Here is a 277,072-nt window from a genome sequence, read left to right as displayed (position 1 = left end):
AAAATGCTTTTAAAGGAGGAGAAAAAACAAAGTTTTTAGATCCTTTCAACAAGCTCCCTTTGGAAGAGAAAAGGGAGCAGCACATGCAGCTCGGCTTTTTTCAAAGGAGGCAACCCTGCACTGAAGTGAGTGCTGGAGAACAGGCTGTGGCTCAGATACAGAAGAAGTAATGAGCCTGGCTTTGGAAAAAAGGCTACACAAATCCCTGAAATTGCTTCATCAGGGTGGCCTGAAAATCTGAGCAACGAAAACACACAGGCACCAAAGGCAGAAACTACACACATTTTCACTGCTCTGCCAGGGAAACTTGGAAAAGAAAGTTCATCCTCAGCAAGGACTGCTCTTACAGCTTAGACAGCCCAGGGTAGCAGCTACAAGCACTAGAAAAAGCACTGGGTGGAGGCAAGGGGATTAACCCCATTGTCAGAGAGACTGTAACTTGTACAGCTCTCCCACCCTTGGAGAGAGCCCACAGCACAAACTACTCCCAGGGCTCTCTGTCACTTTGGTTTCAGGAGAAAGAAAGGACAGGGGAGGAAGTTTCCAAGAGCTCAGCAAGAATACCAAAGTCTGTCTCAGCTGAACACTTCTCCTTCAGAAAGTTCCTGCTCCCATGGCTTTCCTGCTGAAAGCACAGATACATCCAGAAGTGAGGATGCAGCCTGGATGCTGCACAAAAACCGAACACCGACAGCAGGGTCTCCTCTGGAGCAGCCTGCTTCTGAGCAGAGCCTCTCCCCTTCCTTCTCCTCCTGTTGCAGAGGGGGGAGGCACCCACTCCAGCCAGCTTTGGAGCTGGAAGGATCCCAGCAGCAGAGTAACTCACCTGGCCGTGGCCGGCTCTTCGCGCGGGGCCGAGTACACACAGCCCATGGCAGGGCAGGGAGGAGGCAGACAAAGAGTCCAGGGAGCTGTGTCTGCAAAGGGAGCTGTGAGGGGACGGATCTAACTTAGCTCTGGAGCCACACGCACACAGGCCTTTCCATTCTGCTCCTCCCGGGCGTTAAAACCAAGCATCAGCCTTTTGTTGAGGAGAAGAGAGCCGGCACAAAAGGTCCCGGCACGGGTCATAGCAGGAGTGATCCTGTCCACTCCGATCCTCGTGGTGGGGCTTTGGAAGTTCTTTGGAAGTTACTGAGTGGATCTGCGCAGTCCTGAGAAACTGCAACATCTGGCAGCAGTGGCAGAAAGGAATTAGGAGTGGAGAATGAAACCTCCCAGGATCCTCCGCAGCACACGTCCCTCTCCCATCGGCACAGAGCAGGGGACGGGACACAAAACCCTCCCCCAGCCTTGTTCCCTTGGAAACTGTTTATATCACAGCTGCTTTTATATATTCTTCTATACAAAAAAAAAAAAAAATTAAAAAGGAAAAAAAAAAGCTTGATGCTGTAGCTGAATGAAATTATTCCAGACACTGTTGAGCAATGCTTTGGGTAACTATGGCAGTGCCATTACGGAGGCAGCTCAAAGGAGTTTGTTTTCCTCAGGATCCTATTAAGTTAAATTAGAGATGGTCTCTCTCACACACACAGGCAGCAGAGAGCTAATCAGGCTAAGGACTTGGAGCAATTCCTGCCACAGGAAGCTCTACAAGTACCAGGGAATGGATTTCTGCATAGCTGCAGAATAGAGATAAGCCAGTTTCTGTCCAAACAATACTAAAGAGGGGGGGAGAAGGGAGAGGGTGACACTCGGCAGGCTGTCGCACCTACATCTCCCCAGGATGACTGTCTGCAGAGTGAGGACAGGAGAAGGGAAAGAAAAACTGTGATTGAGAAACTTGCAGAGGAGGAGCAGCCAAAGAGCAAAAATAAATTCCTGCATTTCCCAGCAATGGCCTTGCAAGGAAGCGTGGTGGCCGTGGCTGCCGGTGCTCCAGAGCTGCTCTCCCTAACAACATCTGCAGAGCAGGCTGCAGGGAGGGCTGCTCTGGTGGTTTTAATTAAGTCTGAAAATGGTCAAAACACAAGCAGTGCTCAGTCAGTGGGATCCCAGCCTGGCCCACACACACTCGTGTTACACGTCACAGGTACAGGACACCTCGTACACAGGAAACACTGCATGTTCTGAGTTCTGTCCCTTCTGTGGGCACTTCAGGCAGGAAAACAGCTCCACTTGGCTTAAGGGTGAAGATCAGCAGCCTGCTCCCTCTCTGAGCTGTGGCTGAACCTGGAGATGCATTGCTGGAGCAAGATCATGATGATTTCCAGGCCATGCAGAGAGAGCCCAGCCCAGCTGCCACCCAGAACAGGGCATCTTAACCTCACATCTGCTCTTCCACAATCAAGGGCAGTAACAACAGTGGCATTTCCTTTGCAGATCCTGCTGAACTGACACAGTTTTATGAAGGTGTGCTGCTCCCAAAACCCCAGAAGGGCACTGAGGTGCTGGATGCTGTGTTTAGGTCAGAGACTGCTTGCACTCTTCAGCATTGCAAACAAATTGCTAAAGCAGCAGCCCTTGTGATGTGTCTGAATTGTTATTCAGCACCTTCATCCTCCAGTGTGCTGAGGTTGAGGGGCCAAAGTGAACAACAGAAACCATCATCCAATGCCATCAGATAAAGCAGTTCAGGACACTTTGGCAGAGCTGCAGAGAACGAGCTGAAGAAATGCAACCCTTCTAAAGATCAAGGCTCTTTACTCCAGCCAGAGACAGCCCCACTGAGGCCTCTCTGCCTTCATGGGTCTGGGACAGCTTCCCTGACCCCCATATCCAGCCAGCAACAGGCAGAGGCTGACAGTGGGATCCTGCTTTGCTTGTTCATCAGAAAGGAAACTCCACCTCAGATTCAAGGATTACAGGAGGGAAGGAAACCCAAGGCTGACCAAATTTGTTTTCCCACTCATTTTCCTCCCAGTTCTAGGCATCCCATAAAACCCCACTGCAAAAGCTGCAAGAAGTCACTGTCTCTGTCCTGAAGGATTGATGAGCCACCCACCACAGCCTTGGCTTTTAGGGTCACACTGCCCTTGGACCAGCTGGATACAATGACCACAGCAGGGCTGCAGCAGGGTACATGGAAAAACCACTGCACAGCCTCCTCTCACTCTGCACCTGCCTGGCTGACAGTTTTCCAAAGTGCAGTTCTGTCAGACAACTTGCTGAACCACCTCACCTCTCTGGTTATCAGCAACAAGGAGGTGCTGCTGTTCCACATCTCCCACAAGGACAGTTGCTCCCTCACTCCTCACAGGGACAGAGAAGGCAGCACAGACCCCACAGAGGAAACAAAGTGCCTGTGAGGCAGCTCAGAGCCAGGACCTGCAGCCAGGCTGTAGGTGGAATCAGAAGTGCTAAGGCCCTGCAGCAGAACAAGGTGGTAACACACAACCAGAAGTCAAAGCTTCTCTGCAAGGTCACCACAGCCTCTGGAAGAACTGCATATGATGGGCTGTAGGTGGAATCGGTCACAAGGACGGGGAGCATGGGACCCCAGGCTGTGCCATGGCAGGATCCAATTTCAAAAAGATAGTGCCCTTTCCCCAGGCAGCTCAGCTCTCACTGCAGCACAGCCATTCTTACAATCTCCAGGGGCAACCACGTGCACTGACACACAGGCCTGGCTGGCAGGCATGGGAGGGAAAGCATCCCAGCAATCCAACAGAACACATTCCCAAGGTAAGGCTGTGCTGGCACAGGCATCTGGGCTGCTGCCAGCCATGTGTGCACCCATCTGCACAAGGTAGCACAGCCAGGGACACTGCTGCCCTTTAAAACCCTCCCAGCCAGAAAATGTACTTTCCAACCTCCTGCAATGCCAGAAACAAAGAACGAGCTAAAAGGTCCAGCAGAAAACTGATGTAAAGTTTGGAATGTGACTGAGACAAGGAACAAAATGCACCCAGATCCCCATCTGTGTGGCTCGTTCCTAGCCCCAAGCCCTTTGTAGAAGATGGGGTGGAACAAAGCCCTCCCTCTCCAAATCCAGTCTCCCACTCCAGTGGTAACCTGGTATCAAAAGTCAATCAAGTTTTACAGGAGCTGCCAAGCAGCTCATCCCAGGAACTATCTCCCAGCTCCCCAAGACTATTCCTTTCCTTCATAGCCAAGGGTAGATAAAATCTCCAACAGGAAATCTGTTTAAGAGCAAGCAACCTGTCTCCAGATTTACCTAAATGTGACTTTTATCAGAAAACACCAATAATTAAATCCTTAAGAGTTTTGAAGTACAACCAGAGGTTTTTTTGCCTTGCTCGGGAAAGACCAATTCCCAATTTGGGCCACACGGTGGGGTAAGGCAGAACTGCAGCCTGGCTCTTCCACCGGGATTTCTGCATCGTGAGCAGAACCCACAGCAGCTGAGGGCAGAGAAACGCCCCCTCACCGACCTCCCACAATCCAGCTGAGCCTCCCAGAACCCACCACAAGCAAGAGAGAAAAGCTCCCCTGGAGCCACACGGCCTGAGAGTTGTTACTTACACTGACTGCATTTTGGGGAGGTCAGGCACTTCCTCCTTTTTCTTGCGGAAGAAGAACCAGTAGGTAAAAAGTCCAGTGATGAGGGAGATGAGGAACACGTCCATCATGCTGAAGAGAGAGTCCTGCTGTGCAGTGCTGTCAGCAGCTGGCATGGTTGGGTCCATGCTGGGCTCCCCCATGGCAGGCAGAGGCACTGTGAGAAAGAAAAAACAGTGAGCACCAGCAGCCACATGGGACAGCATTAAAGGACACCCAGAAAATGAGTTTTGCTTTACACTTAGTCTTAGGAGCACAAGGGTACCCAACAACTCTCTGGACAGACGCCTTTGCATCTGCAAGGTTCTTCTGTGTCCCACCAAGCTTTTCCCTTCCTGTTGTACCCATGCTGATCCAGCTGAAGTATTTCTGCTTTCCCTCTGCCAGCAGCAGCAGAGCAGCCCCACACTCCAGCCAAGGAGCCAAACCAGGCTCCTACTGACACCCCAACAACACTCAACAGGGACTCACCCTTTACTAAAGCCCTTACCCACCACCAACCCCTGGGGATTTACTGAGGGATGACCCCACTCTTCAGTCACCCCACAGACCTGGGGATTCCTCCCTCCTTCCGACAAGGTGACAGGATGCCTTGGCCTCACTGCTGTGCTGATCAACCACAGAGCAGGACTGTGACACCAACCCCCCACGAGCATCCCCACAACAGGCTGTAACAACACAAATGATGAATACTTCTGATTTACTCCACTGCAGCCTGGATTTACTTCCATCTCTCCTTGGGCCTTTGGCTTCCTAGTCTCCTCTGTGATCTCCCCCAGTTTAACTTCTATCTCCTTGAATTGCTCCTTTACACTTACCAAGACAAAGTTTAAGTGATCTGGGACTTGCCCACAGCCATACCCAGAGTCTGTGGCAGCACGAGGATGAACATCCAGCCCTCAAATACCCAAGCAGTCCTATGGCCCCTGTCCTTCCCCTGGGGAGCCACCCATCCCTCCTTCCCTCCCACTGCTGTGCCAAAGCTCTGAACTCCTCTGACCCTAATCCAGATGGCAAGATTATCTTCCCTACATGCAAGGACACACTCTGTCCAAATAAACAGATAATTAACTCTAAACTTGATTTGGAAGGGCAAAGTGACTCTCTCTTTGTACTTGGGCATCCTGCCAAGCCAGGAGACCATGGACATTTGAACTTGCAGCCAGAAAAGTGACTCAGAGCTGTGGTGGTGTCACAGAGGGACAGGATATGTGCCATGGCTGAGAAGTAAAAGTGACTGAAGTTGAAGGTTATACTAATACATTCAGGGGCTGTGAAGAAAAGGGAAGGTGATGCTTAGGGAGCACTAATGAAGGAGACCAGGTACAACTTTCAGCAAAGATTAACCCCTTGTTGTCACCCCCACAAGGGAAGACCAGCTCCAGACAACACACAGCCCTGTGACACAGGGCACCAGCCATAGAAAGCACCCTGTGGAGCACAGGGAGAAGTCCAGAGTCACCTGGCAGTGACCCTGGGTGGGTACTCTGGCAGCCCAATTAATGCTCAACCCCACAAGAAGTTTCATTCGGTGGAGAACTTGGCTAGTAACTGCATTACAAAGAGCACTAAAACACCACTACAAAGTTTCCCATTAGGTTCCCACAGAAGACACTAAAGCAGGGTGCTGGAAGAAAAATAAGAGTGATGTGACTGCAGACAAGCAAATTGCACATTCCTCTCCATCAGGCAGGTCACCCTGGCCTCCCTCCTTGCAAAAAGGCTGTCCATCTCTGGATCTTGGAGCCAAGCAAGAGCTGGATGTTCCTTCTGTACAACTGTAGACTAAACTGTTAGTTAAAGCCTCCACAACTGGGGCTTAGCTGCCAAAAAGGCACAGCTCCCAGGAGGGTCCCTCTCCTCCTCCTTATCTGTTCCAGTAAATCACCAATGAGCTGGTCTGACAACCAGCTCCAGGGGAATATGTCGGTGGGGGAAGAATGTGGCTGATTTATTGCTTTTATTCCTGATGAAAGCTCAGAAATTTTAATTACGAGCTCTTCTCTTCCCCTCTGCCACCCGACCTGTAGGAATTTCAGCCAATCTCAGCCAAAACCTGCCAGTCAACCCTTTATTTCACAGAGTTTTGGGGTTTTGGTTCTTGCCATTTCACTCATCACTTGAGCTCCTCATTACATCTCAGGGCAAAGAAGCCCTGAGGGCCACTGGTCCACGATTCCCAGGGAGCCTCAACTGCTGCCTGTGCACAGCACAACCCAGTTCTGCAAAGAGAGGGAGGAATCAGTGCCCCAGACACAGGCAGGAGTAAATATCTCCAACTCTGCAAGGTGGCTTGTTTTTTTCAGCAGCAGTTTCATTGCCCCAATTACACAAGGGTGGACAATTCCCCTCAGGGAATTGCCTCAATTCCCCTCAGGGCAGTGATGGCCATGTCAGTAACATTACCCTCAAAACACCCTGTCTTTCACTCACTTTCCCTGAAAATCCCAAGGCACGTAAGGCAATGACAAACCTTTGCTCAGAGGAAGCCATGAATAAACACAAGGCTGATGAAGACCATGCTGAGCTGGTTTGGGGCAGGAGCTGCAGCTCTTTCCCTTCTGAGCACCAAACCCAGCAGCAGCTGAGCCCTGGGAAAGGCTCCTTGCACAGGGCACAGCAGCCTCCCTTGTCACCAGCTGAACGTGGAGGAGCTCCAAACCAGACCTGTTCGTGGTGAGCAGCACCTGGCCCACAGCAACTCCCAGCTCCAGACTGCTCAGACATGGATATTGCCCTGTGTGGGCAAAGAATGAGGGCAAGAATGAGCCTGTGCCCTCCTCAGCCAGGTGAGGGCTTTGTCTCCAGCAAAATTCACCACTGTGCTCAAAGCAGCAGAGCTTCAGCTCCCAGAGCAGCAGGGTTTGGCTTTCTCCAGCCTCCAGAGGAGGTCTGCTCTCCCAGGCAGGGCTGCCCTGGAGAGGCATCCTCAGGGAGGCAGCTCCCAGGAATGCTGCCTGGGTGGATGTGGGGGTGGAAGCTGTGCTGTCTCCTTGCATTGATCACACTGCAGCTCTCCAGGGCTTCAAAGGGGAGCCCTGCAGCTGCAGCCAGGCCACCCACTCGCTGCCCACAGCCAGGGAAGGGAACATTCCAGGAGGTTCATGGCTCTGGTGCATGGAGCACAGCCCGGTGTGCTCTCCTCTCTTCATTCACAATCTCCACAGCACAGAGTTTCCATACTGACCACTAGCTGGGAGGAAACTTGATCATGGCCTAGTGACAAGAGCTGCTTTAATTTTGATGCTGGGCTCCCTCTGGTCCTGGACATTTGGTTATTCAAGGCTTATATCTCAGCTACAGATTCTTCTTATCGCTTTCCCTTCACCATCCCTCCCCTCAGGAAATGGTTTGCTTAGACATAGCAAGAAAAAGGCAAAGAATGTGAAATTAGGCCTCATTTCTCTTTTTTAAAGGGTTGTCTTAACTCAGGAACTATTGAACTCACCTCACCCAGCACAGGATGATTATTGCTCAGTTTATCTCAGACTAGCTGGCTGTAACAATTATTTTTCAGAAGTTCACAGCAAATTTGTAATTTTCAAAAGACATTTTCATGTCATTTTCAAATACATGTCCTTTACTAACTTCCAGTGAAAAGAAACCTGACTCTTACTTGAAATTTAGCTATGCTGGGAATCCTGCAGTCTCTGGAAGGGCCTTGGTAGAATCAAACTAGGTTTTTAAAAGGAAAAGGAAATATATGATGCAGAAGTAAAACCTTCCCTGACAACAGTTTCAAGAGTGGTTATTTTATCCACAGTTTTTATTGTATCTTCAGTCAATGTAAGACAAGATGTCCATATCCCTGGGGCTTTTTTTAATGGTGGCTCCAGTTCCTGGATCCCTGTTTGTGCACACAGCAAAGCCATCAGTCTCAGTAAGATGTGAGCATTTACATCACACAGAAAGTCACAATATTTTGAAAGATTGCAATCAAGCAATGCTGTGTTTTAGCACAGTTTTCAGCCACTGAATGTGAGAATTTGCTTGATACATGGCAGCTCACAATAATTCAAATCATCAGGGACCTTCCCTGCACATCTCCGTGCCAGCAAACAGATGTACCTCATCTTCATATGGAATTAAATGTATTCCTCATTCTTGTGCACACCTTGGAGAAAAAGAAAGGACTGGAAGCACTCTCAGTGCCAGGCATCCTCAAATTCCCCATAATTTCCAGACAGACTAAAGGGTTTATAACATCACATGGTTAAAAATACTTAAATATATATAGAAACAGTATTACAACAAACAAGACAGGAGTGATGAAAGCTAAGTGGTCAGCAACCTGAAGACATTTATTCTCCTTCCTTGCACTAGGAGATGGTGCATCAGGTGCCCCCAAAAGCACCCTGGGACACAGCACTACAATCACAAAGCGTGGCTGGGAGGTTTCCCCTTATGGAAGTCACACTGTGGTATCTCCCTGTGACCAAAAGCCAGGCTCCGAAGCTAAATTGGCAATGTGGGCAGGAAGATGTCTCTCTTGAGACTGAAGTAGCCTTTTTCTTAATGTAGTATCTGTGATGAGTTTCAAGTACCTCAGTTGGACTTCCCAGTCCCACACCAGGACTGCAGTCTGTGACTCTTGCCCCAGAAATGAATGACCAAGTTCTGTGCTTGACTCTGCCCCGTGCCACCATCAGCACACCCTGATGTGCAGCGTCAGCCTCGCCAAGAGGGGAAGGAGAAGGAAAACTGCTGAGCAAGCACAGCCTGGGGCTGCTCACTGCTCCCACCTCTGATAATCCATCCCCAGCAGCAGCTGGAGCACCAAGGAGCCCCTGATTCCAGCCCAACACACCAGAGAGGGATCCCCACAATCCCCACACGCCCTGCAGACACTACCTGCCCTGGCACAGCTGGCACAGGGACTGCACCCCCCAGATCTATCAAAACACCCGGAGTTTTCCCAAGCATCAGCACCCTTTGGACACCTGCAGATAAGCACAGGAGCTGCAGGTGGAACCTGTGTTCTGCAGCATGTGCAGAAAGAGAATCAGTGGTGATGGAGTCGAAGAGGAACGGCGTGACAGACGTGCAATGCCACCAGTCACTCTCTGCCCAACCCTGGCACCGGTGCCAGGCTCCATTCAAAGGGAGCTCAGCAGGGTGCAGGCAGAGGAGCCTTCCCAGCCCACAGCAAGGCCCAGGCTGTCTCAGCTGAGCAGCAGCAGGGACAGCAGGCAGTGTCTTGCAGCCAAACCCTGCAGCAACGAGATCCCCTCGTTTCCCACAGCACCATCATGGTGCCAACTCGAGCTCTGGTGTACCCATTCCCTCTCCACCAGCCCACCCAACCCATCCAGCAGCACTTATCAAAGGACTGCTTTACAAATTACCATGAAGTGGAGTCCATGCAAGTCTAACAGCAGATATAACAGCAACACACACTCAAAAAGCTCCTTCAGACTGACCTTCTCCAGCTCAGACTCCCACTGAAAGCCCTGCACAGCCCCACAGGGCAGGGCACTGCTGGTAGGGAGAGCACTCGTGCTCCCTGCAGCCATGTGACAATGACCCTCATGTCCCTGACTCAGCACCACGTTAGGGAGCAGAGAGGAAGTGCAGCTGTCAGAATTCCAGCGTTGGGAGCTCTGCGTGGCTGGGGATGTCACCATTGCCACCAGATCTGCCAGACACCTCTTTCTGACCAGGAAGGACCATCCTAAATTCCCAAGGCAGAGGCAGGTGTGTGTGACCAGATTTCCCTTCCTATCTTGTCTGCCCCAGGGATTGCCATTCCTCTCTTGTTGACCATGGCACAACACAGCTTAAGGGCACAATCAGCCTTGAGAAGAAGACTTTAAAAAGCCCAGTTTAAAATCAGAGACCAATTTTTGCCACCAGCATCACGGCACAGCCCCAAAATTCAACCTCAGGACAGACACAGAAATGGTAAGCAACCAAACCAAGTGAAAACTCCAATTCTTTGTACAGCATGACCTGCAGCCTGAGCTTTAGATACAACAGCAAAACAGGAAGGCTGTAAATAGAAATTAAACAACTGAAACATCTGGGAGGAAAAAAAGAAAACCACTGGACAGGCCTCTCACAGGTCTGCAAAGTTTGTGGAGAGCTCACAGAGATTGCAGCACCAAAAGGAAGCTGCACTGAGACCCCATCACTCCTCCCAGCAGCAGCAGTGCAGCAGAAGGAAGAGACTTGCCCACAAACAGGAATGCAGTCTTGTGACCAGCCAAGGACTTTCTTCTTTCACCCACTAAGGACATCAGGCAGGTTACTGATGGTTACAGGCAGGACGAGGAGCCCCACAGACACAATCCCAAGAGGAAGGAGGAGAGGCAGCAGCAACAGCAGGGCTGTGGTGGAGGTGGCATTCCTGCCCAGACTGTGTCTGATCTCCTCTGAACCCCACTGCAGCCAAGACTTCCTGCATGTTAGTCTGTAATACTGGGCCAGGGGACCCTCAGGAAAACCAGAGCTTCTCTTATTCCTCTCAGAAATACAACAAATTAGACTAAGAAATTCTGTTTGCATCAGCCTGTGCCAGCCTCAAATGAGCTCTTTAGCTCTTTTTACTTTCCCTTTTAGTAAAAGGAGACCTGGCAGGAAAGGTTGGCCTTTCCAAAACAAAAGCAGGTGCTTAGATCCAGGTTATTTAACAATTGCCTTGGATCAGTCTTTTCTCCACAGCTCTGCCACACAGAGATTGCATTTCCCATCAACAAGAGGATGCTGATCTGGCCAGAAAAGTGGCCCTGTTTGGCCTGGTCTCCATGTTTTGGGTGGGAATCATCACACAGACGAGTCCCTGGGCTCATGGGGAAGGAAGGCAGAGTGAGAAACCTCACAGCTTTCTTTGCCCCTTCAGCCTCTGTTGGAAAGGATTGCTACACCTACAGCTCTCTTATATTTCTTCCCACATATTTCCCACAGCTTCCCATTAACCAGCTCAATAAAGAAGGGTAGAAAGTAGCAAAGCCTCACACCAAACCAGGGAAATGCTTCTGCACTCTTCCAGCTCAGAAACCCCAATCCCAACTGAGGAGCTGGCTGCAGCAGCACCTCAAGCAGGGAAGGGAACACAAAAACTGCTGGAATTTTTTGTGAAACAAAAGCTACTCTCACTGTGAAAGGTGTCTTCTACCCAGAGCCTGACACACTGACATCAGCAAAACTACTATTTTAGGCACAGGACAGACACAGAGCCTGCATCAGTCAGTCTGGATCTTGAAATACTGCATATTTGAGCTTCCACTGTGTCACACTTGCATGTTTTCTGGCCCCTGGGTCTTATTCAAGGACAGCAGAGCAGCTGCAAAAGCATGGAAGAGAACAAGAACTCTTTTACTGAGGCAGAAAGGAAATCTATGCTATAGGTATGCTCAGGTAGGGCTGTGCAGTGAGCCCAGGGCACTGAACCAAAGGATTTAAAGTATTATCCAACACAAAAATGAATTCAAACTTGCCAAGCTGCCTTAAAGCAAGCTAGAATTACTTAACTTGCACATTTCCTTTTATGAGATAAAAGCCTGACTCTAAACCTTTAAATATGGGGATCTCCCCAGCTTAGGCACTTGAGCACCTTCTTTTACCCATTAATGTGAGCCAGCACAGAAAAGCAGGAGTTCAGGGTTACAGGATAAACAAAACTTGAGAATAGGCAGGTAACTGACCCTCTGTGAACCAACCCTGCTCTCCAGCCTCCCTCCCAGTGAGGGACAAATCCAGAGCACCACACCTCTGGAACTGCTTGAAAGAGGAACAGGGGTCTTGCCAACACCAATATTCAGGAGCAGGGACAAGCCTGCAGGAGTTCTAAACCACCCTACTGCCAACTCCACGGGCACCTCTCAGGCCAACAGCTGCTCAGAGGGCTGCAAAACCTCAGGAGCAACCCATCCAGGCATGGACTTTGCATGGTTCAGGTCCTGCTGAAGATGTTTTTCTAAAATCAAGAGGAAAAATGACGTTTGTTTCAGCAGCCTCTTCTGTGAATGCTGTACCCTGTGGTGCCACAGCCAGAGCTGGAAGTTCTTCTCCTGCCCACAGGCTGTTTGTTCACCCTGTGCCTGTGGCTTTGCCTTGTGCCACCACTGGGAAAGGAGCCCTATGGATGGGGTCAGTAGCCAGAGACTTTGACCTCTTCCACCAGGAAAAGTTTGAACAGCAAAACCCTCCAATGCTGGTCTCTTTTGAGAGGTTTCCTTTGAAACCAACAGCTGAAAGAGCACCAGAGGAACAGGATTAAACAGATCTTGAAAAGTCTTCAGAATTGTCAAGACTTTTGATCAGAACAGTGTGTTTTGGGGATTTATTTATTTCAAGAGAATCAAACACTGTCTGTAAGGAGCCAGGATATTCTGTATTTATAAGCCCAGTTTCCTCTGAGAATGGAAGAGCTTTTCAGACATTACAAGCCCATCTCCTGTGTTGCTGTAGGGTTTGGAGGTGTTACTGCATGATCCTTGCACCTCTTGGAAACTCACCACTAGAGCTGTCCTGCCCTGGCTGCCCTATCAGGGGGTGTGCAATCACCCCACACAACCTCCCTGCCTGCCATGGGTCAGCAATCTGACCTGGACTTCACCTTTTTGAAATTATTTGGGAAACACAGACCACTTCCCAGCCCAGCCCCTTGCAATCACACACCGCCACAGCAGACCTCAGAACATCAATTCCATACCCAAAACATGGCACAAGCCACAAGGTATCGGAGAACTCAGGGGTTACAGGCTGAAAGGCTGGTCCCAAGCTGCAAAAACCACAGCTCTCCAATGCCCCAGCAGAATCAACACAAAGAGAAGATACTTGACACAGGGGTTTTTTGTTCCATTGTAACAGGAGCTCCTCCTCTTACCTCCAGCAGTTATGCATTGAGTCCTGTTACACAACCAGGACTTGCACAATCCTTGCAGGCATTTTATCAACTCGCTCCTCCAAAGCTTGGAGTTAGAGAGAGATGCAGCAATGACCCACGAAAGAGAGTCAATTGATGTGTTTCACAACCACACAGCAAGATCCAGCACCACAAAAGTATCAACTCCCCAGGCTGGTTGTTAAACCTTCCCAGCAGACTTCCCGTGCACTGCCAGAGCCAGATTTTACCAAGGAGAAAAATCCAACCCCATCTCTAACTCCAAACCTTGCTATCTCCTACTCCACACAGCAACAAAGGAAGGTAAGTAAATCAACACCTCCATTCCTTGCAAAGGAGTGACTGGAGGCATGGACATGGCTGATTACTAAGCAAAAATACTACAATAATCTGCCACCATGAGTCAAACTCAGCCACTCTTTGGACTTGTGGCTCTCCAGAAGCCACCAGACATGGCTTCTGGTCTCTCTGTCTGGATTCCATGGGTGATAGCAGCCCACAATTAACCTGAAATGTTTACTCAGGGACAAACAGCAAGAGATTACAAGCAGCCTGCAATTATGAATTGTTCTGACCTATGAAATTTTCAAGCCTATAAAAAAGCACTCTTGGCAGAGATGCACCTGTCACTGCAGGGCTGGTGATTCACTCTCTACAACGGCGTGTACAAAGTAATCTCATCACTGGGATCAAATGATCACGTTGGGAAAGCAAATTATGCAAGTTCTAAGAATTGTGTTTTTTGAGGCAGGAGAGTCGACATCAGGAAACAGAACAAAGTTCAATGCCCACAGAGGTACCTGCAAGTGGTTTTCTTTTATAACACGGGAGCAGATGGCAGGAGCACAAACCTGAGCAGGGAAGCCTTTTCCTCAGTCCTTCAGAACTGAGCAAACACAAAGTTTGCTGTATCCCAACAGGCAAAGGAGAGAGCAAAGACCAAATGGGATTTATGTCAGACAGTTCCACACTTTGCTTTTGCTGCAGGTAAAGAAACCATCACTCCCACCCATTGCCAGCCACCCTCCCCAAACCTAGCTGCACCCAGAGATGCTCCACAGCCTGTGACACTCAAAAGAAAGGGGTTACCTTGCACCTATGGGTCAGCAAACAGGAGTTGGTGGGGCCTGTGAGTTCCAGCACGGAGGGCGGTGAGCAGCAAAGTCTCCCTTGAGATAGTTCAAAGAGTTTTGGTTGTAAGGCCCTGTTGACCTCCTCCAGCTGCTCTGCAAGAAACAAAAGGCAAGTTGCAGAAGGCACGTGGCTTTCCAGGAGACACAAACCCAGAAATTACTGACTGAACAGGAAGCAACTGTGAAGTGATGACAAGCAAGAGGTTCTTCTCTGTCACAATTAGAGCAGGACTAATTAACAGGGTGTTAAGCTGGATCTGTGACACTACACCCTCCTTTCTTTCACATTCAAAGATTAAAAGAAGGTGTTCAACTGGTGTTAGTTCCGGTAGCTCTGTATCCTCCCTGCTCCCTGTTCTGCAAATACCGTTGTCGTGCACCATCACATCCACGTGCAAAACTAAGACACACTCCATGCCATGCACACCCTGCCTCAGTGCTGTCAACCAGCCCAAGAAAAACCTGTACTGAGACAATGCTGGGTTTTCCAGGAAGGGTCTGGCTCAGCAGCCCTCCCAGACAAAGCACCGATTTCCTCATTTGCAGCAGATTAATCAGCGAGCTGCTTTGCTTATGTGCAACAGCTCCTCGGGATTTCTCAGAGAATTACAGAAATATTGGAAGAAAGCCCATTCCCTTCCATCTAAAAAAAGGGATGTGTACACCACTGCACCCCACTAAGCAAAAAAAAATTACGAAACCCCACAGCTCCTCACAAGCCCACACAAAGTGTAGAGATCTGTTGTGAAGGGGATGTCCCCACCAACGCTATCTGTGATTCACTTCCACAACTCAGAAACAGAGACCTGATTCCTTCTTCCTTGCACTTTTCCAGCTTCTCAGCCGGATATATGTTCCTACTTTTTAAAAAAAGCTGTAAAAACACAAACCCATTTAACTTTTCCAGACTCACAGAGAGCCTCAGTGATCCCTTCTCTGTACACATTCCACTAAGCATTCCTATTTCCATTCACACTCCAAAAGCTAACCCTGAAGAACAAAGCACACTCCAAGCTGCACCAGCAGTGCTTACTCCTGCAACTAAGGCAACTCCCCAAGAACCAATTCCACTCTGATGACTAACTTCCAACACCATCATCCAGGTACCTTCACCCTCTCCACCCTCAATATTCCCAAAACCACTGGGTTCCCATTATTTCCTTTGACAAGCACACACTCTATAGGTGAATACTTTCATTCTTCCAACAAACTCCATCAGGAAAAATCAGGAGCAAACAGCCTTCCCACACCCCAGCAGTTTATAAAGTGAAATAGATGGAAAAACAGCGGAACACCCCAGCCTGCAGCAAAGGTATCAATTAAACGCTGGGAATAACGTTCTCCGGGGATGTGCCAGAAAATTAAGCTCGTTAAAGGCTTTTAACCAGCACCAGCCCGGGATGGGGTAAGTCTGAGCAGCCCTTCAGTGCTGTGGAAGCAAGGCAGGGTGGGCATCACCCCAGCCCCGGGGTGACAGGCGTGGTGGGGCACCCCAAATAACAGCGGGGCCATGCCTGCCCTACGGGGCACATCGCTCACACCAGGCTCCCCAGGAACAGGGGCTCAGCACCACCAGGTGCTCCCAAACAAGACAGGCTCTGGTCATCCCAATTCCTATCAGGGGATCAGTCATATCAGACTCCCCAGATAAGGGGGCTCTGGCCATCCAGGTCCCCCCCAAATACCAGGGGACAGCCACAGCACCCTGCCCAGATAACGTGGCCGTCCCAGCCCTCCCATACCCCTCCAGTAAAAAGGTTCTATAAGCACCTCAATAACCCAGTAACAGGATGCCCACTCACACCAGACCCCGCAGGGAACGGGGGGCTCTGGGCATCCCAGTCCCCCCTCAAAGAGAGCTCCATTCACATCGCCCTCCCCGCCAGCGACAGCGGTGCCACTCACCCGCCACACGGGACCCTGTGTCAGTCCCGTAACACGCAGCCAGTCCCCCCACACAGCGAGAGCCGCCATCCCACACCGACCCCACCAGGGGTGCCGGACCGCCCCTCCCCAGCACAAAGGGCTCCGGCGGCGAGCTCAGCCCCCCGCCTCAGCCCCAGAGGACCCCCGGTCCCGCACCCTCCTCACCCCCAAGCGCCCGTTCCCCGCGTCCCGCACGCTCCGCCGCTCCGGCCCGTCTGCCGCTGGCGGCTCCCGCGGCCCCGGCGCGGCCGGCACGTACAGCGGGCCGCACCACCCGCGCACGCGCGCGGGGGAGCACGCTCCGCCCCCGCCGCCCGCCAATAGGCGGCGAGCGCGCCTGCCTGTGGAGATCACCCCTCTGCGGCGGCGCATGGTACAGCCCCAGGACGGGGGTCTTAAAGGGACAGGAGCGCCGGGAGGGACCGGGGGAAAGTGGGGGTCGGCCAGAATTGGGGCGTGGGGAGGTCACGGGTGGGGTCAGGGGTCGGTCAGAATTGGGGCGTGGGGAGGTTACGGGTGGGGTCAGGGGTCGGCCAGAATTGGGGCGTGGGGAGGTCACGGGTGGGGTCAGGGGTCGGTCAGAATTGGGGCGTGGGGAGGTCACGGGTGGGGTCAGGGGTCGGCCAGAATTGGGGCGTGGGGAGGTCACGGGTGGGGTCAGGGGTCGGCCAGAATTGAGGCGTGGGGGGGTCACGGGTGGGGTCATGGGTCAGCCAGAATTGGGGAGTGGGGAGATCATAGGTCGGCCAGAATTGAGGCGTGGGGGGATCACGGGTGGGGTCAGAGTGCAGAAGAACAGGGTCCAGAGGTCACGGTGGGTGCAAGCAGGGGCTCAGCCTGGGGGCCAGGCTCAGGAGGGGAGGCAGGGTTGGATCAGCATTGTGGTTCGGGGGTGGGCGTTGGGGTCCTGGCAGGGTCAGAGTTGGGGTGACAGTGGGAGCAGGGCTTGTGTCACTGTGGAGTCACAAACTGGGGTCAGGGTGCTGAGGTCACTCTTGGACACCACTCTGGGCTGAGCCAGCACCTGCAGACCCAGGACCCTGTCTGTCTGTGGCCACTCCTGGGTGCTGCTGTGGGACTCCCAGTGCCCCCCAAGGTCACTGCCCAGACCAGGGCCCCGTGGGTGGTCAAGGGGACCCCGAGGTGCAGGCTGGCACCCAGTCACTGCCATCCTCCGTGGGAGCCAGGGAGCTGCTTCACCCAGGGAAGCACATGCTCCTGATTTAACCACAGCCCAGATGATTTGGATGTTTTGGGGTGGTCTTTCTCTCGCTGCCACACCAGGAAGTTGCTCAAGCAGCTCTGGAAGCATCCCCAGCAGTCCCAGTGGGACATTTCACAACCCAGACCTCCAGACCCCATGTCCCACAGGGACTGCTGCTCTCTTTCCTGTTGTTTTTTTTTTTGGAGGAGGAAGCTGGGTTACGACTCTGGTGTTTCCAGCTTGGCCAAAGCCAGAAGCACAGCTTGCCCTGACCCCACTGAGCAGCCCCATGGCTGTGTGGGGTCACCCCAGGCTGGGTCCTCTCCCTTTGGCTGCTGGGCACTGGCACATCCAAAGTCACCATCCTGACGCCATCGCTGTGTTGACGCTCGCTCCAGAGTCAATAAAACCCTTGGGGAAGGTCCAAAGTTCGAGCTGGGCCTGGCAGGCAGCTGAAGAGGTGTGAGGAGGGGGCACAGACCTGAAGAACACCAGCCCAGGGCTGCAGGGACGCCCTGTTTCCTGACAGCATTTCAGCAGAGGGTCAAGGGATGGGAGGTCACCTGAGTACTGGTGCCACCCACATCAGTTTTGGGATTGACCCCATGGAAGCTCCCTGGTGTGGCTGTTCTGTGACCATACCCCGTGGGGTGAATGGACATGGTTAAAGATCCCAGTGGCACTGAGGGGATGGCAGCACAGAGCAGGTCTGTGGCTGGGGTCATCCCATCAGGTGCCCAGACTGGCATTATGGCACAGCCTGTCCTATTCTGTCCCCTCAGGGAAGGAGCTGGGAGCTCATCACACCCAGCCCAAACCCCCCAGGGGCAAGCAGCAGAGTCCTGCAGCCTACAGAGACCTGGTTGGTCAGCACTTTGTACCGATTTCTCCCACCTCTCCAGCTCTCCTCTGTTCCCAGCACAGTTTGAGGCTGAACTTTTGCCCACAGAACCCTCAGAGTGCCAGAAAACAACAGGGGACACCATGGGACAGCCGTGGAGGTGGTGTTTGGCAGTGTCCTGGCCCTGGCACAGGGAACCTGGCCCCCAGTCAGGATGTCTGCATGGGTGTGCTTGGCCAAAAGTTAATGACGGGCAAGCAAAGAAACACAGACCTGTTTTCCTTCCAGCGCCCATGTCCCCTGGCAGGCCTCCCCACTTTGTGGGTCCCCCCTCACCCCTGCATGGGGCAGCAGTGGAGGTCCAAGTCAGTTCTGCTTTCCTCGTGTATCCCTGACTCCTTTTCCCTTGCACCATGGTGGGAGCTGAAGAGCAGAGGGGATGGATTTGGACTTCCAAAGAACCTTTTCCATGGCAGGAGCACTACTCCAAGGACTGGGAGCAGCTGGCTCTGCTCCCAGCACTGTCCCCAGACTGTCACTCTGCAGTGACCCTCTGAGGACATGGGGGCAACCCAAGGGGCTTTCTGGACTCTCTGCACACCCTGTGCACAGACACATTCTGGCATGGAATGCAGTGGCAGTTTTACTAGGAACGAGCCAGAGGCACAAAATAGCAAACCTCCAGGGACAGCACGTTCCCAGGGGCAGCCACCCCAAGGGCAGCCACCCCAGGCTGAACTGGAGATTATTGATTTCTTTTATTTTCTTTTCTTTTTTTCCTGCTTTGGGAACTTCAATTCTCTGTCTCCCCACCAAGGAAATGAGCGGGTACTGCAATGTGTGATGAGTAACATTACTCTGAGCTTAGGTAGGCAGATGCCAAAGCCCAGCAAGCTTATGACTTTTACCTCCCTCTCTTCCAAATTTAAATGCTCTTCTCAGCCTTACACGTTTTCAAATGTCTCATCCCAACCTGTCTTCTCCCTCTCACAACTTCACTTCCCTGGGTGATGAGTTCTGAATTCACCCCCAGCCCTGGTGAACTGGGACTTGTTGGACTCCACTGTCCAAGAGCATTTTGCTGTGGAACAGATGCCCTCAGAAAAGCAGGGAACAGAAAAAAATCTCCTCAAACATCAATCTGAAGGGCATTGAAAACAAATCCATCACATTGCACGTAACCAATAGGAGCAGCTGGGCTCAGAACACTCCTGGGGACATGGTGGAAGCTGTAAAAATCAGAGAGACCAAGTGATCTGCCACGGTCACCGAGAAGCTCCCAAAAGATCTGGGAGCAGAAAGAAAGAAACTCCAAACTGTGGTTTTGTGCTCAGAGCTCACCTGGAAGGCTGTGGTAATTATGTTGTCCCAGCATGGAAAGGACCTGTTCCTTCCCTCCTGGAGGGAGGTTTGCACCAGCTGGGAGTGGGGCAGTTCCCACGGTGACTCTTACAGGGCCTCCTCTACTGCTGTAAAGCCAGGAAACTGCTCCCTGGAAACACGCATCCCTTTGACAGCTCTGCGGGGAGAGCGACTCTCACCCGATCGACTGGTAAGAGTTGGACACGCGAAAACAACCGGATTCCAGCGTTTTCCAGCGTGCAGTACCGCTTGTCCCCAGTGCTCGTCCCCAGCCACCAGCCTGACATGCAACTGCGCCCATCCCGCCGGCAGCCCATCCCACTGATTCCACCCCCAGAGATCCCATCCCACTGATTCCACCCCCAGAGATCCCATCCCACTGATCCCACCCCCAGAGATCCCATCCCACTGATTCCATCCCACTGATCCCACCCCCAGAGATCCCATCCCCAGAGATCCCACTGATCCCATCCCCAGAGATCCCATCTCCCTGATCCCATCCCCAGAGATCCCATCCCACAGATCCCACCCCTCAAATCCTGCCCCACTGATCCCATCCCACTGATCCCATCCCACTGATCCCACCCCTCAAATCCTGCCCCACTGATCCCATCCCCCTGATCCTGCCCCAGGGATCCCATCCCCCTGATTCCCATCCCACAGATCCCACCCCACCCATCCCCCAGAGAGGCACGCTCCAGCTCCCCACTTATAAACCAACCCAGAGAAAAACCAGTCCTTCAGATTCTATTTCAAGTTCACAGTTTGGAGATACACAACATTTGTGATTGCTGTTGATCTTCATCACCCTTTTGGAAAAAATAAGTGGTAAAATTCCTAAGTTTACAGGCAAGGACTACACAAGGAGGAAAATCAAGGCACTAACAGGAACGGAGTGTCAACATTTCAATGTTCTTTCTGGCATTTCTTTCCTGGTATTAAAAACATGCTTTTAAATTCCAAACAAGCTCCTTATCCCGCTCTTGTTCCACACTAAAAGTATAACAATACAATTGCTGGCAGCAGGAAAAACAGGACCATGAAATCAAATCCATATGTGATCCCACAGAGGAGAGAAATAATCAGGTATGAAACAGAGTTGTCCCCCAACTCCAAGTTAGTTCCCAAGTTGCTGCATCCTCCTGCTGAAAGACCTGCCTGGGGTGCTCACCTTCACAAGAAGAGCTTCGTACTTATGTTTTACTTCTGTGAGGTGCAAGTTCTCAGCACTGACATTGGTCTCCTCCAAAAGAAAGCCCCTGTGTCCCACATGGGACCATGGCAGTCATTCCAGAGGGGCTGCTGGAGAAGTCAAGCAGCTGGATGACAACACAGGGTTTGTTCACAGCCTGATGGTGGAAAAATGAGAGGCAGGGATGTGGTTTGGAACGTGCAGCTGCCAGAGCTGCCTATGGCCAGGCTCACCAAGAGCAGGGAAGAGTCTTGAGGCTGTTGAGTTTCTGGGGATGGGTGAGGCACTGCAAGAACATCTCCAAGAGCAGGAATGGCACTTTGTGCTTGATGGAGCACTTTTTTATGCAGCAAAGCAAGACTCCAAGTAGAGTCAAGAGCAATTGTTGAGATCTTGGCTGATTTACAGACACAGAGACAGCAGATTCCTCCTGGGCACTGTACAGTGGGCTACACAGCTGGGAATGAAGCTCAAATCCCAGCAACTGGACCAAACTCCTTCATTACAGCCTCAGGCACCAGTGAATCCTATTGTAAATCCCTGGCTGAAAACTTCCCTCTCCCACACACCTGCCCACCAGCTCTGAAAAAAACAGAGAGATTGTGCTAATATTGGTGGGTGAGATTTCTAAAGCTGAGCAGTGTGAACACCCCCAACAGCACTGCCACATTCCACTTAATTCTTCTAACCCATTGTTAATGTCCCTTCCAGCGCCTTGGATTTATAAATATTTGCTCCACAAAGGGCCAAAATCCTTTATTGAAAAGTCTCTCACTACTTCACAGGCATTTGAGGTTGCCAAGTGCTGGTGACACAGGCTGAGCTGGTGCAACGCTTTCAGAAAATGAAGGCAATCCATTTATGAAGGCACAGGACCTTCAGCATTTCAGAGCTGTGTTTTGGGGTAGAAGAAGGTACTCTGTATTCTATCCTCTTGCCCCGGGTTGGTGTAACAAGCCCCATGCAAGGCACTCTCTCAAGTGGACATGTCACCATGTCACTGTCCTCCTCCGTTTAATTTTAAGTTACAAACTAACACTTGTATGATTCCCACTGTTTTGGGTTCTAGATACTTCAAACCTGTAAAAAAAGACAGGAATGGGAAGTGCTTATTGCTGCAGCTTCTTTAAACCCCAGATTTGCTCAGTGTTTTGCCACTGAGGTTCCTACCCTGGCCTGGGGAGCTGGTGCACTGGAACTCCAGTGGACTTGTGGAAAGAGGAAGCTGCCAAATGCAGCAAAGAAGAAAGACTTAAAAAGGATGAGAAATTCACAGAGGTGATAGAGTCCCCATCCTCCAGCCACACCAAAAAGTAAAAAAAAAAAAAAATTATAAGGAAATATAATTCAAGTAGACTGTGCCAGGTAGCAGGGGAATGGCCTTTACTGGAGCTACCAACACTCACCCCAGCCACAGGGGTCCTGCCCGTGTGTGAGTCCTGCTGCTCTCTGGAGGATCAGTACACCTGGACTCTGGTAAATCCAGCTGAAACTGGGGCTGCTGGATCCCCAGGTGCTTGCTGAGCCCCAGCCAGAAGGCCCGTGGCTGTGGGTGGCTGTGGCTGAGCCGGGCACACGCGCTGTGGGACAGAGAGCCTGCCCAGCTGGCAGCACTGTCCCGGCGAGGCCCCGGCCTGGGCCTGCCCCGGGCACTCTCCAAAGGCTCCTCTGGCTTGGCAGTGGGAAGAACTGAGGCTGTGTCCTGCAGCATGGCCCCGCTGAGGTCCCTGCTGTCCTGGAGCGTGGCTGTGATGAAAGCCCTGGCTCTGAGCACTGGGCTGAGCAGGAAGAGCCAGAGGCGAAGGGCAGTGGTAGCTCTGGGTGGGGTAAGAGCCAGGCACAGCGTTAATCCTGGGCAGGAAGAAAACAGAAGGTTACAATGTGCTCAGAACTGCCATTGCCTAATTAGTGCTGGAAATGCCCTGGGGGCAGATTTCCTCCTGACCAGCGATCAGAGAGGTCACTGCAATCCATCAGAGGGGCTCACTACAACAGAAGCTCTTATTATAAGCAGCACTTGAGTAAAAAATGGGTTTAGTGGCCTCCCAGGACAGCTGTTCCCACTCCCAACCCACTCTCACTCCACACCCACTGAAGGAGCTGGCTCTTGGCCCCACTCTTTGTGCAAGGAATACACAAAGCCAAACTGCAACATGCTTTGAGATCCCTGTGCACACCCCCCCTGCCCTGTGAGTGACACATCTGCCAAGTCATTAATCAGGAGAAGTTATAACTGCTGTTATTTATCAAGATAACACAAAGGCCTTTGGTGCGAGTAAGAGCCCAGAGTATGGAGTAAAGTGGGGAAAAAAGGAAGGAGGAAAGAGTTAGAAATGAAAGAGTTAGAAATAAAGGAGTTAGAAATAAAATTAATCATTCAGAAAGAAGGGCTAGGAGGTGTTTGCCAGCAGAAGGCATGACTCATCCTGCCAAAACCTATCAGAAGAGAGGCAATTGCCTGGAAGCCTCAGCCTCTGGGACTTCAGGAGTGCTGCTCAGCCCACGCACATGAGGAGAGCTGAGAATCCAGGCAATATTCATGAAGCCATGAGTGCCAAGTTCCCAGCAAGAAGAAGAGACTGGCTCATGCTGGGTTTTTCAAGCTTGGAGGTTTCTTTTTAATTATTGGATTTTTTTTTTAATTTTTGGACACAAACACGATGCCAAGGCCTGGACTTCAAAGAAATATCTCCTGTCTTGCAGCCATTTAATGCCTGAACCTTAAGAAAATTTAAAATTAAAACAAATCCCAAAGTATTAAGAGCTCTTCCTTGGAAATAAACATCAAAATAATAAAAATTAAACTCCAGAAGTGCTTACAGAAGTTGTATCTAAGACACAGACATGCAAATTCAGCTGCAGCAGTGGAAGCATCCTAGAAACACCTTCCCACGCCCTGCTTGATAGTCAAATGTTCAAGGAAATACCTTTGTGTCACAACAGTCTGTGTCACCTCACCAGAGGAGGCAGGTTTAGACACTGAGGTGCTGTGCACAGCAGGATGGGACTGGTGCTGACACAGGCTCAGCACAGAGCCAGGCTCCCTCCTCCCAAAAGCTGCACTGGCACAGGAGGGAGAGAGGGAAAACACAAGCTCTGGGTGTGTCTGGCCTCTCCTGCAAGCACTCACACCTTTTGAGTGTCCTGATGGACCTGGGGGACACTCCTGCTGCAGGCAAGGGTTGCTTTTATGGTTTCCCATGGGTGAGGGCAGTGCAAACACCTGGGAATGCTTCCACTTCAAATAAAACTTTACAGCAGGCTGATGGCTTAAACAATACACAGAATGTAACCTTGAATAGAAAACTATTTTTCCTCTGTGAAACTGAAAGGACACCTCAGAATAAGTAAATATTTGACCTGCATTTTCAAGCTTTTTAGAGTACAAGCGAATTCTTGTGGTTTGTGTTAAACTTAAAACCTTTCCTGCACGTCAGCTGTGGGCCCCAAGCTTTATTTTCTGCAAAGCAACATTGCCTTGACACTGAAAGATTAAAAGACACCAGAAGGCCTGCACTGAACTTTGTAAGTGCCATCCTTAATTTACAATGCTCTGGTCCTAAGTAGCTTTGGACACAACTCACTTCACAGCATTCCTGGCAGGAGAGGTGGGGCAAATAAAGATAAGGATCATGGCCCAGGGAGCCATCTAGCCAGGATCAACTGTCTAAAGCTGGGGCAGAGTTACACAGCTTAGCTTTCCTGTCAGCCAGAGCTGCAATATTCCCATGTGTACACGCTGTGTACAAAGGAGAGGCCTAACCTCCATTTAGCTTTCACTAAAACCTGGTTGAGTTAATGTGTGGTGATTCATTAGTCACACTAATGTCACCAGGGAAACATCGATGGGTGACTCTGCTCCCCATGGCACCCACGATGTGAACAGAGGAGGCACAATGCAGCTTTTAGAGATGATTTAAGGCCTCTACTCACACCTCAACATTCCCCTACAAGATGTTTCACAGGAATTCCTGTACTTACGTGCTGTTTTCAGAGGCTCTTCTCTCTGCTGAGGACCCTGGGATGTATTTCAGCCCTGGTATCCTCTTCAGCAGAGTGAAAGGGAACACCCGGTCCAGCTTAGAGCTCACTGACTCTGGAAAATCCAAGCAGAAACAGTAGCCAAGCCCATCTGAAGTCAGGAACTTGTTAAGGACAGTTGAAGACAAAACACACTCATTTCTGACACAGCCACTGAGTCCCCCTCTGTTCCCAAAACACTTCCTCTGGAGAATTCTCCCAGCTCTACCCAGGCAATCGTCCTCCTCAGCTCCACGTGCTCTGCATGCACTGGGAAGGGGCAGAGGGAGGGCAAACATAAATGCAGGATGGATGGGATGAGCATGAGAAAAGCCAGTGAGGGTTTAGAGCAGGGCAGGAGTCCAGGAAAAGCCAGTGCACCTCAGCAGTGAGAACTACAGCACTTCCTTCCCACCACGATCCCGCTCTGGCCACCTGGAAAGGATACAGGCTTCCCCAACCAGGAGCCCACACAGGTTCCCCAAGAGAGAAGAGTGGGGCACAAACCACGCTGGGCAGAGCCCGAGCCACGGCACCAGCACCACAGGAACTTTGCACCCAAAAAGCAGAGTCCTCTTCATGCGTGAGCGGGTGGTGGAAACCCCCAGCATGGCAAAAGCCACTGGCATGAACCCCTTGGCATCTCCCACTTCCAGCAGCCTGGAGACAAGGGGCTCGAGGGACAGGTAGAGGAGGGCAGAGAGCACGGAGAATGTGGCAGTGAGGATGCAGTGTTTCACTGTGCCCACGTTCCTCTCAAAGCTGCCAGCAAAGTACCAGATGATAACAGCACCACAGGCCAGGGAGATCAGGTCCTCGTAGATGAAGATGTAGGTGATCAACCTGTGAACTGAGCACAGCAGCACCTCAGACAGGCTCTGGGGTCACTATAAAACAATTACAGGGAGAGTGAGCCCACAGGATTAATTAATAGCTTTCATTGCTATCCTGGTGTAGAAGAGAAGGAACCTGAGGCTTTTAAAACCAGACATAAATAACCAGATAGAGTGAAAATGAGTGCTATCTTGGGTGTCACAAACATATGGGCTGGCTCTTGCTGCTTCCTGGGAAGCTGCCTGGAAAAAAGCAACAGCATCTGTAGTAAATTTCAGACTCATTAAAAGAGAAGGCAAGAGACATAAAAATAACTGTTACGGTACTGACAATTTTGGCAAAAAAGATAAACATTTCTTAAACTGCTGGCAGGCTGATTTTCATCACCAAAAATGTCTGGAGGTTATCACACCTCAGAAGTGCTTCTGGGCTCTCTGTTTAGGTGTTCTCCTAGGCACACAGCAAGGATTGAGACAGACTTCTCCACCTCCCTCCCATCAACCTCAGTTCCACAGCCAGAAAAATACCAGTGAGAAACAAAACAAGGCAGTGCAACCCCTGGAGACACGTGAGGAGATGTGGAATCCACCTGTCCCCTCAGAGCCCTGCGCTGAGCAAGAAAATCACTGCACGGGGGTAAGCTGGAACACGGGAATTAAAAGTGTGATAAAAATCATTCTGGGAATACCACAGGGACTGAGAAACACAAATCCCTCAAGCTCCCAGTAGTGTTATCCACTGGGCTGACTGTCAGAGGACAGAGATGAGGGTGTGGGGGAGCAGCCTGATGTCGAGGGACTGAAATGGGTGCCCAGCAGGCTCGGTGCAGGTCAGGGGAAGCGCAGGGAAAGCAGGAAGGGACATGGAGAGCGGGACAGGAGGGGAGCAGCAGACCCACAGGGGGGCTTGAGGAAATGCAGAGAAATGGGGGCTGGGGTGGGGAGGTACCACGGGGTCCAGGGCAGGACAAGGAGAAGGCTGGAGAGAGGGATGCAAAGGCTCTGCTGGGACTTAGGGAAGGCCGGAGAGTGGGGACACAAAGGCTCTGCTGGGATTTACAGAAAGCTGGAGAGAGGGGACACAAAGGCTCTGCTGGGATTTGGAGAAGGCTGGAGAGAGGGGACACAAAGGCTCTGCTGGGATTTACAGAAGGCTGGAGAGAGGGGACACAAAGGCTCTGCTGGGATTTACAGAAGGCTGAAGAGAGGGGACACAGAGGCTCTGCTGGGATTTAGGGAAGGCCGGAGAGAGGGGACACAAAGGCTCTCTTGGGATTTAGGGAAGGCCGGAGAGAGGGACACAAAGGCTCTGCTGGGATTTAGGGAAGGCTGGAGAGAGGGGACACAAAGGCTTTGCTGGGATTTAGGGAAGGCCGCAGAGAGGGGACACAAAGGCTCTGCTGGGATTTGGGGAAGGCGCGGATTGAGGCGGGCAGAGGAGCCAAGGAGGCAGCAGCTTGCGCCCGCCGGCAGCCCCGCTCACCTTCCCCGTCGTGCAGGGCAGCGGGGCGCAGCGCGGCGGCGGGGACAGCCCGCAGCAGCCCGGGCGCGGAGGCACCGAGCGAGAGCAGCACCGTGAGGGCGGCGGCGGCCGGCGGGGCTGAGGGCGCCGCCATTGCTGCCCCGCGCGCCCGCCGCTTCCGGGCGCCGCCGGAAGGCCTGGCCGTTACCATGGCAACGGGGGCGCTGTGGGGTCGTTGCCATGGAGACGGGGGGGTTTCTTGCGCTCTCTCTCTGTCTCTCTCCACCCCCCTCCCCTTTTGAATTTTTATTTAATGATGGTTATCTATTCGCTGTTCAGAAGGGGGAAATATCCCAGAGAGAGGTGTGAGGTGTCGCAGGGAGCCCGGCTGCAGCCGGGTGTTCCAGCACTGGGTGCCCCAGGGTGTGGGAGGCCCATTCAGACCCCGAGCTGCGGGGTCTGGCTGCTGGGAAGCAGAGAATCAGTCAGGCTGGAAAAGACCTCTGGGGTCATCGAGTCCAACCCGTGACCGATGAGCAAAACCATGTCAATTAGAGCAGAGCACTGTGTGCCACATTCAGTGTTTCTGTAACCACCTCCAGGGATGGGGACTCCACCACTACCCTGGGCAGCCCCTTCCAATGTCTAATCACCCTTTCTGTGAAGGAATTCCTCCTCATGTTCAGCTTGAACCTGCTGTGACTAAATCCTCTCACCCTGTCCCTTGGAGCAGAGCCCAACGCCCCCAGCTACAACCTCCTGTAAGATAATAGCAGAGCACAAGATGGTCCCTCTGAGCCTCCTCTTCTCCAGGCTGAGCCCTCTCAGCTCCTTCAGCCATTCCTGGTGCTCCAGACCTTTCCCCAGCTCTGTTCCCTTCTCTAGACATGCTCCAGCCCCTCAATGTCCTTCCTGAACTGAGGGCCCAGAATTGGACATGGGACTCGAAGGCTGAGGGTTTCCCTTTAGGTGGATGTGGAGAGTAATTCCCACCCCACAGCTGCTCCTGCCGTGCTCATACCAAAACCTGTGGCAGGTTTGTATTGTCTGCTTTCAATTCCCCAGAATATTGGCTTAATTGTTTGGCCAGTTCTAGTCAGATCTAGGAGAGGAATCAGCACCTCAAAAATGAAGATACCAAACTTCTTGCAGGTCTTGTGGACATAAGGAGATGATGAAATGTGGAAAATAGTAAAGGTAAGTTGGCTGCTGCTGGCTGTATGTCAGCTTTTGCAATCTTCTTATTGTCTCAACCATGCAATGAGGCTGATGCTGCAATAAAAGCTCAAGGAATCCCCCAGCAATCTCGTCCTGTTTGTGGAAAAAAACTCCAAACACTATGAAGGAGGGAGAACTTAATCTGATTCCTTCAGGGTAAAGCTTCCCTGTGATCATGACCATTGGCTAGCTTTACACACAGTGAGCACTAACCACAATTGCAGCTGGTCTTGAGCTTGTAGCTGGGGATATTATGTGGATATTGTAGTAGGAAAAGAGTATATTTGCACAAAATAAGAAAATTGTACATCCCATTTGGCTGTGTTCCTGTATCACCTGCTCCAGGTGACCCTGCCTTGGCAGGGGGGCTGCACTGGCTGATCTGCAGAGGTCACTTCTAACCCCGGGTGATCCTGTGAACTCTGCTGTGTGCCCACACAGTCTGGCTGCTGGCTCACAGAATCCCAGGAGGGTTTGGATTGGAAGGGACCTAAAGGCCACCACCCTGTCAGGTCTCATTTACACACAGGATGGATCAGAAGAAACCCACCTTCCCACAGCACCTCTGATTTTGCAACGTGGAGAAGGATTTCAAACAGCTGGGATCATTTCCAAGCAAGGGGAAAGAGCAGAGGGTTGAAGGGCTGATGCTTCTCCCACATCTCAGCTTCAAAGGTTTTGGCTGGGACCATAACACAGCTCTATCAGCAGGCAGGCAGACACACAAGCCTGAAACTCTCTCTGAATTAATTCCATTTTCTATGTATGAGAAGCCTTCAGTCCCTGAAGAAAGCACAAACACAGAGAGGCTCTACCCAGAGCAAGACCCCCCATGTCCCCTGGCTCGGGAGCATGTTTTTGGGATCTGCCCTAACCCCACATGGCACGGGCAGCCTCTGTGAGCTCCCAGGTTGTCAGAAAGGTTCATGGAACAGTAGAAGACATCATGACTGGAGGAGATGAAGTTTCTCAAGAAGAAACCAAAAGGCAGGGAGCTCAAGCCTCTTTTTTTCTTCTCTTCTTTTTTATTTTTTTTTTCTTTAATTAATCATTCCAGTCACTGCTTGTTTTGCAGAAACTTATTTTCAGCTGTGGCAGTGGGATTTGCCTCCTGCTGCTACGCCCAGGGGGGAAAGAAACAGCCCAACTTCTCTGTAAATCTGCTCAAACCGTTCAGCTGAAATCAGAGAAAGCTCCTCACTGCCTTAAAAATAAATAAAAAAAAAAACAGGGTAAAACCTCACTGTTCTCTGGATGCATGTGCAGACTGTCCCTAGACAGAAAGGCGCAACTGTTAATCTACCAACTCCCACGAGAAGGTAGTTTGATGTGAAACAAGAAATACAACTTCTAAAAATAATCAGATTAAATAATCAATGTCGCTTTTGCTCTCTTTTCATTTCATCACTCTTTCTCTCTGAAGCAAACCCTCAGGTTCCACAGAAGTGGCTCCCAAGATCATGACCCGTCCCTTTCTTTGGCAAACCATTCTCCAAGTTGATATTTGGCTTTCTGGGATACTCAGAAACGCTGGCAAATCTCTATCAATTTTCCTGCGGGACCCAGATTTTGGATGTTTTCTCTGACCCCACTCAGCATCTGCTACAACCGGTGATGCGCAAGTGGGGAACTGAGGGAAACACGGGAGCTGCTGGTGCGGAAAGCCGGGCGTGCAAACCCTCCATTTCAGTCTGCACACGCTGACCATGCCCTGCGCGTTTATTAATTCAATTAATTAAATCCTTTGATGTGCCCGCACAGCCTCGCACCCTCTCCCCTCATTTCAACCCCCCCCCCTCCTCCCGCTGTACCTTGGCACGGCCCATCCTACCCCCCCCGCTTCCCCAGCGAGTGGTAGGCGCCGCGAGCTCTGATTGGCCGCCCGGCCCCGCAGTCCGCGCGAGCTGCGGGTGCCTCAGTGTGCGCGCGGCCGGCGCGGCGGGCGGGTCGCTCCCTGCGCTCCTTCCGCTCCCTCCGCCCCTCAGCGCCGCCGCCATGGCTTCGGGTAGGTGCCGCCAGCCCCGCCGGCCTCAGCGGGCAGCGGCGGCTCCGCTTCCCGCCGCCGAGCGCGGGCGCGGTGGGGCGCGGGAGGGCGGGCGGAGCGAGCGCCATGTGGCGCATGTGGGAAAGGCCGCGGCCATGTTGCGGGGGACGCGCCCGCTTTTTCCCTCACGCCCCCCCACCCACCCACCGCAGCGCTCGGTGAGGGGGAGGGGAGCCACGCCCCCGCCGGTGGCCCCCGTGGGCACGCCCCCTCGGCCGAGGCCACGCCCCCTCCCGGGAGCCCCGCTGCGGGAGCGGCTCGGGCCACGCCCCTTCGGGCTCGGGGGCGTGGCCTGGCGGGCGCGCCCCCCACCCGTGTCGCAATGGGGGGGCCGTGGGGCAGGGTCCCTTTGGGGTCTTGTGCTCGGATGATGCGTGGCATGCACCCCTTCTTTTGGGGTCTAGGCCTCCCGTTTAGGCTGTGCCACAGGCCACCAGAGTGAGTGTGGACCCCATTTTGGTTCATACTTCCCGGTATAGGCCCTCCCGCCTTAGGTCGTGGTCCCCCCCACCGTGTATGGGATGTGGGCCCCATTTTGGTTCATATCGCCCACTGTTGGTTCCCCCACTTTTGGGTTGTGTACACTTCCTCTCGGTGTGAAATGGAACTTCCCCCCCTTCTGGGTCACAGCCTTTCCCCTTGTGGACCCCGACTTTGGTTTGTGGTTCCCCCCAGCCCCATGCCGCTGTGAAGTGGGGATCACCTTTGGGTCGTGGCTAACATGCTTTGTGTGCTCCTCCTCTGGACCAGCACCCCATATGGAATGCAGGCACCCCCTCCCCTGGGTGTTGCCCCTCTTTAGCATGGGAAATGCCCTCCCCAGCCCTTTGTGCTGCCTCTGCTCCGCACTCTGTGCTCTTCACACAGAGAAGTGGGGGGGGCTCACACTCCCTGCCGTGGGCTCAAAACCGCCCTGGCTGGGATTGTTTTCCAGCGGGGTTTTAGTTGAGCAGGGGAGCAGGATCTGCTCTCCCGGGTGACCTGACACAGCCCAGCTTCTCCTGGGACCTCTCCGAGCACAATGTGCTGTTTCTTCATCCCCTTTGAGGTGTGGATGGTTGCTCCCCCGACAGTGAAGCCTTGGCTAGGTGTGAATACCGGTGGATCCCAAAGTGGGAGGAGGAATTCCAAGGCGTGCTTTGTGGAGCGAGCCATGTTTTGTTGTGGTCGAGCCATTTTGGCGTTGTCTCGTGCTGCGTGTGAGTGATAGACAATACAAACAAAGCAAGGGGTGGTACAGGAATCCTTTCATTCAAGGAGCAGATGAACCTGGAAAAGCAAATATGGCCAAAGGTACTAAAATGAGTCCAAATTAGGAATTTTTCTACTAAAGCATGGCAGTAAATTGCATCCACTTTTACCCTATCTGTCAGCTACTGATCAGTCAAGCACCTATGTGCTTGTGATGTTCAAACATGAGGTTTTTTTCTTTGGAGGATAATGAGAGGCACTGCTGCATCTTTATATGAATTACATAATAAGAACATCTCAGTTTTCAAATGTACACAGCAGATTGTTCTATCTTGAGAGGAATAAACCCCCTGAGCAGTGCAAGGTGATTAGACTGCTATGTCCCACTTCATTAACAAGAAGTCTTTCAATCAACTTTTTAAACAAAAAAAAAAAAAGTCAGTGTAGGAATTTCCAGAATAAACTGTTATTTCCAAAAATCCTTACAGTTTCTTGTCCCTAGTGAGCCCACGAAAATAAATTGATCAGAAGTCTGTAAGAGGTCCAGCAGAGGATGTAGAAAAAATTATAAATAAAGGAAATTCCTCTGATTGCATGTTCTCATATTTTACAGACTCCTAATCTGGTTGCTTTCAATTTTTTTTCCAAAATGTTGTGGTATGATGGAGATGCTAAGGAGATTAAATGCAGTTCTTAAATTTAAAGCTAGTTACATCCTTACTAAATGATTTTCTGATACAACCATTAATATTCTTTAATTAGCAGCATTAATGGCATAGAAATGTTAGAATTAAACCACAACCATATTTCACAATGCGAATCATAATCTTGGTGATCATTTAAATGGAAACTAACAATTTCACCTTACGCCTTAAAAAAACTGTTGAATTTCACCTCTGCCTTGGGTTTTAATTGCTTTTCAATATGAAAAAGCAATGAAATATTTGTGTAGCAGTGGAAAGGGAGGAGAAATTCACATCTAAGTGAAACTGCGCGGGAAATTTAACCTCCTTTGATCTCGTGTTAGCATTTGGTAAATATTTCTGTTACAGAATGTGAAATCTGATACTTTGTGTTGCTTTGAGGAGATAATGTTACCATTAAAAATGCTGCTTGGTGTCTGAGTATCTCGGGTGATACCCCCTCCTCTCAAATCCATCACCTCAGGTGATGCCCTCATCAAAGCTCTGGTTAAGTGTCTGTGTAACCACTGGCAGGATTGGATTTATGTCCTGCTGAGGGACGTATAATGAGCAGATTCAGCAATCTGATGAGTGTTTTGATTGGAAAATGGTCGCAGTCGTTTATGACATTTACCCTGCCTTGTAATTAATTCTCAGTGTCAGCGTTTTAGGCACTTGTGGGGATAGAGGCTGGAGAGAGAATGTGGGGGGAAGAGTGAAACTGGGGATGAGACATTCCTGATAGATTTTATTAGGCCATGGTATGTGAGTATTTATATAAATTCTTGAAGTGATTGGAAGAGGAAAAATTGCAGGGCTTATCCAGAATGTTTGGGTTTTGACAAGAAGGTGAGAACTTCAAGCAGATTTCAGTCCTGCCTAGGAGGTGAGATGGATGGAGCCTGAGCAGTGCAGAGCTGGAAGGGCACGGAGCAGAGTGGGGTGTGAGGAATTGTGCAGAGCTGGGGCTGGGATGGCTGTGGGGCTGATGGAGCAGTGTGTGTGTGTTCTGTGTGCTGCATCTGTCACGTGCTGCTGAGCTCTCAGCTGGGTTTTTCCTCTTGCAGAATGAGCAGAGGGAAGTGTCATGGCTCCTCCATCGCTGGTTTTTCCATTCTGCCTCCGTTTGTGTCCTTCAGCTCAGCAGAGCTTTCTTAGAGCATCCCAAAAAGGGGTTCAGCTGGACTGACCTACTTAGCTTTGCTTGATTAATTAAGCTGCTGCATTCTGCTCATTGATGATGGCACTGTATAGCCATTAGAGGGGTTGTACAGTTCTGGGTATTTGCAAAGATTCCTTGAAAACAGAATTCAGATCCTTCAAAAGTGTGTTGTGTCCCCCACACCCTGTGCTGCTGTCATTTCAGTCTTCATATTTTCACTTTTGTTAATGAAGGGGAAGCTTCATTTTGCAGGGATAGTAGTTGTAATATCCACTAGACTTGAACCTTTCTCCTTCTCCCCAAATTTTCTCCTCTAGTAGTAGAGACTAAAATGTTCATTGGGAATTCTCAATGTCACTTATTTCTTTTTCTAGATTCTGGAAGTTACAGTCAGTCTGGGGGCCAGCAGAGGTATGTGAGGATTTTTGTTTTGCTGTTAGCAATTACATCTGCAAACTAAAAGACCATTTAGTATTCCCTGCATGATGATTGATTATTCAGGATAGAATATTGAGAGATTTTTGGAATTAAGGATGCAGAAAGATTGCACCTGGGCCTTTCTCAAGATGTCTTATAAAACAAAGAGAAATCTATTCCTGAAAAGAAGACAATAGTCACGTAGTGTAAATTGGAATGACATCCTGTAAGAACTTTTGAAATGACATTAATATAGAGAAATACTTTTCATGTGATTGCCTTAAGCTGTTCACTAAGAAAGCCAAAGGTTATGATATTTGTTATATGGCCCAAGGCTGCAGGACATGTTTTAATCAGTGAGACAAGTGTTTTTATGGAAGTATAAAAAATCATGGCTAATGCTGCCTGTGCTAATGAAGATCATGAGGTTTTGTGCATGTAGCACTCTCTGAGTTTGGGTTTGTATCTCAGTATGATGAGTTTCAGCACATGCTTCTTCTGTCAGTTCATGAAGGCTTAAAGTGGCAGAATAATGAGTAAGTATAATATAAAATTACAGCAAACCCAGCTTTTGTGTACTTCAAATTTATATTTGAAACACAGCAGAAATTAAAATAAGCTCTTCTGGCTTCTGACTGTCAACCATCCATTGATACAGTATGAATATGCCTGGAACTGCGGTGCTTGGATTAAAGACCTATTTTGGAATGAAGAGAAACTTAGAGACATCAAAAATACCTTTACTTTCCAGCCTGTGTGGAGGGCACTCTAAACATTTCATAAATGCATTTTTCTCTTCCAGCTACTCATCCTATGGCAGTCAGAGCAGTCAGAATTATGGACAAGGACAGGTATGTTGAAAAAAAACATTGTGGCTTTCAAAGCAGATGTTCCTTGAGTGAAAATAATTGTTTCTGGGCCAGGAAGAATTCCAGTCTCACCTGTGCTTGATGTTTGCAGTTGTGTCTAGCCAAGGAAAACTGTAATTTACTGCTGTGGAAGTTACACTTATTTGAATACATTCTTGAAATTACAGGGATATTCTGGTTATGGGCAGAGTGGAGACAATTCCTCCTATGGACAGAACTATGGAAGCTATCATGGGAACTATGGACAAAATCAATCAGGTTTGGCTAGCTTGTTGCATTCATTGGCAGGATTTAAAAGGTGAATATTGACTAAAAATTTTCTTCCTCAATTTCCAGGTTATGGACAAGATTCCCAGGGATACGATGATGAATCTAATTATGAAAATCAGAATCAGAGCTCCTACAACCAGCAGTCCTATGGCAGCCAGGGGCAGCAGAAAGGGTCATCCAGAGGGTAAGGAAGCAGAGTTTACTAGTACCTATTTAAATTATTGTCTAGTTGTACATTCTTAACTAGAGCTATAACATATTTCTTGCTAACATTGCTGAGAAAAAGACAAATATTTGAAGATCCTCATCCATGAAACATGTTTAAAATCTGAAAGGAGGTACAGGAAGAATATTTCTTTATGTGAGAAGAATGGTGTAGTTGTTTTGAAGTCAAGCTGTATGGGGACATAACACCTTAGAAAGCCTTTGGATTGTGGCTACAATGAAGAATGGACTTGGCAGAGTGTTTTGATTAGGAGAAAGACCTATCAAATCCCTCTCCATTCACATTCTTTTGTATAAACTTACAGTGCTCTTTTATTACCTTCAAATAAGCTCTTAGCAAGGGAAGTCTTAGCTGCTCTCAGATTGCAGACTGCTTATCTGGCTCAGAATGCCTTTTCTTGAAAGAGAAACGATTCAAAAATGTCATGTAAGAAATATATTTTGGTTTTCCAACTAAGTAGAGTTCTCAGAACATGGTGAGTTTATATCCTCATCAGGAAATTAAATGCGCACATGCATGCTGCACTCTGTGCTATTTCAAATATATTTTACTTGTGATGTTGTATTGGATTCAATTTCAGGAGGATTAATGATACAGCTTTGAAAGTATGCTGGAAAATACAACCTAACTTCCCAGAATGACTTAAAAGGCCACTTAATGCTAGAATACCTCCACTGTGCTTTACAGGCTGTGTGCCTCCACCCGAGGTCACTGCTTGTGTTAGAGCTTTACTGAGGATCATGTGACCTCTTTGAAGTACTCTGTTGACTAGTAAACTTCATTCTTGTGTCCAAGGTCCAAATGATTCTGTATTTTTTTGTAAGGTGATAAAATAATCTGGACTTGAGAAAACCTCTACTTGGTTTCTGGTTTTGCAGTTCTTATTATAAAACATTCTAATATTAAAAAAAAAATAAATTGTAATCTGCCAGCAATAGGTGCTTTCAATGCAGATGTCATTTTTGCCTTCCATAACAAAGGCAGGTACACAGTTAAGTTTTGTTTTGCTTTGTTCTCTGAATATTTATTTAACTGAGTATTAGAGCTGTAGAGAAGTAATAATGTAGTTTTTAATTCTTTAGATGTCCAGTAGAATAAAAATACAGCACATAGGCTCTCCAAGAAATTGTTTGTAATACAGAAAATGAAGAAAAGACCTTGAAGGGAAGCTTCTCAATGTAGGGTTGTAACAAACATGGAGAAACTGAGACATTAAATGGTAGCAGCTTTGAAGAGGGTGGTCACAAAACTGTAGCTGTCACATCCTAGGGGAGGGAAGGGAAGACAGCAAATAATGGATGCTTTCAACAATGCTTCCTTTGTTGGTAAAGGTGCAAAGGCTAAAGCAGAGCTGACTTTCTTGACGTGAAGATAATAATAAAAATCTTCACAAGCTGTTTGCCTCTGGGATTAGCAAGGCTAAAGCTGAGATCTAGGCTAGAAGTGGGAGAGAGCAGATTAAATGGTATTTACAGAGATGGGATATTTTGGGATTGGTTAGACCCAATGCACTACTTCTGAAAGTGCTTTGAAAAGCTGGTGGAAACTTCCTGGAGGCTCTTGAATATTTTTTCCATTTTTCTGAGATACTTTCACTAGCAAGTAAGATTGCCAAAGACTGCAGAGTAGCAGATCTAGTGCATCATCCTTCAAAAAAGGGTGGAAGCAGGGAGGGGGAAGGGAAGAAAGGGTGGCAGAGGTCAGAGATTCTTTTCAGTTACTGAAAAAAAATCAGACAGCTCAGGCACAACTAACTACCTGGGGGGAAACATAGGAATGAGTAACAGCCAGTGTTCCCTGGATGCAGTTTATTTCTCATAAATCTATATTATGCCTTGTCATGAAAGGCTAAGAGAACTATTGTCTCATATAGCTAGATTTTCAAAATACTTTAGTTTCTCCTTCAGATGCTGAAGTAGCTTAGGCAAGTGTGGTGTAGGTGAGATTCCCTTGTGGTTGCTCCAAAGTTATTAATCTTAATCTTAGAGAAGATTTATGACTCCCTCTTGGAATGTAGAGGTATATTGTGTTGGAGTATTCTGGATGTGATACTGGCCAGTATTTCTGATGAGAGCTGCTGAGATAGTGTAGATGGCACTGAAGTGAGAAGAACCACAGGTATGTTACAGGCCACCAGAACAGTTAGAAAAATTCTTGATAAATTGTAGAATGCCCAGAAGAAGAAAGGTTGTATTTCAGTGAAAGCAAAATTTTGGGATCTTTTAGGCAGCAAGTCTCAGCTGCACGATACAGCATGAGCACTGAGGCCCTGCCCTGCAGGCCCAGGGAGAAGGATTTGGTGTTCAGCAGGTCACAGGCTCTCCATCAGCCATTGATGGTACTGGGGAGAGGGGGGAAAGCAAGTGTTGGACTGGGACGTGTGAGAGGAGTGATGCTCCTAAGTTATGTAATGAGGTAACTGCAATTAGGAAATTTTAACTATGTCGTGAATTTTCAGCCGTTATTTTGCTCTCTATTCTGTGAACATTTAGCTATTAATTCAAATTCTGTTTGTTTTAAGTGGAAGAGGCTCTTATGAACAAAAGTCAAACTATGGTCAGCACCAAAGCTCTTATGACCAGCAGTCAAGCTATGGACAAAACCAAGACTCTTATGACCAGCAGTCAAGCTCCTATGATCAGCAGTCGGGCTATGGCCACCAGGGCTCATATGACCAGCAGTCGGGCTATGGCCACCAGAGCTCTTATGACCAAAAGTCAGGCTATAACCAACACCAAAGCTCATATGGCCACTCCCAGCAATCCTACCAGTCTCAGAAGGGAAGCTATAGCCACAACAGCCAAGGTAAAATTGACACCTTGAATTCAGTATTGGCTAATAAAATTGAGCAGAAGCTCTGTGAAATGGTTGGATTTCCTTCTGCAGGCAGTTGATTTAATGATCATTTAAATTCTTTTCCATGCTGATGTTCATGGGGGATATTTTATTTTGTTAAGACTTTCAAAATATTATAGGAAGATTAAAATCTCTTGAGGCCCCAAAATGGTTGCATTTATGTATGTTAGAACAGCCTTGCAGAGACTCTGTCCCTGAGTTCTGCAAATTCTAGATGGATTTTTTTTCCTAGCTATTTTGAACCCTCTTCCTGCATGAGGCTGACATGTCTTGATCAGTCATGAAGAGCTTCTGCACTTCACATTCCAGCTTTACACTGTGTAGGTGAATTGTGAGATAGAAGGAGAAGTTTAAGATGAAGCCTTTTTTTTGCATTAACTTCACACCAGCAGCACAACCCACTCTATTTATCCTTGTTCTGCCTTCAGTGATGTCTTTTGCAAACTGGGAGGACTGTATGGAAGTCAAATGGAAAGTATATTTTAGACAATATGTGTTCAGTGTTTGGAAAGTGGAATGTAATTACAGAGTGGTTTTTACATTTTTATATACTTGGTGACCCTGGAAGCCAAGGGAGATAATGGAGCAAAGTTTGGTTTGGTTTTTATTTTCTTTTTGGCACAGAGAATGTCAGGGCGATTTAGGAGTTGATACATCTGAGATGTAAATGGCAGAGTTAATGAAGAGGAGGTGGGAATTCCAGGGTGTGAATTTTCATTGTGCTGCAGTTTGCACTACAATTGACTCTGTTTGGTTTGACTCATTCTCCCAGATGACCGCCGTGAAAAGAGCAGGTATGGAGAAGATAATAGAGGATATGGCGGGTCACAGGGAGGAGGTAGAGGGGGATATGACATGGATGGAAGAGGTCATATGTCTGGATATAGGTAAGTGATCTCATTCCAGTGCCTGCAGCTCCTTACCCTTCTTTCCTATTATTTAGCTGATTTTCATTTTTTGTCATTATATGTGTATTCCTAAGGTTTAGATTTCCAAAACTGGAAGGTTTCTAAAATTAAACCTTTCTGCACTGCACAGAAATGGATTTTGCCTGGGGGAATAGCGTTTAAATTCACAATGATTGAGACCAGGCATTTGATTGTTTTGACACACAGCTGCATTTTATTTGCATGAGTTGCAATACAAAAACTGCCCCAGCCCATAGCTTGTTTTCAGTGAAGAGAAAACCAACAGCCAGTAATTGGGAAAAATTTATGAAATTCGTACCTAGGGTAGCTCACATTTTACCAGGGAAGTATTTGGGCCTTTAATAATTTAGTAGTGACTTTGCTTGTTCTTTGTTGCTTTTTTCAGTTTTAAACTTTTATTAAAATACACATCTTTTATTATTGATTTATTTGTCAGTCTGAACACGTTTATTTTGGGTAGATCTGAAATACTAATAATGCTGTCACCCTTTTCCCCATTGCCTTAGGCCCTGTGCTGTCAAGAAAATTTATGCACATATTTAATTCTGTGCTTGCACATGATCTCATGCCGAGGTCTGCAGTTGGGATCTTGGCTTTAAAGCCTACTGAATTAAACATATGACATATTATTTATTAATAACTCACACAACTGGCTCCCCTTTGTGTCCCTCTGAGTGCTTGGAGGTGCAGAGGGTTCACTGATGCAGGGCAAGAATGTTGAAGCTTCCAGAGAGCTTTGAGGTTTTGCTTGTCAGCACCACTTACCCTACAAAAGGCTGCACAGCTCTGGGTTATTCCTAAACTCTGGATGAAAAACTCTATACATTGTTTTCTGTTGGAACTGATCTGATTTAAATAAAATAATCCACTGCTTGGTTACTTTTAAAGGTACTTACTGTTAAATCATATTTAAAATCTGTCTGCTTCTGAGCTGCTCCTAAATTGTACTTGATCACATGTTTATAATGATGTAGGAGGATCTTACCTCGTCCAATTACATGTGGTAGCACAATTAGAATATCATATTAGTGTTATTTTGTGTTTCCTGGGGTTTAATATAATATAAACTTAATGTATATTTTTCTGTAATATTTTTATAATAAGCATAAATTTATATACTATAAATAAGCATAAATATAGAAAAATAATTTTGTAATATATAGTACCTCACATAAAACAAAAATAACAAAATAATTTCTAAGTTAATTTTAATTTTCAGTTAAAACTGATCTTTTTTTTAAATTAGATCTTCCTTGATGAAAATATGAGGACTTTCCATATTCCTGTGATAAAAACTGTTTTATTTAAAAAAATCTATAGCTTAGCCCTTTCCAATAATAGCAATGAATGTGAGCTTCAAAAAACACACTGCTGATAGAGTTTGTCACTTTGAAACAAACTTGGGTCTTTGCAAGATAAAGTCAAATGTACTAATGTCTGTGAAAATAAAGCCTCTTGCCATATTTTTCCAAAATGTAAGGAAACTTTTACTCACACATTGATGTACATCATTGACTGGGAAGCCAAAAAAAGGGAAAAAGGGGAAGTGAATGAAGAAGTGGAGGAAAATTCAGGGAAGTGGGAAGGCATTTATTAGGAATTCTGTCTTCTTCTGTTAAGTGATGTTGGCTTTAATGGTATTTTTGTGGAAATTTTCTGTATCTTCACTGTCATATATCTTGAGTCAGTCTTTTTGCATAATTGTGACGGAGGATTCTCCTTCTGACATACGTATTTTACCAGACATGCTTATTAGAGAAGTTTAAAAGGTTAAATTAAATAACAAACTCTATAATGAAGGGGAAAATAACTTGTAATAAGGTAAGAAATCATGTTAAAGTCCTGTGAAAATGTGGGGTTTAAGGGTAGGGGTCCTTTGCAGAGTTTTACTTTAGGATACTCAAGCTTTTTAGAGTCCTCATCTGAAAAACAAGGAATGATTGGTTACTGTGGCTGGAGGACTGAAATGTTTTTGTTAAGGGTGAAGTGGGAAACACAGGAACAAACAAAGCAGGTGAGAGGAGCTTTGCTTTTGGCTCTGCTCACACAGACTGTGCTGGGGGAACCACAGACATGCAGTTCAGAAAGGATTTGCCATTGTGTTAGGATTTGTCATAGAAATCCTGATTTTGCTCAGCACAGGTTATTTTTCCTCTCTTGTGCAGATTTGTGGTGATCTGCTATAAACACAAGGTACCTGTGCAGCTTAATTTATCAGCTATTAGGTGTGGGAATTAATGTGATATAAAGAAACTGCAGCATAGTGCAGATGTGTTTTACAAGTGTGGTTTGTGTTCAGCATTAATATTTTGACTTGTAACATACATAGCCTTATGGAAACTTTGGAAAAATATGAACAGAGGCAATAAATATAAGCAAGAGAAAAAACCCATCTGTTAGTGACTGTTGCTGCTCTAAATATTCCTTTCTTGTTTGTAAAATATACTTTTAGGTGTTAGGGACACACTTGGTGAGACACATACACATTGCAGGCTGAAATTTGGTCCCTGAATTCTTAGTGCTGCTTCTACCAGTATCTGATATTTATAAAACTGCATTTGTATGTTGAGCTCCCCATACTACCTGTACTTTAATTTAAAGAGATGTTCCTGGCTGGATTAAGCAATATCCAGATGAAGTCCAGTTACAGTCTAGTAGGGGATGATAAATCTGTTATTGAATATGGGAGAAAAGAGCAACTGAGGACTTCTCTTTCACAGCAGCAAGTTCATACACCGAGTGGTGCCTTGTCATGTTCTGGCTGCCTGCAGTTCAGCCTCTTATTTATTATCTTAGTTGGTGGCACTGCTGCATTTCAATTGCCTCTTCATGTTTCTAACACAAGATATTAAGACTCCAACATCCATCTGGTCACCCATCTCTGAGGCCCATGTGCAGGCCTGGTAAAGCAGTGGGCTGTGAAATGCTGCAGCTGTATTTTCCACATGTTTTCTGCCAGTAATGTGGGAACTCATTCAGTTGCTGAGGTTGAATTTTGGGTCTTAATGAGGGGCAAATCTGAGACTGTAGCATCAGCTGCTTGCAATTTCTGTGTTTGACTTGCTGCAGGGTATCTGCCTGATCCCAGGCAGTCTTGGCTAGCTTTGCCCAGCAATTGCAGGAAGGTAACAAACTGCAGCTTCATTAATCAGATGCCACAAAAAAATGTAGGAAAGCATTAATCTATTGTCAAAGGTGTCTTATCAGTAGATTGTTCCATATTTTTGTTGGGCTGGTCATGTGCGACTAAGCAGAGGACAACATGCTGAGGCATACTTGAGCAAAAATGTATTTCTGTAAACATTAATTTAAAAATGAATTAAAATGATTGATTACACTTGTTAGTGCAGAGTGCAGAACTGCTTTATCACAGAATTAAGGCATTGGACTGTGACTTCCTTACATTTTGTATATTCAACTCCCACTGTTCAGGACTATGGTGCACACATTTTTACCCCAGCATCCTGCAAAACCCTCACTTCCAGCAAAATCCTGGTTATGTTGACACAAACATAATTGGTGTACATTTTTTAATTGTTGGGGTTTTCTAACTGCCATACACTTCCACATCAGAAAATATATTTGTTCTGGATATTGCTGTCCTGATGATCTGGGACCATAATCTGGGGTTGGATGGTTTATATTATATACTGTTGTTGTTTCCAAGTTAAAATCCCAGTAAAACAGGCATCCTAGTAAAAATTGTTGTATCATAATGAAGTTTGCTTTTTAAGCTGAAGTGAATTGGAGGTGGCAGAAAGGTATTTACGGTAAATTTTATTACCACCATTGTGTTTTTAATCATCAGTCCTTGAGTAAAGACCAGCCCTGATGCTGCATGCAAAATCTTTGATGAGCAGAGTGAACAAATGAATAAATGACACTGCAGTTTAGCAGTCAGATTTCTTCTGTGGAACAGCAATAAAATATGCAGCAAAAATTTATTTTAAGAAAAGTCCCAGTAAAAGTGATACTGTCTGTTGTGCCAAACTGTCCCAGAATGTCAGTCACCCTCCAAAGAGTGTCTCTTAATCCAGGTTTGATAATAACCTGTTGAAATTTTATTTGGTCCTCTCTTTGGGCAGATTTTCTCTCATAAATGTTAAGTATCAGCAGATTCCATTTATGACTTTCCATTTGCTGTAACAGATGGAGAGAGTGAAAGAGAAATGACTCCCTAATTTTACTTCATTGCCTTTTGGTGGGTGCTTGTGTGCCCTGTTTGGACTGATGTGTGAGCAGACAGATGGAATTAACACCTGTAATTAAAGGTTAGTTAATCACCTAGTGATTTCCAGTCACAAAGTGCTTTGGTGAAGAGGCACAATAGCTCCAGAGGCTGGAGATATTTCTCTGCAGCAGGGTTTGAGCTCACACTGCCTTTAAAATGAGAAAGCTTGTGGGATTAGGTGATCCTGCCTGATTTTGAGGTGGCAGCTGTGTCCCTCAGGACGAGGAGGACAAGCAGACAGTTGTACATGGAAGTATGAGAGAGTCCTTCTGACATTTGGTTATTGGCTTTCTAAAAAACCCAGTGGTTTTTCTCTGATGGCTCTGAGTATTGATTATCTTGTGTTCATACCATGAATGCAATTAAAAATGCTGTTGTGAAAAATCCTTCCAGTACAAACCTTTCCAGTGAATAAAGAGTGAGGGTTTATTTTCATGCACATAATTGGAGGCATAACAACCTGTTTTAAATCCCCTTCTAACCTTTGAAAATTGATGTGTGTATTCTCTTAACTTGGTCTACATTTTGTGCCACAGGTTTCAGAATGAATGAAATAAAACTTCACGGCCTCTGCTTTTGAAGCTCACATACACACACACCTTCTCTGTAATGCCAAGTGCTGTAGTACAGTAGGTCCCCACAGACCCTTGCTCAGAGAATGGCTCATTCTGCTAATTTATCCCCTCTATTATGAATGCATAACAATAGAGATTAATTTTAGCTCTTTTGACTTCTAGGAAAGTACTAAAGTACTAATTATTCCAAAGTAGCAATTACATCTACAATTAAAGCCCACATTAATCTTCATGAAAATACCATTTTTTGTTTTAAACCCCAGTTTGAATAGCTGTTATTTTGGCTGATGGGATGGGAGAAAGTATTGAACCAACCACATGTGTATGGGTTAGTTTAAAATACTCCTTAGGGCTTGTCTTCTCCAGTGCAGCACCCTGAGAGATTTTTTTTTTTGTAATTTAATCTTTGAACATGAATGGGTAGTGAGGAGAACGTAGACATGGTGCTTTAGCTGCCAGACAGTAATTCTCAACTTGTCATCAGTTAACTGTAGATTGAGCCTTGGGCTCAGCACGTAGAGACTTAAGGAAGAAATCATTTCTTCAATTTTTCCTCTGCAGTGGTGGTGACCGTGGTGGCTTCAAAAATTACGGTGGTAAGTGCCGAGTATCCAAAAATGTTTCAGTGGAAATTCTTTATAAATCTAAAAGCCACCAATATCTTGTTACTATCTAGTAGAAGCATTATAGAGTTTTGGTGAGGCTGGTGTGTTCATGAGTTTTAATAGCCAAACTTGTAGCAATAAACTGGATTTCTACTTTGTCAAATTGCATGAGAGAATTTGTGGAAACAGTGGCGTTCACCGGATTATTTTTTTTCTTTTCTTTTTTTAATTTTTGTTACAAATGCTTCTTAGAAAGGTACTAGAGGTAGAAAAAAAAAGTGGGAAACTGCTTGGTGATGTGACAACCAGCATTTGCAAGGAAACACCAGCACAGCATCAGTGTGGCAACTGCCACATGCTGCAAGTTAAAGAACACGTTAACGTCCTACAGACACCTTCTGTTGAACGTTTAAATCTAAATATTCTCTAAATCTCTGGTGAATGTCTTAGATCTTAGATGCATTGCATACATTCTTTGTATATTTTCTTGTTGCTAAAAAAGTCACTTGAATGTGTTGTGCTAAAAATAGTCTTTTTTTCTTTCTTTTTTTTTTTTTTTTTTTTTTGTCAAACCCGTATCATAGGTCAAAGGGATTATGGACCGAGATCAGATGCTGGTAAGGAAACAAGCAGTGAGTGGGAGTGGACTGTAGCTCTTAGGTCACTGCTTTGAAAATGTTTGTCTAGAAATATGGATTGGCTGCAGTTCCCATGGCTCGAAACCTAGCTAAAGCATGCCTTCCTTGAAAGAAATAGATTTAATTAAAGTGCATGTGAATTTTTGGATGTTAATGCAGCAAATAAGAATTTCCTGTTGAATTCTGAATGTGTTTGAGCCAAGCAGCTGCTTTCACTGCCATCACACTTCTGCTAAGCTTGTGTTATTTAAAACACACACTGCTCTGGTGGGTTGGGATGCCCAGCTGCATGAATGTTGGGTGTAAGTCAGGTCAGCTGTCCAGTGTACTCAGCTGATGGTGTTAACCTCAAAATTAAGCTCCCTGCTCCTCTTTTTATTTCACATAAAATGTCTCTGGGATTTAAGGGTCTGCTACTGGGGCAGCACAGAGGTGAGCTCAAAATATTGCTGCAGTTGCTCCTACAAAAATACTTGGTAAATGTAGCTTAATTTTCCACAGATTCAGAGTCTGACAACTCTGATAATAACACCATCTTTGTGCAAGGACTTGGAGAGGATGTTTCAACAGATCAAGTGGCAGACTATTTCAAACAGATTGGTATCATAAAGGTATGTGAAATGAGAAATCATGGGTCAGAAAGAAGGGAACTGATGAAGCTGGTATACTGGAAATGTACTGGTATCATTCAAGGCAGAGTTCTCTCTGACTTCCCAGCAGTTGTAGATAATATTTTAACTGGGTTCCCAGCTGACAGCTCATTTGTAAGCTGGCAGCACTAGCACCTTTCTCCTAGTGACATTTAGATTGCTTTATGTCTCTTCTTTAGTCTTTATAGCCCTGACACTCTATCCATTGTGCCACCCTCGTACTGCAGCACGTGTGCCTCTGTTCCGTGGCTGCTGCTTCTGGTTCTGCAATTCTAAATTAGGATTTTGTGCACTTGACCTCATTTTTTTGTTAAAACTGGGCCCATCATTGCTTCATGCAGTCAAATCTCTCTGTTTCTGCAGGCCAGCTCCACGAGAATGTTCTCACTAAAGATACTTAGTGTTACAGTTTATGCTTTGAACTAATTTCACCACTGTTTCTGCTGTGCAAGTGTACAACCTTTCTTTTCAGACCAACAAAAAGACTGGGAAACCCATGATAAATCTGTACACAGACAAGGATACTGGCAAGCCAAAGGGAGAAGCCACAGTTTCTTTTGATGACCCTCCTTCTGCTAAAGCAGCAATCGACTGGTTTGATGGTGGGTGAGAGTTACCTGTTCCTGTGGCCATTTTTGAATCTAACAGACAGTGGAAGAAGCACATAATTACCTTTTTGGAGGCCCAGTGCTGCTATTTATGTAGCTTTTGTCTTGGGTCTTTTAGTTTTGTTTTTGGTTGGGGTTATAGTTGGTTTGGTTGTTTTTTTTTTTTTTTTCTTAAACAAAGACCTGTATTTCATGGTTTCTTGTGTGTATTGGATTTCTCTAATTTCATTAAACAGCAGATAGTGATTTAGACCAAAAATGTGCAGTAAAACTGAGGGTTTGCTGCTGTACCTCAGTTACCCATGCACAAGGTGTGAGAGGTGGTGTTTGTCACTACATGTTCAGACCAAGAGAACTGTAATCTGTGTTAGCAGCTGGAGGGATTCCCTACAGTGTTGCATTGATATTTTTAGTGTTGTGGGAGCATTCTTAGAGTCTGGGAATGGTTCTGGCAATCTTGTTCTGAGTGCTCTGTATGTACACAGTGAAAAACAAGGTTTTAAAATTATAGATTTATCCCAGAAATATATTGATGTAAAACTCCTCAGACTGCAGGAAATACAGTGACACTCTTGTAGTAATAAACTCAAGGGGACAAGGGAAAAGTCCTCCTGTCCCCTTGTGTGTTCACAGAATTTTAGTGATACTGGGTATTAACAAAAGGTCATACTGTGCATCTTGTGGGAAACGATACTGCTTTAAAAAATTGGCATGGCATGCTTGTCTGATGTTTGTATTTGCTAATAAAATGCAAATTAACTTTTGTTTAAGAGGGTAAGGTAAATATGACTATATTAGGCACATGTGCAGTGCTGTTTGTCTGTGATAAACATTGGATCTATGAAGAATCCAGTCACTGAAAACCCTGAACTTTATTTAAATACACTTGGGAGTTAGGTTTTGGGCTGGCTATTGAGTGGAACAAAAGCCTTGTTGCCTTGGTGGAATTACAGACAGTTCAAACATCCAAACTACTTCCTCATGAACATGGCCAAAAATCTTTTGGACATTCTTATGTGTTTAAATTGCAACTTACAGATCTCATTTAAACTAAAATATCTGTGGGTTTATGAGAGTTTAGCAAGTAGATCAGTGTTTCCATCTCACCTTTGCACCAGTGCTTTCAAAACTAAGAGATTTACTGCACCTTCTCTGTGTCTCAAGAGTTTGATGTTCAGTCCAGGTGTGCAAATCACTTCTGCTCTGCTGGGCTTGCTGCTATGTTGTTGGGAGCTGTGTTGATCCTTTCTCTTCTCCCACAGGAAAAGAATTCAATGGCAATGTTATCAAAGTTTCTTTTGCAACCAGAAGACCTGAATTCATGAGAGGAGGTGGAGGTGGCGGGCGTCGAGGTGGGATTAAAGTCTCTAGAGTCCTTGTTTTTGCACAATTAAATACTTTTTCACTATGATTGATTTATTAAAGAGAAGTTGACTTTGAAGCAGTGATCCATCAAATATATGAGCTTTTGGGATTCTGCCAGGAAAGGGAGTAATAAGGATTGAACCCAGTTAAGTAAACTGAAATCTGTAATCTCTTCTGCACAACACAGAATTTATGCTTTCCTTTAGAACTGGAAAGTCTCCAGATCTTGTCTCAGCGTTGCTTTTAAAGAGAAAGTGTAACAGGGATGTTGAGCTGTACCAGCCCCACATATATAGGGGAGAATTCCCAGTGAGTATTTGCTTGTTGAAGCAAAGCTTTGAGATACTCTGTTTCCAGCTGGGATTAAGCAGTGTACATAATTCAGCTGCTGCTGATTTGGAGCAGCAGTTAGATTTCTGATTCCTTTAATCAAGGCCATATCAATCTCCCTCATTCTCTGCATGTACAGTTTGTCACTAATCCACTGGGTATTCATTACCATTTTCCAGTAATCATGCTTTGGGCAGTGACTGTCAACAAATTCTAGTTCTAAAACCAGGCAGTTCTGTAGGCTGATGGAAAAGAAATCTTCAACAACTTCAGTTGGCATAAAAGTTCTTAATTTTGTGATGCAGAAAGCAAGAATGTTGTGCCTGTGTCAGAGGCATCCTGGGATTAATCCAGACATTTTTTATTGTTAAATTTTTGTTTTGTGGCTAAATCTGGCTATAAGTGACTGATCTTATACCTTGTTAAGTCTTTCTGCAATTTTATTAATGCATGTAGTGGGTTTTTATTTACCCAGTGGCAATTCAAGCAGATCAGGTTTCCCTTTACTGCTGGAAAAGAATTTATAATAAATATTGGGAATATATTTGCATTAAACACTCCTTCCACCTGAAAAGTCTGTCTGTCAGTGGGGGTCTGAAGGCAGTGACAATCTTGGATACCTGTTTGTCATGTGCAGTTCACAGAACTTTATTCTGATTATAATTTTGTCTGCAGGTTCACGAGGTGGCTATGGAAGAGGTGGGGGCTTCCAGGGTAGAAGTGGGGAACCCAAAAATGGTGATTGGGTTTGTCCTAACCCGTAAGTGTCATTTTAATTGGGATGGGATATTTCACATGGGCTTCACCATCACAGCTCAGTCTGGGGAATCCTTGTGTGTTCCAGGTCCTGTGGCAACATGAACTTTGCTCGCAGGAATTCCTGCAACCAGTGTGGGGAGCCCAGACCAGAAGATTCGCGTCCATCAGGAGGTGTGCAAAACTAGCTACACCTCTTAAATGTTTCAAATGTTCCTTTCATCTGCATCTTTCTGAAAAAGCTGATGTATTTGCATGTTTTTCCCCAGATTTCCGTGGTAGAGGTGGCTACGGAGGAGAGCGGGGCTATCGAGGGCGCGGCGGCCGAGGCGGGGACCGGGGAGGTGGCTATGGGGGCAAAATGGGAGGAAGGTAAGAAGAGCCCTGCTCCTTGCTTGGTGGGATTGATAGGGGCTGTGGGAAAAGCATTGTTTTATGTGTAAGTACAACTGCCATGAAAATAGTGACTACAGACAGGAGCATCCAGAGAGAACCACTCAGTCTGAGTTTCCTGATTTCTGGATGAGGCTCTCTATAAACACAGAGCAGCACACGGACGTCACTGTAGAAATGTTTGACTGAAGGGACTGTTAGTTATTTCCTTCATTTATTACTTGCTTAGAACCTTTTCTCTCCCTTACAGAAATGATTTCAGAAATGATCAACGCAACAGACCATACTGAAGACCACTGTGAATGTTTTGTTTGTCTTCTCGATGCGTTTGATAGTGAAATTGCCTGCAGCTTCACCCATGGCCTCTTTCGATAGTGGAATTGAGTGAAACTAGATTTTTATTTTGGTGGGAGGGACTGGGGTGGTTTTGGAGGATTTTTTTTTAAGCAAGACATTGAAATTTAATCCAAATTTCCACATTCTCCTCTTTCCTTCCCCCCTTCCCATACCTTTTCAACGGGCCCTAAGAAGGAAAAGGATAAACTGTAAAATATTGCCAAAATATGAAGTGTTTTGTAATACAACAATAAATGCTGATTGTTTTATTTGTGAAATCCTACTGTTTCACAATTACTTGAGTTGCATGCATTTCCTTACATATTCCCAGTGTTCCTGTGGTATGGCTTAAGGAGTAAGTAGGCACTTGTTTGGAATGGCACTGCAGCTCTTCTGTGTGTTCACAGAATCTGCAGGCAGGTCAGTGATGAACCTCCTTGCTATACATGTCCTCTGTCCTGGATTTGCAGACTTGTCCCCTGCTCCTTTCCTTTTTCCCTCCTGTGGTGCCTGCAAACCTGCTTTGTTTGCTCTGCACTCTGAGGGGAGCAAGCAGAAGGAGTGTGTGTTCTGCTGCTGCCAGGAGGCAGAAAAGCTCAAAATCCAAGGTGGGACGCCTTAAAAAAAAAGTGATATTCTACATTGTGTTGTACTTGCTGCTTTTGTAATGTGGGTTATGAAAACAAGTGTTGTGTGCAGCTGCTTCATCCTGGAGGTCAGATGCAGGTGAGATTCAGTAGGTGCATTGTGAACTTTTGGGATTCAGCTCTGCAGCCAAGGGAGAGGAAAGAAGGGAGGTTAATTATCCCTCCTGCTCAGATAGGTCACTGCAGGGGCGAGCAGTCTGAGAAGGTGGCACAGCCCCAGTCAGGTCATGGCAGTGCTGCCTCTGCATCAGAGGCCTTTGAGAGAACCTCTGGCTGTCCAATATTCCAGTGGGCAACACTGCAAATACAAGTCTTGGGGTCTGTGGTTACAATTGGGCATAGAGCTGGCCATATCTCACTGAGAAATGAACAGAAATGGCTTTTGTTAAGGTTTATGAGCCACCTCCCCAGCTTGGTGTGTATTGATGGTCATGGTAACAAAGGTCAAATCAGCATTACCCAGGGTTGTAAATGTGACTGCTGGGCCTTTTTCAGGTTTCTCCTGGAAAGCATCTGCTCTGTTAGAGGAAGCATTTGTCACAAATTATAGACAGCTTGTTCCTCTCAACAGTGGAATTTGAGGTGTATATGTACTAGTGACAATATAAAATCCAGTGTATGGCATATGAGGGTTCAGAAAGTTGATGAATTCAGAATCTGTTGTTTTGCTGGCCTAGAAGAGTTGGATGCTGATGGTTTTGAAGCTGGAGTTACTGTTTGGAGGGAAGAGGCTAGAGGGTGCTCTTGCCCACTGCTGTGCTGGCTGATGCAGGAATGGTGCCAGCTGGATGGGGTGGAAGGAAAGCAGGAATCAGCCACTGAGAACAGCCTCAGTATCCCTGCTGAGGTTTGTTCCCCAGCACAGCTGACACCTTGCAGTGCACAAACGGCTCCTGAGGGTGCAGCTGGAGCCTTCAGAGGTGAGCACAGAATTGGGAATGGCTGAACTCAGCTGAGCAAAACCCAGGGCTGGTGCAGCATTGCCCCTCTGCTCCCTGCAGTTCCCTGGTGAGGCTCTGGCTTTTCCCCTCCTGGAGAAGAGCTTGGTGCTTCCAGTATTGGGAGCAACCGTTGTAGCTGCCTTTATTGCCAACTCAGCTTCCAACCCTGCTTTCTCCCCCAGGCTAAGAGCACTTTCCTATTCAGTCACTGCCCAGGATTCCCAAGTAGATGAGTCTTCAAGTGAGCCACAGAACTGGAGCTGTCACCACCTTCTCAGCTTTTCCAGCCTGGCAATTTTGCTGAGCACTTCTTGTTTATGTTCTGTTCTCTGTGGAAAAACCACCTGAGTTCTTGCATGGTTTTAAGACACCTTCAGCAGCCGCTTGATCTTTCAGAAAATCAGCAGGAGAGGGAAACTGTACTGGCTTGATGGGTTGTTTTACTTGCCTTTGGTGCAGTGAGAGTTAAATTAGCTCAGAGAGGCCGGGGAAGATGTTCTGTAAAAAAACAAACCTAGATGATGATTTAATGATGCCATTGCCTTCCAACTGCTTCTGCCAAGTCTTTTGGTACTGCAGGTTTTCTCCATAGCTGCCTAAAGTTTGCCAGGCCAAGTTTTAATTGAGGTTAAAGGAAAGTAAAAAACTTTAAAAATGTAGTGTATTAAGGATTGAATTAATTGTAGTTCTTCCCAGTGCTGTGTGAGGATTTGGTAGGACTTCCTGTAATAAAATTCCAGATTAAGGAGGGATAGGACAGTAGATCTGTCCTGTCAGGAGGTGGAAAACCTGGTGAATCTTTCTCAGCAGAAAAGGACAGTTGGAGTTGTTCTCAGCATAGCTGGGAGTAGCTCTGCTCTGCTGCCTTAATCTCTATTTATGCTCCATCTTCCAATATACATTTTCTTAGTGGCGAGGGTTTGATTTTGGGAGTCAGTCCTGTGTGGAATGCTGGTGGTTTATTTATAAAAACAGGTCTAGCACTTGCCAAGCTCAACAAGGACTTGGTGGAGAAAAGAGGGATGCCAATGCAGGAGTGGCACGCGATCCTTACAGAGCTGAAACGCCACTCCTATATAAAATAATAGCTAAACATTTTCAGAGACAGACAAATAGTTTCCATGCTGGGCCTCTGCAGCCAAACCCACCTCACCCTGAGAAGAAATGCAACTTTAAGTTGCTCAAATACCACAGTCCTAAAGAGAGATATGGGGGCAGTGACTGAAGCCAATCTCTCATGTCTCCAGGGGTTTGAGGCCAGGATCCAGCCAGTGCTGCTTTGCCTAATCTAGAACTGATAATTCCCATTTCCAGGGTAACAGAGCCCGTGTGATGATGTCCCAGAAGATGATGTTGCTAATGCTGCTGTAGCAGTTGTTTGTAAAGCTGTTGTAATAAAATACAGCTGTCAGAATGCACTCAAAACTGCTTAAAACTCCCTTTTTCATACCAAGGTGATGATGTTTGCTGGAACTCAGGTGCCACCCTGATCCTAGAAAGAGATGCATGGGTTTGGCTGTTAGCTGAGCAAATAGCAGTGAGATTCAAACTTTTCAAACTGCTCCAGCAAATTGGTGTGTTTGTGGGAGGCCTCATCAGCTGCATGCAGCTTCTTGACCTCATCGACTTCCAGGAACTCCACACACAAAAGGTAAAGCCAAGGGAAGTCTGTGCAGACTTTGCATTTTGTCTTTAACATCCTTGTGGTAAATGTCTGTTCTTGGATCTGCTTGAGACAGGATACTGGGCAAAACAGACTTTCTAACACATTTTAAGGACACAGGAAAAGTCCTTTGACCTATAAGAACTTTATGTGCACAAATGAAGTACTCAGAAAACACTGAGCAGAAAAGGTTCACTCTTGTGACAGCCCAAGGAACGTTAAGCTGCTCATGCCTTGGTAAAGAATTTGACTCTTGCAGGCTGGGGTTGGGAGGGAACGCTGTGACTGTGCCCATCTGTCCAGAGCTGAAGTCCTGGCTCTGGCCACTTTCCAGCAGCAGGATGAGGATTTTGGACATTGCCTGGCACAGCACACACTGAGCCATCCTGGCTCCTGTACAGCAGCAAACATCTGAAGAATGGCTGTTCATGGGAGGATGAAATGGAACAGCTTGAACCTGCTCTCAGTGCAGAGCTTTAATGTTTTTGATGGTAGGTTCCTGTGCCTCACACCCATCTTGGGTAGGAGCTGCCACAGAGGAGTAATGGGGTTGCTATTTGCTTATCAGTTATGATAAACACTCAGAGCTGCTCTGAGAAAGCTCACGTCACAAGAACTGTTTCATAATGTTGGTTTACGAGCTCTTGCATCTCCCTCTTGCAGGGATCCGCTGGTGCTTCAGCTCTTCTCTCTGCACTGCTCAGCTCTCTTGATGTGCCCCTGTGGACAAACCAGCCTCCCCCACTCCAGCTCCACGCCTGTGGTAATGGCATTTAGCTCTGTGATCTTTACAGGTCGATATGCAAATGGAATTAAATTAGGAATGATCTGGAGCTGGGACGTGTCTTTAGGGAAGGGTTTGGAAAGTGAGCTCAGTAAGTGCACTGAGATCTTTTGAGTTAAACTCAAGGGAGGAGGAATTGTCTCTAGAAACCCAAGAAATGAAGACTGATTAGGCAACCAGACCTTGTAGAGAGATCTGTTTATCATGCTCTTTGTGAATGTTTTACTAAAAGATTTTATTGGTTCTCTGCCATAGGCTTGACTTGTCAGGTTTCAGTTTTGGGGTAGAAGTTACAAAGATTGAAACTTTTTTTTTTTGCCCCATTTCTGATCTTCCACCGCAAAAGCCGGAAGTCTGTTCACCTTTCCATGAGATAGCATTTCTGTTCCTGATACCGCTCTGATTACAGCAGCTGCATAAACATCTTTATACTCCCAGCCAAAAGTCTGCAGAGAACTATGATCTGGCATCCCCCAAGGGTGGGCTGAGTTCTTCTCCATCTGAATGCCAAACCCCCGAGGACTAAGGCAGCAGCCCCGGGAAATGCCCGGTCGGAAAGCTGGCGGCTGCGGGGGCTGCAGGTGCCCTCCCAGACGCTTCCCCACATTACAATGAGCAGAGCAGGGAGTTTCCTGCTCCTGCTGGAGCCCAGCCAGTCACTTTCTCATCATCCATAGTCTTAAGTGGAAGAGCAGATGGATCAGTTGCTTCCTAGATACGATGAAAACACGGATGCATTTGCAGACAGAGCTGCTCTTGTTTTGAAAGGAAGCGAGAGGCTGACCTGTGTGAGGAGCGGCCGTCCCTTGGCTCTCCCTCCTGCCAGGGCCGAGAATTCCCCTCACACCATCCCTCAGGCTGTGCCAACTGCCCACTGTGCTCTCTAGCAGCTCCTCGGTCATTTCTTACTGGCCCAGCCACAAAACCATCATTTCTCCCATATTTTTTATCTTGTAGCTTAATGACTTCCCTATTTTTTTGTTATGTGGATCACTTTTTTCCACCTTCAAACCCTACTTCCCTTCCCTGCATCCCTGTCCAGCTGTAAAGCAAAGTGTCACAGACTCTCTGCAACTCTTTTCCAGTTGCACTCAACAGATGCTTCTGTAACGTCAGGGTTTGGCATGATTAAAAAGTGGAGGAAGGAGCCTGGGATCTTTAAAATAGGTGTGGGGTTGAAGCTGGCATGAAAACAAAAGCAGATACAAGTCACATCCTATTTTTTTTTCCCCTTGAACCAAATCAGAATCAAAACATCCTTTTGCTTTAGTCAAATTAAAACAAAAAAGTCAAGCAAAACACTGCTGTGAGTAAACAGAGCTGTTGACTTGTCACTGCAGCCCTCAACATCATCAGCTGTGTGTGAGCTGCAGGAGAGCTGTGACACTGATGTGGGTGCAGCAAACAGCCCCTCCTTGCCCATGGGCCACCATGTCCTGTGCCTGGGAGGGAAATTTAAGCAGAAAGAGTGTAAATCACAACCCGGACTGTGTGGTTATTGTGTAAAGCTTGAGAGAGCCCTGCTCTGATGTGTGGCTTTTGCCAGAGCCCCGAAGAGGGGCTGCCCTGCCGGCCCAGCCTGCGCTGCTGAGCTCACGGCAAGTGCTGGCCCCAGCCTCCAAACCCTGCAGCCGAGCGGGTGAACACGCGGCTCAGAAAAGCTGCAATTGCCTTCACCTCTTCTGCACAGCTTCAAACCGGGCAGAGCCGCTGTCCCACCTGGCACCGGCAGCGGGATGCTCCCGGGGCATGCACGGGGTCATTCCCTGCTGGCAGCTCCGGGCTGGGTGACACGGCTGGGGGATGGCCCCGAGCAGGGACAGCAGGGACAGCAGGGACAGCAGGGACAGCAGGGACAGCAGGGACAGCCCCTCCGCTCGGTGCTGCTGGCGGAGCCCGGCCCTCGGCCGGAGCCGGGGCTGGGGCCGCCCCCGGGGCCGGGGCCGGGGCGGGGAGAGGCGGCGGCGCCCGGCGCCGAGCGGAGCGGCGGAGCGGAGCGGGATGGCAGCGCCGCTGCGAGCCGCCCTGGCGCTGGGGCTGCTGGCGGCCGCCCGGCCCGCCCCGGCCGCGGGGCAGCGGCGGCAGGCGGAGGTAGGAGCGGCACCGGCACCGGCAGCGGCGGGGAGGGCTGGGAGCGTGTCCTGGGTGTGCGCGCCCCGCGTGTGCGCGTTCCCCGTGCGGCCGTGGGAGGGCTGTGCGCGTCCCCGGTGTGCGCGTCCCCGGTGTGCGTGTCCCCGCTGTGCGCGTCCCCGCTGTGCGCGTCCCCGCTGTGCCCACATCCCCGTGCCCCGGCTGTTTGTGTCCCCACTGAGTCCATGCCCTGGCTGTGCCCATGCTGGTGCCACAGGTGTGCCCACGATCCAGATGTGACAGTCCCCGGTGTGCCCATCCATGGGTGTGCCCGTGTCCCGCCAGCTGTGTGCGTATCCCTGTGTGCCCATGCCGTGGGTGTGTCTTTGCCCTGGGTGTGCATGTCTGTGCCATGGGTGTGTCCATGCCCCAGGTGTCACTGTGTCCCTGGTGTGTCCATGCCCCAGGTGTCACTGTGTCCCTGCTGTGTCTGTGCCATGGGTGTGCCCATGCCCCAGGTGTCACTGTGTCCCTGCTGTGCCCATGCCATAGGTGTGCCCATGCCCCAGGTGTCACTATGTCCCTGCTGTGTCTGTGTCATGGATGTGCCCATGCCCCAGGTGTCACTGTGTCCCTGGTGTGTCTGTGCATTGGGTGTGTCCATGCCCCAGGTGTTACTGTGTCCCTACTGTGTCTGTGCCATGGGTGTGTCCATGCCCCAGGTGTCACTGTGTCCCTGGTGTGCCCATGTCCCTGCTGTGCCCATGCCCCAGGTGTCAATGTGTCCCTGGTGTGTCTGTGCCATGGGTGTGTCCATGCCCCAGGTGTCACTGTGTCCCTGCTGTGTCTGTGCCATGGGTGTGTCCATGCCCCAGGTGTCAATGTGTCCCTGGTGTGTCTGTGCCATGGGTGTGTCCATGCCCCAGGTGTCACTGTGTCCCTGCTGTGTCTGTGCCATGGGTGTGTCCATGCCCCAGGTGTCACTGTGTCCCTGCTGTGTCTGTGCCATGGGTGTGTCCATGCCCCAGGTGTCAATGTGTCCCTGGTGTGTCTGTGCCATGGGTGTGTCCATGCCCCAGGTGTCACTGTGTCCCTGCTGTGCCCATGCCATAGGTGTGTCCATGCCATAGGTGTCACTGTGTCCCTGCTGTGCCCATGCCATGGGTGTGCCCATGCCCCAGGTGTCACTGTGTCCCTGGTGTGTCTGTGCATTGGGTGTGCCCATGCCCCAGGTGTCACTGTGTCCCTGGTGTGCCCATGTCCCTGGTGTGCCCATGCCCCAGGTGTCACTGTGTCCCTGGCATGCCCATGTCCCTGGTGTGCCCATGCCATAGGTTTGAGTGTGTTCCCTACGTACATGCCCACCCCAGGTGAGTGCCCCTGAGCCCCTGGCAGCTGTGCATGCACGGGTGCCCTGGGCACACGCCGTGTGTGTGGCTGTGCCAGCTTGGAGATGGGGCTGTGCCACAGGGTTGTGTTGGAATGCCAGGGAGTGTGGCTGCGTGGAGCTGTGGCAGAGAATTACAGACTGGTTTGGGTTAGAATGACCTAAAACTCATCCCATTTCACTCCCTGCCATGGGCAGGGATGCTTCCACCACCCCAGGGTGCTCCACGCCCTGTCCAACCCCTGGCATTGGACATTTCCAGGGATGGGGCAGCCACAGCTGCTCTGGGCACCCTGTGCCAGGGCCTGCCCACCATCACAGGGAAGAATTCCTTCTCAAGATCTAATTTAAGTCTGCCCTAGTCCAGCTTAAAGCCATTCTCCCTTGTGCTATCTCTCCTTGCCCTTGTCCAAAGTCCCTCTCGAGCTCCCTGGGAGCCCCTTTAGGCACTGGATGGGGCTCTGTGTGTCCCTGGAGCCTTCTCTTGCCCAGGATGAGCTCCTCAGCTCTCTCAGCCCGTGGCAGGTGTCCCCACAGGTGACCTGCAAACCTTCCCATCTCCCAGCATTTTGTCCCCAGAAGGGGACAAAAGCCAGTCCTTCCCCTGCCTGCCTCTCTCCAGGGCTGTCCCCATCACCTCTGGATTTCTTCTGTTTGTCCTGCTGTCATTGTCACCCCGTGCCACCATCCATTCCTGTTTGTTTTGGGAGGACAGGGTGTGAGATTTGGCTGGTGAACAAAGGTTCATATTGGGGACTTTTTTTTTTTTTGTTTAGGCCTTGATCCCGTGTACGTTTGCACAAATGCTTAATTTTCAACCCCAGCCAGCTAGTCCTGGTGAATTAATTGGGATTTTTGAACACATGCTTTGAGAGGAAAAGGGCACAGGAGCGCTCAGAGGCTTGTTTTGATGTTCAGGCTCTTTCTGCTGAGAGATACTGCTTCAGGGAGGTCATTCATAGTTGTGCTTTTCCCACTGTACACAAAACCTCAGCCCAGCCCCTCATGCCACCTGGAGAAAATAAATCTGCAAAGATTTTAATGCTGAGAAAACCAGTAATTTAAAATTGACTTTAAAAGAAAACCAACTGATTGGGAAGAACTGGTTTAACAACCCAAACTGCCTTTCCACCCCTCTTTGGTGACTTCTGAGTTCTTTTTCCTTGAAGCTTCAGAACAGATCCCAGGATTGTGGCAGATCCCTTATGAGGGGGTGCTGGGCAAGTGACTTTCCTGTCTCCCTGCCTCAGTTTCCCCAAAGGGATCTGCTCTGCTGACCAGGGACTTTGGGACAGCACACACAATGGAAATGCAGAGACTGGCATGTGGAACTTGTCTAAATAAACTGAGCAGTTAAGTTTCTTTTAGGAGGAAGCTGAAATTCTCACATAACATCAAATAGTTCTGGTGATTTGTGGCTTTCAGAGCACTTCCAGGCTTTGCTTCTAAAGATTTTTTTTTTTAATTCTTTTTAAAAAGCCACAGTTAGCAACAATATGTTGTGTAAACTTAGATGCATAAGACTGTCAAATGTCCAGTTATGTGCTTTTCCTGGCTGGTGTCCATGTTTTCACTGCATCTGTATCAACTGCAGTTAAAAAAAACCCCAAAACCACGTTAAAAAAAAAAAAAGGAAAATTCAAAAATTTAATTTGAAACATTTGTCTGTGAAATCATCTTATCATCTACAGGTAGGAGAGGGTCCAATGTAAGAGAGCACATTGTTTGGCAGAGCTGGTGTCTGGCTGGGCTGTGCTCAGACAGCAGCTGGGGGGTGGTAATGCCCAAAATTCCCTGATCCCGGGGGAGTTGTGTAAAATGCCCGGGGCATGTGAGATCTCAGCCGTGGTGGGGGTGAGGAGCACGCTGAGGTGCTGGTGGAGCCAAGGACAAAGGACAATGAAGTCCCTGCAGAGATTTGTGTGAGAAGCTCCAGGTCTGTTTTGGTGGAAATAAAAGCTGAGGAGAAATTTGAGATAAACGGAATGGGAACAGAGAACTGGACTAACAGACCGGATAGTTCTCATTTTGGATTTTTTTCCCCACTTTTCCCCCCTGTCCTGCCTTTCTCTCTCCCATCTTGCAGTATCTGGTGCACGCTGACTTCTCCCCCTTATCAAACCACAATTTGGGCTCTGGGCTGCTTATGCTGGGAAATGCTCCAGCATTTCTGAGCTGCTTTAGGAGCGGGATGCTGTTGGGATGCGGGATGCTGAGCACAGCTGCATCAGGGAGGCGCACACGGTGGGGCTGGGGGCTCAGCCGGGGCACAGAGCATCCCACATTTTCCTTCTGAAACCAAGCGGAGAAATCACCTTTCCTGTAAAAAAACACCCGTTCGGCCTCAGCACGATGGATGGAGAGGTGGAGAGGAGGGGGAATTAAATTAACCCTTTGAGGCATCGCTGGGCTCTGCAGCACCCCCGAGCCGCGTCTGGGATGTGGCGGGCGGCTCGGAGCGCCCCGGCGATGCCCCGGCGATGCCCCGGCGATGCCCCGGTGTCATTTCCAGCCCTGAATCACCGCAGCACCGACAGCCCAGCCCGCCTTTCTTCCCGCTGCTCCCCAAAAACAATCCCCGCTTGTCAGGGCACATCTCGCCCGCCGGGGACGGCGCCTTCCCCCGCCTCCCACCCCGCTGGAGAGCGAGACTCGTTTCCTTTCTCTCCTTAGCCACGAAAACACAACCAGGCTGCGTGACCCAACTGGTTTGTCAGCCGCTCTGGTATTCGCAGGGGATGGTTTGGCCAAGCCCGGTGTTCTTCCCTGTTTTCCAGTTTTGGTGCTGCAGCCCGTCGGGGTTTGGGGTGCTGGGGGTGCCGGGGTAAAGTTGCTGGCTGCTCCCCAACGAGTTAGAACGGATTCATGGATTGGTTTGGGTTGGAAGGACCTTAAAGCTCATCTCATTCCACCCCTTGCCATAGGCAGGGACACCTTCCACTAGACCAAGCTGCTCCAAGCCATATCCAAACCATTAGCGAAACCAGGAGGGGTTTTAGTTAGACCAGGCTTACTGCTTCGCAGCTTTGGAAGGTCCAGTGTGAAAATAAAAGGAGTTTAGAAGACCCCAACTCCACATCTTTAGTAGCAAGTAGATTATTTGCTGCCAAAGTTGATTTTAGGAGCGGTAGGCTGACGTTCCCCCCCTTGCACATCGTCCTAAATATCAGGCTAGCTCAGAGGTCTGAGGCTGTGAGGGGAGGAATATCAGGAGATGGCAAAGATTCCCAAAAGAGACTCTTACCCCAGATATGTTGGTTCAGCTCTCTTTATTCTGTGGTGTTTAAGGGGAGAGTGGGGCACAAGAGAACGAACAGGAAATGTCAGGGGTCTGTACAGACTTTGGACAGGGTGGGCTTCCCTGGCTCTCCAGCAGCCCCATCGGGGCAGGAAGGAGGGTCCAGGGTTCTCTGATCAGAGTCACAGGGAATGGGGAAGGGGAAATAGAGCGCCCATGAGCTCACTGTGACAGTAGGTGGGACAGGAGGTTCCTCCAGGAGGGTGCAGGAGGGGAACATCCCAGCAGCCAGGCGTTCCTGGGGCTTTAACCACGCTCCATCCCCAGAGCAGAATCAGCTGAGCTTTCCCTGCCTTCCCAGCGGGAGCACAGCCAGGCTCTGAGCTCGCTAATGCCCCTTCTCGTGTGTCTCCCTGCGTGCACAGATATAATATTTATAGATATTATATTATACACACACTTAAACCAAAGCGGAGCGGGGGCTCTGCCTGCGGCTCTGCAGGGATGAGCGGAAGCAAATGAGCGTTTTTAATTGCTGTGACACCTCCTGGGGGCAGCTCGCAGGCAGCAGGGACCCGATGGGCAGGAGGAGCTGCTGCTCCTGCTGTGAGCACGCCAAAAGGAGCCCCGGGCCAGCGCTCCTGGTGTGTGTGCTGGGGGAAAGCGGGGCTGGAAAGCAGGAGCCACTCCATGTCCATGTTGGTGGGGAGATGATGTGGGATGAGCCTGGGGATGCTGGAACCAGGGTTTAGGATCCACCTGGGCTGTCTCATGGTTTCAAACAAAAGACTTGAAAGGCTGCAGCTTGTGGTGGCACCACCTGTAAACGTGACACGAAACACCTGGGTCGGATTAAGCCCTTTTCAACTGAGAGGTGTTTTAAAAGCTTTTATTCTGTTTTTGGTCTCGTGTGAAGGGTGAGACAGTACAGATGTTATAACCCACAGCATCACAATCAGAAGCCAGCTATTTCTTCATTACGACACATTATCAGCATTTTTTGGCCTGGCCTTTGGCAGGATGGGATCCCTTCCCTGCGCTGCCGGGGGATGGAGGGCAGGGATGGGGTTTGTACCACGGGCAGCAGTGTGAGGCTTCTCCGCTACTCGGCTGGTGGGAAGGAGCCAGAATGGGCGTGTCTGGAGGGGAGAGCAGGCAGGAGCCGAGCCTGCAGTCTCGGCACTCTCGTTTTAACAGGCAGGGAGGGCTAATTGTCTTTGCCGCTGGCTGTCTTCCACCCGGGATGCCTGTGGTGGAGGGCAAGGTGTTTCCTTGGCTTTAGTCAAGGCAAGGATGATTTCCAGGGTTGTAACAGGCTGCACATCAGAGCCCTGAGATGGGAAGGGCCCCTCTGTCTCCCCACACTCCTCCTGCTGTCCCTGCTGCAGCCCCGGAGGTTCTCTGCCCCCCAGATCCATCCTCCTCTCCCTCCCTCATGCAGAGGGGGAGCTGGGCATATTTCATATTAATGTTTCTCTTGGTTTCCTGCTGTTTTTCTTTTCCCATTGTGTGGAAAAGAGCATTTCCCCGTCTGGGGCAGGAGGGAGGGGGTTTTCCCAGCACGGCCAGACTTTGCACTGCAGCCTCTGGAGAGGTTTCGTGGGCTGGTGCCAGATTCCAGGCAGCCCTGTCACAGCCTGGCTGGGCTCTGGGGGGTTGTGCAGTGCTGGGGGAGCCTTGAGCACTGGTTTAGGCCCAGGACATTGTAGCATGGGGTTCTCGGGTTCCCCTGGACCCCAAAAACTCCCTGGATTTGTATGCTCTGTGCTCAGAGAAATTCCTGACAGAGATCAGCACACCCCTCTCCTGCAGCTCTGTGTTTCCAGGACCACCATCACCCTTAGCTGACAGTAGAAGTGTCTAGAAAATGTAATAAAATTTCTCCTGATGGTTTTGCAGCTGGAGGGTTGGTGGCTGTGTGTGAAAACCTCAATGTGGCACAGGGCAGAAACCACGGAGAAAATGCTGCTTTGCTTGGACTTGCAAAGCTCAAGGAGCTGTGGGCAGGAATGATAAAGCCAGTGGCCTCTGTGCCTGCTGGTGCTGCTCAAGAGCAGCTGCTGGGACAGGAGCTGCTTTTTCCCTGTGCACTCTGATGTGTCCAGATGGAGTTTCAAGCCTTCATGAGATCATGGTGAGGAAAAACCATTTTCACGCTTTAAGGATGGGATTGTGTTGGGTTCCAGGCGAGGAAAGAGCTTCAGGTTGTGCTGAGTGGATGCAAAACCGTGTTAGAAAAGGTTCAGACCATGATGTGAGAGCCAGGATTTTCCATCCAGGTGTTCTCAGCTCCCATTTATCTGCAGTGATGTCACCACTGGCATCTTCACCCTGCACCCTCACATGTAACTGGGGATTGTGTGCTTCTGGAGGAGAACTTCATAAAAATACAAGCACAGGGGGAAACATTCCTTCTCCAGATACTCTCAGAGGGCTCCAAGGCTCCCCATGCCCGGGATGCTCCTCCATCCCTGCTCATCCTGAGCTGCTGCTGGATTTTTCTTTCTGGTACCCGTGTAAAGGTGGGGTTATCCTGGTGTGGCTGGGGAAGGGCAAGCCCAGGCTGGATGGTGAACCCTGGGCAGAGGTGTTGTGGCTTCTCCTGACAAACAAACCAATGCTCTCCCTGCCAGTGTGGCACTTACCTGATGTCTCCTGACTCGCTGACCACTCTGGGGTGTCTGGGAGATTCTGGCCATGCTCAGGCTCTGCTGCTGCAGCCTGGCACTGCCAGGATGAGCTGCTGGTGCCTCCAGCTGAGGCAGGCAGCTTTGGTGGGAAAACCAGCCAAATTCTTTTGGGTGGGGCTGGGCAAAGAGCGTGTCCAGGCAGGAATCTGCGCTGGTCCTCTGCCAGAGGGGGATGCTCCAGGTAGAGGGGGTGTAAAGGAGGAGATGAAACTGGAGGAGATGAAACTGGAGGAGGTGAGGTCTGCAGAGCACACGTGGATGTGCCTGCCCACACGTGGGGTGAGGTGTTTGGGGATGACATGAGGATGACTGTTCATGGCAAGCAGAAGGTTTGGGCAGGAGGAGGAGAGGGAGAGGCCCTGGCACACCTCCGGACTGCCACACCCACACACCATTCCTGCTCCTTGCCGGGTGACAAGGCCCAGGAGGTGCTGCTGCCTCCTCTGAAGGGACATACAGGAGAACTGGGTCACCTACAGTCAGGAGCAGTGCTGAGAGGAGGTCACCCCTCCAACCCCCTCCCTTTCCCGGTCAGAGATGAGCCGGGAGGGAACCAGCTTTCAAAACACCAGCCGTGCCATCTGGGCCAGCCCGTGGCATCCCTGGAGCTCAGCACACCTCTCCTTGGGGATGCGGGGAAGGGAAGCCGCCACTTTCACTTTTTATTCTGATTCTTCATTGCTGTAACCGCGGCTCTGCTGCACTAACAGGATGCTGGGCAGCTTGTTTGTCTCCCGCAGACATCCCTGGCGGCGGGGCAGGCGGGCGTGGAGCATTCCTGTGACCCCGGCTATTAACTCCTCCAAGGGCCGGGGAGCAGCCCGAGCCGTTTATTTTCTTTAACATAACCATTTAATGCTGGAGCGAGTTCAGAGAGGCAATCTCCGTCCGTGTCAGCGGCCGATAAGAAGAAGAATGGTTTGGCAAAGCAAATTGCACCCGCAGCGTCCCCACTTTGCAGCAGCACATCCTGCGTGGGAACGGGGGGAGGCTGAGCCTGAGCCCAGCTCCCCCCGCCCCGCTGGCACCTGGGCTTGGTCTGAACCCCTGCCTTGAGCCGGGGCCATCAGAGCTGAGCAGGAGATGGCAGTAGAGGTTTTTCATCTCTCTCTTTTTCATTTCTCTCTTTCCATCGTGTCGTGACCAAAAACCCCAAAAGCCATCCAAAAATGATGGGGAGGAGACACCCAGGAACCTGTACGGGCACAGGAGGCGCTGAGAGCTCTCAGGGGCAAAACAAGCAGGCATTTTTGGGTTTGCAGCACTGTTTGCCACCTCCTTTCTCTCCCCTACCCCTTCCCAAGCCAACACGTGCTCTGAGCTGCACCTTTCCTATTTTTTCTTGCAGCTCTTCCTGGAGAAATACGGCTACTTCAGCGAGCTGGGGGCCGGCACACACAGCCCCGCTGAGTTCTCCGAGGCACTGAGGTGGGAGCCTGTTGTAAATGAAAATTTGTCCAGCCAAATTAATATGAAAAAATAAAATGTTTATTTTGCAATCAAATTTTATCTAGCCAGCCACAAGGAAAGAACAGAGCCGAGCCCAGGGATCAACCCTGGGTGTGCTACAAGGAGTCAGCCTCAGCAGAGGTTTCCCCATGCCCATCCCTCCATCCCGGCACAAGTGGTTTTTATAGGGAAAATTCCACATGAGGCCAAGATTTCAACAGTTAGTCTTTTCTTCTATTCAGAGTCTATAGGTTAATAAGATTTTCTTTTTTTGGTGATGAGGAGGAATAATTCAGTGTCCGGAGTAGGTGAATCCCTGATGAGATTTATGGGAAGGCTGCATTCACATGGATCTGTCTGAGGATTTCCATGAGATCCATCTTGGGTGATGATCAGCACCGATGATCAACACCTGGAGTCCCGGTGTCAGCACCTGGAGTCCAGCCATGGCCCAGCTCCTGCCGAGCCACATCCTGTTACTTGTAAATCAGTTCCCAATATACACCCAGTCTCACCTGCAAAGGGGGGGAACTAATACAACGGGCATAATCTAACAAGTATCCAATATTCCATATTTCATACAAGTAATGGTGCGAATTATATTTACTACACATAACAGAGCCTTTTCTTCAGTGCTGCGCTCCAAACTGCAGCTCCAGCTGCAGGGATGCTGCCAGTGCTCCGAGGGGCCTTTTTGTTGTTGTTTTTGCAGCCAGAGGGGTCTTTTTGCAGCTGGAGGCTCTCTGTCTCACGGTCTGATGCTAAAGCACAGCCAGTCCTTTTTGGAAAGGCGGGCCCGTGCCCGGCTCCCCCAGCTGGGTGCCGGCTGCTGGCACCCGGCTCTCGCTGCTTTATTTGCCTTTTATGGCCCGGTGCTTGCCTCGCAATAAAATCTGGGGGGAGGCCGAGCTTGGGGACGGCTGGGAGATGTCATGGGGGAGAGCTGCCAAATCCTGCCTGGGCTTCTCCTAAGGACATCACCTCGGCTCTGGGAGCATCCCGGGCTTGACCTTGTGCAAAGCCAGATACCAAATTAAATGAGACGTCAAATAACTGGGGTTAAAAACTGGAAAAGGCACTTTTGGGCTCTATTTTTAAGCTCCTTTACCCTGCTAAGAGGTGACTAGCAGGTCAGCTGTGGTTGCAGAGCCAAATCCTTGTTTTACCACCGGGATGAAGTTCTGGGTTGCTTACGGGGTGAAAATCCCGGCTCAATCGGGTCAAAGATTCCCAAACCCCTCCGGCGGGGGGGGGTCTGGATGTGGCTACTGATAAATCCCTTCTTTTCGCAGGCATTTCCAGCGGGTGAGCCAGCTGCCGCCGAGCGGGGTGCTGGATGCCCCCACGCTCCGTCAGATGGCTCTGCCGAGGTGCGGCACGGATGACGGGCACGGCCGCGCTGCCGGGGCGCCGCCCGCCCGGCGCCGCCGCACGCCGCAGCACGGTGAGCACCGCGGCTCCCGGCGCGCTCCGGGGTGCTCGGCTCTGCCCTCCCGGGCTCGTGGGGAAGATGCTGCGGGTGGGAGGCGCAGCCCGGGATACGCCTGGAGGTTATTTTTAAAGCTTTTTGTTTTCAGTTGGTCTCTCTGTGGCTTGGTTAGAGATTGGATTCCCAATTTTTGGGGTGGTTTTGCTGCTGCTGTGGGAGCCAGGACATCTCCCAGGGAGCACTCGGCTCCACACACAGCTGTGCTGGCGTGATCTGGTGGGCAGAGGCCGGCACACAGTGAAGTTATCTCCAGGTTTTTCTGATCTTTGGGACTTCTAATGCATATTAAGGACACAGCAGTAACCAAAAACCTGCCAGCACTTGGCAGCCTGACCTGAGAGTCATTTCATCCATGTTAAGGGGTTTAAGTCTTCTCCAAGCATCCTTCTGTGCTCCTGTGTGCCCAAGACTGGGCCTCTCATCCCTTGTGAGCTCTCTTTGGGCTTGCAGATGAGTAACTGGATTCCTAGAGAGCGAGAGGGCCAGGGCCAGCTGTGCTTAGGACATGGGAAAAACGAAGGGGAGATTAAGGGGAGGCTCTGTGCCGTGTCAGGCTGCCTGTGCATCTGGCAGGGCTGGCCATGGACAGCCCCAGGAGAGCCCTGTCATCCTCCTCCAGCCTCTGGATTTCCTTCCAAAGCCCCGGCATGTCTCCCTTGAAGGAGCCATCCTGTGCCCAGGACACGTTGGCAGTGAGCAGAGGAGGAAGGGCATGCAGCAGGAGGTGGGCAAACAGAAGCAGCCAGTGCCCTGTGGCTCATGAGGCTCCTTTTTGGGGATCATAAAAATGGGTGGGTGGCAAGAGATGCCCCAATGGCTCAAGGAAAGGGCTCAGTGTGGCACTGGTTATTGCTCTGGTGCTCTGATGCCACAAGCAGCGGGGATGGGACAGCAGCACATCTGTACCCACGGGCTGGATGGGAGACAGGGAGTGCCTGCAGGGCTGGTGGCACTGGGCAGGAAGGCTGGGGGAGGCTTTGTGCTGTTTATCCTGCTCAAAGCAGGAAACCCTGGCAGCTGAGCCAGCAAAGTGCTTTGTTATCCACCCCTTTCCCAGCAGGACCTTCCCTGGGCAGCCCCTGTGTCCCTCATGCCGCTGCCTTGGGGCACACTCAGAGCCCAGCATGGGGACAAAGCCAAGCCCTGCTCTTCCCAAGAGCCAGCCTTGCTGAGCCAGCCTTGCCCATCCTCCTCTGGCGGTGGATGCTCTGCTCCTGTGGAGGGAAGGATGGGGTGCCAGGCTTAGTTTTAGGGATGCTTTTTGCTTTTTTGCTTTTAGCTTTTGCTGTGCAGAGTGGGAGCTCATCTGTGTCCCTTTGGAGCTGGAGGCCATCACTGCACTGAGGAGCAGTGGGAACTGATTCTGTCCCCAGGAGTGTGACCAGCTGGCCCAGAGTGTCCCCAGCCATGGGGAGAAGGAGGCAGAGCTGGGGTGGGATGTGTGCCAGCTGTGTGTGCCAGCTGTGTGTGCCAGCTGTGTGTGCCAGGCTTGCTGGGAGGCTCAACCCAGAGCCAGAGCACGGAGCCCCGGCGTGCTGCCGGCTCTGTTCCCCCTGTTTTCCTGCACATCTGGAGCAGAGGCAGATGCTGGAGTTCTGTCCCCACTCCCACGCCTCAGCACCAGCTCCGGCACCCACATCCCCACAGGGCCCCATGGCTTTTTTCCTGCTCCCAGATGCCTCCAGATAAATGTAATCCCAGGGCTCTGGGGTCCCACAGCTGCTGAGGGGTGCTGGAGGAGGAGGAGGAGGAGGAGGAGGAGGAGGAGGAGGAGGAGGAGGAGGAGGAGGAGGAGGAGGAGGGGGCTGTAATGCTGCTCAGCAACTATGTGAACTCTCATCTTCGCCCTCCTGTGTGGTAGGGGGGCTGGGGAGCTTAGGGGAAGTCACAACGCTTGTCCCCTTCATTGTCCTAGTTGTCCCCAATTGTCCTGGTAGCATCAGGGCTCTGTCTCCCCTGACAGCTTTTAAGGAGGCCTTGGCACTAAGCTGTGCCCCCAAGGTGCTGCTGAGAGCGCTTCCCACTCCTTTACCTTTCTCCCACCTTTTCAGAGGTGGCTTTGGTTGCTCTCCCTGAAATCCAGCCCTTGGGCTGCACCTTCTGGACTTGAAGCTGCCATCAGGCAGCACCTCCTGACAGGGACCCATGCTGGATTTGGCTCTGTGAACCAAAGTTCAAAGTTGGTGCCACAGCTTCTCATCTCCTCAGAGAGGTTTCAGGGTGTCTTGGTTTGAAAAGACAGGAGTTTGAAGGAAGGCAAAAGCCTCCTGTGAAATGGAAAAGGTAAACCTCCTCCCTCCAAATTACCACAATTTTAAAAAAGGTTCTCAGGCAGATATGGGAATGGGAATAGCAGTTCTTTACTAGGAGAAAAACTAAATGAAAATAATAATAATTTTTAAAATGTAATGAGTACAAACGAAACTAGTGATGGAGTCAGAAACCTGACACCCTGAGGAGTCAGGGTATTGGGAATAGTCCAGTTAAATGGTGGCTGCTCCTCCTGGAGTGGCAGATGAAATGCTGCTGAAGTGGTGATCTCTGGAAGGGTGGAGTTTTCTCTGAAGGTCTGGGAGTAGTTGGGCCTGGTCTTCCTCTGGGAATTCAGCAGAGAAGAAGTTGCTTCTCTTCTCCAGAGAAGTGGCTGCCAGTGTCTCAAAAATGCTGATTTTATGCAGGTAGGAATGCTTGGCTCCTCCCTCTGGGTGGAGCATCTCACCATGGGATGATGGAACTTCACCAGTCATGCAGGGAGTCATTAATGGCCATTAACAGAAGATATCTCCCCGGAGGGAGACATTGCTCTTGGGAGAGATAAGAAAACTGCCCCACCTCCAACAGATGGCAATAGAATCCATGCTGATCTTACAAGCCAGGACACAGGGTTTGGTTACAACTCCAGCCTTGGGTGAGCTCTAGTGGCGGCACCTTCGGAAAGATTTAATCGCGGTGCTGCCGCTGCCTCAATTCTCTGTTTGCCTTGGGAAAACCACAACATTTCCATGGAGTTTTCTCCCACTCAGGCGGCCCCTGTGTGCCAGGAGAAGGCCAAGGGGGCACGCTGAGCCCGTCCCGTTGCAGGTGGGCGCTGGTACAAGCGGCACCTGACGTACCGGGTGGTGAACTGGCCGTCCTACCTGCCGCAGCACGAGGTGCGCCTGGCCGTGCGAGCCGCCTTCCAGCTCTGGAGCAACGTGTCCTCGCTGCGCTTCGGGGAGACGCGGGGCGGCCCCGCGGACATCCGCCTCACCTTCTTCCACGGGGACCACAACGACGGGCTCAGCAACGCCTTCGATGGGCCAGGTGCTGGTCGCTTCCCCCTCGTAAGCTTCTCTTTATAACGTGGGCTCTTCCCCGGTAGGGAGGAGGGCTGGGTCTTCTGGTGAGACCCCAACAGTGGGGAAGTCTTTGTTCGCCTAGCCCGGCAGCCAAAGAGGTCTGGGATACGTGAAGTCGAGTTTTCAAAGTTGTTTATTTCTCCTCATCTATGGTATTTTCTCTCCGACCTGTTGAGGTCTGCCTAGTACAGAAGCCATGGCAGTCTGGCGTGCCCTCTGAGTGGTGTTTACCTTTTATATCAAAAGTTACGTATCATCTGTTTATAACAATGCACTAATATCTAACATCTATGTTGGACAGTGTGTCCCTATCCTAACCAATAGAAAAGTGTCACCATCACACCAAGACATGGAGGACAAGAAGAAGGAGAAAAAGGCTAGGACACACCAAAATTCCTCCATCTTGTACTCCTGAATTACATTCTAAAAACCCCAAAATTCTACTTTTCCACCCTGTGTCAATTCCCCTATTACACTATTCAAACCCTTTTGATTTGTAATTCCTCATCTAGAATTGGCAGCCTCTTCCAGGGGCTAAAATCGAAGCCACAGATGTTTTTGACTTCTTGCCAAGGTCTCTGAGCCCCCTGCCAGGGTCTTGAGGCATCCGGGGAGCCAGAAAGATGTGCTCTGACAGGAGGAAGGCTGGGCTTGTGGTGGGCTGGGGGTGATGGAGGCTCCGCAGTCTCTCTAGTCCAGTTTGCACCAGTTTGCTGCCTGATTTGGGGGTCCCTCCTCCCAACTTTGCCACTGAGGTCTGCCAGCAAGGTGGCCGAGACGTTCCCTGCAGGCCCTCGAGGAGCCCTCCGAACACGGGCTCCTCCAGAAACACCTAACCCTGACCCACACCCAAGCCAGAGCTGCGTGTGCCGTGGTCCCTGATGGCTCTGGTGTCCCCAGGAGGTGCCCTGGCCCACGCCTTCTTCCCCCGGCGAGGAGAAGCCCACTTCGACAGCGCCGAGCGCTGGTCCCTGCACAGCGGCAAGGGGCGCAACCTCTTCATCGTGGTGGCCCACGAGGTCGGGCACACGCTGGGGCTGCAGCACTCGCCCGTCAAGAGCGCCCTGATGTCTCCCTACTACAAGAAGCTCAGCAAGGATTTCGTCCTCAGCTGGGATGACATCTTGGCCATCCAGAACTTGTACGGTGAGCCTGGCTTCCCTGAGCATCCCTTGGGTCCTCCAGGGTTGTTCTCTGAGATGGAGAATGAGCAGGAGGGATGGCAGCAGGTCCCTGAAAGGGGAGAGGGCTACAGCCACATGGATCACATCCCTGTGTGTGGCTGGGGAGGAAAATGCAGCCCTGGTACCTGTCCCAGGGCCTCCAGGGCAGGGAAGGTTGGATTTGCTGCCCGCCTGTCTGCTGGTGCATGTTTTTTGGGGTACCAAGGGATTTTTGCCACCATCATGTTGAGTGGGATAGGAACCACACAATGGGACAAGGAGTCTTTGGAGTCTTGGGAGTCCCAGCCTCATGCTTTGGGAAAAGTTGTTTCTCTGTCCCTTCTCCGGGCTCACCACCCCTTGTTCCATCCCAGGAAAGCCCTCCAAGGGCTCGGCTATCCAGCTCCCAGGAAAGGTCTTCACTCACTTCCAGGACTGGAACATGGACCTTCACGACAGGGACCACCAGCAGAGGAGCCTCAGCACCTACTACTGCCACTCCTTCTTCGATGCCATAACCGCCGGTGGGTGTTGGCCACTGTGACCCCCTCCCAAAATGTGCACCCCTACCCCTTGTCCCAGTGCTGCTGCAGCTCCCAGTGCTGGGAAGGGTGGGTTTGGCTGGTGCACAGCTCCTGGCACTGGTGGCATCACTGATGGACAGTGAAGCAGTGCCCTTTGAGGGCACAGTGATGTGTCAGGAGCAGGGAAAACACCCTAAAACTTGGGCCGTGGTAAGGATTAATCACTGCAGGAGCTCAGCTGAGCAAGATAAGCCTTGAACTGCGGCCAGCATTTCTCTTCTCATGCCTGGAGGGGAGGCAATGAATTCCGGATGCCGAGGGGGTGGCTGGAAAGGCAGGAGGAAGCATCCAAACCCTGAGGATCCCCAAAGCACCACGGGGCTGCACGGGGAGGACAGGGGATCTGGGTAGCAGTGGAGGGTGCTTCAATAACATTTCTCACCTGGGGTATCCTCCCTCTGCCTCACAGATGGAGATCACAACCTCTACATCTTCAAGGGCAGCCACTACTGGGTGGTGTCAGCCAGTGGCAACGCCAGTGACCCGCGGCCACTGCAGCCACGCTGGCCCGGCCTCCCCGCCGGCATCGACGCCTGCGCCTGGTCCCAGCTCACTGGGAAGTTCTACTTCTTCAAAGGTGGGTGAGGCCCGGGCAGGAGACTCCCCTTGGGGCTGCCACTGCTCCTGCCTGCCTCCTGTGTGGCTCTCTGGGTCTGGCTGGAGCCACACAGTTCTCGTTGTGTCCCCTCCCAGTGCAGAGCTGGGGCATTGCTGCGTCCTGGGTGTGCGAAACCCTGGGCTCGGTGCCCTCTCACGGGTGAAGCACATGGCCCTGGCAGCCACATCACCTCCTGGTGCCTCAGTTTCCCCATCAGGAGAGCAGCACTCACTGGTGTGTCAAAGCAAATCCAGGTGCAGCTGTGGGTCTTGGGGAGAAATTGCCCCCCAAAACATGAGGTGCAGGGGAGTGCGTGGGGGTTTCATGGTGCACATGGATCCCTGGGCTGTGCCTGGAGCTGCCCCAGGAGCTGGGATACCATCCATGAGCTGCTCTGGGAGCTGGGATACCATCCCTAAACTGCCCCAGGAGCTGGGATATCATCCATGAGCTGCTCTGGGAGCTGGGATACCATCCCTAAACTGCCCCAGGAGCTGGGATACCATCCATGAGCTGCTCTGGGAGCTGGGATACCATCCCTAAACTGCCCCAGGAGCTGGGATACCATCCCTAAACTGCCCCAGGAGCTGGGATATCATCCCCAAACTGCCCCAGGAGCTGGGATACCATCCCTAAACTGCCCCAGGAGCTGGGATACCATCCCTAAACTGCCCCAGGAGCTGGGATACCATCCCTAAACTGCCCCAGGAGCTGGGATACCATCCCTAAACTGCCCCAGGAGCTGGGATACCATCCATGAGCTGCCCCAGGAGCTGGGATACCATCCCTAAACTGCCCCAGCAGCTGGAATACCATCTATGATCGGCCTGGCAGCCAGATGGGGAGAGGAAGGTCAAACCAGGCAGCCTGGCTGCCAGGGTCAGCCCCAGCTTTTCATGGAAATCAGTCACTGGTTGTTCAGAAAAGGGGCTTTGTGCTGCAGCTGGGTGAGAGCCAAAGCCCCTCTGCCTCCCCAGCCCTCGCTGCTCCCTCTGTCCTCCCCAGGGCTGCGTCAGGCTGTGCCTTGGGAGCAGAAAGGGGCTTTTGTCTGCCCTGCTGTGGGGACAGGGCGCTGTGGGGACAGCCAAGCCACGGGTCCCCATCGCAATTCCTGCTGCAGTGCTGGTTTTGGATGTCCCAGCCTCGTCTGGATCTGTTTCTGTCTGTCCCGTTCGCTGCGCAGGGTCAGGGGGGAGGTTTGCCAGAAGCAGCGTGGTGGTGGCCTTGGTGGTCCCTTCCCATGCCTTCAAGCCCCTGAGCTGCCGTGCCTCAGTTTCCCCCCAGCCTGGTCCTTGGGGCAGCCCCGCAGCGGTTCCAGCTGGGTCAGCAGTGGGCTGGGTGTCAGTGAGCAGCACCGGGCTGGTCCCGCGGCCGAGCCTGTCCACCCCTGGAGCCGGTCCTGCCACAGGCCACGCTGGGCTGCGCTCTGACCCTGCGCGCTCCCCGCAGGCGGCCGATGCTGGCGCTACGCGGGCTCCGAGCTGGAGGCAGGATTTCCCCGAAAATGCAGCGCCCTGGGGCTGCCCCGGCACCCGGACACCGCTCTCTACTTCCAGCAGCTCCGGCGCCTCGTCCTCTTCAAAGGCCCCAAGTACTTCGTGGTGGGCGAGGAGCCGCTGGGCATGGAGCCCTACTACCCGCGCAGCCTGCGGGACTGGGCAGGGCTGCCCGTGGGCACGGCCGGGGCTGTGCCCCACCGCCACGGCTCCGTCTACTTCTTTCGGGATGACCAGTACTGGCAATTTGACCAGGCCAAGCTGAGAGTGGTGGCCAGCGGCAAATGGGCCACGCAGCTGGCCTGGATGGGCTGCTGGGATGCCACCAGCGAGCAGGAGACGGTGTGAGCACGGCGCGATGGGTGAAACGGGGATGGACCTCGCCTGGCTCGCTGCTGGATCCCTCTTGGTGTGACTCTGGGGTCCTGTCTGAGGTGGGTGGGCAGGGGCTGGCTGGAGCTGTGAGATGGAGGAGCAGTGACCAGCAGAGCTCGGGTGCAGCCGGGACAGGCGTGCCACAGCCAGGTGGCCCGCAGGTTTTGGGACAGGATTTTTTATACAGACCACACAAAAAAATGTATCAGCCATGGAGACTGCAAACGCACCAATTTCTGTTAACTTTCAGGATATTGTTACACGTGTGTTTCCAAACCAGGACTGGTGATAATTTTTGATATCTTTGTTGATACTTGTTGATATCTGTCATTTCCCACAATCAGGTGGAGAAGCGTCTTGCTGCTGCTTGCTTTGGGGTTTGGATGGTTTTCAAGAGCAGACTGACAACATCTCCTGCTTAAAACTAAAAGAAAGGAGACATTTGGACAAAAATTTGGGTCCATGTGGAGCTTTGCCCCTGCTGTTTGTTCAGCACTCCCAGCACTCTGCTGAGGCACCACCACGGTGGATTTTGGGGCTGAAAGCAGCGGGGTTTGGGGTGGAGAGAAAAGAGTGGCTCAGCTGAGCTCTGGCCATGGCACTGTGCAGCTCCCAGGCAGCAGGAACATTTCCTTTCAGATGGGTTTGGGGTGCCTGGGAGGGTCCCCCCGTGTCTGACAAGGGCTGTGCTCACCTGGCACAGAAAGCGCCTGTGCTCCGCTGTCTGCCAGGGACACAGGATCAGCGAATTTCTGAGTCCCTGGGCCCCACCCGGATGAACGGGGTGACAGATCACTGGGGGAGGAGGGGAAGAGGAGAGGGTGAGCAGGACACGGGACATGCCTGTGCATGCAGGCCCATGGGGACAGTGTGGCTGCATACTCCTCATTCCTTTCCCAAGGCAGACTCCCCACCTGGAAACGCTGCAGGCTCCTGGGCAGGGTCACCAGCGGTGTCCCAGGGCTGGGGATGCACCTCAGCTTCCCAGGGCTGGAGTTCTGAGGGGTTGGTGCTGAGCAAGACAGGGCTCAGATTTACTAAATGATTTATTGAACCATTTAAGTTCTGCCAGGACTCGGAGCCCAGCATTGCTCTGCTCCTGCTGTGCCATGTCAGGGTGCTGTGCTGGGGTGCCACATCAGGGTGCCCTCCTCATGCCAGCAGCTTCAAGGATTCCTCTTTCCCTCATCTTTGCCCTTTCTAGACCTTCCCTGCAGGGCAGGGTTTGCCCTAAGCAGGATGCCAGGGCTGGTACTTCCCGAGGCTTTTGAGGCTTTTGGTGCTGCCAGATGCCAGCTGAGCTGTGGGTTTGGCAGGATGGGGAGCCAGCACTCTTCCCATTCTCCAAAACACTTGTGAGTGAGCCCTTCATGTGCAGACACAGACACAGGGTCTTCACCTGCCCAAAACCTCAGGGGATTTTCCACATTGCCAAAGAAGCACACATTTTCATAGGAATTGAATGATAATAGGGCGAGGCGGCCTGCAGGGAGTCCCAAGGGCTTGGAGACTTGACAGCAAATAAAACCAACCTCTGGATCTGTGGCATTGGGATTTGTGCTTGTTTTCATGTCACACTTTGGGTTTGGGTTGTTTTTTTCAAAGCAAATCTCTGGTTTTCTGACAGGGCTGTGTTTAAGATGACTGTGGGTGTTTGGGGTTGGAGAGGGGATTGCTGAATTTGGCCTCAGCTTGCATGTTGGCAGGATCAAAGAGGGGAGATAGATCCCACTGAAAACTCACTGACGGCAATGAAAACATGGAAATTCTCTTTCTTACTTCATCCCCAAATTACTGAGGATTTTTCCATGCTTTGGGATATATTAATAGTTTTTTTTTTTTTTCCCCAGGCTGAATTAATTCATTATCCCTTTTTTGTCCCATTAAGAGAAAGCCAGGCATCCCATCTGCTGTGTGACCGGAGGCTGATGATGGAACTACCTCAAATCCTCTCCCCTTTTTGGGTTTTCCATCTCTTCCCTGGCTTGCTGCCATGTGTTTCCTGGGGCTGTGTCCTGTGGGATGTTTTGGGGCCCTGAGATGCTGCCAGGGCTGGGCTGAGCTCAGCATTGCTGGCAGAGGCAGCAGGGCTCACTCCGCTGTGTCTCCTGTACCCCGTCAGGCTGGGGGGTCTGGGGGAGGTGAACTCCCACCCTGAGCCCTTCAGTCCAGCCCCCCGGGTGCCCTGGATGGAAATCCAGCCTCTCAAGGGTTCTTTTCTCCTGCTGGGCTCCCTGGCTGGGCACATCAGGCGCAGACTCCTCCTGCCTGGCCTGCCACACATTCCCCAAACAGAATAGCTGGGATTCCTGCATTCCCTCCCCCAAAATGACCCCGGCTGGACAGTGACCTGCAGTGACATCAGCAGCTGGCTCCAGGGACAGGATGGGTCCCCCACCGCAGCAAGGAGCCCCACAAAGCCCAGGAGAGGCTCTGTTTTGGTCCTGAGGCATCAACACTTCCCTGGTAGATTTGTTTTTTGCAGAATTACCTGGGTGCTGTGGCAGCTCTGCCAGGCCTGGGTTAGGGAGGGAGTATCCCACATTCCCAGAGGTGCCCACTCATGTGCAGTTATTTCCTTAAAGCCCCAACTCCTGGAGTCACTCCATCCCTGCAGGAGCTTGGCTTTTCCCAAAGACCTTGCTGCTGTGGGCAATGAAGGAAGGACTTTACAGAGGAGCACAGAGCAGAGAAAGCCCAAAAGTGGGTGTGAAAATAAACCCTTCTCACCTTGAGGTTGCCCTGAACATGCACCTTGTGGCCCTCAGGTCACCCCATCTGTGCTGGAGATTGGTGTAAGGATTTTGGGAAGGGGGAAAATCCCCCTTGTGTGGTTGGGAGCAGCTTGGGTGCTGATGAGCTGCTCTCTAACTCCTTCCTGAGCCAGGGTCCCTGGAGGGACAAATCCACCCCTGGCATGGCTGGGGAGCAGCAGGGCTGTGAGAGAGGAGCAGGTGCTGAAGGGTTAATGGGGAGTGTTTGCAGCCAGTCCCTTGTCACCAAGGAGAAGCGCTCAGCACTTGGGAAGGAAACAAAACACCCACTGCCCGGGAGGGTGATTTCCTCTCCCCAGCAGCATTACAGCCCTGGGACCCCAGAAGGGCTCTGGACACCTCCAGGACACTGTCACCTCACGAGCAGGTGGCACCAGGTGAGTGTGGCTGCCGGGGAGGCGTGCTGGGGACAGGGCTGGGGCAGCTCCCCATGTCCCCATCATCCTTGTCCCTCAGCCTCCTCCCAGTCTTATGGCAGGATGTGGGGGACACCGGGCACGGGGGCGCGGAGCATCCGTCCCTACCGGTCCAGCGGGCAGTACCTGTACGCCATGAAGGAGGACCTGGCAGAGTGGCTGAAGGAGCTCTACGGCCTCGACATCGAGGTGGGCACCTTCTTGGAGGTGCTGGAGACGGGGGCTGTGCTGTGCTCCCACGCCAACCACGTCACCCAGGTGGCCGGGGAGTTTGCCCGTGCCTTCCCCGACCTGGCCCGGCACCTCCACCTGCCCACTGCTGGTGTCACCTGCAACCTCACAGCACAGCCAGGCACCTTCCAGGCCAGGGACAACGTCTCCAACTTCATCCAGTGGTGCAGGAAGGAAATGGATATCAAAGGTAGGATGCCAGGCTCCAGCTGTCCCGTGTCTCCGTGTTCAAGTCCCCTCCAGCCACTCCATGTTTTGCCACGTGTCCCCCAAACCCGGTGCCACCCCGTGTGCAAGCGTCCCCGAGCTGGCACCCCTTGTAAAATGTCCTCCAGGCTTGGCAGCAGCTTGGCAGGGTGCTGGCACGTGGCTGGAGTGTTTGCTGGGGTGCAAATGTGCACAGGAGGAATGGAAAAGGAAAGGGTGGATGGCACAGCGTGTCCCTGCCAGGCATGGCACGGTCCCAGCCCTGAGGACAGCAGGAGAAATCCTGGCTCTGAGCAAAGCGCCTGGCACCCTGTCCTACCACCATGGATGCCCAGGAAGGGGAGTGGCACAGAGCAAGACGTCCTCAGGGCTCTCAGACACTGAATTTTGTGGCTTTGGGGTGCCATGAAACAGCTGTAGATGCCCAAAATGAAAGGCTCTTCCTCCTTTATCATTTCTCCCAACTCTTGTTGAACCCAGCCATATTCCTGGAGGGATGGCTCCAGTGAACAGCACTTTTTGGGTGGGTTTTGACTCCATCTGTGCCCCCCATCCCCTTTGTCCTCATCCCCGTGTGCCAACCCCGGCTCAGCCCTGCCCTGCCCTGCCCAGACGTCGTGATGTTCGAGACAGAGGACCTGGTGCTGAGGAAGAACGAGAAGAACTTCGTGCTGTGCCTGCTGGAGCTGGCACGCCACGCTTCCCGCTTCGGAATGCGCGCCCCGACCCTGGTGCAGATGGAGGAGGAGATCGAGGAGGAGCTTCGGCAGGAGCTGGACCTGCCTGCCACGGAGCCCGCCCTGCCCCGTCCCCCCAGGAGAAGACAGGACCTCAACAACCTCGACCAGATGGTGCCAAGGGGCAGGGGGTGGCATGGAGATGGGCATGGAGATGGATGGGGATGGGCACGGAGATGGATGGGGATGGCATGGAGATGGATGGAGATGGGCAGGGAGATGGGCATGGAGATGGATGTGGATGGCACGGCCAGCCCAGGACCATTGCCCAGCAGCCCTGGTGAGGACCCATCCCTGCCACCCACAGGTCCAGCACATGGTGAGCTGCTGTACCTGCCCTGTCCAGTTCCCCATGATCAAGATCTCCGAAGGGAAATACCGAGTGGGGGACTCTGACACCCTCATCTTTGTCCGGGTGAGTCTGCTTCACCCATGCTTTTGGGGGAAAGGCACCAGGAATTCTGCTCTGCTGCCACGACCCTTTCCATAAGCCCCCAAAGGGGCCCGTGTAGGAGTTCGGACCATTATTCCCAAAGCAGGGCAGTGGGAGAGTTCAGCCCTGCAATAGATGTTGGTATGGATTTAATCATCCATATTGGATGGATTTAACCATCCATCCATCCATCCTCCATCTACCATCCATCCATCCATCCATCCATCCATCCATCCATCCATCCTCCATCCTCCATCATCCATCCATCCATCCATCCATCCATCCATCCACCATCCATCCATCCATCCATCCATCCATCTACCATCCATCCATCCATCCATCCATCCATCCATCCATCCATCCATGTGTGTGGGACATAACCTGCCATCCCACAGCACCACAGCCTGGTCTCCCCCAGCCATAGGAACGCTGGGATGCTCTGAATCCATCCCCAAGCTTGGCCAAAGAATTCAGCACAAGACTAAGGACAGGGGTTGTCCAAAAGGGTCCCCACCCTCCTTGTGGTGGCGACGGGATGGCCGCAGGAGCTGAGCCAGGGACGCAGCCGTCCTTCGGGACACCTGGTGGCACTTAGGGCAAGCCCACAGCTCCCGAAGGCGGCCGAGCGTGCTGGCATCCCCTGGCATGGCCCTTCCCGTGCAGATCCTGCGGGAGCACGTCATGGTGCGGGTCGGGGGCGGCTGGGACACGCTGGAGCACTACCTGGACAAGCACGACCCGTGTCGCTGCACCTCGCTCTGTGAGTCCCCGCGTCCCCAAACCCCGCGGCTGCCTGAGACTGGGGGTGTCTGTGGGGGTCTCCATGATGCTCGGGGACATTTTCATTAGCGGGAGGCTTTGGTACAGCCGTGCCTCGTTGTTTTGCTGAGGAATGTCGGGTTTTGGGGACCTTCTTTGGCTTTGGTGGCCACTAGAGGTCATGGAAGACTTTTGGATGGAGCCAGACGCCAAAAGCCACTTCGCAGGGAGCGCAGCTTTCCGCCGGCACCCTCGTGGGGCTGGATGCTGAAGCACGGCTGGGTGGGCTGCAGGCGGGGGTGGGTGCAGGGGACAGGGGTGCTGAGCCCCCCTCGTTGTCCCCACAGCTCACAAACAAGCCTGGAAAGCGCGGAGCCCGCAGCAGCCGGTGCAGCACGAGGTGCGGCTGTGCCCGGCCCCGAGGGCGGCCGCCCGCAGCCCCCAGCCCGCGCTGCTGGTCAGCCGCTCCCAGAGCCCCCTGCCCCCCGTCACCTGGGGGGCCCGTGTCCCCTCCGGGGGTCCCCGGTCCCCTGCCACCCCCTCGCCAGAGGGCTCGGGTCGCCAGCCGGGTTCCAGCCCTCACCCGGAGCCGGCGCAGCCCCGGAGGGTCCCTTCGGGCAGGTAAGTGGCGCAGAGATGCTTCGTGCCCCAAACTGCCTGGCTTCAGAGCGGTTTTTCTCACACCCTTGGAATTTTTCCCTCATTCCCTTCTGGAGGTGCCCAGCACCAGGCGGGACGGGGGGGGATGCTGCAGCTCCCTGTCCTCTCTCCGCTGTCTCTCCCCGCAGGATGCGGGAGCCACCCGCTGTCCCTCTGGGGAGGCAGCCGCCACCATCCCGGTCACCCGCTCGGTCCAGCTCCCCTGGGCACGGGCCGAGGGGCCGGGCACCCGTCCCTTCCCGGCTGGGCCCAGGGAAATGCATCCCTGTGGCACCGGCACGGGGCAGGCCCGCAGCACCCGGCCCGCGGACGGTGCCGGCACCTCCGAGAAGCAGCCGGCAAGGAGGAAAATCATCTGCGCTGGCTGCCAGGCCACAGGAATCGGAGACACCCGCCACAGCGACACCCCGAGCCCCCAGCCCCTGCAAGGGCCGTGCCCCCAGTCCCCTAAAGGTCTGTGCCCCCTCCTCGCACCGGGATGCTCCGGGAGAAGGGAGGCAGGGAGCCCTTGGCCGGGGCCGACAGCCTTCACCCCGAAATTCTTTCAGCCACCCCCCGAAAGTGGACAGCGGCGTTAAACCCCCCAGCAAAGCCAGCCCGGCCCCGTCCCGGCCCCCCACCCCTCTGGGCCGTCCCGCAGGGGGGTGCAGGGTCTGTGCTGCTGGGGACGGTCCCCAGGGGACACGGCAGTGCCACCCCGCCCCGGACCCAGGGGCTGCGGCTGCTCAGGGACCTCGGGCGCCAGAGGATGAAGCCGGGGCAGCCAGAGGATGTGGCCAGGGGCTCCGGGGGTGCTGTAGGCACACGCAGCCCCCCGGCTATGACAGGGTGCTGGAGGAGCTCTCCCGCGGGCGGCAGCCCCTGCGCCCCGTGGGGATGCGGAGCCAGGTCCCCCAAACACCCGCAGGAGCTGCCCCGCAGCTCCCAGCCCCGGCGGAGGCAGAGCGGCCGGGGGTGGGGGGCCAGACCCCGCGGGCACCCAGGGCCGGCAGCGTCGCCAAGCCCCGGCGGTGCCTGAAGAAGCCCGAGCGTGTGCCCTCCATCTACAAGCTGAAGCTGCGGCCCAAGGTGCGCCCCCGGCGGGATCACAGGCCGGGCAAGCGCCCCTCGCGCATCCCCACCCCGCTGGGGCATCGCCCCGCTGCCCCCCGCGCCCAGCACCGGCCCCCGGCGCCGCCCCGAGCCCCCCAGCCCGGCGGCACACGCCCCACGCCGTCCCTGGGTGACAGCGGCACCTGCCTGACCGAGGATGATGAAGAGTCGTGGGTCTGAGCCCGTCCCGAGAGTCGGTGGGGACGGACGGACGGACAGACGGACCCCTCCCTCCAAAGGTGGGAGCGATGCTGCAGCTGGAGCTGGAGCTGCCCGAGGTTTCCCAGGGCAGCACGAAGGAGTCGCTCCCACACAACCCGGGGGGTTCCACCACCTCCCTTTTCAGAGCTGCACCCTCTCCTTCCCAATGGATTTTGTCTGTACTGGTAATCCTGCTAAGCAGGCACTTTCGTACTGCTTTGGGTGGAAAAATCCAGCCCCAAATGGAGAGAATGGGATATTTTCTGCAGGGGGAAGGGTTTAGCCCTGCTGAAGTGGGGACACCCCATCCTTGACATCCATAAAAAACATCTCATAGCTCAGTGTTCCCCATCTGCACCACGGGATGGTGTCAGACAGCTCCAAGGGCCTTCATCGGTCACTCAGGTGGGGGGGACACAGGAGGGGACCCTTCCTGACCCCCGTGGTGTGTGGGGGGTGATGGATGTCACAGGGGGTCACAGCAGGCACTGCTGCACCCCCAGCCCGCAGCCACGGACCCAGCAATCCCGTCTGTGCAATAGAGATGTGCCAAAGCTCTTCCATTTCCACATCTTTCCTGTGCGGGTGGGGAGGCAGAGAGGATAATCCTGATGTGGGCACAGCAAACGTCCCCTTGAGAACCCCACAATGCCCAAGAGAGTCTCATTTTCCACGAGAGGATGAAGTCAGCCCCACTTCCCTGCAGAGGAGCAGCAAATGTGAGCGCTGGGACTGCGGGAATGCAAAACCTGCTGGCAAGAACACTCCTGAGGCTGGTACAGAACAAGGGGGACAGACCTGATTTTTAATTCAATTTCAAAGAAGGAGGTGCAGGGCGTCACAGGCGGTGTAGACACCTCGGGAATCTCTGACAAGGAGTCCAGGGGGGAAAGGAAAGCCAAGTCCAGGCAACTGGGATGCTGACTGGGGCAGGAGGAGGAGGACAGGGACAGGGAAACATCCTTGGTGGGGCCAAACCAAACCCAGGCATCACCTCCATGAGCACGGGGAGGCAGAAACCTGGCACTGCCCTGGGCACAGCAGCGGGGACATCCCAGCCTGTGCCAGGCCCAGGTTGCTGTCAGCAGGACCAGGGTGGCGTTGGGTGAGTGGTAAATCTGTAGTAAGGTGTGAGTAGGGTGCTCGTGGCTGCTGCCCTGCTGCCGTGTGCTCCAACCCCTGTGCCTGGACACCTCGGCTCTGCCAGCCTGGGCTCCCCTGCCTGCACCCAGGGTGCCACCACCACCACTGCCCCTTCCTGGGCTCTTGGGAAAGTAACTCTTTGTAGCCCTCGTTTTCCCGGGAGCTGGGAAATGCTGTCCAAGCAGTGAGAGTTGTTATTATTACTAATATAACTTCCTCTGTCTATAAAGTACAATAGAATATAACAATTATATTTATAACCTTTTTTTTTCTTTTTTCTTCAAAATACTAAATAGATGCTATAAAAACCTGTAACTAATTGTGCTATAAACTGCAGGCTACAGGGTTATAACAAACAATGTATTGGCTTAGTCGTTGATATGTGTACGTCAGAGCACTTTATAAATGCTTTATTATTAGCATTTACCAAGGAATTTCCTTCTCCGACAATTTGGAGGGATAAAGCTCTAGCCAGGGATCGATAAGTGGACTCCCATGTGTTAATAAATCCTGACAGGATGAGCTTGGACGGGGCAGCCGGGTTTGCCATGAAGGTGAGGGATGGTGACAATGCCACTGCCCTTCCTGGCTGGGATGGACCCGTGCCCCCACATTGCCTTTCCTAATTTTTTCCCTTTTTTTTTTTTTAAATTTTGGAGCAAGGGGTTTGATTCCCCAAGCAGGGAGGGGGGAGCAGGATGCACCCCCAGCCCTGGCGCGGGGATGGGATGGTGAGAGGCACTGGAGCTCAGCTGGAGCTGCCTTTAATGGGAAGCAATTCCAAGAGCACAGTGGAGCTGCTGGGCCATGGACACCTGGCCATGGCTGGGTGTCCTGTTTTGCTGCCCAGAGCAGTGCTGAACCCCTTCATCTCCTTGTGACAGCAGGAAGCACAGGGATGGTTTTGCTGGAGGATGGATCAGACACAGATCCTGCCTCAGGAGATGAGGATGGCGTTTCCCTGTGTCTCACAGGGACCAGCCATGGAGAAACCACGACCCTCTTGGCATCTTGCTCTCCCTTCACCACCCCATCATCATTTCCTAACAGGGGCTGCCCTTTGCCAACCTGCCCTGCAGGGCAGGATGCAGGTGAGCTGCAGCTCTGGTGCAAACATAAACCAGAAGATTAAAAAATAATAATGAAAAGAAAAAAAAAAAAAAAAAAAAAGAGGGGCTCACTTTCCTATTAGGGATATGCAGAGAGAAAAAAAAAAAAAACAAAAAAAACCCAAAAAACAAGAATGCAACTGGAAGTGCTGCTCCAGCTCCCTGTTGCTGCCAAGGCAACATCCCTGTGGGAAAACCCGGCAGGGTCGGGCCTGGTGGTGCTGCCAGGGGCACAGGGGGATGTGGGGGCACCCTGGGGGATGCCCACCTGCCCAGGACACCCCGGGGTCTGTGGGGACACCCCGGGGTCTGTGGGGACACCCCAGGGGATGCCCACCTTCCCTGGACACCCCGGGGGCTGCGGAGACACCCCGGAGAATGTGGGGACACCCCGGGAGATGCCCACCTGCCCTGCACACCCAAGGGATGGGGTGAAGCCATCACCTGCTGAGCCCAGGATGAGAGGTAGCAGAGGGGTGACCTGCCCGGCAAGGAGTATTCCCAAATTATTTGCTGTTCACAGACTGGGGGAAGGAGAAACCTTCCTGTGCTGGGGCTGTGCTGGGAAGAGGGGAGCACAGAGCCCTGGGAAGGCAGAACCCAGCTCCCGGGGATATCAGGAGCAGGATTGGGATTTAGGTTTTTTTCCCCCTTTCTTGCTTTCATCCAGAAATTCCACCGGGAAATCTGACCCGACCTGAACCAAAAGACAGTCCGTGTAACCTGGCTGCTCTGCCCTCCACAGGGAGAAATCCCAGCTGCACAAGGGGAGAAGCAGAACTCCTGTTTCCCTATGCTCCAGAGACAGAACCACCCCCAGAGCACCGGGATGCAGGTGCTGGAAAATTCCCTCCCGGGAGCAGGCGAGGCAGGCAGGCAGCACCAGGGCAGGACCTGGCAAGGATGAACCGACAGCCAAAATCTGGCACCCCCCGAGGGTGTACAACCCCCGGGATGGCTTCGGCCTCAAGCGCTGGCAGCTTGCAGAGAGCTCAGGGTTCAGCCAAGGCAGCCCGGCCACCCCCTGCTCCGCTCCACCCAAGGTACCCCATCCCCAAATGTCACCTCAGCAACCCCCGAGGTGCCTCCAACGCAGCTCCTACTTCTCGGGGAGCAGAACCATGCCCACTTTGGGGTCCCCAGCAGCACCCCGGGCCGGGGGGCTCACATGATGGTGCAGCGGTTCCTGCGCAGCGCGCCCTGGAAGCGGATGGTGGTGTGGACGTGCTTGCAGCGGGCGCAGCCCACGCTCTTGAGGAGCTCGCTGAAGAGCAGCAGGATGTGCCAGTTGTACTTGGCCGAGCACTCGATGTAGCCGCACTTCCACGTCTTCTTCACCAGGTTGGAGACGTTCCAGCGCGGGATCACCCGGCCGCGCTGCAGGTCCCGCTTGTTGCCCACGATGATGATGGGTGTCTCCGAGGTGCCGATGACCCTGCGGAGGGCGGGAGGTGACTGGAGGCTGGCAGAGTGACAGCAGAGCTCAGCCCATCCCAAAAGGGCTCTTGGCTCCGAGGAAAGCGTGCCTCGTCCCCTCGTCCCTCTCCACAGCCAGCCACCCCTCGCGCATCCCCAGGGCTCACTCGGGGCTCAGAACCGGGGATGCCTGCCGGGCACACTAATGCACAAATCCAGAGCCAGAATGAAAGGCAGCTCCCAGTCGGGCTCCTCAAATCCCTGCCAACCTTAACCCTGCTTTTCCTCTCTTGGAGTAAGAGTGAAAGGTGTGGATGTGAAGTGAAGGGTGTTGGATGTGTTGCTGGTGTGGAATCTTACAGAGGGCAGCTAATTCTGCTTTCCTGGGAATTCTGTCAGGAATGAGGAAGGAATTCTGACCCTTTGCTGGGCATTTTGCAGCTCGTTTTTGGGGCTGGTAGCAGAGAATCCTCCAGCCCTCCTTGGGTTCAGAGGAGCCTGCCTGGTGTCCTGCTCCTCTCTTGGTGTTTGGGCTCCCATGGCTGCAAAGGGGCTTTGTGCCAGTCTGATATCTCATCTGTGATGCCAGGATGTACCCCCGTGGTGCCAAGCTCCCTTGGCAGGAGCCACGGGGCTGTGCCACCGCGGGGATCCCAAAGCCATCCCTACCTTGTTTCCAGGATCTGCTGGCGGATGGTTTTGATGTACTCGAAGCTGTCAAAGCAACAGATGTCATAGACCAGGATGTAGGCATGGACACTCCGGAGCCCCCTGCAACACACGTCTGCCCACTCCTGCAAGGGGCACAGAGGGATCAAGCCTGGCTCAGGCTGGTTCCTGTGCCCGGGGGATGCCCTGCCCTGCCCTGTCCCGGGGGTGGGCACCCCAAGGAGGCAGCAGGGGGGCTGCACATTCCCCAGCCCCGACCCCCAGCCCCCGGCTCTGCCCTGCCCTGGCCCATCTGTGTGTGCCCCCGCAGCTCTGCAGCCCTCCCCCAGCCCCGGAGATCCCTTATCCCCCCCGGCAACCCAGGGCAGAGCTAACAGGATTTGTCAGCCCCAGTTACACTCCTGAGGGAGGACTGCAGCCCAATTACAGCACAGAGTGGGGCTGAATGCAGCCCCCTGCCCTGCGTGAAGAGCTTCATCCTCCAGAGCTGCTAATTAGCTGTGTTAATTAGTGATGCACGCTGGTTTTTGGAGCAGGGCAGGTGAGGAGGATGCTAAGCCCCATCTGAGGTCGGAGGGTGATGCACCAGCAGCTCTGTGGGCCAGAGGAGGAAGGTGACAGCAGGTCTGTCTGGAGGGGACATGGGGACAGAAGAGGAGCAGAGGCTGCTCAGGAACTGAGTCTGTGAGAGCAAGATGTGGATCCAGGGCAGAGGCAGGCAGGAGTGGCCTCTCTGCAGCCAAAATCTGGAGCTGTGAGAAATTCATGCTGTTAGGAAACCCTTGGGTTTCTGGGAACAACTGGATTTTTTTTTTTTTTCATGCAATGAGTGAAAGTCTGCCTCAGTTCAGGCACTTTCCCATCCCAGCAGTGGGACTGGGAACGGCAGCCCCTGCAGGCAGCACTGCAAAACCCTCCTGGGTGCCTCTGGAAAGGAGAAAGGCTCTCCAGGGAGGAAAGGCATCACTTCTCCCTGAGCAGACCCCTGCAGAGCCATGATTCAGCCCTTCCCGGGTTTATGATCAGAATGAGAAGGGGAAAGGGGAGTTTTGGGATGGGGGTTGATCTCCATCACAGAGGGGAAGGAGCTGGGAGGGAGCAGAGTGGCACAGAGTGACACAGCCCCTCCCTGTGCACCGAGGGGAGATGCTGGGGAGATGCTCAGGGATGCAGGGGGATGCAGCAGCAGCCTCTGGGCTCCTCTGAGTGCTGATACATGCGGAGACAAGGAACTGCAGCGATGTCACCAGGCTGGGGCAGCTTGCTCAGGCCCTGTGGTGTCAGCATGGCTTTCCTCACGCAGTGCAGGCTCCCTGGGGTGCCTGAGCTGGAGAAGTGTTGCACTGCAGGAGCAGGATGTCAGGGAGCCACTGGCTCCTGCTCCTCTTCCAGGACAGCACTGCAGGGATGCTTCTCCTGGCACGGAGCTGAGCCCACGATGTTTCCCAGCAGCCAGAGCCGCATCCCTCAGCAGGCCCTCTCCTTTCCCCTGGGAGCCATCCCTCTGATCACCCTCTCTTCCCTGGAAACCTCCATCTGCTCCCAGAGGCTGCCTCCTCTGGAGTGCAGCAAGGCAGGGAGTTAATGGAGTGTGTGAGCATCGGCTGCCGTGTCAATAAATTACCCTTTGCTATTTCAGGCTGCTTCTCACGCTGACCTTTCGTTCCCTGCACTCACCCATTAATTTTTAAACCTTCTCCTCGCCCCTGATGTGCTCATCTCACCTCCTGCCTGATGCTACAGGGACTCTTGGAGCACTTTATGGCCCCTGTGACTCTGGCCCTGTTGGGGACAGGGACACTGTAACTAATTGAGGTGGCCCCACTGGTGGCACTGCAGCCACAGCTGGGAACCTCTGGCTCCTTTCCCCACAGTGGTGACACAACTTGTTCCCCTGGGAGTGGGGTTATAGCATGAGCTCAACACCCCCTTTTCCCCCATTAATTCCACCCAGAAGTTGTTTGCACTGCTGGTAACACTTCCCAACCCCACACTGCCTTTTGGGGGTGCTCTGGAAGCACCTGAGGGGGTAGAGGAGGAGTGGTGGGTTCAGAGCTCCAGGGAGAAGCCCAGGCAATGCTGGAGGGGGTGGTGGCTGCTCCCAGGAGTGGACAAGCCCTGCCTGGCTTGGGCAGTGGGTGCATCAGGGCTCTGGCTCCCCAGGAACCCCTGGCTTTCACCCAGATGTTCTTCTGTTGGCTCTGACAGCCACGGAACTGGATCCCAGTGCTCCAGGACCCCAGCCGGACGTGGCTGTGGGCAATGCCAGAGCTACACTCCTTGGAGTGGGATGCCACTTCTCTCGTGTTTGCTGTCACCAGACTTTAAACACAATTTATCCTGGACCTGCTCAGCCGGTATCCACGAGGACACAATCCCTCATTTAGCAACCAAACCCTGACCTGGAGGGGAAAAGCAGAACCGGAACCCCACAGAATTTAACAGCAAAACCCCACCAGGGGCGGGGGGGTCACCGCAAACCCCCAGAGGTGGAGACCCCTCGGGTGCCCCCCTACCTGCAGGGTGTTGACAGGGAAGGCGGTGATGGGGGGAAAGTCCATGATCTGCAGGTCGTGGACGTGGCCGTTCATGACCACGGCGGGCAGGTAGACGCGGCGGGCCGTGGTGGGCACGCAGACCTCGCTGAACTCGTTGTACAGGAACTGCCGGACTATGGCGCTCTTGCCCACGCCCTGGGCTCCCAGCACGGCGATCTTGAAGGTTGCCACCATCCCGCCGCACGCCGGCCGCTGCCCTGGTGCTGCCTCCGCGGTGCCGAGGCTGCATATTCCCGAGCAGGGGGCCTCAGCCCCATTCAGGATGCATTTCCCCTCCGGGGCTCCCCGTCACTGCAAGGCCAAGGAGAAGCTGGTCAGGTCCGAGAGAAACCCTGGAGTTACACTGGGGCTGCTGCGGGGGATGTTTTTCCGAGCTGGAGCTGGCAATGTACCCAGGGGCCTTGGCACTGCAAGACCTCAGGGTCTCCCTTGGAGCTTCCCACCCCAGCAGCCAGGGAGAGCCAGGATTTGAGTGAACTTTATTGCAGGAAGGTTCTCACAGGCACATTCAGCCCTTTCAGCACCTGTCTGCGGGTCAGGGTTTGCTCAGCCCGGCAGCAGCAGGGTCCCAGGCTGTGCTGGGGACTCAGCCCACGGCCACTGGCACCAGCTGCTCCTCGCCGGTGCTGTCCCAAGCCGGGGAATCCATCATCCCTCCGCTTGGACAGCCAGAATTGCCTTTTGCCGGGCGGGGGGAGATCGCTGTGCGCCTGCGAGCGACAGCTCGAGCGTTTCCTTTCAGGCTTTGAGCGGCTGGGTAATTAACTTGATGGGAACTCATTTGCAAGCCAGCTGACAGGGTGAGCCCAGAGCCACCGCGTGTGCTGAGGCCGGGGGGACACGGGGCAGGGCCCACGGGTGTGGGGACACGGGGGATAACCCACGCCCAGGGATGTGGGAGCTGAGTCTGAGGAGTCCGAACACCCCCTGGCACCGGGCTCCCGACCAGGAGCTGTGCCGGGATTGGCACAGGCGAGGGGATGGGTCGCACTTTCACTCGCTCTCATCCCCAGGAAGCAGCTTGGGCTTTGTCCCAAAGTGTGGATGCTTTGACCAATTTCTGACGCTCTGGCCCATTTTCCCTAAAAACCATCCCCGAAGTGCAGGGCAGCAGCTGAAAGTGTCAGGTTCGAACACCCCGTTGTGCTTGTTTGATGGAGGTTATTTACCCCAGGGGGAGCCTGGGCACAGCGGTTCCCGCTGCTGGGTGCTGGAATGGCCAAGCTGCCCGGATCCCTTCGGCTGGGCCACGGCTCACACCATCTTCACCCCCCGCACGCCAGGACCGGGGACTTGTCCCCCCGTGCTGCTGGCACTGTCCCCGGGGTGCTGGCTGTCCCCAGCCCTGGCAGTGGGAAGGTTTCTGTGCCGGATGCAGGGACATGGGGGGTGCAGGAGCCCCCAGGCCCGACCCTGCCAGGGCCTTTCTCCTCCAGCAGACAGCATTGTCACTGCAGGTCCCGGGGGCCACCCTGCTGCAGGGACAGCCCCGTCCCCACCAACCCTCCCTCCTCCCAGCAGCGTCCCCAGCTCCTCTGCGGGGCTGGAGGGTGATGGAGCGGCACAACTGGAAACCCAATGCCCGCAGGGGTCCCTGGAATTGGGGCACAGGCTGAGCCCCGCTGTGCCTCCGCCAGAACCTCATCGCCCTCTGTGCTGGCACGCGCACCCCAAAAACATCAGAGCCCGACCTGACGGTCCCCGGCCCTACAAGCAGCTCCTGAGGGGAAACTGAGGCACAGCGGGGGGACCCTTCGGGGCACCCCACGGTGGGGTGGCGGAGCAGGGACCAGCCGCGGCTCAGCAGCAGGCCGGGCTCCGCGGGCTGCAGGGCCGGGCGGGGGCTCGCAGGGGGCTCCCGGGGAAGGTGGCTCCGGCCCCCGCTGCGACCTTGGCCACGCTGCCACGCCTGGGGCACTGGAAGGAGCAACCCCTGAGCCCCGTGGGGCGGGGGCGGCTTCCCTCACCCCGCATCCCGCCCCCCACATCCCGCACCCCCCGCATCCAGACCCGCCCGGGGATGCTCCGGCCGCGCTGGGTCGCTGGGGCCGGAGGGGACCGAGGGACGCCGAGGGGGGACGACAGCCGCACCCGCCGTGCCGGCGGGCACAGGGGAGCGGAGAGCACCGGCGCTCAACTTTCCCCCTTGTCCCCGCATCGCGGCCACCCCCGGCCCTGCCCAGCGGTAACTTCGCCCCTCCCGTCCTGCCCTTCCCGGCGGATCCCCCGTACCTGGCAGCGGCGGCCCGGGCCGGCGGCGCCCCGGCGGGCGGCGGAGCCATGCGGCGAGCCCGGCGCGGGGCGGGCGGCCCCGCTGCAGAGCCCCGGCCCGGCCCGGCCCCCGCCCGGCGCGGCCACACCGGGGGGCGGCGGCGGGGAGCGGGGAGCCCGGCCGGGGCACGGCGCGGGGGCCGGAGGTGTCCGGGCGGGGATGGAGGCGGCGGCGCCCGGCGGGATGGCGGGGATGCCCAGGCGGGAGGCGGGCAGCCTGGGGAGGGATGGAGGGAGGGAGGCAGGCAGGGATGCAGGCAGCGCCCGGGGAGGGAAGGAGGCTCTGCCCAGGCAGGGATGCAGAGGATGCCCGGGAAGGATGCGGGCAGTGCCCTGGAGGGAAAGGAGGCAGGGAATGCACAGAGCGAGCCGCAGGAATCCAGCAGAGACACCGGCTTCTCCCGGGGCTCTGGGGAGGCGCCGATGGGAAAAGACCCTCCCATGTCCCCCCTGCAGTGTGCTGGGTGCAGCGGCGTCACCCCTTCCCGGCTCTCATGCCCACCGCGGACGAGTCCCGCGGGCCGGGCTCCGGGGGAGGTGGGCAGGAGCCCTCCCTGGGAGCCTTTCCCTCCTCCGGCGCTGCTCGCTGTGCTCTTGGGCACGTCGCTTCGCCTCCTCCCGTGCCGGCCCTGGCCCGCGGGCGGGGCTGGGGCTTTCTCTGTGCCCGCGGGACCCTGAGCCCAGGCTGCTGGCAGGCCCCACCAAAGGAGGGACATTTCTGTTGCGCCGTCTGCATTTTTGGGTCACCCCGCACGGAGCGTTTACCTGCGTGCTGGACAGAGGGAAGATGCTGGCTGCACCTCCAGGAACATGGTCCAGGCCCCCGGGACACGCTGCCGATGGACTCCCTGCACCCCTCTGCTCCTGGAACAGCCCCCGAGCCCCACTCCGGCTGCCTGAGACACCGGCGAGCACCGAGGTGTCCGCACGGGTCCGGCCGCGATCGCACGGGCTTGGCCGAGCCCGAGCCCCGGCGACAGCTCGGCCGGGCTCCCCCCAGCCTCGTCAGCACCTTCGGCTGGGAAAAAAACATCATCTCCGGGCTGAGGAGGGGGTGCAGGGGGAAACACAACGCCACATCCCTCCTGGGGGACAAGGGGACGGTGGACACAGCCCCACGGCTGGCGGGCACAAGGGCAGCTGGTACAGCACCAGGCAAAGGGGGTCCCAGCCCCCTCACCACGCTGCTCCCGGGCTGGCGGAGATCTCGGCATTGTCTCCCTGCAGAGCTGCCCGATGCTCGCGGCAGGGGAATATTTGTGTGTCCCTGGGGTTACCAGCAGCCCGAGAGCCGCTCCCCTTCCCCGCATCGCCTAAAGCAGCGCCAGCCCTGGAATGTTTCTGGGAGAGCGCAGGGATCGGGCTGCACATGAACTCTCCTGCACAATTCAGGCTCCAGCCTCGGGGCTATTTTTAGCAGTTCCCTCCGAGATGCTCTTCAGTTGCAGTTTTATGTGTGAAATTTAATATACGAGGATGGGGGGGAGGGGAGTGGGGCTGGATCCTGGCATGTCCCTGCTGGCCGGGAGGTTTATCCCAGTCTCAGTGACACGAGTCGGAGGCAAACCAAAAATCATCCATCCAAGAGTTCCCGTGTCCTGATGTGCAGGTGGCAGCAGGGGACAGGCAGAGCTGGTGGCTATGGTCAGCTCCTGCCTCAGCCAGATCCAAAATCCTCCCCTGAGTCCCTGTCTCCCCTGGAGCCCATCATGGGCTCAGGGACCTGCTGTCCCTGGCACAGAGCAGGACGGGTGTGAGTGGGAGCAGCAGGGATTTTGGGGAGCACAGCAGGGATTTTGGGGAGCACAGCAGGTTTGCCCCAGCTCCAGCCAGAGCAGCAAGGAACAACTCAGGAGGTTTCTGTCGCACAGCGTGGCTCAGGAGCAGGGAAGGCTGTGGGGACCAACCCCCCTGGCAGTTCCCAGCTCAGGGAGCATCACCTGCGTCCCCTGAGCCCCACGGGTGACACTGCTAATGACAAGGCCAGCTCCCAGGGGGTTGGTGTGTCCCTGCTGACAGGGCACAGTGCCTGCAAACCCACAGCAGCAGCGAAGACCAGTTCGTTCCCGAGGAGCCTCTGGCAGAACAGGGAGGGAGGATGAAACCTTTCCCTTTGCCACGGACATGAAGGGACAGCAGCTGACAGGGCAGAGCCCTGAACATCCCACAGCAGCTTCTGCTCCTGCTGGGCCGAATGCTGCTCCAGGCTCACCCAGCAGGGAATGATGATCCCATCCCAGGCATACCAGGGATGCATGAAGGGACACAGCAGCAAGATCAGGGACCCCAGGCCAGCCTGTCATTGTTGTTACTTGACACATGCACCTGCTTCTAACACAAAACCATCCCAGGGCAGGGCAACACTGGCTGACATGACACCTGCCCTCCACAGAGGGTAGAAGGTCCCAAAATCCAGGTGCTGCTAAGCCAAGGCTGGGCAGGGTGAGGGAAAAGGTTACCCTGCTCCAGAGCAACACCCCAGAACTCTGCTGCTTGTTCTGTTGGATTTCTGGCCACTTCAAGCACTGAGTTTGGGGCTGCCCAAGATTGGCTCTGGCCTGGCACAGAGGTTTTGCAGCCCAACCCATCTTGCTTGAGATGGGACCAGAGATGGAAAAGCCCTCTGAAAAACAACAGCAGCATAAAGCAATCCAAACACATCACTGACTCCCAGGATTTTATCATTTCACCACAGGGAAAACAGGTCACACTACACAGAGCCCCCCTGGAGCCCCAGAAGGGCTAAATGGGTACATCCATCTTCTGCTCCTCATCTGAATCTGTCCCTGCTGCCCTTTGAGATGAGAAGCAGCTGTTGGAGCACCAAGGAAACTTGTTGGCTCCTCCTCTTGCCAGTCCCAAATTTGGGGGTTCTGTGCTGTAGAAGTGGCTGGTTGAAGAAGAAGCCTGGTGAGCAAAGAGTCTCCTTCCCACCAAATCCAGCCTTCAGCCCTGCTGCTCCCCTGGGCAGAGGCAGCATCAGGGGAATGGCTCCTCTCCCCATTGCCACAGAGCCACACGCAGCCAGAGCCTCGTGGAAATGAGTTTATTGACACGGAGGGCAGGCAAAGCCTGAAGAGCAACACAAACACTCGAACGAGCAGGGGCAGAGGGAACGCCACCACGAGCTCTGCCCCGGGCTGAGACACCCATCCCAAAAGCTGGGAAGGAATTTGGCAAGAGAAGGGGGTGCTCAGCAACCCCTCCCCACCTCGAAGCTGCTTTCCCCTCCCTGCCCCACACACAGCACCGCACTCAGTACCACTGGTGCTTCCTTAATTGCTCTGTTAATGACTTTTACACTCCACCCGCAGGGCTTGGAGCAAATCACGGGTTGCTCCAGCTCTGCCCCACGTTCTTCCCCCAGCCAGAGCACAGGGGTTCCTACACAGGGACACCACCTTCCTCAGGGTCGTGCAGCTCCTGGGTCCTGCTGGAGCCTCTCCCAGGACACTGTGACCTTTTCCCAGCACTGGTTTCTTGGCTGCAGTCAGTGCCAGAGCCCTGATGAACAATCTCCCACCGTGAAACGTTTACTGACTGTGAAAGTGGCATCTAAAAGGACAACAGGGGGGTTGCTACACAAAGAGCTTTGTTAGCTGGGGAGGAGATGTCCAAGCATGCTGGGGAGGGAGAGGCTGTGCTGGACTGGGGCTTGGATTAAGCAGGACAAGCTATGGATGGAGCAGGGACATGCAAGAGGCTTTGCTTTCACTGCTGTTGCTGCAGCACTGAGTGATTGCAATGGGGCGAGTCCACAGCTGTGGGCTGGAAGGGAAACAATCCTGGCTCTAAAGGACAGCTTGGAACAGAGGGGCCAGGGCATGGGGCTGCTTGGGACAGGGACTCAGAGCAGGAACCTGGCTGGCTCTGGCCACTGCGTGTCTCTGAGCACAAAGAATGGAGCTGTCCAAGGGAGAAACTCTTCCATGAGCTGCTCCACCCAGCTCAGCTGGAAGCTGAGTGCCCCAGGCAGGCAGGGAGCAAACACTGCCAAGCCCAAACCATCTCCCACCATGCCCAGCCTGGGGTTTTGGGGGCAGCATGGCAACAGGGAGAGGCACTCCACTCCCCTGGCAGCCTGGGGCACTGCCAGCAGCAGCCCCTCTCTGTGGAGGCCTGGCTGACACTGCAGGGAAGTGGCAGTGCCACGTTTGGATGTGCCACCACGAGCCTGGGAATTGCCAGGGCCAGTGCTGGGACAGGGGGCACAGCTCAGGGATGGCTGAGGAGGCAGCTGGGCCTCAGCAGGCACAGAAAGAGGAGGAAGAGGGGCTGTACATGGGTGAGGATGCATAGACCACACCTGGAGCTCTGGCATGAGCCTTTTGCTCTAAGAACAGGCTCATTTCCTTCATTTCATCCACCCTGGCCTGTTACCCATCCAGGCCTGCTGCTCCTCCCCCCACAAAAGCAGCCTCACTCCTCAAATCACCAGCTCATGAGGCAGGGAGGTGGCTGGAGTGAAAACACCATCGAAGCCAGCACAGGAGTAATAAAAACCCCTCCTTAGGGCTCCATCCCCCTTCTAGGACCCAACTGATGGCTCTGTTCCTAATTCCCCGAGGCCATGATGACCCTGCTAGAGCCCCATGTCCCTGCAGGGCTCTCAAGACTTCCTTGCAATCACCTTCCCTTTAAGCCAATTACAATAGAAAAACTCAAAAAAAAAAAGTATAAAAATATAAAATAAAGTTCAGTGTTATGTTTTCGACACTTTTGCCTTGTTTTAATGAGCAGACGTGTGGTTTTTGCTCGGTGTTTTTTTGTTTTTCCAACGAGCAGTTATTTTACAAAATCCAAACTACACCTAAAGCCATTTAGAAAACACTGAACATTGGCACAAAATGGAGAGAAGCCCACGAGAACGGATGAGTGAGGGGCAAGGGGGACATGGGAATAGTTTGAAGCAGTGGTTACAAACTCCATGGATGCTAAAAATACCAAAGGGGTTTGTTCCCTATCATCGTTAGCACGTGGATACTAATTGCTACCTTGTTTAATCAGTGCCTTTGACTGAAATCCTACACATGAATACAGCTGCTTCCAGTTACGAGTGCTTCTCCCCTGCGCTGGCGGTGAAGGAGGTTCTGGGGACCCCTTTTTCCCCCTCCTTCTGCAGGGTGAGGCACAGGCTCCACCTCCTGTTAGTTTTTCAAGATGGCATCGTAGGCCTGGTAGATGTACTGGGACACTTCTGGAGCTCGGCATTTCAGGGAGAGCTGTGGAGAGGAGAGGAGAGGTTAGTGCTGGGGCAAAGGGGGGCAGGGCGTCCTGCCACGGCCACAAGGGCAGCTGGGAGTGGGCTGGACGTGGCTGCTGACAATCACACAAAATATTCCTCCTTTCTTCATCACCAACCTCAAGCTGCCCTTTCAGAGCTTGCTGTAAGCAGGAGGAAAACAAAAGCAAACTCCCACTGTGGGGTTCCCACATTCTCAGCAAATGGAGGTGGCCCCACAGGCAGGAAGAAAGGGGACATGGTCCCAAACTGAGACAAGGGAGCTGGGCTTGTCCTCAAGCTGCAAATCACAGCACTAAACCCAAGGGCTTCTAAGGATCTGCTACTCAGTCCTGATGGACACAAACTTGGCTGTCACTCCTCTCTAAAGCAAAGATCAGGCTGAGACCAGGCTTGCAGCATCAAACCTTGTGCAAACACTTTAAATCACCTTCCAACGCTCACATTCACCCCGCAGCTCCCCAGACTTCTCTCTAAACTCCTGGCACAGCTTCCAACAGGAGATAAATCCTCTAATACCAGAGACACACAGGTCCCTCAGAAGGGCAGTGAAGTCAAAGAGAAGAGTCACAGGGGTGCATGAAGCAGGACAGAGAGCATCTTCCCACCAGCCCCGGGCTGGTGCCAGCGCAGGGCCACAGACAGCCGGGAACACGGCGGGGCATAAATTTCCCCTTGTCTATAAGAGGGGGAAGGGCACCCTGGCAATGCATCCTTGCTAATATCTCTTGGCTTTATCTCTGGGCAACCTTGGCAAGTCACTGCTCATTGCTGAGCAGGCACTGTCCCAGCTCACTGGTGACAGAGCAGGGCAATTCTGCTGCTCCTCACCCCTCCAGCCAAATCAACAGCATCTCCCTCAACACCAAGGAGCAGGGAGGGAGGAAGGGCAGGGAGGAAGAGCTCAGTGTGTGGGGGAGGCAGCAGGAGCCCAGGCTGTGCCCTGCCCTCTGCTGGGAGCCCTCACCGTGTAGTTGGGGTTCCCGGGCTGGATGCGCAGCTCGGCCAGGATCCAGATGCCATTAGTGAGCTTCAGGGACTGGTAGAGCATGTCCTGCCCCTCCACGTTCCTCTTGGCAATGGTGTACACATTGTTGTTCTGCAGCTTGCTGGAGACAGTGTCTTTGGAGGGAAGGGAGAAAAAAAAGACATCTGTTAGTTCAGATCCATCATCTGCAGAGACAGGAGAGCCCTGGGGAGCATTCCCAGGATGCAAGGGCGCAGCTCCTTCCCTGGGGACAGGAGCACACATGACACAAGAAGAAAAAAATTCCAGTTCTCTCCATGGACCCACCTCATTCCCTTCAGGATGTGATCTCTTGGTAAGTCTTTGCCCATTTTGCAGGGCTCTCACTGCCCTAGGTCAATCAGGACTTGATTAAGGTGAGACTTTAAAGGCTACTCAGAGGGGAAGAGGACTCTGCTTTCTCTACAACCCCCATCCATCTACAGGCAGCCAAAAAGTCAGAAGATGAAGGTGGAAAAGAACAAAGTTCACAGCCTGAGGCTTGCTCAGGTTCTGAAGTCCTGTCCCAGCCACAAGAGCTCCCTCCTACTTCACTCACACACAGACACTTCTGGCCAAATCAATGTCCTACAAGGTAGTAAAAATCCTTTCCCTTTTAAAAAAAGCAATTAATTGGAAGGGTAAACCTCGCCCCCAGACAGTGTCTCTAGACATCATGGGGCTGTGGTACAAGTTTTAACACACAGCCTGACCTCAGCCCTTGCAGAGGAGGTGTGATTTCTCCTGCACACTTGGATGGGTATCATTGCCACACACATTATTTCTAAGGAACTTTTTGAGGAAACCAGAACAGGCAAATACACAGAACACCAGGACCCAAACCAGCAGCCCCTAGATGCCAAGGGATTCCTCAGCACAGAGCAAACATCAGGCTGTGGATACCTGTAAAGGGGCACAGTCACACTTTGGGTGGAAGATCCCAAAGCGTCATTGGCAAATTCCAATTCCTGGTGCCCAGCAAGAGAAATTTAACTCCTTGCTGGGGCAGGTGGAACACTTTTCTAAGCTGGGTCATTCAGATCAGGTTGGGCACTACTGACAAAAAATGCAGGAGAGAAACAGCCTAAAACCAATTTGCACTGAAAGGCCAGAGACTGGAAATGTGGGATCCATCCGATGGAGCACAGGGAGCAGGACAGCAGCAGAGGAGCAGCACAAAGTGACCACGCAGCTCTAATCCATCCCTGCACCTACAGACACGGAGATCCACAGGGTGCCAGATCTGACAGTGGACACCAGTCTGTGCTGAGGGACTGCAGAGAGGACAGCAGAGCCTGCTCATGCCCCAGGGAATGGAGGGAGGAGGAAGCAAAGGGCAAATCCACACCCTGATGCAGACACTTGGGTCCACTGCCTCTCCCCAGGACAGCCTGGACCCTTTGCTGCATCCCTTTGCTCCCTGGGCTCCAGAGCAGCTCCCTGCAGGTCCAGGATGGTTCAGGCATGCAGCTACCCAGACTCACTCAGATTTAGGCTTCCTCTCTTCCCCAGTTACTATGGAAACTGGCAGATATATGTAACTAATGAGATCTTTTGCTTAAAACCCCTCATTGCCTGTCTCCTCCTCCCACCCATACTCCTCCTCTCCACAATAAACTCAGCCAGACTTGGGAAATGGGCAGTGCAGAGCAGTCCCTGCTCACAGGGAGCATACCTGGGATTAATCCAAGCTGCAAAGACATCACCCATCAGGAATTAATCCCCAGTTCTCATATTCTCATGCTCCCAAGCCATCAGCAAGAAGCTCCTGCCCTTTGGGAAGGCACAGTGTCCAACACAAGCACAGGCTCAGACAGGACAGCCTTGTCTGAGAGGGTTGCTGGTATTAAATGGGATTTTGTTTGCCCCATTTTGACAGGCTGTGGTTAAACCTCACCCCTCTGGACGTGCATCCTGAAGGTGGAACTACCTGCAAGGACTTTCTCCAGCAACCCTGACACCTGCCACAGCAGCCTCCCGTCTGCTGGGAGATTCTGTCAGAGTAAAGGCATTCCCTGGGAAGCAGGGATGCAGGATTGGAATGAGAAGCTGCAATTTTGGCTGCTACCCCATCACAGGGTGTGATGGCAGAGCAGGGGAGCTGTGTCCAGGGAGCTCAGCAGGTGAGACAGCCACAGAGAAGCTGCTCTTACACCACAATCTTCATGTGATGGCTCCTCTTGCCATGGAAACATCCCCAGCCTCTACTGAGGAGCAGATTTCAGAGCAGGAATGTGCTTGTAGGGGGACACAGGGAGGGAAATGAGGCAGGGCAAACCCTATGAAGCCTATTTTCTGCTCCCCTGACCTCACTTATCCTCCAAAGAGCACAGAAAGCCCCACCAAAAGATGCCCTGTCTCAGCCAGAGCAATGGTGAGCAGGCTGGAGCTGATGCTTGGCTTGCCTGACCCTCCTGCCCCCTCTTCAAGCAGAGATTTGGGGCCTGGTGAGAACTGAGCCCCTCTCCCCCCAGGTAGCAGCTCCCATCCCTCCTGTGCTCTGGAGTATCAGCAATTTGGATTTTGGAGATCATCAGAGTTGCTAAGCAACAGTGGCAGGCTGTGGCTGGCTGAAGGCAGGACCGCTAATGCCATGTGACAGCACAGCCTTTATTAAAAAAAAAAATAAAAGAAAATAAACCCAGGCAGATCTTGCTGGGAGCAGGGAGCTGAGCCTGGGCCCCCAGAGTTCAGGGAGGCAGGAGCAGGGCTGGGTGACTCTGGGGACTCTGCAAAGCAGAGCACACAAGTCCTTCAGCAAAGCAGCACAAGGCACACCTGGCCCTGCACAGCAACTTTCTGTGGTCTCAAGGTTTATTCTCAGAACTCTCCTGAAGCACAAGGGAAGGACACAGGCAGGTCTGGCCATCCCCCAGGCCAGGGAAGCCTCTGACACCAGCCCAGCTTTCAGGGCTGGTTTGCTTGGTTTGTTTTCCTTGTGTTTTCCTTTCTAAACAGAATTCTTGACCTCAGTCCCTCAGCCAAGCAGTGCACATGGAAACACAGGGAGGAACAGCTCACAAGGTCTCCTCCTTGGCACTGAAGGGACCCAATCCTTTTTTAACAGCACTTTTCTCCTGGGTAAAGCAAAGGATGAGCTTAAATCTTCTGCCCACCAGCTTAAGAACTTCACATCTGAACTCAGAGAGCCAAGATGAGCACCTGGCAGGGGGTTTGCACAAAGGACAGGCACAACTCAGAGCCAACACTGACCACACACCTTGTTTGACCTTCGTGGCAATCTGCAACAAGCACTCTGTATCAGAAGGCATAATTAATGCTGATATTTTATGCTGTGATAGCCCATAACATCCCTGTGTCATTTCCAGCAGCACCTGGATGGTTCTGAGCATCCAGGCAAGAACTGCATTCAAATACCAAGCACAGGCTGATCCAGTGGGGAGGCACTTGGGGCAATGTTCTGACAGTACATTCATTTCCAAGAAATGCAATATGCACCAGTTCTGTAATTTATTAAACTATCAGCCACAAGATTTGCACATAGAGGAAAAAATAAACATACCATGCAAGCTTGTGTATTATTATCCCCCAGGTTGTTTCATCAAAATAAAATCCAATTTCTCTTTGTTCTGGCATTAGCAAATTATTTGGGGGAGGAAAACAAAGTGACCACTGCATACCAATAAAGCCACGTTCAACTCCAAACATGAAAGCTGCTGCTTTACACCAAATTGTGGACCAGTAAGGAACAAGTAAAACCAAAATTCCTGTGCTGGACAGCACAGCAACTGATGGAGTACCATTAAATGGGAGGCAATCTCTATGTGCAAGTCAGCTCATCTTCTTTCACTCTGTAGGTTTGGGTAAGCAGTGTTTAGGAAAAAGAAAAACATTTAGCTCATCTGATTTGCATATCCTAATGTAGTGATCCTTTAGAATTCAGTCAAACTTAGCATGTTGAATAAAACCCAGTGTAAACAAGGCAAACTGAGCCTCAGTGCACACTCAGTTACAGGGGAAACCTCAGTTGCACCAACAGCACCCAGAATATTTGAGCTATAACAGTTAAGGAATCTATTTTCATGCACTAGATTAATGTATTTTCATTAAAAAAAACCCCAAATAAATTAATTTAGCACTGGATTAAAAAGAGATGAGAATACTAGGCTTGTGATTTCATTATTTCTGAATGAAGTTTTCTCCAGGGAACTTTCCCAGCCTTTTCCTTAGAGGCTGATGCACAGAACAGCTCTGATGAATTCAAGATGTGCAGGGCATCCCAAGCACACCTTGGCCCCATGATAGAGCTCCAGAGGGACTTGTTCCTCCAGAGCCAGAGAGCTGCAGCCCTCAGGAACAGCCTCAGGCCAGGTCCATCTCTCACCACTGGGAACCTGAGCCCCAAATCCAGAATTAAGCACCCCCGAGTCACTGGGGAATGGTGGGATTACCTTCAAAGGTGCAGGATTTGCTTTTTTGGGAAGCAAAGATGGTGGAGACACAGATCAGCCCACAGATCAGACCCCACTTCCCACTTACAGGTACCTGCTCCTCATCCCACAGCCTGCACCTTCTCCTTGGCTTCACTTCCATGCTCTGGGCTACCTGCAACAAGACTTTCTGGTTGCTCAGTGCTTTGGGATGAGCTGCCAGGGACAGGAGCTTTTTTTGCCATCCCTGTTGCAAGCCACCAAAGCTCAAACCAATCCTATTTGGCTTGCCTTGTGGGCACAGGATGGATCTTTTACCTACAAAGGCCTGGGAGCACAGACTCCCACAGCAGCTCCTCTGCTGTCTGTGTTTATCTCGTTTTTGTTTGAAGGAGGAAAAGCAATAACCTGGAGAGAAGTCTGCAGTTTGCACAGGAGGTGCTGTTAGGTGACTGTTGCACTGTGACAGACAGCTCTGATGCACAAGAAACTCACACACTGCTTTTCTGACACATCAAATCCCAGCCCCCAACAAATCCTTGTTCCAAGCCCAACTCACTTCAGAGCCAGTTCCACTCAGGGGCTCACAGCAGCATCCTGGCTCTTCTCTGCTCTTGTCCAGCCCTTCCCTCTCCCCATTTCCTAACACCTCCCAGGTACATCCCAACCTATTGGTTGCACTGTAGTGTCTGTCACATTGCCCATCAGCTTCTTCATCACCCCTCCTTGCCATTCACTCTTGCAATTCCCCAGCTCCAAACCCCTGAGCAACATTCTTCATTTTCACCTTCATTTCCTTATTTTTCAGCTCTTTGATTAGTCCTGTCTCAGTCCAGACACTTTCTAGAAAGCCTCAAGTGGGTCCATTGCCTGCATCTTCCTTGCAGCATGTCCCAAGATTCCTGCCTTTCCCTTCGTAACAGCTAAATAGGGAATAAGTGCCGGGTGTTCAGAGAGAAAGAAATTAAAATTTCAGTTTCTCCACTGAAAAAGAGCAGCACTCCCTGCTTCACTGCCCTGCAGGGCCTCCAGGATATCTACACAGAACTTCAGCCCTGCTCCTCACACAGCACAGATGTGAGAACTCGGGAAAGCAAAGGCTGTTTGCAGCTGGGAGAAGGAGAAATGGGAGAAGGAGAGCCAGGCTCTGAGGGTGCAGGGATCACACTCCTGACCAGCCTCTCCCAGCACAGCTGCTCCACACAGCTCCCAGTGGCTGCTGGAGCTGTGTTAGGGCACAGCTCTGGGAGCAGAGTATTTTTAGCTCCAGCTCCACTCACGTCACTGGGCTGGGATCAGTGAGGCTGAGACATGAATGGTGTCTCTGAGCACTCACCACCTGGTGGGTAGGCTCAGGCTAGGGATGAATGACTGATCCCAGCAGATCCCAGCAGGGATAACAGCTCATTCCAAGGAGCCAGCAGTGCTCCAGAGCTGTTCCCTGTGCTGGAGGGCTGCACAAACCCAGTCTCTGCTCAGGTTTGCTGAGGAGCTGCTGGAATCTGCAGAGTTTTGTGCAGCTGTGCCACGAGTGCATTGCAAACCTGCAAAGAGCACAACCACTGACAGCCCAAATCAAGAGCTTTATTGGGGTTACACATCTCCCAGAGGAGAGTCTTTGCAACAGAATCAGCCCTTCCTCCACAAGGATCAAGTTCCTAAAGATTTTATATCCAGACTTGCTCTTCTTGGAAGAATGGATAGTTTCTATTTTCACTGGATTTAAACAATCAAGATTGTGAATCTTGAAGAATTATCACCCTACTGAGGCACATGGCCAGGCACACACCCTTGCTCTGGTGTAAACTAGAAGATGGACTCAGCTCCCACCAGATTTTACCCAGCCTGCCCTGCCTCTGCCCTAGTGTCTCACTTGCCATGCTGCACCGCTGAGGATGCTGGAATCCCAGCACTCCATGGGTTTTGGATTTGGCTGATCCTTGTGCAAGCAAGGCTTAGTGCTCTAAGGATGGTCTGAGCTAGAGGAGGTTACTGCCTGTAGGAAATCAATGTGAGCAGGCTGAGTCAGGGCTGCACTGGTAGAAAAAATACAAGGGGCAAGCACAAAGATTTCCCTAGTTTCCTCTCCTGCAAGCTCTTGGCCTGCCCCGTGCCCCAGCCCAGCTGGTCAAGCAGGAGTTGCAAGAGGGAGGAGGTGTCAGCAGCTGGAAACACAGGAACAGAAGCCTCAGTGGCTGGAGTGTTTGGAATCTGTTTATGAGGTGAGACCCACCTTCTGCCAAAGAGGCTGGCAGGTCCTGGCAGGTCCTGCATCCCTTGAGCATCCCAAGGGATGGATTGTGCTCTGGAGAGGCTCTGCAGCCACGTTCCTCCCTGGGAAAGGCTGCAGATCCCACTGAGAGGAACTGCCTGGTGCTCCCTGCTCTTCCTGACAGCTGGTAACTTATTCTCCTCTGAGCAGTCTGGCCCTGAGCTGGCAAACCCTTTTGGAATGGGGAGCATTCTGTCACTCCACGTTTCGTAACATCTTCTTCCAGAGGGAGGAGGAGAAGGTCAGGCTGCAGGACCACCAATCTTCCCAACCACATCTCCTTCCAGCCAGCACCTCAACACCAAAATGAGCAGCTTCCAGTGTTTCTGATTGGAGATAAAGAGCCCTGCATTCAGCCATGGCATGGCCAGGGCAGAAGGCAGCAGCAGCAGCTCTGCAGTGCAGGGGGAGAGGCAATGCCAAGCTCAGTCAGGAGAAGAGGCAGGACTGGGGAAGGCACAGAGGTTGTTCTTATTTGAAACCCCACAGTGAAATCAAGTCATAAGGTCCAACAGCTGCTATTTTTCCCCTCCTCTTGCGTGCTCCAGCTTTTATATTCCAAAATAGTAATAATTATGAGTACAAAGAGACTCATGGTTTCTGTCTGCTATTGAAGCACGAGGGTGTTCATTGTATAATAGCAGGCATGAGAGAATAAAAAGGTTACAGGGTTGGTAATCAATAGGGACACTTCTTTCATCTGTGAAACAGAGCAGCTTTTGGTAGAATCACTTGGCTCCTGTCCAGAACCTCCAGAACAGGAGCAGAGCTGCTGAGCTGGCCCCATTCCATTCTTTTACACTCCCTTATCCTTCAGCCGTAGTAAGGTCACACGTACAAGATGCTCACAGAGGCAGCTCTACAGCCAAACAAACTGAACAGGACTAAGCATGATCCAAATGCATCAAGATCTCAGCTAACAACAGCAGACCCTTCCCACATGGCCTGTCCTCCTCCAACACCCTGTAGTGTCAGTAGCGTTAAATCTTTCACAACAGAAAGAAGAAAGAAGCTGCAAAAGGTGAAGTGAGTGGCCCAGGGGATGCAGTGGGGCTGGAACACTTTGATCAAAACTCACAGCAGCAGGACAGGGTTGCTGAACAGCCCCAACACCATATTCAGCTCCATTTAAAGAGCAGCTTTGCAGGGAAGCAAAGTATAAAAGGGAAAAACAAGAATACAAAGTCCAGAATGAAAGGAAGACACAGATCGGTCAAATCAAAGACTTGGGATTTTAGATGTGCTTTTATGGAGACCCAGCTAAAGTTTTTGACTGAAACAAGCCCTAGGATCCCAGGCTGTTCTATTCAAAAGTGCAATACTTACCTCTTCATTAGCCATCAGCCTGTTTTATTAAGGTGATATTAATAAGGTGCTTTTTAATGGCAATACATTAAAAAGTGCTCTCAGCATGGCAGAATGAAGCTACTCACCAGCATTCAGGTGACAATCTTTAATCTGGAACTGAAGCTCATTTTCATTTGGAATATCCTTCCATGTTGCAAGAAAGACCTGGCGCTCTAGAAACAAAAAAAACCCCTCAGCACTCTTGGATCCTCACAGGACCCCAGCATTGATTAACACACCACAGTGTTCCAGGGTAGACACACAAAAGGGCTTTTGCTAACTTTTTGCCCTGCTGGGGTCAGATCCAGGATTTATTCCTGGATTTACCTCAATCTCTTTGTAAAAGCAGCAAAGCTTTGATGGATTTTGGCCTCCCCCAAAAGAGAGATAGTCTTTGCCATAGGAGCTGTTTACAAGCCAAGAAGATGCAGGATTTGACAAGAAGGAAGGAGATCCACACATTTAGGATTATGCTAGTGAAAGCTGCTTTTCTAGCAACTTCCAGCTAATTCAAACAAAAATTTAATAAAGGTGACTAGGAATACACCAATTCTAGTGAAAATGGTACAGGGCAAATTCTAGAACCATTCAAGTGAATCAAACCATCAAAAAAACCCAAAACTACAACAAGCCCAACCAAAACAAATACAAAAAAAAAAAAAAAAAAACCAGCTTCAAAGAAAACAGATCCACCCTTTGTCTGGCAGAGAGAATGAGAGGAGGGGACTTGGGCTCTGGCAGTATTGGAGCTGGAGGACAACAGGGACAGGCCACCAGACCAGACCTGCTGAGGTGCAATGGTTTGAAGGTTAAGGCACAGGTGAAACTGAGCCAGGAGACACCTGCAGCCAGCTGGGAGCACAGCCTGGCTGAAGGAGGCTCACCACACACCCCAGAACACTCACCCATTTTGCCATCCTCCACAAAGAGCACGTTGAGAGGGATTAGGCAGCTGAAGTAAAAGACATCAATGTTGTTTTTCACAGCCACCTGTCACAGAAAAAAACCCAAGGAGGTTAAAGAGTCTCAGCTGGAACACCAAAGGGATCACACCCAGTCTCATCACCCTGGAGTGCTGTCTGAGCAGGGGCCAGCTCTGAATGGGATGGTACTGAGCTCCTGGGCAGTTTCAGACAAGGACCAGTCCCCTGCTCTATTTTCACTGGAAGCTGCCCAGTCTGTTCCTGTGAACCTTTTATTGTGCTGCTTCAGAGCCAGTTCCACTCAGGGGCTCACAGCAGCATCCTGGCTCTTCTCTGCTCTTGTCCAGCCCTTCCCTCTCCCCATTTCCCTACACCTCCCAGGTACATCCCAACCTCTTGGTTGCACTGTAGTGTCTGTCATACTGCCCATCAGCTTCTTCATCACCCCTCCTTGCCATTCACTCTTGCAATTCCCCAGCTCCAAACCCCTGAGCAACATTCTTCATTTTCACCTTCATTTCCTTATTTTTCACCTCTTTGATTAGTCCTGTCTCAGTCCAGACACTTTCTAGAAAGCCTCAAGTGGGTCCATTGCCTGCATCTTCCTTGCAGCATCTCCCAAGATTCCTGCCTTTCCCTCAGTAAAATCTAAATAGGGAATATGTGCAGGGTGTTGATTCCTGGAAGAAGAAAGCCCTGCTACAGAGCAATCAGGTAACAAAAGATCACTTGACAAAAGACTTAATTCTCAGTGTCATTAAACTCCACCAGCCAGGGAGTTTACCCTTATCTGCTTTGTCTTTATCACACACACTTGCCATGTTCCCCACTAATCTCTGCTAACAGTTTTCCCCAGGCTGAGAGCTGCTGGGACAAGCAGGAGCAAATGGGAGGTCTGAGAGGTGCACTGCCAAAACACAGCACAGGAAAAGGCAGCTCTGGTCTTTATTTCCATGCCTCTCATGCCCTCCCCAGTCAGCCCACACAGTGGGAGCCTGTCATGGGAGCACAGCTCAGTAGACACCTCCCATTGCTGCAAGAAAGGAATCTCAAGCCTTGTAAGAAAGACCCAAAATTGAGGTTGTGTGGGGAGTTTTGGGAGCCATTTGAGCTCCTACTTCGTCTGAAAAACCCCAGAGGGAGTTGTCCAGTTTGTCACCCTGAAACACAAACCAGACCATGCTAAATGCTGAGCCAAAGGAATAAATTTGCTGCTACAAAGATTTATGGCAAGACAAACCTCATTGACATTAATAATTACATCTACTGATGTCCTACTGGGAAAATCTAATGTCCCATAGGGGCAAGTTGAGAAGGACACCCACAAATGTTGGTAAAAACCAGTTAAGGATAGATAAGGAAGGGGAATAAAGCAGTCAGCTGATCAAACATGCATGCAAGCCATAAACAAGTGGAAGGAGATCAAACTCCCAAACTTCTGGCAATTGCAAGGTCTCAGAAATGCAAAGAACTGCAAAAAGGTAAATGTGACTATCTGTGGTGCTCCTACTTTTCAGCCACCACTAAAGGTAGCAGCTTATATTTAATTCCCACAGTGCAAACCAAATTAAGGAGGGATTAGTCTAAAGCCCACTAAAACCACGTAAATGATGGTGTAACTGAGGAAAAACCTGGGATTGGCTCTCTGTAACAGGGAGTTGTTACATGCTCTGATTGCTGGCGTCATGCTCACGAGTTGGAGGGTTCAGTGTTTGAATAAGAGGGGTAAAAGCAGATTGGTGGGTGGATTTCAGTGATTCACCACTGCAAAATATGATGGAACACATTGGGTGAGGAGCCAAAAATGCACCTCAGAGTCTGGGAGGGGAGAGCTGGGGGAGGGACAGCAGTGTAGCCATTCCAGATGCTGTGCTTGGATATAAGTCATGGAGATGAGCCAGAAGAGGGAAAATTTAGGCTAAATGTCTGGGAAAACCAACAGTGAGAATTATTAAGCAGCACTAAATTCCTCTGAGGAAGAGAGAAGCTCCAGTGCTTGGACTACCTAAAATCAGCCTTGACAATGCTCTCAATAAGAGGAACTGTAGGAAAACAACAAAGCATAGCAGGGACTGCACTGCAAGACCCAAGATCTTTTCCAAGTCTGATTTAATGATTAATTGCCTTGCCTCAGAACAACAGAGATTACTTAGCTTTTGGTAGCTAATTGTTGTTGCCATACAACAGCAGTTTCTTACAAGAGGGGCTGGAAAGCAGCTCCTTCTCTCCAGTCACGGTTCTAGAGGCACACTCCAAATTAATATGCCAGCCCTGTCCCTGCAGTTATAAGGATGCTATAAAAAGGTATCTGCTGACCTGCTTCTCAACTCTGCAGAAACACACTGAGTAAGCTGCTTTGGCTATCTCTGGAGAGCTACCCAATTATGATGCTCTGAAGTGCAATTTCTTCCCAGTAAAGAAAAATCAAGCCACATGGCAGCCTTCCTCCCAAACTGCATCTCTGGGCTCAGGAATGGCATCACATGTCACCTTGCAAGCAGCTGTAATAATGCAGGAATCAGCTGTCACAAATCACTTTTGCACACAGGGTGGAAAAAGCTCTCCTTAACCTACAGCACTGGGACATGACTGGGGAGCTCCTCAAAATGAGATTCTGTTGGTCACCACCCCACACTTCCCCCAAACTGTGCTCCACAAGATCTGGTCCATCAAAAAGCACCTGCAGACATCTGGATGGGGAAACTCACACCAAGAAGAGGCCCCCTGAGCTGGTAACAGCTTCCCAAGGTCATGCTCCACATCAGGAGCATCCAATGCCATCTGACAGGCTACAAAAGCAGCCACAGGCAGAGAGCAGATCCACAGCAACATCTGCAAGAAGCTGAGAGGTTATAACAGTGACTTTCCAAAACAATCCAGTGCTCCTCAGGTGGGAACATTGTCCTGAGACAGGCAAAGACATTTGATGTGATAGCAGGAGCTGAGAAGTCTCACCAGGTTTGACATGCCTGTAAAAGAACTTGTGCTGGCATTCAACAAATCCTCCTGTCCAGACCAACTTTGCTCATGGTTCTGCTTTAACCTGCTGGCCTGGACATGAACTATTAAATCTCTAGCTAGACCTTTAGCTTCAGACATTTCAGAGTTGAAACAGAAGCATTTTTAATAAAAATGGCTTTCCATCTGTGATCTTTTAGAGATGGAAAAAAAATATTGGTACCTTGTGAATTTAGTCAAGCAGCCTACAAAGCTCTGAGGGATAGAAGTCAAAAGGTGTCAGATTTTCATGTGATACTTGACTGTTGAAAAGGTGTGAGCCCATTAAAAATCGGCTCAGGGTCACCAATTACTTATGCCTTGTTCATGATCTGACTAGAGGAAGCAGTACCTCTAGAAATAACCCCTGGTCTATATTTGCTCACCTCCCAGCACGAGCACCCTTCTGAAGAGCTTTCTTGCAGTCCAGCCCTCTGACAGCCCAAACATGGTATTTTGGGGAAGAAGTACCTCATAAGAACAATGTCAAGTTATTTTCTTCAATCCTGTATGTTTCTGATGCTTTAAATCTCAGACTTGAGCAACAGAACTGACTTTCAAAGTCAAGTCTGAAAGCAACACAGATGCTTTCCATCAGCAGCAAGTACACAACATACCCACTTGGAATCCCATTAGCACCTACACTAAATTAAGGATTTACTTAAGTTGGGTTTTTCTTTAGAGCCTGGTAACAGCCAAACTGTTAAGGCAAGAACAACTCTCCTCTGCAGAGCCTTTTTTACCTCAGCAGGTCATGGCTTGCTCTGTGACAGTCTGCCCCCAGGGAATGCAGCTCCTCCATTCATTTTGTGTGACAGGCAGGGTTCTCAGGATCCCAGGGGTGCCTGCAGCCTCTGCTCTTCCCACAGGGATGAGCCTGGAGCTGTGCAGGCACAGCAAGGGTTACACCAATGGTCAGGGAACACAGACTTACTGGAAGGTTTGTGCTCTCCTGTGCCTTGCTGCACTTCAAGTTCACAATGTACAATTTATAAATGTGCTGTACCATGTGGCAGACGTGCTCTTAACCTCCAAACCAACAGCTTTCCACAGCTGAGTGAGGAACTGGCCACAGATGCCAAGCTGTGATCCAAGTCTTTAATTCAGAGTGTTCCCAGGAGGGTTCCTTGCTGAAATAAGACTCTCACAAGCAGAGACCGTTGAAGAATAACCCAGGCAACAAACCCAAGCAGCATCTTCCCCATCTAGCTACCCACAGGTGTTCTGTGGTGGCTGGTCAGGGATTCTGACACCACTCACACACGGGCAGATATTGTGTCATTTATCAAGCAGGCTCTGGAGGGTGAACATCTGCTGGCTGGAATTGCTGCTCACAACGATTCCCACAGAGAGCTGGATGTGTGAAATCTGTCTCCAAGTTCTGAGTGCTGTGTTTGTGACCTGAGATACATTAACAGCTCTGATGAATGAGAGCTCCAGTGGTTCTGCACTGCGAGACGCCGGAGCGTGGAGGAGCACAGGTGATGAGTTACAGACTGGAAGGATAAGCACCATCCACTGCATCAGCAACACTGATATCTCCTCAATGAAGAAGCTACACCTTCCTCCTCTGTCTCTACAAAAAGGTTTTGCCAAAGTGTCCTGCACCTCACGCTGCCCAGCAGCAAGTCTGTGTTCCCAAGTGCCCCTCCTCAGGGAGAAATGCAGCTGGCAGATCCTTCCTTTCCACACTCAGATAATTTTACTGAATAAAATAAAAAAACAGTTTAAAACATTCCAGCTTTTTTCAGCTGCATGCTCTGTGGCTGCAGCAAGCAGGGCTGGCAGGTGACAGCAGGATGTGACACACTGATGGTGCATTATGAAGGTGGATCCCAAGAGTGGCTCCAGCCTCAGGCAGACTTGCTGCTGTTCCAGGAGTGCCTACAGCTCATTTTCACCTGCACTGTCTCCTGCAAGGGGCTATAATCTCACAAATGAGATGATCATATTTGTGGCATGACAGGCCAGGCCTGAGCTCTGAAACTCTGGCTGCAGGTTGGCTCCACATCACCCATTTCCAGGATTAGGGGAGCAACTCTCATGTGCTCCAATGGGTATTCCAATTTCACAGCATTTCATAGCTGCTAAAATGCCAATTATTAGGAAAAGTGGTTCTTTTTAGCATGGAAAGCCTCTCAGCCCAGGCATTTTCTAACTCTAAATTTGACTCGAAGAACTATCTGGAAAGAATATTTTCACCAGTGCAAAAAAAAAAAAAAAAATTTAGGAGGCATCTTCCTCTTTCAGAGCTGAAGGTCTCACACACATGGTGGCAAAGATACCTCCCCCAGCCCAACTCTCCCCCCTGGTATGGCCCTAGCAGCCCATATGTCACCAGCAGTGTCACCACTGCTTTGATTGTAAAAAGGCAACACTGCACAGCTCCCAGAGATGTCTCCATGGCTATCAAACACCTAGGAAGCTCAGCACAGCCTCTCACAGACCTTTGGGCAAGGGCTTGCTGTTATTTATTGGTGCCATGTTCTGACCACAGCACCCACAATTTCCAGGCAGCCCCAAAAACGCTGACAAGGCACTGCAAAGGTGTCCCCCACCAGAAATCAGAAGCACACAAATAACTATGTCAGATTTTCTTTAGTGACAGGCACACTCCAAAGGCAGGTTTTTAATCTAACAGAAGTGAAAAAGATAAACCAGAGAGCAGGGACTAGGGTTTGTTCAGTGCTGTGTCCAGTCTAGCTTTACCCTTTGGGTAAATCTCCGCTTGACTGGGAGTTAAAGCTGAGTCAACAAGTCATGAAAATGATCATGATTATTTTAGGATGCAAGGGAGAAGCCTGGCATTCAGTATCACAAGATGCAAGGTGACTAGCAAACACAAGACTTTTCAGCTATATTTTACCTAAGTAAGCCTCTGAAAATATTTCAGTCCTCCTCATCTTCTTGCAAAAATGTCTTTTTTGTTACCTTGTCAAATATTTTAGTTTCTCCCCATGATTACAAATGTCAAGATTAAGTGAGCTGTATTGGGTGAAAGATTAGAAATGGTAATAAAAATAACCTGAACAAGACATGAATTCATTACTTCTGAAATAGTTGCCTAAGGAATGTGTAACTAGTCTTTGAAGTGTATAATTAACATGACAAAAAGTTGAAAGCTATCAGTTTGGTTACTTCAGGACTTATTTTTCTTGTTACTAAAAACAAAAAACTCCCACCAGAATAGGAGATGAACATAAGGTCCTCAGGTTGAAACCAGCCCTACATCTGCTTCAATGTTCCCTAGCTGAGGAAAAAAACACATTAAGTAAATTCAACCTGATGAGTGTTTTGGTTCTTCAATGAATACAGGAATATTTGTGTTCTCTACTCCTATATTATGCTATAAATTGTTCTCTAAGTAGGTCACCAAGGCGATTTCTGAATGTTTCAAGACAAATCCTTTCTACATGAACCCACAAAACAAAACCACAGCCTTGCCTGTCAGGGCATTGATAGATCTCCATCAAGCCCACTGCTGTCAAAAAAGTAAGGGGAGTGCTCTTTTTAACTTGGCATCTGCTATCATGATTCAACTCTTTGCAGAGAAATATACTATTACTCCATATGGCAGCTTCCCCAATTGTAAAAGGGCAGCCAACTTCTATGGCAATGAGAAGTGTTAGCAAATTAACAACTGAGTCTGGCACTAATGAATGCTCCACTGTCTCAATAGAAGGTAGCTGGAGGTTTCCTCACATGTTTTCTCTTAGCTTTGTTCTAGCAGGAGATGCTACAAGAAACAAACTGTGTTCCAAGCCCTTCAGAGATTTAATAACCCAAATACTTCACTTCCCTCCTGATCAAAGGAGCTTGAGAGTGCCTCGCTGAGAGTCCCCAGTGCTGTGGAGGCTGGCTGGGACTGTCACCTCCACGTTCCCCTCAGAGCAGGAGCCAGATTTCACCACAGCTGACCCAAATGCCACCTCAGCTTCGTGACCTGCAGAGGGAAGGCAGCTCTTGCAGAGGCTGGAAGGGCCAGCTGTGGAAGGCAGGCCATGGAATTCATTCACTGCCTGTGCTCCCCCGTCGCATGACTGCGCTTGGAGCCCGAGTGTGGGACTGCTCCTTTGAGTGCCAGAAAAGCTATTTCAAGCTGTTAGCCCAAAGACTCATCAATAAGTCATAAGGCCCAGAATGGAAGTCAAAAGAAGGGGAAAAAACAGTTGCTGAGGCAGAATAAATAGTAACTTCCATTGCATTCTCTTAAACTAAAAAGAGAATGAGCTGCTTAAAAATATTTCTCTCTATGGGCTGCTACACTGCAGGAACCCAACCCAGTTCCACCTCCTGGAACCTGAGGTGAGAGAGGCAGCTGCAGTTCAAGTTAACTGCATTTTGGGATACTGGGAAAGTCATCCTGGAAGACCCAGAGCAGAAGCAGGAGTTGCTGACCTCCACTCCACAGCATGGCAGCAGTGGGGAAGAGCCTCCTTCCAGGGAGAATTGTCTGCCTGATGATTTCCAGACCACTGGAGACAGTCTCTGGTCCAAAGCAGAGGGGGAACATCTCCCTGCATCTCTCCTGCCTTTACCAGATTGACAGCCCAATCTGATAAAGAGGCTCCCCCAGGGAGTGCTGTCCCTGCTCTGCACCAACACTCTCATTAATGAAACATTAGCTGCTCACATCATTTCTCTTCTGCCTTTCCTGGAACACAGTTTGCCTTGGATTAAGCTATCTGGGTCAGGGATGTGCCTCTGTGAAACACCCTGGAATTTAAGAGCACTAGAGAAATATTAATCACTCAGCAGCTGCCATCTTTCCTGCAATTCTTTTAATTGCCTCAATTCTTACTGACAGCTCTCTCTGCCTGCTCCACCACAGGTACTTCCTCTGTTCAGATCTGCTCCAGTTCTTGAGTCCAGCCAAACCTCATGCCCAGTTTACAGAACAGTGTTACTGCAACAAAGCCCTTAATCTATACAGATTCAAGCAGTTGGTTTGAGGTGTTTGAAAAGTCATACAATTCAACAAGTTTCCATTTCAGTTTTTCTGGGGAAAGCTTGGAAAAGGAAGAGGACTAGGTTTTGGCCAGACTTGAGGCCCAGATCCACAAGGTCTGACTGTTTACACGTGGTATTGTGTGATTAGAGCCTTATCACATGGTGTTGGGCACCTGCTGAGCTCCCCCTGCCCAGAAGGAGACAATCCTCACCTGGAGGTTGTTCAGAGGCTCCATTTTCATCACTGGTCCCAGGGTGTTGAGGGGCAGGGAGACATCAATACTTTGGTTTGGCATCAGAGGTGTGTGAATGGCCAGGGGGGTGCTTGGGATGACTCCAAAGCTGGGCAAGAGAAAAACAGAGGTGATGAGAGCAGCCTTGCATTGTCTGAAATATGTCCAAAATATAATGTCCCTTTTGCCAAGCATCACCTGCCTCATCTTCCCACTACTCCTGAGGTGCCCCTGCTGCTGCTCCAGGGAGGGAACACAGCTCAAGTGAGCAGACAAAGTAGGACAAAGCAGGGGAAACTCACTCATTTGCTGACAAATTCACCACCCTGCCCCAGGGACCACCTCCTGGAACTCTCCCATTTCCCACATGGCACTGGTCTGTGTGCTGAGCACCAGCCTGCCCAGCAAGGAATGACCTGGACTCAGAGCCAGGTGCAGTTTCTCTGCTCCTGAGCTCCAGAGCACTGCAGGTAGGGTGCATCACACACTGCACGGCTGCTGCAGGGGCAGAGGGACCTGGAGCCAGCACACAACAACCAGCCAGCCAAGGGAGAACATGTGGCTTGGAACAGCACTGCAGAACAAATGAATCAACACATGCAGCTGCCTGGTCCTGAATGACAGCACCTGGCCCAGCTGCCTGGCTGGAGGCTCCTTCACTGGGGATGTGTCCCAGCAATGTTTACTTGCCTCTTCAGTCCAAGGAACACTGAATTCCACAGGCACCTCTGCTGAGCATGGAGAAGAGGGAAAGCATCTCACATTTAACACAGCACTCCTGTACTACAGACCAGTTGCTTTCCAAAACAGATGGAAGCCCAGATGTTTTGATGTCCACTCGTAAATGCATTTCTTTAGCAGAATTCACCTTAGCTCAGAGGTCTCAGGGTGTTTGCAGGATGGATAGGTGTGGATTTTTATTTACTCACTAAAAGCCTGATGCTGTCTCTGCACAGTAAGACACATTTATCAAGTTTGTCACTCTTTCAGAAGTCAATAAATGCCCCATTCTTGGTTCTCCTTAGTTTTCAGCTCTAGGAAGCTGAAATAGGAATATTCCTAGCAAGGGCTTAGCCACATGATTTGCCTTCTGCAGCCATTTCACCTTGGAGGACACAAACCCTCGTGTTTTCCCTAAGACTCAGAGGGGAACCAAACTTGCAGTGGGGCTAAGGGGCTGTGATATTACAGCACACCAGAGCTTTAGCTTTCTTTTATTTTTTTTTAAATGCTTTATCCCAAGACTGCAGTGAATACCATTAGCAGCAGCAGGAAAGGAGGGAAAAACAATAGAAACTTCCCAATCACAAACCTTAATATTTACACTTAAATAATCAGCCCTCTGCAGCTCTTTCTAATGCACCAGGCACAGTGGAAAGCATTGATAGGAGAACAGCATTTGGAAAAGAGTAAATAAATAACAGTAGATTGTATATGGAGCTTGTGCTGCAAGATGAAAAACTGCTGGTTTATTGTACAGTATTTAAACTTTTTACATCCTCGAAGTAGGTGTGGCTAAAACATAGCTTGATGGATGGGGGGAAAAATCACAAAAAGAATGCCTTTTCTTCCAGGTTAATTTGCATGAAACATTCACATACAGCAGCTTAGCAAAACTCTCCAGAAAATATGGCAGTCCAGGGAGAATATTTACTAAGACTTATTTAGCATAATGACTTTTCTAAGTAAATCTTATTTGTCCCAAGAAATCCTGAATTTGCAACAGTGAGATTAAAGAGATGGTTTCAGTGCATCTTCAGCAGAGAGAAGCCTTTTCCAGTGAAGTGATATTAAGGAATATAGAGAACATGTCAGTCACAAGATACTCTTTGCAGTCCTGATAAGAAGTAGCCTGGTCCTTGGTGAAGATAACATACAGCAAGCCACAGGATAAGCTCTCTGGATAGGGAAGACACCGTGGCTGTGCTGCCATGTCATGTACTTTGTCTGAGATGGGTTTCCAAGAACAATCTGAATTCTATCATCCAAGCTCTGAACTTTCAAGTGGCTGCTGCTTCTGACAGAATTGTTCTGCTGCTTATTACAGGGAGAACATGTGCCACAGGCTCCGAACTTGCAACTCCTTCAGAGACAAGCAGCTTTATTAAATAGTCTTGTGCTTCCAGACAGTGTGAGGGGCAGCAGAGCAATTAAGTCAGGAGGAAGAGGCATCATGGGTTGATACTTGTGCAGCTCAGATCCTGCCTCTGTGCTCTTGCTTTGCCCAGGGCACTTACTGGCTATAGACTCCCCACCCTGCCTAACAACTCATAAGGCTGCTGGAAAACTCCACTGAGGTTAAATGGGGCAGATGCTGCTTCAGAGCTGGGAGAAGGATGGCACTGTCTGCTGCCTGTTTCCTCTCAGATTTATCAGTCTGTGTTTTCAGCCCTTTCACACAATTGTGGGGTGATGGAGAGGTCAGGCTCTATCATCCAAGCTAGTTCCATAACTGCATTATACACCTAAGCACAAGCCCTCCTTATATTTAGCAGCGTAGGCACAAACTCCTTTCCCAGGAGAGCTCAATCTGTTGAACACAGTGCATTGCTAATTACTTCTTACCTGTTCTTATTGAACTGAATGGCAAAGTCAGTCATGTGCTGCAAAGCCTTATTGGTAAAGTTCATCTCCATGTAGATGTGTCCCTGCCTGTGGCTGAATGTGCCTGAGATCTCCAATCCTTTAGCCTTCACTGCAGGCAGCCAAACCTTGAAGACAAGAGATGTCATTCAGCATGAGCAGCCTGGCCTGAAGATAACAAACAAGCAGAGTTTTCCAATAAACACAAGTCCTGAGCTCAAAAATCCACCTAGACTGGCACACTGAGCCCAGAAAGGCTAAAGAAACACTGCAGGCAAGATGGGACATGGGGTGTTGAAAGGATTTAGCACACCACTGAGGAATAACCTTGCTGCTCCTAATCCATATTTGTTCACAGCACCCACAGAAGAAGAAATCAAATTACTACAGCATTAAAGTGCACAAGAGCAGGGACAGCTTGTGTCCATCACAGCAATGTGAGACTCACCCACTCTACTGCTGGACTTCTCTGAGGGCTGGTTGGGCTGTTAGAGGCAGGACAACACTAAAGTTTGAACCAAATAAAATCACAGGGCTGATACTATTACCTGTTTGGTTCTGGATTCACATCTCTGTGATTTGACCCAGATCTGAGTGGTACAAAATGAGGCACTACTTAACTGAAAATGACTGAATTACTGTGGGTTTTTTTATATAAGGTGCGATAATTGCAAAGACCAAAATCAAAATCTTTGAGTATGGTCTGCAGTACCTTGAGATACTCAGTTTCAGAGGACGCTTTAAAATTATCCACCCATGGAGTGCTAATTGAGTGCTAATTTTTGTTTATCCCCTTTCAGGAACCTGAGCTCCCTATGGCTGCTCCACAGCCAGTTTCCAGAACCATGTTCTGTGTCTCATGATCTCTCCCAATTCCATGCTTCAGCCAAAGCCTCTGTGACTTCTGTTGCTGACAGAACATTTCTCTGCATCCCACTGCAGCACCATCATCCCAACCACATGATTTTATCTCCACTGTCACGTTGGATTCCTCCAAATAAACAAACAAACCTGCTAGGAAAGTTGTTGCAAATTCTGTCTTGCCCCCAGTTTTCTGGGGATGCTTGTTAAGAAGCAGGTCTGCAGGAAAGCTGCTCTGACACAATGAAAAGTCTCAAATCTTATCTAAGCCATTCTTTAGAGAAATGCTGTCAGGTAAAATGAGGGAACTGCTAAAATGCAAAAAGTCTGTAACTAATAACCAACATGGCCTCCAACACGTAGTTACTCTACTTGGGAAAAGCCCAAGGCACTCCTAATGGGACTGAGTTGAAGTTTTAGCACCAGAAACCCACAATAAACGGGACAGGTGAGCAATGTCAGATTTGTAGCTCAAGGGGAGGCAAGAAACTGGGGATGATTGCTTTTCCTTACGTACAGACTTGGGAGCCACATATCCTCCAGGAGCCATCCCTATGCCAGATGAGAGCTCAAAGAGATCGTTGAGTCCACTGCTGACCACTGCTGGGGTGGGAGAAGGGGCAAAGGTGGCTGGCACAGAGGAGGGAATGTAGGTCTGTCCCACCTGGAGGAGTCAGAAAGAACAGGCACTCATTAATATCACGTGTGAGCACTGCTTATTAAATAAACCACAAACTCGGGCAATATCCTAAATATTTAAAAGCCATTTGCAGCTTCCCCATTGATTTATCAATAGTGCTAAATTATGCATTTGAATTCCAAAGCTCTTGGCAGCTAATCCCTGCACTCGGCTGTCACCTCAACCAAGCTTCCACATAATTTGTTATAGCTCCAGTTATCTGTTCCCACTATATCTCCTCCTTATAAGACAATATGCTTTGTGGATCTACCCTACATAAACCTAGGGAAACGATCAAATGCTTCAAACCTTCCCCCAGCTATGTCAGTCTTCAGGAATCTGCAAGATTTTGCATATCCAGAGATAGCAAGGGAGTCATGACCATGCTGTGTACTCCCACCCAAAGCCAGAACTCTGCACTCTCAGCACTCAGGCCCTAAAGGTTCATTACATGAAGCAGAGTCTGCCAGAGGACAACCTTCCTGCAAGAAGGGCAATCATTCCCTCCCAGGACTTAAATGAGGGCATCAAAGCTGGAATATTAACCTTTAGGTGCCCAGCTTCAGATGGGACAGTCCCACTCAAGTTACTCTCCCAAGTTCTCTTCCTAGCAGGATGAATGCTGTGCTTGAGAACAGGATTCCCCAGCCAGCAGCCCAGAAACAGGCAGAGTGAGCAGGACAGAACTGCCTGCTGGGTTTTTGCTGGCCCAGGAGGGCAGAGACCTGGCTTTGTAGGTATGATCACCACAGAGAAGCATCTCCCATGTCCTGCTGTGGGCTGCCTGTGTGTACAGGTGTTCTGTGCCACCAGATCTCCTCTGCCCTGTGCTGAAGGAAGGAAGGAATGCCAGATTTGCAGGGAAAGGAGAGAGAATGACTGCAGCCACAACAAGGGTCTCTGAAAAGCCCTCCCGCCAGAGCTGAGCATGCTTTCCTCACTGAATTACTAGATACAGAGTCCTAGGAAGAGGGACTGGAGCTTTCTAGGGGACACCACTTCAGGATGTGGCTTGGAAGCACGCTCCCTCCTGCCCACTGCATCTCCAAGCCATGTTTCATTCCTTTTGCACACTCTTCTGGAAGAAACTGCTATGAGCTTGAAGCCAAGGCTGCTGTAAGACAGGCTGAAACTGTCCCATGTCCTGGCAAGAGGTGTAGGCAGGAGGACACTCCCAAAGCACAGGCACAGAGGAGGTGGCCGGTGGCAGCACTGACCACATGTAGTAGGAAAGCTCAGAGCACCTGACCCTGATGTCCAGGCGAAAATCTTACGTGGAGTTTGGGAGGAGAAAGCACTGAGTTCAGGCAAGTCTGTGGTGACACTGGGTTAGGGTTACAGACCAGGCTTTGTGAGTAGGGATAAGCATCCTTGGCCTTTCAGCTGCTAAAGCAGTTGCACAAGGATGAGGCACTGCCAGGGTTAACGCTGGTGCTCCAACTAAAAGCTCTGAGGAAGAAGAGCTAAGCAGAGAGAGTGAACAGCTCTGGCCCTGGCTGCTCTTAGGAAAGCCCAGGTAGGAGCTGGACTCAAATCAACATAGGTGGTGACTTGTGTGTTTCAGTTGCATTTATCCATTTTACATCTTCAGGGCTTTAAAAAGCACCTTCCAGCACACAGTGGGTGAGCTTACACTGAAAAACCCTGAGCTTTGAGCAGCTTTGGAAATTGGGGAAAAAAATGGAATGGCACTTACTGCCGGGCTTCCTCCAATGCCCCCGCCAAGGTCACTGCCAAGCTGAAAGAGAGAAGGAGAGAGAGGAGAGGAAGACCGAGATCATTTGAGCCAAGGTCAGATGGCCGGGGCAGAGCCCGGGCACGGCGAGCACGGATCGCTCCTGCACAGGACAGATGGAAATGCAGTGCTGGGAAAGCACAGGGAACAGAGGGGCTGCTTGCTGCTGTGTGAGCAGAGCTACTTGGAGAACTACCCCATGCCTTCACTGTGGTTAATAAGAAACAAAATCCATCCCTTCTTGTGCCTGTTGTCTGCACCAAAACCTCCCTTCTTCACGTTTCATGCATCGGTGGTTTCCCCTCAGCCCTGCTGCTGCTGCCAGCAGGCCCCAAGCAGCTCCACAAAACCCAGTGGGGTAACTGTGAAACGGCATGAAAATAAAACTGTCAGGAAGGTTTGATTTTCTAGGGAACAGCTACAAACCACGGGCAAACACCATGCATCTTGGCTGTGTTCCTCCGACACGCGGCTCCTTTCAGCAATGAGCAAGAAAGAGAATGGGATCAGTGCTGGCTCTGACAACAGCTCAGAGAGGGGGGCTTTGAAGATGCTCCCCTCCCTCAGACAAGGAAAAAATACCTTCATCATCTAATAGGCACTCCAACAGCAAAGAGACCTCACAGTGCACCGGGCTATTTCAGTACCAATTTCTGCCACGCTACACAGACACATCTGAGGTGACCCAAACAGCCCTCCAGAAACACTAAATCCTCTCTGGGGTCCTTCTGCAGCCCACCTAGAAGCTCTGTCCTCACAAGTTCCCTTTACAAAACACCCAGACCGCATTCCCAGTGACAAAGTCCATTTTTCAAACCTCCACATCATTCTACATGCTCAGGAGGATTCAGAGATCAGGACAGGCTCCAAGGCTTGGCTACAAGTGCTGTTTGCAAGTACAACATCACTCCTGTGAACATTTAAAATGCACTTAACAGATAACCAGGAGGAAACAAGCACAGATCTGCAGTGGTTAATTCACTGCAGAGACATCTCCAGGCTTATCTGTGTCCCAGGCTTTCCTTCTGAAGATCAGGGTAATTTTTTTTGCCCAGAACAGGGCTTTTTTTGGGGTCAAATTCAGACAGGGAACATGACCTGACAACAGTCACAGAGGATGATGCAAGGGTGAGGTAAGAGCCAGCCCCATTATGAAAAGGCTGGACTGGCAGACTAGAACATCACAGCTCACCAGAGATAGTTTTACTCTTCCATTTGATTTGGGTTTGGGGAGTTAGTTTGTTTTTAAAAAAACATGCGACAAACTGGGTCAACGAAGGCTCTGGATATGTTGTTCAAATTAGTGCTGGTGTGTCAGAATATTGAACAAAAGCACCATATAGGCGATGCAAAAGCTTCCAGGATTGCCTGTGCTTAGAGCCAAAAAGGCTCTGACCTTTTCCCTCTGCACAAAAAAACTTGGAAATTAACTTTGCTCTGATCCCCTCCAGCCTGTTCCCTGAGAGATCTCACAGCAAATGTGTTTTATGCTGGTCAAGAGATACCATAAAGCTTCACACCTCTCTCCATCAGAGCACAGATAAAAAGGATAAATAGCCCTGAGAAGAGCAGCAAAGGTAAGACAGTGACTTACCAGATAATAACTAGCCTCCATAAAACCTGTAAAATGTGACAAATCCCTCTGCTTCCCTGGATCTTTCTCCTATTCCCAGGTACCCCTCCTTCCCCTAGTCCTCACAGGAGCAACATTAACCATTCTAAGTAGGTGTTAGAAAAGAATAAATCACACACAATTTGCTTTTTGTTAGGAGGCCTTAAGAGCTTTTTTCCTGGGTGGGACTCAGTTTATCCCTACTTGAGGCCATGGCAGAAGCTGAGGAGATTCCTCATCTTTTTCAACAGCCACCTCTCCATACAGCAACCCAGTCTCTGGCTGTCCAGTTTTGCTTAGCTGACTTAAGAAATAACAGATTAAATTGAGTGACTCCAAAGTCAAAAGAAGGATCAGTCAGAGACCAAAGGAAGCCAGCCAGAGGATGCAAATCCAATTAATATTGAGCTTATAAAATAAGGCTTATTACACTGTCAAGTCTCCCCCACTGAAACAGCCTGACAGAGCAGAGTTTTGTTCTATTGACTTCACTCTAAGCCAAGCCACGGTTTAGATTAATATATCAGATCACTTACATCTTGTTAGTGGCTCACTGAGGAGTAATAAATGCAACTATTACACCTCATCCCTATTCATAGTCTTGCATGCAGATGAACTTCAAGCTTTATATTGACAGCCAGCAAAGTCTTGGGGAAAAGAAAGAATCCAGTTCATTCCCAGATATTATTGTATGCACAGAGGATTTCTGGTTCTGTTGTCTGCAGCAGCAGAAAGGCTGGTTTATCAAGCAGCAAGCATTTTACAAGGGGTGTTATGGAAATGACTGAATAATTCTGCATAATCAAGCCAGATGTTAACTATTCTACCATTTCCTACTACACTCATCAGGAGCTGCAGGGTAGTAGGAACCCAACCTCGAAGCAGCTCGTACACTGATGTTGGCTGCAAGGGACAGGGAATGACACATTGGGGTTCCTTGAGCTACCCACAAGTCTTCCATTTTCCCTAAATGTCAGGCTTTGGGGGGAAAAGTAGAATGTGGATTTATTGCTTTAGTTAAGACTGCAGCTCTCACAAAAAAAAAGAAAAATCCCCTGATTGGCTCAGAGAATTTACCAGGAGCCCCTGTGTATTTTCAGATTGGATCCAACATCTCTCTTCCATTCCAGGAAGCTGTGAGCTGCTGCAGCCCCTCTCTAGTGGCTGGAGGGCTCTGCAGAGCACAGCCTGAGCCTCTCCTGGTTCCTGTGCTCGGGCCCAAGCACTGCAGACGTGCTCCAGAGCTGCAGAGCCAGTGCCAAGGAGCTGCAGCTCCTCCAGGTCCCCACAGGCAGAGCTGGCTCTGCCCTGACTGAAGAGAGAAGCAACAGCATTTCTACTGCACCAGAAGTTACAGGGGAGAAGTTAATAAAGAACCAATCAATTCCACATCAGATCTGGGCTGCACTTCCCATTGCAGCAGCACAAAGTCTCTTTTTCTGTTTTTCTTGCCTGTCACCCTCCCATGGCACTGATTCTTTCCCCATTCAGGAATTGCAGGTCTGGTTTTCCTCCTGTGGGATGCCCAAATCATAACTTTATTCCAAACTCATGATGGAAGAGACTGTAACAGTGATGTGTGTGAGTAAGAGGGAAGGAGGAAGACAGAGGGAACAGGAACCAATTACCCACAGAGTGTCCTCTCCCATCTGGAGTGACAGGCAGAGTGCAGAAGGAAAGAAACAGATATTAGTCAGGCATGAAGTGCTGCTGAAGCAATTCCCCAGGACTAGCAGAGCTCTGGTTAACCATTTCCATTTGTCTCATGGGCAGATAGACACTCCTGCAGGAAGGACAAGCTGGATCTGCCTTACAGGAGAGTCAGCAACAGCCCACAGAGGAGAGGACTACATTAATACAGCTGTCAGCCCCACTCACTGTGAAGGTGGGTGGACAAGGGCTGGCTCTTGATGGTCCAAGGGAGTTTGTGGCACTGCAAACTCCTGATCCTGATCCTAAAGTTGGCAGCTTTGCCTCCTGCTGAAGAGCACAAAGCCTCTGCTTCAGGATGAAGAGCTGCCAGCTTCAGAGGATGGACAGGGAGTCTCGGCCTCCAGAGGCATAAAACTTCTTCAAACAGGAATTCTCTTTATTCCCTCCAAACCTATCCTGCCGTAACAGCACCCAAGCAGCCACGTGTTTAAAGAAGAGGCTGTATCAATAAAAGCAGTGCCAGCACCTTTTCCCAAGCTGCATCAGCACTTTTACTTTGCACAAGTTGGCTTGGATGGTGCTGCAGCTGCTCTGCAGTTGGAGAGCCCTTGCCCTGCAATTCCAGCCCTGTGGAAGCAGTTATGCTGACTTATGAAGTGTAGCAGTGCTGGAGTTACTGCATTAGGAGGGTTTATTTGCATCTTAAGAGCAGCTTGTAATGAAGTGACTTTGCTGAAGTGTTCATGTGATCCTGAGGGGCTACAATCACTTCTGCAAAATGACGTGAGGCTTTTGGAGCACCAAAAAATAACAGGGAGGGTGGAGCCAGGGACAGAAGCTTCAACAACCACTGCTCAGCAACTGCCTTGCCTTGTGCCCACAGCATAATCAGGGCTTCCAGGGCAGCTGTGCATTTCCTGGACCACAACTCATGGGTTAACAGGGGACAGTTGCCTTCTCGCTGCCTCACACCACAAAGCAGGAGTCAAGCACCAGCTCAAGGTGCTGCCTGCACTCAGTAAGGCAGCAGCAAGGAACACAAGGCATTCACCTAACAGAAATGGGCTGAGGTGCTGAGAGCAGGGCTGCTGGCAGCCCCCCGGGGGCAGGCTCACCCTGTGAGAGCCCTGAGCTGCAGGGCAGAGCATGCCTGGGCTGCAGGGATCTCACTGCACGCACACTGTGGCTCACACAGAGGCAGTTCAGTGCCTAATTTGTGTCTGTTTGCACACCAAGCCAGGATTGCAGAGCACAAGGGCTGCTCTCCAAACCAGAGACAGCTGTGTCAAAGCTGCTGGAGGTCAGGTCACACTGCCAATACCACAGTCACCAGTTCCATGCACTTGCTGCTGATGCTTTGCCCTGCTGAGAGACTTCATTCAGCAAGCAAAACTGAGTCCTAACCATTTTCATTCCCAAAAGTGCAAAAAAACAAGCTGCTCACAAAGCTCTAGCAGTCCTGACTGCTACAACAGCTTTGAATCAGCTATGAATGAGTGACCTACCAAAATAGCTCCTTTTCCACACCAGCCCTGCCCCAGCAATGGATTTGTGTCCTTTGTCAGAAATCTTAACAGATTCCTTTATAGCTCATCAAACCTCCACAGCCCAGATGAAAGGAGTCACTCAGCTCCTTGTCAAAGGCTGGAGGAGCACTCTGGGAAAGGATCATCACATCCACTGCATAAATGAATGTTGGGGCTGACCTGGCACAGCCACTCTCACACTGTAGTTCCAGGAAAAGGTAAATGAAGTAACTTTCCTAAGATTATACACAGCAAATCACTTGCAGAGCCAGGAGAGGAATGTGGCACCCCAGGGCAGACTGAAGGTCACTTTGGGGCTTTTTTATAAAACATTGCCAAGCCCCTAATCAACCCCAGCACTCCAGGATGTTGTCCATTGAGGCCAGACTTTGAATTCTCCACTTGACAGCAGTCAGACAGGGAGGGAGGGACACCAGCAGCCCCTGCTCACAGCCTTGTGGATGAGGCAGACACTTCAGACTGCTGGAATTGAGTTTTCCTCCCAAGCTGCTGAGCCTGTGGTGCCTGGAGCTCAGGGTGAGCTGGTGCTCAGCTCCCACCACCCATGCCACTGCAGTGATGGGACAGCCCTGAATGGTGTGGAACAGACCTTGGGTCTTGGGGTCAGACCCCCCCTAAATCCATCCAGATTACACAGAGGGGCACACCCCACCTGTGACAGCCCAAACCAGTGCAGGCATTACAGAAAACTGTGGATAGTCAGTGTTTATCAAACAGCTTTTCAATTTAGGACATAAATCAACATGACCAGCTGCCAGTCTCAAATCAATAATATTCTTGTAGATGAGCGGCTAGAGCATTAAATAAAATCCTTACATAACAGACAATCCAAGCCTGTCCATTCCTGCAGATTTACTGCTCTGCCCCTGGGTTTCAAGCCAGCCTTCCTGGCTCCTGGCCACAGTGCCCTGCTCCCAGACAATGCAGGAGCTCCCAGGCAGCACAGTGTGCACACAGAGCTCTCCTGCTCTGTGGTTTTGCAGAACAAATGAACACACAGAAAGGTTTAAAAGCAAAAATGTCATGTCAGCACAGACAGACATCCTGCAAAGCACTGCACCATTGCACAGGAGTTGGGAGAGTGACTGTAACCTGCACGAAATTCAGCCACTTGAGGAGAAAAAAGCATCAAACTCCAGCTCTTGGGATGAACAGCTCTGCACTCAGCAATCTGCTCTCCCACGTGTTTTGTTTCTCTCCCATTAGTGACTGCTATGGCTACTTTACAGTGTGGAGCTGGAGATCCCAAGTAGCTTTCTAAAGTGGGCTTAGTCACCATTTTATAGAAAAAGAAAATTGAGCAGAGAAGAACAAGATCTGCCCATGGTGGCAAAACAGGGCACAACCTGTTCCCTAGAATAAAGCTCTCCAGAAGTCCTACAGCAAGTCTGCTCTGCTTACAAGCAATGCTCTTGTACCAAAGGTCCTTTTTCTCCTCTTTTTAATTGTTAACACATGCTCAGCATCTGTGCACGCATGTTACATTTAATGACAATTACAGAACTCGCTATGGAGATAAAATAAGATTTACTCACTAAGGAAATTAACCTCACAAGCAGCTGGAGTCTCACTAGTCATGGGCATAAATATCTGGCAGTGCTGGGGACAATTAAAATGAACAATATTAATTTGGTGTTTGTGCAGTTTTACACCATTCAGTCTCTATTTAAATGCCTGAAAGAAAAAGAAAAGCCCACAGTTTAAGGAATGGAAATGAAATGGCATTTTCCATTGACGTTAATGCTGCTGTTGGTCTTTCTGGGTCAGTCCCATTGGGATTTTCAGTGCAAGAACATCCCTGTGATGAGACAAGCCCTCCAAAGACAAGGGGGCAGAAGAGGGGATCAGCAGATGACACTGAGTGGGTGTGACAAACTGGCTGAGATCCTGCCAGCAGCCTCTTGCAGACCTCCAGCTGCCTTTGAGGCACTCACAGGACTGAGGCACTGTCACCATCACAGTGAGTGTCAGCCTGCCCAACAAAGCAGGAGAAGAAATGCACTAAAAAAATCTAAAGGAGTAACAGAAAGGGAAATTTCAAAGCAGAAGAATTCAGATATTGCTGGCCCCCAGGTGTTTTTGATCCCTGGTCAAGGATGAAGAGCTCAGCCCTTCTTCAAGGGGCACACTGGGATGTGTCTCACCTCCTTCCCACCCACAGCAATCAGGCCTGTGGGATCTGCAGTCTGAGACTGATTTTGGCATGGCACAAATGTGGTTTAATATTAGCCTGAGATGCAAATGCCAATCCTCTTGGCAAGCCTTGCAGCCCAGGGCACTTCCCAGCAATTTGGGTAATACCAGGTTAGGGTTAACCCAGCTTGAGACTTGTTAAACACATGCCCACAGCAACAAACAAACACACAGATCACATTCACTCACTAATTGAGCTTATTATCCTAGGCTCATTTAGGTTGGAAAAGACTTCCACAGCATTCCACCAGCACTGCCAAGGCCACCACTAAACCATGTCCCCAAGTGCCACGTCTACACGATTTTTAAGTCACCCCAGCACTGCCCTAGTGCCCAGTCCAGTGCTTGAAATCCCTTTTGGTGAAGACAGATTTCCCAATATTCAATTTAAACCTCCTTTGGCACAAGTAGAGGCCATTCCCTCTTATCCTGTCACTTGTTACCTGACAAAAGGGGACTGACCAAGAGAAGGAAAAGCTGGAGCTTTGATGCAACAGCCCTCCAACAGAAAGCATCCACCTTCCAAAACCACACCAGGATTCAGATTTTTTTTTTAGTGCTTCCCCATTTACTCAGCTGAGAGAGCACTGGCCATGCAGCCCCAGGCACAGCTACTCCCCATCCAGACAGGATCATTTTGTCAGATCACACTCCATAACCCCATGGATGTGCTTAAGGCTGGAGAAAAATATTAAGTAAAAGCCCGCTGCCATTTCAACTAACAGCTCCACTGTCAGAGCAGGTCACTAAATTAAGCCCATAAATGCCAGCTGTGAGACAGTTCTTCTCCCAAAACCAAGTTTTACTTCTATGGTGTCCATTTATTTGTGTGACACTAATGAGGAACAAAGGGTTACTGTGAGAGGCCTGGAAGGCAGCAGAGAGGAATTTAGGTGCAAACCATGCTGTGGTACCACAGGCAGCACCACCTTCTTCTGTGCCTTCATCCCTTAATTCCCAGTGCCAGGTTTTCAGAGGCATGACTTGCAGTGCAGGGAAAGGCTGCACAGCTCACTGCTCTGGCCTCACTGCTGCTTTCCCAGCAAGTCCAGCTTGGCCATTTTGTTAATCCCCAGTAAGAGCAGTGTCCCTGCTAGCCAAACACCTGTGGCTAGAGAGTACACAGCCTACAGCACCTCTGCCCTCTGTGAGAGCCAGTGCCATTAAGGGTTTATTGTTTCCAGCTCATTCGGTCATGAAGCACTGGAGCTGGAAATGTGTTTAACATTTGCTTTAGTAAGCTTATGGTGGTTTAAAAAAAATATAAATTTGACTAATAAGGATCTGTTGAATTGGAGGATTGGTTCATCCAGCTGCCTCCTACCTCTGTCATTCAGAGCTTGACTCAGAACTGAAGGTGCACCTGAACCAGGCAGAGAAAACCCAGCCCAACTCATCACAAGCCAAACCTCAAGCAAGACAAACCCACTCCAAGTCTGAAAAACACCCAACTATGTTCCCTGGGGCAGTCTTATTTGATTTACACGGTGCAAATATACCTAGGAGAGCTTCTCCCAGCAGGGAGAGCTGGGCATGTGTGTGCTGTGCTCCCAGGCTGACCCTGACAGTCAGCACTCCTCACTGCCTGGCTGCCACCAGCCTCAAAGCACAGCACTGACCCCGGCCCTGCTGCTGGCTCCCTGCTAAGTGATTTCCTCATTGCAGATCATGCCCAGCTCCCTCCCCAGAGCAGAGGGGAGGTGTGATTGCTCCAAGTGGGGCCTGACCCTGTTAGTGCCATGCGAGCAACTCTGGCACAGGGAGGACTGCACAGAGAGCTCCCTCTTGACTTCACTGCAATTAAAATGTCACTGATATTAAACCATGGCATGCTCTGGAGAATACACAAATGGGAAGACACAGGGTTACAGCCTGAGAGCTTTTGCATTGAAATTCAAGAGGGTTGGGAATTGGGTGGAATAAATGCCTTCTTCAAAGGGAGCCTGATTCAAATAGAAAGCAGAGAAACACTTTTACATTCTTAAAGCAACTTTTTGGTTTTCTTCTACAGAGAGAAAAAGCACAGTGCAAATATATCCACTGACCATGGGGATTCTACAGCATGCAGCAACATTCATTGTAGAGCAGGAAAAGCCTGCTGAAAGTTGGTACAATAACTCTGGTTAAATCCTCCTGGAGTTTCAGGACTCAGCACTGGGAGCTCAGCTGACTGAGCACTAAAAGCACAAATGATCAAGGCTTTGCAGAGATAAGCACAGCTCCAATTATCTCCCACCAGCTAAAGAGGATGTGCTGCTTACCAAGCTGTCCAGCCCTCCTCCCAGGAGGTCCACAGCACCCATCTGCATGGGGCACATGGACACTTGGGGCACATTCACAGGGGGCCCCAGGTCCAGGTTGAGGAGATCCCCCAGGAGGTCACCCTGGGATGGGATGACCTGTGGCTGCTCCAGGTTTGTGGTGGTCGTGGTGCCCACGGGGCTGTCACCAGCATCAGTGCTGTGGGGGGAGAAAAAGAAGCAGAAAAGACAAATATCAGTCACCTCTGGGCTACAGCTCCAGGCTCCCAGCATGGAGAAACACATCAAGTGGTGCCTCAGCAGCAGAAGCCTGGCAAAAGGTGGTGCCAGCAGCTGCTGTGGCCACTGTCCTGCACCAGGCACAAGGCTCTTCAGCACTTTGAGCACAAAGATTTTCCCTGCACTGGATGTGGTTTTCAGCCCAGCTAAGGAAATCTTGCAAGGGGTGAATCTTACCCACCCTGAGAATCAGAGACACCCTCCAAAACAGAACCATGGGTACCACATGGGCTACAGAACTGAAAAGAAGCATTTCCTACCTCAGATTAAACCAAGACATGATTTTCAGCCCATTGGGCCAGAGAATGACATGAGAACACAGGGGAAAATAAATAATCCAGATTTTCTCAGAGATCTAACACTGATAAAACCCTTGAGCCCTTACCCTAACTAGTGCCAACTCCACTACTTCCCTCAGATCTAGATTAATCACCTTCTCCTGACCAGCAGCAAGGTCCATCAGTCTTTGCTAATTGAAAAACTCAATCTAAAATTGATTCTTCCCTTCTATCAATAATTTCCTTACCTCTGAGTTAGCAGGCATGCTAATTACTAGTCTAGAAACACTCATTATACACCTTCCAAAATTTATCATCATATGCAGTCTGGCTACCTTTTCTATCTTTTATATTCACTTGTCACTAAATTTGATAACAAGGAGAGGGTAAAAAATAACTGTAGCTCCTGGAGAACTCACTATAATGTATTTATTCTTTAAATGCAAAGATGCTCATATTTTAGATAATTAAAAATCCATTTTATATCCTGTTTCCAGCAGTAAGTGATAAAATTATTTCTAGTTCAGGTTACTGCTGCCAGCAGGTAAGTGCCCACAATTGCTGTGGGAATTAATGTCCTGACAAGGTGTTAAACACTGGGGCTGCTCTGCAAGCACTGCAGCTTCTGATTTTGAGTAGCCAAAATTCTCTTGTCCTTATTCAGCTATTGAGGGGAAAGATTCAGTGACAGAATATAAGCTGCTCCCAATGCCAGTGCCAGGAGGAAAAGATGGAGCATAAGGAGTGCAGAATGAAATTAGTTACCAGGCAGCAGCAGGAAGGCTTGGGAGCTTCTTTGCATTAAAAGCTTTAGAGCCCCAATAGCACTAATATTAGCTGTCCTTTCTGCTGCTGCCTTCAGCAGGGAGAGTGCTGAGTGTGCTGAAGTGCTGCTGAAGCATTCCCGAGGAGAGGTGGTGACTGTGATCCACTCCCACCCCCAGCCTGGGAACAGGAACAGCCTCTCTGAGAGAGGCACATCACAAACCACTCAGCTCCTTCCCAGGATATAAACCCTCTAACACTCCACCCCTTCAACACTTACTCATCCTTCTCCTGATGGAGACACAGAAGTCCCTCCATGTCTTGTGTAACTGCTGCTGCCCCAAAGCCCAGCAAGAAATCAGGAAAGGACAAAGCTCAGTTGGTTTGTTTGAAAAAAGAAACACCCCAGACTTCCATTTGTAAAGGATCTCTTTAAGGAGATTCCTATAAATAACTTTTCATTTTCTTTGAAAGAAAATAAATTAATAAAGAATATATAGGTTAAAAAGAGCAAAAAGACTTGATATAAGCTTTCCCCCTTACAGCCTTGGGTTTGGCCATGGGAATTGGAGATTTGGCCCTGTGAGTTCAGTTCCCAGATGCTGGAGTCACAAGGGATGCACAGCCTGAATCAGAATCAAAAATTTTCTGCAGCCACCTGTGAAACAGGGAAACAGAGACTCCTGCTCAAGTCTAATCAGATTTGCTTCTCCCAGGAGCCCTGTTAACATCCTCCCAAATTTCCCAGCTGAATTATGGCTGAGCAGAGGTGGCAGGAGCCACCACAGGAGGAAACACTGCCAAGCCATCAGATTTCTCCCCCACCCTCAGGAGACATCTGCAGCTCTGTGACATTGGGGCTCACTGGAGAGGCAGGAACATTTCACCATCTGTGAGCTGTTCAATGGATCTTCCCATCAGCTGAGAGCTGCAAGAAACCTGCCCTACAGGGCTCTGAATGGAAAATTAATGAATCAAAATGCCATGCAGTGTGTTCTACCAACCAGAACTTCTCCTGGATTTATATCCAGGGAAGCACCACTCAAAGCAGTCTTGACCCTCTTAAACCACATTCACTGTGGAAATCTCCCCATTCTCATGAGTCTCTACCACAAGGATCAGCCAGCCATCAGAATGGTCACTGGAGTACAGGAGTTGTACAGAAAATCACCTCACCTCACCGTTTGGACTTATCTTTTACTGGGAACCTTAACTTGCCTTAAATAGATGCAGAAAACCCCAATATTGGGGCCTCTTGAGGTGAGCTCCCATCAGAGAAGCCTGGTGTGCTATTAACTAACCCCACTCATTTTTAAATTTATCTCTGCATCAGTATTAATAGAGTGCAGCACACTCTGCTGAGCGTCCCTCAGACCTTCCCCTGGCTTGCACTGCTGACTGAGGCTTGGAGGTTTTTTTGAGTTTTTTTTTAAGCAATGGCTCTGTCAAAGTCAGAAAATACTTAAGGTCAGCAGACTGAGCATGAACAACGAGAGTCACGCACACAGACACTACATGCAAGAAGATAATAAACTGCTCCTTCAAAAAGCTGAATTCTCTGAGCTAAATCCCCATAAATGCTATCTGCTGTAGTGACCTGGAACAACAGTGTACAGGAAGGCTGGTAACACCAAAAACCAGCTCATTTTGAGACAAATCTTTGATTAGGAGAGGTAGGAAAGTGGCCACTGCTTTTTCTGTCCAACTGGTACAATTGTACTTGCTGATTCTAGGTCAGTGCAGCCAGACTTGATTTCAGGCAGGGAGAAAACAACTCGGCTTCCCAAAGCCAGCCACCACAGAAATAGCTCAAGTTGCTAAGAATAGCAGAGCAGTGGTGTCAGAAAATAGAAAAGAAGCAGCATCGCACACTGATTTATCAGTGCAACAGCAAAAAATAGCACTCCAAATGTCACTTTGGGAATATTATTAAGAGGTAAGCCTGGCTACTCTGCCTCTTGCTGCAAAATACACTCATTTTTGTAATTAATACCATTAGTGCAAATAGCAAACTGTTCACCTGAATGAGGGAACACGGGAACAGGCCCAACAGCAACACAGCCCCAGCTGGGACTGAGGCACTGCCTGCTCTTGTAGAACTAACCTGCGGCCAAAACTGTGATCCCAGGGAGGCACTGAAGCACCAGGCAGTGAGCCAAAGCATTTCCCCCACCTCACAAAGGTCAGACAGACCATGTCAGTCTACCCATCTTTCTTTGAGCCCTAACAGGCTTAGATGGCTTTTGCACTTCCCTTGCTTTACAGGCACCAAGTGAGAAAGGGAGTTTTACTAATCCTTCTCCATTTCATATTCCAGCAGTGAAGGATCCCTGTGCTTGCATGTTCCAGGAAAGTGATACTGCATTCCAGGAGACAGGCTCATAAAGCTGAGCTGTTGCTGAAGCAAAGCTCCTACAAAATTTTCTTCTGAAAGATGCCTGTTCTCACTCTATTCCTCCTTGCACCAGTCATCCAAAGTTTCTGCTTTTGTACTCAAATTCATATCAAGAGCACTTATAACCAATGTCTTCTCAAAAAACATCCCAGCTTCTCCTCACACAGGAACTTTGATAGTTCCTGTGTCTTTTGACCCAGGAACTTGGACACTCCATAGCCAGGATCATATTCTGCAATGAAACAGCCCCTTGAATGACCTGCAAACCATCAACAAAATCCCTCTAGGGTCTTCTGAAAGACCTTGGCATCTTTTGGACTGTTTGCTAGAAATAAACAAGCAAGCCTGCCCATGATCCCCAGGGCTGCCTGAGCTCACCTCCCATGGTGGATTGGCAGGTGCTTGCGGTGGATGCCGTGGCTGCCCTCCACGAAAGCGTTGGGTGGTTTGTGGTACACAGAAGCCAGAGACCCAATGTGGCAGATGAGCTCATCCAGCAGGGTTGGCTCAATCAGATCAGTCTCCTCAGAAATCAGTGGCTTTTCTGAGAGCACCACTTCCTTGGCAGTCACTGGATCCGTGGAAAGAAGGCGCCAGTAGATGTAGCCACGATCCCGCAGGTCTGGGTTGTCAGAATCCTGAGACAAAGCAATGCATCACTCACAGGTCTCAAGTCAACTAATGCCTGTAATCACTTTATTCTTCTGGATTAAAAAACCCCAACCAGCCAGCAGCCACAGCCACCAATTTCAAAATGATGTTACAAACTGCTTGTTGAGATGAACATCTTAAAACTAAAAACAAGAACTAAAGTATTAATGCCTGGCTTCCTGCTCAGGGAGGAAAAATCCCAGGATTTATTCCCCACAAAACAACAGAGCTGCCAACTGCTTTTCAAACTTTCCTGCCACTGAGTGTTAGGAGAAATCCAGAAAAAAGAGCATGAGTGGCAATAGCTGGTGCACACTAAGAGCAGACACACAACACTGCATAATGATCCAAGATTCCTGGAAATATGACTTACCCAAGGCACTGCTGGACGAAAAAGATGCTGCAGAGCCACATCTTAATAAGCCATATTCTTTATAGCAAAAGAGATCTTAATTTACCCTGCCTTTTAGTTATCTAATGAAGTATGGAGAGATGCTAATGATACACACTTAGGGTACTTCATCAGTTCTCCAGCTGTCAATAATACTCTTGTTTTATTGCAGATACTTTTGCCTCTGCATGAAGTGCTAATTATTTCTCTCTTTGAGCAGCTCTGCCCAGAGCAGCAAAGTGAGTGGGGATGGTTTGCTGATAATGTTCTAGGGAGAGGAAGGTGCTGTGGTTTTCTGTTGTAGTAAACTGTTCATGGAAACAAGAGCTCAGATTTTTAATCTTCACATCAGCAGAGTAACAGGATTAGAGGGCTTTTCTCCTTGATAAAATTCCAGCAAAATATTGTACACCTCACTAGCCTTCCTCTTGGCATTTCTTTTTCTCTTCTGTGCTCTCATTGCTGCCCTGTCAGAATCTGCATCTGCCATCTGCCTCAAGACATTCTCAAACCTCTTCTTGAAATGAGACTGAGCTCAGCTCATTTTGCTTGTAAGGACCTAAATGAATCTCTCTGTTGTCTCACACATTATCTCTGCAGAGCTGTTTTTGTTTGATGGTAGAATTGTGGACTCTTTGCACTTTAACAATCCCTCCCAGACTCTGCACTCAGGATCAGGCAGGGCTTCTGCAAGAGCACACATGAAAGGCTACACACTCTCCTACTTGCAGGCACCTACAGATTCAAGGCTGACTGTTTCTTCTCACAGCCAAAAAAAAACCACACTGGAAGCTGGTAAACCTACTGAAACAAGAGGCTCAAATATCTCCCAGTTTCTCTCCCACTTCTCCTCTCTCCAGGGTCTGTATGCACACCTGTGGAGCAACACCAATGAGCCCAGGCTAGCCCAGCTGCCCACCCATCAACAGCAATGGGGATGCAGAGGTCTGAGACCTCAATTCCTGTGTTCCTTCCAGCCCCAGCTGCTCCACTGCTATTTTTACCAGAGCTGGCTGGATGAAGCTCACTCCTGCTACAACCACACCTGCAGTCTGCTGTGCAGACAAGCTCTGAGACACTCAAAGTGCAACAATACCTAAGCTGGGGAAAGAAACACACATGTAATTATTCTCCCACTCAAGCAAAAAACACCTAGAAATCAGACCTTGAAGCATAAGGTTTTTCAGTGTTTTACAGCCAGTTATCCTACACTGACTTATTATTCATAGAAAACACAAAAAGTCAGACTGAATCAACATTTGTGACAAACAGAGAAACAAACCCAGACGCCTGTTATATTCTGAGGGTGCCATTAAATGTTTTGTGAGTCAGCACAGTGGGTTTTAGCACTTAGTACCTTTCTTCTGTTGGCTCAGGCAAATGATACAGCCTGCCCTTGGCCCACTCCTCTCTGAAGAGCAGCTCAGATCCTGCCTAATAGGAGGTTTTGAAGCAAGAAAAGCAGCTCATGGGCTTGTTGCGGCTGACCAATGCAACTCCCCAAAGGAATGAATAAAAGTTTTAAGTGCAGTAAATCCACAGCTGTGATTTCTTGCAGCAAAGAGGATCAAAAAGGCCAGCTGATGATTGACTCCAGGTTTTCTGCTCAGAAACAATCACAGCCCATTCAGCTGGCAGACTATTTTTATCACTTGACACAGCAGGTCTGGAGAGGAGCTGATTTTTTTGGGCATTTTACCTCAGTCATTACAGCCAAGGAGTGCAGGAAGATCAGCTGAGCTCTTACCCACCCCTGCCACCAGGACATCACCTCTGTCCTCTAGAACTACAGCAGTTGTGTCTGCCAGCTCAAGCCCAGCCTTGCCTGCAGTGATCTGAGCTCATAACTCAGCACCTCATGCATAATGAATCCATGATCTTAACCCACTGCTACAGCCTCCAGCAAAGCTGCCACATTGGTTGACAGCATCCCAGTACAAGGAAAAAACCCCAAACCTCAGTTCTTTCTTTTTTTAAGCACTGCTTAAACTTTGCAGTTCATAGAGCCAAGTCTTTGCCAGGTCTCATAGCTCCAGATATTTAACTGTAAGCCACCTTCAAGGAGAAAGAATTTTGGTTTCTTGATAATTCTACACTGTCCCTACCTTTCCATTTATGCGTGAATGGGGAAGAAATTCACATAAAGCAAGAATTAAGAAGGAGAAAGCAGATTCCAGATGGTAACAGGCACAGAGCAGCTTTTAAATAGAGTCTCTTTGGGAGAGAAGGGAACACCCTTGAATCTGATCTACTGCAAAGCTGCCTGGTCTGGCAGCTAGGAAACATGAGACAGCAGGCCAGCAGAGTGTCTGCAGGGCTCAGGCTCACTGGATACCTTGGCTTACCTGTGTGGCCAGGCTGAGGACCTGCTGCACCAGCTCCTGTGTCTCAGAAGGCTTTTTCAAGAACAGCTTCACTATTGCAGTCAGGAGGGTGAGCTGCACCTAAGAGAGAGGGGCACAGGAGAGATTAGAAATTAGTATTCCATTACTAGTGTAAAACATGGCTTCAGTTTCCTCACAGCATGACACTATTCTTTGCCAGTGAAACCAAATATAATGAGACTCAGACTTTTGCCTGCTGCAAAACACTTTCACAGAGAAGTCCCTGAGCAGCAGGCTGAGGTTTGTGTTATACCCCATCACTATGTAAGTTCTGGTCCCTTAGCCATTCCCCCACGAAATGTGCAACCTCTGGAACCCCCTCCAGTTCTGTCTTGTCCTCCCAAGGTAAGAATTTTTGGAGATACAGACAACAAAGCAAAACTGCAGATTCCCAAGAGTTTTATTTCAGCCCAATACTGAACCTTTTATTGGCAAGTATTGTCTGACCACTGCAATGACATTTACTGTCCATCCCATAAACACACTGCACAAAATGCATACTGCAACTTTACCTGAGTGCTTTCATCATGGAAACCCTCCAGGAAACTCTCCAGCAGCTCATCTGCATTGTCAATTCTTTCAGCATATTCACCCACTATCCAAATCATGGCAGCTCTGGCATCTGGCTCATCCAGGGAATCCAGGTTCTCACACAGAGTGGCAATGATGCTCTCATACCTGGGTTGTCAGAGTACAGCTGGATTACTGGGGTGAACTGGACTTGTTTCACTCCATTTCTGCCCACATCATTCTGCAGAGAATCCTGCACTGAAGTAATGTCTTGTATTTCTATACAATAAGCAGCATTTCATTCAACTATTTTTTCCCCTCCCAAAGCTGAGCACGGAGATCTCAGAGGGTCTCTGCAGTTTAATCCATCAGCAGGACCACCCAGATGTGGAGTTCAAGATAAAGCTGCCTTCTGTTCTGTTTGCTAATGGGAATATTTGATCCAACAGTTCAAACCATAAGTCTGAATCAGATCCTGCAGCCCTGCTGGAGGCTCCAGCCTGCTAACTCTAAACTGGGTATTACACTCCCCTCAAAAGCTTTACTTTAAACCAGACAATATCCCACACTCATTTAGCTTCCCCTATTCCCACATGTGGGTATCCCCAGAAGCAGGGAATTTCTGAGTCTGACAGCAGAAATTGCCAGGGAAGCCTGTAGATGTCCCATATTAGTTTTTAGGTGATTATGAAATCTCTGCTGAAAAACATTGCTGCAGTTCAGTTTGGCTGAGGAGACAAAATCTTACTGCAGAACCAAGAGAAGCTGAGCTCTGCCCAAGCCAGAGGGAACACTTGGTGGGAAACAAGCAGTCCTGTGTTCAGCACAACCTGACTGGGTCTCAGACCATGGGTGCTATGAACTTTCACAGCCTTGTATGAGGACACTTGTACACTTCATGGATTTCTAGAGGGGATTAAAACCAGGATAACCTGATGCTGTAAACTTGGCCAAATTTTCCTTCTGGCATCCTCTGCAAGAGCTTTACTGGCTGTTGATCCAGGCTTCAGTAGGAGTGGTGGGGAAGGACAACCTTTCAATTCAAACTAATAACAAGCCAGGCTGACCCCTCGTCTAGAGCCAACACCTGAATCCTACCAAACCAGGAGTGGGATCACTGCTTCTACCTTTGCTTCAGAGCCCTGGTGAGCTGAGGTCTGCTCTATTCTGATGATGGCAGCCAAGTGCTTCCAAAAAAAACCCTTCTTCCACCTACTTGTTGGGGTACTTGCGGAAGATGTCCCTGATGACCACGATGGCCTCCTGCACCACATAGTTCACCTTGGTCTGGATGAGGTCCAGCAGTGTGCTCACACAGCGCTCTGCAGATTGCTGGAGAGAGCAGAAAAACACAATTTAAAAAGCTGAAGAAACATTCCTGCTCCCACAGAACTCACTGAGGAATATGGTATGTGTATGAGAAAAGGCCCAGAGGACAAGAGCTGCAAACTCTGTCCACAGAATCACAGAATAATGAGGTTGGAAGAGACCTCTAAGATCATCATCAAGTCCAACCTATGCCCTAACATCTCAAGCAGACTATAGCACCATGTCCAGTCTTTTTTTAAACACATCCAGAGATGGTGATTCTACCACCTCCCTGGGAAGACAATTCCAGTACTTTATTATTCTTTCAGTGACAGTTTTTTTCCTAATATCCAACCTGTACCTTCCCTGAGACCGTGTCCTCTTGTTCTGTCAGTGCTGCCCAGTGGAAGAGACCGACCCCTTCAGGGAGTTGCAGAGAGCAATAAGGTCACCTCTAAGCCTCCTCCAGGCTAAACAACCCCAGTTCCTTCACAGCTTTCTGTGTCCAGGAATGAGCAACAGGGTAACAAAAGGCTGGTTGTTACAGTGGGGACACCAGCTGGCTCCAGCTCCTCTAGAAATTAAGAGGCACAACTGTGCCAGCAGAAAGTTGGGTCACCACATGAGAGAGCTTGAGAACATCATCTACACTGCTGTTTGTACCACCTGGGGATGGTACAGGGCACTGAGAGAGCTCTCTGGGGCTTCCCATGCCAGGCAATCAGAGCTGGGAAAGTTCTGATAAGAACTGCCAGAAAGTTTCTAACAAAGCCAGAAGGCAGGAGAAAACTGTTGTCAAAATCAGCAGCAGAAAAGCAGCTCCCAGCAGCAACAGGTTCAGTATTTTTGAGGTGAGGTCACCAACAACATGTGAAATGTACAGCTAAAAACAGAAATTCAGCCGTTCCTAATGCAGCTTTCAATTAATTAGTTCAATTCACAGGCACTGCAAGATAACAAGGACTGGACACTGTCATGCTCCAGGAACCAGGAGTGGAGTTAGAGGCAGATAATTCAGGGAGGTCTGTTCCCAAACAGCACAGCAAGGCAGGACATCACAGGAGCAACCAACTCCAGCAGCAGAGAGTCTCCAATAAGGGCAGTGATTGGGTTATTAGCAGAGCACACATGAAGCCTCATTACACAGCTGGTGATTAATGTGAGAAGCAGACTGCTCCCAACACTGCCTTCAGAACACTCATAAAGGATTCGGGCTGGAGACAAACACTGTGGGGCACAAACAACAGCAATGTAGGTGGATTTTTCAATTCCAGTGAGTTAACAGCTTACAGACTTACAGAGCACTTAAAGGCTGGGCAGGAGGAGGAGGAGTGAAATGGCATTTTAGTCACAGGAATCGGCTCTTTGAGAATGGGCAAAAATCTCAAGGACAAACCTCAGGAATTTGGGTCAGAGACTAAAACCTTCTGGCAGTTTCCTGCCCTCCTGGGTATCTCACACAGGGCCTGTCAGCACAAACAGGCTGACATGAGGATCAGCCAAGGGAAACCAGCACTTGGTCTGCCTTTGCAAACTGGCAGTAAGTCATAAAACTCTCCCCTGAAATTCAAACCAAACAGAAGAAAAATCCAATACAATTGGTGTCAGAGAGGCATCACATAAAAATGGGTGATTGCTGCAATATTTTTTTATGATACCTCTCCCTCCTTAGCTCAGCTTTATAGGTACTATGGCACTACAGGGGCACTGAATGGCAACCTGACCATGTCCTGCCCTGATCCCTGCTGCTCCAGAGGGGATTTGAGGCTGTGACTTGGAAGACACTTCCACTTCACGAGGACTGACCACAGACCTGGCTCCACACACTGACCTGGCTCACAGTGAGAGCCTTGCTCAAAGTCCTTGCAAGAGAGATGCTTCAGAGCTTCAAATTTCACCTCTTCATCTCAGTAACTTTCATCTGATATTTTAACAAGTGACCTGATGGGGGTAAATTTGTCCCACACCCATTCTACAGAATCTACAGCACCAGTTACTGCTGGCAACAAGCAGTGCAGCCCTGTCAGAGCCAACTAACAGAGCTTTAAGAGCTGTACAATTCAAGGAAAAGCAAATTAAATTTTAGTTTTCTTTTCTTTAGATGCTTTGAAGTATAATTTTTTCCAGGAAAAGCACAACATGCACTTTAAAATATACAGCAATGATTTTTAGCCATAGAGTCCTTTGGAAAGTGAGCAGTGGTGGGCACATGCCCAGAAGAGCAGTCCCTCTAGCAAAAGCCATCTCAGCTCACCCCATCCCTTGTAAACACACTGCTTTTTGAAGGTGGACATCCTTGGGGACAGCAGAGCTCTGCAATCTGATGAAAGAGTGCCCCAACTCAAACAGCTTTCAGGTTGGAGTGAGAAAGGACAACCAACCAATGTCAAAATTGCTTTGTTTTTCTGCAGAAACCAAATGAAAGCCCACAAGATTACTGAAGTAGCATGTATCACACTCGGCCATAAGCCTCAATGATTCCTAAGAACCAAGTTGCTGGCAGAATGTCTTGGAAACCAGACAAATACCCCTGTAAGATGGCTCCTTCTGCTTCTCCTTTGCTCCAGAGGAATCCCTATCTTTACTGCATCCACTTCATTTCCTTTTCCCACAGGAGTGGTGCTTGTTTTCCTTAAAACCAAAGCATGACACGATGGTTTCTCATGATGCTGCCACTGGAGCAAACCAATTCACAAGGCAGAGAAGTGTAGCTACACCAGAGTTTGCTGTAGATAAACCCAAATTAACTCTGAGCTCAGCTATCAATAATCCAGCCCTATCCACACAAAATGATGATGTTCTGACATCCCCTAAAACAATGTGACTGCTCAAGCCTGGGCAAAACCTTGCTATTCAGTGTGGGTGTTGGTTCCATATCCCCAACCAGCACCAGAAGCAAAGGGAACACCACATTTGCTTTGTTGTGCACCTCCCAGCAGACAAATTTATTTCTGTCTCATTCTCCTAGGAGTGACAATTAGACAAAAAATAAGATCCCTAAAGGCAGAGCTGAGGTGCTCTGTGAATCCTCATCCATCAACAGCTCCCACTGGCTGTGTCCTCTGTCAAAAAGCAGATTTCTGAGCTTTGGGAACTTGGACACTGATGGCTGTGAGGATGCTCTCCCATTAGTCATAACTCACAGTGTAAACAGCCTTTAGTAAACACAGATGCACTGGGGACAGGGATTAACCTAGGGATGAGGAACAACTGTCATGAGTTGTTCTATGTATCTCTTTAAATCAGGTTCTTGTCAGAGCAGGAAACAGACCTCACCCTTAGCAGCAGCATCCTCAATGGAGCAGTGCCAAAAATCAAGGTTAAAATGGCTAATGGAGAGGCACAATTACAATTAGAGGGTCACTGGGGCATTATTATCAGTCCTTTCTCAAATATCAGCTTATCAAATATGACTGTTGTGGTATCAGGGATGGGGATAAATGTGAGGGATGAGGACAGGAAAGGGTAAAAACTTCTAAAATCACCTTGATGCTGCAGGAATACACCACCATCCATATGCAACTAGGACAGGCACGGGGCCAAATCCTAGTGAGAAAGTCCCTGCTGAGAACTAAAACAAATTCCCACCCTGCCAGCACAGTACTGCTACAAAAAGCACTGTCACCAGCTCCTTTTAAACTTCTCTGTAGCCCTTTTCCATGCTCAGGGGGTTTTCTACTGTCACTGCTGTGCCTCCATCTAGACAGGTACCTGCCTGGATGCAGCATGGAAGGAGTGCTCTGGTATTTTGAAGTGCAGATATGAAACAGAAGCCCCCTGTTCCATGGGGCTGTGCTTCAAAGAAAGCCCCTGGCAGTGACAAACCTTTGAGGGCTGAAGGAAGGAACAGAGAGCTGCACAAAAAGGCAGCTGATTCTCTCCAGAGGACAGAAGTTGGTGTCCTCTGTGCACAGGCTTGCAGGAGTTTAGCTGAAACAAGAGAATCCTCTGCACTGACACCACACTAAGCCAGGCATGATTAGGTTATTATTTAAATCTGCTGTCAGGCAATGCTCATGGGAACACACTTGAGCAAAAGCTAAATGAGCTCAGCTGAAATTAGAGCACTTTATGTGACATTTTGCACTCAGTCATCAGTTTACTGAAAAGTACCAACACCACAGCACAAATCTTCCCCCTCTTCACAGGATTTCTGAGCTCCTGACAGGCATTTCAGATTCACTTACAGTGAAATTAACAGAGACATTACTAAAAAAACAATATTCTATTATGAGCACTTCCACTGGCAGAGGACATTTCAGACTTGTTTTGGATAACTGCAGAGGTTCCTGGGAACTTGTTTGCATAAGCATTGAGGTAAAAGAGCACACTCCAAATGAGGCCACAAGTTATATGGATTTACATAAGTAGAGTCACTCATTTTGTATAAATTGCATTTAAGTGCCCCAAATCTCTGCAATTCTCTGCCTCTGTGTTCTGTTCTTCTGAAATGGAGGGGAGGGATGACACCAAATGCTTCATAATACTGAGTTTCTCTATACAATATCATCTTCTTTCCCCTTCAAAAGGTCAGGCCACAGCTATAAAAGGATTTGGATGGATAAGTGGTCATTGTTGCACTAAAGCAAATGCAGTAAAATACTCCATCAAGAGTAAATGACCTGCTTTGCTCTGCCTGCAAGATGAGAGGAGCACCCCACCCACCTATGATGTCCTCACAGCTCACACACTGCTCAGTGCTACTCTACCCATAACCAGGATGTATCCAGGCCACTTGAGGGCCACCGCTGAAATTCCAGCACCAGGGAAATGAGGTGGCAAAGCCCATCATTGGTTCTGAAAACAGGGAACCACAGAGAACCTCCAGGATGAGATACTTGCCTCCACCTTGATGGCACAGCGGCCGATGGCTCGCACGGCCTTGCGCACGAAGTCAACATCCACCTCGGTGGCGTATTCCTTGAGCTCTGCCAGGACCTGTGGGGACACCACACCAATGTCAGCCCCTGGGGACACTCAGGGAACAGCCCACCCTCACAGGTGATGCTGCTTGGACATCAGAAGATGAGCAGGATATTCTTTCACAGCTACCACACACATCCAGCCAAACTCTGCCATCAGCCTCACCCTCCGAAGCCTACTGGGTTGGTTAGACTGGTGTCTAATCCAAACTGGTGTGGTTACACTCGGTGTAGGCTGGACAAAGTCAAAAGGTGGCCTGGTCTTGATTATTTTCAATCCCCCTGAACAAGAACTGAGGAAAAATCAGCCCTGCCAAACTTAAAGGTTTCTATTCCTTCCTACACTGAAAAGATATTTGCTGCATCCAAAGCTCTCGGCAACAACCATTTTTGATCTTTCCTTTTCTGTGCTGAGATGAACCTTTGGATCCCTGGTGAATTCAAACAGAAGATGCAGAGGAGATCTGAGGACACTCTGGAACATCTATATACAGATTAATAACAGCATGAAGATACTTCCCCTTATAAAACTAAGATTTATTATTTTGTCTCAGTGTTTTTGCTAATGGAAACCGATGAAGGGCTAAACCCAGGATCTGCTGGGATCTTAAAGACCTTTAACTAAAAAGCTTTGTCTTAAATCACTTAGCTTACAAAAATTATTTCAAGAAAAGACCATATATAATTTATATTCCCTCAAAAGCTCGATTTATTTCAGTTTCTCATGCCAAACATGACATCAGGGATTTAATTGTGATGTCACAAATAGATGGTGAGGGAGAGGGAAGCAGCACAAAGCCAGACAGTCCTTTGAAAAATCTCTCATCCAAGCAAATTGCTCAGATAAATGACAAGATAAAGAGGCCATGAAGGGCCAGACTGCAGACACATAAATCTGCAAGGAGGAGACAGGACATCTGTGTTTTGAAGTTTTATTATTTCCTTGGATGATCTACATTGCACAGCACTTGGAGCACCTGCCTTTAGCAGCTGATGCTTCCCAAAGACTGCCCAAGGCCTGGGCTGGATCCACCCTGGTGCCTTGGTCCAGGCTAGGCACAGGGATGCAGAATCCCCACCAGCAGCACAGGAGGACGTGGCTGGAAGCTGCTCTCAGGTCTCATTCCAGGACATATTCCTGCTAACACTTGTGTTACTTTATGAATGCCTCCTCAGAAGCTGGAGAGATTCATTCATTAGTCTGCAGATCTCAGACTGCCCTCCAGACACCACTGCCTTTCATGCAAACAACCCATATTATTGGAGCATTATAAATTCAAATTGGTGTGGAGCCTACCAAGAGTAAAGAGAAAATTCTGAATATGTCCACATGGAAACTGATTTTTAGAATATTTTTCATGCCCCCAGCACAAAAAGAGCATGAATTACCTTGCTCAGTTCCAAAAATCATCAGGAAAGAGCTGAAGGAGCTGCTTCAAAATGTCACATGAAATGAAACTGTTCTGTGACAATTAGGATAGGACAATAATAGCACTGACCAGAGGCATTAATCATTCTGCATTAGTGTTAGGCCTCATGGCCAGGGGTGCACTCAAGAACACCTCCTCCAAGGAAGGGATCTGCATGAAACCACCATCAAATACAAGAATAATCTACACTGTAAAGCAAATCTCAACGCAGTTCAGCTTCAGCTTTGTGCTATTTCCACTCTGGAAGCAAGTTAAGCAAAAGCAGGATTTTTTTAGCTCTCAAGAGTGCCTGTGCAAGCGTTATAACAATTTTACTAACATGAAATTCACACTTCAATAATGTTTGGCCTTTCTGATTGCCTCCCTTACAGGCACAGCCCTCTCACTTGAAACAAGGCTCTCATTCCAACCTCAGCACTGGCAGTGACTCATTTGACAGGATCCATGAGTTCTCCTCCTGGAATTGTCATCTGTGAAACAAGATCCACCTCATGGTCACGATGCATCCATGCCAGGCTATTAACATTTAAATTCTGGGGGAAACTCCAGCACCTCCCATTAAAGAACTGCACAGAGCACTCCACCTGGCACAGTGATGCCTAAAAGTGATGTTAACTCCAGGAGAAGCTGCAAACACCCTCCCACAAGGAGCAGGGGAGGGTTTTCCTCTCCCAGAGCACAGCAGGAGTGCCCCAGCTGACCTGGGCAATGTTTGCTTGGGAGGCCAGGCGGATCATGATGTCCAGTTTCTCCAGTTTGACATAGATGGGGTCGTTGTACTTCACAAAGAACACTTTGATCTCCTGCTTCAGGATTTCAGGCCTGCAGGGAACATAATGCAGTCACTCAAGAGTGGTAAAATACCCAAACTATTGTAATAACAGGCATCTTTTCTTTAGAAATCTCCCCAAATATCCACTGAGAAACAGAATGATGTAATTTTGCCCTGGTTGACCAGGGAGGTCATGGACTCCCCATCCCTTCAAGTGTTCAAGACCAGGCTGGACAGGGCTCTCAGTAATTTGGAGGGTGAAACTTGCAGAGGAATTTGGAACTGGATGATCTTTAAGGTCCCTTTCAACCCAAACCATTCTCTGACTCCGATTTTATGTCTAGGATGTGCAAACACCAATTTGAAGAGAGAAGTCAGGTCAAAAAGATTACTTAGACAGAAAAATGCATAATTCAAGTCTTTCTACGGCCACACCTCTGCTTCCTCTATTTGAGCTGCTGAACCAACCATGACAGGCAGTGAACATTTTCACTGAAAGCATAACATCCTTATCTCAATGCAAAACCTACAAATTCATTTCCACTTTTACCTGCAAGATGCCAGTGCACAGTATAATATAATCACAAAGTGCTATCCAAGCCTTTTCACCTTTCCAGTAAGGATCAGCAGCAATAAAACATGAACATGGGAGCAGAGTGTAAACCACAACCTACTCTACACCAGGATGTCACCAGCCTGGTGGTTCTGTGCTAACAGAATAGCACAGTGAGATGCTATGGGTCACTATGGACTGTTCCTGTTTATTATTTTGATTTATAGAGGGCAATTCTGACTACTCATAAAGAGAAGGTGAAGAGAGGCAGGTAAAGAAATACTGCATGAAATTGGTATCACAAGTTTGCTTCAAAGGAAATCAATTCAGGCTACTGGAGTCATGAGACTGTTTTACCTGGCTCTCAAGGGATCTGAGCCTGGATTCAAAGAAATTCTGTGCATGTGGCAATATCTGGAGATCTGAGATAACCAGATGGCCTTTGACAACACAGGAATTAAACCCCCTGAGCCTTTACCTCTTCTGCACAATCAAGTTGATGTTCCTCAGGGCAACATACTGCACTTCAGGCTCTCCAGACAGCAGGGTCACCAGAGGAGGGGCAAGTTTCTTCAGCAGCATGTTGTAATAATCAGAGTCCTTGGGAAGGAGCTCCAGGAACTTCATCAGGACCTTCACTGCTGACAGCACCACTGCCGAGTTGGCGTGAGACAGCCGGGGGGTCACCCGCTCACAGATGCTGGAGACAGACACAGAAAAGGGCTCAAATGGATTTCAGGGTGCCAAATACTTCAAATCTAAATTTAGGAGATGGCACATAGCTTCTCAGATACTGCTTGGATTTGGTTTTGTTCACAATGAATGGGCAAAGTCCTGTTTTCCTGAATGCAGCCGGAAACAAACAGGGACTTCTCTCACAGCTTCAAGTTTCTCTCCTGACACAGTCAGCTCAGGAACAATTCCACACTTCCTGCTTTTTCCTGGTGGTATTTTCTATTTGTGTGATCCTGTCTGTCACCTACAAACATAACTTTAACAAAAACAGCTACTGGAAAAACACTTTAGCCTCCATATAACCATTCAGAAGTGATACACGCTTCTGGCTTGCTTGGAGGGTTGCTGTCATTTCAACAGAAAAAGATTTCTGTTCCTCTGAATACACAAGAGTGACCTAAATATCCTCCCAAAACCCACTTGCCATAATGGATCCTGTAATCAAATAGCATCCTAAACAGCCCATCCCAAAAAGAAAGGAAGTTTGGGTTCATATGGTCTTTCTTACAGCATCTGTCAAGTTTCTTCCCACTCCCTCCTGCATATTGCTAACCCAGAACAATCTTATTCCCATCTGTGCCTCCTGAAGTTTCTCCCCCTGCAAGATTTGCTTTCAGCCATGCTGGAAGGGAAGCTGCACAGCTCAGCGAAGAGCAGAGAAATCCAAGTCAGGGTTGGGGCACCCCCAGCTGCCTCTACCCAAGATCACCTGCATGGCCCAGCTGCCTCCCCTCTCTGTGCCTCAGTTTCCCCATGCACAGGGGAGTGACACTTTGCTGGAAAGGAGGGTGGCTTTCCCAGTGATGTCTGACTCCAGGAAATAAACTCCACACAAAGGAGCAAAATCACTCTTCAGAGGAATTGCAGCTGAGGAACTGGGACATGTTCACAGGTGCTCAGAGCAGTGCTCCCTCTGACAGAGCTGGGGTAACACCAGGCTCACACCCTGGAGATCTCTGCAGGTTTCTAGCACTCATTAAAAGCTGTTTCTGGCACAAAAACAGAACACATGGGGGAAAGAAAAACCAGCAAGACTACTGGGAGGCTTCTTAGAGACAATGCATCAAAAAAAGAGTCAATGAAGAAACCCATCAAAATCCAAATAGCCTGGCCAGGATTTCCATGCGGGTTTGTGATCCTTCCTCCTCCTCCATCCCCACATCAGCTGCATTAAATACATCATGTCAGAGTCTCCCCATTCCAAGTTACTTTTCTGGCTGAACCCTTGTTTTCTTGGGAACACAATCTGGCTTTTTGTGATTCTGGAGACAGATGAGGAAGAGGCTTGAAGCGCACAAACTAACAGCCCACTACCCAAACCCTAAAGTCTTTTTATTTAGGGTTTAGTTATTGCAGTTAAAGATAAAAGCACAAAGGTGAATTTGGAAGAGTGAAAAAGGTAATTTCTTACCTTTATTTTCACTTCTATTATATCACAGACTAGTTTGCAGCTGGAAAATATTCCAGCCTCAGACCTCCAGTACTTTGGAAACCCACACACCTATAAAGGCTTCTTGCCTCTCAAAGCAGCAAAACCAAATAGGAAAGCTCTGCTTTAAAGCAGAAAATCCTCCCAACAGTACTTCCACTGTTACAGGTTTGGACTTGGGCTGATCGCTTCTTAGTAGTGCCAGTCCCCACAAGAACCAGCTTTTTAAATAGGGAAAAAAAAAAAAGGTTAAAAAAGATAAACAGAGAAAATAGTTCTGCAGAGGGAAGGGGCAGGTTTCCAGCATCAGCCCCAGCCACCAAAAGTAGCTTTGCTTTTAAATGTAGTTTATCAAGTCTTATTTGTGTTGCCACAGTGCCCTGTTATCAGAAGTCCCCCAGCAGCCCCCAAGTGCCACCAAAAAGCCACCGCACCTCTGAGCTTCCCGGTCATCCTTGGGGTTGTAGTTGGACAGGCAGTCCAGGATGAAGATCTGCCCCCACTCTGTGCACTCATTTAAAGCTGTCAGCAGCTTGTTGATGTTCTGGGGGTTCAGATCCAGCAGGTTGCTGTTGGGGTGGGACTCACTGATCTCCGACAGGGCGGCCACGGCGTTCGCTACCACCTGGGGGAAGAAGAGTTCCTTGTTAGCAGAGCATGAGAGGCTGGGCAGGGATTGATCCAGGCCTGGGGACACACAGGGAGCAAACTGGAGCTCTGTCAGCTGCCACAGCAGTTATCTGAGCCTTCTGGGATGCAGCACTGCTGGAATCGGTGGTACTGATGATTCTGAGATTGTAGAAAGTCTCTGTCTGTCAGTCCCGCTGCCAAAGAAGAAGTCATAATTCATCTGTGCCGGTTCCAAGGTTGTTTATTCTGTTCATCTCTAACATGTTCTGCTGCCCTGCCCAGCTCTGTCCTGCAGGGCAGCGTGTGGGGCTCTGCCCTCAGTGGGATGTTACAAACATTAAATACCAGAAACTCCCTGGGCTGGATTTACAAGAACGTGCCAATATCTGTCACCTACGTTGGACAGTGTGTCCCCAGCCTGAACCAACAGAAAAATGCCAACACCACAGTGAGACATGGAGGGCATGAAGAAGGAGAAAAAGGACAGGACACACCCAATTTCCTCCATCTTGTCCCCTTTGGACGCCTTATCTAGAATCCAAAAATTTTACTTTTGCACTTGTGCCATACTAATTATTGCTTCTATCAAACACTCAGAGCTTGTAATTCATGCTGTAAAACTGGAAATTCTTTTCCACGGACAGAGATCATAGACAGTGTCTCTGGGGGCTCTGTACAGAGCAAGACACTGTCTGTGATCTCTGTCCATGGGTTCCTGACCCCTCCCAGGGTCCCAGGCCTGCCAGGGCAGCCAGAGGGATGCCCTGGATTCCGACACAGCACAACCTCACAACCAAACTGCAGAGCCCCAAGCCTCACTGGAAGGAACGGGGACCCGGGACGAGGACATCACGAGAGACTTTGCTGTGGAAGGAGCTGGAGATGGCACCCACAGGGAACACCACCACCCTGCTTCCCTGCAGGCTCCACATCCTCCACCAGTTCCAGGAGATGCTCAGCTTTAAAGTCAGGGTGCCCAAACCTCCAGCTGCCCTATTTATTCAGGAATGTGTGCATCTTGCCCAATTTCCCCATGGCACATGGCTTCACAGTGATCCAGAAATGAGCTGGCAGGTGCCTGGCAGCCTCCAGCTCTGCAGCAGCACTGGCAGGTCACACAGTTTGAGAGCAAACAAACAGTTTCTCTAAAATGGGCAGCTCCTGCTAAATTTTTAATAACCCATATTTCAGTTTCAGTCTCTAGAATATCCTTTTGCTTTATGGAGCCATGGTAAAGCAAGCACTCCAGCAGAACTCATGCCTGAAAATATTCCTGCTGCATTTTGGACTAAAAAAGGTCTTCTCTTTTCTAAGCACAGATGAAAGGAAGCACAGAGAGGAGGTCCAGGGTCTAGATTGACACAAACAGAAGTGGGAGTGCAGCATAAATTTCTAATTCTTATTTCTATACTCAAATTCAATAGTTATTCCAACAGACTCCAATGGGAAGACTTTTTAAAATTGAAGAGTCTCAGAATAGAGACAAAATAGAAATTTTGCAGGCAAGACTAAAGTCCTATTTGTTTAACAGGAAAAGGGATTTAAGCTGAGTTTGACACAGAAAACTGAAATCCCCTATGTAAAGGTATTTTCAGGACATTTTACAATGTACATCATGTCCAGTCCAACTCCCAGTAAATATTTGCTCAAATGGAGATTTATAGTGTTATTTTCTATGAGATTAAAGCAAAGAAACATCTTATCTAAAATCATCTAATTGTCTGGATGGCTAAAGATGCTTTTGATGCAGTACAATGAAAACAAGAACAGCACAACCAGAACTTTCCCTGCCTTCTTCCCATCTCTGCTTGTCATTAAACCAATATATTCCAAAGTCATCGCACAGGCACAGTAATGTTGATTGTTCTGCATTTCACACCTAGAGGTCAGAGATAGGATTTTGATCCAAGATTTTATGAATTTCATTAGTTGAATGAGCCTTCTGTCACCAAAATCATTAGCAATCAGTGCTGCTGCTGTCTTCTTGTACTGTTTTAATGAGGAACTTATTAAGATAGGCTGCTTATCCTTCTCATTATTTAATCTGCCTAATTCTTGAATGGTTAATGTGACACAGGATAAAACTGAAGTAAAAGATTTTTAACATAATTGTATTTTTGAAGTTACCAGTGAAGACAAACCACAAAAGCCACTGGAAAGTTCAAAATCCTTATGAAAAAGTATTTATAAAATGACAGTACTTTGGGAAAAAAAATTTGAATTGACAAAAAAATTTACATAGCCAAAACATCAGAGAAAGGGACCTGTCAGTCATACAGAGGGACAGGAGCTCTGGCAAATGCACTCATACTGCCAGGCACTTTGTTGCAGTAATTAATAAATAAGTAATTAATAGAGAATTTTAGAATAGAACTGAGATTGCAGAAGAACTCCAAGATCACTGATTCCAGCCATTAACCCAGTACTGCCAAGCCCACCATTGAATCATATCCCCAGGTGCCATATTCAGATGTTTTTGGCCAATTCCAGGATATCGTAAACCCTGTGCTTACATTTCCTTCCTTGCAGGGTCCATGGAATCTATCCCTGTGCTTGACAAAGGGTGCAGAGAAATTCTGCTCCCATGGGTGGAGAGCAGCAGCTCCAACCCAGAGACCAAATTGTGAATGAGCTTTTGCTCTCAGGATCTTTTGGGTCTGCTTCAGCAAAAAATGCAAGTGGCCATTTCAAAGCTGAGGATGGGACAGCACGTGGCAATTCACTCATAATTCCATTCAAAGATTCAGTTATAATTCATTCAAAGCTTCATTTCACATGAGGAAGTGGCAGAAGGCCAGATGGGCTTAGGAACATGGGCTGTGGTCTCCTTGAGTGTTAGAAAAAGGACTGGGAGAGGTTGTGAAACATCTGGTGGCAGCTCAGTCCTGCCACAGGAGTTGGGATCTACAATCTACAGTCCAGAATTAAAGCTGGTCCTCACCTCCCACCTCAGCACCAGTGACAAGGAGATAACTGAAGCAAAACGGGATAAGGGAAAGGTTGGGGGATAAATTCACACTTTAAACAGTATTTATTAAAAAATGGACGTGCTGGCGATTTGCACCGAACATATTGATGTGTTATGGTGTTGTGCTATGCCAACAAAACCAATCAGCATCTTCAAGGCTTTTCACACAGCTGAAAGGCAAACAGCTCTCAGGAAACAGTCCAACACAAACACTGGCTGGAGCACACAGCCTCACCTCTTCCCTGGCACTGCCACTGCCTCAGGCAGCAATAGGAACACAGAGCAGCATGAGCCAGCACTGCACAACTCCAGCACTCAGCTCCTGCTCTGCCAACTGCTCCCACCAAGTGAGAGGTCAGGTCAAGGACTGAAGCATCCCCCACTAAGAGTTCTCACTCGGGTATGGCAGAAAGTCCATGAAGAACCACTCAGTACCAATTCTGGTATTACATCACCTGCTAATCCACTGTGTGCCTTGGCACTCATGGAAGTGCCACTGGAAATATTTAGAAAGATGGGTTTTGGCCAAAAAAAAAGTTTTTCAAAATCTGCATCACCAAGCTGAACCTTAAGTCTTCAGCTCAGTTAACACTTTTTCCTCAGCACAGCAACACAACATCATGAAATCCAACCACATTAAACAGCAAAAACAAAGTGATAAGTTACAATAAGTTATTTTCTCTTTAAAATAAAATATTATAGAATTGCTGGAGGGCATAAAAGTAAGCTAAAGGTTTACAAATGGTATAGGACCAAGGAACTAGACAAGTTTCAGAAGTTGATGGGGAAAAAAAACCCCTAAGTTTCTTTAGCAAACAAAGTGTTCTCTGACTTTCAAAACATGCCCCATGCTTATTTTGATGAGAAACCAACCAGTTGTATACTTTATCCCATAGACTGGAAAAAGCAGACTTAAAGTACATAAAACTAACAGCTGGTGTAGTCTTGAGCTCTCAAAAATAATGAAAAAATGTAAATCAACCCAATAGCCACAGATATGTAAGCCTAAACAGCCAATGAACAGGAAAAGCTTTTAAAATTCCAAGTGAACTCCACTGCCAAATGCCTCATTTGACTCACAATTAAGAATACAACTTTAAGCTAAGAGCTACCAAATTATGATCTGCCTAAAGATCCCTCAGAAAATAAAAATGCAGAGCAGATTGAAGAATTAATAATAAGTACTAACAATAACAGGTCCCTGGCTTGCTGATGTAAATCAGTTTACCCTGGGTACACAATGACATTATTCAAATGCAGCCACAGCAACATCCCTTAGGAGCATGGATGAGCCGAATGACAATAAACCTCTTTTTGGCTGGAGGAATTCTGACAAATTTGGAAGAACTTACTGGAGAAAATTTATTGGAATTTATTGACAAATTTGGAAGAATTTATTGGAATTCCCCAATGAATTTAGACTCTTTGAGAAGCATGATTGGGATGAGGATAATCAAAATCTCCCAGGCTCTTATTAAAAAAAAAAAAACATAAAAAACAACAAGCCCAAACCTCTACACTTAGAGCTACATCCCAGCTTTAAGAAGAACCCAACAGTTTTAAATCCACCTCCAGACAAACTCCCTCTGCAGCCAGGCAGAGCAGACCTGACCTCGCGGGAAGCTGCAGAGGTAGGAGCACTGTGATTTCCAAGTGATTCCTTCTGGCAGCTCAAACCTTCAGCTCAGAGCAAATGGTATCAAACAGCACCAGGGAGGGAAGGGAAGGGGGTGGCTGAAAACCTGTGTGTCTGCCTGGCAGCCCACATGGAAAAGCTTTGCAGGGGCTGGGGGGGACAGGAGGGAAGCTCAGCACAACCAGAACCAGTCAAAGCAATCAGATTATTTCCCTAGCATCCCAAGCTAATTGGAAATCAAACCAAGTGTGTAATGGAGTTAATGAAATACAATGTTCTGCTGCTTGAAACAGGAACCTCTGGCTCGCCATGCCACTAAAGTGAAGTGAAAATGAAAGAGGAAAAATGAAGGGGCTCGGAGAAGGGGCTGAGGGAAGGCAGTGTTCCCTCCACAGCTGGAGGCTCCTGCCCTCCAGGGAGGCAGGCTCCAGATGATTCTGAGAATGGAGAGGTGCTGACATTTCACAGAGCACTCTGGGCCCGCAGGGTACAGCCGTGTCATTAAGCACAGACTCCCAGGTGGGAGATTCAGAGCACCCATGGATGGCTGTTTCACAGGGCCACTCATTTTTATGACCATGCTGTGTGCCCAGAAGGTCCCTACCAGGTGCTCTCCAGAGAACACAACCCCTCATCCTGCTCACATCATAACTTTTATCTCCAAGCCCTCCTTACTTTGTTTCCCTAGAAACAGCCCAGGAACCATTAACAATTCCTACTTCACAAAAGTAATTCTTCCCTGTGAGGGTGGTGAGGCCCTGGCTCAGGTTGCCCAGAGAAGCTGTGGCTGCCCCATCCCTGGAAGTGTGGAATGGGGCTTGGAGCAATATGGGATAGTGGAAGGTGTCCCTGATTATGGGAGGGAATGGAACAAATTGAGCATTAAGGTCCCTCCCAACCCAAACCCTTCTGTGTTTCAATGATTCTATGCAATGGATCAACCATGCAAGTCAGAGAGCCCTCATGAGCCTCTCACACTGTCAATGCTTGTTTATATGTATAGATATATATTAAATCTCTGGGAGACTCACACATTCCTAGTTCTTGATCACATCCCAAAAACTGCCTGGGTGGGGAAGACCTCCTGGCTTGCTTTTTGCAAGTAGGCTGAATTTTTATGGAGGTGGCAATAGAAGGGAAGTGTTATACTTCCCACAGTGTGCTTGCCCTAACTGGGTTTTGCACTTCCCTGCAGAAAAATGGCACTTTGTGGCAGACTGGAACATCACTCTTGCTCTCATATCTGCAAAAATCAGGATGTGTGAGCTGTGAGGCAGGAAAACAAGCTTCCCCCAGCTGTTGAAACTCTTGTGGTAGGTGGGCAAGAAGCTACTCAGGGATGGCTCCATCACAAGGGGCTTCTCCATGGCACAGCTGAGCCCTCAGTGCAGGAAATTAAACTCCATAGGAAAACACAGAGGGTCTGCAACTCCCTACTCTCCTTCCAAAACTCACTGTGATGTGATCCCAGACTGGATCAGGCACCTACCAAACACACCAGAAAGCTGGGAGCCCACAGCTCCCAGCAATATTCAGCTCTATACTGGAATGTGGATTTTCAAATCCTTACAACTTCATGAGCAGGAATCATGAATTCATCCAGCAGTGACAGAAAAAAAAACACCAGCTGCAGAGGGAAAACAGGGCTGGGAGAGTCCCCATGAGGAACAAGTGACCTCCTGTGCCCAGGGAGAAGGTGGATAAGACAATTCCCACATCCCTGACTGCCTCCCACAAAGTCCTTTTGGAACTCAGGGGATCACCAGTTTCTCACTCAGGGGTTCTTTTCTCAGCTTTACAGCACAGAGAGGGATAAAATTCCTGCAGAGGACAGGCCCAGGAAGCAAAAGCTCCTTTAGTTTCTAAACAGGTTCATTCCTCAGGACATCAGCTCAGAGACATTGTGCTTGCTAGCTAGTAGGAAAAATAAAGGAAGATCACCTTCCTCCATAGGGTCATCCAGGAAGCTCCCACACACACACTGAAGTTCTGGCAGAGAAGGAACCCACATCCCTTGCAGGCACAGCAGGAGAACACTGATTTATCTCTACAGGTTTTTAGTCTCATCTGCGAGCTGTGGAAACTCAATACTGCTGGAGGGAATTTGGATTAGATCAAGCTGGACCTCACCACCTCCAGCTGTCAGATCTTAGATTCCCTTCTTAGTGTGGTTAATGCTAAAGGCAAAGAAACCTCCCAGCTACAAGAGAGTTTAATTATACTCCACACACTTGGTGCATTTACTAATCAGTTATGTGATCCCAAGTTACTCTGTGCTGAGTCACAGCAGGGTTTCTCCCAATAAATAGTCATGTAGAGGGTATAAAACAGCATAAAAAGTCTGTATAATCCACAAAAACACAGGAGCAGAACAGCCACACCTGAAAACCCTTCAATCCAGCATGAGGAAGGAGAAATGCTACAGGAAGGAATTAAAAACTGAACAGGAAAAACCTAGAAAATAACAGGGAGAAGGTGACATCAGTTAACTTAAGCCATGTAGATAACAGAGATTGGCAGGGAATCTATTCCATGGGTTAAAAGTTACCTTAGAAGGTCAAGAATTGAAAATATTTGGAGAGAAAGGTTGTTCCATTCAAATATTAAAAGACCAGAAAGGTTTTAGATGGATTTCCTCTCATGTTTTTCTGCTAATATTTACATTCCTGAAGAAAACCAAGTGCAGGGATAAAAACCAGGAGGGAAGTAGTTACAAAATATAGTCAGCTTTGGTTCTGCTTTCAGCTGCTGCCATCTCGTGGTCTGTTCTCCCTCTCCAGAGCTCGGCACTTCCAATGCTCCAAGAAGGAGCAGTCATTGCATGGGATCCACAAAGGCCAGAACAACACAGCAGCAGGAAAAAAAAAAATAACAAAAGAAGGTTTTTCCATTACTTCAGAGAAGCTCTGGCCACCAGTAGGTGTGAAACATTCCCACCTCTCTCCCCTCATGGCTACCTATTGCTGGTGTGAACAGTGTTCGACAGTGACAGTGCACAGAAATCTCATTTTGCAACCGTATTTTTGTTAGAACATGAGGATTATAGGAGAACAGGCTTCTGAGTTGCATTTTATCCAGGTTACTAGCAAGAGAAGTGCTGAGGGCTGAGCAAGTGCAGCAGCCCAAGGCAGCAAGGCTCCAACTTTATATTCCTCTAGTCCTGCTTCTGCTTAGCTTCATGTGCAGAAATGCAGGGTGAAAAAAGGAGGATTTGCCTTAAGACAGCTCTGGGAAGAAATGAGAGCTTCCTCTTTATGGAAGGATCCTCTTCAGCAGGATCCAAACTGACAAAGTGCAGCCACAGGCACTCCAGACCCATCTGTAAAATGAGATTAAAGATTTTTTCACAATCAAACTTCTGCAGGGCAACTGAACTGTGCCCCTGTAAGGGGTTTTGGGCCATGGCCTGCACAACACAACTCAGATAACTCTGTTGTCATGCCAAAAGCCACCAGCCCACCTCACCAGGTGCATCCCTATCAATATATCTGCAATTAGGAGTTTGAATTAATTCACCCAGGGGATGCACCTGCACAAAAGATGACTTGATGTGAACCAAGGCCACGTTCTGACAACAAAACACCCAGATAAAGGGGAAAGAACCTTGACTGTGCAACCACAGCACCTCAACAGAACTTCAATGCCCTGAATATCCCCAAAGGCTGCTGGTTTATTAACACAGAATAGTGCCATTCATCCAAAAATATAACAAAAAAAAAAAAAAAAAGAACAAACCCAAAATGTTTCTGACAAGGTCACCTCCAACTTAAGACATCCTTATGATGAAGGTGATCTGAGCTCAGAGAAATATGCACCCTGATCCCTGCACAATTATGAAGCAATTAGTGAACCACAGATGGAGATGTTCCTCTACCAACACCCAGCTAAAATGCTTAGAGCTTGCTCATGTGCTAGAGGCAACCAATTACAAAGCCATAATAAAACCCTTCTTTTGAGGACTATTTTTCAGCTGCAGCCTTTTTTAGCTCCTGCCCAATATCCTCATTTCTCAGAAAAGAGAATAAGTGTGGATTTCCCATCTCAAAAATTCTGCTTCATTAAGTATCTAATGTTGCCCATTTCCACAATCATCAAAAGAGGAGAAACATTTATAATATAAATATGAATGAGCTTAGCTAACAGGTTGCAATGATTGAGGTGCACCATTTACAGAGGAACAGGCCATCAGAATAGATCCATCTGTACCATTCCTTCCAGCAATCTTTTAAATTTTTTTGATAGCCAATACTGATACACACATTTTACTTAAAAAGACCTTCCAGGCAGGACTGCATTCCAAAGAAAAATACCTTAATAAATATCAACTTGCATACAAATAAAACTTATTTGACAAACATAATTCAAGGTCATCAGGAAGTTTCACATGGAGAAAGCAGCAATGAGGTGGATGGTTTGATCAGGAAGATGAACCTGAATTAGGGGTGGATAATTCCTGTACTTCTGAGGGAACCACTGTACCATAAAGGAAGGAGTATCAAAGAGGATCAACTTAGAAATTTTAGTAATTAGATCAACTAACCTTTTTCTTTCTTCTAAAATTTCTTTTCCTTTTCTACTAAAATTGTAACCAGATTAAATATTCTATTAAATCAGCAGCTCTAAGAGCATCAAACATTTGGTAAAATCTCTCCCTATGCACCCTTAAAAAGCAGCAATATTATGCCCGATATACAGTAAAACCTGGGAAACCAGTATATAGAACACCAGCTACAGAATCCTCTCAAAGCCTGTGGATCTGAAAATACACCCCAGGCCTCTTCTTCATCATCACCACTTCTCCAAACTGCATTTTCCAGTTCTGAATCCTCAGTTTTGGAAAGAGCAGCGAGTACAACATGAGGCAGGTACTGAGACCCTGCACAGCTTCAGGAGAGCTGTCCCAGCCCACCCTCATTACCCCCCGGGAGCTCAGGAGTTTTCCTGATGCTTTATTAAGAAGCCATGTGCTACTTTTGGAGGTTTATTTAGCAAATGGAACACACACTGCCCTTTGGTATTTTTCTTCTCACCATTCATTTAAGTCTGTATTAAGTTAATGCACTTTTTAAATACATATCTGTGCTCTCCTTTAAGCCAATGGTTAATTTACCAAACCACTGAGTTCCACAGAGATCAACAAGCATAAAGGGCAAGCAAAATCCTGTTACTTCTCCTGAAGTACAGAGAGCCCTTCGCCTCATATCCATGTGGCTGTAATCAGAACAAAATCAGAGTTGGAAACAAGGGTGGGAGAAGAGGAGGTTCTGTCCCTGACCTCCAGTGCTACCTGGGAGCTGCTGAACACCAGGGCCAGCATTGAAGTGGAACTAAAGAAGCCCAAGCACGTCCCTTCAGAGGCTGCAAGGCACACCCTCCACACTGAATTGGAACAGCAGGTGTTTCTCTACCAGCCTCAGAGTCGCCTAGACAAAGAAAGCACCTTCAAGTAGTCATCAATATTCAACAGAAGCCTGGCATAAGAAGAAAAAGTCAGGGAGGCAGATAAAAAGAACAACTTGTAAAAGAGCTGGATATTAGAGAAAAGAGGTGTCTGTATCTCCTGAGAGACACCACCACTCACGCTGCTGCCTGTGACAGTCAGACACCTTGAGTTTTACTGTCTCTACAAAGTCTTACAAAGAGCAGTCAGCAGCCTTCACTCTCCTCCTAAAGGGGATGGCACCTTATCAGCTGCACTTGGTTTATCTCAGGTGCCCAAAGACTACTGCAGGACAGAAATTCTGTGGTTTGACTCATGCACCACAGAAAGAGCTGTTAAACCTGTCCTAATAATGTGAGGCTATTTCTTTAACCAGAGTCCATTCTCTAAAAGAGCTAAAAAAGTAGCAGATACATTCTTAAACTCTGAGTTAAACTGAGCTGCAGAAGTTTTCTTTCCTGCTAAGGGTCAGGCTGATATTGGTATGCTCCCTGGATTCTAGCATGAAAGAGTATTAAATGAAAGGATGATGCAGTGGGGCACTTCAATTCCTTGGCCACCACCTTTTAGTCACAAGATAATAGCAGAAGACACCTGGCTTGGAAGTGGACCCTTCATCAAGCATAATTAAATGCTGATTTAGTAGGTAATTTACTCCTGTGAAATTCTCGGTCGTGATCTCCACCTCTCCTCTGTCGACTCATTTAACTTTATTAAAAACATTAGCATTGATTTTCTCCACTCATTACAAGCCAGTGGATTTATCTGCATTAGCAAATTAATTCATCCAAACTCTAATTCCAAAAAGAGCCAAAGCCTGCAGGAAAGCAAGAGCTACAAGCTGTCACCAAGGCAGCAGCATCACATATTTCTTGCTCTTCTGACTCACCTGGCCTAGAAGTTACACTTCTGCAGCATTCAAAACAGATCAAACAACAGAAGACATTCCCTGTTTTCTGAGGCAACAAGTGTTCCCTAACCAAAATCATCCCAGTGCAGCAGCTGCAGCGAAGAGCCTTTCACATTTGTCATTTCCAAACACCACATACTCAAACAACGCGCTGGGAATACGTTACCATGGGATTGGAGTCTGCAATCAGGTCCCGCAGGGAATCCAGGAACCCTTGGTCCTCCACCATCTGGGCATTGATGTCGTGCAGCTTGGCCACGCAGACAGCTGCAGTTTTCCTCACGTAGGGGTCCTCGTCCTTCAGACACTTGCGCAGGGGCTCGCACAGGTACTCGGTGATTTTATCCACGCGGATGCAGCCCATGGTGCGCACGGCCAGCGCGCGGATCAGGGGGTTCGGGTCCTCGCAGTCCTGCCCCAGAGCACAGACAAAGCTGCACCAGCACATCAACACATCCCCTGCAGCCACGCTGCTCTTGTGCAGCAGCAGCTCTCTGATTACATGCTAAGAGCCAGGCAATTATTTCAGATCAGGGATAAAAGGGCACTCGGTGCTTCATGGGAACGTTTTATACTGTCTCAAGATGTTTCCATCCTGTAAAATTGTTGTCTGGGTGTCCCTTCATTCTCCAACAGCTAAGCTGGAGAGGCAGCTCTCAGCACCCAAAATCTCACCACAGACAAAGTAATTTACTGATTTTCAACCTTTCTGGTTTAAAGGAGCAAGAAATAAAATGGGGAAAATCAACAACTAAACACAATGCAAGTCATCAAGGCCTACTTCTTAAAAGGCCAAACACAAACATCCCTCAAGTTACAACACATGAAGCACTAAGCAAAGGCTACTCTAGAGGTGCATTTCTAAAGAGGAAAAAGAAAAGGCAGACAGGAAATCAACATTTCCTACTCCAAGCCTACATAGTTTTCCATGCATCCAAACCTAAACTCCTCCAAAATCAGCCTGTAAAAGGATGGTTACAGAATGACCTACAAAAGCATTTACCTTTCACTGTTCAACCTTCCTGCAGCTAAAAAACTAATTTAAAGTCTGCAAGAGAAGTGACATCCTACCAGTGCATTCCCCACCTTGAACTGGGAAGTGCTGAGTTAGTGCAGACCAGTGTCAACACTTGCTCTTCACTAACACCTGTCCCTCAGGTTGCCAAAAGGGACACCAGGCTTTCTTCTGCAGGGTGTGAGATGGAAAATATCATTTTGTTAGTCCATTCTATCAGAACTGCACTTTATAGACAGACAATATTCTTTCCAGGGAGAATATTGTCTGTCTGTAAAGACAGGGACATCCTCTCTGACCAAAAGAGCAGATCTCACAGCTTAGGTCTTCTCACCTCCTTCTGCCTCAAGAACCACAACAGAAACTTGGAACTCAATCCCACTCCCGTGTCTCAGATTTTTCTAACACTCTGCAAGGAGTCTCAGACTTCTAAGCACTGGGTTTTATCTTGCACAACATGGGACTGAAATAACATTTCCTAGATAAGGAGAGGCAACCTGACAACAGAAGTAAAGGCAACCCAGCAATCAGGCTGTTGTTTTTCCAGTGAACTGTCTCTCAGTTTCACCAGAGATAAATGTTTTCCACATAGAGCACAGCTGGGACATTCAAACAGGAAGTCTGATATCCATATCTCAGATACTACAAAGGCTGGGAGATGAAACAGATAAAATCTGTTTTCCAATGCCAGAAGTTGGTAAAACAACAGAAGCAGCTTTCCGTGGAGCAGACTCTCTCACAGCCACTTACAGGCTGTTGAAGTCATCTCCTCTGCAATAACCAGAAGGAACAAATGAGAGAAAGGACCCAGATCTAGTGGATTCAGCACCCTCCTCCATGAGCCTCAAAGCAGAGATAAAGCTCCCAAAGACTGATGGACAAAGAGATGGGCTGGCAGCCACTGTGCTGGACCCTTTCCTGATGTGCCAGGGGAGCAGGTTACCTTCACAAAGCTGTTGACAGCCATGATGGCCATGTCTGGCTGGCTTTTGGCATAGTTCATCAGGTACAGGTAGACCAGCTTCTTCAGCTCCAGGTTGTCAGTCTGCATGCAGTTGACAACATCAGGGAACAGAGAGCTGCATACACAAGGATAAGCAAGGATGGAATAAGAGAATTGTTTAGGTTAGGAAATGCCAGCAGTTCCCCCAGCACTGCCACAGCCACGTCCCCAAGTGCCACATCTGAACACCTTTTAATCCAGGGATGGTGACTCCACCACTGCCATGGGCAGCCTGTTTCAATCCCATCTGAACCTCCCTGGCACAACTTGAGGTTATTTCCTCTCATCCTGTCACCTGGGAGAAGGGAAAGACCCCAACTATACCGTCCAAGCAGGGAGTTCAGAGAGTGAGAAGGGCCCCCTTGAGCCTCCTTTTCTCCAGACTGGGCCCCCCCAGCTGCCCCTCATCAGACATGTACTCCAGCCCATCCCCTCCTGTGGACATGCTCCAGGCCCCCAATGTTATTTTTGTCATGAGGAGCCCCAAACTGACCCCAAGATTTGAGGTGTGGCCTCACCAGTGTCCAGCACAGGGGGACAATCACTGCCCTGCTCCTGCTGGCCACACTGTTCCTGATACAGGCCAGGTGCCACTGGCCCTCTTGGCCACCTGGGCACACAGCAGCTCATGTTCAGCCACATCTGACCAGCAGCCCTGGTCCTTTTCCTTCTTTCCAGCTGCTCTTCCCTATGCCTGGACTGGTCCATGGGTTGTTGTGACCCAAGCTCATACCACTGAGCCTCACACCATGGACTCAGCCTGCCCAGATCCCCTGCAGAGCATTCCTGCCCTGCAGCAGATTCACACTCCCACCCACAAAATAAAAAACAGAGGTTGCATGGTATGCAAAGGGGATAGTAATAATATTGGGGAAGTCAGAAAAACTAGAGTTCCAGTTTAAGCACCCTGCTGTTTAATGAAAGATCACCTTCCCTTTCAAAGCAGCTTGCAATGCTTTTATAAATAATAATTTAATCTCTTCTACAGCTTTAACATGGGAGGAGGTAAAAATTAATGCCATTTCCTAAATGTATTTTAACTGGGGAGTTCACCAAAAAAGAAAATTCTACCATGCCAGGCCTGGAAATGAACCCACAAGAGGAAAAACGTTGCTTTAAATTTTTTTTGTCATGCATGATGCTTATGAAGAACCTGCCAAATTTCAGACTAGCAAAGCCCAGAGTGATCAGAAGCTTAAATACTGACAAGCTGGGCTTCACTCAAATGTCAAGCAGCCATCTGTAAAAAGCACTGCAGAATAACACAGGAAGTTACACAAAGATTCTGCAGCTCCCAGGTTTGCTGTGGAGATCTAAAGGTGATGGGTAAATGCTGCTGGCAGAAAAGATCAGGGTTTTTTTCCCTTTCAGTTTATATGTTCCTTCATTTATGATGAAGTCATGATGCTGAATTTGCAAGCTTATATTGATTTCTGTGGCAACAGACCAGGCTGCTGTGAATTCAGAATTACTGACTCTCTGCTAAACTGCAGGAACAGGAGGGAAAAAGGGAGAAAACCTTCATTCCAACAGGTTTGTCTGGTTGTCAGAAAACACTACTGGGGACAGTAAATGCCAGTGTCCTTCAGCTGCAGTAAGACACAGGTTCAATTTCGGTATCAGCCATTTTAAAATGCAGCTTTAATTTATGCTGTGCCAGATGAGGCTAAGAAAAAGTTGGAATTACCTAACACTAAAATCCAGGACAGCAAGCAGCAAGAAAACATCACCTAAAGTGACATACAAAATGGCTGAATTCTGGGTATGCTTCACATAAAAAGGGCTCTTGGTACTGAGCTAAACCCACACTGAAAACAGTTGTTTCTCTTGCTTTCAGTGACAGCAAGGAGTTTGAGAAACCTGTGACTCAGGCACAGCACAGGCAGGGACAAAGCCACCCTCACCAAGGTGCCAAGGAGCTGCTCTATGGACATGTGTCACCACACCTGAGTCCCAGGAGAACCTGAGCTGCTTTTACCTGACATCCTTCCCCACAGTCATGGCTGCAATAACCTTCTTTACAGCTTCTTTCCTCTTCTCTTTCTTTTCATTGTTGAGTTCAGCCTTTAGCTCAAAAATCTCTCCTGGCAGAAGACAAAAAAAACCAAAAAAAACAACAGATTAAACCTCTCAGGAGAAGAAAATGGTGTTGTTTTAGGGATAATTCAACAGCGAATTTTTGCTTTCTTGGCCTGTTATTCCCATAAAACTGGCCCAGCTGCACTTGGAAGCTGTCAGACCTTGTGCAGAACATGGTTCTCTGAGAAGCAAAGCTGCAACACTCAAGGGACTGATATGACTCCACCTTGCAGAGGAAAATGCCACAAACAAAAACCACGCTGTGTGTGGCAGCTCTCCCACTTCCAGGACACCAAATCACGTCCCTGGAGCATCTGTTTCTCTGAGGCAACCATTACATAACCAGCATGAAAAGATACTTGGAGATGCCAGATTCATGCCTGCAAGAAACAAACTAAGCCAGGAATGTTGCCCAGACTTTTTTAAGTTTTGCTCATCATTGAAAGCTTCCTCAGAGAGCTGGAACGGAGCCCAAATGCTGTGGTTCCTGAAACAGGACAGCATGTGTTTAGTCCAGTGGAAAAAAGCTAAAAAAAGCTAACAAAATCTGCATGTAACACAGCTTGTCTGGATTCCAAGGTTCCCAAAGCAGCCTTTTTCACAGCATTAATTCTTCCAGATATGACTGTGTAGAAAGCCAGTTCAGGCTGGGTCACCAAAGTGACAAACAAATTATAAAACAAAGCAACATGTGCAAAATGCTGTTTATCAGGCCTGTTCCAGACAGAGCCAGGGGTATGAGAAGGATAATGCTCCCAACAGACAGACAGCTTTCCTCAGGAAGAACAGCCAGCAGCATTCCCACTGGGAATGAACCTGAGCACATGTTACAAATATCCAAATATCCCTGACAAGTTCTAACACCAACTTTCCATTCCGACACTTGCTCAGAGCAGCAGCACTAATTAAAATCTAACACAGAGAGACTGCCAGGGACTCCAAAAAAGAAGAGAAGCTGCTGCAGTGCAGAGACCACTTATCCCTTCTGCCTGAGGAAGAGCCTGGCATTACTCACCCAGAGCTTGTGCCCTGGAGCAGAGCTGAGACAGCTCCAGCTCTCACCCAGCCCTGCAGCCAGCCCACAAAAACCTGCCTTCAGCTCTGAACTTTCAGAGCTGCTCCTTGGAAAGATGTCAACTGCATTAGCTCCATTTATGAGCTCATTGTGAAGCTTAATGACACATAAATACATCAACAGTGTGGGTTTTTTCACTGGCAGGCATTCAGAGGGAGCACTCAGCCATTTTGCAAAGGAGAGGTTAATGCAAACCATTTTCCACATCTGCTGGAGAATGATCAGGCTTAAATTGCACTCGGCAACAGTGTTTTGTTCAAAAACAAGTTAGAAAATCTGCCTGGGACAGTCTCAGCAGAACAAGCCCTGTTCTGAAACAGCTGAATAAATAAAATGAGCCCAAAAAGCCTTTCCAGGCTTCCCATTTTTAAGGGCAGCAGTTTGTCCTGAGGTGAGGTAACCACCACACCTGCAAAAAAGGCAGAGGAAAGTCAAACAGTGCACCTGCAGCTTTGGAGAAAATGGCAGCAGAAAAACCCATTATGTTTGCTTGATGTATATTAATATTAAATTAATATTAATTCATCACATCAACTTAATCCTGTGGTGCCCAAATTAACAACAATCCCTAGTCTGGCACTTGTTAGCCCATAACAAAAACTTTGGCTAGATCTGCACTTAAATCCCATTGCTTTGCTTTCTGACCCTAGAAAGAGCAGCAATTTGGTTTATTTTGTGAATCATAAAAACTTGTAATACCCCAGTTTTGTCTTTTGTCACCATGTGACCTACTTTGGAAGTTTCTCCCTGGATGATTAAGAAGAGAAACAGGGACAGAGCTACCAGAAAAGCACAAGTTCTCCTGCATGCAGTTAAAAAAGCTGTGTAAAAATAGCCACCCACCACCTCCAATCCACTGCACCAGCTCAACACCAACCTTTTTTATTGGTCGTGAAGTATTTGGAGTCCGTCATGGTTCCAGTTCCTTAAAACACCTGAGAATATGAATAATAAAAAAAGAACAAGTCAGCTCCAAATGCTGTTTGGTGGCAACAGGCAGCTTGTGAGGCAGGAACTCGAGCAAGGACGGTTGGTGAGTGAAGGAGGAAGCAAAAGCTTCACATCCACAGACACGAGTTCCCCAATCTTCATCCTGCACCTGCTGCTGGTATTACTTGGCAAAGCTAGGGATTTAAAAGGCTTGGTAAAAACACAACACTGATGCTCAGCACAGCTTCCTAAATTCTCAGTCTCAGCAGGCAAAAGGCATTTTTTGAACTCCTTATAACCAGCAGATGCTGGTATGCTCTGCAGCTGTCCTTCCTGGGTACACAGATTCATTTTCCAAGGAAAAGCACACCCAGTGTCTTGCCTGGCAGTGAGAAGTCCACGTTTCAGACAAAGAAAACTGTCATCTCATCTCCCCCTAACGATATCTGCCTGTGCTTGCATCTGATGGAAGGCACAATTAACCCCACTTGCAACACCCACCCCCAGGCCTTTCATTCCTTTCCCTCCTTTTGTTCCCAGATGCAAAACAGTGGTTTTTTTTGAAAAGAGAAGCCATTACTTTTCAGTTCTCTCAGGCTTGAAATTGAAATATTTCTCTGCCAAGATCTGACATCCCACCTCTGAAACACACACACAAAGCTTGTTATTTCAGTGCTGCTTCTGCTTTGTTTTTTTTTTTTTTTCCTGTGGACAGGATGGAAAAATGCTGTTGGAGCAGCAAACACTCAGCAGAGCCATGAGAGTGGTCTCACCAGCACTTCTCTTGCCTTGGAATACAGGGATTGCCCAAGCAGGATTCATGTGGATATCCATCATTTTATTCTTACAAGTGTTAGCTCTGTGACAAATATGAGATAATTCTCAAAACAACCAGAGGAGTGACTACTTTTACTGCTTTTGATGAAAGTCTTTATCAATGCTAGCAACTATGACCCTAAAACCATCTCAAAAAGGATGTTATAATTTCTTTCCTCCTTTTTCTATCTTTCTGGCCCAAATTCCCCTTTTCTTACACATCCTTCCATGACCTTAAAGGCTGCCAGCAAAGCAGTAAATCATCTGTTCTCTAAATGCTGCCTTGTCTTGCCTCTAAACCCTGCAGGTCTTGCTGGCTCAGCAACAAAAGGACCAGCACAGCTTTGAACTCCAGGACTGCCCAGCAGCAAAGTCAGATTGTTCCTCCTTAACTCCTTCCTCCCTCATCCCTTCACCAACCCCAATGCCATCACCATTCCATTTTTCCCCATCCACCTGGACCAGCTGAACACCTCAGCAGTTGAATTCCAAGCAGCTGCCGACGGGCAATGCCCCAATTTCCACCCCTTTCTCCTGGGATCATCCTTTCCAATTGCCAAACATCTGCATGAGGATCAACCTGTTGCTTTTCCCAGTTTCCTGGAGCTGCTGCCTGCCCTGTGCCCACCTGGTTTCCACCTCATCCAATTAGGCTGAATTACTGGGTTTGGTTTGATTTCTCTCCCTTTCTGCTCCTGCCAAGCCTGGAGACAGCTCTGGAAACACATTCCTGGTGCAGAGGAGGTTTAACCTCCTTCCAAAACAGAGTTGGGAAAGCCATGTGAGCCACAATGAATGCAATTCTTCCAGCAAAAATCTAACAGCCCCCCCTGAAAGCAGAGGCTGCTGTGAAGCTTGTTTTGTAATTAAAATCAGAGCCTGTGCTCAGCTGCAATATTACTGCTGACAGAGTCCTTCAGGTTTGAGCTCAGCTTAAAAGGAAGACTTAAAATGTTTTTCTCTGTGAGAGTATTTGGCACAGTGCCATGCCCAAAGCACTGAACGTGGCCTTGATGTTTGCATTATGTGGGGATTTGTCATCCAGGGTCACATCTCAGCTGAGCTGCTCTAACACAGCTTTAACTGGGGCCAGAGCAGATTAGAGAGAAAATGGAGGGGAGGGAAAAAAAACCCAGCCCAAACACCATAAACATCAGCCCATTTGAATAAAGCCACACACAGAGAGGAAGGAACCCTGCTGGCTTTCAGAGATGGTTGTTAAACCTCAAGTGCAACATATTTTGCTGTTTTTCTCCTTTCATATACTTGGAAACATGAAGAATCCTAGAAACGCTCAGACAGGGCTAAGCACAGCTCATGCCTTTCCAACCTTCTTTCATGGATCTAAATGAGAGCTTAGGTCAACAACCAGCCTGCCCTATTCCAGGTGCAGCAGAGGGTAAAGCTCCTTTTCTCACAAGCACACAGATTGCTGCTTCATGTGTGTCAGAGCTTGCTTTGCACACTGTTCAGAGACAGCCTGCCAGCAGCACTGGCTATTATCTCATCACTAACAATCTCAGCATTCTTTACAGCAAATGGAACCAGATATTTAAAACACTGCTGTTTGTGTCACTGCAGAAAATGCCAGCTCCTTGTACGCAAATCTAAACCCAGGAGAGCTAAGGTAAATTAGAACATCAAGAACAGCCTTGTATTTTCAGAAGAAAAATCTACTTTAGACTGCCCCTCCTCACTATTGTTCTATGCCCAGCACTTGCTGAGATGGAAACAGGTAAGAGGTGTTCAAAGCTGACAGCAAAAGGCTCCTCCTGATCCAACCCCAGCAAAGGAGAAGAGATGAGAATGAGGAATGGCTCCAGAAAGCTCCAGCAATGCTTAATGCTACAAACAGTGGCTTGATATTTCAGTGTAGGCTGAACCAAAGCAAGATAAGCCTCCTCAGCCCCAACCCACACAGAAAACCTGACCCTGTGTCTGACCAACACCTGCTTGACCCCACACATGACCCCAGGCAGCCTCACCCGCTCCCCAGCACTGACCCCACACAGGAGGGTGACAGGTTTAAGGGTCTTGGATTAAGGCAAGCTCCTGGACACTGAAACCATCAATCCCTAAATCTCTCAACTGATCCCTGGTTTAATTCCAGTGTAAGTGGTGCCACCCATTTTTCCTGGAAAGCCTCTCAAGGAGCTGTGTGACAGCCCAAGTGTGGCCCAGGGCCACTGGAGAACCAGGAAGATAAACACAACAATGGAACATGGATGGCAGAGGAAGAGCTGCTCTGCAGCCCTGAACTTGTGCTGGCACAAGGATTTTGTTCCCATTCTGGAGACGCAACACCCCCTTGGTGGTCCCCATTCCACCTGTTCCTCCTACCACCTACCACCATTCCTTGGAAGCCCCATCCCAGCTTTGCTGCCAGCCCCTCCCACACCTCCAGCAGGACTCCCAGCACCCACCCACACTCCAGACTGGCATCCCCCTAAGCCCCCTGCCCACCAGACCTTCCCCAGATCTCTCCCAGGATCCCCCAGCTGCAGGCACATTCCCCACAAATCCCAGTTTCCCTCCCAGCATTGCCTGCCAGTCCCTCTTAGTACCCAGCCCTTATCCCTAACTGCTCCCACTGCTACCCCAGTACCTTGCTGTGCTCATTCCCATCCCAGTCCATCCTCCAGCACCCCCACCTCACCCCAGGACCCACTGACCCCACTCCTCACCCCTCCACCTCCTCTGCAACCACCTGCCCACTCCTCCCATCCTCTTCCAGTCCACCTCCAGAACCACTCCCAGTGCCTGACCAGCGACTCTCCCCACGCCACTCCAGTTCCCCCTCCCAGGAGCACTCACCCCCTCCCAGTACCCCCCTGGTGCCCCTTCCCACCCCACCCCAGGTGTCCCTCCCAGTACCCTTCATCTCTCCCAGTATCCCCTTCCCACCTATACCAGTGCCCCCCAGTATCCCCTCCCATCGTCCCTAAGCAGCATCCCTCTCTCCCCGCCCCACCCCAGTACCTCACAGCTTCTCCCCCACCCACCCCTCCCCACCCTATGGCAGCACCCCACCGCCGCCCTCCCCTCTCCCAGATCCCCTCCCAGCACCCGCTCAGCCCCTCCTCATTCCCCACCAGCGCCCCTCCCCGCCGCCCGGCCGCCGCTCCCAGCGCCCTCAGCCCCGGCCCCCTCACGGACCGCACTCACCGCTGCGGGGGCGGCGGCGGCGGAACCGGAAGCGGCGGGGCCGGGCGGGCTCGCGACGGCCCCGCCACCATAGAGCGGCGGCGGCGCGCGGCGCGCGCTTCCGGGAGAGCCCCCTGGCGGCGGGGCGGCGGGCCGGCGGCATGGCGGAGCTGGGCGCGCACCTCACGGCCGCCCCGGCCGGCGAGGAGCGGCCGTCCGTGTTCGAGGCGGTGGCCCAGGACAGCCTGATGGCCGCCGTGAAACCCGCCCTGCAGCACCTGGTCAAGGTGAGGGCGAGGCGGGCCGCGGGTGAAGGGAGAGGAGGGGGGGCTGGCGTGTGACTCCGGCCGCGCTCAGGGGCAGCGGGACGCTTGGGAGCCACCTGAATTGTGGTTGTTATGTGTAATAAATATAATTTGCGCCATTCCTTGTATGAAATATGTAATATTGAATACTTGTTAAATCATGCCCGTCGTATTAGTTCGCCCCGCACCCTTGCAGGCGAGACTGGGTGTATATTGGAAACTGATTTATAAGTAAAAAGATGTGGCTCGGCCAGGAGCTGGGCCATGGCTGGGCTCCAGGTGTTGATCATCGGTGCTGATCGTCCAAGATGGATATGGAAATCCTCAGACAGATCCATGTGAATGCAGCCTTCCCGTAAACTCTCATCAAGAATTCAACTACTCCGGACATTGAATTATTTCTCCTCATCACCAAAAAAAGAAAATCTTATTAACCTATAGACTCTGAATAGAAGAAAAGACTAACTGCTGGAATCTTGGCCTCAGGCGGAATTTTCCCTATAAAAACCGCTTGTACCAGGATGGAGGTGTGGGCATAGGAGAAAACCTCTGCTGAGGCTGACTCCTTGTTGCACACCCAGGGTCGATCCCGGGCTCGGCTCTGTCCTTTCTGTGTGGCTGGCTAGATAGAATTTGACCGCAAATAAAATTATTTTTATTTTTAATCTGGCTGAATAAATTCTCGTTTATAACATGGTGAGAATGAGAGGCATCGTTTATAGCTGCTCTGATTTATAATTTAGCGCTTTACTCTGCTTTTTACATCCTTCCCTTCCTCAGGCACAGGCTGCCCAGAGAAGCTGTGGCTGCCCCATCCCTGGGATGTTCAAATCCAGATTGGACGGGCCTTGGAGCAGTCAGGGATAGCAGAAGGTGTCGGGCTGGAACCGCATGATCTATAATGCTCCTTCCAGCCCAGACCACTCTGATTCCTCCTGTTTTGTGTCCCTTTTCCAACAGGTGCTTGCTGAGTCTAATCCTGCCCGGTATGGGTTCCTCTGGCACTGGTTTGATGAGATCTATGTCCTTCTGGATTTGCTGCTCCAGCAGCACTCCCTGGCCAGGTGCAGTGCATCCTTCTCTGAGAACTTCTACAGCATGAAGAGGATCCCAATGGGAGATGGCAGACAGCGACCTCTGGCCACAGCTGGCCTGCCAAAGAGGCAGCACTGGAAGTCTCTGCTCCTGCTGGTTCTTGTTCCTTATCTGAAAGGGAAGCTGGAGAAACTGGTGTCCAGCCTGAGGGAGGAGGATGAGTACTCCATCCACCCTCCCTCCTCATCCTGGAAGCGCTTCTACAGAGCCTTTCTAGCTGCCTACCCCTATGTAAACATGACCTGGGAGGGCTGGTTTCTTATCCAGCAGCTCTGCTACATCCTGGGCAAGGCTGAGCATCATTCCCCCATGCTAAAGCTGGCTGGTGTCCGCCTGGTCAGGCTGACTGCAGAGGATATCCAGGCCCTGGAGAAGAAATGGGCTGAAACCACCTCAAGTCAAACACACAGGTATGGCAGAACCTGGCTCAGGTGTTGCTCTCCAGGGGGTTCTGTGGGCATGTAAATTTAGAGATGATGCTGCAAGTACAAGTGCCTTGTTCTCCAAAAATTCAAGATGAAAGTTTGCTCTTGACAAAATGTGCTCCAAAAGGATGTATTGTGAGTGAAAATAAGTAAACCAGTAGCAGGGATTAGCTTTAAACTATTTTGTGGTAATATTTCAGAATTTGGGGGCGTTTTTGGGCATGGAAGCCTTTATTCTGTTCAGTCTTCCCCTGCACTTTTCCAGCAAAGGAGGTGCAACAGTTGCAGCAATGTTGCTGAAAGGATTGAAACTTCTTTCTTTGATTTTCCTAAGCAGCAGTTAGTCATGGGCACACTCAATACCCTGTGATGCAGGAGTGAAACACTCTGTGGTCCAGGATCCTTTAATCCAAATTCTTCTGATTTAGACTTCTCAAAAAAGCAGCATTTGGATATTCCTTAAAATAAAAAAAGTATCTGAAACATCCTAGTAAGTGCAAATAGGGGGACGCATTGACCAACTAACTTAGCGTTAAGGAGCTGTGTGAAGCAGTCACTCCCCAGGTGCTTTTCCCATGGTTTCTAGATGGATAAATGTGCAGTAGTAACCACCTCTCCTGCTTCTCTCTGCTCCAGCTTTATCTCACGAGTGCAGTTGGCCCTGAGGAAAGCTCTGGCTGGCATTGCCTTCTCCCTGTCCACCGGCCTGTCCGTCAGCGTGTTCTTCCTCCAGTTCCTGGACTGGTGGTACTCCTCAGAAAACCAGGAGACCATCAAGTCCCTGACAGCGCTGCCCACGCCCCCACCGCCCGTGCACCTGGAGCAGGAGCCCGGCTCTGCTCTCCTGCCCAGCCTGAGGACCGTGTGCCCCCTGTGCCGCAAGGTCCGCGTGAACGCCACGGCCCTGGCCACCTCCGGCTTCGTGTTCTGCTACCGCTGCGCCCACGGCTACGTGAAGGCTCACCAGCGCTGCCCGGTCACGGGCTATGCCACAGAGCTGCAGCACCTGGTCAAACTCTACTCCCCTGAGAGCTGAAGGGCTGCCAGGAGTCTCCAGCACCTCTTTGTGCATCCCTTGGAAGGCTTCAGAGCACCGCAGCTCCTCGGTGAGCTCTGCAGCGCCCTTGGACTCGGTGGTTGGTCAGCTTTGCTGCCTTTGCACACCCTGGCAATGCTCTGCCCTTTGCTGATAAGCTGTTCAAACATCCTGGCAGTTGCAGAGGGATCATACAGCCCCTGCCTGTCAGCCAGCACTGAAGTGCCATAAAAGACCAGCTGAAAGGGAGGAAACATTGATCCTCACATCTACATTCCTCTTATCCAAATCGAAGACCAGCACTGGTGCTGCTTGAGGGCGTGAGCCAGCAAATTAAAGAGGTAGGGAGATTCTCTAGGCATGTTTTTCTTCCCTGGGCAGCTTCCCAGGCCCTTGTGCTGCCCAGGGTGAGCTCTGGCTTTGTCAGAGGTGGAGACAGGCTTAAACCTGTGCTCTTCAGCCTCCTGCATTTTCAGGCTCTTCATCTTGGAACTGAGAACATCACCCTCCAAATTCCCATCAACAGTTCTAAATTAAGACTTTTGACTGTTTAAGATGGACAAGAGGAATGTGACATTTTCTGCACAAGAGAGAAAATGACAAACCAGATTAAAACAAACTCCCAATTGATGAGAGGGGTTTATTGTTAAAGAAGTCTTTTCATTCATTATTACCTGCTTTTATAAAGCGAAATTCTTTCTTGACTGAGAACCTAATTTAATTCTTTTCTGGTTATTGAAAAAACAGCTTGCTTCTCTGGGGAGCAAGAGAGAGACATAAGAGAGACAAGACTAAAGCTGCTTTCATTTTTCCATGTGATGGTAGTGGATGTAAGATTAGCATTTTGTAGGCTGAGAATCTTTAATGTCTGAGCATTACATTGCAATTATTCCATTCCCAACCATGTAGCACATTCATATCGGAACAAAACATCCTTCCACTGAACAGAGGAGGAAATAAAAGCTGTGTGACATGGCTGGCTCTTGCTTGACACCTGATTTTTCAGATGAAAGGTTGTTTTCCTTACTCTAGGGAGCAGCAGTACTCCAGATATCACGGTGACAGTGCTTAGAGAATACAAGAGCAAAGTCTGCTGCACAGAGTCCAGGACCCCACTCTGGTCTTTCCAGATTTAGAGATATTTTCTAACATTTAATCCAGACATCTCATTTTCTCTCCACTTTAGCTCTGCTTCAGAAGATAAAAATCCCCAATATCCTCCTTCACCTGTAAGCAAGAGAATAAGGTTATTGAATAATGTGGGAAAATGCAGTAATTTGAATCTTCCCCAAACACCTAATAAACGAGATTTGTTCCTGGTGCTTTATTATCTCTGTACACCTCCCTGACCCTTCTACCTGTGCCACTATGGAATAATAAAAACTCTGATTTATCTTCTCCAGTAGCTATGGAGTCCATGAAGATACTTCTCTTCCCTTTAGAGAGCCAGTAAGGACACACATCTTACTGGAAGATGAATCACGTCGAGGTGTGAGATTTTCTGAGCTTCCACATCACTTTTTTGTTAATGTCGTGGTGACTCCAATGCAAAGCTCATTTAAATAAGCATTTGATTGATGATTGCTTTTCAGGATAGGTTTATTTTCCTGCACAGAACCACCCACATCGAAGCCTCCCAGTTCTGAGCAGCTGCAATTACTCTTTTACACAATTGTCCTTTAAAGCTTAGCTGAGTAACAAGTGTCAAACCCACCATGGTGACAGGCTCAGCAGTTACCTGGCAGATTTTGTGTGATCCTGGAGATGGCTGCAGGATACCAACTGGGATTTGACTCCTTTGAAACCTCCTGTCCTTAGCAGCCAATTAATGCTCATTTGTCAGCTTTCTTGCTCTAAAGCTAAGCTACAAAACCAGCTTGGGTTATAGAAAAATTCCCATTTATCTGCTTTATAAGTGTATTCTTGAAACCACGACAGGCTAAAGATTGACAAGAGAAGTTTCTTTCAGGGAGCATCAACTTTATTAAACCAACCTTTGGACTTACATACCAATCTGTGATTTCTATAGAGTCATGTACCACAAACACCCTAAGGATGCTTTGGTGTTGCTCAATACAATTTCATCAACATTAACAGCAGCACTGGAGGTGTTCAGTATCCCAGTGCCAGAACTTCACTTCGCAAATCTTTTAAAAATTATTTTGTGAACCTAAGGCACATTCATTCACAGCTCATCTAGGCAGGGTTCAAAAATCAGAGCATGAAGCAACTGAGTTTTTGCTACTTCCTTAACAGAAAAAAGTAGCTTCTCCTGTTAAAGGAAAACCACTAAAACATACTCTTGTAGGTCCATATTCCACACAGATGCTTCCTTCTCCACAGGAATAGAGAAATCAATATAAAGATATCATCAGGACCTGGAAAAGAACAAAAAAACTGAATTAGAGAATAGCCCAATCTCTTTTCCTGGGCCCTTCCCTCAACCTCAAAGAGTTGCACTTCATGAGGAGTATTCTAAAAATACTCCTGGCTCCTTGCTGGCAAGGACTAAATGAGAAACTGAATTAACTGCTAATGAGCTTCTACAGGACAGACAGCTCAGAGTCTGCACAGCACTTTCAGAGGAGATACAGTGGCACAGTGTCTGGAGTTTTGTGATCCATGGCACACACAGGAGATAAACCCACATCCCCCACATCAGTGCATGCTCACACAATGCTGCAGCAACAAGTATTTAGGTTACTTTTCAAATCAAGGCTTCTGCTGTTAAATTGCTAAAACTTCTTAGTATTTTTTTTTTAGGGTGCATCAAAGTTTCAAGAACAGCAAAGCTGTTTTCTTGCAGACGAGCTTAGCCTAAAGTAGCTCAGAGAGAAGATTAGGTGATCATGCCCTGGTCAGAGCAGAGACACGGAGTCTCGGCAATACCAGTTCAGACTATACTTCGCTCATCATTGCTTCTGGGCAAATCTATTTGCCTTCCATAAGAAGCTCACTCCCAACCAAGGGCTTGGGAGTTTTCCTCCTCCCTAGGGAGCAGGGGAGCACAGGGACGGAGGTGACATCTCTTCCACAGCCGAGCAGAAGCTGAGGAAGACGGGTCACAAACCGGCATTCCAAGGTCAGCAGAGCAGTACCAGGCAAACACAGGAGGAAAAAACCGTGTCATACCTATAAATGCTGCTGCAGTACCAGGCAAACACAAGAAGAAAAAACCGTGTCATACCTATAAATGCTGCTGCAGTAGCAGGCAAACACAAGAAGAAAAAACCGTGTCATACCTATAAATGCTGCTGCAGTACTAGGTAAACACAGGAGCAAAAAAACCGTGTCATACCTATGAACGCTGCTGCAGTCAGCGTCTCTCCAAGGCTCCAGAGGCCTGTTTGGATCCCTCACGCCGCACGTTTACACTCTCTTCCCATCTCCTTCCCTGTCCCCTCCCCACCAGGTCCCTGCAGCTGTTTAGCCTCCAGTTCCTCTGCCCGTACCGCCCTACCCCAGCCTCACACCCCGAGCTCCCAGCTATCCTCCCAGTAAACCCCACATGCCTTTACACCTCAGCCGGCTTCACGCCCCTCAGCCAACCCCCAGAGCCGCTTCCGCGTCCCCTCACCCTCCCTGCCCCCGTCCCCACACACTCCGAGCCCTCAGCTGTCCCACCGCGGACCCCATCCCCTGGATGGTCGGTGTTCCGTGTTCCGTGTCCCCGTTCCCGTGTCCCGGCCCCGCTCCCCTCACGCCGCTCCGCTCCCGCAGGCCCGGCCGCGCCGCCCTCTTCGCCCCGCCCCTCCGCTGGTAACAACCAATCACAGCGCGCGGCTCTGCGGGTGGGAGCCAATAGGAAGGCGCGTTAGAGGGTCTGGGGGCGGTGCGAGCGTTTCCCGCCCTGAGGAAGCGTGAGGGGGGCTGAGGGAGGGGTGGTCCCTGGATGTGTAAAACGCGTGTTCTGTCCCTTTTTAGCTAAAAGAAATGCCAATAAATGGCTTTTACAGAAGGTATTTCCGCGCTCAACTTCAGCAACAGTCAGTTAGTAGAACGCAGGTGCTCCAAAGAGAAGCTTCAGTAGGAGGAGGGAAACTTTGCCCTGCAATACCAATGGCATTTTGTTTTGGTGTCGGACATCCTCCCTAGGTAAACCGAATAGAGCTAATGTAAAGTACTTTCGAAAGCCAAATTCAAAAGTCTAAAAATGGGTATCCAAAAAGTGAAGGCTGATAGAAAACAAACCGTATTTCCCTGCACAGAATGTGGCTCCCTCGGTTTGGAAGAACAGCCTGATAATCCCCAGCTGTGAATATAAAGCACCAACAGTTTAACTGAACGTGATTGCATTTATTGAATACAGCTGGAATCAACCTCCAAATAAATTTGCCTTCAGGTTATCAAACCTATTAGCTTAAAATATTCAATATTTTCCAAATTTAGGAAAAAAATAAAAAATAAAGTGGTTTTTTTCCCCTTAAAATGCAAGAAAATACTATCCACATGGTTCCTTTCATAACCCAAAACCTCAACATTTCATCATGCTATGCCTATTGTGAACATCACTAATATTTAGTATTATTAGAAATATTTTAATGCGTTTGAATTAATATTTAAATGTATAATTATTGAGTAAGATTATATTTTTTACATGCTTAGCGACTTTCCCAGGAATTAAAACAAGTCTGTGATTTTTGTGTTTTCCACAGCCTGCATTAAGAATCTGTTCTTGAATGAAAATATTTATGAAGTTTAATGTGATGACGACTGGTAGATTGCTTTTCATTCTGCTTTTTTCATAAATGGGATATCTTCAACATTCCCTGTGCCTTGGTGTGACACCTTTGTGGTAACTGCTGCATTTAGGAGCACTGGATGGTTTGCAAGGAGTGAAAATTTATCCTGTGTTACCAGTTACTCCATTTTTCCAGGTGTGATGCAAGACTTGCCTTAAATTCTCCTTTAGATTAATAAAATCAGAAGAGGAATTCCACATGGAACAAAGTTTTGAATTTATTAAGTGCCCCACACTTTGGCACATAGCTTCCAATAAATGAACAAAAAAGCACACAGCCAAAATCCTATTTTCTGACTACAAAATAGAATAGAAGAGAAGGCACTTAACCCTCCCTGTTCCACCATTGCTGGGAATTCCAGAAGTACCAGGAGCTGGAGGTGGTGGCAGAACCAATTTCAGCTTTGTTGAGTTTCTTTCCAATAGCCTCCTGACACATATCCAACACAACCAACTCTTCTACAGCTGAAGCTTTCATCATTATCAGCTGAATGGGGGCAGAGAAAGGATTTACACCATCTGGGAATTACTCAGTTGGACACTTCCCAAATTTTCCAGGCAAATTCCCTCCTTTCCTTCATACAGCTTATGATCCTCCAAAGCTGTCCCCAAACTATTCAGTGCCTTGACAATGGCACTAGATTCTCCTCATGGCTCTCACTTTCCCATATTTCTCCATTTTTTCCCCCCACACTCAGCCTTTTTTTGGTGCTTTTCATTCCCTCACGCCTGAGAGAGAGGTTTGATCAGCTCGTAATCCATGCACTTGGTCAGGCAATCACGTGCCACACTGATGATGTGCTGCTTCTTGGGGTGATCCTCCTGCTTCCCGATGTATGTCAGGATCTCCAGGAGCTCTGACTCCACCAGCTTCTTCGCCAGCTCTTTGTCACAGCTGATTAAGTTGAAAGCAATGACCAGTCCTCGGTGCTGGACCTCCATGTTGTCATGCAAGCAGAGCCTCTGCAGGATTTCAAGCCACTGGGTGGTCTGCAAGGGAAGGAACATCTCAACCATGAACATGACTTTTGCTTCCTTCAGCAGAAGGAAGAGCAATATTCATGTCACTTATGGTTATTTCATTTTTTTAACCAAGGAAACCTGACTTCAAACATTTTAACCCAATTTCTCTTACACCTATATCAGAATCTTCCACAGCACTGGGACAACATGGAACATGTTTCATATTCAGGCTGCTGCATAATCTCTGTAAAAAGAATCTGACCAGAGTCTTGACACAGCTGAGATGACCAGGACACTCCCCCACCCCAACCTGTTTGAGCTTCTCTGTTGGCTTGATAAATCATTTTATCTTAATGAGCTCCAGAGTCCAATCATGTGTGCAACAAGATAGGGTTCAAGAGTTCTCAACCATCACTCTTCAGACACTCAGCCATGAAGGATCTGGTTCTCAGGGTCTACAGATCTGTGCAGGGAAAGGACATCCTTTGGGATCTCTAAAGCTCTTCTCATTTCCAGGTGGAACAAGGTTTGGATTTCAGGTTATTTATCAAAATGGACTAAAAGCATGCACACCCAGGCCCCAGCTTCTCTAGGTTCCTCAGTATTGAACTAGTAAATTGCATATTCCTTTGGAGAGACTTTCACACCTGAGCCAGGACCCTTGCAGGGTACATCCCACACACTGCCCACACTCCGAGTTATGGCCTCACCACTTGAGTCATCTTCCAGCAGAGTTTCTTTTGTGCTGCTGTAAGCATGGCCAGGGCTCCTGCTGCTGCAACCTGAACCTTCTCATCATCCTCACCACACAGCAGCACCACCAACTTCAGCCGGTCATTGCCATCAGCCACAAACCGCTCCTGAACCTAAAAAAAAACCCAGAGATACCCGGAGGTAACACAATGAGGGACAGCTCCTCACAGGGCCAGGCACATGCAGTCAGGTTGGACATGCCCAGGGGTTACCTCCTTGTTGACCACCAGGTTGCACATGCACTCTGTGGCTGCCTGTCGAAGTTGGTCGTGGTTCTCAAACATGTAGTTTTCGATATCTGGCAGGGCCTTCTCTTTGACTATCTTCAACCTGTGGCAAAGAGCAGTAGTCAACTTATTAAATATTAATATTAAATATTAACTGCAGGGAAGGCCTTGAAACAAATCAGTGTCTGCAGCTCATAACGTAGTTCATTCCCTGTCTAATGCAGATGAAATTCATATCTTTGCTGTTTCTAGAGGAAAATATGCCACTCTTCTTTTCTTATTTCATCAATCTTTTAGCTCTGAGACCTTTGTAGCTCTGCCAAAGGTAGCTCAAACTGACTCGTCTTCATAGTCCAACAAGTAACTCACATTCATTCCTGGGGAAGAAGGAAGGTTAAAAAGCAGCAAAGCTCACCTAAGTTTATCACTTCTTCCTGAAAAGTTTGTGAGCCCCAACAGAGCCTCGTAGTTCTGGAGGCCATCTCTCTCTGTGTTCAGCAGGCTAACAAGGGGCCTCACCACCTCGTACACCTGGAAGAAAAGGCCTGTATTAGCAATTTTCATTTGCTAAAGGAAGTATCAATGCTTTTATTTTTATTATTATTTTTTTAAGCTTACCCTCTCTCCTGGGAATGCAATGTCTGGATTGGAGATAGCAGCAATTTTTGCCAGAGCATGAGAAGCCTTTATCTTGCCAACATCTGTGCCTTCCACAGCCAGAGGTATCAAGGCCTAGAGACACACAGGAAAAAGCATTCAGTGTTCTGAGAAGATTTACAGGATTATCTTAACAGACTAAAACAAATTAAAAATATCCCATGTGATGCCTTGCTTTTGTTCTCAATGAGGCACCACAAGCTCACAATGAACATAATTTCTTTGAAGCCTTGCAGAGATGGGACTGCAGTGTCAGTATGGCCCCGGTGGGGATAACTTGTGCTCTTCTGTCACTGTCCCTCACCAGAGACACACCCCAGGCTCCCAACAGACATTAATAGCACATCAGGAGCTGTGAATATAAAAGTAATCACCTTCCCACCACCTTGAGCGACAATGGTCCCGCGGTCCTTGGGGTCTTCACACAAGGCAAGAAACACCCTGCAGGGGCACAGAACACTCAGTGAAACAGCCACAGGGGACAGCAACAGCCAACAGCCCTCAGGGAGGGGCTGAGGTTTTGCAGGAGTGCTAGAGCCACCAGGTAAATTCCAGGTGGCTTAACGCCATGCACACAGCACTCTATGAGGAAGCAACAAATGGCAGACAAAGAAATTTCCAGGTCTGTAAAATTAACTCTACACCAGCCAGAGCCATACAGAGAACTCAAAAATGCATTTCAGCAAGGCAGCTTGAAGGTCAGAACATGGATTTTTATGACACTGCCAAACAAAATCCTTGGTTTTAAATCTTTGCTTCACATACTCCTCCCCAGGCAGAATGCCCCAGCCCTGGTGTCCACTCCCATGGCACAGGGGCTGCCCAACACTCCCAGCTCCCAGGACTGCAGTGAAGGCACCTGGCAATGAGCTCCTTGCTCTGGTCAGTCAAAATGGCACTGTCAGCCTTCACCATGCAGGACAAGGCAGAGACAACCCCAGCCTTCAGCAACCGCTTCACCCGCTTCACCACAAAGTCCTTCTTGTCCTGAGGAGGAAACATTGGGAAAGGATTAGCCCTTAGCAGCTGCCATTCTGCCATCCTGCCACCTAAGAGCCAAGCCTGGCTGGAGAGCAAGGTAATTTCAGTCTGGAGACAGGAGACCTGAAGTCTGTGACAATGGATACACCAAAGAAAGTCTTTCTGAACAGCATCTCCAGCTGGACACAACCCACCTTTGGATGCTCCTCAGGCACGTGCTGCTTGGAGAATTTTGCCAGCTGCACCAGCTCTGGGACCAGCTCCTTGGTATCATAGCTGTTGGTACAGTTCACCAGCGCAGAAGCCACAGAGTACAAGATTGTCTTGTCGCTTGCCTGCACAGGAAAATGAAGCTTGTGTGAGGGTGAAGAGGGCACAGCAGGGAAACAGGTCCCTTTGGACTGCCATGTGGTGTTTTCACTAGTGGAAATGTTCTTAGCTTTATCCCCAAGTTCATAGCCCATGAAAGCTTTCATGGTCATAGAAGGTGTTGGACATCATCAGGTGCTGCCAACACCTTGGTGCCTTTGGTTTTCATGCAGGTGCTGACAGTGAAGGTAGGAGCAACCTCCCTCAGCCTAGGGAGAAGAGCAGGATGGTAGCAGCCCTGGGATGTCTCTGGGCCACAGGCAAAACTGAAGTTCTGCTGAGCCAGAGGTGAGGGGTTGGGGTCACAGCTCCTTCTCACTGGGGCTGGAGAGCTGGGAGAACTTGATGCTACCAGAGGAATGAGGGAACAAGGGAAGGAGATGGACCTTGGCTAAATCAAACATAGCCTTCAGGGCTGGCTCATCTTCAACAAAGTCATCTTTCACATCTGCATCGAGGGTGAGGTAGGAGAGCCCTTCCACAGCCCATTTCCTGGTGCGGGCATCAATGCTGGTGTTGCACAACCACCTGGAAGAGAGAAAACCACTCACATATCTATCTCAGGAGCCAGAACTAACTTATCTGGAAAAATAGGGAGGAAAAACATATTGAGGATGATTCAGCCCCAAATAAGTCCTCAGGTTCTGCTGCAGCTCCTGAGACTGGGGATGCTTCCCCTTGAGACATAACCTTCCTCCTCATGGCCCAACTCATGGGATCTAAATGCTGCAGAGAATACAGACCAGGATAGCTACTCAGCACTGCTTTGCCTTTTCCATCACATGAAACATGAGATGCCTGCAGGAATGACCACCCATTCAGTCACTTCCTAACTTGATCCCACCTCCTTGGTTACTCCACCTGGCAAATTCACATTCAGAGGGGACTTGTGCATATTCAAGATAAAAGCATTAATTAGGCTGTGACACTCTGGCAAAGAGGGAAGCACCTGGTTTGGTGTTTCCCATGGGCAGAGAGAGAGGGAGAAGGCTCCTCTGGATATTGAGGCAGGAGGAACACATGGCTGCCTCAGGCACAGAGGAGCTCCATGTCCCAGTGCAATGGCTCTGGGGGCACTGTCAGCTGGCAGGCACCACAGGAAATGAGGCAACGTGTGGGCAGGATCTCATGGGAGAGGAACACATTGAGCTTTGCAAAGATTGGAATAACTGAAGGAAGAAGTGAAGTCGCTCACTTTCGGCACTGCTTGGCTAACTTCTCAGTGGAGCCCTCAGCAAACTGCCGCAGGCCATAGTCTGTGCCTCCTGCTGAGCCCAGCTTGCAGAGACCCTGAGGAGGACAAAAAGGATGCACCAGTGAGAAAGGCTCATTAATCCTCTTGTGTTGCTGCCCCAAAACAGCCTAAGCCCATCTCTCATCCCCAGAGCCTCCCTCCTCTCCCAAGTCCAGGATTAAGCTGCTGAGTGTGGCAGGCAGTAGAGGCAGGGCTGCATCCTTACCACCAGAGCTCGGATTTTGATCTTCTCATTCTTGGTCTTCTTGTAGATCTCCTTCAGGAGTGTCACCCCATTGGTGATGATGAAGGTGGCTCGGCTCAGCTTGGTGGAAGCATGGATGAGGGCTTCCACAGCCACCAGCTGGTCAATCTCCCTCTCGGACCCACACAGGGCAACCATCATCTCCATCACTCCCTTCATGCCAAGCAGCTTGTTGCCCAAGTCAAAGGGCCCTTGCAGAACACCAGACACAATCTGGACAGCATGAAGTGTCTTATCCATGTCTTGTGGGTCGATTTTGCTCCTGCATGGGATAGAGGGAGTAGGGTATTGAACAGTAGTGGGGAGGGGATGTCCTCTCTCAGCTGTGCTGCTGAATCACGTTGGCTATTTGGGAGTGCAAATTCCTGCAAAGCTGTGATCTAGCAGGATCTCAAGCAGGTCATAATCTCCCAGAGCCCCAGTTTTGAGCACAAGCAGACTTCAAGTGCCTGATCTCACCCCAAGAAGCCCTGCTCCTGCCCTCTGGGCCAGCTCAGCCCTGACTCACTTGATGTACTCCTCGCAGATCAGCCGGTAGTTGTCCCGCTCCGGGTCGCAGCGCAGGTCATCGTAGAGCTTATTTAGGAGGACAGAGGCAGTCAGCTGGGTGTTCTCTGTCAGTGGCAGGCAGTCAGGCATCTCAGGAATCTGTCCCACCACCTTCAGTATCTTTTTTAAGCCTGGAAACGATGGAGTGATATGGCTGTCAGAGGGGAGAGGGTCTGTGTAAAATTCGAGATACTATTTGTTACTTTCTTACTGTGGAATAGCCAGCTTGGATGGTTTTCAATTATTTTGCAGCCTAATCACTTAACTCTTAAGCAAAAAAGACACTCAGATATTTACTAGGGAGGAGCTTCTGCTGGTGAGATTACAGGTTTGCAGCAGCAGGCTTTTTTCCAGTTCTCAGAGATAAGCAGAACTGCATTAGGCCCCTGGCTGGATCTGTTATTTTTGTCAGGAGAAGTTAAACCTACTGACCTCCAAAGCTGGAGGCTTTGGCTGAGGAAAACCCAGCCACCTTCAAGTGATTCTGGATGACTTAACTCTCCTTTTGCTGAATTATTATTTAATAACTTCCATCAAAATGGTAACATACACAAGCATTAGAATTACTATAAAAACACACAGCACACATTTTCCTCACCCTCATCCAGTTTTACAATTGATCAATTTATGGGTTCACCAAGCTCAGCAGGTGCTCATCTCATCCTGTCTAAACCAGACAGTTTATCCAAGCCAAATCCTCCTTACATTAGTGAATACATTGGCGAAACTAAACCAGAGATATTAGGCAGTCCTTTAGAAACTCAAAGATTCTTGCTCTCATACCCAGTTGATTTTTCTCTTAGTACTGTTTCCTGCTAATATGTCTAACTTTGCTCCAGGCTTGCATGCACCAAAAGAAGCCAGAGAGGATTTATTTTATAGGAAGGACCAGTTCTACAGGTATTCAGGCAAGAACACACAGCTCCACATCTCCCAGATCAGAACAGGATGGAGGGCAAGGACTCACCATTGTCGATGACAAAGATGCTCCTGCTGTTGTCATGGTCTTTCAGGTCTTTCCTTGGTATGTTTTTGTTGAGGAGGTTGAGGGCTCGGTCTCGCCCTTGCCCAGAGACGTTCTTACTGACCAGCATATCCAGCAAACGCATTGTGATCATCCTCAAATCCTTCTTAGTGTCTACACAGAAGCAAAACAGTATCTGGCAGTTACAAGAAGTTACCTCTGAAAGTAGGTGAGCTCAGTCAAAACCATTCAAAGCCATTGTGTGGCTGGAACAGAAATATTTAAGCTATTTAATTTAAGCTATCCATAAGACCTGTGTGCAGGTCATCCTCCTGCACAGCTGAAGGGTAAAGTCCCCAGTTCAGCAAAGAACAAGGAATAAGGAGGAATCCCAGGGGCAGAGCCCTCCCTGCTGGACCCGCTCCTCCTGCAGGCAGAGGGAATGAAGAGCAGGTGATGTGCTGTTACCTAGCACTAGAGCCTCCTCCTTGCCGTGGTGCTCCTCCTTCCCCTGGCCCAGCAGGCAGTCGGTGATGGTCTGCAGGAGGTTGCAGACAGCCAGGGAGATTTCTTCATTGTCCACTGACATCCACATGCAAATGCTGTCGATGCCCAGGTAATGGAGAATGGCAGTGGCCTGGCCCCAGGAAGGAGAGAGCAGGACAGTGTTAGCAAAGGCCTTTCCTCCCTGTGTCCTCTAGGCTCAGCTGGGAAATTATTTTCCTCAGTGAATCCTGAATCAGTACAAGTCAGAGTTTTAATCTTCTCCCACTGCTCACAAACAACACAAACTATTTTAATTCCCCCCTCCCCAGGTGCAAAAGGCAATAGCAGTGAAGGTCCAAGCACCCTGTCCTTACCCGAGCCTTATGTCCTGTGCACATTCCTGAAAGTGTCCTCACAGCTGCCAGGATCAGCTCAGGATTTTTGGTTTCTATCAGCTGCAGCAGCAAGTTGACCCCATTATTCTGGAAAATCCTCTCGGCACCTGCTTCCTCCCGCCCCAGGACTATGAGGTTGTTTGCAGCCTAGGTGGGAGGCAGAAGAACCAGGGGTCAGTGGCACAGCCCAGCCTCCAGAACATCCCCATGCAGCTCTGGGAGATCCTGGTGGGAACCATCTCCTGACAGATGCAGCAGATCAGCTCCGACTCCACCAGACAGGTGCATTTAGGGATTGGCTCTGCTCTGCACAAGGAGAGTGGGTCACTGCTTGGAGGGAATACCTGGAGAATGGCAGGACCTGAGCAGAAGTCCAGGCTGATCCCACCTTTGGTATTTTTGGAGGTTGGGCCACCTTCCCTTGGCACAGGGGTGATTTTTCCCTCTTTCTGAGTGCAGTTCTCCTTCCAGCTCCTTCCCTCAACCTCCATCCAAGGGAGGTGGGGAAGAGAATGCAGGGCTCTGCTCCCTGGAGCAGCCTCTGCCATCAAACAGCCCATTTTGCCAAGTCCAGGGCAGTTCTCACCTTTTCTCGCTTTTCTTTGTCGCTGTTCTCATCCAGCAGGATCTCAAACATCTTCTGCACCCTCGAGTCCGTGGAGAACTGAATGCGCAGCTGTGCCAAGAGAGAGAGCACAGAGCATCAGGAGGAGAAAATCGAGGAGCAGCTTTCCTTTTTCACTTCAAGAATACTCCCTGCCCTCAAACCACAGGCAATTTAAGCTGAATAACAGGAGATAGAATTTCTCAGCAATCAGTATCCATTACCCATCTCAGGGGCACAGGCAGAGCCAGCCCTAAGGCTTAATTTCTGAGACTTCACAGTAGGTAGCGATGCAAGGATTTCTTCACAGCGCCCCTCTAAAGGCAACTCTAGCAATGTGGCAACTGCCAGACCCAGCCCAAAGTTGGTCCAGACCCTTGCCAAGACCTTTGCAAGACACTCAGAACCAGGCCAGCCTCAGGAGAGAGTTGCCACACTTTTAAATTTAACCAATCAACCCAATCCTCAGATTTACACACATCAATTATGAACTTCCAGTCAATGGAGCCTATTTATCACCTTATATTGGCCACGAGTTTCCAGTATGACCAACAACCCATTGATGCAACCCAGAGCAAGGATTTCCCACCCCTGGTCTGTGAATCCAGCACTGTTCCCCTGGCATTTACCTTCTCCTGGATGTTGGCCCCCAGTCTCCTCAGGGTCTCCTGGAAGTTTTTGTTGCGGGGTTCGAGGGTGGCACATTTCTGAGCATCTTTGAATGCTTGGTCTAACTTCCCCAGTTTTTCCAGGGCTTGGCTGCGCCGGTACAAGGCTTTGATATCTGAAGCATTGATGTCAATAGCTGGGAAAGGGATCCAAAACACCAGGCATCAGAGCTTGTTGCTTGGAAATGGCCTGTGCAAACTGTGATTTGCTTTGTTATTAGCATCAATCAGTGCCTCATTAGCACTGATTGCACCAGCACACCAAATCAGAACATCATTTGAACTTCCAGGAATTCCCTTGTGGCCTCAGCACTTGGCTGTTAGTGGACATCAAGGAATAAGGCCACAATGTCCCAAAAGCAGATGTGAGAGCAGGCTGAGGAAATGGATCCAGCTCTCCTCATAACAACCCCCTCCTTACCTCTAGATGCATCCGAGGCTGCCTTGGCATATTCCTCCTGTTAAACCAGAAAGGAGAGATTTGTTAGCCATGCAATAGCAGGGCATGTCCCCATTGCTGATGGGCATTGGGACCTCTCTGTTCCCATTTCCCAGGGGGACACCCCAGTGAAGCTCCAGCACAAGCCCAGAACATTTCATTTCAGACCAGCTGGAAACACCCTATTCAATAAATGGACAAACCACCCAGTCCACAGCCAGTGAGTGCCCTTGGCTGCCCTCCTGCTCTTCTCCCCTTGAGCACTGCCCAGGTGAGGGGAGCTTTTCTCACCTTTTTGAGGAAACAGGCTGCCCTGTTCCTGTACAGCACCGCCTGCAGAGCCTTGTCCTTGTTGAGCTTTATGGCTTGAGTGTAGCTTTGAAGGGCTTTCTCATAATCATTGGCCTGAAAATATTTATTGCCCTCCTCTTTCAGCTGAATGGGATCCTCCATCTGGAGAGCTTGAAGGAAAAAACATCCATTTGTGTCCCATTTGCCTGGGTTGCCTGCTAATCCCCCAAGCTGAGTTCCACCATGAGACTGACACATAATTAACACACATTAATAAAAGCAGCTTACCAAGCCAAAGAGTTTTGAAAATGAAGACCTAAATTGCTCCTCAAGGCTGTGACTTCTCAGAAGCTTTTTCCACCAATATAAATCCTTAGAAGTAAATTAAAAAAGAAAGAAAGAAAGAAAGAAAGAAAGAAAAACAACAACAAAAAAAGGAATTAAAGAAATCTGCCAGCACTACGGAGAGTCTGTGTGGCTCAGGACAGAGCTCACTTCCCACTCCAAGTTTGGGCAGGACCTGGCAGCTCCTGCTGCCTGTCAGTGTCACTTGTCACCACAGCCTGTCCCCTCCTTGTCCCCTCGTGCTTTATACGCCTGAGGAGGGCTGGGAGCCAGGGCCAGCTCGGGGGGCACCTGGCTGCAAGCAGGCAGCACCCCTCTGCAGCAAGAGGGAATCCTCTCCCACCTGCCAGGGCAAATCCCAGCTCCCCTCTGCCTGCAGAGCTGCAAAGGGTGTGGGGAGCAGGAAGGGGGAGGTTCACGCCAAAAAAACCCACGGCTGGGATGGCTGACCCCTGTCACAGTGCTCAGACCCTTTTCCCATTCTATTTAGGGAAGCATGAGACAGCTGAGCCTCAGGGACAAGTGGCCCCAGGCCAGCAGCTGCAGCAGTGCCCAGCACCTTCCAGAATTCCCTGGGATGGAAAGCTGACTGACACCCAGCGCTGCCTCCTCCTCCTCCTCCTTGCAGGGCATTTGGGAGCCCATCCCACTGGAAATCCCACCCCAGTCTGGTGCTGCCACCCACCCCACACGTGGTCATTCAGCCACACTTGAGGTGGGCTAACACAGAGGACTGGGCTGGAACATACTGGAAGTGCTGTGAGGAGTGGCTCAATTTGAGTGGCACCAGGAGACAGCAGCACTGAACTCCAAGAGAGCTGAACCTTTCAACCCACTCTGTTCCCCAGGAATTCTGCTTTTTGATTTATCTTCCCCTAAACACAGGCCTTGCCTTCACCTGCCAGCATCCCAGCTATAAAGCAAAGTGGGGACTGCCAGGATGGGGAAATGACTGAGGAGAGCATGGGCTGATCCAGACACTGCCACGAGCAAAAATATCATTGTCTTTAATTGTGTTATCTGTGTTATGGCTTGTGGCTCTTATGCAGAAAGAATTAGCACAGAACTTCCCTGTCCAGGCCTCCTGTTTTATTCACCCCACACCAGCAGCACTGCCTGGTCCCTGGTGTACAGGCAGGAGGCGATTCCAAATCCATTTGTAAATCCTTTCACAGCAAAGCATCAACCACAACTGCAGGCAGCTTCATCAAGAGCAGCTCCCACATCTATACCTGTTGGAGAACAGGTCCAAGGTACAAGGACAACATCTGTGGAAAGTGTAAGATGCCATCCCTGCCCTGGACAGACTCAGTGCAGTGGCTTTTCCAGCATTCATTTGGATTAACACACCAGAAACTCCTTCCAACATGGCTTTAGGTACTGGCCTTTCTCACGTCAGCCAGAGTACAGCTCCATTGCCACAAGCGGCATGGCCACAAGCGGCAGCACTGCAGGCAAACCGAGTTACAAAATCAAATGTTGGGTGCAGCCGCTGCTCGAGGCAGAGCTGGGACTGCAGGGCAGGCTCAGCAGCGAGTGCCGAGAGCCCTCTTCAGGCCTCGGCTGGAAGGAAAAACATAATTATAATAAATACCCCCAAAAATAGTTTTCCCAGGAGAAATTCAAGCCTCCAGGGCAGCCAGGGAGGGACACATAGCTCCCAACACCTGTATGGCAGCAAAGTCCCCAGCCCTTCGTTCGCCTTCATTTCCCAGCGAGCAGCACTGCCTGATGAGCCGGGACAAAGCCAGTCCCGGGAGTGTCACAGAGTCAGCATGGTTTGGGTGGCAAGGGACCTTAGCGCTGTGCTGATCCCGGCGAGAGCAGGGGAACCGGAGCGGGGTGGGACAGCCGGGCCGGGGAAAGGGAACCCCGGCGGGATGGGAGAGCCGGGACAAGGAACAGAAACCCCGGCGGGATGGGAGAGCCTGGATGGGAAAAGGAAACCCCGGTGGGATGGGAGAGCCGGGCCGGGGAAAGGAAACCCCGGCGGGATGGGAGAGCCTGGATGGGAAAAGACAACCTTAGCGGAATGGGAGAGCTGGGACGGGGAAAGGAAAAAGGAAACCCCAGCGGGATGGGAGAGTCGGGATGGGGAAAGGGAACCGGAGCGGGATGGGAGAAACGGGACGGGGAAAGGAAACTCTAGCGAAACGGGAGAGCCGGGACAAGGAAGACAAACCCTAGCGGGATGGCACAACCGGGCTGGGAAAAGGAAACCCCGGCGGGATGGGAGAGCCGGGACAAGGAACAGAAACCCCGGCGGGATGGGAGAACCGGGACAAGGAAGGGAACATCGGCGGGATGGAAGAGCCGGGCTGGGAAAAGGAAACCCCGGTGAGATGGGAGAGCCGGGACAAGGAAGAGAAACCCCGGCGGGATGGGAGCACCGGGACAAGGAAGGGAACCCCGGCGGGATGGGAGAGCCGGGACAAGGAAGGGAACCCCGGCGGGATGGGAGAACCGGCACGGGAAAAGGAGCGGCCCCGGCCTTTCCGCCGGCGGCAGGAAGCAGGAAGGAGCGGGCAGGGCTGCGGGGAGCCCGGGCCGGGTAAGCTCCGTGGGGCTCCGATGGAGGCGGCTCGGGATGGAGGCGGCTCGGGATGGAGGCGGCTCGGGATGGACGGTCCTCTTGTCCCGGGATGGAGCCTCCCCGCCTGCTGTGCTTCCCTGCTCCCAGCCCCGTGCAGGATTTTGGGCTGTTTGGCCCCAAAGAAGAATTAATTACCCACCGTAACCACCCATCCCAAACACAGCTTGGGTGGCTTCTCCCCGGCTTCAGGGGCAGGCGCCATCCGTGGCTCAGTGTTGGACCTGGCGGTGCAGGGTTGGAGTTGATGATCTTGGATGTCTTTTCCAGCCTTAATGATTCCATGAATCCCACTCCCCCTCTCCTCCGCAGGTCTCTGCTCTTCTCCCTCCCGGTGGCGATGGTGGTCCTGCGGGCTGGGCTCTGCCCTGGTCTCTCTGAAGACATGATCCAGCTTCTCAGCGCCAATGGCATCAGGACAGGTAACAGCGTGGCATCGGGGTCTCGGCTTGGGGAACATCATCCCCCGTGCATTTGGTGGACCTGTGTCCTCCCACATCCTGGGAGGGTGGTGGTGGAATATCCTTCTGTGTCCTCCTTGCTGGATTTCTTCTGGGTCCTCCTGGGTGGATACTGTGAGTGAGGACTTATTCAAAGGAGCAGGAGAGTGTAAGGACGTGGTAAGAGATACCTGCAGAGGCTCTTTGAGGAGTGATAATTTGTGGCTTTTTTTTGTGGTATTTCAGGAGGGTTTGTGCAGTTTTTCCTCTGAAAAATGCCCAACTTCTTGGAATGCTGTACCCTGGGCACCTCCTGCCCTTAGAGGAGAAAGAAAAGGTGCTGGGCAGCTCTTGAGCAAAACGGGGACAATTTTTACCAGCTTCTCTCTCTGCTCTGTTTCACAAGAAACAATTTATTTTGTGATGAGTGATGGGGCCATCTCAGAGGAAAAACTCCTCCACTCACAGTGTTGACAGAGGGCACAGCCTCTTTGCTTGTTGGTGCAGGTTTTGTCTAAGCTGGTTGTCTTCTGGTGTTTGTGGTCTGACCATGTTTGGCTTCCAACCTCTTGTCCCTTATGTTATTTGCAGTGGTGGACTTCGTGTCATCAGACCTGGAGGATGTTGCCCAAAAGTGTTCCCTGTCTTACAAGGTAGAAGGGACTACTCCTCACTCCTGGTACATAAACCAGGGAGCTCAGAGCTGTTTGGCTCATGGACAAGGATGGGCTTGTCTGGGAGCCCTTCTGGAGCACTTGCTGGCTGTTGATCAGTCCCATTTCCAGACATCCCTCTGCCCCCAGGCGCTGGTCGCAGTCAGACGTGTGCTCCTGGCCCAGTTCTCTGCCTTCCCTGCCAACGGAGCAGACCTCTACGAGGAGCTCAAGAGCTCCACTGCCATCCTGCCCACTGGCAGCTCAAGGTGGGGACCTCACCCACCCACCAGCTCTGTCTGGGGCTGGGTTTGCTGCACAAGGCTGTGGTTGCCAGCACAAGCTTTGAATTTTGTTCTCCAAACCATCCCCGTGCACCTATGTGCATTTGGGAAGGCGACTTTGAGGACAAATATCTGGGGACTGCTGCCTCCTGATGCTCCTGCCATTCTGGCTGAAGGGGTGTTGGTAATCCCACCTTGTGTCCATCCCACAGCCTGGACCAGCTGCTGGACTCGGGGCTGTACACAGGGGAAGTGATGGAGCTCATGGGAGCACCAGGCACTGGGAAGACGCAGGTGAGCGGGGTGGAGGACAGAGGAGAGGACAGGTAGGGTGAAGATGTCCCACAGAGGGACACGTGAGGCTGGCTGACACCCTGTCCCTGTTCCCCCAGGTGTGCCTGGGCATTGCAGCCAGTGTGTCCCTGGGGCTCAAGCAGCATGTTTTGTTTCTCGACTCCACGGGGGGTTTCACTGCCTCCCGTCTCTACCAGATGCTCCAAGCCCAGACAGAGGATGAGGAAGAACAGGCAAGTTCCCCTGGAGCTGGTTCCTCTGCTTGCTCTGAAACTCACTTTGCTTTTGCCTGCAAGAAACCCCAGAGATGGTTTGTCTTTCCAGCTCTGCCTTTGTCCTCATGGGCTTTTTTGAGTCCAAACCCTTCCTTCCATGGCCCAGTGGGTGCCATGCTCAGGACAGACTCTGCTCTTTGTTGTTTTTCTTGGGAGAAGGGAAGGACTTACAGGACTCGCAGGACTTTGCTCCCTGAGCTCAGTACATGTTGCTTTTCCATCAGTGCCATGGGGGCAATGGTGCTAATGGGGTGGAGGCAAATGTGGAGGAATGTGGCATGGTGTGAGTGCAGAGAGCTTGGGGCAGCTGGGGCAGGAGGAATAGGCCAAATCCTGGGGGGACTGAGGCTGTGTTTTGTGCTGCAGCTGGAGGCCCTGCAGCGGGTCAGGGTAGAACGTGTGTTCAACATCTACGAGGTGCTGCGTGCCTTGCAGGAGCTGCGGGATCGCCTCTCCCAGCAGGTAGGAGTGAGCCTTGGGGCCCCTCTCCCCTCCCCAGAGCTGCAGGGAGGGCAGCAGGGCTTGTGTGTGCCTGACAGGTGACTCCAGATTGCCTCATCCTGGGGATGTCGGAGCCTCTGTGCAGCTCACAGCCTCCAGAGCTGCTGGATTTGTGACTCCACGTTGCACCTGGTGCCTCCTTGCAGGTCGTGAGCTCCATGGGACCTCTCAAGGTGGTGGTTCTGGACTCGGTGTCGGCTGTGATTTACCCTCTGCTGGGTGGCAGGCAGTCAGAGGGTGAGCTGCTCACTGTGGGAGCTGCTCCTGGAATGGGGATTGGAACAGGGTAGATGTGGATGTGACTGCTCCCAGCTTTTCCCTTGGGACTGGATAAAAGGGGGGGGCCTGTTGCAGTGTTAGCAGCAAACACTTCAGCTGGCTGTGGCTGCTTGTGGCAATGGTCTAAAACTCATCCAGGGAGGCACTGGACTCTGCCCACAAATTAAAACTTAACAGTGACAGAAATATATCATGGCACAGTTTGCAGAGCTCCTCTGTGTCCCTTTATGTCAGAAAGGACCATAAATCAGAAGTGAGGATGCCAAGGAGCCCCCCTCAAACACCTTCCAGAGGGTCTTGCACAGCTGGGTGGTAGCCAGTGCTATCACAGGAGGTCCCCTCACAGCTGTGGGCTGTAGGAAATGCAGCTGTGAGCTGGAGAGATGAGTCCTGTGCCTGCTAAATCAACTGGCCAGCTTTGTCTGGAGTTCCTGATGCTTCTGTAGGATTTTTTTGACCTTGGGCCTTCTAAGATAGGAAAGGATGGGGAATGGTCCAGTGAAAGTGTCCATGAACACAAGTGCTGACCCTGAATCCAGTGCTCACGCAAATCCAGCTGCTTGCAGGGTTCACTCTGGGGGCTGGTCACCAGACAGCCAAATGCTTTGTCCTGCTCCAGGTTTGGCCCTCATGATGCAGCTCTCCAGGGAGCTGAAGACCTTGGCCAGGGAGTTCAGCCTTGCTGTTGTGGTGAGTGTTGCTGTGCTTTGTCCTTCGTGTGCTGGAGTGTGGCAAGGAGCCATGGGGAGGCTCTGGAGCCTGTGGGAGAGGGAGCCAGAGGCCTGAACCCCCCAGTACTTGCTCCCTGACATCTCTGCATCCTGCAGATGTCTTATTCCAAGCATGGGGCAGGACCTGGGCTGATGTGCTGCCTCCTGCTCTTGCTGTCCTCAGCCAATCACTGGGTTGAGCAAGGCAGAGTTAAGTACAGGCAGGTTGAAAGGCTGGCTATGTTTATTTTTGATGACATCATTCATTTAAGGGGCTGGCCAGCTTCCTGGGTAACCTCTTGGTCACCTTGCAGGAGCTGCAGGGCATTGCATCATCCCACAGGGGCTGCAAAGGGCCCTGCTCTAGCCTTCCCCAGCTCTTGGCCAATGCACCAGACATGTGGCTGGGACCACAATTAATGTGTCTGAACAGGGAAGGCCACACCAGAGCATGGTGCTCTGCTGAACAGATCTGCCTTTCATTCTGATAAAGGGACAAGGACAGCGTGTCTGGAAGGACACTTGGAGGCACCAAGTTAAACTTTGTGGTGACTTCAGCAGCAGGAGTGATGCAGCTTGCAGATAGCAGAGAACTCCCTGAGCACTGCTCTGGGTCAGTTATCTGGGCTGTGCTCAGAGGGGATGGCAGAGGAGCTGAAGGAGAAGGAAAAACCTTCCTAGAAGTAGCAGCCTGGCCAGGATTTCTTGGTGACCTCCACTGTGTCACTACCCCGAGTGGCACTGCGTATCCCAGGCACTGCCAAGTCTGTTTGTGCTGCAGGTGACCAACCAGGTGACAAGGGACAGCAGCACTGCCCCACTGAAGCCAGCCCTGGGCCGCTCCTGGAGTTTCGTGCCCAGCACCCGGGTGCTGCTGGAGAGCAAAGAGGCCACGTGGGAGAAATGCAGCACACGGCGTGCTGCTTCCCTGGCAAAGTCACCCCGGCAGGTGAGGCTGCCTGGAGCCACCCCTTGGGAGTGCAGGAGCAGCTGTGGGGTTGGCCCTGGCTCTGTGGGAGTGGGGCAGGACCCAGCCTGGCAGTGGGAGAGCAGCTTGTGCAGCCTGGCTGGATGCTGCAGAAGAGAAGAGAACAGAAGAGCATCTGTTCCCAGCAGCCTGGGCTGGTGTTTATAGGCAGGATAAATGAGTGGCACCACTTCCAATCCAGGTCACTGTGTTCCTGGTGTTGGTTTCACTCTCCTGATGGTGTGTGGGCAGTGAGGGTCCTGTGGAAATGGCTCTGACACCTTCAAAGGTGACTTCAGCTTGAGGCCTGCCTGTGCACAGGCAGCACTGCCTGAGCTTCCTGGCTCTGAGCCTGCTCTGCTGCTTGATCCAAACAAAGTTGGGTATGGTGGTGTGCTAGGCAGTGAAATGCATCCTGGATGTGCTAAATTATGGTGTGTCTGGAGATGTCTCAGAGCAAGATGTTCTTTCTTTGCTAAATTGCATTGTCTATTTGTATCTCTGCATTCAGCAGACCCAGTTAAAACAGGGGCACCAGCAGCAGGAAATCCTCAGGGGGGATTTAACTGGGACTTTTGGCTCTCAGACAGGAGAGGGAGTGATGCAGAGTCCAACAGTGTGAGGATAAGCTTTGCTCTGTTCTCCTTGCAGCCAACAGGGATCCAGGTGGAGCTGGACATTGGAAATGGTGACGTGCTGGACCCAAGCCTGGTGACACCCACACAGGGACTTTGATGGTATGGAAAAGCAAATGTCACAAGGTTCAAGAGAGCTGCACAAAAGCAGGCAAACACCGAAGGTTTTACTGAGAGTCCTGCAGCCCTGGGAAGGAGCAAAAAGAAAAATCTCTTGTTCTTCTGCCCCATGGAAAAACTCAGAGTGGGGTTCCCTGGAGCCCTCTGTGCCTGCAGTGGCTGGGCTGTGAGGGCAGCAGGACAGCCCAGTTCTGCCCTCTGCTGCAGGATTGTTGTTTGGGATCAGCTGCCCTGTCCCTGCACAACCCCACAACTCCCCGTGCTGGTTTAGTTCCCTCATGGCTCCCTACCCTCTCCTCCTGGAGTTCTGATCATCCTTGGGCCCACAGTGGGCTTGGTTCAGAAATAAAAGAAATAAAAAGCTGTTGCACATTGCTGTGGCTGTTGAGAGCTGGAATTCAATTAGTGACAGCTGCTCTGAACTTAATTAAAATGTGGAGCAGGACTGGGGAGGGACAGGCTGCTGATGAGCAGGGATTTAATGAGATGCCTGATCTTCCCTTCTCCCCAGAGTACCACCAGGCCCTGTGGGGACCTGCTGGTGTTTTTGGGGCACAGCTGGGCTGTGTAAAGGCTTGCTGATAACTGATGGAGGTTCTGATCTGGATCAGCTGAGGCAGATGGGTCCTGCTGGCACCAGCTGGCCCTGCTGGATGCTCAAGGACCTATTCAGTTGCATGTGGTGATGTTTAAAATAATCTTCCCGTGCTCCAGTGCTTTCCAGCTGCTCTTGGCAACCTCCTGAGGAGAGGGGAGGCTTGGATGTGGAGTTTCCTCTTGATCCCTGATGTCTCAGATACCCTCAGTTTAAGAGACCTCCTTGGCAGGTGAGCTGATGGAGAATTTGGGGGCTAGGACTAATTAGGGCATGCTCATTAAACTAATGACACAGCATCACAGCTGCTGGAGCCCTCTAAGGCTGTGCTTGGCATATTAAATACATACTTTTTACTGCAAACTTTCTAAAGTTGAGCATTTATTTGCATTTCTGGGCTCTCCAAGCTCAGGAGGGGAGGTTTGGCTTTGGGGTTTGCAGCCTGCTTGGTTGGGGTGAGGAGGAGGATGGTTTTCCTGTCTGCTGGAAACCTGTGCTGATGTGGCTGGAACTCACAAGCAGAAATTTACCTCATTAGCTAATTTTTGTTAGTTAATTCCTTGCTAGCTCCTCTCTTGGAGCTGTGGGTGGGGGTACACACATTTCATTTCCAGATGTTTCGTTCCCCTAACCAGCAGGATGAGAGGAGGAACGAGATGCTCTGAGCCCTTGTTAGAGTCAGCATGAGACCAACCAATTGTGCATCTTTGCTGTGATCCCTGAGAAATGACAGAAGAAATTCCAGCCTTGCACTTGGTCACCACGGAGTCACAGGGTGGTGACTCCACAGGGACACTGCTAGTCTGTCAGGAGAGGTGATGGTGTGAAGTCTGGGCTGCTTAGAGCTTCACATCCCAGCTTTCACTGCCATAATCCTGGCTGGGGGGGATTTTCTCTCCTGGGCATTCAGCTAATTGCAGCTGTGGGAATTTTTTTTTTTTCCCTTTTGGGAAACATTTGGGGAGGGTGGTGTGATCTGGGGCCTGGCTGGGTTTTGTGGCAGCTTTTCTGCTCCCAGGTGTGCTCTGAGGTCCCCGGGCTGTGCTGCTGCAGGGAAGGTGTCACTGTGGGGACAGCAGGAGAGTTCAGGCCATGGCAATCTCTCACCCCATCTGGATAAACCTGACTTCCTGCTCAAGCTGATTTGCCCTAAATTTGCATAGTAAAATCAGGCTTAAAGGAGTTTCTGACCTAAATATTCTCATTCAGCTTTTCCCCTCCCTGCTCAGGCAGACACTCCTGCAGCTCTGTAATGCAGAGCTCAGGACATTTTTTTCCCCCTGCCTCTTCCCAATGCCCAAAACAGCTGGAAAAGCTCTGGAAAGGCTTGGGGCAGGGCAGTGAATCCCACCCCAGGGCAGGCAGGGCACCTCTACAAACAGCAGGGATGTCTTTTGGCACTAAGGGCTTATTTGCCCTTGATACATATAAAATACACATATAAATGTAAATTTACACAAATTGTGCAGATGTGTGTGTGTCTGTGTGGGATGTGTGTCCATCTGTCTCAGGATGAGAGGGCAGGAGTTTCAAGCTGTGCCAGGGAAAGTTCAGGTTGGACATTAGGAGGAAGAAAAGGGTGATTAAATGTGAAAAACGCCAATCACTTGTTTTTAGAATTTTTAAAAGTTTAATAATAATAAAATGGTTATAAAAATAGTGATACAATTAGTATTGTAATAAAAATTTAGTAATAAAAATTTAGAGTTAGGACAATCACGAGACAATAAAAAGCAAAGAATTATAGACGTCTGGATGTTTTTGGACACTAAGCTGCGAAAAGCATGCCCTGTGAACAAAGGAATAATCCTTAAAAGCAATAGCCTGTTGCACATTCATATATTCATACATTATGCATATATTCCTTGCAAATTAAGAATTTTTTTGGTTTTTGTCAACTTCTTGCCTTTAACCCTGGTGGTTCCATAAAGACAGAGAGAAGGTGGAAGAATGCTTGTCTTTTCCCATAAGGAGGCTGTAACTCTTTGTGTGCCCTGTCGCAGAGGGCACACAAAGCTGTTATCTCTGTGCAAAGAGTTTCTTGATTCTCATACCCCTTTTCTCGAGCTAGTAAAAGATCCCTTACACTGCAGAGTTTCTATTTGAACATTATGTTATAACCTAAAACTATATTTAACGCACCACTTAAGAGAATTAATACAGCGCAACTTTCTAACATCACGCATATAATATTCGTTTTTACACTTGCGAAAAGCCAATGATAAAATATGCATTTTTCACGTTAAACATCGAGGACGGGCTCTCTTTCTCTTCCTCCTCTTGCCCGGGCCGGGTCTCGAACCCGCGGATCTCGGAGCCGCCGCGGAGTCCTCCTGGCCGCCAGGGGGCGGCGCTGCCCCGCCCGGCCGCGCTGGGGCCGCTCCGGGCCCGCAGGCAGTTGCCATAGCGGCGCTGCCGCCGAGCGCAGGCACCGGGACGGGACCGCCCGTGCAGGCCCCGCCGGAGCGGGGCGGCTCCTCAGGGGCGAGGTGAGGCGGCTGGGGGCTGCCAGGCGTGAGGGGTGTGTGGGGCTGGGAGGGTCTGGGGAGGCTGACAGGGTTTGGGGGGTGTGGGGGCTGAGGGGAGCTGGCAGGTTTGGGAATGGAGACTGAGGGGAGCTGGCAGAGTTTGGGTTGTAGGGAGACTGAGGGGAGCTGGCAGGTTTGGGATGTGGGGGCTGAGGGGAGCTGGCAGGTTTGGGAATGGAGACTGAGGGGAGCTGGCTGGTTTTGGGGAATGGAGACTGAGGGGAGCTGGCTGGTTTGGGAATGGAGACTGAGGGGAGCTGGCAGGTTTGGGAATGGAGACTGAGGGGAGCTGGCTGGTTTGGGGAATGGAGACTGAGGGGAGCTGGCTGGTTTGGGAATGGAGACTGAGGGGAGCTGGCGGGTTTGGGAATGGAGACTGAGAGGAGCTGGCAGGTTTGGGGTGTGGGGGGACTGAAGGGAGCTGGCAGGTTTGGGGTGAGGGGACTGAGAGGAGCTGGCAGGTTTGGGGTGTGTGGGGAGACTGAGGGGAACTGGCAGGTTTGGGTTGTAGGGAGACTGAAAGAAGCTGGCAGGTTTGGGGTGTGGGGGGACTGAGGGGAGCTGGCAGGTTTGGGGAGTGGGGAGGCTGACAGGGTTTGGGGGGTGTGGGGAGACTGAGAGGAGCTGACAGGTTTGGGGTGTAAGGACTGAGGGGAGCTGGCAGGTTTGGGGTGTGGGGAGACTGAGGGGAGCTGGCAGGTTTGGGGTGTGGGGACTGAGAGGAGCTGGCAGGTTTGGAGTGTGGGGAGCACTGGGGTACAGAGGGGGCTGGCAGGTTTGGGGACGTGTGTAGGGCTTTGCAGGGAGTGCTTGAAGGTTTTGGAGGAGCTGCCAGGGATTTGGGGTGTGGGCAGTGAGGATGCTGCCGGGTTTGGGGGTGTGTGAGGCTTTGAGGGTGCTGCCAGGGTTTGGGGTGCGGGGCAATGTGGGCTACCCCAGAGAATGGGGTAGGGGAGGGCAGGCAGGTGAGTGTCATGGAGTTGTCACTGAGTGTTTTCCAGGGACTGTGGGGTGAGGGAATGGCTCTGGATTGGGGTGTTGGCAGGTGTAGGGGACAGAGGGCAGGAGGGGCTGCCAGGACTTGGGGGGGCACAGGGCAGGGGGAATGAGGCTGCTCGGGTTGGGACAGGTGCAGCACCTGGGTTTTGTTTTGGGGAAATGGGGTCAAGGGCCTCCCTCAGGGGGTTTCCCTGATGAGGGGGAGTGGGACTCTGGTGCAGCCTCTCTTTTTTTGTGTTTAAAAGTGGTGATGGACTCTTCCCTTTCTGAGTTCTGCTCCCAAAGGGCCTCGGGGGTTCAGTAGGTTATTCTGCTCAAATTGCTACGAAAGCTGAGGAATTCTGGATAAGCACCAGCCTTCTGTAGAGCTCTCTGCTTCAATTATTGTCTTTTTGCATTTTAGCATGTCTAAAATGTAATTTGGTGTTAAGGGCCTAAATAATTTCCTTCTCTGCTCAAAACTGGGGGTATGCTGCAAACTGAAAGCTGAGCAAGTCCTTCCTTTGCTGCGGAAAGCAAAAGTTGTTCAGAAAAGTCCTCAAGTGTCCTTCTGAGCAGTTTGTTCCTGTAAGCAGGTCAAGGTGTTTCCTGTGGGGAAAGTATTGACTCATCCTCGGGTTTCTTAGCAGTATTTTGGTGTCTGCAGGTTAATAAATGTCAGCTCTGCAGTGAGAGCAGAGTCCTGCCTGAGTCTCCCCTGGTTAAAAGGCTGAGGATGGACAGGCTCAGTGTTTGACCCTGTGATAAAGAAGCACTTACACTCCAGAAAAAACTCGGGTGTTTTCCAACACTGCAAGGACAGCTGGGCGTGCTTAGTCAAGTGTAGCACGAAAGGTAGATAGGAAGGGTTTAATTTTATGCTTCTTGGATTAAGCTGTGCCCAGGGTAATGTTTAATTGGCTGAGACAGAAGGGGTTTATTTGTGTGTTTCATTTGAGCTCACTTCCTCCTCTGTGACACACAGCGTGGTTTCTGTGGGGAGCACAGGATGTAACCTCAGATGTTGGGGTGGGAGAGCTGTTCCACAGCAGTGCAGGGACCTGTGGCACTTTTCTGTCCTTTCTGACCTCACTGTGGAGTTGGTGAAGAGCTTTGTGGATCTACAAGAAGCTCTTTTAGCTCTCCATATCATTAGGATGGGAGATGATGGGTGCAGTTTCAGTTGGTGTTTTATTGTGTTTACACTTTGGTGGGTTGTATTTCAACACTTGAAGCTCAGATTTTAAGACAGATGATCATTAAGGCATATTCATGATTGCATAAACAAAAAGGGTTTTAATCCTTTGTTTTCCCACTCTTCCCTTATTTTTCCAGAGCTGAGAAATGGAGCAGAAAGCTGTGATGAGCTTTAAATTTAGTTTCCTACAAATTCCAGATCCTTGGGTTTACCTATCTCCACCCACTGAATACTGAATTTCCTTAACTCTTTTGTGCCCACAGTGATGTAGAGGGAGATCTTGAAGTCCTTCTCTGTAATCACAGTTGTTTTTGGTGGCACAATTGGGTCTAATGAACCCAAACAATCACCTTTGCCTGTTGAGTTTCCCACTGGGGGCTGGGAATCCTGGAGCAGGGTTAGCCAGTGCAGCACTCTGTGACTGCACATCCACTCCGCTGTAGCAACTGAACTTTAATTAGAGGCTGATGGCCTTGACAGTGGTGCTCATGGGTTAATGCTTAATTGCTCAAGTTTTTGCTGAATTGGGATAGTTTTGAAGTCATCACATAAGTACTGTGTTTAATTGTAGGGTAGAGAAAGTAGGATGGCTTCCAGTGAGGCTCAGCCTTTCTCATTGGCAGGTACCATGTGATTTGGCTCCTGAAGTGAGAGCTGAATGCACTACTCTGCACTGAGAGTACAAAGGAGTCACGTATGTGAGTTTTGGGAGGTTAGTGGTCACTCGTTGAGTTTATGACTGAAATCTGTCTTCTTCACATCTTCAGTTTTCTGTTTACTGTTGTTGATTTTAGTGTGGGCTTGTGTTGTTTTGTTTGTTTGCTAAACGGTGTAATTTTCACTTGTGCAACTTTGCACCACGGTTTGTTGTTAATAACAACTGAGATTGTAAACTCTTCAATTAGGCTGGAGCATGAGCTGAGCTGAGCTGCCAGTGCTGTTATTAAACCTGTAGTTTGGACTTTGAACCAGTTTTTGCCTGCAGGGGTGGAAGCAGATTTCCATGGTCTGTCTGCTCTGTGTGCCTCTCCTCTGGCTCTCAGGGGGCAGTGGAGCTGGGCAGGCTGTGTCTGACCCAGCACTGCAGTTTGTGTCTTCAGGTCTGGCTGGGTAAAAGGCTCTCCTCACCTCAGCTGTGTTGGTGTCACTGTAGGAAAAATGGTCTTTAATTAGGGTTAGGCTACTTTCCTGTCCCTCCTAGTGGGTTTTCATAGGCTATGGAATCACAGAGTGGATTGGGTTGGAAGGACCTTAAAGTTCACATAATTAAAGATCCCCTGACTCCATTTGTTCTCTAAACCTTCTGACCAATCCTGATTTGGAGATAAGAAATCAAAATACATTGAACCAAGTACTTGTGCTTGATGAAACACACTGTGGGCAGCAGGATGGTGTGAGCTACAGGAAAGTGTGTGCATGTGGCCCTTTTTTGGGCACAGCTGTGCATGACCTGCTGCTGAGCAGGGAGAAGGGAGCTCTGGATACCTGGCAGTTAAGGGAAATTGGTTCTTCTCTCTAGTCCCAGCTGACTACAGACATAACCCAGCTTTACCTGGACATTGCTGGATGCTGGACTCTGGACTGAGCTCTGGAAGTGGCGCAGCCACAGCCCTGCTGAGGTCTCTGATGCTGCTGTTCAGTCTGTGCCTGGTGCTCTGCACTTACATGGATTTACCTGGTGCAAGCGTTCCCCAGCCCTCCCCTGACAGCCCACTGTGAAACCCCAGCCTGGCCCCTGCTCCCCAGAGTGATTCCAGTCATTATCCCTGACATTATCCCAGACCTTTCTCCTGCCCTTCCCAGGGACTGTCCTTACAGAAGCCAGGGGCTGGGAGTGTGAACTCCCCTGGGCTGGCATTCAGGGAGCAGGGAATGCTTTGCAGGGGTGAGCCAGTGGCATCTCTGTTTCACAGGTGGGGACAATCCAATCGTGTCACTGCTGGGCTGATGTCAGGACCAGGTCTCACCTGCATGCAAAGGTTTCTAACCCCCTGCTGGTAGGTGCCTCTAAAGTTGGTTATTTAGTCTTCAAATCACATTGCAAGGCTGAAAAATTACCCTCTTTAATAAATCAAGAGTAGGACTGTCAGATCAACAATTCAGATTTTGTGTTAGGTTTTTCTTTCTCAGCTGGTTTCCTTAGAACTGATGTGGCTCATTCTAACCTCTGAAAGGCCTTTTTGGCTTGTTCAATTTATGCTCCCATAAGGGACTTTCTTTAGAAAGAATTGTTGTTCTGACATGCTGTTAATTCTTCTCAGTGGCTGTAAAATCTACAGCTTCTTCACATTAATTGCTCTTGAGGTTTTCAGTTTACTCAAAAATATTAACCAGGCTTCTTTCTCCAATGCCCTCTGGCTCCTCTACCAAATAGTCTTGGAATAGGAATTCCCACATTTTATTTTGGTGGAGACTAAAATATTCATTAAACATCAGCTTTTTTTTTAATGCTGCCACCTTTTTATATTCAGAAGGTTGTGCTTATAAGAATATACTTATGGAGCATATGCTTTGAATCTTTTAGTTTAGGCTGGTGTTAAGTGAGATTTGAAACTCATTAAATGTAATTTAAATTTAAAATACTGTCTTTTGGGAGTAGCTTGTTGCATGGTAACCTCTAGTGCAAGAAGGGTGGTTCCTTTGGGCATTATATATTCTATATATACACATGGAAGAGTTCAAATTGCAGTGTCACAAGTGGCATCGCTGAATCCACATCACCTGAGCTTTTATTGCTTTGGCTTTTGCCCAGATGAGTCAGGAATTGCATCCCACAGAATTCCAGACTGAAACTAATGTGATGCTACTTTTTTTGTTGGTGTCAAAATACCTTGCTCAGAGCAAAATGACTGCTGGCACCAGAGGATGGCTGCCAGGTGTCCTTCCCCCAGAGTCTTGGCTTGCTGGCACCACTCAGATGAGAAATTCCTGTGTTTGAGGTCATCCTCCACAGGGCTGCATCATGCAATAATAAGTTGGCTTCCATGGAAGGGTTGGTGCTTCCCAGGATTTTTGTCTGGGCCATGATTACTTGGAAAACTGCCCAGCAGTGCTGTCCCTGGGCTTGGAGGGTGATAAGCAGCAGATTCATGCTCTGCTGTAGTTTGGTGTTAAAATAATCGTGGCCAGGCTGGAAACACAACTGGTGCTGCAGCTCTGAGGCAGTGAGCAACTCCTCTGTGGGATTGCCTTTGAATTTGTTTTATATGTATCTTAAAAAGGAGCTTTTATTAATCTGCTGGAATAGATTTCTTTTATAGACACTTGAATTTGATAATCTGAGGAAAAACAGGCATCTGGGGTCCTGAGCAGTTTTTTAAATGACAAATTCAAAGAAGGGAAATCTCTGTTTAGATTAACAAAATGGCTTTTTTCTTACTGAATCCATGAACCTCTTCCTATATATATGCCCAGCAGTCTGGGCTAGCAGCAGAGATGGATAGAATGTCAAGCTTGATAGATTGCTGGAGCTGGTTTTTGGTAGTTAAACAATAATGGAGCTGTTGTGTGCTTGCAGGGAAACACTGAGCTCTGTGTGCAGACTTCAGCCTGGAGAAAGTTCCAATTGTTCCAGAGAGGGGCGAGTTCTAAAATGCAGCTTCTGTGGCTGGTGGCACAGCTGGCCAGATCCCTGCCTGTCCTGAGGCCCTTGCACAAGCATTGCAGGAGAGTTTAGAAACAGTTTATTTTTCAGATTCCGAGTAAAATGTAGATTTCCAAGTCCCCTTTGACTGTGTAATCCAAAGAGCAGAAACTGAAGCTGGTTTTTCTGTAGAGGCTGTTTCATGCTCTTGGAGCCCAGGTTCCTGGCAGTCAGACAGAGGCTGATATTGCATAATCCATGCCTTATGTCTCTCAGATGGAAAGGCTGATCAGTTGTTGCAGGGGATCATGGAGTTCCTTGTCAGCTCAGTCAAACCTGATCTGTCACTGTGCATCTTCTTGTGCAGAGGGCTCTGGGGTAGGAGGAGCAAGATTTTGTCTCTTATGCAGAAGAGAAACGAGAGAGTTGAACCATGAATTTAATAAAAATAAATCCTAAACCTTTAGTGTCCTTTTTGGCAAATACTTGTCTATTCCCGCAGTTATTTATACTTTGTGATGCTTGCACCTTTGACCTGAATACAGATCACAGACACATTTTTGCAATGGAAATACCTAAGGAATTTATTCTTCATTCTGAGTGAAGGAATTCCTGGAAAGAATTGAAATATGTTGTTCAGCTCACTGCCAGGCTTCAGGAGCAGCTTGGAATGCCTACAAGGTGTGCAGGGAGAGTGCAGCTGGAATTCAAAGCACCTCTAAATTACTGCTGTGCATGGCAAAATAACACACTTAGAAACAAAGCACTTGCAGCATTTCTTTTTATCTGCCTTCAGAAGCACCTTAAATCTGCAAATAAACTTATTTGATCACCCTGATACCATCTCTGAACCCTGCCATGGGTGAAAACCTATTTCAGGGTTTAAGCTGCGTGTGTTTTAGAGAGATCACACGACACGTTTAATGCAGTTTTGCCACTTTGGTCCCTTGGAACCCTCAACATTGCATGATTTCAGTTCAGCTCTTGCTGTGGTAAAGGCTGTTTATATCAGGTTTTCAAACAATGTGTTCAACTGCATATAATGAAGCCTTTTCATCCAACAGAATGTAGGCCAGAGCCCAGTCTGGGTCATGAAAGGCTTTACTTTGTGTGAGGGAAGTAAGATGATCATTCTTGGAATGAGGCCTGTCTCCCTCAGTGCTGCTCTGCCCAAAGCCAAACTCACTTGGTCAGACATTGTTCTGGGGGCCTGAGCTTGCTTTTTTACTTCTGCATGTGGCTCTTAATAACATGAGCTTTCATTGCTCTGGCAGGAATAAGAGATGCATGCTTGACATTAAATCTAATACATGGTGGTATTTCCTAAAAATTCCCCTAATGAAGGAAAATGTGAATAAAAGAGTATTACTGTCCGCTGTGTCCTTGACTGATCAGCCTTAATCCTTGATATTAGAGGAAACAGTCTAAATGTATTGACCTAAACTTCTAAAGAAAAGGGTTTTTAAACAACATGTACAAAAGATTTAAGATGTTTTCCTAGCCAGCAGTTTGACAGCATGCTGCCTCCATCACACCTTGAGTCCCAAGAATGTTTGTCTTTTTTGTTTTGTAGTGGTTTTTTTTGTTAAAGGCCACATTTGTCAGTAACACTTCTATTTTTAGATTCAAATGCCCCTTAAAGTAAAAACAAGCTTCTTTATTCTGAATGTTGACCATAATTTTCATTGTGAACTGGGAAAGATTTCAAACAAACAAAAAAAAAAAGCCACAAAAAAGGAACAGGACTTGCATTGTCTTTTGCACTTGTGTCAAACATGATTTTGGCCTCAAAATCATCTTGTTTTGTCATGGTTATTTTTTATATTCTGTGTTGTAAAATTGTTAGGATGCTCTGCAGAATTGCAAGAAGGTTGTTCACTCACATTTCTTCCCTTAAGTGCCTCAGTTCTATGAGCTCTGTAGTTCTCTGAAAGTATTTAATTCCATTATGAATACAGTACTGCTTTAAAGAAATGAAATATTGATTCCATTCCCTGATGGGGCATTATCTGTATTTTGCTTATGGAAAACTCAAGCACAGAGAACTGAAGTAGCCCAGACTCGCAGAGCTGGAAACTGAAACTAAAAATCCTCGCCCTTAGTTGTCCCACATTATTTATTTCATTGCTAATCTGAAAATAACTACCCAATGATATTTTTTGAAATTTGGAGTTTAATTTTTTTAAAGTATGAATAGGTGGTATCTGATTTTGTTTGTGTAATCAAAAATGGGTCAGTTTCTGCTGAACTATTGAACTGAGAAAAGTAGAGTTTAAAAGAGAGGAAAGGTCATGCTGATGTTATCAGGTCAGTGGTGGAAAAGATTGTGTCATAGGGAGCTTCTTACTGGCAGCAGTCCTGTCTGGTTGTGCTGAAATGTCAGATAAGTTGTTGTTTGTTTGGGATCTGAGGACAGAAGTGAAGATGTTTTGAGGCTTTGTTTTAAAAGTAAGTATTCTTTGTTGTTAGGGGGCTGTGTGAAAGTACAACACTGCTTAGTATGTTCCCAACCTCCACGATAGTTGGTCTGGTTTTATTCTTCATGCCCCAACACCAGGATTTAGTCTAATATGAAAATCTTGTTTGTCATTTTACAAAGCAAAAAACCTCCAGAATGGAAAGAAATGCTCCTGCCAGTTCCAGAGAAGCAAAATGAAAATGTGACGGTGCCTGTGTACTGCAAAGGTTGAAGAAAAAACCCCAATAGAAGGTGAATTAAAAAACCCAACCAAAATGAAATAGATTTATTGGTTTCTAAACTCCAGTGATTTCTGGAGCACTGACTTACAAATGTCTGAATGTCTGGGCTTGCCAGTAGCCTGCACTGAAATGTGACCCTGCTGGCTTGGGCCATATATGGGAAATTTTCCCTGTGTGACAAAGGGAATCCAGGAGGTTCAGGTCCCTTGGCTGAAGCTTTCCTTACCTGCTGTCCTCTCACTCTTCTGTGAAAATACATTCTCTGGGCTGGGTCCCCCTGGGCTTCCACGTTCAGCACTTTCTGTTTGATCCCATGAGCTGGGTGGGTTTAGGTGGGCTCTGCCATCAAAGGATGCCTCTGCTGGTGCTGCACACTGTGCTTAAATGGCTTGACAAAGAACTTAAATGTTCTGCTGTAACTGATGTATAGAGATGTGGTAGTAAAAGTGAATGACCTTGTTCTGGATCATGGCTTTAGTTCCTGGAGACAAATGTTTACTTGAATGGTTTGTGAGCCTTTGCGGAATCTCCTCAGGGTGTACCCCCTCAACTCAGCAATCAAACCATGGGACCAGATGGCTGTTGGGTTTGTTCATGTTTCTGTTTGAATGAAGGCCAGATTTCAGGCTGCTTTGTTTTGCATTTCTCAGTCCTTAATGTTCCTGCAGAGATTGAGGCTGGAGGGAGAGAGGCACAGCAGTCGAACAAAGATGGTGGTGAAGGAACCCATGTAGAACCTACCAGCACTAGAAACAAACACTGCAGATGCTTGGAAATGGACTTTTCCAAAACATCTGTCCCATGAATTCTGTAGAGAGGTCATGCTTGTCCTGCTGGCACACACTGGGTGCTAAGGCTTGAACTTTCCCTCAGTTTTCAAGCTCTTCTCCAGGGCTGCATGTAAGCAAATGTGAATATCAGATGCTTCTGTGCTAAACGGAGATTGGCACAAGGATAATATTTATGGAAATGAAAGTGCAATTTCAAAGTCCCTCTCAAAGTTCCACCTGTATTAACTTCCTTCAGTTGAGAGTGGGGTATTTTCCCTTCTCCAGAGAGGTGACTAACCCATAAACAAACTCACTTTTTTAGCGCACTATCTTTCCTTATCTCAAGAACAGAACCAGTCCTCAGGTTTGTATTCAACATCCTGGACCTTTTTTTAACTGCTGACTAATTTCTAAGTATTTCTGCAGCTTGGGAGGGCAGAGCTTCCCACACCATGTCAGATGTGACGTGTGAGCTGGTCTGTGTACGTGTGTGTTGAAGGAGAAGATCTGCAGCTGCATTTTATTCTATTTCGGCACCTAGTTTGGATTTGAATTCAGATTAATTTGGAATAGGCATAGTTATGAAATGAGTCTGCAGTGTTTGTACTTGTTACAATGTGCCTCAGTTATATACATCCAGATCTGTTTCAGTCCAGCCAAATAAAAATTATCTTTTTTCAGGCTCCAGTTAAATAGGTTAGAGGTTGCCTGCCAGTCTGCACAGAGCTGTGGTGCATCCAGTCCTTCTGCACGTACACTTTTCCACTTGTATAAATTCCATGGGGTTTAGGTTCATTTTTTACCAGCAGCTCCTGGAATAAGGTGGGGAGAAGAGTAGGTTTGGCATGTGAGGAATTTTGAGACTGTATTTTGATTTTGGAGGGGTGAAATTTAGAAGTTTACAGGTTAAAAATAAACCCATAGCTTGGTGTGACAAGTAATTTCCAGGATTTTCAACTGGTGTTGTAATTTATCAGCAAACACTCTCAATTCTGGGTGCCTGAGATGCAATGATAGCCCAGAGTCTGTGGAGTTTAGGGTCAATTGTAATCCCAGTTTCAGGGAAAGTTAATGTGATTCTGGCTAGTCTTGTCCAATCCTGAGTTTGAGGAGCTATATCTGGATAATGCACCTCTCTCTTATCCTTTCAACTGCCCCCATATGCTTGTGCTTCATTCCAAAGCTGAACTGTTGTTGAATATGTAATTTATGCAGCTGTCATAATGAAACAAGATGTGTGACTGTAGCCATAGGCCTTTGGGGCCAGGGATTCAAATGACAAAAGATTGATCTTTTTTTACCTGAAGTAGGGAACTTGAGATGTGATGAAAATACAAATTTATATCCTTTCTCCTCCTCTTTTTTTACTCCATCTCCCTGAATTTCCCCATTTAGAAGGGTATAATTAAACCATCTGACAGTGGTTATCTTCTCCCATGGTGAAATCACCTTCCAGCAGAGGGGATTCCAAGCTGTTCCCTGGTTAAACTGGATCTGCTCCTGTTTGTTTGCAATACCCAACCACTGAAGTCACTGAGTCCACAGCAGTGTTTTGCAGCACAGCAGAAACTTATTTTCAGTAAGGTTCTATTCTGGGCATTGTAAAATTTGCTGAGAGAGGGAGGTATTTGTAGTGTGGAGAGGAGGAGGAGGACTCCCTGAAAAGCTCCTGCTGAGCCTTTGGAGCCTCTTTCTGACTTCCAGGTGGGCAAAGATCCAGGAAACCTCCCCCAGCTGTTGCCACGTGGCTGTCATGGAAAAGAGGTTGAGGTGGGTTTTGAGATGAAATCTGGATAAGATGGACCCTTTCTGGAGGAGGGCTGGTGAGGGAAGCTGCAGTTATTTAAATGTTCAGGATTTCATTGAGAATTTATTGCTGTCTGTTGGAATTACAGTTTTAGCAGTGACCCATGCAGCTGAATCCAATAAAACCTGTGAGGAAAGGAATGAATGGAGAGAAGAATCCAGCATGGAGCTTTTTCTCCATAATGAAAAGGACTGGTTGAGCTGGGAGGAGATAGTCTAGGATTCCTGGACTTCTCCTTGCTGAGGTTTTGGTGGAGAGATCCACTTTTCAGTGATACTTTTGGGTTTTAGGCTAAGGATAGAGACACATCCAGCCATGCAGGATGCTGGGAATGGTAGCAAAACAGTACTCTGGAATCTTGCTTCTCCAGAGTCTCCTTTCTTCTCCTCCTGACTTGGTTCATGTTATAATTGTAACTGATTTAATTCAGCCTTGCTGATAAATATCCAACCAGTATGAAAGAGCACAGCAGCTTTTTGAATTGTTTTTCAGCATAAGAGCAGAGTGGAAGGGAGATAAGCCCGAGGTCACGGTATGTCTCCTGGGAACAGGTATGGGACTAAGGAATTGAGATAGACTGGGTAAGAAAAATAATTTTCTAAAATCACATGATTTCATTAATCCCTTTGTTTTGGTTTCTGTTAACTTGCTGGGAGAATGTCACTGACATGCAAAGGAAAAGGCAGTTGACTTTCCATCTTGGCAGATGTCTTGAGACCTAATTACAGTTGATAGCAAAAAGAACTTTTTATCTAAATATTTTTCAATATATAAAACGCAACTTTGGGTCAAAATAAACAGTTTATATTAAAACAATACTCACTTCAGGTATCCAGTTCCTTACAAAACAGGATTTCCAAGCTTCTCATGTTAAAATGGGGGAAATTTGGTGTTAGTTGTGCTACAGAGTAGAGGGAAAGTGGGCAAGAATTGTATTTACAATTCCAGGTGCAAAGCTGGGAGTCAAGTGAGGAGGTATCTGTTTTGGAATTAGATTTCTGAGCAATGCTCTATAAATTGCACGGCTTTCTTAAACCGTTTTCTCCGTTTCAAATGGGAATTGCAGCTCTCTAGATTCAAAGAGGTGTTTTGAAGCTGAGATCCTTCGTGCTTGTAACAGTGCTGGTGGGATTTCAGGTGGAGATTGTCTGTAAACCTGAACAGCATCAAGTGTTGCTGGCAGTACTGATAAGCACTGCTGCAGCTGCAAAATGCTCTTGGAATACCTGCTGGATTTTTTTCATGTATATAAGAGCTCATAATTTTCCTCTCAGCTAAGCCAATTTTCCAAGGGGTAACCTGGCAAATGGTCTGCTCAATGTAAACCAGGTTATAGCAGCATAAAAGGAGCTTTGTCTGCATGATGGTTTCCTCTGTACCATGCAAGGGGGGAAGTGATTTTTGGTGCTTCTCTGGTCTCAGCAGCAGTTGAAGGCACTGGCGTTTCAGCAGAGCTGTGTGTGGCTGTGCTGAACGCCTGTGGCCCCATTCCAGCTTTTTCCTGCTCTGCCTTGCACCCTGCCCTGTTTACTCTCTGCTCTGTGGTAAATGGATGTCACTTCCTTCATTAAAATGCTGGTGCGTGGCCAGGTTCCCTTCCTCTGGGCTCGCACGCTCGGAGCCGCGGCGCTGCCGAGCCCAGCTGTGTGCCACGCTCCGGGATCTGCTCCTGCCTGCATTGCTGGGATCTGCCGAGCTTCCCCAGCCCACACACACAGGAGGCTTTTGGAGGCATCTGCAGGGTGGAGAAGCACAGGTGCAGCTGTGTTGATTGAAGAGGGGCCGAAGATGGATTGTTGCTGCTGGGCACAAGCTGCGCTTCCAGCCAGGGACTGCGCGTGTCCCGTTGGGAAGGTATAGGCAGCATTTGGAATGGGGTGCCAGTGCCAGCCTGCTCTGGCCAGCCTCTGGACATGAGGATGTGGGTGCTGTTCAAGGGCATCCCCTGATGTGCCAGGCAGTACAGGCACTCCTGGATGCACAGGATCAAACCAAAGGGACTCAGAAGTCCTGGACGCCCTGTTCTGAGCGCTCTGTGCAGACTGACGTGAGCTCTCTGCCTTTGTAGCTGAGCAGGGCCTCACCTGAAGAGTTTTAAAGTGACATCAAAGTTGCTGATCAGACTGGTGAGCAATTAAATGTTTGTCTTTGTTGCATATTTAGATGATTAAAGATGGGAAATATCTCCAGGCTTTTGAAAGGCACAGAACAAAATGGAAACGTGTTTCCTCCTTCCATAACACAATTTCTTGTGTCTCCCCCACCTGAACACTTCTGTTTCTAGCTGTCATCCAGTGCTGGTATTTATTTACTCATTTTTTCAAGGTGTGCATGCTGTCACCTTGGGCAGGTGAGTTAGTACCTTTAGTCATAAACATATTTTTTCCTATCCCTACATAAAAATCTGACAGTCTCAGTCCAGTTATTTTATACAGTAAATTAGATGTACATTCCTCATGATTGATTTGTGTCCCCTCTCTTCCTTTTCTCCTGCTCTGTACTGGTTGAGACACCATGTCTGTAAATGTCATGCTCAGACTGGCAACCTGCTTCCTTCCCTTGTGCCTTCTGCAGGTAGCTCATTTGCTGACTTTTCCAGCTGTCCCAACATATGGCTGCTACCATTTATCATAATTCAGGTCTGTGCCTGGGACAAAGGCTGATAAAAATAATACTTTGTGCATAAGTGGCATTTGAGCAGATTATTCTGTAGCTCTGTTATCAAGCAAATATTGTTTTTTTGACCTTACCGTGAATTCAGTTTGGAAGTAGTAGGTCATTAGTGAACCTAATTTTAGCAAGGCATTTCTTATCAGTGCAGGTTTGTTGAAATAAAAAAAAAAAAGTAGTAAATTGTAACAATGAGCAATTGTGCAACACTATTAATGGGGCACCAAGGTGGTTAACTCATTAAATACTTCAACCATTTCAAACAGCATTCATCAAAATGAGATCTGATTCATTTTACAGGGGCTATAGCATGGATTAATAACAAAAATAGTAATAGTAATTTTAAAAATAGTATTTTTAAAAGAGACTTATCAATACATGAGTATTTTAAAGCCACAGTATCTCTTTTTGTCCTCTTGAACTGTTTCCTTGATCTTCTGGAAGTGGCAGGAACTAATGATGTTGTGATCAGCATTATCCCAGGGTTGGTGTGTTGTGTTGAAAGTTGTCTTTCTGGTGTTTGGAGGACAGTGTGTGTTGTAGAGCATCTGTGGCTGCTCACTGCAGGTGCTGAAGGCCCTAAGAAGGTTGGGAAGGGGAAGGAGAGGAGGGTGTCTCTTGATGGATGAGGAGCTGGGGGTTCAGGGAGCCGGTGGAAAAGCAGCTCACTGTGGTGAGCAGAGGAGGTGTGAGGGCAGCTGTTGGGGCTGATGAGCAAAGAGCACTGCAGGGCAGCCCTGGCAGAGCTGCTCTCCTCCATCTCCCTCCCTTTTTGGCACCCAGCTCCATCTGCAGTAGCCTCAAGGGTCACCAGCCCTGCTGCTCCAGTGGTTAAAGGCCTCTCAGGAGCAGAACTACTTGCTGCTGTGGTTTCTTCTCATGTGGGAGTAGAATCAGCTGCTCCTGGGAGCTCAGTTCCTTTTGATCCCTTGATTCAAGTGTCTCCTTGGTGCTGCTGCATTCCAGCTGCTGAATTCCTAAGCAGTCATGAAGAGGAGCCAGACCCAGTCCTCAAGAGCTTTATTATACAGAGCTGGAAGCTCATTGATTCTGAGATGTTCCTTTGCTTGCTCTAGTCCCTTGTTGTTTGTACCCTTAGGAAAATAAAGGCAGATTTTATATTCAAACATAAACCACAGTTTCCCTCTGCAGCCACAGCCTAGCCTTTGATGAAATCCAAACAGCATGTGTAATAAATCCTGTGTGGAGGCTGTGATCCCTGATACTCCAGCTAGCAAGGTTATGGCAGTGATATTGCATATGGAGTGAGAACCCGAGTTCAAACACTTTTTAAAATTAAGATGGTAAGTATAAGAATCCAAGGGTGCATTATGAATCCTCTCTTCAACTATGTATGGGAGGAAAACTTTGACATCACTGGTATTTCCTTCAGAATTAAATTAATATAGAACTTGTGGTGTTATGTAGAACGTGTTGATGAGCTGATGATGAAATGAATTTCACTCTCCTGTTTAAATCCAGTCAAGAGAGTCATGGCATGCACAACTTCATACTGGAAAAATAAATAATCTAATCAATGAAAGCAGTCCAGCAGAGCATGGTGGAGTGCTGGCACCACTTTGTCCATGGGAAACACCTCCCTGCCATTTATTGGATTTCTTCTGGCTTTCCTTAAAGCAGCTGAAGATGAAACAGCCCCTTCCCAGGGTGCTGATTGGCATGTGGGTGGATGTGTTTGCAGGTCTGGGGGTAGATGTTTGATCTTGTGTCTCCACCCTTGATGAAACTCCCTCTCCCTTTGCCCTGGCAGATGCTCCAAGCACACTTAGGATTTAGGGCAGGTGCTTTTTGGCTGCCAGCAGTCACTGTTGGGTGCCTGCCATGGAGCCTGCACTTTGCCAAACCCAGCTCAGCTCTGTGGCTCAAGCAGTTGTTTCTGTGGCTCCATGAGGCAGTGCAGGCACCTTGTCCAAGGATAATGCTGCTATCAGTAGTGCCTGTAATGTCAGCTGTGCCAGTAAGTCCACATCTTCTATTCAAGATGTTCTGAAATCCATGTTGCCACTAAGTTTTCCAAGCTGTCACACTGTTATTAGCCAAGTTACTGTATTTTCCCAACCCTGGAGCACAACACATGAGTAGGTTTTTCCACTGGGTGTTCTTTTGTCTGGGCATTAATTTATCACTTTGATGTACTGTGGAGCTCTTTGGGTACAGAACAGCAGCTCCTTTGCAGGGAATTGACAGGATTTAGACAGGGCAGGACTCTCTGGTTCTGACCCTCAGACTGCCACATCTGTAACATCCATCCATCCATCCATCCATCCATCCATCCATCCATCCATCCATCCATCCATCCATCCATCCATCCATCTCTTGGGGAAATTAGCAATTCCTGGTCTGTGCTGACCACATATCTCCAGATGGGTAAGAGACTAAATAAGGGAATAATTTTGCTGTACCAAACATTGTAGAGTTATCAAAGAAATTGTCATCCTGAAATTCCACTGAGGCATTCTGCTTGTAATTTGGAGTCCTCTATCAGTGGCAGTGCTCATTTCCTTGGCTCTAGAGCTGATCCTGTCCAGAACAATGAAAATCCCTCTTGAGGCAGCTGCTGAATCTTATTTGTATTTCTTGCTGCTGTCTTAGTGCAGCTGTAGCCACCTACAGAGGTGTTTTATATTTGTCCTTTCTATTCAAGAGCAGAGAGACCTTTGGAAAAATGTTACGGATCAGAGGACAGTCCTGCTTGTTGTTTGTTTATAGGCATTTCCCTTCCATGCTTTTGTAGTTGAGCAGGATTAAGGTTCTTCCAAAGCAACATCTGAGCTTTTTGTTGGCCTTTTAATTCCTGGCAATCACAGAGCTACAACCCCAGCTGAATGCTGAGCTCTGTCTCATTTTATCCCAGTTTGTGCACTGCCTTGTGTTTTTCTTCCCAATGTTTGACGTGTTGCAATGTTCCAGAGTGAATTAGTAGGCTGTCGTTTTTTAGGAAAACAAAGTTTTTAGGGGCAGGCAGTAGCATTTGTGTATTCTGTTATCGTGGGTGGCCTTCAGCTTGCAGGGGTCCTTGAAACAGGAAGGGAGCTGAACTCTGGATGCAGTTTTCCACTGCTGTGGAGGCTGTGAATGCTTGTTGGACTGTGCAGCTTTCATGTTGTTTAGATTTGTGATTCCTAGGAACAAATTAACCCTCCAAAGAATGTGATTTCAAGTAGGAATTCTGTATTTTTGCAAAAGAAAGGCTCTGTTAACTTTAGAGTGGAACAAAGAGCTTGGAAATTAACATGCAGAGAGAAAAAGGGTAATTGTTTATTTTATCTGTGCCATCTAAAGTGCGTGTTTGATTGCAGGGCAAAGCTAATAGAGATGGATGATAGACTATTTCTGTTCATGCAGTGATTTCCTCCATGTATTTATTGGGATCTCATTGCCAGCCTAAGTGCAATCCACACTATTAATTGGGATCTGGGTGCCAGCCCAAGTGTCATTTCCACTGCAGCAATGAGCACATCAGCTCCACCACGAATCCGTGGTGTGAATGTGTAGATTTGTATTTAAACTCTGCAATGTGCTGAGCCTGCAGGGAGGGCTCCTGGCTGAGCTCCCACTGTGGGCTTTGAAAGGCATCTGCCAGGACAGCAGGGACTCTGACCAGCCAGATTCAGCCAGGTTCTGACAGGATCAAAGATGCCACGAAAGCAACAGAAACTGGAACAGCACCAGAGTGCAAAAGCTTTCCAATTAAAGTACATCAGACCCAAAGTTTCAGTGCAGCTTAAAAAAAGAGCGTATTGTACCCAATAACCTTTAGGATTCCCTTCCCAGCCTCATTCCCTTGGGAATCTGGGGTTTCACAGTGGCAATACTTACTGAGTAAAGAGCAATGAATTGGCTGTGCAGCTGAGAGATATTTTATTTCCAGAAGTTTATGAAATCAAGCAGTTGCTGAACACTATCGGTGAGGGAGTTGATTTTTAAGATATAAAAGAAACAGTTCAGGAGCTCCCATGTGAGAGCAGAAATGCAGAGGAGGCAATTTGTATTCAGTTTACCCATAAGTGATGACACGTGGTGTGTGCTCCAGAAACTGAATGCCCAGATGAATTCAGATTTCTTTGTAAACTCCCAAAAGCAAGTTTATAGCAGTGTGTTTCTGGAATATTGCAGCAGAGGTGGTCTAAGAAGACTTTGGAACTGAATATTTTGCAGTGGACTGTGTTAGGATTTTTGGTAAGTGTGTGTTTGTGTGTGTATGTGTGCATACATATAAAATCTAACTTGAAAAATAAACATTTTGATTTTGTGTCTCAGTTCCAGTTGTTTTCCCAAGCAAGTTACCAAAGCCAGTATTTTATTTTCTTACATCACTGACATTGACCTGCTGTGTGATGATTTAGCCTTGTAATGCTGTAAATTCAGCCTAGAACTGCAGTGTGTGAAATCAGTGGCTCAGCTGTCCTTGCTTTTATTTTATCTTTTTGGATTTGTAGCTGTAAATCTGTAGAAGGATTTAGGATAAAGCTGAGGAATAGCCATCTATGATCCTGCTGCTGATTTTATTTATCTGTTCTGTGCCATATAATTTGAGCTTTTATGTTCTTTTCCTGATGCATTATTACATCCTTATGTGAAATAGAAACAGCCTGTTACAGCAAACTCAGAATCTGATACAGCCAAATGGAACATAAATTTTATCTTCACTGTAGTCTCTAAACTCTATGAGGTCTCAGTAATAAAGTTATTTTGATCTTTGTTTGTCCCTTTTCACCAAGCTGCACCATGCTGACCCCCACGTGTGCGGGGGTTGTGTGCCCTTGTCAGAGGAAGGATCAACACCAACAAACGTGCTGTTGAAAATGACCCATGGGTGGGCACTGAGCTGCGTGTCCTGCTGTGCTGTCACCTCAGCTGGCAGCCTGTGTCCCTGCCAGCCCTGCCAGCTGTTTTCCCTGCAGGTACTATGTGGGCCAGCTGCTGTAACTGGTTCTGTGTGGATGGCTCCCCCGAGGAGATGCAGCCGCCGGCGGCAGCGCGAGCCCAGGCCTATTCCAACCCCGGCTACAGCTCCTTCCCCTCTCCCACTGCTCCTGAGCACAGCTGCAAAGCCTGCGGGATGCACTTCGACAGCTCCTCCAGCAAGGTGAGTCCTCAGCCTGCCCTGCCTTAGTTTACTTACAGACACACATTTGATACACATATCCTCAGAGCTGGACGTTCTGTGGGGGAGAGGACAGCTCACCTTGCTTCTGGGTCTGCAGTCATTCTGTCACAATTAACAGGCATCGTTAATGGGACTGGAAATCCTACAGCAGACTTCCTCAATGAGAAAGCCAAACTGCTGATAATCACTTAAAGAAGCATTAACAAGCATAAGTTATTAAATTTCTTATTTAAAAGCACCAATGTCCTTAAAAAAAATATTGTGGCAAGAAGATTAATAATGTTTGAAGAACTTCCAAACTATTGTTGCTCAAACTAAAAGCCAGTGAAGTTTTTTGAGGGTGTGTGTAGAACTGCTGAGCAAAAATAGTCCCAGACCAAACCCAAATCAATTTTATCTTACTTGTCAACTTGATTTGTGGGTATATAAATGCCAAAATAATTGGTACCACAAGACTTAATTTGACAGTAAACCCTGCCTGGGGCATTATTTGGTCGTGGTGGGTCCTTCAATTCTGCTTTAAAGTGTTCCAGTGAGGAAAATTGTTCTGTGTCCATACTCTGGCTTAAGAAGTATCTGATCTATAGTTACTGAACTTAACTATGTGAGAATTTAAAAATAATTGTGAATTCTGACCACAGCCCTTTTAAATTATATGGGAAAGTTCATAAATAGGTTTTCCTTGCACTTTTTATTTATGCATGAGGACACACATCTGAGAAATGGCAGGTCTTGGCAGAGCTGCTGCTTTCTACTCCCAGGGCAAGAGGGATGTTGATGCATTTTTACACTGAGAAGTGCAGTTGCTTCAGGAATCAAACTCTGGTGATAAATTGTGGGGTTGTGAGTGTGCTGACACTTCTGGTGCTGGGTCAGCTGCAGTGGGGCCCTCTCTGCTCTGTAATGTTGTCTTTGACATTGTCCTCATTAAGCCACATGTCCTCACAAATAATTGTGGGGAGAATTACCCTGGACCCAGCACTTGCTATTGGGCATGGTTGCAAATAGTGGATGGAGATAATTCTGAAATGAAACCATTTCAGGCAGTTGTGAGCTCAGCAGCAGAAGCACAGCCCTGTTTTCCCCAGTATCTCCTAAATATCTGTTGTGTATGAGCTGCCCTTAGAGCAGTGTCTTGTACAGAGCCACCAATGGCTCCAGCTGAGCTCTCTGGCTCAGAGAGCTCCTCTCTGAGGGAATGCTCTGGTGCACAAATTGTAGAAGATCTGCTAAAGCTGTTGAGAACATTCCTGCCCTCTGCAGCTTCCCCTTTTCCTGTGGGATCTGGTGTCTGTAGCTGTGCTTGTGTCCAGCCGCTCCTGCTCCAGGCTGTCAGGGAAATTGAAGTTTATATTCTGTGTTCCAAAGGGGGCTCCCAAACCTCCTCCCACCTTCCTGCTGCCCCAGCTCCTGAGCAGTGATCTCTGGGGGTGACTGGAGCCCCGCGCTGCAGGTGGGAATGCTGGAACAGCTGCAGGAGGGGCTGCCAGAGCTCACCCATCGGGTCTCTGAGGGAGTGAAAACATCCCCTGGAACACTCTGGTGTGTTTGTGAGCCATGGGAATTCCTCAGTGCTGTTGCTATGCAGGGAGCAGGGTATGACATCTCACTGTGCTGCAAGGACAGCATGGAAAACTGCATTCTCTCCTGAGAGAGGCAGCACCTTTGAACTCCAGTGTCCAGTTAATGTTTATTCTGAAATACAGGGGATAAAAATGAATTCTTTCTGCACTGGTGACCATAAGGAAAGCCTAGACTGCTTTCAAAAAGCCCGAACCTAACAAACCAACAAAAACCCCCACATAAAGCATTTCAGGGCTGTCTGACCATGCTGACTGTGCTGTCAGTGAGCAGCACTCAGATGTGGCCTGACCTTTTAGGAAAGTTTTAATGTACAACATTTGAAACTAATCCTTCTCAAGATCACAGTGCTTTGAATTAGTGCCCTTCCAGTCAGAGTTCAGTGAAGCTGTAAGAGCTGCTTGATGCTGAGATGTAGCCAAAATGTTCATGTTTAAACACTTGGTGCTTAGAGACAGGCTGGGGAGGTTGTTTTTTTCCTCTGAAGATAAATCCTAGTGCTGAGCTGCTAAGTCAGAGACATGCCTGGGTTTATTTTCACTTCCCAAATGTATCCTTTGATAACTGAGGCAGGATTACTGTTAATTGCAAGGATATGTTTGATGGAAGAGCCCTTGTGCTGTGTTTGTGATACCTCAAGGTGGGAGTGCTCAAGTAGGGGTTTTCTGGCTGCTGGAAGGTCCTTGGCAATACAGGGGCTCTCTGGAGCCAGTTTGGCAACCTGCAGGCCAACCTTCCCCTGCCAGAGAAAAGTGGGGCTACTTCAGGGTTTGGGTTTGTTTTGTGCATTTTTTGTGTTGTTGGGTGTTGGGGTTTTTAAATCTCAATTAATCTGATTTCGCCCATGTCAGAGATGGGAGATTCAGAGGACAAGTGTTACCAACAGGGTAATTTCCACTTCTCTGCCTTTGTGGATTTGTTTTGTTCCCCTGCTCTAGGCATGCACAGCCATCAGTTCCTGTCTCTGCTCTGAAAATTTCCTGAGGAACAGGATTGCTCCTGCAATCACAGGGTCACAAAAAGTCAATTACATATTAATTTTTTTATGGTGATGAAGTTAAGGAAAACTCCTCCAAACTGGATGTTCTGTGGAAATTGCCCTTCCTGCCTTGCTTTGTGATTGGTGAAAGTTGCTTTTCCTTGGCAGGCCCCCAAACAGCAGTTTTGAGATAAGGTTTCAAGAGTTTCTCTCTGTGGTAGAAATGTTAATGTCTTAAAATGCTTGAGCAGGAAATTGGGATTCTTTCCAGTGTGTGTCACTGTGAGTGTAGTACAGGCTGTAAATGAGAGGCCTGGAGGTGTTAACTGGGGAGCAGGGAGGGTTTCAGGCTGAAAAGGGCATCAGAAAGAGCTTTTGTAAGCAAGTGGTGCATTTACACCCTGTAAAACGTCTGCTTCCTTTCAGCTGGGATGTTCTTCATTCACTAGAGCAGTTCATAAATCAGTTTTTTGTCTTTGAGTTTGTATTTATTACTTCTGCAACTCCACCTGTGTGTTTTTCCTTGCACAGTTCTGAAGGATCAGGATGTCAGGATTTCAGAGGTGCTTGGCTTCTCGGAGGCTGTGAATTGGCATTTTTAACCAGCACTGAAACCACTTCTTTCTTCCCTCAGGACTTTTTAACAGGCACATTATGTGGCTGTTCTGCTGCTGTTCCTATTGGAAAATGTAGAATTTGTCTTTCCAAAGGGTTGAACAGTCAAATTTCTGCAGAAGTCAGCATGGACTGTGAGTGCTTGGAACTTTTGAAAATCAAGCCCTGAGTGACAGGATCAGAACCAGTATCAAACAGAAACATTTAACAACAGAATTAAATCTGTAAAGTTTTTAACTGTCTGGGGCATATTTCCAAAACTTCCAACACTTTCTGTCTAGCACTAACTGGTATAAAGTGTGCATACTGTTTTCAAAATAAGCTGTTTTTGTATAAACAAACGTCAGATTCTTTGATGTCTGTGAGATCTGGCTGTTCCCTGTCCCTCTTACGGTGAAACCAGGATTCATTTTGTGATTGCAGCAAATTGGAGGGGAAAAAAAGGAGGGAGGAATGTCATTCATAGCAGGTATTTATGAAAGAGAAATGCTTTTTAACTAGTTCCTTCATGCTGGAGCTTCTTAATGTACAGAGCAATGTGCACAACCAGCTGGAATGCACTCACAAGTCTGCTGCCTCCATCTCCTGATTTCCTCTGGCTTAAACTGCATGAGCAGGTGCAGAAGATTCCTGTGTGTGAGGGAATCTTGTCAGGATATCACATTTCATTCTGGGTAAATGGAGTGGGGCTTCCCTAAGAACTGAGAAACGTGGTGGTTGCTCAGGGATCAATCCTCTTCCTCCTCTAGGAGCAGGGGTGACCACTTGGCACTGTTTAATGGATTTGAGGGGTTTTGTGCTTTAAGAGCAGCGGCTGCTTCCTTCGGCTGCGGCCGGGAGGGGAGCGCTGCCTGCACGCCGTGCTGCTGCCACAGGGCACGGGCTGGCTCTGACTCCTTCCCCTCTCCTTCCCCTCTCCTTCCCAGCACATCTGCTTGGACTGTAAGAAGAATTTCTGCACGTCCTGCTCAAACCAGCCCGAGGGTGGGCCCCTGCTCTGCCACCTCTGCCAGCGCTTCCGAGCCACAGCTTTTCAGCGGGAGGAGCTGATCAAGATGAAGGTGAAGGATCTGCGAGATTACTTGGCCCTCCGTGAGATCTCCACAGAGCTCTGTCGTGAAAAGGAGGACCTGGTATTCCTGATCCTTGGCCAGCAGCCTGCAATTACCCAGGAAGATCAGATAAGAACAAACACATTTAATACCAGTGAACAGCAAGACTTTGTGACTCACCCCGCAACCAACCCGGCCTCTCCTACCTCACACGATGAGTCCTCAGTGTCTGCAGATCCCATCTCAAGTTCAGAAGCTCAGGAACACCAACAGGTACAATCTCTGGCCAGAACCATGTTTTGCACACTCATTCATCTCCATTTTTGGATTAACTACTAGGATGTTGCATGTGGTTTTGCTGTGTAAAGCTGTGACTTGCTGTCACTAACTGTGATGTGCTGTTCATTATGGAATATAATTTGGTGGGCAGTGCTGAATATCTCGAGCATTCACTCTCAGAACATCATCATTGCTCTGGGATGTGTTTTCTCTGTTGCTCTGCTCCACACTTCCACTGCCACAAGATGTTCCTGTGATTGCTTCCTTTGGTACTTGCTGATGGCTTCTGGCACATGCTTGTAGGTGTAATTAAGTAGTTGATACTGCTCTTTAATTCCTGTGCCAGGTAACAAGGACAGTCTAAAGCAGTTTTGGATCTGGAGCTGCTCAGAGGTGATGGGGGATGGGTGAGGTTTGTGGTGTCTCCTGCACTCACATCAATAGAAGACAAAGCCTGAGTCTGTTGCCAGTCTTGGTTCACGATGAACCTGCAGTTCTGATGAACCTCAGCAGGGACATTTGTGTTTAATTATTTTTTATTGACCTTGCTTTGTTTGTCTTTCTGCTCTCTGCTAGGGAAAGTTTACTCAGTGTTTGACATCTGCTCCTTGTCCTGTTACAAAGTGAATGGGTGTATTCAATTCCCTGTGGGCCAGAGCTGTGAAAATGTGTGTACCTTCTGCTTCCTCAGCATATTTATCTAGTTCAAAAGAAGAGTTCTCCTGGGAGAATGCTTCTTACAAATCATCAAAAGGCATTTTCATTCCCTGGTTTTCTGGATATTGCCATTCCAGTTTTTACCAGCTCTGCTTTCTTCCCTCACTGCCCCATGATACATTTCAGCTTCTTGTCTTGACTTGCATGACATGGTGCTGCAGTTCAGGCTCTTTGATCCTGATGGTTATTCTTGGGCTCTGTAAATGTTAGCAAGTCCCCACTTGGATAAGTGGGGTGGTAACATTACAGTCTCTTTGTCAGTAGGAAACCAGAGGGAACAGTGGCTGCTGGGGGTGAGTCAGCTGAAATTACACTGCTCATTTGATCAAGTTCAAAGCAACTGCCCAGCGTTTCTCCTCCAGCTCTCTTGCTGCTGCTCCCTCACTGGGTGTCTCCTGTTTGCCCACTCCAGAGCCCACCTGAGGAGGTGTTTTCCTGGTTAGTGTGAAGATCTGAACTGCTAGAGGAGGGTTCTGCAGAGCCTTGCACTGAGAGCTCCGCCATCACACCACAGCACCGTGTGACCCTCGGGGAAGGACTGCACATACACATTTACAGACTTGGTGTGTGCATTTGGTCTGCTCCAGCTTAGAGTTCTGAACTGGAGCTTTAAAGGCTCAGCTTCAGCAAGTGTTAGTTTGTGTGAGTGCTGCACAGGGAAAACCCTCTGTGTGTGCCTGGCTTGTGCCTTGTCCTGCCTGTGTCCTTCCAGAGGTCAGGGACTGCAGTGACACTGTCCTGATTTCCCTCCAGAAAGCCACAGCTGGTAAAAGCTTCATTTCCTCTTCCAGGCCAATGGTCACCTGCCTCCGAGCCCAGCCTGTGGAACAGCAGCTGGGAATGCAGCAGAAGAAGCAGCAGCAGAGGATGAGATACAGGTTTGTGTGTCCTGGAACTGGATGGCAGGGGGAATACCAGGTCTGGGCTGGATTTGCTACCAGACATGAGCAGTAACTGAGGCTGACCAAACCCAATGAATGCTTTCTGTAGTATCATTTTGTCCTCCACATACAGAAAGAACTGGTGTCACTTGGACACCATAGCAGAAATTGTTAAGTTCTATCTCAAAATTTGTGTTTCTGGTAGATGAATTCAGAGTAGCCACTTCTCTGTACATCCAAACCTGAATTCCTGCTAACACACATGCTGGAAGTTGATTGATACCGTAGTTCAAGGTGTTGAGGGCAAGAATGATTCCCTCTGTGCTTCCTGCCAGTCCAGTGACTCCGAGGAGAACCCGGTGCTGGGCAGGAAGGCCTCCCTGTCCGACCTGACGAGCGTCGGGGACATCAACGCGCTCTCCGTGCGCCAGCTGAAGGAAATCCTCGCCCGCAACTTCGTCAACTACAAAGGCTGCTGTGAGAAGTGGGAGCTGCTGGAGAGGGTCACTCGCCTCTACAGAGAGAAGGACCTTCAACATCTAGGTGAGAGACTTAGTGTGAAAAACGCCTATCACTTGGTTTTTAAAAATTTTAAAAGTTTAATAATAATAAAATGATTATAAAAATAGTAATGTAATTAGAGTAATAAAATTTAGAGCTAGGATAATTACAAGACTATAAAAAGCAAAGAATTCCGGATGTCCGGATGCTCTTGAACACTAAATCACAAAAAGCATCCCTTGTGAACAAAGGAATAACCTTAAAAGCAATAGCCTGTTGCATATTCATATATCTCATACATGATGCATAAATTCCTTGCAAATTAAGAACTTTTCTGGTTTTTGTCAACTTCTCCTTAATCCTGTTGGTTCCACAAAGATGGAGAGAAGGTGGAAGAATTTTTGTCTTTTCTGATAAGGAGGCTGTAACTTTTTATGGGCCCCCTTTGCTGACATTTTTGTGTGAAGAGTTTATTATCTCATCTTCCTGTTTGAGATTGTAACAAATCCTATATCACAGAGTTTCTATTTTAACAGTATGTTGTAAGCTAAAACTACATTTAACACACCACGTAAGAGAATTAATACATCATAACTTTCTAACATTACACATATAATATTCATAATAACATTTGCAAAAAGCCAATAATAAAATATGCATTTTTCACACTTAGCAAACGTGGGCCTGTTTTCCAGGTTTGGCCTTTTAGGGACAGCTGTACAAGGAAATAGAACTTACCTGACATTTCTGGTGCAGCAGAGTGAGGAGGAAGGAGGGAGTGTTTTGTACTGAGTGAAAGGAGCTGAGCTCTGCTCGCCACTCCCTGTTGTTGTTTGAGGAGGGTTCTGGGAGCCCTGCAGCAGCAGCACAAGGGCTGTGCATCCTTCACCCTTGGTGCTGTGCATGCCCCCAACTCTGGGCACTGCCTCACCCTCACAACAGCTGGTGGGTGGCTGGACATGACTGGATACGCTGAGCTCTTATCTCTTGGCTTGTGGTACCTGGCAAAGCCAGCAGGGAAATGCCCTGCCCAGGCAGGAAACTGCCAGCAAAGAGCAGCTGGGAGATTCAGGGCATGTGCTCAGAGCAGTGGCTGCCAGGGCTGCCCAGCTGTGGGTAGCTGGGGTTTCGCTCTCTCACCACCAGAATGTTCCTGGGCCTGCACAGGTGGCTCTGAGGGGACTCAGATGCGCAGAGAATATATCTGGCTTGATTTTCCAGGTGCTAGTTCGCACTTTGAGGGGATTTCTTAGAAAATACACATATTTGTAAATTACTTACATGAGAAACTTACTTTAACACTTTGATTTCACACATTTGTTTCTCAGTGATGTCCAAAGTAGTGTTGTTTTCTTAAACACGTCTCTCTAGGCTTTGTCTTCTATGGATGATCCAAGATTTAAGACAGCAGTTTTGGGGTTACATTCTCTCATCTTGTGCTTTTGATGCAATATATCCTTTTCCTTCACTCACTCTGTGTCTGTGTTCAATCACTTTTGGTGATTGTGTAGCAGCAGAGGGGTAATGGAGGTGCAGCACTGGGAAGCCAAACTCTGCACACATTCCAAGGCTGTCTTAAATACTGAGACATCCCTTTGGATCCCTTATCTCTGGGAAGCTTTAGCAGTTCTGTAAGCTCAGTATTGGAGAAAGTTCTTGTCAGTTGTTGAACCTGTCTTGATCAGAGCCTAGCCTGAACCTCCCATGGTGATCAGCAAAAAGCAGTTTTGGTTTAGCAACTCCCTTGAGGTTTTCAGCCTCTGCCTGGTAACACTTCTCTCCCAGCTTTTCAGATTCTCACCAAATCCCTCTCTTCTTCTGTTGCAGTTTTGGACACTGATGATCAAACTGGTGAGTGAGATCCTTAATCATGGAGTTGTTTGTTGGGAAAAACCCTCCAAGATCCAGTCCAACCAGCAGTGCCAAGGCCACTCCTAAACCATGTCCCCAAATGCCACATCCACATGGCTTTTAACCCCCACACCCCCCAGGGTTGTTTATGCCACCACTGCCCTGAGCAGCCTGTTCCAGAGCTTGACAACCCTTTTGCAAATGGGTATCAGGAAAAATTGCTGTCTAAATGTCCCTGGCACAGCTTGAGATCATTCCCTCTTGTGCTGTTACGTGGGAAGAGACCCATGTTGCTTCATTTGCCTCATCACTGAGAATCTCAGTGGTGTTTGTTTCCATCTCACAGAAATCACTGTGTAAAAGCTACAACTTCTCCTTGGCAGCTGATGGAGCAGCCACAAGGGGAATTCCTTTGCTCACTTTGTTCCCTTGGGGAATCCCTTCAGAAAATCCAACTGGGATGGCACAAACCCCTCACACCTCCCTTTGCCTGACCCCTGCGTGCTCTCCTGTCCCCTCAGGTGGTGCTGGGCCCCCCAGCACCGAGGACAACCTGTGCAGGATCTGCATGGATGCTCCCATCGACTGTGTGCTGCTGGAGTGTGGGCACATGGTGACGTGCACCAAGTGCGGGAAGCGCATGAGCGAGTGTCCCATCTGCCGCCAGTACGTCATCAGGGCCGTGCACGTCTTCAGGACGTAGAGGTGGCTCTGGGCTCAGGGCTGCTGTGCCTTAAAGCCTCAGTGCTCTTGGGGAAAGGGAAACATCCCTGCCACAGCTACCTTGGAGATCAGCTGCTGCAGGACAGGCAAGCAGGAAGCCTGGGGAAAGTGCTCTGCTCAAGCCATGCCCGACTCTGCTCATCCCACCATTGTGCTTTACACCACAGTGCCTGGACTCCTTGGAGCTCATTGCCAGCAATCATTAACCACCTCCATCCTAGGAAAATTTGAGGACAGATGGATGCCCAGCTTTCCACCAGGAAGATCAGCTCCAGAGGCTTTGTATTTATCTCTGAATAATAAAAGTGAACTGGGGTCTCAAAAAGTGTCCTTTGTTTTGCTGCTCAGGCTATGCCCAGCAACAACTCGATTTTCAAAGATTAAAATGTTACCGTGCTTGTTAATTGTACTTTTTAATTTAATGTAAAATTGTTATGCTTGCAGGACAGGCAGACCATCCCTGCTTTGCCTAATTCCAGCCTAGTGCAATTGTGGAAAAATGTGTAGTTTTGTATCAAGGTTGTCTTTGTACTGTGGAAAACTCTTGGGGAGGGAGGCTGGGAAGGCTCAGCCTTGCCCCTGTGTGCTGGGTTTTTGTTTCTGTGCCAGAGGTGGGGAGCTACAAATCCAAGGCTTGAGTCTTCCCCAGGGTTTACTGAGGACTCCACTGCTACACAATCATATTTAAGTGCAGGTGACTTTGTCTTTTTTTAGAAGGGAATCATGGAAGAAGGCCTTTGTGTCCCTTGAATCCAGGAGCAATCTCCACTGCAAATCAGCTTGCCCATCCTCCCCAGGGCTGTTTTACAGTTCTGTTACCTTCCACTGCTTATCAGAAGCAGTTTTGTCCTTTCTGCTGCTGAGGGTGGGGAGAGAGGCTGTGGCCTGATCCCTGCCAGCTCTCCTGGGCAGTGGGTGCAGCTGGAAGAGATTTGCTAGAGCAGTGTGGCAGTTCTTGCAGGAGGTGACTGTGACTGGTGTATTGTCCCCTCACTGCAGGGCAGCTGAGGCTGAGCTGTCCTGGCTGCTCTGGGGACGGGGGATGGCTCCGTGTTCCAGCTGGCTGCCAGCAGAGAACAGCACAAACCCCTCACAGCTCCTGGGGCACTGAAGTGCAGCTGCAGGGACAGCAGCAGAGCTCCCGTGCAGTGGCAGTGATGGCAACAGCACATGCACCTGCTGTGCTCTGCACAGGGCAGTTCCAGGAGCAGCCAGTGCAGGGACTTTGCTCTGGGCACTGCAGCCAAAACAGGGCCTGGGATGAGAAATCCAGGGCTCGGGAGGCAGCCAGGGATTTCTCACTGAGGTGCTCCCAGAACTCCACAAAACTGCAGCAGCTGCTGCATTGACTGAACTCAGCATTCCGAGTTCTACCTCTGTCCCAGGCCAGTTCTGTAATCTCTGATTTAAGGTTTAACAGATCCAGCACGAGAACAAACTGAACAAGTCAGAGCAGCACAACAGAGAAAAGGGCAGGTAAAAAGTGACTGCTGGCTCTGGATAGAGCACAGGGACCTCGAAGAGCTGCAGGAATACACAACATGCTCAAAGCCTCATTTAGGAAATCCACTGTGAAAATTCATGTTGTTGTATTTTTCAATGAACTCAGGGCTGGGGGAACTTAGCAGGAATAAGATGATTCCCCTATGGATAGATGTACTTTTCCTTGTAGAGGGTAGGCTTAATGTTCTACAGCAGTTAAATCAAGCTGCAGCTCAATGCCTGAAATTTTAGGGGTGAGAAGATCCACCCACCCTGTGACTTCAAAATGTGCTTTGTGAATGGAAGACTCTTCTTGTTTCACTTGTAAAAATGGATTCTCTATTATGGGTATGAGTGAGTTGTTTTTAAAGGAAAATCAAAACCTGGAGGAAACTGATTAATGATCCAAAGGAATATAATGTTCTGAACTAATAAAGTAAATGGAAATATTTATGTGCTTTATGTACACTGTACATTGTTTAAAGATTTTAAAACTTAATGTTCTACTTGAAAGGGCATGTTATTCACTGTTAAATTCTCTGGTACTATGACAGTTCAACTTACTAGTTTTGGTACAGAAGTCTGGTTTATAATTTTATAATAAAGTTGAATTGTGATTTAGTTAACTTTGTTTCTGACTCTGTTACAAGCAGAGATGCTACAGTTACTGCTGAACCTCAGCCAGAAATTGGGATTCCAGGTGCTGAAATGCTGTTAGTGGGAGGGTACAGAAGAGGTGGAGGAGAAAAAAATTACCTGACAACACAAATGACCTTGGCACCACAGGCAAGAGTCCCATGGAGCTGCTGCTCTCTTTTCCTGAGCAGGAAGAGAAGAACCTTTGGAAAATAAATCCTGACAGCAAAGGAGAAGCTGCTTCAGTTTTATTTATCTATAAAAATACCCAAATTTTAAAAACCCAAGGAGACTAAACCAGCACCTGGATACGGGCGGTGGTCTACAGTATGGGCAGGAAAATGGGATTCAGCAGTGACATTCCTTCAGAGAACGTTTTAAATTCATTCCATAGGGCTGCTCTGGATCTTTGTAGCTATCCCCATCTCCATGGAGGGATCTCCCCATTCCCTGTCCCCAGCTGCTCGGTGCTAGCACGGGGCCAGCAGCCGGCGCTTGCGGATGCACTCCCAGACCCACCTGGGAGTCACCCGCCGGGCCCCGGCGCTGCCAGCAACGTCCCCGAGCACGTGGGTGGCCGAGGCAGCGTCCCCCTCGGACACCAGGTCCCCGTCGAAGGCGATGAAGTAGCGGCGGATCCGGTCAAAGTCCTTCACCGAGGGCGCCAGGTAGAGCCTCACCCCCGTGAAAATGTCCAGCAGCGGCTGCTGAGGGGGAAGGAGAAACAGCTCGGGCAAAGCATTCCTTGGAATGGAGTGGACATTCCTTGGAATGGGAGTGAACAGACCACAACTGCTCCAGCCTCCCTCCACCCCACCGTGGGTGCTGTCTGTACCTTCTTCCCGTTGTCCTCCATCTCAGATGCTTTTCTCTTCTCCCCTCGTTTCTCCTCGGATTTTTGAGGGGATCCAACGATTCCTTTGCTTTCTAAAAACAAAAATTTGGCTCATGCACGTGCTCTGTCCAGATGCTGGTTGTGTATGAATGTTGGGGGAAAGTAAAGAGCAGAAGGGAAAAGTTTCCTCCCCTCTTTCTGGAAAGTCCATGAATTACTGTCACTAGTGAGACACATTTTTGTACTGCATTCCCAGGCTGCTGCCGCCACCTGCCCTCCATGCTGTCACCACTCTGGCCTCTGTGAGACTGCTCAGCAATCTGCTTCACGTTCCAGCTCAATTCACCAGGAAATCACCTCCAGCCACATTTCCCTTTATCCACATGAATTCCATCCAAATCAAATTAAATACTGGCTCATGACCAACAATCTCTAACCAAAGGGCTGTGACCTGCAGACATGGGAGCAGTGAACACCAACCTCAACAGCATCATCAGAGCTGTTTCCATCCCTCTTTTCCCAATCCCAGGATATCTCAAGAGCTACAGGGCTAAACCAAGGATCTGAACAGCTTTGACCATTATCCCTGAGATCCAGGTGAAAGGTGGGACCATCAAGTCTCTGACAGAAGGCAAGGACCCAGAGCCAGCCTGCCCCTAGCACAGAGGACTCCTTCCTGAAAGCACCATCATCTTACCTTCTTCCTTCTGGGCTTTTGCAGGTGACTTGCTTGGGGGACTCTTAATACTGCTGTGAGGTGTGGAAGACCTGGAATTCCCATCATTCTCTCCACTGCTGCCAGCTGTGGATTCATCTTCCTCCCCAGCTGTAACACTGAAATCAGCCTTCTCTTTGGAGAGCTGGTACAGCTCCTGCCCAGGGAAAAAGCCCTGATCACATCTGACACAGGACACGAGCTGTGTGCACAGACTGCTCTGGTGTTCTCCTCCCTGAAGTGTTTGCTCAAAAGCCTTTTCTTCCTGCACCTCTCTGCAGTCATTTTCCTGTCACCTCTGTCCCAGCTCCCTGCGTTCCACCCCTCCCTGGCATTAAGGGAAGCCACACAGGAGGAGCAAAAGCCACATCCACATCACCTGCAACAGAGCCTGAAGGATGAGCACTGCCCAGTGCCCGCTGTGGGAAGGGCCCAGCTGCAGAGGGGTCTGTTCCTCTCTCTTCCCCATGGGGATCCTGGCAGGCCCTGGGGGCTGCATCACTCCTGCTTTCCATGGCACAGCAGCCCTGGCAGCTGCTGCCAGCCCCAAACTACAGCAGCTCCCCCGAGCACAGAGCTCCCCAGCTCTCCCACTGCCAGGGCTGGCTGCAGCCCAGGGGTCCTGGCTGGTGCCACTTGGCCCCTGTGCCCCAGAATACCCACAGGCACTTCCCAAATGCCTTTCCCAGTCTCAGCAAATGCTGGGAAACTGAGTGAGAATGAAGAGAACAAAGGTCAGTCACCATCCTTGGACGTGTTTAAAAGAAGCCTGGACGTGGCACTCAGTGCCCTGGTTTAATTGCTGGGGAGGTGTTAGGTCACAGGTTGGACCTGATGATCTCAAAAGGTCTTTTCCAACCGAGTTCATGCTGTGATTCTGTGGTCACCTCTGAGGAAGGCAATTCCTCACCCTGCCACAGGAGCTGATGGAACCAACTGCCCGCAGAGACTTCTCTGACAGGGCACAACACCACAACAGCTCAAGGGACCTGGAAGGCTTCCAGCAAAACAACCCAGCCCGAGCCTGGCATGAAGGGAAACCAGAAGGTGCCGTGACAGGCAGCAGGTGCCTCGAGTGCATGCTGTGATTTGTCTGAAGCTGCAGGGCCCCGTGCTGACCCACCTTGAGCTGCTGCAGGTTGGTGGCAGTCTGCCAGTCCTTGTCGTCGCGGATGCGGGTGCAGCGCGGGAAGCGGATGGAGATCCCGTCCGCGGTGTGCGCCTCGGCCTTGGAGAACTCGGCCCCCGTGATCTCCCACACCGGCGCCTTCTGCACACACGGGGGGAAGCCACGTCACACCCCTGTCCTCCCTCTCAGGAGCCAGCTCAGAGTGCCTCACCCCCCTCGCTCTCCTCCCCAGCACAGCTCCATGTACACAAAGTGACCTTGCTGGTCACCTTCTTTATCAAAACCTACTCTTCCTCCAAGCCAGGATCCTTCACTAAGCCAATTTCTAAGTGACACCTTTGCCTTCAGGCATACAGAGCATACTGACACACTCCCTACAACAACAGCAACTTGTGGGTTGTAGTTTCAACCCTTTTAAGTCAGATTTAAGAAACCCTTTGTGTTTCAACCCTTTTCAGTCAGATTTCTTATATCTCAAATTTAAAGCAAGCTCACTTCTGGAAGGGATTTAATGCACAAGAATATTTCCCAAAACTGCTGCAGGTGTCATTTCTTCATGAAGCTCTTAGCCTCAAATGCACCTGCAAGATTGAGAGATAAAAACTTGTGCTTAATTTCCCATTCCAAGTATGAAGATTTATTTTGTAACAGAGACAACTTCTAAGTTGTCCTTCTAAAGGATTTATAAAAGATTGCAGAATAAGGGCTGGGAAATGTTAAATGATTATGAGAGTGCTTACCTTTGGATCTGGGACAATGAAGTCTGGGTAGTAGATTTTGTTAATTTTTAGCCACCTTGGAATTTTACTAGGATCCTATTAATTAAAAGCACAAAATTCAAATCATTGACACTTATCATCATATATAATCCTAACTTTACAACAGAAGCTGCTGAAACACAACCTAGAAGTAGATCAGCATAAAGGTATTACATTGCCTTTGCATGGATGGAATTTGCACTGATCTGCAGCCATTTCTTTCATCTAGAAAATCACAAGTATTGCCTGAACACAGCCCTCAATTCCTGTCATTTTGTGTGTGAAACAAGAAGTTGATCCAATTGTGATTAATGTAAAAATACCCTTTTTTTTTTTTAAAGATTCTACAACCTTGATGCAAATGGCCTTCAGGATGTCAAGGTGATATTAAAATTCAGCTCTCTGTTTATTTGTCCAGCCTTGAAAAGCAAGATAAACCACTGACAGAAATCTTAACTCCAACCCCAGGTTATGGAGCCACCAGACCAGAGCCTGACTGAGCATTTCCCTCCCACAGCCCCATCTAGTGACTGCCTTTGCCAATCACAACGTGCCAAAAACTCCAGATAAAAAATTGCTATCTTCCCAACAAAACCTTGTCCTAGCAGGAAACAGATGGTGCCTGGCTTCCCACTGAGTGTCTGGGTACAGATCCCAGGCAGTGCCTCTCCAGGAGCTGGCTGCTCTGACACCTCACTTGTGTCAAGTGCTTGATGTGCTTCAACTCTGATTCATTCCTGGCAGGGCACCTCCACCCTGCAGTGAAGCAGCACCTCGAGGGCAGCTGAGCATCCCTGGGCTCCCCCCTCTCACCTTGCTGATCTTCACCATGTCCAGCTCTGTCTGCAGACGTGCCAGGGTGGCATCATCGTGGCCACCAGAGCACTTGGTCACCGTGCACCACTTCTCACTCTTGGGGTCGTAGCAGCCCATGAGGAAGATGGACATCATCCCACCTGCACAGGGACAGCAAAGTTCACAGCTTGCACAGGGCAAGCCACAGCTTTTCTGAGCCAAAACCCTTTTGTATCTTTGGGAGTCAAAGGGGCCTGGGCTTGTGATAGTTGCAGGGCTGCTCACAAAGCTGAACAGAGCCTCTGCATTGTGCAACAGCCCAGCCCAACACCTCCAGCCCTGCTGTGCCAAGCAGCCCACAGCAAAGGCACAGCAAGGACATGATGGGCTGCAGCTGGTAACCACTGCTCCAGCCACCCTCATTCTGGAGTTCTGGAACTGGAAAACCTTGGGAGCTCCTTGAACAGACAGATCTCTGACCTAAGCCAACTCCAGACCTACCTTTACTGCCTTGTCCATAGAAAGCCCCCAGCACCACCAGGTCAGCAGTGTCAGCCATTGCCCCCTCGTTGAGATAATCCTTCTTCACCTTCAGCCAGTGGCGTTTCCCTGGCTCGTAATTACCCTGTGCAAAGGAAGGCAGAGCCCCCTCAGAGAGATCCCCTCGTGGGCAGCAGCTCCTCAGACAACCCCAGCCTTTACCCAGCTCAGCAGCTCCTGAGCACAGCAGGAGGAGCAGCTTGGACTGGATGTCAGCACTGAGAGGAGCCCAGAGATGTTTCCAGAACGCTCAGTGTGTGATGCTGACTCTGTTGTCATTCCCAAACTCCCAGCTGACAGCAGTACAGAGGGAAGGGGAACTTGCCTTTATATCCTTCAGCACCAGCCCTTCCAGCCCCTCCCGGATGACCCGGGTGATCATGTCTGCCAGATCTGCAGCTTTCTGCAAAGGAGAGGGATCATGGTTAGCCCAGGACTGTAAAAAGGGCTGAGCTCTTCAGGCTTTGTGTTTGGAGCAGTGGTGCACAAAACCCAGAGCAACTGCAGGGAGAGGAATGGTTTCACAATGGTTTTCCAACAGGGACCCTGTACATGTTCTCTTTGCTGCACACCCAGTGACTAAGCTGGGAATATGTCCCAAGAAGAGAAGGTTTGTCTGGTTAAAACATACCCCCCAGAGACGTGGCTGCCCCACTGGCTGTGACCCAGTATGTCCCAAGCCAGATCTGCTCAGCCAGCAGTGCCTGCTTCCTTCTCCATCCAACTGCCTTGGGACCTATGAACCTTCTGCCCAAAATGTCCAAGCATTCTCCACCAAAGCCAAGGTGCCACAGAAATCAGCAGCAATGGGGAAAAATAATGGGACATCAGGCTCGTGCATAATCTAAGGAAAATCCCAGCATGCTGCTGCCTAAATGTAGGATTTAGCAGCCAGGATGTCTCAAGGCTGTGTGGCACTTGAAGCTGCCAGTCTGGGAAGTGGCACAGTCTGGCTCCCTTCAATCAGGCTGCAGTCACAGCTCTGCACTGAGTGACAGCAGGATTTAACTCCTAACAGGGTCAGAGTGACAGTGGCTAAAATCATTAACAAGCCATAAAACCTGAAGTATGCAAGTTAGGATTATACTGAAGGGGCTGGGGCCAGGAAAAGATGGGAATACAATGCTGGCTCAAGAAGTCTTGCACACCGAGCAGAAGGAGAACCGTTTTGCCAGGGTGAATTGCAGTTAATTATAAAAAAGCCAAGTGCTGGAGGAGCAGGGTGAGGGTTGCAGGGACACACTGGACTCACTGTGACATGTTTCATCTCTGAGAACAGGATTCTGTTGGGGATCTCCACCATGTTGTCGTGGAGGAACTTGCGCCGCTCACACAGGGGCCTAGAGCAGGGCATGGACAGTGAGGGACAAGCAGCAATCCCAACAGCAACATTGAAAAAACCTGTTAAATCATTAAATCATTCACCCTAGAGAGCTCCAGAGAGGACAACGAGCTCTTACTTTCCTCCAGGAAGTGACAGAATGGCAATTCCAATGTCAAGTGTGTTTAGAAGATGTGAGATGAGCAGCTGAGACACAGATCATCCCAGTGTTTTGGAGAGCAAGAGGAGCTCCAGAGAAAAACTCCCTGGCACAGCAAGGTCCCTCCCATGCTGCCCTGATTTCCCAGTGAGTGGCCAGTCTGACAGCCCAGGGGAACTGGTCTGTCTGCATTAGTGGGGTTTTCCAGCCAGTTCATCCCAGGAAACCAGCCCAGGCACTCTCCCCTGCCAGCCACACCTGTCCATCAGGCTGATGTCATTGAAGTAGATGCAGTCAAACACGAAGAGGCAAACGTTGGCATCCTGGAAAGCAGCTTTCTGAAACACAAAGGATTCTGCAGTCACAGCAAACAGTTTTAGCAAAGCAAGAAGAGAATGGATTTTTATCTCTGTAACATTTTAGGTATGCCTCTTCTAAAAGAAGCATTCTGAGAATTAAGATTTTGCACTGAATGTGTCCAAGCACAAGCTAAGAACATAAAAAAATGTTAATTTCCCAGGAATGGAAAATAATACTAAAAATATTAATGGTTTTGGGCAATGCAACATCTGTGCAAAAAACCCACATTTATAGACACAACAAATTAATGGCTACTTTTAACTTAGGCACTTATAGATTAATTTTCATTTTCCTGTCCTTTTCCTCACCCCCATTCAGTCTAGACACAAGCACTACATAACATTTGCATGGAATAATCACTGCATCCCTCTGGTCTCCCAGGCTGCCATACATTGCTCAAGCCATGAGAAACAACAACAGAATTGCATGATTTTCCAAAGATTTTAAAAAATATTATGGTAATATTAATTTAAAATTAGTATTTTAATATTAAAATCTTTAAATTAAGTTCTGTTAATGTCCTGCCAGTGACCAGGTTAGTATCAAATCTACTGTATTAGAGCAGTAGCTTTTCAATATCAGCCTTTTCAATAATCTTATTTTTTCCCAGATACTCTAACAAGCATCAGAGCTCTGAAATTATCCTGTGATAGCAGATTGTGTTTAAGTCAGCTGAGTAACAGCCTCCAAACACAAAAACCATTTTTTTTTTTTTTTACCTTGTGCACACCAAGGGTCCCAAAAGGAAGTGGCTTGCCAGTTTTATTGTCAATCAGAAGAACTTCTGAATCCAGAATCATACTTTGCCCACCAGGAAAAGCCTGGGGGATGAAATCCTTAAAATGGGCTACCTTGGGAAAAGAAAAAAAAATACAAAAAAACTGGCTGAAGAGAGGGATTCACTCCAATGCAGGTGTTTTCTCCACAAGTATACAACGCACATGTAGCACATCTGCACTTCTGTGGTACCCACAGCAGTTTACAAATAGAAAAATGAGGCTTCAATAAACAGAACCAAGTCACCCAACTGGCACCAAAGCTCCCAAAATGCAGTGCATAGAGAGGATTCTGCAGCAGACAGATGAAATTTAATTCCAAGCTCTTAACATGCACCAGAATTAAATGATTACAGTTTTAAGCATTGCTTTTCCACATCTATATAAATTAGGAATGAGAAGGAAACTATAGAAGGAAACGATTTGGAATGCAGTGGAGGAGCTGGCAGAAGGGGTGGTCAGTGCCCAGGTGCTTACTTTGTGGGGGAGCACAGGCTTGAGGCTCCTGCTGAAGTAGCTGAAGTGATCCCCGTTCTTGTGCACCTGCACGCGCTCGCCGTCGTACTTGATCTCGGCGTACATCCCGTTGGGACACTTCTTCATGGCGTACTCGATGGACTTGCAGGCCTCAGCCTGGGCAGAGAGGGCCAAAACCAGTGACACATGGAAAATAAAGCTACTCTTACCCAAGTTCATGAATTAGCTCCAGTGAATCCCCTTGTAGAGCTTTTTGTCCAGAACTTCTGTTAGCGAGTCCAAGTTTTCCTTAATGATTCACTTACTAATATCTGCATATGCCCAGATAATTACAGCTTTTCAGTGCTTATCCCCTCCAAATGCTTTAAACTGAGCCTTCTGTAGGAGTGTGCTCAGCCCACAAGTAAATATTTAACTCTGCTTTGTTCACACAAAAAGCCAGACCTATTTGAATCTTTAATCCACTGGAAAGCTTACACTCTTTCCAGAGAAAGGGTCAGCTTCTGCAATGACAACAAATACAAAAGACTGAGAGCAAGGGAAGGTATTAGCTTGGCAGTGGCACTGAAGGTGCAGATACTGAGTGTATCAGATACTTGGCCTGCTGGTAGGAGATGCTTTCTAAGCTGGCATTAAACAGCAGTGAGCCCTGCAGAGCCAGCCCACACTGCACAGCACTGCCCTGGCTCCTGATGCTCCCAGGTGGGAGTCTCTGCCAGGAGGAGCCCAACCTACCAGCATGGGCTGCACTGGGGTCATGAGCGAGGCCTGCACGCTCAGGGTCCTCTTCAGCCCCGGCACCTTCTCTGCCTCCTGCTGGTTCTGCAGCACCCGCTCCACCACGTCCTGCAGGTTCCGCGAGGCCTTGAACGCCTCGTAGGCGTTGGGGTCCAGAGCGTCCAACCTGCAGCACACAGAGAGAGGGGAGCACTGATCAGCCTCAGGGCTGCTGCTGCTGCCGCAGGAAATGGGCACTTCTGTGTCTCTGTCACTTACACGTGCTTTGCTCCAGCATTCATTTTCAAGTCATGCTTAATTAGCCTGATGATGCACTTCAGGTCGTTGCCTGTACACCTGAGGAAGAGAAGATTCAGCAAAGTTGTCAGCTGAATTTTCCAGCTGAGAAGAAGAAACTCATCCAGATCTCTTTAAAAAGAGGCCCTCCCTTTGTAGAAGGTTTAACCAATCATGTTAATAGTGACACACCTCAGAGACAGAAGGGAATATCCAAAAAGCTTTCCAGCATCTTGATGCCAACATTAATTCTGCCTCAGTGTTGATGTATCTTCCAAAATTTAATTAATTAATGCATCAAGAGTAACTATCGGAAAATCCTCAGCCTCAGATCAACACAAATTGAGCCAGACCAAAAATCTTTGTCTGAACTACTTGAAGGCTTTTCCCAACATGCTTAAGAACAGCAACTTAATTAACAGCTAAGCACCATTAGGGTGTTACTGCAAATCACTTGTTTGACTGAAGTGTCCTGACAGGCAGGTACAAAGTTCTCTAGCGTGATCAAGAGCCATAAATGCTCTCCACTGCTGTCAAGGTGTCTCAATCACACCACTAACAGCACCTTACAGATACTAATTAAGTTCAGTGGTGACTCAGGATTAATTTTTCAACTACTCCAGCTTGTAGAGAACCACTCCAGTGCTTGGGCAAACATCCAGAGGCTGGTTCCTTCCCTCACCTGCGACTGATCTGCTGCAGGACACTCTGCTGGTCATCCTCCTTGGTGAGCTTGGATAGCTGGATGAGGAACTCATCGACCTCCTGGATGGTCAGGAGGCTCTTGGCTGCTGGAGGACAGGTCTTGCTCTGCTCGAAGAAGATCCGTATGGTCTCAGAAACATCTCCCTGTCTCCAAAAACAACACCAGGGTGTGGATGAGAGCCATGGCCAGAGAATGGGGGTGCTACTGGGGATTCTGCATGGTTCCAGTGAGGACAAAGGATAGGAGTGATGCTGGGATTGCATGAAGAAATCAGAATCAAACACTTAAGGAAGCTGCCACGACACATAAAGCTGCTCAGCTGTTTAATTTGCCAAGAAAGGTAATTAAGAGTACCAGCATCATCTCATGGCTCTTATTTTTCACTGCTGCAGCAGCATAGACCCTTTATATCCTCGGGATGAATCCACTTGTAAATCCAAGGACGTGGGCCAGGCTAGTGATGTCACTAGAAGGCAGCACACAGCAAGGCAATGAACAGAGATGAAAGAATTACTTTTTTATCTAATTCACCCCTTTTCTGCACCTTGCAGTGAATCAGAGGGTGCACAGTCAATCACCAGCTCCTCTGCACAGGGACTCAATGCACAACTGAGCACCTGCAATTGTAGCAGCTTAATTGTATTAACCACCTGCAGCTGCCAGTGACAGGTCTGTTAATTGAATCCCAGGTTTTGATATGTGATGGTACAAAAAGAGTAATATAACTCAGTTCTGTAGCAATGTGCCAGACAAAGGAGTTTATACAAACAGATCCGGCCCACCTTGCCTAGATAATTTTAGTCTTGCTTTCTAAAGCTTTGCCAGATGAATTCTTATCCTGCTTTCCATTCAAACATGGTTTTTTACAGGTTCCAGATGGCAGAAAATGCTATGAACACTGCTAAAGCCAAGGAAAACCAAAATAAATCACCAGCTCCCATTCTAACAGTCAAGCTAAGGAGTAAAAAACCTAAATCATTACCGAATTTCAATGCAGAATAAGCAAATAGCTGAACAGCAGAAATTAAGAGAGCTGCTCTCTGCACTCACCTGCTCCAGGTCCCGGACCATTTCTTCCTGGTTGCAGTTAAAAATCCTGCTGAACAGCTTTACAATCTGCTTATCATTCAAGTTGTAAACTATTTTAATGACACCTGGTAACAGCATCTTAATGGTGAGATATACATCACCATGAAAACCATCTGGAAAAAAAAAAAAAAAGCACATTATAGCAGTGAGGATTTATTTTCATGTCCAGGCTCTGGCTGGCTGTGTCCAAACCCTGGGGATAAAACCCACAGTTGTAGCTTGGAATTCTTAGGGAAAATAGCCACAATTTGCCTCAAAATCTGACCTCAGCACTAAATTTGGCACCTACAGCACCTGAGTGAGTAATTTTTGTCTGAATTTACTATTTAAGGAGTTCACTTTTCAAAGATTACCACCACAGTTCAGAAATCACCACAGCACAAGGCTAGGACCACACAACAGATCTGAATTTCCCCTTTCCTTTTGAGATCAGCCTTTGAAACTGATTCTGAGAGAGCTGAGAATTCCCAGCTGGAGCCATACCTCCTGCAGATCCCTTCCTGAGGAAGTCCTGGATGATCTGAGTTTTCACATTGTAGCTTGGCTTTTCAGCCACCATGGCGCAGAGCTTGCGGAATTCCCGCAGCAGGCAGTCCTTGTGCTTGGGATCACACCTGGCTGCAGACAGGCTGGGCTTCTGGGCAGGGTTTGCAGGGGCATCTTCTGAATTCTTGGGCTTAGCTGCATCAAACACACCACAAGTTGTTTTTTTTAACAACATGGAGCAAATGTTGAAATTATCTCTGCCTGGCAAGCTGGGAACAATCCCAGTGTGCTGGCGAAGCTTCAGAGCTAAAATTTATGACTTTTATAAAAACCTTCCAACTATGACTTTTATAAAAACCTTCCAACTATGACTTTTATAAAAACCTTCCAATTATTTTTACCCTTCACATCACACCAGAATTTCCTAGATCTTGGTTCTACCAGAAAAGTATGGCTAAGTCATGGTGAAAATTAATTTCTCCTTCCAGATGCCTCTGTTTTAGAGATTTTTTTTTTTCTATTTTATAGGTTTTTAGCCTTCAAAGCAAAACACTTCTCTAAGGTAATTTCTAAAATTGGGGAATACATCCCCATCCTCTCCTAACACCAATCCCTAAGGAACTGATGTCTTTGGCTCTGCTGTGGCTCCAGGTGGGTGTCAGGTCAGTCAGAGCTCACAGATGGAAGATGGACTGTCCTGCTCCTCAGGACAAGTTTTCCATGAACACAACTGAGAATCCTTCAGCAGTTTTTTTCCAGATTTTGAGCTCCACGTGGGATAACTTTAGCCTATGTCTTCAGTTTGGCTGCAATGAGCCAGTCAGCCTGACAATGTGGGTCATAGCAGAACCTTTGTTTCCTTGGGAAAACTGGAGATCCACACATCTTTCAAGATGTTCTTTCAAGACTGACAGCCTAAGAAAGCACTGACAAACCAGAATCATCTATAGATAAAAACCTACTGATCTGAGCCAAGCAGAAACACCTCTTGATGCTGAGACTAAAAAATTAATTTCTCAGAACCATTTCTTAATTCTTACCACTGAATCCAGAGAATTTCTTTGGTGGATCTTTTGTGGTCAGCTGTCCTGTGGCAGTGAGTTTTGCCTGCACTATCACCTTTTTCTTTGGGGTACCTCCAGTCTTGGAATTGGCTTCTGGAAAGCAGAAAGGTTCAAAGAGGCAGTCAGGAATAATCTCATACATCACTCACCATATTATGTGGCTTACAAAGTAAAAAGCCTTAAAAGAAATGGGAATTGGAGGAGAAAAAAAATGGTGTTTTTCAGGTAACAAAAGTTAGAAGAATATGTAATTTATTAAAGATCACAGAAAAATGTGGAAATGGAAAATAACTGATGATTCACCATGGGTTTTATTTGCTTATGAAATAAATCACCTAGCTCTTGTCCAGAACTAGTTGTGACAAACGAACTGAGGAGTGTCACTGCAGAAGTGACCATTTCTTCCCTTTCTTACACAGCTGAGGCAGGGGCTGGAGCAGCAGCACATGTTTTGTCCCTAAGCCACACAAATAAATCCACGAGGATTTAATGGCAAAGGCACAGCTGGGTAACAACCTCTGGCATAACCTGAAAATAAGGAGGAAAGTGACCCTGGAACTGCCTCGTGCCTCACCTGAGATGTACTTGTTGATTGTTTCTTTCTCCTCATCCTGCAGCTCTTCCCACCCCTCCAAATCTGTGATATCCTCAATTTTCTTAGTAGTGGCCCGGGCTTTGTCCAGCTTCTCAAAGATGCACTTGACATGGTACCACTCCTTCATGTCCCCTCCGGACTCGGTGAAAGGATTGGGAACGATCTTCCCGATGCGCACCATCCCCTTCACGATCTTCTCCTTGCACTTCTTGCAGCCCGCGGTGCCTCGCTTGGCATAGTCCACGCAGTACCGCTGCTCTGCCATGTCCTCCGCGGCCGCGCAGGCCGAGCGCAGCGGGAACGGCAGCGGGGACGCGCCGGCACCTCCGCGCTGCTTCGGGGATGGCACAGGGACGGGCTGGAGCAGCAGCTGCCACCAGCACCCGGGGCTGCCTCCGGCGGAGCGGGAGAACGCTGCGGCCAAGGGGAGCTGCGGGCGGGGGCAGAGCAGCGCTGCGGCCCGGCCGAGAGCGCGGGCGGCGTGTGACAGCGCCCGGCCGCCCGCGGGCATCCAGTCCGCGCCGAGGCTGCTGCGAGCGACACAGGCGACACTCAGCACCCCCTGCCCGCCGGGACCCGCCCAACCCAGCCCTCACCCCCGCTCCGCAGCGGCCGCCACCGCCCGCGCTGCGCTGCCCCACAGCCCGGCCCCTCACGGCCCCCTCCTCGCTCCCAGGCCTCTCCCGCCACAGCCTCGCCCCGAGCCCGCTTTCCCGCCCTGCCCTCCCCGGCGCGACCACGGGCTCCCGCTGCCCCTCCGCCGCTCACCGAGCTCCTCACGGTGCCGCCATCCCGTCCCCCGCCCCGTCCGGACCCCCGGCTCGCCCGCAGCCCCTCAGGCCGGGGCCGCCGCCTCAGCCGCCGCCGGGACACGAGCGCGCCGGCCCGGCTTCCGTAGGGCCGCGCGCGCCGCCCGGCCCCGCCCCTTCCTGCCCGAGCGGCGGCCGGGGGCGCGCTCAGGCCACGCCCCATCGGCCCGTCTGAGCCCCGCCCCCAGCGCGCGCCGGGAGCGTTTTCCCGCCTCGGGCGCGGCTGAGGCGGCGCTGGGAGCGCGCCCGGGGCAGCACCGGGTGCGTGCCCCGAGGCGGCACCGGGAGCGCGCCCGGGGCAGCACCGGGTCCGTGCCCCGAGGCGGCCCCGGGAGCGCGCCCGGGGCAGCACCGGGTCCGTGCCCCGAGGCGGCACCGGGAGCGCGCCCGGGACAGCACCGGGTCCGTGCCCCGAGGCGGCACCGGGAGCGCGCCCGGGGCAGCACCGGGTCCGTGCCCTGGGGCGGCACCGGGTCCGTGCCCTGGGGCGGCACCGGGAGCGCGCCCGGGGCCAGGGAGTGTCCGTGCCCTGGGGCAGCACCGGGTCCGTGCCCTGAGGCGGCACCGGGTCCGTGCTCTGGGGCGGCACCGGGTCCGTGCCCTGGGGCGGCACCGGGAGCGCACCTGGGGCCAGGAAGAGAATCCAATGCCCTGGATTCGCACTGGGTCCGTGCCCTGGGACGGGACTGGGACCAGGACCAGAGGTGGCACCGGGTCCTCGCCCTGGGACAACGGAGAGTTCCCCCTCCATGAGGCGATCGATGGAGGGACTGTGCCCTGAGCTGGCAGCGGCTCCCCGCCCCGAGGTGGGGAAGGGTCCGTGCTGTGGGGCGGCACTGGGACAGCGCCTGGGGCCATGGAGGGTTTGTGCCCCGCTCTGTGCCGTGAGGCAATGGAGGGTTTGTGCCCCGCTCTGTGTCATGAGGCAATGGAGGGTTTGTGCCCCGCTCTGTGTCGTGAGGCAATGGAGGGTTTGTACCCTGCTCCGTGCTGTGAGGCAATGGAGGGTTTGTGCTCCGCTCTGTGTCGTGAGGCAATGTAGGGTTTGTGCCCCACTCTGCCATGAGGCCATGGAGGGTTTGTGCCCGGCTCTGTGCCATGAGGCCATGGAGGGTTTGTGCCCAGCTCTGTGCCATGAGGCAGGGGAGGGTTTGTGCCCCGCTCTGTGCATGAGGCAGTGGAGGGTTTGTGCCCTGCTCTGTGCCATGAGGCAGTGGAGAGTTTGTGCCCTGCTCTGTGCCGTGAGGCAATGCAGGGTTTGTGCCCTGCTCTGTGCCCTGAGGCAGTGGAGGGTTTGTGCCCCGCTCTGTGCCATGAGGCAATGGTTTGTGCCCCGCTCTGTGCCGTGAGGCCATGGAGGGTTTGTGCCCCGCTCTGTGCCGTGAGGCCATGGAGGGTTTGTGCCCCGCTCTGTGCCGTGAGGCCATGGGGTTCTGCACCTGCGGCAATGGAGGGTCCCTGCCCTCAGACGGTCCCAGATCCGTGCCCTGAGGTGATGGCTGGTCCCCCCCACAGGGCTGACTCCACTGCAGCAGTGTCCCCTGCCCTGAGGTGATGATGACTTCCCGACCTGCCAAAGTTGGCTTTTCCAGAGTACTGGAAAAGGCAGGTGTGAGTGGTGCCCTGTTCCTGGCTGAGGCACACTGGTTCACCAAGAGTGCTGTGCTGCATTAACACAGCTTGGAGGTGCTGATGGATCACCTGGCCATAGAAGTGGTCCCTCCAAGAGTTCTAACAGCGTGTTTGTGCACTGAGCCACTGCTTTATCCCCAGCCTCATGAAGCTGTCCCTTCAGGGGTACTATGCCATGCTGGTGCAGGTTTGAGATGCTGCCATATCACCTGGGCCCTCAGTACCTGCACAGGCCTGAAGTGCTGCCCTTATAATCTCTTAAAATTGTCCTTTGCACTGTGTTTGTGTGGGTTTGAGGTGCTGCTGTACCACCCCAGGCTCCTGAGAACAGCCCTTCATCCCAGTACAGGTAAACACACACCTGCAGCCCAGCTGTTGGCTCTCTGCTGGTGGCAGCCACCCCTGTTCCTCTGGTGGAAGTGCTGTTGTGCTGTGCCAGGAGGCTGCTGAGGAGGCTGGAACAGATGCAGTACACAGCTCTACTGGATTCCTACCTTCATCCGTGGAAAGGATGCTGTGTGGGTTGACATGGCCAAGTCTCTGACCTCAAAGGCAGAATGAGACATAAGGTAGAGAATTTGCTTCCCCAGCCACATATCTGTCTTTTTGCTGGCCTCCAGCTGGTTTTAAAGCAAGCTACAGGCAGTCTTCTCCCCAGCACATCAAACAAACCACACTGTTTGGAGCTGGGAGTGAGTGTAACAATTGTGCCTGGTCACAAAATTGGGATGAAATCCGACATAGGCATTTCTGATCACTGGGATCTGGCTGTGCACAGACAGCCTGCATTCATTTGCAATATTTTACATTGCAATATTTACTCTCAGGCAATGCATTCAATCCATAAGCTCATGATGGAAATGCACCTTCCTGTCCCTCATGGCTCAGAAGTGGAGGAAACCCCAAAACCAAAGAAACAAGCAAGCTCATCCAACCAAATCCAACTGGGAGCTTTGAGTCACAAAAGAGGAATTGCAGAGGGATTCACAGACGTCTTCCTGCTCTGGACTTTATGTGGAAGGCACCCAGATGACCACCACGCTCCAGATTTTTGGCTGAGTGCATTTGGATTAAAATTTTAATGTGTGACCATGCATTTGGAGTAAAATTTTCATGTGTGACTTCAATGTGATTTGATTTTTAGTAGTTCAGATTGCTTTGAGAAATGATTTACAGAACCAGCAGTGAGTGGGTGCAGGAATTTGTATGAACACAGGGATTTTAGAGGGGAAGAAAACAAACCCCAGGTGAAGATGAGGTGTTCAGATGCTGTGATGTGCAGCGTTCAGAGAGAGCTTGCTGGGAGCACAGAGTTCATGGCACCATGGTGAGGTGTCCCATTCATTGTGAGCCTGGTGAAAGAGATGGAAAGGCAAGGGCTGACACTGCAGCACCTCATGATCAGGTTTAAATGATATATAATAATAAATAAGGCAACTGAGCAACCTGGCAGTTGTGGGATCTGCTGCCCTAACTCTAAAAGTCAGCTAAATGAGCTAAACAGGCAGAGCCTTCAGGCAGCAGAGAAACATTTCAGAAGCCTCAATGAGGTGAGATGAATTGCTGCTGGCTCCTTTCAGCCTGGAGGGGTTTGCATGGCAGCAGGGACAGGAGGGGAGTAGGAGGCTGCCCCTCTGCAGAGTGGTGCAGGACTGGAGATTGATGGCCGGGCAGTGAGAGATGCAGCGAGCACAGGCAGGTGGCAGAAGGCTGCCGTGAGAAACTGGGAGTTTTAGATAAATTTCCTCTCTGAGAAACACACACAAATGCTGGTTTGGGTTGTTCTAGAGAGGCCTGGGAACGACAGCAGCAAAGCTGGTGCACTCTCAATGCCAGTTTTCCTCCTCTTGAGCAGGAGATGAAGACTCTGCAGCCCAGAGCATTAATTTTGCTGATTTTCTAATGTGGCTCCAAAGGAATTGGTAGAAAGTTGAACCTTGTTTCTTTGTAGAATCATAAAAGGGTTTGGGTGTGAAAGGACCTTAAACTCATGCAGTTCCACCCCCTGCCATGGGCAGGGACACCTTCCACTATCCCAGGTTGCTCCAAGCCCTGTCCAACCCAGCCTGGAATGCTTCCAGGGATGGGGCAGCCACAGCTCCTGTGGGTACCCTGTGCCAGGGCCTCCCCACCCTCACAGGGAACAGTTTCTTTCCAATATCTACTGTAAATCTACCCTGTTTCAGTTGGATCTTATCATCTTTTTTTGTGGCTAACAGCTCTGAGATGGCATTAAGAAGTGATAAGAAAGTTCCAAGTGGCCTGTCAGGCCCTGATTTTGGTCACTGCTCCTAAATGTTCTCTGCAAGCACATTCTTCCCCTGAAATCAATGTGAATCCACTGTTCTTATTGTGGGTGGGAAGGTTTGTGTGCAAGGGGAATAATTAACATTACTTCGTGGTTCAGTTGAGGTGTTGGGGCTGGGCTGGACTTAATGATCTTGAAGGTATTTTCCAATGTAGTGATTCTGTGATTTCTGTGAATACTTTGGGTTTTAGAGTCTTATTGGAATGAACTCCTTCAACTCCCCTTTTGGCTGGATGTACCTTCAAAAAGCTGTGAGTAGAACAATATGTCCAGTGAATCTATCCACAAAACCACAGGTCACTGAGTTCACTGATGGAAAATCAGGAGACAAATCCCTGCTCCTTCACCAAGGATCAGGGAGAAATCACTGCTGGAGTCTCCCTTGGTAGCAAATACTGGAATTGCTGAGCTGAGCCTCTTACCATAATGTGCTCTCTATGCAAAAGGCAGCAATGACAGAGCAGTAGAGAGGCACCCACGAAAGCAGAACTCTGTTTTAAGTAGTTTATTCCACTAGCAGCAGGAAGATAACACCCAAAAAGTCAGATTTAAATGTCTAAGTCTGTCCTTGCTTAAGCAAAGCGGCCATCAGGAGTTCTGTCAGGAATTAAGATATATATGAAAGCAAAATAATGGTCTCAAGTTTTGCTTTTAGGCTTTTTCTTCAGTGTTAAGAAGGAAAAAAAAAATAGCTTCATCCTAAACCAGGGTTGAAAATAGTTCATAAAAAAAGGTTCACCTTGTCCAGATCTTCTAGGGATATCTTAAATTAATGGAGTTTGGACTAAAATTAAAGTTTCCTTGCAAGACTTCTGTCAGAGTTATATTCCAATGAATCCAATCTTCTTGGTATTGAGAAAATGTCTGGAATCTCACTAAAATCAAATAAAAGAAGGAAGATATTTAGAATTTTAATAACCCCAGTGAACAAATATATCTCCCTCTCTGGCTGCTAAAGAAGATACTGAATCTGTACATGTGGTTTTATTAAAATACAAGCGATAAGAGAAATGGAAAAGATTATAGGAAACAGACATATATGCATGAAATACGTTTGGCAAAAAGGGAAGGCATGTCAGTTAAATAACAGATCAAGAAGCCATGTAAAATGGATTTGTAGAGCTCAGTATTAGTTACTTATTTGCATTTATGTTCGTTGGTAAGTCTGACTTTAGGAAGGGCTTGGAAAGGAAAAGCTCCATGGTCCAGTCTGAAGGGATTTGCATTGTTTTGGATGGAGAAGTGGCTTGGAAGGCTTTCTTCTGCCTTTTGTGGGGGTGAAAAGTGGAAGCTGGGCATAACAGGAGTGAAATCTCTTACAAGCCTCCTCCTGCTCCCTCAGTTTGGTAATATAATCAGCTGTCAGTTTAAAAAAATAATTAGCTGTATTTCAGTTCCCATTTGCTTTTTAGTGTTTCCCGGAACAGTGAGAGCGACTGGATGTGATCTAAGGTGTAACAGTGAAAATGTGAGGGAATCTCAGAGGAGCAGCTGTTCCCTGCTGCAGGGCATGGACCAGGTGTTCCCAAAGAGGTTCACCTTTCCTTCCCTCCTGTTCCATTCTCCAGGGCCTGCCGTGATTCAGTGCCTGTGACACAGAGCCACGGAGCTCCTCTGCATCCCTGCTCCCATTGCAGTGACATCCCCGCCTAGGGCGGTGACAAAAAGATGACAATGAATGTGGTGTTATCCTAAAATTGGTCTGTGCGGCCCTCTGTGGAGGAGACAGTTTTGGAATGTGAACTTTGTCCTTTAATCCAAACACGGCAAAAGTCTGTCTCTGCCATCCCTCTCACCACATCTCAGCTGTCTTTTTGAGGGAAAATGTTGACATTTGGTACGTGGGCATTAGGAATATCCGGGTGCAGAAAAACAAACGGGAAATTTGTCATTTCTAGTGCAGATTGCCCAAAGAGTCATTTAACAGCCACCAAAATAAAAATGTGTCAGAGATTTCCAAAGGCACTGAGGAGATGCTCATGCTCATTTGCTATTAATACTAATGAGAAGTGAGTGTCCAAATCACTTGGACAGGTTTTGGAAAATCTCAGCTAGATACATGTCTTCCTGGAGGAAATTACATTTGACAGGAGGCTTGTGATGCAGGGAGAAGAAGGGCATTGGAGGCCACGCTCTGAATCCATTCTCTTTCAGTTCAGAAATCTGCCAAACGTGTGTTACACACAGAGCTGGTGCCTCCACCTCTATTCTGCTGGCACCTAATAGAATAGCCTTTATTTTTCTGCTTGCTGCATATGCTGTTAAATTAGATAGAGGTATTTGCAAGGTGAATGACAAGTGTAATTGGCTATAAATGCTCCATTTAGAGAGATTGCAAACTATGTTTAAGTTACACCCAAGTGCACCTGTACTTGAGATGCAAAGTCATTCAGCTCCCACAGCACCTTCATTACAACCATACTTCATCCTCCCACACAAATAGATTCTCAGGAAAATAATTTCTCCCCAAATGTACATCTGCTACGAATTATCCTGGCATCATTACACATGCCAGGGTAGTGAACACAAATCTCATCCTCTGGGGTGGTGCTGATTGAAAGATGACACCTAATTCTGGAAAACAAAGGAAATCTAAAATAAAAGCTTAGCAGATATTTTTTGGGTGGAGTTTGTTTTAGAGCATTTCCCAAATTAATTTGTCATTTCTCCTTGCCGGGAGAGGACTTTTTTCAAAATTTTAATTGAAAATTTTAGCTGTGAATACTTTAGAATGAAATTGAAACCACAATTTATTTTTTTTTTAAGTGAAATTGTCAGGCAATGACTGTTGCTAAAACCAGAGATCATTGTGATACCATTCTTTGAGACATCCAAAGTAATTTCAGAAAATCATTGATGTTTTCAAGACAGACTATAAAAGTTTATTTTTTTATTTTGCAAAGTCTTCAAGGCTACTGATTAAAAGGCTATTTTTGAATGCAAACAGCATTTTATTAAATGCTATTTATTTAAATATAATTTATTTAAATACAAAACACTTTCAGTCCTGCAAAGGAACACTTGTGACCAGGAAGAAAATGATGCAATTAACTGATGCCTACCTTGCATTGCCCCCTTGGATCTGGGCTTGGTTGTGGGAGTCCAAATCACTGTTTATTCTCTTAACAGCCAGGAACCTTGCAGGCTTCCAATTCCCAATTTCTCTTCTCTGTTTATTCCTTGTTCTAGGTGGTAGCTGGGTATGACTGGAGAACAGACAGGGCCGAGCAGCTTGAACTTCTTTTTGTGTCCCAGAGAATCTCTGTTCTTCAGTACAAAGCAGTCCCAGGCTGCTGTGCACTTTCCCCAGGTCCTTTCAAGCCACATCTGTCATATCTGCACTGCACAGCTGCTCTGGCCTGGTGTCACACATCCAAAGTGAAATGAAAGAAATTTCTTCACAAATCCAATATTGGTTGTGCCCTGCTGCCTGCGGTGTGGGGCTGAGCTGTGCCTGATTGCAGATCTAATCTCACCCTGATACCTGAGGAGCAATAATGACACTGCTTCATTCCCTGGTCCTGCCCAGAGAAGCTGAGGGATCTTTTTAGCTAAAGGAAATATTAGCTAAGTTAAATATTAGCATTTCTTGGGCTTTCCACAGCCCAATTCCATATTTTGGAAGGCAAGTGGAAATTCAGTTACAAGGTGATTTCTGCAGACCCCAGCTCTTTGTCTGGGCGCTTCAGCACATTCAGGAGTTGTCATCTCTGGGTTTTAACAGAGCTCAGGAGGCACAGACAAACCTCTGCTTGGAGGGAAATTCTACTTTTTAATGTCACAGGACCTTTCTTACTTTAGTGCTAAACTGTCTTATTTCTCTTTGAATCTTCCCTGAAGTAGTTCTGTGATGTTCCTCATTGCCGCGCTGAGGGCTAGATGTGTAATTAGTGACTTGTATGACTCCCAAAAGCTGCAGACTAAACCTTAATCCAACCTTCATGTTGATCACCCTGCCACATCACTTGAAAGCATTTATGATCAAGGAACTGCAATCCTCCGAGCCAATTCCACATTGGAGATGACTTTTATTGGGGAGACGGGATGTTAAAAAAAAATTAAACCGGTGCTCATTAGAAACTGGAGATATAAAAGTCTCCAGAGCCAGACTGTGAGTGCCACTGCAGAGCTGTTTATGCAGCTATTTATGCAGGGAATAGCTCCCCTGGGATGGGCTTTTTGCTGTTGCTTCTGCTCAAAGACCCTGCACCTCGATGCCAGGCTGGAACCAGGGATTTGGGTTCCTGCAGAAGTGAGTTGTAATGATGGAAAAATGCTGCCTTTCCCTCTCTGGAGGGTGCAGGGGGTTGTCACACTGCCTCTGTCTCACTTGTGGTGCCCCAGGGCATGGGAAATGGGATATAAACAAAGCCAAAGCAATGCAGAACCTCTGACCTATCTGCAAATGTTTCTTCTGGGACTATTTGTTTCTCTAATTCCTCAGAGCACGTCGGGGGAGGCCGATTTATTGCTGCCTGGGTTATCTTATCCCTGTCCTTTCAGTGAAATGGAGCTCCTTTTTCTTTCTGAAGGGTTTTGGGCATGAACTGAGGAGCTGCCACTCAGCTTTGGTGTGTCTCCAGCCACAAAACTCCACATTCACTCTTGCTGTCAGGAACACAAGGTCCTTTCTTGCAGGGGGAAAAAATCAGGGCCCAGCCTGTCCCTGTCCATGGGGTACAGCTGTTCCAAGTAGAGGGGCTTTGCTCAACTCAGGAGGTTCCTGCTGGCCCCTTCTCCAGAGAATTGCTGCCCCTTGGCAAAGCCCAGGCTTCCCTTCCCTTCCCTTCCCTTCCCTTCCCTTCCCTTCCCTTCCCTTCATTAATCCAAATCCGGAATCTCATTAAAATGCACAGGAGTGAAAACAGCAGAGCACATTGATACAAATACATTTAACACACCTTTTTAAAGAGCTTTTTTTGCCTTGGTTGGCATCTGCTGTTGGTGTTTTGGGGAAACAACTCCATGGGCACCATCCCCCACACACAGACATTTCCTGTCTGACCCACCTGCTGCAGGTGAAACCCAATTAACTCAATTAACTCATGCTGTTCTAAATACCAAAAGGTCTTTTGCCTGGGGAGAGGGGTGTGGTTGTGCTCAGGTCAGAACTGGGCGTTCTGTTCCTGCAGATGTTTACCCCTTAGGATGGGAATGCTGAGTAGTGCTGTTGTAGAACCACGCCTCTCTGATCAGTGAGTTTTCTCCAAGCCAGCTCTAATTGTTTTATCTGGATCAGGATCTTTTCCCTCCTCGCTCCCAGGGGTATTTTTAGACTATTTGGCAAGTCAGTGCTGTGCCAGGACCCCTGAAAATCTCTAGGCTTGGGGAATCTAGAGGGAAGGGGGATGGGATCTGCTTTGTGAAGGGGCTGACAGCTCTTCTGAGGTGCTTAGATCTATTCCATCCTAATGAGAGTTTCTTATCTGACTGAGCTGCAACTTTGCTTAACTGCTGTCCTCTTTTGAAAACCTGTGTTAAATTACTGTGAGACAATAGTTCCTAAAAGGCACTCCTCTAACCTTAGTTTCTCCACTAAATTGGATGAATCTAGTGAAATGTCTCTGAGAAACAAATCTTTTCTAAGCCTGCACTCTATTCTTCTTAACCTCTCTGCCCTAAACAATTTCTGAGACAAGATGAATGCCAGCCTGTGATGATCATTGTACATATATTCCACTTAAGCATTCACTTGGCTGATAGCCTGGAATAAGTCACTGTTGGGGGTTAAACAACTTCTGGGACTATAGATGGGACCTCATTATGCAAAGTGAGGAGAGTTATCATTGCTGCAAGCAGCTGTGTTCCCTCCACAGAAAGTACAAGAGCTGAGGTTACCTGCTGTTGGAGCCTCTCAGCTGAAATCTGAAACAAGTGAAGTAACCTCTCTCCCACGGGGACCTTCCACACTTTGTCTTGGTTTTGCTAATTTAGGATACCATTTTCTGCTAGGAAATGTAGGAAAGGAAGGTTTCCACTCCCTGTAAGGATTATGTCGTTGCCTTGAGATGCTTTGAATTACAAATGTTACCTCAAATCTGGTCAGGACTAAGGCACTGCTGAGAGCCACACCAAGGCTTTGACAAACATTTCAAATCAGAGGCTTCCCATTTGAATTTCAGATGTGCCCAAGGCTCTGGAGCACCAGAAGGCAGTGCCTAAACACGTGAGGTGAATGATCCAGCCTTTGTACATCTCTGGGATAACCAGCATGGCTGTTTCCCTAGAAGTGTGTTCCTAAAGTGATCTCCTCCTCCCGGTGTATTCTCCATTTCATGGTATAATTGAACCAGCTTTGGAAACTCCCATCTCTTCTAGGAGTGTTATGAACTGAAACTCCTTGGATTCAGGATCCAGGGCTTTAGCAGACCCTGCTGTGGGCTATCAACAAAGACGTTGTTGGAAAATAATACAACCAAGAAAATAAACCAAAAGCAGTTCTATTAATTCATTAAATAATCTTACTAGATCTTTTTTTTTGCTGATAAGAAGTTCTCTTCCAAAGGCAGATAAGAAGTGTGCCTAGCCAAGTTTATCCTCAAGTGGGACTGGGAGAGAAATCTGGATTGTTGGTTTGGACTTCCACAGTGAGGGGGAGCTGCTTTGTCATGTTCAAAGAGCCACAAAATGATTAAAGATTCTAAACTTTTATGCTGCATACTTAAGTGTCTGTGGCCTAGAAAAATCACTAAACCAAGTAACTTCTTTTTGGACCCATTTGAAATGCTGAGGTCTACAGGCTGGATTTTGAAATCTCAGTGAAATGCATGAAGTCAGCTTAGATTAAGAATTAACTCACCTGTACTGCGAGCTTCGAGTTGGCTGGGATGAATAATGAAATGATTGGATCACACTTTCCACACAACAAATGACACTCTCTGTGCTTGGAATTCAAAGTGGAATAGGAAACTTTGGAAAAGGAAAAAAGGAAACTTTTTTAGCTGAGCCTTGGTCTGCTCCGTCTCACTGCATTTCTCTGTGAGCTGTCTTCGTTCTGAATTAAGTTGAATTCCCAGTAGATCTCCAAGCTGGTGGGGTTGTGGCATCCTGAGTTTGCTTTCAATGTCCACATGTTGGATTAAGCCCTTTTCAGTCCCAGAATGGGGCAAGTGAGAGGTGTTTTAAAACTTTTTATTCTATTTTCAGTCTCATGAGAAGGATGAGACAATACAGATATTGTAATTCACACCACCACAATCAGAAACCAACTATTTCCTAATTACAATACATTATAAGCATTTCTTGGTCTATCAGCTTTTGCTACACCAAGTTGTAAGTGCCTTAAGGCCAATTATCTAAAATTACCCCATGTGGGTCCCACTACAATGCATTTTTCATAGTTCTATTTCTTTAAAGTATCTAGTCTTATTTGCAAAGCCATCCTTTACAACTTGTTTCTAGCTCCATTTCTCTCTCCCGTGTTGTAGTTACTGTGCTGGGCTGCTCCTTCCTCCTCTGCATGCAGAACAAGCCCTGAAAAGCCATTGACCAAATGCTTCCAAGCAGTGCCAGATTCTCTCAGGACTGCTATGGAGCAGAATGTCACTGTGTGCTCTGGGCTTTGCTCATAAACATGCTGAGCTGCGTGCTGGAAATGCAGGATTCATTCACTGATGGATTGCTCACTGCCTGCATGGAAATAGAGACGGGGAGGGTGCTGCCAGGACCCTCCAAAGGGTTGGGTAATGTCAGGGAGCTTTCCCTACAAACGCTGGGACTCTCCTGCAGGTGGGGTGGCTGCCAGGGCTGTTCTGTTTTCCACCCCCAATGGGATCCTTCTGCAAGTCCTCCTCAGCCTGGCCTTGCTTCAGGGCAAACCCCTGTTTGATCAAGGTGTCCTTTACCCTTTTAGGACCCTACAGAGGTTGCTACCTGCTTCTCACCTGTCCCTGGAGCTGCTGCATAACTGAAATCATCAAGTTGTTCTTGCAAACTGTTCCCCCACTTCACTTTAATACTTCAAAGAATTACTGGACCTCGTAATATTGATCTATTCACTTCCTATCCTTTTACAGCTGCCTATATAATTTCTGATCCTTAAATCTGACAACTGTGTCCCCAAGATGACTGTTCTTAATGTTTAAATGATTACTACCTTCCATCAAAACAATCTAGCATTAAAGGTGGAAATACAGTGCAAAAGCAGTAAAATAGCGTTTCTATGGATTAATTTCTGACTACCCTCTCGGTATAAAACCAATGTCTCGAATATAACTTGATTTTAAACTAAAAGTAGATCAAAGCTCTCTAAGCACGAACAAGAAATCACCTGGAAATAGTGCAGCTACAAGGGAAAGTGCCCAAATTTTGTACATTTCATGTATCTGGAACGTCATTGAAAGAATTATTTCAGAAAGAAGGAGAGGTTTATGCTTTTATGTAGATATCAAAGACACAGAGGATTCCAAGAGTGCTAGACAGAGCAATTAATGCACCAGGTTTTTCAGTAATGCCATTTCTTCTCTGTTGAGCAATACAGTGTTTAAACATTATGCTAAACTTTTTTAGTGGATATGTGTTTCCATGCTAAAGCATTGCATATAATTTGGGGCTACAACTCCTTATAAATGCAAAGAAAATTTCCAATCTCCCTCTCCTGCCTGCTCTGCAGACCACCAAAGAAAGTACTAATGCAATTTTAATGTATAGCTCTACCTTTTCCTCAAGCTCTGGGACAAAGATTCCCTAAAGTGCTTTAGAACAGAGGTCAGGCTGCATTTCTAACAGAGCTGTGAGGAGCCTCTGCTCTGTAATAGAAACCCCACACTCTCCATCTGCACAGCCTAATCCAGCTGGGAAGCTGCTGCTTTGGGAGGAGGTGCACATGCTAGATGCTTTGGAGAGCCAAATTTCCAATTTTTCCCCTGTTGCAATGTCCTTTTTCTGCAGAACCATCCCTCCCACATGGGAGGTGCCTTAAACAACAGCCTGAGCTGCCTGCCACGATAAGGAGCCCTCTGCCAGGGCTGTGCTCCACGTGAAACTCTCACAGCCTCTCTCCATCTATTCAGAGCTCTCTCCCAGTGCACTCCCCAGAATTTCTGGCTTTTGGCTTGACACGTTTGTGCATTTCTTTGTTAGCTCACCCCTCAGAGATGCCCTGATCCAGCCTTGGTGGTTTGCTCAGGCTTCTCAGAGCAAATGTCAAGTGGCTTGGAACTGGCTGTCTTTTAAGTAATGGTAAAACAGGCATGAAAGTCAAATGCAGCAGCTTTTTGAATCTGGGCAGCTTGCTGAGTATGAGCTTCTAAATTTCCGTGCTCTGAGGCAGGTGCTTTTTAGCAGTGTTCCTGTTTAGCTGCTAGTCAAATCTCCAGACAGTTATGTGATAAATACCTGCCAGTCCTGCATCCATCATCCCAAATGTGCTTGGATTGTTTGCTTGTGCAGATGGAGCGTGTTGCGTGTTTGCATTTGGTTCAGACCACATATGCCACTTGTCTGATGCTTATATTCTATGCAAAGAAATGAGATTTGAACCATTTGTATTTCCATGGCACCTTCTCCCAATTCCTTCTTTTCCTCCCTCTTTTCTTTCCGAGATACATGACCTCTATACACCTTCATTTTCTCTCTGTTTTCACCCCATTCCACCAAAGGTGCTCCACCTCTGCAGACAAATGTTTCAAAGACAAGAAAAGTGAGGGACTGTAATTCACAATTTTTAATGGAATTCAGTGTAATGTCTGGAGAATCACTTACTGAGACATCTTTCCTCAGATTAAGATGAATTTTTAGTGAACAATCTGGAACGTATCTGGCTCACCTAGCGGGGCCAGGCATTACAGTAACACAGAGATTTTGGAAACTGAAGTGCTGAGACAATAGTGGGAGTTCTTCACTGCGAGTCAGTCACAAAAAGCGTAACTTTGCTATCAGGCCTGTTACTTAAAATGTTATAAAACCATCTTTTCTAAGTGCTTAATGATTTTGGGAGCTTAAACTCACACCATGCTGAGTTTACAAACAATCTTTCGATTAATCTCTTTCAGGCAAAGCACTGATGGGTAAAGCTGAGAAACATCCAACAGGCAGATCTCAGATTTAGGACTGATGGTCTGAAATCTGTCAGGGCAGGAAGGTGCCCTGTTTGTGCTGCCCTCTTGCAGCATAAACACCGTGCTCAGCTTTTCCAGAGGAGGGCTCAGTGGGAATTTGTGTAATACAAAGAAGAATGAATTTTACAGGTTCTCCCTTACAACAAAAAGGAGTTCACCGAGATTTATCAAATGTCAGGTGAGTAATTCAGCTTGGAAAAGCTGGTTAAGAAGGCTGCAGCTTTGAAGCAGAGGGTCAGCGTGCTGAACACTGCTGTTGGCACATTTCAGTGACCCTGCCTGAAACTTCAGCTACTGGTGGCCACTGAAGTTCTGCAGGGATCAAACTCTGCCTGCACGAGAGCTTTGCAGTGTGGCAGAGAAAGCCAGCTTCAGAAAAGCTCCTCCACTTGCCACCTACTCTCCTTTTCCACTGCTAGAACTTTCCTGGCAGGGTTTCCAGGGGAGCAGTGTAGCAGGGTTGTGCACACAGCAGCACTAACAGGGCTCTTTTCCCACTGCAGGGCTTTTTTTGCACCCCTTTTTGGCATCCTGGCTCACCCTGCGAGGGCAGAATCTCAGTCACCCACTTGTCTGAACTGCTGAGAGCTCCTGCAAAGTTCTCCTTAGGGCAGACTGGCAAAATAAAATCCTCTCTCATCTCTCAGCTAATTTATAGATGTCGTGTTGTTGGGGCTGCCCTGGTGTTGTCAATCTTGTTTGAAGCAAAACATGAGAAATTGTTCTTTGCTTTGCTGCTGAGGGGGCTGCAGGATAGAAAAAGGCAACTCAGCAGCTCGTCTCCTGCCTTCCATGTGTAACCTGCCTCTTGGAAGTGTCAGAGTGGTGCTAAACCATTATTCTCAGCCATTATTTCTTCCTTGTTCTGGTGGTAGGAGAAGCTTTTGCAAGAAACTGCCACTTGAGCCTTCAGTTTGCAAGAACAGAAATACCTTTATATAAGGCATATAAAAACCTTTATATGAGGAGGGAAGGGAACCTGCACTCACTTTCTGGTGGGAGAAATTTGCCCCTCCAGCAACCTTGCCTGGGTTCTTTTAACAAGAAAATTATTTCAGTGCTGTACTTCAGCTGTGGCCACTTCCTGCCTCTTCAGATTTTATCTTTTTCCTTTTGTATTTTTTTCTCGATCACTCTTTAACGTGTTAGAGAAGATTTTAATTTCTTTGTTAGTCTAAGAATGAGGAATAGCACAGAAGGAGTTGGTAGCAGAGCAGAAAACTGTGCTGTGGTCCCATCTTTCATCAGATGAGTTTCAGGTGCTAAAGCAGTAATGTGATGTCAAAATACCGAGCAGTGAAGCATTAGGATGATGCATCTCAATTTGTTTCAATCCTCTGGAAGCTGAAAGGAAATCCCCTACTACTTCAGATCCCATCATGAAATAATGGCATCTTCCTCTTCTGCCTCCCTCCCTGCTCCCTGGGGGAGAGATCATGGAGGATTTAGATAACCTTCATTCACGTGGCATAATGATATTGTAAGGGAGAAGATTTTTAAAACAAGCAGCAGACAGGCCTGGGATCAGGCTCAGCTCAGTCTCCTTGTGAGAGAGTTGAGGGGATGGGAAGATGGTTCTGTTTTTGGAGAAGTGCTCCCCATTTCTGCTGCTTTCCCTACTCAGTTCAGCTCCCTCAAGGCCCGTGACGCCCAGTTTGTCCCATCTCCTTGATTCCTGGCTTCTGAGCGACTGAAATGTGGAGGAAGAGAGAGAAGAGCAGCATGACTGGGTGACCTGACAGGCTCCCAGCCTGAAGAGCTGTGTGAAAGCCCCGAGCTCTGTTCCTCTGTGTGACCATTCCTTCCTGGACTCCTCCATTTGCTCCTCAACCTCAGTGTTCAGCACATGAGATGCCCTTCTCTCACAGCCTGTTCTCTCTCCTGCTTCCCTGGGATGTGGCCAGGAATGAAAAACAGCCTCTCCTGGGTTTTGGAGGCTGGCAGATGAGTCTGTAGTGCTTGCAGTGCTCTGGGCAAGAAGAAGTTCCTTTTGATTAAAGCTGGGCTGTGTTGGTAAACCAGCAGTGGATGAGGGACAGCTTGAAACACTCCGATCCTCCAGGACTAGATAAGCATAATTGAGTATTTGGAATTAGCAAAACTGCAAGGATCAAAGCAATCTCCTGGATGGATAACTAGATCAAAGGAGAGACTTTAAAAGGAGAAAACATGGATGTTAAGTTCTCCATCTACACTCTATAAATACAAGATGCCAGCGGTAAAGAGGATATAGGAATAAAGGGAGATTTTGCACATTTCTTAGCAGGAAATAATTTAGTGTCTGACTAGTTTGATTTTAAATTATGATAAAGTAACAGGCACAAAACTCCAGCACAAACAAGGTTCTCCTTTTAAAAGCTAAGGCTGAATCCTTATTAGGATATATAATGAAATCATAACTTCTTCCATAAATTTACATGAAAGAGCAATATCATGTTTCTGCTTGAAGAACAGAAGTTATCTGACCACACAACAAACTGCAACATAACAAAAATCTATCAAGGACTGTTACTTGGTCTCCATTTAAATCACTCCCTGACATCCAGATAGAATCAGAGAATACAGATTTCTCTCCAAGCACAAGGGGCCCAGCAAAGCATACAACAGATTGGAAACGTGACTGCTGCTTGTTTTGTGTGTGGCTGCTCAAGGAATGTGGCATTCTGGATGAAAAATCAAGATGAGAATCTGCCAGGTTTGCCTTATCTTTCCAAGGGGAAGATGATGGCTTGTTAATATTGGTTTGTCTTATCTGGAGCAGCCCATGGATGTGGTTGTCCTGCTTGTGGATTGCCTGTGATGCTTTGAGCAGGGTACTTGTCCTGTCTGTGATGCTTTGAGCAGGGTGTTTGTCCTGCCTGTGATGCTTTGAGCAGGGTGTTTGTCCTGTTTGTGGGTTGCCTGTGATGTGAGCAGGGTGGAACTGGGATGGGAGCTGAGCTGCAGCCTCAGAGCAGGAGTGTCTGCAGAGTCCCTGTGCTGTGGAATGAATTCTCCTGTCACAGCCTGGGGGATTGAACTCCCACGCTGACATGTGCTTCCTGCTGCAAGGAGTGCTAATGAACAAATACTTCTGCAGTTAAATGAGCTGTTGCAGAGGCTTGTAAAAGCAGATTTCTGGGAGGAGAAAATGAGCTGAGCAGTGCTTTGTGCAAGAAGGAAGTGCAAATGGTACATGTCTCCTGTCATCCTTACCTCACTGTGTGTGTGTGGATCTGGGGGTATTTAAAGGATTAGGCAGCTCTGAGGTTCCCAGTGATGGACTGGACTGGAGGTTCTTCCCTGAAATCCTTTTGTCAGTCTGGCCTCTCAGGCCTGTCCCGTATGGATGTGAAGATCCCCTGACAGTGAAATACAGAAGAGCTGGGTGTTAGGAATAAGATTGACTTAACTTTTGTTAAGAGAAGAGGCATTTAGAACAGCGTAAATGTTACCTCTTGCTACAACTGAGCTCTCTGCCTGAGGCTTTCCTTCATTACACTTTGGATGGGAGACAGGAAAGAAGCATCCAAATGAACAGCCAGCACTGCCGTGCTTGGCTCCTCTTCTTTTCTGAGCAGATAAAGCTGTAAGGAAAGAAAACATCTTTTATTGTGCTCTGCTCTTTCTCCAAATTCTGTGATCAGTTAACTGCCAAGCACTTTCCAATCCAACCAAATCAATTTGCAAACTTTCACTAATACTATCAGGTAATCTGCAAGCTGTCTGCTCCCTGCCTTCTTGGAAGGGCCATTAATACACAGGATAATGGATACCTCAGGGGAACCAGACATTAAGTTTAATTATTAATGTTTACAGAGGCCTTGAGGCAACTGAGTGCATTTACCTCCGTGAGGATATTGAAATTGCATTACTGTAATTTCATCTATCTCCCCATAGCTGGCAATCAGAGTTGGGCTGGAGCCTGGCTCCAGATGAGCTGTTCTTAGCCTGGATTGCAATAAATAAAGTGTTCCTGGGAATTGCTGGGCTTCCCATGCTGTCCTGTTAGTTTGTGCTGGTGCTGGGTGAGGCACGTGGGACTAATCCCTCCTGACAGGCTCCTGTGGTCTCTGCTGGATGTGCTGTGGGTGGGCTGTGGGTGCTGAGTGCAGGGGCACCAGGCTGGTGTCACATGAAGTGCTGATCCTGCTCTGCCTTCTGAGGATGCCACGGTTTGTACAAAACTCTCAATACAACAACACAACCCCCAAAGAGCCTCTGTGAGTGGAAAGGGTGGATCCTAAAGGCACATGCAACCCAAATCCCAGCCCTGCTCCTCAGGGGTATTCACTGGGGATATCTCACACACATGGTGACAGTGAACTCAGAACAGCCTCAATCCAATCAGAGTCTCTGATATGGGTGCATCAGGCTCCACCATAAACCTGAGAAGCTGGGATTTTGGTTGGCAGGTCCTGGGGAGCAGTGTGCATGCTCTACCTCTGCAGCTCACAAGTTAATTGTGTGTGTTCCTTGAAGAACCTCCCCTTTTCATAGGTTTGCCTCTAACTTTTCTTCCCTTCTTTCTGCACATTCTGCAGTTTGACCATTCTCTCCAGAAGCCCTGGCTCCACTTTGTCCCAGAGTGTGTTCCCTGTTCTCTCAGCCCATGTGTCTGCTGCCTCTGAGATTTTCCCTCTCTGCTGCTTTTGTCCCATTTCCCTCAGAGTCTGTTTTCCTGTGGAGATTTCTCCTGTTCCAGGCCTGAGCTACATCTCTTTGGGGTCAGAGTGCTGGGCTGGGGCTGACCCTACTGCTGCTTCAGGACAACACTGAGCACATCCTTGTGCTGGGACAGTCCTGGGACATTTGGGCACAAAGACTTTAGCACAGACATCCTCACATGTCAGGGAAACCTGGGTTGGGTATAAGTCACATTTGTTGGCCCCAGCTCCCATGTTTGGAAAAATTTTTACCAAGTACCGAAATGTTTAAAATAGCATTAAACAAATCTGCCCTTCAATTTATGAGTGTTCATGCCCAAAGAGTCTGGTTGGGAAATGTGTTTAATTCCTAAAGCCATTGCTTTCCACTCAGAACCTCTTCACTTTGGACAGGTGAACAGCTATGCTGAGCTGCTTGTCTTTCATCCACTCTCCTGAAGATAGGTCTTATCTGGCTGCAAGGTGTAATTTGTTTGAAACTGTCCTCACTCATCAATCCCAACGATGTTAGCTCAGTGCTTAAGCCAGTCCTTTTATTAAGTTCCAGGGGTTTTGTATTCCACAAGCCAATTGTGCATTATTGATAAAGTCTTGAGCAGGGGGATTACTTGAGCCATGAGCTTTCTGGCACATTAGTCATACCTGAGCTGTGCTTTTCAGAGGGAAAACACAGGGAGCTGCTCTGCCCTTTAGGTCTGCCTGGCTCTCCTGTTCCTCTGCAGCTCAGGGCTTTCTGACTCCAGGCAGAGATGCAGGATCACAGCAGGGAGGTGACAGTTGTCGGAACTCAAAATGTCCCTCAGACATTTTGGAGGTTCCGGGCCCAGGTCAGAAGCATTTGAGACCCTGTCAAGCAGCTGGAAACAGCTGTGATTTTGGGTTTGAGCCATGGAATGATTTACCAGCCTTGCAGGAAGAACAAGAAGTCACACAAGTTTGGATATTATAGTAGAAGTAGTCACAAAATAAAGGGAAGAATTTATTAGTGTTGTACAGGGTGGTTTTAACACCTGTACAGGGGGGGTTTTATTTTGTACATGGGGGTCAGAAGTTCTAAGATGGAGGGATTTGGGCCTGCCCTGTCCTCCCTCTTTCTCCTTCCTCACCTCCATGTTCTTGGTGATGTTGGCACTCACAGATTGGTTTAGAGCAGAAAGGCACCATTTAATATAGGTAATAGGCATTGGGGGAAAACTGTGAACATGTAACATGTAATGTACCATATAAAAGATAGAAAAGCACCATTTAATATAGGTAATAGGCATTGGGGAAAAACTGTAACCATGTAACACATAATGTACCATATAAAAGACAGCAACAGCCCTGGCGGGGAGAGCAGAAGCAGTCGGGGTCAGAGAGGATGTCAGGGTGTGTGTGTGCCTCTGCCTGAGCTGTGAGCAAACCACAGCAGCCCGAGGAGAAAATCTTTTAGATAACTTGCAATAAACATCCATGAGACTGAACAACAGAAGAATACTGAGCCTTTCTTTGGAAGCACGGGTTGGAGGAGGGATTTTTTCACCACACCAAGCCACCCCTTGACCTAGGCTGGTCTTTGGCAGCAGTGAGCACAGGGCACGCAGAGCTGTGACCTTGCTGGTGAGAGCTGCAGTGCCACAGCAAGGCCCAGCAAGAAGAGCAGAGCAGCTCCAGTGACAAGGACCAGGGCCTGAAATCACACTCCAAGTGCCAGTGCCAGGGCAGGTCTGGGATTGTGGAAGGAGCTCCCAGCTGGTCTGTGAGTCAGAAACAGTGTGCTGGAGAAGAGAAGCTGATAAGAATTGCCTTTGTGCCTGCAAGGAGTTCCACCAAGGCTGTTGGTGTGGAAACTGAGGAGAAGAAGAGATAAACGAGGGGTCTGCAGTTAAATTTTGGCAGAAAAGAATGGTGGAGACCACCTTGCTCCAATAAACATTATGTGCATTTATTGCGGCCAATGAATAAGTATAAACTTTGTGAGCAGGTATAAAAAGACAGCATGCTGCTAAAATAAAGAAAGAGAAGCCTTCTGAAATCCATAGTGTTCTTTGTTTGTTATCACTGTCTAAACAACAACACAGGATCATGCTGGGAAGTGACTCCAGCTGGTCAGGATGGGACATGGCCAGGCAGGGGCACTCTGCTGGATCCATGGTGGCACCTCAGCAGTCCCTCAGCTTGTCCCTTCCCCACCCTGTGGGGTGGGGAGGGGTGCCAGGGCACTGCTGTGCCAGGAGTGGGGTGTTTGCCATGGCTGCAGAGCACCAAAGACACCTCATCCCTTTTCTGGGGCTGGACTGAGGTGCCTGGGAGAGAGGAGAAGGGAGAAAGGAGAAAGGAGAAAGGAGAAAGGAGAAAGGAGAAAGGAGAAAGGAGAAAAAGGAGAAAGGGGAAAGGAGAAAGGAGAAAGGAGAAAGGAGAAAAAGGAGAAAGGAGAAAGGAGAAAAAGGAGAAAGGAGAAAAAAGAGAAAGGGGAAAAGAGAAAGGAGAAAGGAGAGAAAGGGGAAAGGAGAAAGAAAAAGGAGAAAGGAGAAATGAGAAAGGAGAAAAAGGAGAAAGGAGAAAAATGAGAAAGGAGAGGAGAGAAAGGAGAAAGGAGAAAAAGGAGAAAGGGGAAAGGAGAAAAAGGAGAAAGGAGAAAAAGGAGAAAGGAGAAAGGAGAAAAAGGAGAAAAGAGAAAGGAGAAAAACGAGAAAGGAGAGGAGAGAAAGGAGAAAGGAGAAAAAGGAAAAAGGAGAAAGGAGAAAAAGGAGAAAGGAGAAAGGAGAAAAAGAAAAAAGGAGAAAGGAGAAAAAGGAGAAAGGAGAAAGGAGAGAAAGGAGAAAAAGGAGAAAGGAGAGGAGAGAAAGGAGAAAGGAGAAAGGAGAAAAAGGAGAAAGGAGGGCAGGGATGTGCTGCAGGAGCCTGCAGGGCCACAGGTCTGTGCCAAGGTGTGGAAGTCTACCTGGAGCTGTGGAGGAATCCCAGTTTCCTGTGTGGGGAGGATTGCAAGGTCTTTGGTGCACTCAAGGCCCTGATGTGTGACTCCTAAATGACACATTTTCCCTATGGAGTCTTGGAATCCCTGTGATTTTCACATAACAGTTATTTATAAGTCTAAGAAATGGGAAACCAGATCTTTTACCCCCGGATTTCAGCACAATGACCATAAAGGCATTGAAACTAGGGAGAGCCTTGATCTACCAGCATGACTGGTAGGTGTGTGTGGGCTGGTTAAAACCAGGCTATGTGCAGCCTTGCACCTTCCCACATCCTTCTGGAATCATCTTCACCAGCTCTGCCATTACAGACCTGCTCACAAAACAGCATCAGCCAGAAAATGGAAACCGAATTAAAGCACTTCTTGTCTTTGTTGCAGAAGAAAAGAGACTTTTCTTTCTGCAACAAATTTATGTCTTGGGTTTTCCATGACTACTTGATATATTTTTTAACCACTGTAGAACTGCCAGAAACAAGGTATTTACAACCCCACTGTGCAACTCAAAATAGACTTGGAACTAGTTGGTTCTTTCCTCTGAGGGTTTCTCAGTGTGGTTTGCAAAACTGTGCAGTGAAGTGTGACCTGTGCTGGCTGGTTTTGCTTTCCCTGACTCGTGTATCATCACTTGGGCAGGACAGTGATGATGGAGGGATGGTGCTCAGAGGATGTGCTCCTGCAGGGGATGTTAAAGCACGTTTTACAGTCACACTCCCCGTCCTGTTCATGTTTCTTGTCACACACTCATGGCTGCAGCATTGCCTTCCAGACACACCATAAAGGCTGGAAGAAAAATGTCCCCTCTGTTTTTCCTTCAGGCTCTCTCCTCTCCTGTCAGCGAAATAAAAAAAAAATTTAAATTGCATTTTTCTGTGCCATGTCTCAATGGACAGGATTAAGGCACAGCTTCTTTTTAGAAATCATGGGGAAGGGTGGGGTTGGTGTGACAGGAGAGCTTCCCACTTCATTTGGGGGGCATCTTCTGAGCTGCTCCAGCAGAGCTGTGCCCTGTGGACTGAGAGCGTGTCCTGAGCCCCAGACACTGGGATGTCACAGGGCTGAGGGGCTGCCTGGTCCCACACCACACGCCAGCCTGGCTGCCCAGTCTGGGGCTGCATCCCAGCTCTCCCACCTGCTCTCCATGAACCTCTGCACTTGAAACTCCTGCAGACGCCCAGGGGGGTTCTGGAGCCTTTATTAGCTGCAGCTCTGACAGGCTGACATTGCTGTCACAATTCACATGCTAAAAGGCCTTTTACTCCCCCTCCCTGCTATAGAGGGCTGGTTTTATAAACCTTATTAGAGGCTCATCTTGCAAAACCCTTGGGGGCTATTTGGCTTGATAAAACACCATATAAATTGGAGTGGCTGTTGATTTTGGAGTCCTTCTTACGAGACAATTGTGTTTCCAATTAGGGATTTCCTTCTCTTACATGCACAACGTGTTTTTTTTTTCCTTTGCAAGATGGCTTAAAATGCCTGCCATGTGCTGATAAGCTCTGTGCTAGACCTTTTGTCTTCTCCTGCTGCATGTGTGCAGGCCAAGGTGCACAATGGTGAGGTAGAAACAACTCCCCAAATCCACTGCCAGCCATAAAAAAGCTGATCCAGGACAGTGCTTGTTCTCTCTCCCCAGGAGCTGTGGGGATGTACAGAAAATTCAGTAATTCCGATGCTTGTTGAACACTGCCAAATGTGGAATTATTTGGTTTATAGATGGCCCCAGGAGGGTGAGAAAGTAGATTAGCAAGGCAGAGGGCAATGCCAGCTGGCTGCTGTGGGCATGGGGTTTTTTTGGGAAGAGGCCTGGCTTTGGGGGGGATCCCAGGGGAGCAGGAGTGAGGGACAGGAGGTACTGACAGGCTCCCAGGCCAGTCCCACCCTCGTCAGGAATAACTGCAGGAGCACCATGAGGTTTCTGGTTGCCTTTTCTTTACTTCTCTTTGCCTCTTCATTTCCATCATGAATTAGACTTGATCATGTTACAGAGTTTCCCCCATCCCCTCACCACAAAAAGGTACAAGAGAAATAAAAAAAGCCCAGTTTATCAGAGGATATAATCTCTTGGGATAACATGAGTTGTGACCTGGGGGCCTGAAGTGTTTTCTTATCTGTTAAAAGCCTACAGCTGCCTGGGAAGTAGAACTGGCTGATGCTTGCAGATTTTGAAGGCTGGAGGAGAGGTGGGTAATGTTCTGATCCTTTTTAAAAAAGAGCAGGAAATAAAGTTTACTCTGGAGTCTGTAACATGCTCCAGCACTCTTGTCCTCTGGTACTGGCCTGTGCTAAAAGCACATCAATAAATTTGCTGATGCTGCTGGTAAGTAACAAGATAATTACCAAGGATGGGGAGGGGAAGAGAACTAAAAATCTGAAATGGTAGTTAATGCCTTTCCCATTAAGTTACCAGCCTTAAATACATGGCTTACTGCACCTCTAACTTTCACTGCTATAAAATGGTACAAATTGCAGACTTAAGAGATCATTAGAAAAATACACAACGGATTTATCTTCATGAATAAAAATGATGCAGCACAGAGCTTTTTCTTTTGTGGGTTGGCAGATGCAAGTCAAGACAAGAAGGACCCTGTTCCCAGGTAGTGTTTAAGAACAGCAAATCCAAAGGTTTGTGCTGTCTGTGTGGTTAAAGCTGTGTCTTAACCTCCTTGATGTAAATAGCTCTTAAGATAAAAGATGAAGCTCTTCCGAGAATATTTTGCCTTTCCCTGGTGACAAATCAAGGAAATGTTTTGTGCTCATTAAGTCACTGTCAGCAGGTCAGCCATCTCAGGGAACTGATTTAGAAGCTCTTAAATAAATCAGCTCTTCTTCTCACCCCTGCCCATCCCTCACTCAAATCTGTACCTGCCCGGAGGTGCTGGTGGGGCTCTGGGTGCTGTGACCTCCCCTCACCTCTGGGCAAGCTCAACCTGCTGCTCCCAGCTCCACTGCAGGGCAGCTCCTGCAGCATGAAAAGGGAAGAAAATATGTTCCCACAGTGGAGGTTTGGGTTTTTCTGCCCTTATGGTACTGGTGGCTGTTCAGGTTTCAGACTGCATCCAAATTTCTGACAGGGAAATGTCGCCCTGATTCTTAAGATTTTCTAAAGCCTTCTGAGTTTACATTTCTGTTAGAAAACTTTCCCACATATTTTCTGTGAACAACATATTGTTTTGCATTCCTTCATGGGGGTGGAGGAAGTTAATATACTAGTAGTTTGTCCAATGTCTTTGGAGAGGTGGCCCATTCACTCTCCAATCCACTGTCACCTTTGGAAAAGTATAAAAGTTGGAGTCAGAAAATAAACCTTCTTCTTTTTTACGTTGCCATCACTGTGGCTCGTGTTGTGCTTTCTCGTGTCCTATAGCAACAGGGAAACTGTGCAGGGTCTCATTCCAGAATGGTTGAAGTATCCTGGTTATCCTTGTTCTCCCTAGCATGTCTGCAAGCCTCACTTGTGCCTTATTTCCTCTCTGCTGGTGACAGAATGTGTGTGAGCCCCACGTGTGCTCGCTGGGCTGTCTGCAGGATGGAATTCCACAGCTGCCCTGGGCCTGGCTGCCCTGCTTGTGGCTCCTGGGCTGTGCTGGTCTCCCTGTCACCCCAGGGCAGGCCCAGCAAGCATCTGCTGGCAGAAAATCCCCCCTGGCTCCTGGCAAGGGACACTCAGAGCTTCGGTCTTAAGGCTGAGGGGGCTGTGCAGTCACCTACAGGGACCCCAGGCAGCATCAGGAGAGGGAAGGGTGTCACAGTGAGCTCATGGACACTCTGTGCCCCCTTCCCCATTCCCTGTGACTCTGATCAGATAACCCTGGACCCTCCTTCCTGCCCCAACGGGGCTGCTGGAGAGCCAGGGAAGCCCACCCTGTCCAAAGTCTGTACAGACCCCTGACATTTCCTGTTCTGCTCTTTGGCCCCACTCTCCACATGGACACCACAGAATAATGAGAACAAAACCAACATATTTTGAAGTAAGAGCCTCTTTTGGAAATCTTTGCCACCTCCTGATATTCCTCCCCTCACAGCCTTGGACCTCTGGACCAGCCTGATATTCAGGGAGCTGAGGAGGGGGGAATGTCAGAGGGGTGAAGAAAGGACTGTGTCAGAGACCTGGGGGATTTGATTACAAGGCATTAACCAAGCATAAATTCTTTTATCATCATTAACGTTTGCAGTGCAAAGCTGATCAGACCCAGGAGCTTTAGACCAGATCAGAGCTCTGGATCATTTGGCCATTACAGCTTTTGATACTGAGCCAACTTCATCCTATCTCTTCGGCTAACAAGAATCTGAGAGGCTTTTGCTCCGTTTCCAAAGCGGATGAGATGTATCACCAGTGCTCCAGATTTCCTTTTCTCCCATTTCCTAAACCAATAAATATTTCTCATAGATGGGCCTAATGGTCTAAGCATAACCTGGCAGCTCATGAAATATTTCCTTGCTTTAATCAGAATCCTGAAGCAAACAAGGAGGGAAATAAAAAGCCAATAATATGCTTGGTTGTGTGCACAAAAGTAGAATGAAATATATGAAGCTGGTAATGGCTCTGCTGTCACATCTTAAAAACATTTGCTTTGACTTGCATAAGTGTCAATTCAGCTTCCACTTGACACATTATACCATGGATAAAGCTGCTGGCTTTTAAAATCAGGTCTTTAAATGAACATAGAGATACTCTAAGTAGCTACTCTGTATTGTTGGGTAATGATGTATGTAGCAGAGAAAGCTTTTTCTCTAAAAGCTCAACTTTTAGGCTGTAATTTTTTTTTTTTCTGCTGTGTCTCTGCATTAGAGAAGGAGCCCAGAAGCACATCCACTGTCATGATTAAAGGCAGATCTCTTTAGCCAAGGTCACAAGTTGGACATCTTGGCCATTTACTGGGGAGGTGTGTTCAGCCAGGCTTTCTTCCCAGCTCCTGGGCAGCCTGGCTGGGAGGAGAGCAGAGGAGCTGGGGGCTCTGTCCTGGGGGAACAATTGCAAATCTGTCAAACCTGTTCACTGAACAGGTGCTTAGATCTCCTGAAAAGCAAGTTTCACTCCCTGCCCCAAGCCTGAGGTCAAAGAAATTTGGTTTTCTTACGCAGAAATATCTTTTAGTTCCTCCGCTGGGATTCAAATTGACCAGCAGCCTCCTACCACCCAGAGAACTTTCTGAACTCTCTCCCCAGGATGACTGAGCCAAGCAAAAGCCTCCTGTCTTCATCCTCCACCCTGTCTGCCCTCTTTACCCGCCATCCTCTCATCCTCCACCTTTGCCTCCTTTTGGTGCTGAACCTTCTGCATTTCCTTTCTGTCGTGCAATCTGACAGATCAACAGAACTTTTGTCCCACTGAGGTCACACCTGTCCTAGGCTTGCCCATGTTTTTGTGCCAGCCCTTTCTCTGTTTGCCATGGGAGCACGTGGCAGGCCTTAGATCCCTGCCTAACTGCACCACTGGCCCTTCTCTGGCTCTGCTCATTTCCTTCACAGTTTCACTCTGTTTTCCTTCTGCTAAGTTTTTCCTTTATCCTTTCCTAGAACATTTTAGGTTTTCTAGTCCTCTTCCCATTCCACTCCCTCTGCATCACAAGGAGTGGTCTCTGTGCTGATGCTCTGCTTCCATTTCTGCTTTTGCATTGCTCCTGCCTTGACCTGAGTCCCTCCTGGAGGAACAATCCTCCTTCCAGAGGAGCTCCAGACCTTCATTCCAGCTCCTCCCTGGAGCTTCCACAGCTCCAGACCTTCATTCCAGCTCCTCCCTGGAGCTTCCACAGTTCCAGACCTTCATTCCAGCTCCTCCCTGGAGCTTCCACAGCTCCAGACCTTCATTCCAGCACTCCTCTTTGAGCCACCTCTGCTTTCCTTCTCTCTGGGCTGGAGAAATCCTACTGAAGGGCACTCCAGTGCTGTGTCCTTTGTGTCCCCACCTGTCAGGGTTGCAGTGTCCACATCCATGTGCAGCTGGGTGAATTTTGTGCTATTCCAGATCTCTCCTGAGCAAAAACTCCAGGCAGGGAGCTGCAAGTTAATGCACCTTGCTCTGGGCAAGGCAGTTTACCTTACAGCTGCTTCTCACGACTTCACAGCCTCTAATTTTCTTGTCGTACTGCCTTGAACTTTATTTACTCTGGGGACAATTGGAGGAGATGGCTTTGAGTGCTTCTCAAACACTGAACAGCAAGAGCTGGGCTGGGATGTGTGAATTGCTGAGAGCCTTAAGTGACAGCTGCTGTACTTGTGACCCTTGGGTGAGGAAATTAGAGGCTATGAAACCTCTGGAAAGGCTTTCTGCCACATTATTTACTTTGCCCAAGTTCCCTAAGGCTCGCTCAGAAATGTGCTTCTGAGCACTGCTCACATGTTTACAGTGCAATGGAGTTAAAGGCACTGGGGATTTGCCTTGCTGCTGGAAAAGCTGGGTGGGAAGCCAGGCTGCCTTGGAGGCTTTTTAAACAGGATTAGAGCTTTTCATACTCTGAGAATAGGAATGGGAGGGCTTTTGCCACACTGCTGTTTGATCAGTGGGAAGGGGTTTCCATGCCCAGGATTAGCTGCTATCCCGCTCGAGGGGCAGCCTCATGACGTGTGGGAGGATAAAGAGAGCTGGACTTTTCCAGTGGTATTTTTCTCTGTAGGCAGCTTTAGGATTTCCAGACTGAGCCCTCTCCTCTCAGAGAGGGCAGCAGTCCCTAGAGAAACAAGAGGGACCGAGTTCAGAGAGGCTTTAAACAGGAATTTTGTCTTTATAATACAAGTCCTCCTCCCTCTGCAGATTTTTGCATCTTCTTGGAGGGCTCCAGGTAACTTTTATCACTTTTCTGTAGATGGAGAGGATATTTCTCTTCCCAGTCAGAAATCCTGGGGAGGATCTTCTTTTCCTCCATGCTGAGAAATGTCTTTGTACTCAGCATCATGTTGCAGCCTCCTTGGGAAGAAGCTTTCCTTGGGGAATGTGCTGGTAACCAAATTCCAGGGTCAAAGCCCTTTCTGAACATCAGGGTGGTGTTTCAGTCTTTTTCCAAACCAGCTCTGAGGGAGTGAGTTTCCTGGATATTCCTGGTGCCAGATTTATAAAATAAAATCTGGGAGATGGAGGCTGATTCCCTGCCCTGCCAGTGGCTCTGTGACCTTGGATAAGTCCTGATCATAATGGAGGTGGCTGAGATGTGAGTTTGAAATGTTTTTGTCAACAAAAAGTAATTGCATAGGCATAGGAAAAATAAATAAATAAGTGATCCAGGAAATTCTGTAATTTTTTTTTAAGCTACCAGTACCTGGAAGAAAAAAAAAAAATCAAGGAAGCTTGGCTGGAGTCCCTATTCACTTAATCCTTTTCTCCTTGACAAATGCTGCAGATTCTGTATGCTGGAGGATATTCTTCAAGAGAAGCCTGGCTGTTAGTACATTAAGAAGCAATTTAATATTGAATGCACACTGAAGAAGCAGAGCTCTTGACTAGAAAGCAAACAGGACCAGAAAGGGGATACAAATAAATAGAACAAGCACCAACCTTTTCCCAAGTCTCACCTTAAATTCCCTTTTAAATAAAGGTAAAGCTGATTCCAGCATTTCCTGCTCGAGGAGCTCTGCTGCTTTATCACTGCAGAGATGCAAAACAAGCTGAGCTCTGGAACAATCCTCAGGTGCTCTGGTGTGTTGCTGACATCCCTGTGGCCAGGGTCCTTCTTCTCCTCTCAGCACAAGCACTGCTGGGTGGGATTTTTGCTGTCCTGAAAAGCCTCAGGTTTTCCCTACGATTTTCTGCTGCCTAATTGTTAGCTGGGATTTGCTGTTTTACTTTAGAGCATATGTTTCCTGCGAGGTGGTTTTCAAACAGGGTGAGGTGAGTGTTTGCAGCACAAATATTGAAGCTGGCTGTGTCAGCTTCAGAGAGAAGGGAACATCTTGGCATTGCTTGGCACGTTGGCATTGCTGAGCTGTCTTGGTTTGGACAGACACGTGTTTGCTAAGGAAGGCACGAGCCTCCCCTGAAATGGAAAAAAAATAAACATAGACCCCCTCTTTCTGAATTGTTATAAATTTGAAATTAAGGGGGGCTCTCAGGCAAAAATATGGGAGCAGGGATAACAGTTCTTTATGAGGGAAGAAAATAAAAAAATAAAATAAACAATGCAGTGAACCAAAACAACACTGACAGAGTCAGAACACAACCTGACACCCTGTTGGACAAGGTGTTGGCAGCAGTTTAATTGGAATTATGGCTGCAGTGCTCCTGGAGTGTCAGGTGTGGTTCTGTTGGAGCAGTGATCCTGTAGGAAAGGGTGCAGTCTTCCTCTGAATAGGCAGTGGAAGAGGCAGCTGTTCCTCTGGGACATCCAGGGCAGGAAAAGCCATGCTGGAGTTCCAGAAAATCAAGATTATATCCAGGTAGGAATGCTTGGCTCCTCCCTCTGGGCAGAGCATCTCCCAGTGGGATGTTCCAGTTCTTATCAGTCACCAGTGACACTCAACATCCCATTATCAGCAGATGTCTCCCGTGAGAGAGGATTGGTTTGTGGAAGGGATAAGGAAAAACTGCCCAATTAAGAGAAAACAACTGCCACACCTCTAACAGATGGCAATGGAACACATCTTTGTTGGAACTCAAAATGTCTCTCAGGCATTTTTTGAGGTTCCAGGCCTTGGTCAGAAGCATTTTAGACCCTCGCAGGCAGCTGGAAACAGCTGTGATGTTGAGTTTGAGCCATGGAATGAGTTACCAACTTTGGAGGTGGAACAAGCAGTCACAAAGGGTTAGATAGTATAGTAGAAGTAGTTACAAAACAGAGGGGATTTTTTTTTTTAGTATTGTACAGGGGGGTTTTAGCACCTGTACAAGGGGTTTTTACTTTGTACATGGGGGTCAGAAGTTCTAAGATGGAGGAAAGTGGGCTGATCCTGTTCTTCCTCCTTCTTCTTCCTTGCTTCCATGTTCTTGGTGATGTTGGCACTCCCAGATTGGTTTAGAGTAGAAAAACACTTTGTAATATAGGTAGTAGGTATTGGGGGAAAACTATAAACATGTAATATGTAATATATCATATAAAAGACAGCAGCAGCCCTGGGTGGGGAGAGAGACGAAGAAGACAGCAGACAGAGAGGATGTCAGGGTGTGTGTGTGCCTCTGCCTGGGCCACGGACCAAACCACAGCAGCCTGAGAAGAAAATCTTTTAGCTAACTCGCAATAAACTGCCTTGAGACCAAACAACAAGAGGCTGAAGAGTTTTAATTTGGAAGCAGGGTTGGAGGAGAGACTTTACCACCACACGAGACCCCAGAGCAAGCCTGGGGTTCTCACACATCTTGCCTTGCAATGAGCTCTGCCTGTCCCAGCCCGTGGTGGCTGCAGGCGAGCACAGCTCAGCTCACCAGGCAGGAGCAGAGATGATTGTCTTCTGCTCTCAGCAGTAGGAGCTGAAAGCTGAGCTGCTTTCAGGGATGAAGATGGGCTTAGTTCAACAAGTAATGCAAAGCTGAGAGCCTGGGGGGTGAGAACGTGCAACTTGGCTGGGAAAAACTCTGAGTTTCAGGGTTTTTCTTGCCTTAGTCCTGACAGCTGTACTAAAGCTACTCACAAATCTCATCTCTGCAGCAGGCAGACATCACTGAGATGGAGACACCTGATTTTGGTGCATCCCAGGGTGGCCCCTGGCTGGGTGCTGGGTTACCCAGGGATGCATCGATTCACACTTCATTCTCCCAGCCAGCACTCACCCTTCCAACTTCTACAAACTTCATTTTGCCAAACGTCTCCATGTGCAGAGGGATCCAGGGCTGTCCTGCCATCCTTCCTCCCTGCAGGGAGCCTCCAGCAGCTCCTGCACAGGACAGGCAGGAGCTGCTCAGCTCCTGAATGACCGAAGCCATGGCTTTGCCAGAGAGTGTCTGGGCTTCCTAGTGTTATGTGTAGTAAATATAATTCGCGCCATTCCTTGTATGAAATATGGAATATTGGATACTTGTTAGATTATGCCCGTTTGTATCAGTTCCCCCCCTTTGCAGGTGAGACTGGGTGTATATTGGGAACTGATTTACAAGTAACAGGATGTGGCTCGGCAGGAGCTGGGCCATGGCTGGGCTCCAGGTGCTGACACCGGGACTGCAGGTGTTGATCATCGGTGCTGATCATCACCCAAGATGGATCTCATGGAAATCCTCAGACAGATCCATGTGAATGCAGCCTTCCCATAAATCTCATCAGGGATTCACCTACTCCAGACACTGAATTATTCCTCCTCATCACCAAAAAAAGACAATCTTATTAACCTATAGACTCTGAATACAAGACCGATTTTCCCTATAAAAACCGCTTGGGCCAGGATGGAGGTGTGTGGGCATAGGGGAAACCTCTGCTGAGGCTGAATTCTGGTGCCGACCCCGGGCTCGGCTCTGTTTTTTCCTTATGGCTGGCTAGATAAATTTTGATTGCAGAATAAATATTTTATTTTTTCCTATTAATTTGGCTGGACAAATTTTCATTTATAACACTAGAGATGTGCAGAGGGCTGTGTTTGGCACTTTTGGGCTCTGTCGAGTGCAGGAGAGTTGTGCCCTACCCAAAGTCGTGTCCCAGCACTGCAGAGCCTGAGGGCACGGGGAGATCTGAGCAGGGCATGTCAAGGTGTGAGGGCTGGGGACAGGTTCTGGCTTCTCTGCCACTCAGGGGGACTCTGTGGCACTGCAGCTGCCTCGAGCTTTTCCATCTGTTCCCTGTCCCCTTGGTTGTTAGGCTGTATCTGAGAAAGGGTGGACAAGCTTGGGGAGACTGGATCAACCTCTGCTTGTGATGGGAATAGGTAGAGAAATGGCCTCCCCTCCAGAATGCCTTTAGTGCAGGAGACTCCTCTGAGGACAATGCCTTTCCCTCTCTCCTCCTGCCTGGGAGCAGGAACAAATTGCCCCACCGTGCTCTGTGGCTTTAACTTCATTACAAAAAGTGTTTCTGCTGAAAGCCAATGTCCTTCACAGGTGCCTGGGGAGAAAAATGTCTCTGGAATAGCCCATCTGGTGCCTGGGTTTTGATTAGTTCCCTCTCCCCTCTGCCTGCCCTCATTACTGGAAATGCCCAGATGCTGTGAACAGTCCATTCCCATAATAGCACTGCTGCTTCATCAGGGCAGCCTCCAGCACGGCAGAAAGCAAAGAGGCTTTTTTTTTCCCCTTCCTGTGAAGATGGGGAAGGAGGAAATCACGTTGGGAAATTGGGTTTGGATGCAGGGGAGGGTTTGGGAAGGGAGGAAGGGCCCTGGGGCTGCTGCTCTGTCAGGGTGATGGGCCAGCAGGTTCAGAGCAAAACCACGGAGGTAACAGCACTGCCTTTGGTCACACACATGCCCCAGATCAGTGTCCTGTGCCTGGACAGAACTCCCAGCTGTTCTGGGGACATGCCATGACCTTTTCCTCAGAGAAATGTAGTGCTGGCCTTGAAAAAAAAAAAATTATGTTTGGGTCTGGAATAGCAGATATTTGAAAGCCACTTAGATGGGCCAGCAGTGATTTTGAAATGAGCAGAAGAGAAGATATGACTAAGAGAGAGCTAAATGAGGAAATTAGTTGCCTTGTAAAACATGCTGAAAAATCAGATGTCAGTTAAATTGCTGCTTTCTTTGCTTGTGTTCCAAAATTTCAGTTTCCTCCTCATGCTCCCAGCATGACCAGACCATACCCTTTTGCTTGGTGCTGTGACCTTTTATCCCTGGCCTCTGTCTTGAAACATAAATTGCACTGTCTGGACATTTGTGCTGCACAATAAATCTGTCTCTTGGTCAAGCAGAACTTCAGTGTAGGGGAAAGGAAATAGCAAATTATGGGGAGATATTTCTGTTTGTTTTCTCCTGATTTGCTGCTCTTTTGGATAGCCATTGAGACAACTTGGCCTCTTCTTCCCTTCATGAATTAGCAATAAAAGAAAAAGTACTTTTCCCTGTGTCCTTATTGTCTTTTGTTCTTATTCCAAAGCAGAAGTGAGTGCCTTTCAGGAGCCTTGTTCCCTTTACGGGTAAGTTATCAGTGCCACTTGCATCTCAGGCACACAGCAGCAGGGACAATGGACTCATGTTGGTAGTTCAAAAAGCAGCTTCTACAGCTGATTTAACGTCTTTATGGAGGAGGCAACAGAGACAGAAGTGATGAGGAGCCATTGGAGTCAAATTGTGCTTGTCAGGAAAACAAGCTGAATTTCTCTCCCACTGTGTCATCATTCTTTGGTTTATGAGGAGCTCTCTGAGTTGGCTCTCCCTTGCCTGGCTGGCAGGAATCTTTATTTCCCTGCCTCTCCCCTTTGGTGCCCAGCCCTTGCCATGCTCTGTGGGAATCCAGAGCTTCCCTCTGGCTGCCCTGGGACCCTGGCAGGGGTCAGGAACCCCCCTGGACAGAGCCCCCAGAGACACTGGCTGTGATCTCTGCCCATGGAAAAGAGTTTTCAATCTTACAGGATCAATTACCAGCTCTGAGTGCTTGATATGAGTAATAATTAAGTGTGGCACAGGTGCAAAAGTAAAATTTTAGGATTCTAGGTGAGGGTCCAAAGAGGACAAGAGGGAGGAAATTGGGTGTGCCTTGTCCTTTTTCTCCTTCTTCATGCCCTCCATGTCTCACTGTGGTGTTGGCATTTTTCTGTTGGTTCAGGCTGGGGACACACTGTCCAACGTAGGTGACAGATATTGGCACGTTCTTGTAAATCCAGCCCAGGGAGTTTCTGGTATTGAATGTTTGTCACATCCCACTGAGGGCAGAGCCCCACACGCTGCCCTGCAGGACAGAGCTGGGCAGGGCAGCAGAACATGTGAGAGATAAACAGAATAAACAACCTGGAAACCAGCACAGACCAATTATGGCTTCTGCTTTGGCAGTGGGGCAGAAAGACAGAGACTTTCTACAATTCAGAATCATCAATAGCTCAGATTCCAACACCTCCCCAGGCAGACAATTCCAGAATTTATCACCTTTCTGTTCTACAGCTGTTAAGGAGCAGGTGAGCTTCTTCCTGCCTCTCCTCCTGCTGTCCTCTCCCTGCCCCACTGACCTCTCCCAGAACACAGGGACACGTTGTGTGGAGTCAGATGTGGCAGCTGGCACACCAGGACCTGGAATTTATCACCAGCTGGCCACAGGACAGCAGCTGTGGAAAGCAGGGCAGGAATAAAATAAAGTTTTCTCCCCTGTTGAGTGGTGGTTCTACTGATTTTTTAGCTGGAAAGGACCCGAGCCTTTTGTGCACCCTAGCATGTAACAAGTTTACAAGCTCCTTTGGAAAAGGATGGCTGATTTTTAAATTCTCACATATCCCAGCCCTTCTCCTCTCGGCTGGATCAGCTTGCCAATGAGTAAACTTGAACCCTGCAGTACTCAAGGTAAGTGCCAGCCCTGGCCCTGAGAGGCTGTGGTAGAGAACAGCTCTCTCAAATATTTGCTCTGCTCTCCTTCCCAGCACATCTCAGCTGCTGGCCACACACATTACTGTGCCTCTGACCTGCCCATTGTGTAATGACAGCACAGCACTCCAAAGCAGGAGATTTCCCTGGCTGGCTCTGCCAGAAACATGGCCCATCTGCAAGAAATGCAGGAAATCCCTTGATGCTGCCTCTGAATGCATTGAGAGACCTGCCAGGGTATTCCTGGCCCTCCACCTCCATCCTGCCCATTATGGAAAGAGCTGGACATGCCAGGATTTTATCAAGCCCAGATTTCTCTTTCCTCATCCTCACCATCATCAGCTTTCCTTGGAGCTGCCTTTGCCTTTCTGGGGCAGTCCTGAGAGCACAGGATGCCCAGGGTGAAAAACACCAAACACTTGTTTTTTTAAAATCTTAAAAGTTTATTAGTAATAAAATAGTTAGAAAAAAATAGTAATAAAATTAGAGTAATAAAAATTTGGACAATGAGGATTAGGATACTACGAGACAATAAAAA

The 277,072-nt window shown here is 48.9% G+C and overlaps 12 protein-coding genes, 2 long non-coding RNA genes and 1 other non-coding gene across 68 annotated transcripts in view; 6 read left to right on the top strand and 9 right to left on the bottom strand.

Annotated features, from left to right (window-relative positions):
* Nucleotides 1-16,647, bottom strand: part of POR (cytochrome p450 oxidoreductase) — a 28,182-nt gene extending 11,535 nt beyond the window's left edge. The window contains exons 1-3 of one of the 2 annotated variants that reach the window (XM_021550984.4): nt 16,531-16,647; nt 14,396-14,532; nt 4,426-4,618 (exon numbers count right to left, since the gene is read on the bottom strand). In XM_021550984.4, the coding sequence (XP_021406659.1) occupies nt 4,426-4,604 (179 nt within the window). In that variant the 5' untranslated portion in view covers nt 4,605-4,618; nt 14,396-14,532; nt 16,531-16,647. The remainder of the gene's footprint in view (nt 1-4,425; nt 4,619-14,395; nt 14,533-16,530) is intronic. The other variant, XM_021550985.4, reaches the window with a different exon arrangement.
* Nucleotides 16,648-20,503: 3,856 nt separating this feature from the next.
* RHBDD2 (rhomboid domain containing 2) lies at nt 20,504-27,536 on the bottom strand. Of its 6 annotated transcripts, none has more exons than XM_085557525.1 (5): nt 27,301-27,536; nt 25,433-25,827; nt 24,946-25,096; nt 22,371-22,815; nt 20,504-22,044 (listed from the first exon to the last, which is right to left on the bottom strand). In XM_085557525.1, exons 1-4 carry the CDS (start codon nt 27,519-27,521, stop codon nt 22,422-22,424), a joined length of 1,161 nt encoding a protein of 386 aa, XP_085413651.1. In that variant the 5' UTR covers nt 27,522-27,536; the 3' UTR covers nt 20,504-22,044; nt 22,371-22,421. The 6 variants fall into 6 exon arrangements, with proteins under 6 accessions (XP_085413651.1, XP_085413652.1, XP_085413650.1 ...); XM_085557526.1 differs by having other exon boundaries at nt 25,433-25,834; nt 27,301-27,505; XM_085557528.1 differs by having other exon boundaries at nt 21,708-22,044; nt 24,946-25,254; nt 25,762-25,834; nt 27,301-27,505.
* Nucleotides 27,537-30,414: 2,878 nt separating this feature from the next.
* On the top strand, nt 30,415-49,909 carry TAF15 (TATA-box binding protein associated factor 15). Of its 2 annotated transcripts, XM_021550987.3 has the most exons (16): nt 30,415-30,502; nt 33,952-33,988; nt 34,797-34,845; nt 35,031-35,121; nt 35,200-35,317; nt 37,881-38,164; nt 38,988-39,102; nt 44,512-44,546; nt 45,140-45,172; nt 45,695-45,804; nt 46,316-46,445; nt 47,714-47,803; nt 48,822-48,906; nt 48,991-49,076; nt 49,172-49,274; nt 49,546-49,909. In XM_021550987.3, the coding sequence occupies exons 1-16, from the start codon at nt 30,493-30,495 to the stop codon at nt 49,583-49,585; spliced, it is 1,416 nt and encodes a 471-aa protein (XP_021406662.1). In that variant the 5' UTR covers nt 30,415-30,492; the 3' UTR covers nt 49,586-49,909. The 2 variants fall into 2 exon arrangements, with proteins under 2 accessions (XP_021406662.1, XP_085413649.1); XM_085557523.1 differs by lacking the exons at nt 30,415-30,502; nt 33,952-33,988; nt 34,797-34,845; nt 44,512-44,546 and having other exon boundaries at nt 35,056-35,317.
* Nucleotides 49,910-55,617: 5,708 nt separating this feature from the next.
* MMP28 (matrix metallopeptidase 28) lies at nt 55,618-75,091 on the top strand. 2 transcript variants are annotated; one of them, XM_085557502.1, is made up of 8 exons: nt 55,618-55,757; nt 64,400-64,479; nt 65,793-65,944; nt 69,071-69,292; nt 70,228-70,473; nt 70,865-71,014; nt 71,484-71,651; nt 73,122-75,091. In XM_085557502.1, the coding sequence occupies exons 1-8, from the start codon at nt 55,668-55,670 to the stop codon at nt 73,514-73,516; spliced, it is 1,503 nt and encodes a 500-aa protein (XP_085413628.1). In that variant the 5' UTR covers nt 55,618-55,667; the 3' UTR covers nt 73,517-75,091. The 2 variants fall into 2 exon arrangements, with proteins under 2 accessions (XP_085413628.1, XP_085413629.1); XM_085557503.1 differs by having other exon boundaries at nt 55,628-55,757; nt 69,013-69,312; nt 73,122-75,079.
* Nucleotides 75,092-76,563: 1,472 nt separating this feature from the next.
* On the top strand, nt 76,564-81,165 carry GAS2L2 (growth arrest specific 2 like 2). The gene is made up of 7 exons (XM_085557489.1): nt 76,564-76,694; nt 76,774-77,154; nt 77,784-78,022; nt 78,216-78,323; nt 79,005-79,101; nt 79,448-79,721; nt 79,889-81,165. Exons 2-7 carry the CDS (start codon nt 76,797-76,799, stop codon nt 81,030-81,032), a joined length of 2,220 nt encoding a protein of 739 aa, XP_085413615.1. The 5' UTR covers nt 76,564-76,694; nt 76,774-76,796; the 3' UTR covers nt 81,033-81,165.
* Nucleotides 81,166-82,575: 1,410 nt separating this feature from the next.
* RASL10B (RAS like family 10 member B) lies at nt 82,576-91,118 on the bottom strand. 4 transcript variants are annotated; one of them, XM_021550993.3, is made up of 4 exons: nt 90,181-90,239; nt 87,907-88,239; nt 85,391-85,435; nt 82,576-84,740 (listed from the first exon to the last, which is right to left on the bottom strand). In XM_021550993.3, exons 2-4 carry the CDS (start codon nt 88,120-88,122, stop codon nt 84,405-84,407), a joined length of 597 nt encoding a protein of 198 aa, XP_021406668.2. In that variant the 5' UTR covers nt 88,123-88,239; nt 90,181-90,239; the 3' UTR covers nt 82,576-84,404. The 4 variants fall into 4 exon arrangements, with proteins under 4 accessions (XP_021406668.2, XP_085413646.1, XP_021406667.1 ...); XM_085557520.1 differs by lacking the exon at nt 90,181-90,239 and adding an exon at nt 90,985-91,118 and having other exon boundaries at nt 84,321-84,740; nt 85,391-85,515; XM_021550992.3 differs by having other exon boundaries at nt 84,321-84,740; nt 85,391-85,515.
* Nucleotides 91,119-93,251: 2,133 nt separating this feature from the next.
* On the bottom strand, nt 93,252-169,267 carry AP2B1 (adaptor related protein complex 2 subunit beta 1). 8 transcript variants are annotated; one of them, XM_021550980.3, is made up of 22 exons: nt 169,174-169,267; nt 165,140-165,197; nt 163,087-163,192; nt 161,049-161,184; nt 159,257-159,502; nt 147,941-148,131; nt 145,821-146,042; nt 144,719-144,839; nt 142,508-142,603; nt 137,574-137,689; nt 136,360-136,525; nt 135,809-135,907; nt 132,800-133,059; nt 128,705-128,903; nt 119,400-119,441; nt 117,542-117,688; nt 116,146-116,291; nt 113,560-113,689; nt 105,383-105,467; nt 104,564-104,650; nt 96,429-96,583; nt 93,252-95,441 (listed from the first exon to the last, which is right to left on the bottom strand). In XM_021550980.3, the coding sequence occupies exons 2-22, from the start codon at nt 165,174-165,176 to the stop codon at nt 95,367-95,369; spliced, it is 2,862 nt and encodes a 953-aa protein (XP_021406655.1). In that variant the 5' UTR covers nt 165,177-165,197; nt 169,174-169,267; the 3' UTR covers nt 93,252-95,366. The 8 variants fall into 8 exon arrangements, with proteins under 8 accessions (XP_021406655.1, XP_021406657.1, XP_031362299.1 ...); XM_021550982.3 differs by having other exon boundaries at nt 169,165-169,198; XM_031506439.3 differs by having other exon boundaries at nt 169,101-169,197.
* Nucleotides 169,268-169,296: 29 nt separating this feature from the next.
* Nucleotides 169,297-173,418, top strand: PEX12 (peroxisomal biogenesis factor 12). Its single transcript, XM_021550867.2, has 3 exons — nt 169,297-169,439; nt 170,418-170,962; nt 171,614-173,418. Exons 1-3 carry the CDS (start codon nt 169,314-169,316, stop codon nt 172,011-172,013), a joined length of 1,071 nt encoding a protein of 356 aa, XP_021406542.1. The 5' UTR covers nt 169,297-169,313; the 3' UTR covers nt 172,014-173,418.
* On the bottom strand, nt 172,634-175,749 carry LOC110481986 (uncharacterized). Its single transcript, XR_013340976.2, has 3 exons — nt 175,312-175,749; nt 174,314-174,391; nt 172,634-173,240 (listed from the first exon to the last, which is right to left on the bottom strand). It is a non-coding gene; the product is annotated as an uncharacterized LOC110481986 (long non-coding RNA).
* On the bottom strand, nt 174,837-174,934 carry LOC116184328 (Z30 small nucleolar RNA). Its single transcript, XR_004149090.1, has one exon. It is a non-coding gene; the product is annotated as a Z30 small nucleolar RNA (small nucleolar RNA).
* A 1,198-nt stretch (nt 175,750-176,947) lies between the features above and the next one.
* On the bottom strand, nt 176,948-187,509 carry UNC45B (unc-45 myosin chaperone B). The gene is made up of 20 exons (XM_021550979.2): nt 186,888-187,509; nt 186,600-186,769; nt 186,291-186,327; nt 185,831-186,006; nt 185,184-185,273; nt 184,577-184,744; nt 184,185-184,353; nt 183,720-183,890; nt 182,712-182,883; nt 182,165-182,465; nt 181,900-181,994; nt 181,091-181,232; nt 180,530-180,670; nt 180,214-180,341; nt 179,729-179,795; nt 179,316-179,429; nt 179,113-179,228; nt 178,683-178,800; nt 178,428-178,583; nt 176,948-177,744 (listed from the first exon to the last, which is right to left on the bottom strand). Exons 2-20 carry the CDS (start codon nt 186,759-186,761, stop codon nt 177,478-177,480), a joined length of 2,790 nt encoding a protein of 929 aa, XP_021406654.1. The 5' UTR covers nt 186,762-186,769; nt 186,888-187,509; the 3' UTR covers nt 176,948-177,477.
* Nucleotides 187,510-189,457: 1,948 nt separating this feature from the next.
* On the top strand, nt 189,458-195,650 carry RAD51D (RAD51 paralog D). 13 transcript variants are annotated; one of them, XM_085557493.1, is made up of 12 exons: nt 189,458-189,495; nt 189,847-189,956; nt 190,566-190,627; nt 190,778-190,896; nt 191,124-191,205; nt 191,304-191,438; nt 191,847-191,942; nt 192,128-192,218; nt 192,880-192,950; nt 193,752-193,919; nt 194,589-194,674; nt 195,407-195,650. In XM_085557493.1, exons 2-11 carry the CDS (start codon nt 189,875-189,877, stop codon nt 194,670-194,672), a joined length of 990 nt encoding a protein of 329 aa, XP_085413619.1. In that variant the 5' UTR covers nt 189,458-189,495; nt 189,847-189,874; the 3' UTR covers nt 194,673-194,674; nt 195,407-195,650. The 13 variants fall into 13 exon arrangements, 11 of the variants coding, with proteins under 11 accessions (XP_085413619.1, XP_085413618.1, XP_085413623.1 ...); XM_085557492.1 differs by having other exon boundaries at nt 190,760-190,896; XM_085557497.1 differs by lacking the exon at nt 193,752-193,919.
* Nucleotides 195,412-227,934, top strand: RFFL (ring finger and FYVE like domain containing E3 ubiquitin protein ligase). Of its 16 annotated transcripts, XM_085557507.1 has the most exons (9): nt 197,652-197,776; nt 201,905-201,988; nt 206,174-206,284; nt 216,447-216,631; nt 220,754-221,152; nt 222,667-222,753; nt 223,092-223,299; nt 225,043-225,108; nt 225,630-225,950. In XM_085557507.1, exons 4-9 carry the CDS (start codon nt 216,452-216,454, stop codon nt 225,809-225,811), a joined length of 1,122 nt encoding a protein of 373 aa, XP_085413633.1. In that variant the 5' UTR covers nt 197,652-197,776; nt 201,905-201,988; nt 206,174-206,284; nt 216,447-216,451; the 3' UTR covers nt 225,812-225,950. The 16 variants fall into 16 exon arrangements, with proteins under 16 accessions (XP_085413635.1, XP_085413634.1, XP_077643623.2 ...); XM_085557508.1 differs by lacking the exons at nt 197,652-197,776; nt 206,174-206,284 and adding an exon at nt 195,502-195,519; XM_077787497.2 differs by lacking the exon at nt 206,174-206,284 and having other exon boundaries at nt 197,648-197,776; nt 225,085-225,108; nt 225,630-227,934.
* Nucleotides 227,913-241,674, bottom strand: LIG3 (DNA ligase 3). Of its 9 annotated transcripts, none has more exons than XM_085557479.1 (21): nt 241,538-241,674; nt 240,749-241,299; nt 240,151-240,267; nt 239,108-239,305; nt 238,586-238,737; nt 237,512-237,678; nt 236,812-236,889; nt 236,551-236,719; nt 235,816-235,971; nt 235,282-235,413; nt 234,461-234,540; nt 233,974-234,061; nt 233,047-233,124; nt 232,683-232,806; nt 232,200-232,342; nt 231,369-231,443; nt 230,623-230,769; nt 229,482-229,656; nt 228,785-228,876; nt 228,469-228,656; nt 227,913-228,168 (listed from the first exon to the last, which is right to left on the bottom strand). In XM_085557479.1, the coding sequence occupies exons 2-21, from the start codon at nt 241,278-241,280 to the stop codon at nt 228,066-228,068; spliced, it is 2,994 nt and encodes a 997-aa protein (XP_085413605.1). In that variant the 5' UTR covers nt 241,281-241,299; nt 241,538-241,674; the 3' UTR covers nt 227,913-228,065. The 9 variants fall into 9 exon arrangements, with proteins under 9 accessions (XP_085413605.1, XP_085413606.1, XP_085413607.1 ...); XM_085557480.1 differs by having other exon boundaries at nt 240,749-241,296; nt 241,538-241,665; XM_085557483.1 differs by having other exon boundaries at nt 227,919-228,132.
* Nucleotides 241,675-245,328: 3,654 nt separating this feature from the next.
* Nucleotides 245,329-271,399, bottom strand: LOC146765781 (uncharacterized). The gene is made up of 4 exons (XR_014949573.1): nt 270,688-271,399; nt 259,011-259,142; nt 248,581-258,917; nt 245,329-246,393 (listed from the first exon to the last, which is right to left on the bottom strand). It is a non-coding gene; the product is annotated as an uncharacterized LOC146765781 (long non-coding RNA).
* Between the last annotated feature and the right edge of the window lie 5,673 nt (nt 271,400-277,072).

The sequence above is a fragment of the Lonchura striata genome, chromosome 19 (assembly GCF_050655825.1).
Source record: "Lonchura striata isolate lonStrDom1 chromosome 19, ASM5065582v1, whole genome shotgun sequence".
Taxonomy (NCBI): Eukaryota; Metazoa; Chordata; class Aves; order Passeriformes; family Estrildidae; genus Lonchura; species Lonchura striata.
This window is presented reverse-complemented; position numbering and strand designations above follow the sequence as displayed.

Excerpts from the sequence above, each read along its gene's own strand:
- RAD51D (XM_085557498.1), top strand. The coding sequence starts at position 189,548 with ATGGAGGCGGCTCGGGATGGACGGTCCTCTTGTCCCGGGATGGAGCCT. Across the intron at positions 190,628-190,759 it reads AGTGTTCCCTGTCTTACAAG|ACATCCCTCTGCCCCCAGGC; the intron begins GTAGAAGGGACT and ends TCCCATTTCCAG. Across the intron at positions 192,219-192,879 it reads GGGTGGCAGGCAGTCAGAGG|GTTTGGCCCTCATGATGCAG; the intron begins GTGAGCTGCTCA and ends GTCCTGCTCCAG.
- RHBDD2 (XM_085557524.1), bottom strand. The coding sequence starts at position 27,521 with ATGGCAACGACCCCACAGCGCCCCCGTTGCCATGGTAACGGCCAGGCC. Across the intron at positions 25,097-25,432 it reads GCTCCTGGTTGGGGAAGCCT|ATGGGCTTGGCTACTGTTTC; the intron begins GTATCCTTTCCA and ends TCCTGACTTCAG. Across the intron at positions 22,816-24,945 it reads AGAGCCTCTGAAAACAGCAC|GATTAACGCTGTGCCTGGCT; the intron begins GTAAGTACAGGA and ends CTTCCTGCCCAG.
- AP2B1 (XM_021550980.3), bottom strand. The coding sequence starts at position 165,176 with ATGACGGACTCCAAATACTTCACGACCAATAAAAAAG. Across the intron at positions 163,193-165,139 it reads CTTCACGACCAATAAAAAAG|GAGAGATTTTTGAGCTAAAG; the intron begins GTTGGTGTTGAG and ends GTCTTCTGCCAG. Across the intron at positions 142,604-144,718 it reads CCCAAGCAAACATTGCCCAG|GTCCTGGCAGAGCTCAAGGA; the intron begins GTCAGCTGGGGC and ends GTGTCCCCACAG.
- RFFL (XM_085557509.1), top strand. The coding sequence starts at position 216,452 with ATGTGGGCCAGCTGCTGTAACTGGTTCTGTGTGGATGGCTCCCCCGAG. Across the intron at positions 216,632-220,753 it reads TCGACAGCTCCTCCAGCAAG|CACATCTGCTTGGACTGTAA; the intron begins GTGAGTCCTCAG and ends TCTCCTTCCCAG. Across the intron at positions 222,754-223,091 it reads CAGCAGAGGATGAGATACAG|TCCAGTGACTCCGAGGAGAA; the intron begins GTTTGTGTGTCC and ends GCTTCCTGCCAG.
- MMP28 (XM_085557503.1), top strand. The coding sequence starts at position 55,668 with ATGGCAGCGCCGCTGCGAGCCGCCCTGGCGCTGGGGCTGCTGGCGGCC. Across the intron at positions 65,945-69,012 it reads CCGCCGCACGCCGCAGCACG|GCGGCCCCTGTGTGCCAGGA; the intron begins GTGAGCACCGCG and ends TCTCCCACTCAG. Across the intron at positions 71,015-71,483 it reads CTTCGATGCCATAACCGCCG|ATGGAGATCACAACCTCTAC; the intron begins GTGGGTGTTGGC and ends TCTGCCTCACAG.
- PEX12 (XM_021550867.2), top strand. The coding sequence starts at position 169,314 with ATGGCGGAGCTGGGCGCGCACCTCACGGCCGCCCCGGCCGGCGAGGAG. Across the intron at positions 169,440-170,417 it reads CCCTGCAGCACCTGGTCAAG|GTGCTTGCTGAGTCTAATCC; the intron begins GTGAGGGCGAGG and ends CTTTTCCAACAG. Across the intron at positions 170,963-171,613 it reads ACCTCAAGTCAAACACACAG|CTTTATCTCACGAGTGCAGT; the intron begins GTATGGCAGAAC and ends TCTCTGCTCCAG.
- UNC45B (XM_021550979.2), bottom strand. The coding sequence starts at position 186,761 with ATGGAGGATCCCATTCAGCTGAAAGAGGAGGGCAATAAATATTTTCAG. Across the intron at positions 186,007-186,290 it reads AGCCTCGGATGCATCTAGAG|CTATTGACATCAATGCTTCA; the intron begins GTAAGGAGGGGG and ends TCCCTTTCCCAG. Across the intron at positions 184,354-184,576 it reads GCACAGGACATAAGGCTCGG|GCCACTGCCATTCTCCATTA; the intron begins GTAAGGACAGGG and ends TCCTGGGGCCAG.
- RASL10B (XM_085557520.1), bottom strand. The coding sequence starts at position 88,122 with ATGGTGGCAACCTTCAAGATCGCCGTGCTGGGAGCCCAGGGCGTGGGC. Across the intron at positions 85,516-87,906 it reads TCCCTGTCAACACCCTGCAG|GAGTGGGCAGACGTGTGTTG; the intron begins GTAGGGGGGCAC and ends TGCCCCTTGCAG. Across the intron at positions 84,741-85,390 it reads CAGCAGATCCTGGAAACAAG|GGTCATCGGCACCTCGGAGA; the intron begins GTAGGGATGGCT and ends CGCCCTCCGCAG.
- GAS2L2 (XM_085557489.1), top strand. The coding sequence starts at position 76,797 with ATGTGGGGGACACCGGGCACGGGGGCGCGGAGCATCCGTCCCTACCGG. Across the intron at positions 78,324-79,004 it reads ACACCCTCATCTTTGTCCGG|ATCCTGCGGGAGCACGTCAT; the intron begins GTGAGTCTGCTT and ends CTTCCCGTGCAG. Across the intron at positions 79,102-79,447 it reads GTGTCGCTGCACCTCGCTCT|CTCACAAACAAGCCTGGAAA; the intron begins GTGAGTCCCCGC and ends TTGTCCCCACAG.
- TAF15 (XM_021550987.3), top strand. Across the intron at positions 33,989-34,796 it reads CAGTCTGGGGGCCAGCAGAG|CTACTCATCCTATGGCAGTC; the intron begins GTATGTGAGGAT and ends TTTCTCTTCCAG. Across the intron at positions 38,165-38,987 it reads CTATAGCCACAACAGCCAAG|ATGACCGCCGTGAAAAGAGC; the intron begins GTAAAATTGACA and ends TCATTCTCCCAG.
- LIG3 (XM_085557479.1), bottom strand. The coding sequence starts at position 241,280 with ATGCCCGCGGGCGGCCGGGCGCTGTCACACGCCGCCCGCGCTCTCGGC. Across the intron at positions 236,720-236,811 it reads AATGCTGGAGCAAAGCACGT|GTTGGACGCTCTGGACCCCA; the intron begins GTAAGTGACAGA and ends TGTGTGCTGCAG. Across the intron at positions 228,657-228,784 it reads TGGAGGACAACGGGAAGAAG|CAGCCGCTGCTGGACATTTT; the intron begins GTACAGACAGCA and ends CTTCCCCCTCAG.